The 288,358-nt window shown below is 39.5% G+C and overlaps 4 protein-coding genes across 12 annotated transcripts in view; 1 reads left to right on the top strand and 3 right to left on the bottom strand.

The window, feature by feature from the left end:
- The window catches only part of zbtb16b (zinc finger and BTB domain containing 16b), a 19,438-nt gene extending 3,478 nt beyond the window's left edge, over positions 1-15,960 (bottom strand). The window contains exons 1-5 of one of the 2 annotated variants that reach the window (XM_026340501.1): positions 15,632-15,960; positions 12,834-14,106; positions 10,191-10,288; positions 7,732-7,818; positions 649-819 (exon numbers count right to left, since the gene is read on the bottom strand). In XM_026340501.1, the coding sequence (XP_026196286.1) occupies positions 649-819; positions 7,732-7,818; positions 10,191-10,288; positions 12,834-14,011 (1,534 nt within the window). In that variant the 5' untranslated portion in view covers positions 14,012-14,106; positions 15,632-15,960. Of the gene's footprint in view, positions 1-648; positions 820-7,731; positions 7,819-10,190; positions 10,289-12,833; positions 14,107-15,139; positions 15,240-15,631 lie in introns of those variants that run through there. The other variant, XM_026340491.1, reaches the window with a different exon arrangement.
- Positions 15,961-16,392: 432 nt separating this feature from the next.
- On the bottom strand, positions 16,393-85,297 carry ncam1b (neural cell adhesion molecule 1b). 7 transcript variants are annotated; one of them, XR_003299864.1, is made up of 22 exons: positions 85,008-85,297; positions 54,267-54,341; positions 52,987-53,196; positions 51,377-51,520; positions 50,062-50,199; positions 49,596-49,713; positions 47,430-47,590; positions 45,458-45,600; positions 44,216-44,239; positions 38,222-38,251; positions 35,039-35,189; positions 34,649-34,836; positions 34,214-34,310; positions 32,678-32,854; positions 32,113-32,241; positions 27,245-27,369; positions 26,134-26,314; positions 23,686-23,884; positions 21,774-21,890; positions 19,908-21,017; positions 18,183-18,430; positions 16,393-17,728 (listed from the first exon to the last, which is right to left on the bottom strand). XR_003299864.1 is itself a non-coding variant. In XM_026377506.1 (21 exons), exons 1-21 carry the CDS (start codon positions 85,057-85,059, stop codon positions 18,310-18,312), a joined length of 3,690 nt encoding a protein of 1,229 aa, XP_026233291.1. In that variant the 5' UTR covers positions 85,060-85,297; the 3' UTR covers positions 16,393-18,309. The 7 variants fall into 7 exon arrangements, 6 of the variants coding, with proteins under 6 accessions (XP_026233291.1, XP_026233329.1, XP_026233304.1 ...); XM_026377506.1 differs by having other exon boundaries at positions 16,393-18,430; XM_026377536.1 differs by lacking the exon at positions 16,393-17,728 and having other exon boundaries at positions 18,378-18,430; positions 19,890-21,017.
- Positions 85,298-113,816: 28,519 nt separating this feature from the next.
- On the top strand, positions 113,817-246,246 carry cadm1b (cell adhesion molecule 1b). Of its 2 annotated transcripts, XM_026341372.1 has the most exons (11): positions 113,848-113,940; positions 206,178-206,198; positions 211,664-211,810; positions 216,341-216,493; positions 217,969-218,106; positions 222,502-222,660; positions 224,511-224,607; positions 224,895-225,067; positions 233,911-233,961; positions 244,065-244,193; positions 244,321-246,246. In XM_026341372.1, exons 1-11 carry the CDS (start codon positions 113,865-113,867, stop codon positions 244,437-244,439), a joined length of 1,263 nt encoding a protein of 420 aa, XP_026197157.1. In that variant the 5' UTR covers positions 113,848-113,864; the 3' UTR covers positions 244,440-246,246. The 2 variants fall into 2 exon arrangements, with proteins under 2 accessions (XP_026197166.1, XP_026197157.1); XM_026341381.1 differs by lacking the exon at positions 206,178-206,198 and having other exon boundaries at positions 113,817-113,940.
- A 16,422-nt stretch (positions 246,247-262,668) lies between these two features.
- Positions 262,669-285,984, bottom strand: arhgap32a (Rho GTPase activating protein 32a). Its single transcript, XM_026377170.1, has 22 exons — positions 285,490-285,984; positions 279,284-279,397; positions 278,233-278,338; positions 277,237-277,325; positions 276,912-276,996; positions 274,017-274,103; positions 273,781-273,918; positions 273,588-273,680; positions 272,570-272,692; positions 272,362-272,439; positions 271,809-271,890; positions 271,552-271,701; positions 270,852-270,954; positions 270,059-270,203; positions 269,567-269,649; positions 269,249-269,356; positions 268,950-269,095; positions 268,636-268,849; positions 267,508-267,656; positions 267,258-267,332; positions 266,467-267,141; positions 262,669-266,280 (listed from the first exon to the last, which is right to left on the bottom strand). The coding sequence occupies exons 2-22, from the start codon at positions 279,370-279,372 to the stop codon at positions 264,032-264,034; spliced, it is 5,067 nt and encodes a 1,688-aa protein (XP_026232955.1). The 5' UTR covers positions 279,373-279,397; positions 285,490-285,984; the 3' UTR covers positions 262,669-264,031.
- Positions 285,985-288,358: the final 2,374 nt, after the last annotated feature.

Raw genomic sequence — 288,358 nt, 5'->3', positions numbered from 1 at the left:
ATTTACAAAATGTTACTTCCAAGCAGAATGGCATACAAACAAGATACGCTGCCATGGCCAAAACTCCCTTCACTTCTGTCTCTTCACATCAATTATGTATTTCTCCTGTCTAGACATCAAGTCGTCCTGACAGCTGGGAGTGTTATTTAAGGTAAAAGAAGAAAGGGGGACATCTTTTCAGTAAATATCTCTCCGTCTCCTGCGGCACTAAGACTCACCCTCGGTAGAACACACAGACAAGTCATTTCCATTTGCTTTTCCTTCAATATTTATTTGGGTTTCCTCTATCATTTTGGGTGAACCACACTAGAACTGACAGCCGTGAATTGCAGAAGCCCAAAGGCTGTATAAAAACCCAAAATGTAAACAGGATGAAATTGCCCAAAATATGCACCGGCCATAACGGTACAGTGCTGTCATCAGAGAGGTGAGTCATCGGGTAAAGATGGAAAAAGGAGGAGAGGATGCATGCAAATTGACTAAAACCTTACAGCCAATAACCCGAGGAAATTAACCCATATACAAAAATAAACACAGCCGTCTTTGTCTCTTTCTTAACATATGCATGCTTTTGACACCTAATGTTTGTTTCATGACAGGAGATAACACTGTAGACAGTGGTGATTGTGCAAACGATCGGTCCATTACCCGTGTGCGAGCGCAAGTGTCTTTTGAGGGTAGTGTGGCTGGGGAAGGGGCGCTCGCAGTGGCTACAGATGTAGCTGTGCATGCCTGCGTGGATCTCCATGTGCTGCTGCAGGGCCTTCTGGGTCTGGAAGCGCTTTGCACACAGCAGACAGAACACCGCCATGTCAGTCCCTGGAGAACGCACAAGACACAGACGCACAGTTATTTCAGTACCATACAGGGTCTTATAAGTGGGGAAACTGGGTCACTTCAACTTTGTGTGAGTCCTCTGAGGGAAAAGCTTCTTTCAAAGAGCAAGTGCCTCTACCTAAACTAACTCCCCTAAAAGCCCAGAGGCACTTTCAACTGTGAGTCTTTATGCATTCTATTTTAAACCATTAAAGTCATTGTTTTCTTTAAGAATTTCCCACACAATGCACAGCATGCCAATCACACAATCAATGGCTCCTTCCTGGTGTGTTAGATGTGTAATTATTCTCTTCATTCCCCATCAGGAGTCAGCTCCAGCCTGTGAAGTCCTCTGTCTCTGTGCTCAAAGAGTGGCTGATAGTAGCTCCACCCTAAATGATGCCTACACTATGCGCTCTGTGCAGAATGTTAAGTAGTGATATCAAGCCATTAAAGACAGGACTGCAGGAAAAAACACAATCCAGTTTAATCCTTTGTATGTGACCTGGCATCTCTTTGGGGCTGCTTTCCTGTTGCACAGTGTGTGGAGAGGAATACAGATAGGGAGTCGCTGGCAGGGTAGTTTAAGTCAAAATGGCTATGCGAAGAAGATCCATTGGCTGTCATACAGTCAACACTTGATCTGCAGGCTGTGGACGCCAGCACTCAAATCCATTCTGGCATTCACAGGGATGCAAATTCATATGTGCTGTAATACTGAGGGACTGGTTAATCAGCTGCATTGGACATAATGTGCATGTCCTGGAGAGTGAGGCTTTAATGTGAGATTATGAGGTCCTTATTTCTCTGTCTGCTCAGGTTGCAGATCATTTACAATGCTAGCAGGTCCCATTGCTCCTGACTCAGATTCAATCAGACATCTCCAGCGGAGGATCATTAGTAAACAGAGGACTGTGCCAGCACTTCATTGGAATTCAAGTGGGGTTGCTGTGTCGCATTTAAAATGCAGTCTGATGAGGTCCACTAAATCAAATCATTTGTTACTGTTATTGAAGTGCCTTGAGGCAACTGGCAATTAAATTGGAATTAACGCAGGGAAAGGGATACAGCACACTCATACTAAGAGGGAAGATTGTCAGACACTTGCTTTAGGTTCAATCAAGTTAACAGACAAGCCTGTACAAAGTAGAAAGAAAAAGAAACAAATCAAGCAAATTCACATTTTCAGGGATAAATCAGAAACATTCCCCATGCATTGTTTACTAATCCACACGTCACACTTTGCTCCAACAATGAAAGACTTTCTTTTTTTACACTTACAGATTGACAAAGCCTTCTCTTTGAAATGATGGGACTTCTAGTTTTGAAATGTTCTCACCCAAATCAGCACTAATGGAGCTGATCATTCGTAATCATTAACAGAAAGAAGACAGGATGAAAGACATTCCCTGATGTTAACAATCCTGCAGGGCGCGATCTGGTGGAATGAACTGCACCTGTTCAGAGGCTTTAGTGTGTGGACTTTTGCACAAAAGGACACACAATGAGGTCCAGGCCCTCATTGACCAAGCCCATTAGTTATAGGCTCCTCACGCAACTCCTACAATCCCTGTCTTTATGCTGTCACCTAATGACCAAAGCCTTTCTCACCCACGGATCACAATATTTTAGCTGAAGACAAAAGACCCTCCATTCCCCACGCCTCTGCACCCTCCCCTCTCCCCTTTATCCGCTGACCATACAGGAAATCCTTTCACTGTGTGACCAGCTTCACTTTCTGCCTGAGTCATACCTAACTAATGCCAGGTCACTGTGCGCTGTGCAGCACTGGAGTCTGGATAATGATCTATCTAAAAATGGCTGAAGACGTTTAAGAAGCAAAGAAACCCGGTCTCTACATGACCTGTGATGTGGCGCCCTGATCCACTTTAACCAGTTTGTCTGGTAATATTTGCTGCGGCCAGCAGGGGGAGTGATTTCTGTTTCAATGTGTCCAGGTTAGTTTAGCTGCAGGCAAATCAGAGCAGAGCCTTCAACCAAGTGAATAACATAATATCCACCTTGTAGATACTTCAAAGCTCATTTTAATTATTCTCGCTCCACTCTTTCTTTATAAATATAAACTATCATAAATATATATATATATATATATATATATATTTATATACATATATAGTAAATGCTTTTTTTCCACCATGCAGCCTGCATACTTTGTTCTGTCTGCTCTAAAAGTTGAACACCCTGGTTTCTTTGTGGAGGTAAACCGTTACTCTGTGACACACTCGCAGACACTCACAGATGTATATCCTGATCCTTCTGTCACCGGCAATACTGAAACTTGAGTTAAGAAACATGACAAATATTCTGTCACAGGAATCTCACTCTTGATCTCAGGTTGACACACGGTGACAACAGCTCAGCAGTCGTTTTCGATTTTTATTCTGCGCAACCGACGCCAAAAATAAAAATAACAAATAATATCTTGAAGTGTAAACAAAAAACCTTCGGAGCCAAGGAAGTGTTTGTGTGCGTTAGTGATGGCATTTCGCCTCGCTGTGCTCTGTTAACTTTTCAAACAAAAAGGATTTGCAGTTGTGGAGTTTTCCAGTAAGCTTGGGTAATAAGTGTAGAGGAGCTTCTTTATGAGAGAATAAGCCCCAAAGTTGGCTGACATTGCCCCCTGCTTTCTCACCCTTAACCACACAATGGGGCGGGGATTTAGGTTTTAAGGCAGAGGATGACCCCCTGACCCTTGGCCCTCAATGGGGCAAATACCATGTAATCAATGGTATTCCTAAAAGACTGGAGAGTTGACTGAGCATTGTGTTTAGTGGGAGGGAACCTTAACAGTGGGAATAATGATTTACTTTCAGGCGCTTCTGCTTCGAGGCAGAAAACTTAAACATTTACTGTGCATTATATTACGTAGCTGCTTGTCTAATGCACGGTTGGGTTTGGATTTCAGGACAGTCTGAGGTTGTTCTGCTATTCCGGCATAACTCTACAAAGATGATGTGTACACTCATGTGATTTAACATGGTCTGCCTTCATACATCTGCCACTTATTCAGTCCAACTGAGGTGGGAGCCAGCCAGGCTCTCACGCTGCCTAAGAAACAAAACCATGTGTCTAGGCAACCAGATAGGATCATGGTCCTTGTTGGGGTGAAGTGTTCAAGCTAATCCCTTCATTCACAAATAAGCGCAGCCTGTTTCTTTTCAAGCGGCAAACAAAAGTTTTCCCACCCTGAGAATCTGGGAGTAAACCCACTGCAAATTGAACAAGAGATTGTATTCAGTGATGACAGCAGATCCGGATGATTCCTTCTGTATTAATCTGAACTTCAGTGTCCGCTGCCCATCAACTACACCCGGTGATTTGTATGTTTTGCCTTTATATTGAATGAATGTGTAGAAAAAACACGGACAAACATGTAACTTCTGCATGTAACACACTGTAATTTAGAAATCATTAACCCTATGTTAAGTATTTGATTTGTTGAGCTATTTGTTTCAGTAAATTGTAAATGACAGCTAAGTCAAAGCTAAACAAATCCCCTGCTGCTATCAAAAGGCCAACGAATTTAGCACAGATTTCACAATTTACAACATGACATCACGGCTGATCGTGTCCACTCGCTACAGTGCAAAGTGAAGACACTATAAAGTATGTCATGAGGCCGTGCCCGGTGTGTATATAGTGTGCTCGGCTCACTGATATCACGCTGTTAAACATACACAGTCATGCAGGCTACATTACGTGCTAGACATCACATGACCCTGTGCATCCAAACGACTTTATGTGCTCGTGCAGGCGGCTCAAGAAGCACATACACAAAAGCTACAGTACCTTAAACAACCCCGGGCACTCATCAGTAGCCTGCTAATCTACCCGAGTGAGGAACAACCGACTCAATAATTAATGCAACAAGAGATACGTTGCTCGTGTTTAACCACCATTCCACGGACCGGTTCATTGAGGTCACACAACATTTCGTTCGCATGGATTCCCTGAATGTTTACAGTATTTTCTGTGCCTACTGTATGTTGCTTTGCGTGAAGTGACTGTTTATCCCGGGACTTTGTGTCTATCATGACACTCAGTGCAAATAAATGCTGAGGGCACAATGACCAAACAGACCACAGTTCAATTCAGTTTAGTTTTTGTATGAGGTAAACGGGGTATTAACAGGAGGGAGCAGCCTGATGACGGACAGCCAGTTAGGTGAGCTAAAAGCTCTGTACTAAGAGGACTGCATTATAAAGCCTGGGTTGCATCTGAATGGACTACACGACTGTTTAATTAGGGCTTGGACAGAAGGTAATATTATTCACTTGATGAAGCAGCCTGTAATGTGTGGAAACAGTGCAGCTGCTGTGAGTACACAAAGGCAGCACTCGTATGGCCTCTGCCTCGAAGGCGAGGTGGTAAAATGGTCAGCCAGTATGGTCGGAAGCATATACATTCAGTTTCTGTGCGTGCTGTAGATAAGCTACAGTCCTTCCGAATTTGAAAGCTCGATGCCCCAGAGCCTTGACTTGCTCTGATGAAACAAACCTCTTTGTTGTGAGAGCAATTCGGAGACAGATCCATTCTTTTATTTTGGGCACTGACAAGTAGGTCAGAGGAGACTATGACAGTGCTGTGGTGAGGAGTAAACAGCAGCACATGATGTTGTTTTCCTCTCAGTCCTGGCATCAACACCAGCCGCAATCCTCTTGCCCGCAGGAAGTCCTCACATACCCCCTACCCTCTTCTCTTCCCACAGTTCACTCCACCCCCGACACCTCCCCCACCCCTCCTTTGATCTCTAACTTCAGCAACCCACGGCCATTCACCTCTGACATATCAAAATGGCTAAAGGGACTTTCACTGTAAACTAGTCCTGCAGCCAGTGTTCCCAAATTGCTTCAGACTAAGGTCTCCCAAAAGTAGTATTATTTCCCCTCCAGAGGAGGTGGACAGCAGTGTTGCAGCTGCTGAGGTCTGACAAGTGTTAATCTGCTAAGAGGAAACTCATTTGGCTCACTGGTTATGCCACATGGCAAATTAAAGCTGTGGCTGCACCGTGGGCACTGAACACTAAGAGATCCCGTGTGTTTAGGGAGAAACAACGTTCAGGTGATTTATTAAACGTTCAGAATTTCATTCGGTTGGAGTAATGTCACCGTTTCTCCACATAATCTATAAAACGCAGTTGATTAAATTACCTGTCGCTCGTGTCGTAGGCTGTAAGAGCTACAGTAAGAGTCGGTAGAAGGGTCATGCGTCACAGCAGACCAAGCTGAGAGGATGACAAAATGAGAGAGTAATGCCCTCCTGTACCCTGCTCTGGATACACTGCCAAGCTGAAACCGAGCTCTGGATGTTTACAACTTGGGGAGATGAGGGTAGAAACTTCTGGGCATCGTTAACACCCCTCCATGTCCAGATCCATTAACTATTCATATTGTGTGTGCCACCTGGAGTTACAGTTACATGCCAATGCTCCTGAGAGGGTTATCACCTTTCTCTGACAGTAGCAGAAAAGGTGTGGATTCAGAGACTGTCGGCCATATGTACCATCTGAAAACAATACCACTGTTTTCACAGTGAGAGAAGTTTGAGAAAACAAGTTTTTCTCACTTGCAGCCAACAAGAGTAAAGAAACATGTACAGCGTACCTACAGTGGGAAGGCTTTCACTGGTTGTTAGTAATTCAGTGGTAATGAACTAGTTCAGTGCCTTAAACACCAGTATTATGCTGGTTATAAGGTGAGAGGTGATAAACCACCTGATCAAGTGTCTTAAATTATTATAAACTGGAAAAATTGAGTCGTAAGCTTTTTGTCCACCAACAATGAGAGAGAGAGAGAGAGAGAGAGACCTCTGTATGTCCGAGCTCAAACAAGTCATGAGAAGATTTCTCATAAATTTAGATTAATTTAAATTTAAATAAGGTCTTAGGATACACAGTAAGTCTTGTCTTGCCCTTATTTCTTTCTTGTTAATGGATTATTCCTAAAGCATTACGTGTTGGTTGAAGAGAGCTTATGTTGTGAGTTTTCAGCATTTCAGCACATATTTCAATATGTTGACAGTATCTTCTAAGTGGAAGTTGATTTCAGCTGCCTACAAAACTAGTTCCTGTCAAAGTATAAGATATTTATCAACCATCAATAAAGTCATCACTGATAACTGGTAGAAAGCCTTGATAAGACTCTACATGTGCTCAGAGCCCCTGAGTTATTTTTATTGTTTCCTTTTCTATGTTCTGTTTTGAAAAGTGCAACACAGCTCAGCTCCTGCATGCTACTATTAAAACGGAGCACTGAAGGATTTAAGAATTGCTTTAAAAGATGCTAAAGATTTCAGCTTCTCAGGCAGGTTGTTCCAAACTCTAAGAGCCCAGATTGCAAATCACAAGTCCCCATCCAGGTTTGCACAGTTGCTCTGCCAAAAAAGCGCAACTTTTAGAAGAAAAAAAAAGATATTTTGACTCATCCTAATGCCAACTGTTAATGCCAGAAATTCAGTGGACATGACAGGTTGTACTCGTATAAACAGTTTTCTTAATTTGAGATTCCTGAAAAAGACAAAAGGTGTTCGTCTGTGCGAGTGTAAGGTAAATAATTCCACAGGCGCTCTGAGGCAGAAGGTGCATATAGTATATCTGTGAAACTGTAATGCTGGCGCTGTAGCAAAGTGGCATGCAGTGGGTCTGGGTGCCAGGAGATATTAGCGGGTGATATGTGAGAGGCCCTCCCACCTCCCTGTTGATAAATTATGGAGCATCATGACAGGAACAGTTTAACCCAGCCAGCATGACAAGCAAGTTTAGACCCATGATCACAAGTCCCGCAGTCACGGCTTACTCAACAGCCCAATGCATGAAGTCCAGGGTAAATATAATATCTGTGTGTGTGTGTGTGTGTGTGTGCAGAGTGCTGATGCATGGACACATCTGTGAAGTACCTGTGTGCGTTTGTCTGTGGGCTTCCAGAGCATCGTCTGAGGAGAACGTTGCACCACACTGATCACACACCAGCGCCTCTGCAGGAGCTGTAGATAAAGATCAAATGTATAGGAAGGTATCAGACATGAACGCAAACGTGTGTGTGTGTGTGTGTGTGTGTGTGTGTGTGTGTGTGTGTTACAGTAATTGTGGAGGAAGTTAATCTAGCATTTAAAGAGAACAGTGGAAAAAGCAACAAGACAAGAACAAAGATGGCCCCAAAGAGCCTCGCTTGTCACACACTTGTGCTTTTCAGGTGTTAACACAAGGAAGCAAACGCACAGAGTACAATGGAGGAAAGGAAAAGCACCATAAAAAAACACAACACAGGACAAACAAAAGCACCAGACAGGGTGCAATGGCCCTTCTTCTTGACAAAAAAAAAAAAAAAAAGCCAAGCTGAAGAGTTTTATTTACCGTGCACTGTTATCAGTCTCTGAACAGTGAGCAGACTGTCTGCCTGAGAGGCCACAGAAGGACTGGGTGTTCTCTCTACAGCAGACGCTTCCCGCCTGCGGCACATCCCTTTATCAAAAAAACACTTCAGAGTCAACACCCCGAATCCCACTGCAGACACTGTAACTACAGTTCCCAGTTCACCTTTGGAATGCCCTTGTCTATTCTGATGAAGACATGAAAGAGACAAGTATGCACACCGCTTGCAGAAACATACACTCCTTGTTCTGCTCTCACCTCACACCTGCACAGACACACACATAGGACAGATATGTACACACACACACTGTCACACACACACACACACACACACACACACACACACACACACACACACACACACACACAGCTGTTTGGATGTGGGTTGGCTCTCACAGAGATGTAAATCGGTTGCAGATCCATACTGGCCCAGGGCTCATTCACTGATCTATTTTCTGCTCAGCTGGCTTTAAATGAAGTTAAAATGACTCATTAAAACACCCACAAGCTTTGGGAACTCTGAGCGCTACAGCCTAAATGTGGTCCTCTTTCAACTCTTACGATGCCTCTGTATACAGACACTGTGCCACTGTTCCCAGTGCTGCACACAAATAACAAAAAGCCCCAATCTGTTCATTTCTAAAAACAACAGTTTTTGAAAACAAACTGTTACTGTTTTGGAGCGGTGCGTTTTGTTGCACGGCTCAAAAATAAAACTTGGTTCAGGGTAGTCGTACATAGTAGTAACACTGGGGCAGTGTTGGAGATCCTGATGTTGTGTGACGCTGTCCAGTGTGGTGTGTTGTGTTGTGCGAGATTGTGTGATAAGGGAAGAAGAGAACATAGTGCATTGTCTTGTGCAGTCAAAGGCACGGAGTGTGCTCTCATCCATAAACCATCAAACTGTCTCCAGACGCGGCTGCAATCGTCCTCCATCAAAACACTTTGTCTGGCATACCAAAATAAGAGCCAGCATCGAGCTGAATACCAAATCAGCCCATTAGAGCAGTGGAGCACTCGCTCCTTAGCAACCAGCAGGATCTAAGGCTGCTATACCGAAATACACAGTGACAAAGAAATAAGATCCACATTTTTTATTTTTTTTTGTCGTATTATGGGTTGACACATTAGGACGGGGGGAGTTTATGAAAAAATTCAAATTAGGTTAAAGGTGCTGCTGTTGTGGATGTCACTGGGAATCAAAAATCAGAGTGGGTTGTAGAGGTTTGAGACAATAATACGAGACAATATGTATGCTCAGAGGTATGTAGAGTAGAGGGGGGGTGGGTGGGGGGGGGGGGAAGGGACAAGTCAGGTGAAGTTTAAAGAAGCACATTCTCTCTCATCTGTCAGCAGTATGTCATTTCCGAACAAGGGACATCACCTTGTCTATACACATATTCCAACTGAGGTTTCTGTTTTAGTTTCATTTTTAGTCCCTGATCCCCCACCACACACACACACACACACACACACACACACACACACACACACACACACACACACACACACACACACACACACACACACACACACCCCACCCTCTGCTCCTCTTTCTCTATTTTGGATAAAGTAGCTGGGAGAGCAGTCAGGTCTGATTAAGTCTGCATTTGGGTACAGTGTGTTCCTGGACACACATCTGCGAGCGAGCCATCACACACGCTTCAGAACACTGGCAGAACACCCAGGCCTGCCGGCAGCTGATGATGTCATCACTCAGAAGGGGCAGAGCTGGCGAGCTGCCAGAGTCTCCGAAAAACACAGAAACGATTCAAACGGAGAGAGGGAGAGGAGAGGAGAGGAGAAGAGAGGAGCACAGACCTAATCATGGAAAAGAAAGCATGATCCAAGTATTCGGAGCAGCACTAACTGGTAGGAGGAGGGGGGGGGGGGACGCTGTAGTATGAACAGGTGCATTTTAAAGGCCACACTATCAAGAGGCTTCTGAATACTTTGAGATGAGATCGAGAGAGTTACTAAGTACCTGTGTGAGACAGCATGTGCATCCTCAGCCGCATGCTGTCCTGGAAGTGTTTGCCACAGTATTCGCAGCCGTGGCCCTTTTCCTCGTTGTGCAGTCTCCTGTGGAAAGACAAACACTAATGTGAGCACATTAACAGAGACGGGAGCAAAGCGACGAACACACTCCGCCATAATAAAAGTATCTCGTTTCTGCGCCTTTTTTCTGTAAGGTCTCCAGAACCCAGAAGCATCACTGTCCTCGTAACAATAGGAGCATGTTTTAATTCCGGCAAGAATCCCTCACTGAAAGCAACATCATTAGTGCAAGAGGCCCTTGGAGTTGTGAATCACAATGCATGAATGCTAAAAGAACACAGACAATAGGATATCTGGCTAATTTCAGAGTGCAGACATACGTGTGCCTCCACCCGCCAGCACTGCAAGACAGTGGGCACACAAACAATTACACACTCGCACACGCTACACGCACACAAAACTCTCACATCCCAAACAACGCGCACACATCCACATTTCCTGTAACTGCAATGAAAAGGAGAAAAGGAGATGATTCGCTGAAGCTCTGCCGGCAGCTAAACCTATCATATCATATCACACACATCCAAGCATGCGAGGCATGTGTACTGTTATCCTTACATCACCCCGCTAACAGCAGAGCAAATGGCCTAAAAAAAAAACCACACACACACACACACACACACGCGCGCGCGCTGTGGTCAAAATAAATGAATCCTGAGATCTAATTTAGCACACATGAAATAAACATGACTGGAACCAGACTCAGTTCGGAGCTCTGACAGATTAAATTCTTTTTCTCTTGTAAGTTTGAAGATTTGATTGACTTCTACTGATGATTTTAATGATCCACCTGAGCATTCATGCGAGATTCGAAGAAGCCTTTATTGTGGTTATTCTGATGTTCCGGCAGTCTGAGGTGTGACTGTGATGCATATATTTCATGTTTTTCTCTCCGTTGTTAGTTATTTAATAAAAAGGGGGAACATATGCAGTGTCCTGTTGGCCTGGGGCTTTAAGATGCTGACCATGTAATCACAACATTCCCAGTTCAGTCCAGCAGGAGACATTTAATGCATTTCATTCCCATCCTCTCGCCCTTCATTTCCTGTTTTCTCTCTACTATGAAACATATAAAAAGCCTTTTTATATATTTAAAAAGGGTCAAATATAATGAGAGGTGGACAACATTACAATAATAGGATATATTGACAAGAATTAATTTAAAGTTAATAATTTAAGGATACTAGAAACATGATGCTTGAACACTGTAGCTGTAATTGTTGTGATGCCATTAAAGGCATCACTTGAAGAAATTAATGTCTAATTTGAATTGTGGAATCACATTTCTGTTTGTTTGTCGTTAGGAACAAAAGATCACATCTGTTAAAGTGCTGTAGTGTTTCATACTACAACTGTGCTGCGAGAGGCGTCTTTAAATAAACTACAAAATGTCAATCTGCACACCAGGTGTCTGCTCAGTGACCTGGTTACAGACCTACAGCAACTTCATTACGTCCTCGAGCACTGCCACCAATGCAACTCCTTCAACCTGCGGACATCCGCCTGTCTCCACGAGTAAGCAATACGCATCACTAAATATCCCACAGGATGCTCCGTTTCATCGGGCACTTTCAGTGCAACTCTCAACAAGCGGTACGAGGCTGAAATGTCAGCGACGGGCGCGGACGGGGAGAAGCTGTGGTCCTAATGACGGCTTAGCTGCATATTAGGACTTTGGGCTCGCAGATTGTCTTGTTTGGAATGATTAGTGATGAGTCAAACACTGCCAAGCACGCACAATTATCTCCTCTGAAAACATCTGCAATCAAGTTAATGAGAATTGTCACTGAGCTAGTTGGTAGGTTTTTGTTTGCAATGACAAAATACAAACTGACAGGCTCATAAATAAAGGAGAAATAAAAAAAGAACAAGCAGAGAAACAGAAGTTATCATGGAGCTGAAGCGTCCAGCCTGGTCCCCGCTGAGAGCTTCCTCTCTGCTGATGCAAAGGAATGCATATCAAATAGCCTGGGAGACAGCCTGTTGTGCGAGGAACACTTCTGCGCAAATAATCAAACAGAATTTAGAAAATAAGGCCTTGTAAATAACAGCGTTCTGCGACACCAAGGCCTCTTTATATCAAATCCCTCACAAAGAGCCGATTCAAAACTTCCCGACGCGTCTCACTGTTAAGACAGGAGTGCAGGTGTCCCTGAGAATAAATTAACATATTTGCTGTTGCTCCTTCCAGCTTTTAACTGTCGTAGTATTTTAACATGTTGAGGGGGGGGGGAGGAAAAAAAAACTCCCGGAGACCAAGAAACGGCTCAATTCAAGAGACACGTGTCTAATGCTTCTCGTAACAGCATAATCAACTACTTAGCTTACATCCGTCATACTGCAGGAGCACACCTGCACCTGCGAATCTTTTATTAGACACGCGTATCAGAGGAGATGATGAGCAGCGAGTGGAGCAGCATTGTTTCAGCTAAATGTCCCTGAGACTAAAACTATGACCTCTTTCAACAAGTGATTATTCTAAAATAGATGAAAACCGACTGGAACGATGCGGGAAAGTGGGTAAAAAAAACCAAAACAGCGTTGTACGTGGATGTTTTGTGTGTGTTACCTGTGCTGCTCCATGGCCTGCCTGCTGTGTAGCTGAAGCCCACACTCGCCACAGCACTGCTGGCCTTGAGTCTGGCTCTCGTGCCTCATCCCCGCTGCGAACTGGCCCAGCCTGCTGAGGAGCTCCCTGTGCAGCAAGCCTTGGTGCAGCAGGCCGCTGTAGGCTCTCGGGTCCAGCGGCACACCCAGGGACGGGGCCACCGAAACGGACACCGGCAAAATCCCCTCCCCCGTGTGGTTGGAGGGCACAGAGTATATGGAGGCCAGATGTTTCTCAGCTATCCCGGGGAAGCAGTCGAGAGAGTTCCCCACCACTTGCCCTCCGTCTTCAGGGCTCGTGTGCAGCTCTCGAGCGCTGGTGATCACGCTGCCTCTCAGGGGCGTCCCCGGGCCGTCGTCTCTGGGCTGCTCTGAGGTGCAGCTCCCCTCTCCAGCGCTGGAGGACCTTCTCTCACAGCTGTTGGCTTCATCCACCTGCATGCTTTCTGATTTAATGCTTCTGACGGGGTTCAGAGATAAGCCCTGGGATAGCTCTGCACTGTGGTGCTGAGGCTGCTGGGATCCCTCCATGTCAACCTCCGTGTCCAGCTTGGGGTTCGAATCGGGAGCTGCCTCAGGCTCTGGACCAGGAGAGCTCCTCTCTGACATGTGGTACAGTGCCAAGTGGTGTAGGGCAGTGGGAGTAGTGTGGTTGGGCCCGTCCTGCGTGGAGTCCTTCTTGGACATCAACATGTGCCTCCAGTGCCTGGCCCGGCCGTGCTCACTGTGGTCTCCGGAGCTGTGATTCCTCACGGCCACCTCCTCGCTCTCCTCCGCCTGGATGGTCTCCAGCACCTTGAGGCACTGCTCCTCCAGGTACTCGATCTCCAGGATCTCCGCGGCGTACAGCAGGTCATCCAGGTCCTCAGCTGTGGCCTGGAGGGACGCCGTGTAGGCGTACTCCAGGATCTGCTGGAAGGTCTTCGGGGACAGGAAGTCCAGAGCGTAGCGCAAGCTGCTGCGGTGGAACAGGATCTCGAACATTTTGCTGGTGCAGGCCAGGACGGTGCGATGCGCTGGGAACTCCTGGCCGTCCACTGTGATGATGACATCACACAAGGTGCCGGTCAGGCGCATCTGATTGGCCCGCTGCAGGAGCGTGCTGGGGTGAGTGGGATTGTGGAGCTGGAGCACACCCATGTTTTTCAGACCCGTATCCAGTGGGACCTTTACTGAGCCCACACATGAGGTGTGGCTGTGCTGCCTGCTGCACTGGTCTTCAGCTGGTCGTAGGTCTGTGGGTGGGTTGGAGGGTGGGGGGTGGGGGGTAGAAGATTATTAGGGCCTGATTACAATGTGATGTAAAAGACAATGAATTATTCTCCAGCACTCAGTTTGAACCAATATTTTCAAAATAAAAAGAAAAGAAAAAGCAAATCTATCATGAAATATAAACGTTCACATGATCTCTTCAGTGATTGTATTCCATGCTCCTACATGCTTCTTTATTTATTTCCTTATTTATTTATTTAGATAAAGAACCAGACAAAGGCAGACAACCGGTCGATGAGCACAAAGCAACAGTTTCCATTGCAGGTGATTAGTCTGAGGTCTCGTTGAGAAGCGGTCACGTCGCTGTAATAACGTCTGCATACTGAGAGGTGACGGTCCAATTTATCAAGCTGCTCACACACACACACACACACACACGCACGCACACACACACACGCCCTCAACAGGTAGGCTCGCTTTTATCAAACGCCTTGAAGCGCTGATTAGTTCATTTAGTCTGCGCACGTTCGTGGTTTGATGTGTTCAAAGATCATTTAAAAAAGAAAAAGAAAGAAAGCAAGAAAAAGCAAAAACTACAGAAGTTATCAAACTATTTAATTGATGAAAGCCTGGAAATGTTTTTCTTGCCTGCACCGAAACGTGTGAACGACTGTGCGCCGCCGTCGTCCTCAACTATCCGCTATTCGGAGCGCATCAGGTGCACACGCTGCTCTCCACCTTATTATCGGGACACGTCGCGACAAACGAGCCCTCACTGCGCCTCCACGAGCCTCAGCTGCCCGAACAGCCGACGGATCCGATCCAGTCCTGTTCTGATCGGAGCCGCATCAAGTTTGTCACAGCCTGGATCTAGCTGCGCGCAAACTTGTGCCCGTTTCCACATGTCTGCTGTGAAGCGCAGCGAGGAGAACCCGTCCCAGAACCGGCGTTTAAACAAGAAATGGGAATCATTCAAACGAGTGTGAGCGAGAAAAGTAGTTCAGGGGAGCGGACCGGCCTCAGGAGCAGTGTGTGCGCGCTCCCAGCTGCTCTTACCTCCGTCTCCTAACGCGCTCCGCGGATTATCCAGGCAGCATCATGGTTACACATTTCACAGTACCCGCTCCAAACTCAGTCCTGCTCCAAGTAAGCAAATCATCACCCAGCCGCGACGCGTCAAACCAGCGGGGGCCTAACGCCACTTCCCGGGAGAGCCTTCACAATAAAAGCCCCACCCCCCCCATGAGAATAAGGTGTTGCGAGAGGAAAAGGGGGCGCGACATCATTGCATGGAGATGTCCGCAAGAAAAACCCCATTAAACTACCAGATTGAGTAAAGACATCCAGTTGATAAATAACGATGTAGGTTTTAAAGTTGGGGTAAAGTGTTGGTGAGTCTGTGGACGGATTGAATGGATCAGTATCAGAGTATTTTTAAATGAAAAGATTACTACCGAGTTTCTTTACAGTAAGTGTCCAAACACCTTTCCACCCCTCCACTACTCTGCCAGCTGCGTGTGTCGGGGAACCTCTCGTCTTCCACTTCACCTTTTTACTTTGAAGGGCTCGTCACTGGCTTCCTGTTTGGTCGTGGCTGCCTGCTGCTACCTTGACTGGCTGCTGCTCGTCAGGAGGAGACGTCACAGTGAGTGATCGCCCTCCGCTCCTCCACTCTGCCATCAAGGCTGCGATCAGAAACATGAACAGGGCATCTGAACGACGGACTGACTGACGGCCCGAGCAGGAGCTCGTATCAAACGCGAGAGGAAAATGAAAATAGGAAGGACGCGGGAGTGGGTCAGGGTGGTGACCGACAACAGGTTGCCAGGTCGGGTCAGCGCGGGCCGCGGAGCTTGTTGACAGTCCGGTGACACAGTCAGTTTGCGGCTTCGTGTCACATTAGAGGGACTGAGAGGAGGAATGGCACAGCTGAACAGATCAAGCTCACTGCTGCAGTGTTTTGACATCCTAGACGGGAAGTGATAACTTTCCTCCTGCACAAACACGCATTATGCAACACGTGTTTATTTGCTCCCGATCTTTCTGAACAAGTAGCCTGAGGAATTTCCAGCCCCGATATAACCTGTTGGCACCGTCACCTTTCTGGAAACAGTCCTGTGTGTCCATGACATGGCGAAAACAAAAGCAGACCCCCCCCCCCCCAAAACAGGCTTTTACTGCCACCTAGTGTTGTCCGTGCGTCAGTGCACGCTCTGAATCTGAGGCAGGACACGGCTTTAAAACAGGCAGAGTAATTGAAACTAATGACAAAATGGGCCAAGACAAAATTAGATTCAGAAACCATTTTTATTTTGTAAATGGGTTAGCACTCAGACTGTACACAACAGATATTTTCTGAGTTTGACCCAGTAGAACCAAAAGGAACGCCTGGAGACGGGGGAGCAAGGTGGTCCTGTAAAGCTTGGAGGTTTGTTTAGTTCTTATATAGCTCAGCTCTCCTGACATTACATCTGTTATCTAAAGCATTTAAAATAAAAAAGTTGGATCTTCTGTCTCAGTTTCCGGTGGACCACCCTGCTTCCTGTCACCGGTGTCCTGAAGTCATCAAGCAGTCGCTTTTGGTGAGTGGTTTTTGTACAAAAAGACGAAAACTTTAAAGGATAAAAAAAAAAAGAAAGAAAGAAAGAAATCCAAAGACCACATTACAGAACACTTGAATAACAACTAGGGGAGAGAAATAAAAACAAAGTGTAGTTATGCCAGAACAAGCCCCAAAGGTAACACTCATTAAATCAGTATGAGAAGTGTTCGCCCTAAACAAACATGGGCACGTCTATCTGCCTCGTAGGTATACGTTATGAAGTACTGACTGAGTTCATGCCAAGGCTCAAAACACCTGCCTTCACTACAGCTGGCAATATATAGTGCTGTGACAGTTTGATACACTACACGTGTTATAATGACCACATTAGTCCACTTATCATACTTTTCTTCTATTAATACAATATTAAATAAAAGAATATGCTAAATCTCTCACGACAAAGCTATGCAGATTATCATAGAAACTGATGACAAGACAGTCTACTGACACACAGGCACAGTGCACAAGCTTGCAGGCAGGAAATGGAAAAGAAATCTTTGTAGTTTTAAATAGTACAAAAATGCTTTTTTTATATTTATTTTTTGCTCCAAAAGCAGAACTCAAAGTATGAAGCCAGACCCTTGATCTGATTTAATGTGAGGGGGAAAAACAACAATGGTATTCGTAGCCGGGGTTGCCCCCACCCCTAACCAATATGTGGCATATATTTAGCTTGATATCATAAAATTCACAGTTCTTTAACCCTTGGCTGAGAATCAGCAGTTCTGCTAACACGTTTTGTCTTTCTGTGCCAGTTTGCGTTCAGTGACTTCTTTAATCAAATACATGTTAATTGAGATTTTTACTAACAACTGTGGTAAGGCAGTGACAGACTGAATACATGTGATCCTGAAATAGGCCAAATCTGATCTGATCATGCACACTGTCGATGTGCTGTGGGATCCTCTGTCTCCTTTCCCCCTGCAGCTGGTTGTGGGTTAATCCTGTATTTTTATAACCATAACAAATATGGTTATAATCCACACATTGAACTGGAGCCTATGTTTAATCAATGCCAGTGCATCTGTAGAGATGAAACATCCCTGTAACAGACAAAGTGAACCTTGGTAAACGCAAGTTAACAACCGCTTCAGGTCAGACATGCAGAACGAGCTATTAATGAGACTAGCTCACAAATTAACAGTCAAACAAAAATAATGCAAACAGTTTTACATTTGAACAGCAGATCACGAAAATAAGAAAAATAATTTCTATATATAGATTTTTTGTTTTTACATTTCCCATAATAATCAAATACTTGTGTGCAATCGCAATTCAAACTATAAGCACAATAGAAAGTCTAATTTCATATATTTACCAAGTAATCATTACAATAAGAGATTGTTCTTAATTGTCTGACTGGTTAAATAAAGTAATAATAAAAAAATAAAATAAATCTTTTATGACCTAAATAAACTCCCAGATAAATTCCTCGGGTGCAATAAACATTTCATGAATGAACCCAGAAATAACAGCACGATCAAAGTGTGCTCTAACCAATCGACAGGTGTGTTGTTATGAATATGTAGATAAGGGCACTGGAAATCAAAACTCCTGCGGTGTTTCTCACTCGCTGCCGCTGCTGCAAAATGTTTTAGATTGGGTCAGGATTTTCCCAGGCCCATCATGCTTTGCTCTCAGGGATTTTTGTCTGTATGACACTGTTGTGTTCTGGAGTGATCTCCGTCAGGGCGTTTGGTAACTCTGCCTCCTCCAGTTTGACATTATCATCAGAAAAAATCTTCCTGCAATGGAAAAAGGACAAAGTTCAAAATTAGCACTCTGGTCGCCTCTGGCAAGAAAACAAAACATTTCTCAGCAAACACACACAATTCTGACCATTTATTCTCAATGACATCTTCACTTAATATGTAAGAAGACGCTGAATGTGTGTTTGGAGGTCTTCTTACATATTTCTTCACCACCTTGACAACAGTCAGATAAATTTAAACAGATAATGACAGAGCCATATAAATCCTCCAGTATCGACTAGCATTTCTAAACTAAAACAAGCGGTGATCGGTAAATACGATCTGTAGTTTAGTTATCAGTAAATGAGCCATGGACTTGCAGTATGTGATATCCATGTTCAGTGTTAAAGCAGTGAAGCACAGTTTCTAGATCAGGCCTGCAGCTCCTCTCGGATCTTCTGCAGTTCAGAGCAAGGAATCACCAGCATGTAGGCTCTGTTGTCTTTAGTAAAGCTGCAGAGTTGGTTAAGATTAAAGAAACACTCTGAGGCCTCTTGTTACTGCCTGAGGTGTCATTATTATAAAGCCCATTTCAGACACGGCTGAGCCTGCTGTACGTAAGACAGCTGTTTTCCTTTCTGTATCAATGTGATGGCTTTTATAGTCATTTACATTGTTGGCTACCATAGGTGCCATTACAACTTCTTTTTAGACCTGAAAGCACTTTTATACAGAGAGCCACAACACTTCTGTGCAGATGTGGCATCTGGTGCATGAGAGGGAACCGTGGCAGTGCTGAATCAGAATTCTTTACTGACTGAATTTAAAACGTATTCTCCTGTTAAAGCCTTAATTAATGACCATGAGGCACAAGAGGGTAACCATTACTTCCATTATCCACTAAATCTGCTAATTATGTTCTGGATTAATTGTTCAGTGTCTGTCAGAAAACACTGAAAAATGGCCAAAACAAGCAAGAGGACACACCCAAGGCAAACTTGGTAATTTCTCCCTCACGTTTGAGCATTTTACTTCATAAACGACAGAATGATTTAATAATTACAAACATGCTGCAGCTGTAGATTATTATGTCAGACTGGAGACCGAGGACTTCATAGTGTTTCCTCATTTATTAGCTAGATGACAAGTGTTTTCTTATTCTAGACACAGTGATGGTTGAGTGTTGCTGCGACTTGTGTAAAAGTGATTCAGGAGATTAACATGTAAAGTTACCATCGCATTTACATAACAAGCTGCATGTCTGAAAGGGGCTCAACTGTGGTTAATGTTGCAAAAGTAGGGACCCACTATGGAGAACCGTCACACACAAGTATAAAAAAACCAAACCATCATATGACTGTCAACCACAACATCTACCTAATAGTTATCGCAGTGTCATTACCACAGTTTACCATTACAATATATCATATTGTGTGGTCAATGGCAAGATGTGGTGGTGAATGAATGGGCATACAAGTTACACACACACACTCACACACACACACAGATAAACCTCTAGAGGGAGCCGTACTCATCGTTGACAGGAGGAGCTTTCTTGGCCAGAGTCTCTGATGCCTCCAGGTCTGGGCCTGAGGGGGGGAGGTCTGCTCCATCTCCATTAGGCAGAGAGGGGGCAGAGGGCGGACTGTCTAAGCTAATGAGGTCTGTAGGGGGCAGTGAAGGTCTCTCAGTTCCATTTTTCAGCTCTAACTCTAAATCTGCACTTGTGGGCGCCATGTCGGGGGTCAGTAAGTCATACCTGCCTGTGGGCATTGTGGGGAGATCATTTGAGACCGGCGCCTCAAAACTGACGGGGGCAGAAGTAAAAGAAATAGCAGTAACAGGTAGAGGAGAGGGGACGTTTGCAACTAGAGGAGCAGTTTCTTCAGCATCCTGGACTGTAAGAGCACTGTGGATCAGTGAAGGTGAGCTAGTTGCAGCATTTCTGGCAGTGGGTGTGCTATTACCAGCAGTTTGGTCAGCAGGTTTGTTTGTGTCAAAGGCAGTAAGGCTACACTCACTTTGATCTGGGGCGTTTATTTTGGAATCAGGGTCTGCTTTTGAAGGGGCAGTGGTTGCTAGAGTGGAGATAGTTTGTACTGGTGTCTCTGTATCTAAGGATGTGAGGTCTGGCTGCGCGGGAGGCTTGGTGACCGGTGGGCTCGGAGCGGGTTTCTTGATGTCTGGAGTGGGAGGGGACGATGAGGAAGATGCAGCAAGTGGAGACACAGGGGGGCTACCTTTAGCATTCAGAGCTGCAAGTTTAGGAGAGTGTCTACGTTTCGGTGGTATTGGCGTCCCAGATTTCTGAACTTTAATCTGTTCGGGGGTAATGGGAGGAGTGGTATTTTTCTGCGGTTCTTCTGGGGCGTTACATCCCCTTTGTTCTACTAACGGGGCCATTTTAGCTTCAACAGCAGACGTGGAGAGGACAGGAGTTGGTGGGGCTGTGTTCGACTCTGGAGTAGGGGCCGGCGCCAGGACAGGGGTGGGTGAGGGTTCGTTGGCCGGGGTAGACAGGCTACAAGTGAGGGTGGTGGTCTCACTAGAGGGGCTGTCCTGAGCGGGATCAATTGTTGCAGTGGCTGTGTCAGAGGAGGAGAGGGTGTCCAGTGCCAGAGCAGCAGTGTTAGCCGCCAGCCTGAGAGAGCAGGGAGAGAACAGAGACACACAGACTAGACACCAGGGTGACTGTGACAGAGGAAGGGTGGCCCGGACGAGAGCATGCAGAGGGATTAGTTGGCTTTAGAAATTCACACAAACATTGACAGAGCAACTAAAAAACAGCAATTATTAAGCCTAGTGAGAAAAAGAACCAAAGAAAAAAAAGGGCGTCATGCTGTGAGTGGACATTAAAGGATACATCCCATACACACACCAACATGGAGTACACTGACTAAGAAAAACTATGTACTAAAAAAAAAAAAGCACCAGTCTTCCTGCAGAAAACTACAGCACCACGCAGAACCACCTATAAGGGTTAAACAGTACCAGTGAAAATCTCATACTGTGTAATCTCTTTTTTCCATACTGCTGATAATGAAAGATGCTGAGGTTGTCAAATGGCTTTTTATGACTTGACCACACTTGAGGACAAAAGCCTTTCTCTGTCTTTAACTGGTATTGCTTCAACCTTGATTTAATGACACAAAAAATTCTAAAGGCTGGAGAAAATACACAAAGTGCAGAAATCCCTCTGAAAGGGGATAAGAACAGAAAAGCAACACAGTTCAGTGGACTCCACTCAAGAACAACTTTGCAAAAAATCTCTAGGGTCAAATTTTGTCCTGTTGAGTAATGTAATGATTCTTTGAAGTGGAGTGCAATGTACAGCACAACAGCTAAATAAAGACTTGAGCAGTAAAAGGCTGTGTGCTGCATGTTGTCCTTTACTCACTCTGGCTCTGTCAGAGGCGTTGTTTCATTGGGTTCCGTCGGTCCGGCTGCGTTATGATTGGCTGTGCACTCGTCCTCTGTTCTGACTTCTACTATTGGTTCTTTGGACTCATCTTTCCTGTATGACAGAGAGACAAATAGCTTTTGATAATTATTATTTTATCTCCTATCAAATCAGTCCCCACTATTGCCACAATAAGCAGTAACAACAAGTGATACAGGATCACACTGCGTCTACAGACTGAACAGATTCTCTGTGTCACTTTATCACAGTCTGAATATTTAAGTTTGCTAACTCATGAGAAAAAATCCCTGTGGCTGTGTTTTAGTGAAACTGGCACCATGAAATGTAGAACAAATCAATACACAATGCTACTTCCCACTGACATTGATTTGAAACTGCTTTATTGTGTACAAGAGAGCATTAGCTCAATGCTTCACTTAAACCCAGCATCCTTCATATTTTCACTTAAGGGGAAATCAACTCTAAATACTGAACTATTGCTTTATCAACCTAAATTATAAAACTTTCAGCTAAAATTCTGAATCATTTCAGTGTCAGTTCTTGAAAGGGTTTCAAGAAATTAAAACAGCACAGGAGCTAAGGTAGACTTTAACATTTAAGATGATTATTTATTAAAAAGAAATATCATTATTATTATTATTATTATGCCATTAAAGGGGAGCACAACAAGCAGTAATATTGAACCATTGTCTAAACCATTTATCCTGTTAAGGTCACAGGGGTGCTGGGTCCGCTCCCAACTGCCCATAGTTTCCCATTAAAGTTATGTCTAACGTATTAGCAAACAGTTTCCAGCAGACACTTAGCATCTATGCTTGAGCTGCTTCTAGCCTCACAGTGAATCTAAATCCTAGGCCCTGTTCCCTATTTGGTATCAGTGCTTCATTCATTATCTGGATAACAACATTCGATCCACAGGCCTTTGCACTTACACTTGGTATTAATAAGTGTTCTTGTTACCTCGACTATATTATAGCCGGATTTCAGTATGCTGTACGTTCTCTGGCTGGCTTAAGAATGGAAACTCTCTACAGATTGCAATTACAGCTGCCTTACTGTAGATACTGCTGCTGTAGTATTCTGATAAATATACTCTGCATGCATTTACAGTACTTTTTTTATTTTTATACGCTGAAACTGTACAATATCCAGTTTGCATGTTTAATTCTTGGTGTAAACTGAGTAAACTTTCACTTTCCTAAAGAGCTGCCTTAGTCCCCACCAACTCCTGAGGTAAAATGTGTGACTCTTTAAAGCAGAGATTCATACTTTTCAACTCTCTAAAAAAACATATCATATGTTATATGAACATTGAACCAGTTTTGCTTGCTGTAGTTATTGCTTCTGCTCCTACTGCCTAATGATAGATTCCTTCTGAAAGAGTTTTAGTGGAAATGGCGAGGGGCAAAATCCACAGAGCTCTAAGATATCCTCTTGATTTGTTTAACTCAAAAAGCTCCAAAATAGCTTCAGATAATGTTTGGAATACATTTATGCATGGAAGGACTGAATTTTGACGCCCCATATTTTACAGGTCGATGAGGGAACCTGGCTCTTCTTTTAACACATGTGAACCTACGGTACCCCTTGGCTGCCAAATGATTAACTGTGTTCTCCAGCTAGTTGCTAACTTGTTACTTGCCATTTGGTGCTGGTCACATCAGTTAGAATGTGTTATTAGAGAAACCACACTGACAACAGTTAAAACAGTAAAATTATGGGACAAAAATATATACAAAAATATAAACATGAAACTGAATAGAGCCATGTTAAAAAACCTGTAGGCTGCTAGTTTTATAAAGAAAATGAAGTCCTACAGTGTAACTGAATTTAAATTTGGCCAAGGGTCGCTGTTGAACAGCTTATCATTGTTGTCTCTGACACTCACATGAATGCTGCTTTGCCCTCTTCCAAGTTGTGTCCTTTGGTTCCTGTGCCTGATTTGCCACAAAGGCACATGATGAGCCCGCATTTGTTGACAAAGTAACAGGTGACATCCACAGCCAGCAGCAGGAGTACAAATGCCACAACAAGGATCCCTGCCCAGAGCATGATGCCCATGGAGAGCGCTGTCTCACCACCCAAATCTGCCAAACAAGACGAGAGAGAGAAAGAGGGGGGTGAGCAACTGTAGCCTGACACAGGATTTTACACAAACAGCCATGAACAGCTAAATAAAATGCTGCTATGCTACTGTAACCACAAATAGTTCCATAAAACAGAAACAACTCACCTGCTATGAGCACCGATACGATCTGGTTGTCTCAGCATGAATTTAAATGCATAGGGGTGTCTTTGGAGACTGTGCTGTTTGGCTTGTGTTCAATTATTCAAATAACTACATTTTAAATATGTGGCATGTTGTGGAATTTCAATTCAAATGCCTGTCTTTACGAACAAAAAGTCAGCACATTTATTTGGTATTAGAAGAAGAGTTTACACTGTGATGCTAGTAACCCAAATATGCAGGATAGTGTGTGGACAAAATGAGCATGAGGATTTTTCCAGATATCGCAAAAAGTCAATTTTAATATAATGCAGAATGTCCACTCTCTAAAATATCCTGTTTATAGACAGATTTAACTCTGTGGATTTCAAGAATTAACAGGTAAACAAGGCCTGCTAGATAATAAAATGCAGCTGAGTAAAGCACCCTCCAATTATAAATGTATAAAAGCAGGCATTTCTTAATATTTTATACATGCATAAGAAACATCATGGACATTTGTCTTAGTAATAATCACAAAAATAACACTTATGATTTATCATGTGTACAGCGTGCCAAACTGTGCCAATAGTAGTATTACAAATAATTCTCTGTTTAGTGTTTCTGTCTTCAATATTGTAAACATTAATGTTACACAGCTTTACAGGATATATGCATCATTTTGTAAGTGATTTAGGAATATAATGATATTTATGTAAACACACAAGTTGAGGCCTTCACTACCTCCTAAGTGTTTTTTAAATAACCTAATTTCAACTCCACCATTGTTAAACACTGTAAACTGGCAATCCTCTCTGTTGTCTAGTAGTGATGACTAACTCTGCTAATGCTGAGCAAAGTGGATCTGTGGGAGTTGGAGGACTTCCACTGCCTTTGGTTCAGCACATCTGTCTTATCTGTCCTGAAGCTACACAGCACCCTTTCTCAGCCACAACAGAGATGTGTCTGTCAAGGAAAAAGTCTGTTTTAGGGGTAAAAGTGTCCAGAGACAGTCAGGCCAGAGAAAAGGCAAACTCTCCTTGACAGTTATGGTGAGCCCCCATGAAAACTACGAAAACAGGAGTACAGTGGTGATGGACAAGATGAGTGATACCAAAGTGTATGTCACAGGTGAACAGCCCTGAGTGGCTGAGGGGAAGGGGCAGCACAAATCCGAGCACACCAAAATGTACAGAGTTCGGGACGAAAATGTTCACGCGGTCCGCCACAGCAATGTCCAGGACCAGGCAAGAGAGCAGGAACATTGAGAGAGGGGGAGAAAGAGAGAAAGGGAAATACAATAAAGGATGAAAGGGAGGGGGATGAAGGGAAACAAAGAAGGGGGAAAAAAGAGAAGGGTGGGGAAAACAGAGGAAGAGAGAAAGTGAAAATGTGTCAGGTCTGAAAACCAAAAGTGAGGAAAAATAACTGATTTCTTGGAAAAAAAAAACAAAACACAGCAACACAAGCAAAAGCAGAGCACAAAGGGGAAAACTACACCATGTTGACTAGATGGTGACTCAGTGGTAGGGTGAGAGGGAAATGCTTCAGATTGGAAAATGAATTAGGAAAGAAGTGAGAGGAAGACATAATGATCTGCTGCAATGTTTGAGCAAGACACTCAGCAGTCTGTAGCAGCTAAAGGGAATCTGAAAGTGCGGTGTTTGCACGGTTAGTATTAAATTCTTTTAGGTCCAGTTAAAGGTACAAGTTAATCAGGGGTTATCAAGGGTCAGTCTGAAGGCTGCTTCTAAACAGGGAGGAACTATCCACTCTAGCTGTTATTTTAACAGTAAACAAAGCTAAAGAAAACCACAGTCATTCAGAGGAAATCATTTCATCCTCTGTGGAAAGTGGCTGTCCCAGTTCTTCAAGCGCAGGCTCAAGCTCATTTAGCTGGGGCTGTCAAAACTTTAAAGTGAGTAAATTCAGCCGGAAAATCATTTCTGGCTCACCGCTGTCCAGGAAATCAATTTCTTTCTGTAGATTTATTTAGATGTCACTCACCTTTCAGAGCTAGACAGTAAAAATAGAACGCTGAGTTCTGGTTTTGAGCTTTGAGTTTGGCTCTTCAGTTTTCTGGCTGTTTAGTTCCAGTTTAGTGTGAGTGTCCTGAGAGATAGAGAGTACCTGGAATTGCTTCAGGCTCTGCAGACGTCCTGAAAGACATGGTTGCTGGCTGGGACTTGCCCTTCTGATTCTCAGCCACCACATAGACATTGTACTCTGTGTCCCACTCTAGCCCGTAGAGAACCACGTGCTCACTGCTACTGGGTAGCCGGATCTCTGGTTTCCACTCTGATGATTGTATCTAACAATACAAAAAGGTAGATGTACAGTACATTCAAAATATTTCTATATCGAACAATCATTTTCAATTAATTTACAGTTTCTTTTCTTGAGTCATCCTATACTTGGTAAACAAAAAAATAAAAGGTAATAAAAAGTAAAACAATTATTTAAAAAACCACAAACTATTTAGTTACCTAAGAGGTTTCTAATCAAATGCTAAAAATTCAAGCAAATATTTATATTAGAAAGGCCAGAACCAGAACATGACTAATGACTAATTAGAAAAGTAACTGCCTTAGTTAAGTACACTGGTTCATTATTAATAAAGCTAGATCTTGATTAATAATTTGTCCCTCGTTTACACTTAATTTTAATATTCATTTTGGTGATCCAAACACAAGTGAACAGCTGTTCACACTTCTCTATATACAAGGTGTCCAGCAGCACTTGTGCTCACATTCTTGCTGCGTCACTTTTAAAAGCTGTTTCCTTATAAATGACCTGGTTAAGGAACTAGTCATCAAGTTTCCTGTGGACAGCATTATATATATTCAACCATGCACATCTGTGTTATTTTGTCTTGTCCAACTGTGATCCTATTGCCTAGGATTCATTTTACAATCAAGTGTAAACAAAGTGTCTAACACATTCTCCAGGCCTTTCAGAAGAACATTCACGTCCCTGTTAAGATTTATAATTTTTATTATTCATTAAGGATTTGGAACTCAGATATTCAGTGCACATATGTAGTGTCATATGTATGATGATAAAAAGATAAAAAATGTGAAACTGGAGTTTCACATTTCAGAAGCTTGAACCAATAAATGGGACTTTACAGTATGCTTAAAGAATAAAAAAACAAATAAAATTTTAAATTTATTTTAATCAAAATAGTTGATCAAGTGAGTAATTGATTTATTGACTTATCGTAGCTGATCACCATACTTACTGGCTTATAGCGGACGAGATAATGTAAGATAGGCGAGCCGCCGTCGTCCTGCTTGATCCAGCTGACTTTGAGGGAGTTGCCTTTAAACTGATGTACCCCTTCAAGCTTGGGAGGATTGGGATTCCCTACAGGCACACAATATCAAGAGGATACAGAGGTTGTATAAGAGCTTGTTTTAAGATAAGACCAAAACACAAACAACAAAACTAACAAACAAAAAAAAGCAAAAAAAAAAAAAAAAACTCCAAAGTTTGAAACCGCCTGATTTCTTTGTTGTTGTCCTTTCAGGTCACTTCCTTAATTGCTTGCCTCAAGATGGTATGTCTCAAGTCCGACTAATTACCAAATGACACAGCCACATGCTTATCTGATTCAGAGTTGCTGAATGACGTTCAGTTGGCATAAAAATTACTGACTGACTTTCACCATTGTCATACAAAGCTTCAAGGCAAAGGGATATTTCTCATTAAATGAAGTTTATACAGGATTTGCATTTTACAGCATAACAAATAGGTTTGTTTGTAAAGATAACCACTGAGGTCAACTTGCTTATGAATCACTAATGTTCACTAATTCTCATACACTCATAAGACTGATTTCCATAATCCATGTTATACTATACTCTCCTTTTAAAACCTAACATCCATCAAGTAAGACCAATAAAAATATATCAGATGGCTTCTGTAAGGCAAGATTTTACAGGTTAATCTAATTGCTGACAAAGTGACTCATTGTGTTCATATGAACTGTGGATTTCCCCAAAGATTAATCCCAGGCTCTTTTTTACTGTTCCTTTAGGGCCCACTGTCACCAAGTATAGCTGCTTCTTATCAGTGATAAGTCATTGCTTCAGTTCCTTGATGTCTCATGGTGTTCTGCTGTTAAATTACAACAAATGAAAAATACTATTGTTGCCCCAAATCAGAGTTTTGAAAAAGCACCCGCTGCAGGTTTACTGGAAACTCAGATTTTCCAAAAACCTAGAACTATGAGAAACATTTTTAGTCAGTTATTCAGTTGCTTTCATTAACAACCATTGCCAATATGTGACACGTTATCTTTCAACAGCTTTAATACACTGCCCGTCCAAAAAACAAAAGTCACTCACTTTAATATTTTGTTGCACCACCTTTAGCTTTGATTACAGCACACATTCACTGTGGCATCATTTCAATAAGTATCTGCAATGTCACAACATTTATTTCCATCTAGAGTTGCATTCATTTTTCTCTTTGTGTTGATGATGGAAGAGTGAGATCGGTGCACAAAGTCTTCTCCAGCACATCCCAAAAAGTCTCAATGGGGTTAAGGTCGGACTCTGTGATGGCCAATTCATGTGTGAAAATGATGTGTCAGGCTCCTTGAATCACTCTTTCACAATTTGAGTCCAATGAATCCTGTTTGCATTGTCATCTTGGAATATGTAAGAAAAAAATCCATTGATGGAATAAAATGGTCATTCAGTTCTAGACCTGACCAACTGAAGCAACCCCAGATCATAGCACTGCCCCCACAGGCTTTTACAGTGGGCACTAGGCATGATGGGTGCATTTCACCTGCCTATCTTCTACTAGCTACTCACTGCATCAGTTAGGGTTAAATAACTTGTTGTCAACTGAAACATAATCATCCATGCAGTTATTATCCAATGGGAGGCTCTTACCAATTTGCTTATTTAAATTCAGGTGGACTTTTTTTTTTTTTTTGGATGGGAAGTACAAATCTCCCATTGCAAGATGGGATTCCAAGATGTAGTAAAATAAGTACTTAGTTAATCATTGGTTAAAAAAAATCTGCTGCCATCTGGTTCATTTGCCACCTTGGTGTTTTTGTCAAAATCTCCAATCAAATCTCAAAGTAAATGGGCAATGACATTCAGTATAAGTTGGTTGTGATTATTATGTTATTTTCTGAACTGATCATTTGCTCTTACAATGTTCCAAACATTTTTAACCATATCTCCATGAAAGGTTACTGCAGAATGTAAGTATTTTGATTATTATTTTTATCTTAAAATTAAAAAGCTATGTCGCTGTTTTTGATGAAAAGGACAATTATTTACTGTACTTCCTTAATACTAATATCTCTAGGGCTCAACAGAGCATGGGTAAGTAGAGAAAGGGAGAGCTGATGGAGTGGAGTAGACAAACTTCGAGTCTTATGCTAGCATAAAGTTGCACATTTTAGCTCTAAGCATTACTTTTTTGTTGATTGTGAATCAACCATTTCAGTCATTTGTTGAATGGACTAATTGTTGACTGAAAGTTTTACTAACAGACAAAGACGTGCCCTGTAGTTAGCATTCATATTTGTATTTTGTACTTGTAATATTTCCTTCCTTCATGAGTCTGATTAAAATTCTCCATGTTAATAGATTTAGTCAGCAGTGTATGTTCTTCAGGCTAGGGTTAAAGATGACAAACAACAGGAGACCAATAAAGTACACAGTAGCTGTAGCTCTCAGCATGAATACAAAAAGAGCCAAAGCAAATTTCTGGAAGGAGCAATATTTTTTTTGGACATCGATTATGTTTCTCTTATGATGACATGAACCTGTGTTTATTACACAGCTGATTTATAGTAACACATCCCATAGGGAGGAGAGCTAACATCCTCAGGTAGTTGGCTATCAATAGTATCTGAGTGATGCTGATATTAAAAACTCTTAGATTAGAGTGAAGCTCTGGCTCCTCATATTTTCTGCTGAGGCAAAAGTCTACCTGACTTGAATAATAGGATTGGGGTAGAGTAGATATATATTATATGATATAAGCAGTTAATGTGTTGGTTTAATTGAAGGGTTCTGCAGTTACAGTTAGGAATCTTCTTTCTAAAATCTGAAACCATAATTTACCTTCTGCATAGTGGAGGGGATCATCAGCACCATGCAAGTCAAACAACAATCACATGAAATGACAAATGTGAGTGGTTGAAAAAAGAAGAAATACATGAAAGACACAGCAGACAAACAAAATACAGGCACAGGTAGACAACAGAAGTAAACGTAACTGACCTGGAGGCAAACTAAAACAGAAAGTTACAGAATCACCACAAAGATGTTCATACTAATACATACTAAGCACAAAAACTGAGCCAGATATTCCTCTGTTTGGGTTCTCAAAGTTAAAAGTGCAGAAGACTTCTAAACAGCTTTATCCTCTTGACTTTAGAGACGTTCTAATTTGCAAGGCAACTGATTAATCAGTGCTGATGGGCCTAATCCAAATGTAAACATTCCCAAATTACATCAAATAGCTGGAGCCAGAGGGGAAATATGCAGCTCTTGAAATGCAGAGATTTGGCATTACTTTGTAATAATGCCACTAAGCTAATTAATTCACAAGCAGCAAATCCAAATTATATTAATATTCATATGTGGATAACTGTTAACTCCTGTGGGTGAAATAAACAGGTAACAGATACAGAGGAGTTCAGGTTAGTCCTACAAGGTCACAGTATTTAGAAAAAGATACACATGTTGCTGCGCTAAAAGATACAGCAGCTGATCAGTAAGGGTGGTGGGGTTATCCTATAGGGGAACTAACAGCTACAGCAGTGGAAACTAATCTGTTATCCTCACTACAGACTAACCTGTGTCTTCAGTGAAAAAATGAAAAATACCATCTAGAGACATAGAAAAGAAGATATGAGGCCATTAGAATCAGTTGTCTGCACAAAAAACTATCTTAATCGCTGAAACAACACTTCACCTGAAAGTTTATCATGACTGCTTTAGGTAGACTGTCACAGGAAGGTAAACATTGAAAGTCGTTGTTTGTTTAGTGTAATAATTGCTATTATAAAGTGATTTGGTCCTGTCTGCTTTTATTTATTAAAAGGGATTTTGTATTACTAAGACAGGCTGATTGTCTTTGTCATGGGGTTAATTTTGATCTTCTCATCGTGAACTGAAAGAGTAAATCTCAAAACGGTACCCACATAAGTGTGAAGGGAAAAGCAGGGTTAGGTCTAAGAGTACTTCAAGTAGAAAAATGTGTTTATTTGAAATCTTTAATTCTGATGAACAGTGTCTTAATATGAAATGGAGAGCTGAATAAAGAGAGATGAATTTCCAATTTTGTAAGTGTAGCCTGATGGATACAACAGATGGTGGCAAATTAATCAATGAAAGCACGGCTAAAAGAAAAAAATGTGTACATGATCAACATGCAGACATGAATCGTGACCAAAAACAAAAATGGGATTAGTTATGTATCACCAAGCACATTCAATGTAAAGCCAACAGGGGGTAGCATTTGTTCCCCAAAAAATACCTATCCTGTACCAACAGGGGGGGCTAAAATCTCAATAATGAAATCAAAACCACAGACTGGTATTTGTTCTATTCCAATTTATAGTTTCCAAGCACATAATGAGTCTCATAAAACTGGAACTGCACCTGATGTAACTGAGTAACTCCGATCAGAGCACAGTCTAATGTGTTAAATGGTGTTCAAATTGTTGGACTTCAAGACAAAGTTGTTTTCTGCATTCTGATCATGTTAAAGTCCCTTCATTGAAAGACTAAATAAACACAAAAAAGAGAGCAGTGACTTAGTTCCTGTTGACAGTTTTACTCTGTCAACAGGAAACAAAAAAACTTGGAAGAGCACAAACTTAAGACTGAAAAGACATTGTTGAAAACTTCACTTGCACTGTTTGAAGAGCCTCAGTACTGACTTGTGTGTTGCTGTCCAGCAGCTGAGAAACTACTCTTCAGTGAGTTTTTCTTGATTGGTAATGGGATGGACAAAAATTCTTACTCCACACAAGAGAAGAGAGAACCCCAGGTAATGTGTTTGTGAAGACATGGGTCAAGAAAATGTCTGCTAAAGTGTGCTGTAGACTGTGCAGCATGTGCCACTTACGGACAGGCTCTGTCTTGAAGAACTCAGAGGGGCTGCTTTCACCTTCGCCCTTGCCATTGATGGCTGACAACCTCACTTCGTAGCTGGTGTCTGGCTTCAGGCCTGTGATAGTCACCTCACTGATGGAGCCTGTTACAATATATCAGAGGCAGCAAAATCCCTGTTGAGAACACCTTGATAATTTTCATTAGCATAAAAACAAACACATCCCCTGTTCCAACAATACGTGCATAATTAATTCCATCACAAGTAAACAGTTATTGGCCCAATTTATTTCATTTCATTCTGACAATGTTTAAACAACAAATCTATTTAGAACTGAATTTACACAGAAACAGAAAAAAATGACATCTGTTTCAAAGCCATCATCGTGTAGCATCTATCTATGTACAGTATAGATTCCCTTTAGGATTAGGATGACCTTCACATCCTTAATAAGCATGTTTCATACTTAAAAAATACAGCTATTACTAATGCATTCACTTACTGCTTTATCTTTGTCATTACTTTCATTTCTCTCTTGTGTAACACAACAAACAAATCTCATTTTAACATGTGTTCTTACCCTCCTCCTCATAGCTGTTATAGACTCTGTGCACCCAGCTGCCCCTGCCTTGCGTCCTCCACTCCGCTCTGTATTTCAGGACAGGAACACCTCCGTTGGATTCGGGCTCCTCAAACTGAATCTGTGCTGTGGTGGAGAAAGGTTTCACCTCACTGATGGATGGAGCTGATGGCACCTCTGGAAAAAAGGGTAAGAAATGCAGTGTGATTACAACAGAAAGTGTAAGATTGCAGCACACCAATGCTGTCAGACTCCATTGTTCCTTAGCACTAACAGACGGAGCTCACAGCTCATAATGGCTCTGAAATCCAGCTAAAAACTGCTTCATCTGAAAGTCTAGGAAACCTCACACACAAATCTATGATTTATGACTTTATTTCATCTCTTCTCTAACATGGAATGCAAACTCTTGACATTGTTTCATAAAATAAAAATGAAGGTAAGAAAAACATTCAAGTGCTTGTGACAAGTAAAAGCTGGTCCCAAATCAGCCTTATGTGATGAGAATTTCACATAGCGTAGTTCAAAGATATGCTGGAAAAGCAAAATATTTAACGTAATAATAATTTGGTAAAAGGGGACTTTTGATGCATTTAAACACATTGTAAACTGCTGGTGCTAAAGGAGATGCAAAATCCAGATTAAAAAAAAAATTATGATTACTATATTTCAGCTTTGTGTATAAAATTTATAATTAATTCCTCATTTAAATTCATGTTTGTCAAGCTTACTGATCAAAGCAACCTTTTTTATTTTCCCACCACTGCACTGTTTATTTTGCGAAAATTACATTATTCCACTATTTAACCCAGTAACCTTGTCCATATCTAAGTAGTGGTGGGTGTTCTGAGTTCAGCTCAGCTGTGTATTGAATCTGTTAGATCTTAGAAATGAAAAGGCAAACTGTAATTACTGTGGTTGCCCATGTTCTGCTGTGAGTGAAGAATGTGGTCTTTTCAATTCATTTACTTCAGATTGAGTCTTAAGAGTGGCAGAGCTCTGTGCTGCTGAGTATAGAGTCTATGGTATGAGCTGGTGGTGATGTGATTACAATATAATGCTATGACTTTGATTAATTCTCTTTTACTTCAGTTAAACTTCAGATGTGCAGTAGTATCTACTGTTTTGCATTTCTTTTAACACTGAACAAAATGAAAAGCTTAGATGCGTTGTATTTTCTAAACAACCAGAGGGAAGGAATGTTCAATTATCTCATGTTGGTTACATTGCCCTTTCATCTAAATTTATCAACCATCAAAACAAACACTGCTCTTTGTAATCTGGCATTGTGTTGGATGTTTTAGTCTAATGTGTTTTGAATATGGGTGAAAAATGTGCATCTGAAGCCTGGGGCCAACAAAAATCAAGCAGTACTTGCAATTTAATTTGTGCCACCTTTTCTAGTGATCATGTATCATTTACAGGCAAGGTTTTAAGCAATTACTCAAAATGCACATCCTCCGAATTCTGATCGAAAGGCAGCCACAAACACAGTAAATGCAAGAAAGCTTTCTGAATCACACTATTTTCACTGACCAGCCTGAATGAGGACGAACTCCTTGTACTCTGTACCCATCTCATTTGAGGCAGTGCAGTTATAGCTCCCAAAGTCATTTTCAGACTCTGGGGTTATCTGGAGGAGGGAAAAAAAACAGTAAATATATGAAGGGCACTGTACCAAAACAGATGAACAAATGTGTGTGTCAAACACTCTGAAGGTGACCTTTTTGTCTGTCCATTAGAGTAGCCTATTTTTATTTGTTGCTGTGAGCTTTCCTGCTGCTGAATTATTCATCAGTTTTTTTTCCCACAATGGAACTGAAAGAAAACCCTTTATTTCAAGTTTATACTCATGAAATCTTGATGACACAGAGTGTGTCCCTGTGTGCACAAGTGGAAACCTTTGTGTATATACAGTAGTATTTCTCCATTATTTTGGAGTGTAAATCGTGGTTTGACGTGTGTACATACCTGTAGGTAGCTGGCTGAGGAAGTTCTGAAGATCCTAATGTTAGTGGTGTTAGAGTTTGGGAGCTGCAGTCCATCCCTCAACCAAACAATAGATACTTCACTGGGATGAGCCGTAACCTCACAGCTGATATTGACGGCGTTTCCCTCCCAGGTATACACTGCCACTGCTCCATGTATCTTAGGGGCATCTGGTGGAAAAAAATGTCTGGTCTCAGCAAAGACTGTTCATAGTGCTGTGTCAATAAAAATCTATGTATGAGCTTCACATAACCAGGAAGTGCTGAATGCATTCACTTCAGAGACTGAATGACAGGTTTTGTGTTTTTGTAGTGTCACACAGCTCATTTTGGCTGGGCCTTACACATTATTAAGCACAGGTGAACTACTTACAGCGGACCTCCAGGTAGGCTGGTTGATCATCCTCTCCGATTGCACTGCGTGCTGTGCACCAGTACTGACCAGCATCTGTATACTTGACATACTTCAGAGTGAGTGAGGACACCCGAGCGTCACTCCTCACCACCACATTTCCATCCAAACTCTAAATGAGAGCATAAAATCGGTTATGGTTTATGAAGAACAGACCATTCACATCAGTTAATTTCCTCAGCCATATTGCACATTTATATCTACAGAGCACATTTCGTCAGAAAGATGTGACCTGAAAAAAAATCTTTAAGCGTGCCTTCAATGAGCAGAACAGACATTACTTTAATGAAAGCAGCACACCCTGCTCTGTAATGTAAGGACACAGTTGACAGTAGAGGGGAGCTTATCAATAATTGATGACGGAAAGCACTAGAAACCATCTTGAGCTTTTCACACGAAAGGGTTTCCAACTTGTGAAATATGCTGATGCATAATACTTCACAGCACAGCATTAACTTAAACAGCACAATTGCTCTTTTATATTGAAGACAGGATTTTGTGTCACTGCACTGATATCTTTCAGTCAAATAATACTTTAAGTTAACTACTTGGGATATATTTTTTATTTTTTACATTGCAGGCCTGTATAAACCCACATTCAGCACATGTCCCAGTTTCAGTAAAGAAGGTCCAAGACTAAAACGTTAGGATTTAAAACCACAGAATAACATTAGACAGCTGGTTAATGAGATGTGTAAATGACCTTTCAGCTCTCAAGATACCTGCTTTCATTAATTTGATATGCAGAGTTACAATATCCAACCATAAGCAGCTTTCCGACCTTCGGGTCAACAGCTCTGTGTTGTTGTGGTTGTTGCTGTCATGTGTCACAAAACTACTGGGGTGTACGGTTTCAGGCAGACGGAATTTCTGCTTTTAAAGAGATGTTTACTACCCCAGGATATAACCGATTAAAACATTCATTATACATTTTCTAAACCTTTATTTTCTATCACTAAAGATGTGGGTTAAACAACAGTTTGTTGCAGAGCAAATTGTCTATACAAGTTCAAATTGAATTAATCTAAATATTTTCATACACAACTCTTTAAACAGAAAGCTGTGGTGTTTTCGTGAACAGAATATTTAAGCCTCTTCTTTGGTTGCTTTCATGGCTTTGATCCAAACTGCAGACAAAACAATGGCATGGATGCTTTTACACATATTGAGTTAGACCCCATTCTGGGCAGCCATGTAAGAGAAACCCTCATTATTTGTATTCAAATTCAATAGACAAAGCATGTCTGGGGCATTCATTATGCATAGTAGATAGCAGGACCAGGGAGACACTTGCATAACACACTACCCTTTTATTTTGACCCCTGTGCAGCAAGTGTTCTCTCTCAACCCCTGTGGTGCTCTCTGAGCAACATTGCCACACTATGTGCAACCATGAAGTCCTATTTATTGAACCAGCTTCTTATTCATTCTTAGTTTTTTTAGTTTTTTATTTTATGCTCCTGCTTTTTGAAGAATGCAGAATCAGAATGTATTTCATCTCGTTCCCTATATAAAACCCACAGTGAATATCACTCTCTAACAAAGGACAATTATGGGTTCACTACAATATTATTATTCATTAATGTTTTGTTACAATAGAAATTTAGCATTAATGCATAAAGCACCAGAGTGACTGTGTATTAGAAGTTGACTTTATTGCCTCTTGTGAACAGCTAATAAAAAAACTTCTAAACTTTTGTGTGAAATTGTGGTTTATGAGATAACGGAAGAAAATAAAAACCTTTAGAAATAAGCTCCTTTAATAACTCAAACCACACTGACAGCAGGGCTGCGCAGTTTGTTTGGTTTCCTCCCAGAGGAGGAAAGAAACACTGCTGGAACATCAGAGCATAAAATCGAGAATTCACTTAGGACATGTTAAACTCATGTTTCACCAAATCTTAACTGGTCCAGCATGCCAATGTACCTGCCCTTCCACAGCTTGTCAAATGAACACTCAGCTGCCTTCACAGTCACAACAAAAATGCTCAGCATGCTCCTACTCCTCAATCTGTGTAGTTTATAATGGGAGGTCTTGAGAGAAACACTTTGATCATTTCAGTAAGTGTAGGAGGACCTATACACTAACTAAAATATAGTTTAAAGTTGTGTAAATTGCCATGTAATTGATGAGAATGATTTAAACCTTTTTTAGTCAGTCGTTTTATTAATGAATGCATGTATAATAAACAGTGTTGTATGAGTAAAAATACCCATTCTTAAAACTATTACACAAAAGAGTAAAAGGAAAAGACCTGTTCTCTTGATGTGCAGCGCTCATTGATTAAAAATAAAATAGCGTGGCTATTTAAGGAACCAAATGGTCTAAAAATACATTCACTTCCGGGCAAATGATTCTAGTGTATAAATAACAGTGGCAATCCTAATGTCTGATCTTGCACCATAAACGGTGATGGTCTGATTGTCGATGACATACTTCGTGAGAACAAAAATTTCTGTTCAATTGACAGCCAAACACCTTATTCTATTCTGCACTATGGTGCACTCAGCACTAATATTGGAAATGACAATGTGGTATTTCTTGCCAATTTTCTCACATATGTAAAACACATATTTGATATTGAAGGGAAAAAAGCTTATGTGGGCCGGTCTTTCTTTTGCCAATTTTCACTTTCTTCCAGGAACAGTGCCTGGCTCTGATACTCTGGGCTGCTGCACAAAGACATCTTTCATTTTCTCTTACATACATATTCAGTCATTGTTAGTTTTGTGAATTTGAACTATAGAGAACTATTTTCTAATGTCACAAATATACACAATTTGACATTAAACTGAGTGAGTTCTGGAGATGCTGATGGGAGCACAGACAGATGTGAGAAGTTGGTTCAGAATCGTGAATCATTAAAAACTTATATTTGAGCAGGTACATGTCTTATATTGTTTTGTGCTCTTGCAGGCTAGCTTAAATGTCTGAGGAAAAAAGCAATAAACAATACAGTAAACTACAGCATGTTAAGTTTACATGGAAAACAGAGACAGATATGCACACTTTTGGCTACTGCATCTTTCTCCCTGACCCTTATGTGATCATGAATTTTGATCTGCATCCATCCAGAATTGAATTAGACTCCCCTGACATGAAAGATGGATGGGTGTAGGGAAAAAGTCATGCATTTAGAATACCTTGTGCTGCTCGGGCCGAGTCCATGATGCCTGTAGAGAACAGAGACAGAACAACAAACAAAGGGCAAAGCATCTCTTAGAAAGCAATCCTTATCCAGGCAAAGCTGGGATGCTGCACACTGCATGTAAGTAATAAGTGTCCAGTTTATTTTGCATTCAGCCACAGTACCTGATACCAATGTCAGATTTTGCTAAAAACTGGTAGATACAATCAAGGGAATGTTTCCCTTTCAGAGACACCTTTTATGTAACAACAAAAGTAATGTGTTATTTTCTTCTCATACTGCACAAAACTGCTTTAAGCCTAGGACAAGTAAGTCTATTGGAATCCTGATGGAATAAATGCTTACAGATATGAGGGTTATTGGTTTATCAGCAAGAGGTGACTCCATTCTGCTTCAACAACAGAGATATGTTTGGTAAAAGTGGTGCTACAATTATTGAGTCTCAGTAACTGCTACTGTTGTCTTTACTCATGCATATAGAAGTCTTTGCTACATCGAGAAACAACGGTTAATATAGTTAATTAAGCAGCGCTGGCAGTGTTTCTAAATTAGCAATTACAGTTTTAAAACAAGCTATTTTGTTGCAGCTTGTACTACACCCTTTGTGACACCTGGAAGGAAACAGAGCCTACAGGTGGCCTGTGTTGACTCACAATAACTGTAGTACAGACTATAAACTTTTCTTTCCTTTCTTTTTTGCTTGATTGTGTATAACAAGGCTGAAATAGACAAATGTTGTACTGTATGGCATTATGAGAACTGATGCAATAAAACTTCACTAACTGACCATCACGATACAGTTTACCTAAGAACTGTTTTCTAACTTGTTTAACACGGATCAACACGGGTTTGACATTTTATCACGTTATTTTGAATAACTAAGGAAATAAAAATCATATGTCAAGGTCTGAGAGATAAAATTTAACTTCTGGATAACAGACAAATCCTTTTAACTTTCCTAGACAACATGCTATTTTAAGATAAATCATAACGACCACAACACAAAAAGCTTCTTGGAAAGCATGCAGATTTCATGATGCTGAGGAGAAAATGTTAAGCATGACAATGGGATGTGATGGCCCACATAGCACAAAAGTACTGAAGCGTAAAAAGCAAAATGATAAACAGCTATTTCATCAGGTGTAACAGTAAGAAAATGTCAAATAAATGAAAGCAATTTACTGGAATAATTAGAGGGCGAAACAGTGAATCAAACCATCAGTGATTTCACGTCTAAACATAGTGACACAAAGAGTCTTACAAATAAAACTAAGAACATATGGTGCATTTGAAATCAAGTAGCCCATATCACTGACAAGTGTGATTTCATCATTTACTATGAAAATAAAAAGAAGAATAAGACTAAAAAGAGAAGGCCATAAACAAAACTAATACAAAGATATGTAGTTTCACTATGTTGTGAAAAGCAAGTTTTCTACTGATAGAGTGCAACACACTGTGCACCGTACATCATCACAAACAACAGTTAGCTGCATATCACCACCGTGCTGAGAAAGAGCAGTAGTCCAATTAAAACAGGCAACCTAATAGTGTGGAACATCACCACCTCATCCACGCATTCGTTTGCAGCGCTGCCTCTGCAGCAAGTGAGTTGACAAGTATAACTGTCATATCTATGACAGGCGTTTGTTTAAGACAAAAGGATACTGAACAACAGCACATGCGCGCATGCAAAACGGAAGACACCATACCACAATCATTTCACAAACCCGCAGAACAATACAGTGACAGGTCCCTTGGGACTTATCATGTTCACAGGCCATTGTTATTCCCTTCATAGAGAATTATTCTGGCTCTTTGTTCTGACTTGAATTATAATGTCAGGAGGAGGCCAAAGCAGACTAAGGAGACAAACTAAGACAAATATGCTAAACAAAAATGTAAAGAACCCTGGTGGTGCTGCAGTCACTGGGTGATGCCTGAGTGAAACTGATGATTATGTGTATTGTCATCATCCTGTATCATTAACTGCTCAGTCTATCAACCTCTGCCAGAACATCAGAAACTGACTAGCGTCAGAAAGCCTTACATAACCACACTGGTTGTAAATGAGTAGCCTTTGTGTTTGGAGAAAACAATGCTCCCTCTGCATTGACATGCAACACGTAAAGGAACATCTCACTGTTTGAGATGCCCTGCCTGCATTGCTGCGACACAACATTTATTACAAATGTTCTTCAATCAAGTCACTACCTTTCAAATGATCATACATTTCTTTTCTCAAGTCTTTAATTTCTAATTGGTAGCCTGCATGGTAGATAGAACAGGACTGAGAAAAGCAATTTGTATTCTGAAACTTGCATGCTTTTTAAAAAAAAAAAATTTTTTATCGTTATCGTCCAATCAACAACAACAAATTCTATGTGCTTTTAGGTTTAACAGCTAGTCCTGTTTGACTACAACTTCCTTCAAAGTACTACAAATAATTACAGCTTGACAACTATATGCATCAAACCAAACATTCAATATGTTTTCAAATAAGAAAGGCATTTATTATGTAGATCATGTACAAAGCATAGATAAATGCTTAATTTACATTTTCTGTTATTAAGCAGACACACTTATCTCGAGTGACTAGTGAGTGACGAGCGAATGAATTCAAAGAACTGAAACAACCAAAAAAACAAGCAAAAAGTTTTAAATGTAATAACTTAATTTTAATTGCCATAAACAAAACCATGTCCAGGCTAGTGCCAATTTGAAATTGAAACATAGCTCTAAGCATGTATACACCTACATGTACAACATTTTTTAACATATTTTTCATGCACACCACCAAAGCTTTTCTATTGTGAGATACAGTAATCTCCCTCAATCCTCACATAGGCATCGCTTAACTCAGCGATATCAAACATTGTCTTATCTGCTGACTCTGAAGATTCTGTGTAGGAGGTTATTCAGAATGAATTAGTTTCTCATGTTAACCTTTAAAACCCAAAACCACAGTAGAGCGGCAACAGGGTCAAACAAAGTCAGACAAGGCTAATATCCTGTCAGAGAATATCAGCTATTAACATGACTGAAAAACGGTATCTGAAACAAAATTCCTAATCTTGATCTTTCTGTTTAAAAAAGATAAACTCGATATCTTTAGATACAGAGGATGTCCTCTCCATCTGCTGCATCATATATATACTGTAGTTGTCACATGAAAAGGTGAAGACAATGTAATTAAAACCTACGCTAATTTTTATGTGAAATGGCTCAACTATAAAGCAACTGAGAGACTGAAAATTATACAGTTCCTGAGAAGGACTGGAGGTGGAGTGTTCAATCAAAAGAAGCGCTACAGTAGTTCACTAAATCACAGGTGGAGGTAACACTAACAAAACAGGACAGAAGACTGTCAGAAAGTGAACATGCATGTCAACAATGCAGACTTAAAGAAGCTTTTAAGGAGATATTAATATAAAGTAAATATTTTATAAGGAAGGTAAGGCATTGAACACATTTGTTCGACCTCAAGGGTGTTTTGGTGAGCAGCACTAAATGTAAAAAGAAACTCAGTTTGTTTACTCTATAGGGCATTTTTAATAAACCCTAAACAGACAGAGTTTTGTGGGGCTGCTCGAGGCTGTATTCTTGCTTTACAGATGGAGGCAAGCTAAAAACAATACAAAATGTACAAATGCTTTCTGATGTTTAGTTTCTGAGGCTTTTATCAATGTTGGCATCCTTCCTATTAGAGTCTGTTCAGAGTGAATACGGAACAGGCCCTCTGAAATGTAAATTATTAACTGATCCACTGTGTAACACATACTGTAATAAAACTACAACACATCGTCTTACTGAACAAAGAAGGCGATGAAACGGCCTATTTACCAAAATGTCAGTGTGTTCCACATGCAGGACAGATAAACTTCATATGAAGTGTAATGTGAGTAATATCTAACTGGACATCATGTGTGTTGTTCATGAAGTAGAATCCAATACGCTAAAGGCAAAAGTGGAATTTATGTAAAACTTAAGCCACTGACTTTCAGGTCTAGCAATAAACAGCACATCACTGATATTTTACACAAGATAAAGCAAAGTACTGTGTTTTTTTACTGCTACAAGATTTCGCATAAATAAGATAAGCAACATCTAATAAGTAATAAGTAATAATAAGTAATTTACAGTTTGTTAAATACTTAAATCAAAGTTCCTCAAACTGGAAAAATACAAGTGGCATGCCAACTAAGTAGCCAAAGACCTGAAAATACATTTAATTAAACAGCTAATTAATTCTGTCATTGTTAACTTCTAAAACGATATAATACAGATCTGTACCAGTTTACTGGCCAGTACAAACATCTCAGTACATTACTTAGCAAATATATCAAGTATCCTTCACGTTTTTAAAGTGAATTATAAGCAACATGTTTTTTTTTGTTCACCCCAATTGTATGTTGTTTCACATGTCACACCCATCCTCGATGAAATACAGCTGTTACGATGATTACAGACGACATGACAGACTGACATCAGACAAACAAGCAGAACAAGACAATTAAACAATTAGCAGCTGCATGAATTCATCAAAGCCCAACCATGGAGACCATTCCCCCTGCTGGTAATCAGATCTTTAGAGGAAAATATGAGCATCTACTCCTAGTATCCACTACAGTGACTGTAAGACTGCTAATCATTTCTTTGAAAACAGCTGTGAAAAGATGCCACAAATCACAGAGCATACTGCAGACTAAAGTACAAAACACACTGTCACCACTGCACAGCTGTGCATCACCTGATGTGCCATGTGACATGTCATGGTGCGTCACACCAGCAACTACAGCCGAAAATGGGAGGGAAATTCTTTAATATGTTAATACAAGAGATCCTTTGTGTGTTCTTTACTTCCTACATGGCCAATATTCAATCATACAGTGTAGCTTGCAAGCCAATAACTGACTGGGGGATGCAGAGCCCTGAGTGTTATTCTACTCCTCGGATGAGTCTCTCCTCATCTGTTTTGACAGCTTTACAACTACTAAAGAAGCTGATCTGTCACTGACAGACTGAGAAGGTTGAGGTTCAGCAGCTGAAAGAAGTGTTTCTGAAAACCCTGACTCTCATGGACTGAGGTGGAAAACTGTAACTGGGCAGTACATCCATGTGAGCCAGTGTGTCTTACCACTGTGGGTGTGTGGAGTTAAAAAGAGAATAGGACTGTCGTGACGTGCGTCATAAGGTGGCAGTGTGTTTTGCACTTGAAGTGAGGCTCCACTGAAAATCTGTTTTTGAATATCAAACAGTCAGCCCTGTAGTCCTGACAGGTGGCTGGAAAAAAAAGAAGTCCTATTTCTGTTCCTCACAGTGGTTGTAGTCTGTATGATTTCATGTCAGTTACAATAGATTCCAAAAGTGACCAGTTTTCACGGTTGGAAAAATGTCCATTAAACCTCTTGTTACAGCAAAATCCACTTCGCCACTGCCCACCTCTATGATCAAAATTCAAATGCTCACAGTTTCACTTTCGTCTGTGGGGGTGAGTGTAGAATACTCAAAAGACAGATTTTAGGTGGAGCACTTTTCCCTCAATTTCCTGCTGGTACTGACACACAGCAAATGTTAGACAATCTACAGTATTATGGAGATGACAGACAGACTGAGCTGGGCTTGAATCCAGGCAACATCATGCTGTAATGGAAAGTTTGAAATGAATCAGGCAACAGCGACACAGAAATGGTGTTTCCCTTTCATTATGTTATTTACAAAATTTTCATCTGATCTCATGAGAGATCAGATCAGATGAGTTCTTTCACTATCACTATCAAAAAAGATTTCAGGCTATATTTGGAAAGCATGCAGCAGTTGAATCAATTTCATGAACTCTAATGAGATCACTCTTTGGGGTTTTCAAGAAACAGCTAGGACATTTTCAATAAAAAGGGATTATTTGATTTGGAGAGAGGGGTTTGTCAAATCTTGAGGTATAGTTTGCAACACTACTCCAGTACATTTCTGTGCCACGCGGATTTCATACCTGATAGATCCTGTTTAGATGTGCCTGTAGGAAGAAAATGTTGTGCATGTAATGGACTGGCTCGAGAATTTCTCCATAAACTACAATATATCTCTGAAGCATTTTCCCCCTCATTACCTCTCAACGGTAGCAAGACACTAAGACCTTGAAGAGCCAGGCCATGTGGGCAATAAATGTATGAGAATACCAATGAAATATTCATTGTTTTTGATGGTTTGAACATGGAATATTGTTCCAGATATTAGCAAAAGGACATACAAATGTATCTAGGATGTAATGGAAAATTAAAGCTAGTTCTTAACCAATGCAATGCCAAAACAAATTTAAAAGATGGCTGCACAATATCCAATGATATATATATATATATATATATATATTATTTTTAAGCTTTTCAATCACTAACAGGAGCACAATAATGGTGAGTGATTGAAAAAGCTAAGGAAACTGTGTGTGTGAGTGCTCACTCTAGCAAATACAATAAGAATCAGATCAAGTTTAATTATTGCCTGAAATTATATACTTATTTTGGGAATGTTATAATTGGGTTCATGATGCAGATTTTCTGGACATTTGGGAAAACTCAAGTCAGATCCAAGTGTCCTCCCCACTACTGGCTGGGTATGACAGAACTAATTACATGAGACCCACTGGGCCATCTGAAAGGAGCTGCTAATTTAGGGGAAATAATCATTAGGACATCAACATTGCTGAGGATGTTTTGCAGAGAAACTGCACAAGTTCCCCACCTGCACACGATCAATATACCTCTTGAATTTAGGTTAAAGGTATTCAATTCTTCTCCTTGAGACACCAGTGTCCTGCAGGTTTGTATTCCTCCCTGGTGGTTATTAGTCACTGTGCCCCAATTTCAGAACCCATAGTAAGCTATTATAAAGTATACTATAAAAGCAACAGAAGTACAAGAAATGTATTATCACAAATTGCAAAAAAAAAGACAAATATTCTTTGCTGTCATCATGGCCAATCATCAGCATCTGCTATTTTTTAGCATCTACTTTAATACAATATTTTTCAGTGTGTCTTACTCCCTTAAAACAAATAGGAAGTTACAAGAAATGTATATTTTGCCACTGGGGCATCAATAATATCAGTCTACCTTGCACCAGCTGTGGTTCATTAACTCTTGGAGGAAAAATTCTTGCAGCACACCGGCCCTTAAGGACCAACACTCAGTACACATGATTTAGATACTCTAGGTTGTACTGTCGTCCATTATTTTACCTGCTCTCCTTCAGTGAAGACGTGCTCACCATAGCTCCAGCTGATGGTGGGAGTTGGGTCTCCTGAAGCCTCACAAGTCAGAGTTACCTGCTCCTCCATCTCTGAAGTGCTCTGGTTTACGATGTATGTAATCTTAGGTTTGACTGTAAAACAAAAAAATCACAGTCACACTAGTCTAAACAAGGCAGCCAGGTGGTTTGGAAGCCATTACAATAAGTATAAGAGCAACTCTGTGGATTTGGGAGGAGTTCAAAGGGAGGATGAGGCTCAGTAGCTTGATAGGCAAGGGGGAATATTATGGCAGCAGCAACTACTTAAGCTTTCCCAATCCTAGCAGTGCCAAAAATATGATAACTGTGCATGCAGCCAAACTTTATTCATGTAATAATTTATTAAGCCCATTTCAAAGGAGCTGGTTTCCATTTTGTTTAGAGTTGTGCAAACTGTCAAGCTACAGCACACCTGAGCTAACTTGAAGGCACAGCAGGATGCCACAGCTGTGACATGAACAGAGCAAAGCAAATTCAAGTACTACTTCTTAGGTGTCAGGTTGTCCATGACTCTGTGCTTTTGTTTTTTTCATTCCACCCCATGAAGGAATGTGTGCATGGATTAGGAAATAGGATTGCCAAATGTTGTATGGTTGATATAATTTATATCGTCAGCATAAGAAGACAGCTGAGAACTTTATATTACAAAGCTTTTATCTAAATCAACAATTGCTGTCTTGTTATTCAGTTAATTCTAAATGAATATTTTGTACAAGAAATAATTTTCATTTACAGCCAAGAACACTGTATCATTTTTTTTATAAATCAGCTGTCAGCTGAGTTTGTCACCACAGGTGGTCCAGATAAGTTGTAGAAACAAGGATGATCAGTGGAAAACAGGATGCACTGGAACTCAATTTTGAGTGTTATTTTGAGTGAATATTTATGTGAATGTGATTTTGTTTGTTTTTTATTTGTAATAAATTGGCAAACATTTTAAACAAACTTTTTCTGTTTTTTTATTATTTTATGTTGTCATTATGGGATATTGTTTGGGTGTTTTGGAATAAGGCTGTAACTGTAATTGTACTTTCTGGATGCACTGTGTACGTGTCAGCAGAAGAAGTGAGCACAGTATTGAGCTTTGAGCACTTTGCAGGTTTATGATGATTTATAACAGCTTCTCACTAACAACTGAGTTTTGCATTTCAGTACTTTATTAATGCTGGAGAAAAAAATTAAACACATGGTGCTTCATTTTTCCTGCCACTGTGGAACAGGGACTCACTTTTCTTCATTATTTATGCACAACATACTGTCCAATTTCAATCTAAGTGTTGTGGTGAAATGTGCGCTGTGTAGCTATATTATCTAAGAAAATAGAAATATCCAATTAAACCTGGTATGAACAGGTACTCTATACTGAAGAGCCCAGATCAGGAGCAAAAATACACAATGATTGGAAAAAGACATTTTCAGCTTTTATATTCTGAAATGGAGCTTACAAGGCAACATACAACAAAACATTGTGCTTTGAGAGCTGTCTTAAGTAATTATATGATGACTGTTTACCGGTGAAGAACCAGACCTTAGCTCCTTCGTTTGTTTAGGAGAAAAAACCTGCACCAGCTTAGCTGTAAATGTAAATTTAATTGACTGATATTGTAAAATTATAGTTTTAGTAAAGGCATTAACAACCTAGTAAGTAAAAATGAAATCAGAAAAAAAACACTGACTTCTAAGAGTTCAGCTGAGCCCATCCCACTTGGCCAGTTCTCTAAATCCTTAAGCTCCATCCTCACAAGAAACAATGTCTACCCACACTGAAACAACACCTCATCTTGTATCTCTTAGAAAATAGACACATAGCCATACTATTGTTCTTCCCCCGCCTACATACATTTATACCTTATTCCCACACACTAGCAAGATTTTATATTGTCATTTCAGTTCACATATGTAAAGAAAAAATATCTCCCTACCAAACACTCTTAGACTGAGCTCCTGCTCACTTTCCCCAGCCTTGTTCTTGGCAATGCAGATGTAATCTCCTTCATCCAGCTTGGTAACATCCATTATTGTCATTTCTGAGCCATCTTCGTTGAAGCTGTACTTCTCTCCTGCCTCAAGGACCACTTCGTTTCTGTGGAAAACATGAGTTTTGAACATCATTTGCATCTGTTCAATCTATTTAAAACTATTTTTAACATCTATTTAAAACTATCATCTTACAAGCTGTTCCTGAAAATGAGCAACAGAGAAGAGATTCCCAATAATACCCTTAGTTTTTTTTTTAAATATATATAGTTATTTCTAGATCCTAGAATGACATCATGAAAAAGACCAAGTGATGAACACAGGTGAAACCTGAAAATCTCAGAGCAGAAAATGACTTGAAAATTAGAGTAATAATATTTTTCCTTTTCAGGCCATTCAGAGTCCATTTGAACAATAATGTCTAGTATTGGCATTTTGCGCTGTGGTTCGGTGATTGGTGTGCAGGTCTGTTGGTCATTCAGTCATTTTACATTTTGTCCAGAGTTAAATAACAACTACTGGAATAATTCAGAGGAAATTTTGTACAAACATTCATGTTTTTTGTGCAGTACTTACGATATCTCTAAACCAGTGCTTACTGGCAAATGTTGGTATGCTAATATTAAAATGAAATAGTGATTGTAGTAAACACTATATCGAGTATTGGTGACACACAGCCTCACACAATGACTAGTGTGACTACGGTTGTTCCCTAAACACTAAACTTTTAAAAAATCTGACAGACAACATGATAAGGTTTAAATTGAATTCAAAGTAATTTCCAATATCAAATGTGTGAATTGTAACAAATACAGACGTAAACATTACAGTACAGTAATTACTTCATCATTAGATTACAGGCATATTTTTATTTGTTTCTGTTTAATGTCTGTTTTGATTAGTGCATCTCAAAAATAAATAATTTTTTGATTATACTTTAACTTTGCTTTTTAAAAAAAACTTTAATCTATTAAATAAGTATATAAGGATGTCTGAATATGTTTGAATACATTGCTATTCCCACTGTATAAATACTGTGTATCTCTGTTTATCTCTCTCTATCTACCTAGTTCACAATCATGGTAAAGACTGCTGACTTGACAACAATCAATCAGCACCTTCCACAGAGAAGATAAGTCATGTAAGGTCACTACTGAAAGGGCTGGCTGTTTGCAGGGTGCTATATTGAAAGTTGACAGGATGCGAAAAGTGTGTTAGGAAAGGTTAAGGAAATTTTGCATTTCATTTGGAAATCAAGGTCCCAGATTGTGGAAGAAGAGTAGAAGGCACATAATCCAAGTTGCTTGAAGTCCAGTGTGAAGTTTCTACAGTCTGTGATTTTTTGGGGTGTCATGCCATCTGCTGGTGTTGGTCCTCTCAGTTTCAAGTTCAAAGTTCAAAGTCAGTGCAGCCATCTACCAGAGGATTTTAGAGCACTTCATTGCCATGAGATGCCGACAAGCTTTATGGAAATGGATAATTGAAATGTCCTTTTCCTGCACCTGCCCACAGTTTTGGCACTTTGGGCAGGTGCCACTAACTGGTTTGCTGACCATGACATTACTGTGCTAGATTGGCCAGCCAACTTGCCTGACCTGAACACAATGGAGAATCTATGGGATATTGTAAAGAGGAAGATGAGAAACACCAAGCCATATAGAGGAGTTGAAGGCTGCTATCAAAGCAACCTGGTCTAAAGCCTCAATAGTGCTGCAGGCTGATTGCCTCCATGCCACGCCTCATTGATGCAGTAATTTGTGTTAAAGGAGCCAAGCTTTAAGTGCATAATAAACACACTTTCCAGAAGTTGGACATTTGTGTATTGTAAATTAGTTTTTGCTTTTTTTTTATTCTCATGAGCTGGAAGCCGGGGCTTGAAATATTTCACTGCACATGAAATGAATCTAGAATAAAGGAGTTTCACTATCTGAATTAAATTAGGAAAAAAATATTTCTATTTTGAGAGATACACGACTATACATCTGCTCTAGCTGCAGGGTTTCTCTACAAACTAACATATAGATTGTTTTTAAGGTCATTTGCCGACATTGGACAAGTGTTGCTGCAAATGTTGAAAGCATTTGTTTTTCCAGTTGGTAGCAAAGTTTTACCTTGTCCAGGTCACCATGGGTTCAGGATAGCCATCAACAGCACAAGTCAACATGGCAGACTGCCCGACATCTGCTGTGGCATTCACCTCTGACTGCCATACCCTGATGGTGGGGAGCACTAAGACACAGAGATAGATATATACATAGGCAGACAGTCAAGCAGATGCAGCTCACAGACAGATAGCAGGAGGGAGGGATAACAGAAACAGAAGCAATGATAAATTCAGAACACTTATTTTAGGCACACTCATTTGCTAGGCTCACAAGTTGCAGGAAACAGACTTCATTAGCATGAAACATCTTTGATACACAGTTGCTCTGGGCAACTGTTTCCACATTGATGCTGAGCCCAGTCGCCTCTAAGTATCTACAGCTTATTTAAGCGTCGTGGGACACCTGCTGCACAAAAGCATGAGCACAGGAACAAAAAGAAAGAGGACAGTGTGAGGGAGGACAGCCTGCTAACCATTTACAACGACCTTGATGACCCGCAGATCAATCTCGCCGCGCACCATGAGGCGACCCTCGCAGGTATATGGGCCCTCATCTGTCTTCTTTATGCCACGGATTTGAAGATGATTGTTGCTAAGTACCTTAAACCGAACTGAAAGAAGAAGATGAATATAGTGTCAGGATTGTTATGTATTTGGCAAGTTTAAATCAGGCACAGTCACTGACTTTAGGTATTTGATTACTGACAGCCGCTGTTTTGCAGCCATATCAAGAGAGGTACATAGTAACATACATATAATAAAACACAATAAATCAACAAAAGTCTTGGCTGAATTAGTTAAGTGCAACAAAAATTCACCTTGATATACTCAGCTGACAACCTATTAACATTTTAACACTGATGTCTGTTTTAGGATAGGCAGCAGGTATTGCTACTCCTACAAACTTCATTCTGAATTAATGCATTTTATTCACCCTCCACTATTGTAAAGAATAAGTAATTTTTTGTGAACCTGACATTCACAAGTGAAAAACCACATATTGCATGTTTCTACTTTTTTATTAAATGAAATCATACACAACTCCCCTTTTGCCAGCCCAAAAAAGGAGAAATATGGCCAAAGCCCACAAGAACTCCTTCCGTTTGAGATAAAATGCAGAGGTAATAAATTAAATCATGTAGTAATTCAAAATACTATTACAGCCCACACAAGCTTATGTTATTATTTTCCAGTGAGTAATACCAGCAATACCATGCACATTCTAATATTGCCCAGTGTCAAGGGTGAATAACAGTGAGTCAACTGTATTTTCAAATTCAAAACTAAATTAATTTCAGCTTTCAAAGCAAAGGATAAACCCAGGAGAATGATGGCAACAAAAGCAGGACATGAACAATTTCAAGTCTCTGACACTGGTAAATATGTCTGTGGTTGTATTTTGTGATAATCTACAACATGTCCAGTACAGCTAACTGTGCTTTTCTGTATGCTTTTTGGTAATTGTTGTTGTAAGAATTTTTCTCAAATCTATAAAACAGAAATTATTGTGAAGTCAGTCTTGTTCATGTTCTAGCCATTTCGCAACATTACTAACTAAACGGTGAATATGTCTCCTTACTGTACTGTGCATAGTTACAACAAGAAACAAAAAACACTGATTCTCTGCAATTTGATTTCAAAAGCTATACAAAAACTACACTTTGTATAAAAAGTTTTTTATATTCATTAATTAATGTTTGTCCCAAAGTTCAAAGGCACAAAAAATAGCAAAAACTCGAATATTACAGTGAGTGAAAGTGAGAGAGCACAGGGGGGAACTGATCTTACCATCTTTTTCCATCTGGATTTTTGCTCCTTTATATTTCCAGAGGACAGTGGGTGGAGGTGAACTGATGACATCACAAACAATATTGGCGTTGTCTCCTTCAGTAAACTCTTGAGGTGAGGGAGCATTTGTAAAAGTGATTTTTTCTGTAATAACAAAAAAACGGGAATAGGCAGGAATATATTTTTATTCACCATAGTATTACAGCTAAAAAACTGTTGCATTCAAATGATAATCTGAATCCAACAGGATCTCATCAAAATAAACTTTTTTTATACAATAATAACTTGGGAATCCCCCCCTCAAAAAAAGGTTAAAAAATTTTAAAAAGGAAGAGCGGTTGGCAATTTTACCAAACATCCCACTTTGGGGATGCATACAAAAATTCTAATTACAACAAATAGAAAATATTAATACATTTGATGACCTTAACCAGCGTTCTTTTAAGTACAGGGAGAGAACTTTCTTTCCCTCAAACTTTAACATTATTCCAAGCTTAAACTAATCAAGGCTTAGCTGCTGCTTTGAGCAGAAAACAAGCTGTTCTACAGCTTTATTTAGTTTATGGAATTCCCAGATGCCACATGTACTCAGTTATGCTTACAAAATGTTTGCCTTTCCATTCAACATTATGTTTAATATTTTTCATTTCTTTGGATCAAAAAATAAATCTTGAAGTTTACATTGCAACACTTTCTCTTATTACAGGTGGTAGAACTTGGCATGTGTATAATTAGACCAATTGGCTGTAGCTTTAAACATAGGATTGGGGTCTTTCAACTTTCTATTAGAACAATATTGATGTGCTAATACACACATGAGTATAGAGCTTGGTGCCTTGAAACTTTTCACTGTGTACACAACTACTGGAAAGTCCTCGTTCTATGCAGAAATGCACTACAATGTTTAGCTGAGGTGCACATAAAACGTCAACACTCCCACTAGGCTAAATAAAGTAACTATCTGTCAACGATAGATTTCTTAAAGTGCAGTTTCATCCCAGGTGAAAAGCATCAAGGCTGCTGTGGAAACTAGGATAACCTACAATGACAAAGTCTTGTTCTTGTGTACACATGGAAACATGATTATTATTTCAGTGCAGATTATACTTTACACTTCCTTCTTGAAACATATTTTTCTTAACATTTACTGAGCCAAGACACATTGTTTTCTTCTTAAAAACAGCTAACTGAAAAGTTAAACTGAAATGTAATTTTGTCATAAACACTCCATTGCGACTTCAATACCTACACTGGTGTCCATTGCTAATAATAACCTAAGATAGGCACTGAAGTAACAGAAAAACTCTCTTTGAGAAATCAGGATTTCATCTCCAGTGGACATTTGCTGATGCTTGGCATTCATGGAAAATAAAAGCCATTACTCACAAGAACTGCACAACAGACAGGATCATTAAGCAGCCCTCTAATGGTCTTCCGACCGTTTATTGAACTGATGAAAAATCCATCTTCACTTGAAAAGAAAAAGAGTAATGTGTTGCCCTTGAGCAGTCAATAAAATACTATGAGTTCAATAAACAGGATTTTTTTCTCCTGCGCTCAGGCCCCTCAATAATATGGAGAGTGTAGTATAAGGTGGGGGAAATACTTACGAAAGATTTTCACTTTGACAGTTGACTCTGCATGCTGGTCTCCATTGGTAGCGACACACTTATATGTCCCTGCATTTTCAGTCCCAGCTTTATACAACGTGAGGGTGGAAGATGACTCATCATTACGGGTTACTGTTATGTCTGGTCTGTTTGGTTCTATCCTGTCCCCACTTGGTCCAAACCAGTCTATGTGCTTGGCAACGCCTACAACTGAGAACACAAAAAAGAGAAGTACATAAGAAAATCAGTATCTAAAACATCAGTCAGGTCATCCAGGGCCCACAGACTGAACTCAGCTGTGGGTTGCATATTCTCCTTTCTGTGGTCTATACATTTACCTGCCAGTAAAAGCTAATCAGCCAAGAATAAACTGAAAATGTTTTCATTTATACTATTCCATCTCTTTTACATTGATTGGATATGGAAGGCAACAGAACAATATAGGAAGTGTCATGCAACAAAGGTCACTGACTGATTGGACTGAAAACCAGAGAAATGCAGTCACTTAGACATATGATACTTGCATATTTTTATATTTTGTTTGGAAATTAGGTTTGAGTTTGGGTCAGACTACATGTTCACAAAATCAGATACTGTTTTTGAACAGAGAGGGCACCACTGTCACTAGTAGAGTAAGTGTTTCATTCATTTAGTTCAACCTGCAGGACTGAAAAAAATGTTTACAGCATCCCCTAAAAGAATTAAGACTATTTCATAGACAAATGGTAACTGTGATAGAAATATGACAGCTTCCAAGAAAGTGTTGTGAGAGAAGTGAGCCTGTGACTGACAAACATGGGTTCTCCATATGTAACAGTATCCCAGGGATATTTTTCCAATAGGACAATGGTTTTCCATACTTACTTTCTCCACAAACATATATTAGAAAAGTAGGAGTCAGTTTATTATCCAGGCTATCCTGCGTTCGGCTTAGTAGAGTGGATTTACAAAGAAACTCAACTAATGTGGATTAGTTTGCTGACGTTAAAGTACTTATATTAGTAGTAGTACTAGTAGTATTAGTACTGTTTTATTAATTGAACTTCATCTCGGTAATAGTTTTAGACTCTTTTTGTGTGGTGTGCAGCCACAGTTCAAACTTGTCAGTATGGATATTTTATCTTTTTATCTATTCAAACTCAAATTTTCTTTAACATTTGAAAATATAAAAGTAAGTATTACCTAAGTATGTTTAACACTATTGAAAAAGAAAATAAAAACTAAGAAGTCATAGTTTGCAGGTTTGTAAAGGTTAAAAATTAAGTATTTGATAAACTCACCTTCACACATGAAGAACTTGGACTCGCCAAGACTTATCTCACCATGACTTGGTGTTATCTCTACCTCCAGTGAAACTAGAACAGAAAAAAAATACAACACAAAATCAGAAACTTGGCACATGGAGCAAGTAAAAGTGTTTGTTTCGTTTGCATTAGTCCAACAGATAGTAGAAAACTCCCACTGGCTTTTTGTTGAAGGAACCAGGGATACTGGTCTCTGGGTTGGCCTACAAATTATATCACCCTAACAGCACTTCATTATAGCAGCTACTGTTTTCCTTGCCTTTAGATGGCGACACCCACATCTTACCTATTGTTCTTTTGCAGTCTTCCTATCCTTTCAACAGAAATGATGTCAAACCATCACTGCAATTATTTGGTTAACATTAAGCAGTAGGTAAGAATATACTCTATTGTGAGAGAAACCATATTTAAGACACTTTATAGCATTTTCAGAAACTATATTGTTTAGCAAGATAAATGCGTCATGTCTCTCAGTGAACGTCTGCACTTCATCAAAGAGTCAAGGAGGCCAGTTAACTGTTATTTCACACAGATAAAAGTTATATCCCAAAACACAGTGCTTAATTAGAGCACTTGATTCCCGCAGTATCTCCTGAGGTGGCAATAAAGGGTTTCTGTGGTTGATTGAGAAATGTGACTAAATGCGCCTAAAATCAAGCTCTGTATAGATGTATGAGTAAGACAGTGTGAATGTGTATACACCACCTGCAGCGTGTGCGCACATGCTGGAGGTCAGGGCGAGCGAGGGCACGCAGTGTCATCAAGTAACACAGGGAAAAAAGATGGACTGGTGTGAACAGTAAGAATAACATCTGAATACGCTATTCTGTCTTTCTTTAGTCAAACACTACCTTTTTACGTTGATTGTTCACATTCGTGTTTTCAACTCACTTATCCACAGTACAGATGTAAAGAAAAAAATCACTCTGTTACAAAATATTACTTTAGATATTACTTCAATCATTATTATGCGTTTTGTTTTCTTTAAAAAGTGGCTTTAAACTATTAACTGGAAAATACATCTGTTAGAGTTTTTTTCAACTAAGTATGTAATCAATCAATCAATAAACAGATCACCCAGTTTTCAAACAAACTCATATTAGCTTCATAAAATGAAAACCTCCCAGAGAGGCCTAAAATTAGAACTTGAAAAAGTGTTCAGTATTTGCTGTTGTTGCTGCCAGATTGAATGTTTACATCATCTTGAAGTAGGTGTGTGGATTAGTACTTCCTATCCTATCAAAGTGGCAGTATTACAGTAGGTAGAAAGTGACTGTAGGCTATGAAAATCACTGTAGTTCACACTGTCTCTACTGTTAATTATCATCATTTTAGTCAGCCCAACAAAAAGCACAATGCACTTTCACATGCATGACAATTATCCAGTTTTATTTTCACATTGCCAAATTGTTCATTCTTTGTCAGCAGAATTTGATGTTGAAGTGAAAGAACATAAAAAAACAGGCATCAAAACTGCACTCATTTTATTTTCATCTGAACTACAAACTAAAAAACAATGTTATGCTAATTTTGTGGATAAGGATTTTGTTTTAATTGGAATGAGGGAATAAGTACGGTTGGTATTCATTTAGTCAAACAAACAGGCAACTAATTTGCAGGGGATGCATGATGATGATTATTCAAGGCAAGAGAAGTTTATTTGTACAGAGAATCATCACATTCAATGTCTGAAAGCACTTTAAATCAACAGTGGTTCCCAACCCAGCCAAATCTATGTAAGCTGACAAGGACACATCCTCAAAAAAACAAAAGAAAAATGACTGAAGCTAGAAAAGAAACTACCAGAAACACAGCAGGAATACACAGGGTTCAGCACTCAAACTCAAACTCCTTAGAGTTAGATCCAATGAAGTAAGCCCCGTAAAAGAAGTCTCAGTTCATGCTTTTTGGCCAAATGACTAAATGTAAATATACCATTCCCTTTGACATTTTTGCTGGGAAGAGATGTGGATGGTGCAGTCAGAAAGGAGATTTATATGTAAATTTACAGTATAAATTTCACTCTTAGCTTAGGATATAATATTTAGATTGTTTTGCACCCAAAAATGTCAGAGAGGTTAGACTGAATAAACAAACTCAAATTAACACAATACAGCTAAATAGCACCAAAAGACTGGCCATAAAAGAGTTTCAATTTTAAACTCAATGATGACCTTGATGAAGGTTGTATTAAACTTTATTTTAGCTGAGTATACCTAATATAATGGCAAGTGAGCCTACAGTAAAATCCCTACATAATGGGCAAAAGTGTAGAGGAACAAATGAGTTTATACACTGTAATGAGAAAGACCTCTATCAAGGAGAGTACCATCACAGACTTCCAACTAACTGGATCAATCATGTGCATTAAATAAATGAACAGAGATAAAAACAGAGAGATTGTAAAAGCTGTCAGTATATTTCACAGCAATGCTTTTCCTGTATTAAAACCAACAATCTAAAACTGTTCTCATATCCACCAAAAAAGCTGACATTCAGAAGAATGAAGGCCCCATAGGGAATTCCCATTGCATGAACCCCCCCCCCCTTTACTGTGTCTCACTACATGTTTTTCTCACTATTCCTGTAGAATAACACACCTGCAGTCTGTGAGCTTTCCAAATTAAATTATGATGTAGCCCACACACTAATTGGTTCTTTCAGTCCGAATGCAGAGCTTTGAAGATAGTTAGGAACAAGACTGGGTAATTGCTCTCCAACCAACATCTCACTTTTCATGTGTTAAAGAGGCTAACAAGCTACTGTAGCCCAAGTCCAGTTAAAGGGCAAAACCCCTTATAAACAGGGGGTGGCCAAATTACAATATGCAACTGTATGCCCTCGAAATTTAATCTGAATGTGAATTCCTAGTTACCAATCTATTTTAAACCTAATTAGGGCTGAGACTGCATGGAGATCTCCATATCATAGAAGTTAAAGAAGCATGCACTGTAACGAGAATAGTACAGTAAGTGGAGTCTTGATTCATTGCACAGTTTTTTTTTTTTTGGTTTGTTTGTTTTTTGTTGTGGCTGTAGCACAAATATTAAACATACTGTAGTTTACTGATGAATATCTTAATGTTTGGCTTTAGGGATGCAGTGTCGGTCTGGTGGTTGAGCCACAATGTCCAGGCTTGTCTTAACAGCTAGTGGGTACACTGTCATTTAACTGAATCATTTACTAAAATGATTAATGATCTGAGAATGAGTGCTATTACGAACAGGGTCTTTGTTCTGGTTCTCTTTACTTCTTAGTGTAGCATTTGACACGAGTGATAACAATGATCTTGTCAGTCATTCTCAAAACTTAGTTGGGGGTCTGCTTCGAGCTGGTTTCATTGCAAATATAATAATAATAAAATAATATGGCATAGACTGGACCCAAAACAGACTAACACTACTAACCTCTCTTACCTACACACAAATCATGCCAAACAGCATGGAGAAAGTACAAGGACGAGAAGTAGACAAATGCACAACATTACAAGACAGATGAGATAGCATAGCCCTAACCTGTCATAAAAAAAACGCTACAACAGCTTTTTAACAACTCAGAAATTTTGCCAAGGTCTTTGCCTTTTTATCTTAATTCAACACAGCAGAACACATCCAGGCTTTTCTAAGAGGTAGACCTGGTTGATCTATTGCCCTTTTAACAGGTCTTCATATCACATTAAAAGGTTGCACCACATTGTGCCATTTTGGGCCTTATTACATTGGCTCCAGGTGAATTTTAAAATTGATTTTACAGTTATTTTATTACTTAAAAGGTTTAGGGCCAAGTCTATTTAACCAAAGTCTTAAATCCATGTACTCCTGTATAAGCTCTTATGCCCCCAAGTTCCCAACTGCTCTCTTAACACAGTGTTGTTGTTAAAGTATTAGAGTTGCAGCTTTCTCTAGGCCCCTAAACTATGAAATAACATCAGTTGACATAAAGCAGGGAACCTTATTCCATTTCAGCTTAATTTTTATTATTGCATTTGTACAATATTTTGCAGTGCTTTCTACCACAATATTTTTTTACATTCTACCATGAAGAAATGTTTTAAAATTCAGTATCTACATTATAAATAGGAAAATGCATCAATGGGAGATTTAAGCTAGTCAATTCTAAACCTACTTTGCACAACAAGATAACTAATTACTTAAATATAAAAAAATGATTACTAATAATTAATGCCTGAACAGTGAATAAATACAAGCAAAGAGATTTGTTCTTTTTTGATATAAAAACTCAACCACACTTTAAACTGTAAACTGTTCCATGACAAATTCAGTATAAAGAGAAAGTATAAGGAGTAAAATTCTTTAAAAAGAGAGATAGCCCTAAAAGCATCAGAAGGTGCTGTATGCCACTAATTGGCAAAACTAACCTTAGGCTAATAAAAGTAGTATTGCAATGGAGTTACAGTACATGTTTCCTAAGGCCCTCAACATTAGGCTGGTCAAGAGACCTACAAAGAGTAGATAAGAGTGACCTAGTTCTGAAAAAACATGAAATCTCCTCAAAGTTAAACTGACATTACTTATTAAAATGCCTCTTCAGACTGGTGCACTTTACCAAAATTGTTGCTTTACTAAAACGTAAGAAAAATAATTTTAAACTCAACCTCTATTGACCACCTAAGTTTTAAACGGTTTAAATGAATATCCAGCGCAAGGAGGACGCAACAGGCTACGATTGGTTAAAACAAGATTTATTTTAAGAAGCTCAATTGTGTAGAAGGAGCTCCAGGAGTCAGGTGAGATGAGGATCTGATCAGTGGACACTGGATTAAATTGGTGGTAGCAAAAACCAGGAAGTGACGTAGAAGAGGTGGCAGAATGCTGGGAGGGATGGAACAATACTAGTAGTAGTGGGCTGAAGCGTAGAGTACAGATTGAAGGAAAGGTCCACAGAGACAGAAACAAGTTAGATCAAATAAGACTAACAGGTTTCATGTGCAAAAAGAGATTCGGCAGTCGATAGGCGGTCCAGGTAAGTAACAGGTTAGCAGGTTCACAAAACAAAGGCAAAAGAGTGGCTTCAAAGTGAAGTGGCATATTCTGGAAGAGTGCTGCAAGACTGCTTATAAAGAGAGGAGTGAACACAGGTGGAAACAGGTAATCAGAGAGTAGAGAGCCACTGACAAAGAGCAATGATACTACCATATAAGGTCAGAACAGTAAGGGTAGCTGGAGACTGTGACAGAAAAAGGCATGTTGCAAGAATTTCAGACATGTGGACAAAGGATCAAACAAACTAATGTCAAGGAGACTGAAGACATTAAAAGACAATGTACACCTCTAACTTGCAATTGCAATTCATGTCAATTATTTTGTTCTTATTTTGTTAAGACTGAGTAAGGCTAAACCAATACACAAAGACAAAACCATTGAGGATAATTTGATTTAATAAGGTCTGCCTTCAATACATTGCCAATTATGGATCCAGAATATGGTTGGAACCCCAAGATAAACTGCCAACAAATGGATGAAGAATGCTGGTCTGTCCCAAAATATGTGCAGCAAATTAAGTCCTATTTACAATCACACCATGTGTTCATTCTAAAATAAACTTGACAGATGACAGATGAGCAGAAAATGATGGTCTGCCTAAATGTTACCACAATACCAGAGAAATGCCAATAAAACACCAGCGATAAATCTACTTGCTGGTCTGTTTTTCTGCATTCCAATTAGGCAAGCACAATGCTAATTTGAATACAAAGGGAAATGCGGCTGCAACATTAGTACTTCATTTGTGATGTAACATTTACTGTAGCTGTGGGCAGTGTCATATTTAGATGCAGGCTGACCATGACTATAGGAGACAACTTGACTAATGTCAATAATTCATGTCTTTGTATGTTGACAACTAAAGCATAATGTAATCCTATAGCAATTTCACTAATTTAATGGTAACATAGAGAGTAAAATATTAGTATTAATAGTAGTGTTAGTAGCAGTAGCATATTATTAGTTACATATTTTATTTCTCTACTGCCTCGTAATGCAGATCACACCATAATGCAGCAAAATGCTAAATATGTTGTGCCACTTCTTTAAATGCAGCTATAGTTTAGGACCAGAAAATGCATCCTTCTTATTTCGAGTTTCTTTTTAAGGGTCATGATTTCCATAGTACAGCCACAAGGCACTGTACTACTTAATACCAGTACATGCACATGTGCTCGCATGTGCATGGGCGTGTTTGTGTCTCTCTGTGTAATAGTGGTGGAAGGCAGTTATTTCTTGAATGAAAATGATGTACACTGATGTCTGCTAGCTACAGTAATCAGTGGCTGCAGTTGGAGGTTCTAAATAGTCGCATATTGCCTAAACCCATCCTTTCTAGTTTGGCTTGTATCTTAAATTTAAGTTGCCCACAGTAACACACTGACTTTTCCACAGTAATGTTGGAAGTAACAGATAAGATATGAAGAGCAAGGACACCATATAGATGAGAATTTATGCAGAGTCTGGCCTCTTTCCTCTAGCCTCTGTAGTTATCTTAGAACAACACCTCGGGTGCTCCATCCTATTGAATGTTGTAGTAAGCCTCGACCCAAGCTGTGACTCGCTTCACTTGCAGTAAAGGATTATGCTCATTATCTATTCTACCAGCGTAAAACACACAGAAAACTACTTGAACTTTATACTTGTCAAACTGACAGTCACAGTTATAAATCTTTGCTTACCTATGTAAAACTCCTATGTGTACCTATATAAAGGGTACAAATAGGTTGGCAGTCACGATACTATTAAAGCAATATTGTCATATGTATATTATGTCTAAATGAACAGCAGTGTATTCAATTACAGAGGTAAGATGAAAAATATCCATATCTGTGTAACCAACAGAAAACAATGTTTGAAAATCACAATTACATTTTCATATTGAAGGAATGAATCATACTGTATTTATTTAGTGCTTTCAATGTCACAGTTTTGCAGACTGCTGAGTAAAAAAGCATGTGTCAAAATGAATGAGGACCGGGTCTTTTTAAACACAAATACGAAGCACCATAAACTCATGAGCCACTGTTTCAGTGTCAAGAGCCCTACTGGTTGCGTCTGAACTGCTGGAAAGCAAATCATTTTAGAGGTCCATTGTCTGCCAGAGTGAAGTGCCTCCATCTCAGTAATAGTCCTAGTGTGTTTACAATGTATTGTAAGAGATTGACTCACAATATATCAAAGTATATTGCAATAATGATTATTTGTCTCACACTTACCAGCAATGAAAAAGTTCGAGGAAATCACAAACATGGATTATTACAATTTATGATGCTGTGACTAACAATTCCATTCATTATCAATTAATAGACAGATTATATTCTCAATAGTCATGTAAGCGTTAGTTGCACAAAATATCAGAAAACTCTGAAAAAATGGTCATCACAGGATTCAAAAGCACAATGTGTCATTAAATGCCCATGTTTTGTCCAGCCAGCCTCTTTTTAATAAAAGGGGCTGGTGTTTTAGTTTACCTTTCACACATTTTCCTTCTTAGATAAGTAGTAGCAAAAGAGAATCCCCATTATAAAAAAATCCACAAAAAATTTAAATTAATAATTTAATCTAAACAAAGAGTATCCACACGCATGAGATTGTTCAGGAGCTACTAGTTTTAAGGAACAAGTGAGTATTTGCTTGCTGCTCATGCCCCTCAACCAGTTATACACACGTCTACCAGTTGCTATGGAAACGTGTTTCCCAGCTCGCCTCTCCCCTTATTTTGACATAAGCACACACTCTCTCTCTGCCTCTCTCTCATATGGCTGTCTGATTGGATGCAGCAGTGCAGCCTCTGAGGAGTGACTATTTACTCTGAAGATATTGTCAAAACAGTGCACAACTTCAGCTGATCGAGATGATTGTCTTCAGTGGTTGGACCACTGGTGGCAGGACACATACTATGAATACATACAGTTATTAATATTACAATACATGTACAATATTATTTTGTCAAACCACAAGATGTGTAAAGAGCAAATTTTAACAATTCATTTGAGACACAGGTGGTGCTTCCCTTATTACAGGCACAAGCTGAGCCATCAATATCTAGCAGGCCTTTGACACTTGGGGCATTTGATTTGTGCATTACTTTTTAAACATAATAAGACTACGTACCAAATGGCTGACAGCTTACAGTTAATCTCTACGCATTAGCTTTAAAAGAAATGGTTATGTGCAACCCAAAATGAACCACCAGAAATTGCATGGCTCCTAATTATATCTTTTTGAAAACGTTAAATGAAAATGATCCCTGTAAGACCTAAATCTTATACCCAGATCTTTTTCAGTGCCATCTACAGCACTCAAGAAGGCTTAAAATCTAATCCATATGCATTTAAATCCTTTTCATAACTAATAGATTATTATTGAAATCCAAAAAATGTAAATATCATGTAATCAGAATCAGCAGATAAAAGGTTTTATTTCGTGGCAGCACAATGTTACATGCCATGAATCGAGGGCGTAAAATATCACTTCAAACACTGACGTAATGGTCATGAGTTATATAATAGGGCAGCACACATTAGAGTAAGTGGCCGAGGCAGCAGAAGCTGCACTGACACAGTGGAGATGATTCAGACTCCTGTCTGTTGTTCAAGAGTCACTGTTTGAAAGGTGTTTGGCTGTGATATTGAAATATCATAAAATGTCATATTTGATGCATTATTATATCCATTTTAGTGTTATGCACTTTAGTTTGATGAGCAACACTACAATAAGGGCTTTAACATAATTAAAAAATATACAATCAGAAAAAGAAGTTTCTAATATATCATTAAAAATATTACCTTTCAGGAGATGAATTTTCATTCTTTAAAACTAAAATCTGTTATCTTCATGCAGTTAAAATTAATTTACTTAAATGTGAGCCATTTAAATACACAAATATGGTGTAACATGACCCTCTTCAGCAGAGCCGCATCAAGTAGTCAATCATTCAATTACCAGATGACAGAAAGTTAATAAGACACAAATCACTTATCTTGCACAAGATGTAAGATGAAAATCAGTAAATCTGTCACCCTTTGTGGAAAAAAAATAAATATTATTTCTAGATTAATGTGAACTAAGTTTGAAATAATTAATCAATTACAAATGTATTTAATTGCTTTTCTTATAGTTGTAAACTGAATATCTGGGATTTTGACAGCTTGTCATCCAAAACATGCCATTTAAATTCATCACGTGCTCTTAGGAAGATGTGAATAAAAATTGACAGTTTCCCAACAGCAGGGCTGAAACTAATTACTGTTTTCATTTTTGATGAATCTGTCCATCATTTTTTTGACTAATTGATGGTTTTCTCCAACACATGTCAGAAAAAAATGCCCCATGTAATTGGTGATGCCTTTTCAACAAAAGCAGGATATGCCACATTCAGAATCTGAAACCAACAGATGATTGGCTGTTTTTTTTTCATTCAGTGATCTGTTATATCGTTAGACTGTGACCTGTGTCCTGAATTTAACTGTGGTGATGAACCCTAAGGGTGGGGACTTTCAATATTCATTACTTGCATCTGCTGTAAAACAATATTGTATTCATGGGGCAAATTCAGATTAGGGAAGACACTTTCCCAATCTATGCAGTTGCACATGAATGCACCATTCTCCCAGCCTTGGCGCTTCCAGCTGCGTTTTTTACAGAGTATATAAAGGAACAAATTATAAATATAAAACAGATACAGTCTTGGGATGGGGTAAATTTATTTGTCTGAGTCTTTCAAACACTGTCATGGTGTTAAAAGATCGTTTAAGCAAAACCATGACTCAAACTCAAGCCAAAATATGAGTTAAAATGAGGTCTATCTAATGGGCATACAGTATTCCTCTCTGAGCTACACACCCATCCTCTCTTTGCAGAAGATAAGCAGAGACTCAATGAGCTATGGTGCACTCCACTTCAGTGGCCAACAGAATTCGCCCTCATTCAGGCAATTTAGTATGAGTGCCCCTCAGCATCTGCCTCAGCTGTGCACCACACAACAAAAGCCCAGGGAGGCGGAGAGCTGAGCGTCTGTGGCCTATCATGCGATGCTGGGTACTCCTGTAATGAGTCAGTATTTATGAAAACAAGGCCAGAAGAAAATTCAGACATTATCCTGGCAGGGACACCTAAAATACAGTGTAAATGAAGCTTCTAGAAAATTTAATTAATTGTGGCCTCTTAAATAATTCAGATAATTCTGTGAACACAAAGTGAAACGGCCATGGTTCAGGATAAACATGTTTTGTCACCTAAGAGAGACAGATATGTGATGCTGTGAAATAATAATTACGCCAAAAATCCCAGTTTGATTTTCATCCAGCTTAGGGCTCCAATAGAGCTGCACAACCTGTGCAAGGACTGAGAGAGAGCAGTCTGTCTCCATGTGTAAAAAACATGCATAACAAGTGACATGGAAAGATTCTTGGAAGCTGAATTCTGGGGACTGAGCAAAGATTTTTTATTTCTAGCTCGAATCCTGTGTGCCAACCATATGCAAGAAAAGGGAGTCTGTGTGGCATGAACAGTAAAGGAAATGTTAACATCTCTGCGAATACAATGAATCACCACAGTCTGTCACAAAATAACACTCATTCTTCCAGATTAATCATTGCAGTGGTTCTCCAGTGGCTTCCCTGCTAGTGCTAGTCACGACACGCTCCCATGAAAAAGCCCACAGAGCTACTGCTCTGTGTGCTACTATCGAGAAAGCCATTAAGCAGACATATAATAACTAATACTATGCTAAATGAGCTGAATTTCATGTATCTCTAATAATTACTGTAGCAACAAAAATGCAAAAAAGGGGACGAGGAGGGCAGGAGGGCAGTGGGGAGGAAGCCACAATGACCACTCAGCCACAAGCTGCCTGGGACTACATAGAACCACGAAGCCTGGCACATGTACACAGCTCTCTCTGTGTGTCCATTCACTGAGCAGACACGCTGGGACGAGCCGGATAAGCCTGCCTGCGACTCCACCAGGAAGAAGATCAATAGGAGGGAATGCACCATTTCAGATACAGCCAGACAGAGCCAGGGGCAGGGCAGAGAGGCAGAGCAGCACTTGAGCACTCATTATGACACTATGTGCAGCCATTTCTGGAGTCATCTATGAATGGAGGAAGATGATGCAGACCCATTAGAGACTAGGGCAGACCACACAGCAATTGGATTATAGCACTAATGAAAATAAAAACAAGCATGAGTGTGTCTCCACCAAGTTTACATAGCTCAGAAAGATATCTGTGAGCACCCTGATAGCAGGTAGTGAAACCAGTCACAAGTTCAAACCTATTTTATGATCAGAGAAGTGTTGGGACAACTTTTTTCCCTCACTTGCTGGCATGGAAACAGTTGGCTGCAGCTGAGCATTTGGACATCACCCACCAGCAGTCAATCACACACTGAAGTCCCGCCTTCCATACTAACGGCGTCTGAACTGAGCACCTGCCAAGTATCAAATCCCAGTTACAAATTTCTGTGCCAGAAAAATAAACAAGGGTCACCCACCATCATGGCCAAAATGGGGATGCCTCAGCTGGTCTTTTCCTGTCCTCAGATAATGTCCCTGCTGACCAATATACACTTTCTCTAACTGTGAGCCAGTCAAATCAAAGCAAAACAGGCTACTGTTTTTCTGTCTCTCATCCAGGCTTTACAAAAGCTGCTAAACCTTTATTTTCCAGTTGATTGAATGGTTACCCATACATCTGTTTAACACTGGTTTAAGGGTAAACAATCACAGCCAGCATGATAAAAACTGAAAAACAAGACCAAGACAACAAAATATTTCTTTATAGTAGAAGTGAGCGGCCAAGTTTGAAATCAAAGTCTCTATCTGCTCATGTATTTGTTCACAATGCTCCTGACTTAATACTGCACTGAAAACGAGTGGGTTGCTTCTACAGCTCAGTTTCATCATGTAGACATGTTATAAAACAACAGAAACACTTTTGATCTCAGACGTACAAAACTATTTTAATGGATGATCCTAATTTATGTAAAGATGACAACAAATATTGAAATATCTTTGGATGTCATTATAATTGATTGAAATTTGGTCAGTAATAAAATATATAAAATATGGACTGATCATCCAGTACATTAAAACCACATGGGAGTGTTACCTTTTTGGTTGACAGCGGTCAGCGTGGGCACTCTAACTGGTCTGCAGGCACACAGCCCATGAGTCATTTAAGCCTGCTTTTAATTACACTTAATCAGTTTTCTACCACATACAGCATCCATTTCGTACATGCTTTAATTTATTTTTATATATTTCAGTTTTCCCTTCTGCTACTTCAGTGAATGAAACATAGAAGAGTTCTTGATATGTACTGACCTTGCTATTAAAACCAACTGTAATTTAATAATAAAAAATAATACCAAAATAATAACCCAGTATTTTCTACATACAAATGGCCAGTTTCCTGCAAAATATAACTAATTCGATCTTGCAGATTGAGGAATGTGCTGCACTTCCGGTCTATAAATAAATCCACTCTGCTTAGAGAATCTATACAATCTCTTGCTATCCAACTAACCACTGAGATGTCTCCAGTTCATTTCATCTTTCTCGTGTGTATGTGCAGTGCATCTCCCTGCTGAAAAATCTGCCTCTTGCTAACCATATTACAGTAAAGCCCTTTGATCGTAACACAAGAGTCATCTGTGCTCCACTAAGAAGCTCATTTGTTTAAACCTATTTAAAATTTGTTATACTTTATAATTCCTTGTGGGGAAATTAGTCCTCTGAATGTGACCCATCCACAGTCTTTAGGAGAGCTGGGCAACTGGGAAACCACAATGCCGTGTTTGGGAAGCAAGTGCAGTCTGGGGCAATAGCAGAATTATATGACAATATTCATGTCTTAGGTCAAAAGTACTTATTGTAAGGCAACAGTCCTATCTAGGCAAGAATATGTAGCAGACTGCAAAAGATAAGACTTCTAGCTAGTTTTTAATTGCCAGATTTAAATTTTCTATAATTAGCTAGCTTCTAAATTTATCACATTAACAGTATATTGCTCTCAGACTCTACACCGAAAAACTTTCAATAAAGAATGTCAGATTTCCTCTATGTCTACTTTCTATTTCTATCATTTTCTGACAAGGACATGCCTGGTACTTCTGTAGGTTCTTCGTATTATTCAAATCCATCCCTGGTGTACCTCATTAATCCATGCCACATCTAATTGTGCTAAGCCATAACAGCAGGCAATTTGCATTCTTAAGCAACAGCAGCACGCTCGTTTACAAATATTCCAGTTGCTTCTGACAAGCTAGATGAAGGGGAGTTAAGACCAGTCATGTTTTTTAAAGACAAAAGTGTGAGGGCTGACTTGTAACCTGTGGACCGTATAAATCCAAACACTCACTGGCACCTTTGAGGCTCGTCTGTGAGATCAGACTTCTTTAAAGAATGACCAGTATGTGTGGTGTACTGTAAACTACTGTGGCTAAATGTTGTATTCTCTACACTTTTTTTCTCCCTAACCAAAATAGCAAAGCATAATCATGCTAACATTACCTCAACGCACATTCAGTAAAGGGCACAGAAACACCAAAGTTGTGTTTACAATTTAGAGTCTTTGGACTGTGAAGAGAGAATCCACAGCACACAGAGAAAACAGCCAGGCGGGTTTCCAGATCATTTCAGATATCTTGTGTACTGTATGTACTCGAAGAGGTTTAAGCAGGGGGGCAGATAAGGTGACTGAAGGTCAGTCATCCTTATGAAGTTTGGTATATGGTGTTAAATTTTAGTCACCACACAAATGCTGTGATTCAATCATTTAGCACTTTTGGTGAGACAACAAATTCATACTCTGACTAGACAAGTAATGACTCATGAACAACCTGTTACTACACCTGCTAAGCAAATCTGTTCATGCTTTCTGTTAGCATGTAATATTAGGTGTTCCTCTCTCTACAAATCCAATGCACAAGCAAGAAATATCTACATGCTAAATGCAGTTACCGTGATAAGTAAAGACCTTTCTATTAATTAGAAAATAAAAGCCTTTTGTTTTCAATCAATGTGCTAATTCTGACGCTGGACCCTGCTTTCCCTTCATGTTCATAATATTTAGTTGTCAGAGCAAAAGAGCAAGGAAAGCCCAAGGTTGTGTTTTGCATTCTCTGAGACAGACTGACTAGGCGTGGTCTGTCTTCGCAATGGCTCCACTGAGAGCGACAGATGGCACAGAGGCACCTTATGACACAATGTGAGCTTCTACACACACACCTTGTTTGGCCAATCAGAGGCTGGACAGTAAAAATAGACCAGGATAGGGCTAGCCTCCAGAGAGTTGACTACCCTACTCTATTCCGAGAATCTCCAGAGACATGTACAGAGGGAGAAGACTATTACCATTAATCAAGGCACTTAAAAACAGGGTTGTGATGAATTAGAGTGGGGAATGCCTTTTCCTGATTTTGTTTTTATTTTTATTACTTTCAACATTGTACATTCATACTCTAGACATCTAATCTATGAAAGAACACATGTAATTATGTAGCAAGTGCAAACCAGATGGGATAGCAAGTTGCTGCAAAATACTGTGGTAACCATGCAGGTTTTACATGCAAGTAATGATGGGCTGTCTTTTATCTTTACTGAACTGAGTGTTTCTTGCCATAATATGGATTTGTACAGTAGTTGTAGTAGAACTAATAGGTCTATTGACCCTGTACCCACAATTCATTAGCAAACGACAACTGCTGGTCTGTGAATTGAAAACCACTCCGGGTGAGTACCTTGTGAATCTGATGAGAATATGCTGAAAATGGCAAAAATTGCTGCTGAATGAATTCTGACAATCTAGAATTAAAAAACAAAAGAATATAAAACTTATTCTGGGTTATTTAACAAAGTTTTGACTACACAATTTCTTATTTGTAATTATTCATATATCATAATTTCAATGTCTTCGGTACAATTTGCACAATTTTATAAAGCACACTTAAGGAGAAAGTGTGTCCAAACTTTTAAATGCACTCTTCTCCCCCAACCCCTTCTTCTGCGTTTTAGGTGATCGCAACTTTTACACAGCCTTTCACAAATAGGTGTGTAAAGAAAAGGGCATTGCTAGTTTTTAATGCAAAATGTTTAAAATGTGTTATAATTTGTTGTTTTAGGCAGATGATATCTTCCTGAAACTGTTTGTGAAAAGATGATGCTTAGTTTTTATACTAATCAGGTTCCAATAAGCCCAAACAGATAAAAAAATCAGATCTTAAGAGGTTAATGGTTTTCAGATAGTTCGCCTTGACAGCAATAAATAAGGTTCAACATGGAGTAGGGCATACATTTTTTGATCAGGTGCATATCCATGCATTTGCCATGATTTGTTACTGAGAATTATTGACGGACCTTGTTAGTTTCACCTTCAGATGATAACAACCAGTCAAACCAACTAATTGCTACAAATAGGGTTACAGCACGTTTGAGCTCTAGGTCATTGAATGTTTTGTTACAAATCCTGTGAGCTGCACTGCTAGAATAAATTTGTCATAAGTACAACTAATCTAAGTCTGTTTGTTGTAAAAAAAAATCTTTTTGAAAGATTTGAGGCCTGTCTTTATTTAACCTGGGTGGAGGTAGTAAGTCAAGGAATGGTTTCATTGTGTCATCTGTGCAGAAGGTCTAAAATGCAAAGTTACAAAGTAATAACAACAGTTACAGTAGTAACTTCATCCTTATCAAAAACAACAGCCAGGGTCTGATTTTCAGCGCAGGATTGCAGGTATTGCGCATAATTGTAATGATTTCTACAAATCAAACTCTTATAACAGTGATTTTAATGATGACAACACACTTGGCACTCTCTGTCCTCTCTATCTACAAGACTAAAAGCCTTCTCTGACGTGGCAGTGTCTCTCATGAAGGTACAGTCCTGCAGTTATACGAACATGAGTACATGCAAAAATAGACAATTGACTAAAACTTAATGTACATCAGCTAAGGTTGTAGTCGCTCATGTAAAAAACACCAGATCCAGAAAGGACCACTGCAAACATTATTGCAAGCGATGTCAGCATTCACAACGTTACTCCCCAGGATCCTCAGACAGGTACAGTAGTGTTACAAAAATAAAGCAACAGTCTAAAGACAAGTTTCAGGTTAACTAGCTTAAATATAACAACAGTGAATTGATCTGCTTGCTTTTTTTAAATTTAGATGTAAAATAATTTAACCATAGGCACATGTTAAACTAAAGTGTGTCCTGTAATTAGCCTCACAGGTGTCTTCAAACTTGTAATCACTCAGTCAGCCTATTTAAAGGGTGAAAAGTGGTCACTGTGCTGTTGATGGTGTGTACCACACTGAACATGGACCACAGAAAGCTAAGGAGATAGTTGTCTCAGGAGATTAGAATAAAAATGATAAACAAGTTAAAGGTAAAGGCTATAAGATAATCTCCAAGCAGCTTGATGTTCCTTACAGTTGCACATACAGTGGCAAGAAAAAGTATGTCATAGTTTGTCATAAAATGTGATCTGATCTTCATCTAAGTCTAGAGTATTAACAAATACAATGCACCTAAAATAATAACACAAAAAAATCGGATCTTTTATGTCTTTATTGAGAACAACAATAAAAATCTCATAGTGCTAGTGAAAAAATGTGATTCAAATAGTTTCCTTTTTTTTAAACAAACTAACCCCCTTCAACCAGGTGCTTCCAGTAGCTGTGGATCAGACCTGCACATTTAGACGTATCTTGTGTGTGGCTCTCTTCAAGATGTTCCATAGCATCTCTATTGCATTGAGGTCTGGGCTCTGACTTGGCCACTCCAAAATATGGATTTTGTTTTTCTGAAGCCATTCTGTTGTGGACTTGCTCCGGTGTTCTTGTTGCATCACCAATTTCTACAGAGTTTCAGCTGACATACTGACAATCTCACATTATCTTAAAGAATGTCTTGATACGCTTGGGAATTCATCTTCCCCTTCATCACTGAAAGCTGGCCAGGTGCTAATGCAGCAAAGCAGGCCCAAATTATGACCTTAGGATTGGGATGATGTTTTAATGATGACATGCAGTGCCATTTTTACACCAGATGTAGTGCTGTGTGTTCTTTCTAAATAGTTCTTATATATAGTATCTTATTTTACTAAGATACTGCTGTGGAGTGTCAAAGTGCTCTTTGGCAAACAGGTGTGCAGCAATTTTCTTTTTAGTCACCAGCAGCTTCCTTCGCTTTTTCTGCCATAGGTACCCTGCTTGTTCAATTTTTTACTTACTGTATACTTATGAAAACAGATGTTAGCCAGTTCCAATGATGCCTGCAAATCTTTGGCTGTCACTCAGGGTTTTTTCTTTACCTCATTGATGAGTGGTGCAGAGCCCTTTAACGTGACAACAGTTTAATTCTGGCCTGTCATCAAGCTAATCAGAGAATTAACATAATCAGGAACAGCTTGACCTGGTGTAGCTCTAAGATTGTGAGGTGGATAAAATGCAACAGTGTTCAGTAAAGAGAGCAGATTGGACAAAACAATCAATGAGAATTTGACTAGCAGACCATTGATAATAAAAATAGTCCTTAGTTGGGGCTTTACAAATGAGAATATTGTTGGACAGATCAAATGCAGAGTGACTGACTTTGTGTGGCTCTACCATTTCAGCTTTAATTTTACTATGACTTTTTTTTTTCAAGTGACATGACACGTAATCGTTTCCATTTTGTCAAATTCACACCCAGTTCCCACTGGAATAAATTACTGCTCTGAGGAAAAAAAGGTCTGAAAAAGAAATCAGGAATCAGTTTGCATTATAAATTCTACATTCCCCAAGCATTAACATTTTTCTACAATCAATTACTATCAAAATTACAAGTGTAACAATAGTTTAAAAACTATTTATATTTAACAAAGCCATCAAATTCTACCAATCTCTTTCACAAGACTATGCCAGGTCATATGTGCTTACAGTTTTTTTCATAATTTCATACAGGTCTTATGATTTCATGTCTAACACACGGCTGTCACAGTGACAGACTGGTTAGTGTTTCATGCTGACCCATCTGCAAGAGCTAGTCTACTGATGGCAACAGAGACACACAGTCATCAAAGGTGTATGTAAAAAGGCCAACCTGAAAACACCTCAGCCCAGTTTTTCATCAGAAGTAACAAAGCATGTATTTAATGTGTACTGTCTGCGCTAGTCCCTTGCTTAGCAGCACTCCTCTGGTTATTTAAATAAGATCTCTTTGAGACATGAGCAAACTAACCACAGCTGCCTTACCCCACAGCATGGTAGCATTGTGGGAAAACATGTCAGCCAATCACTGAATACATATCCAGAACCTAGGGCAATATAGCTGCTTCAAGTTCTAATCATGATGTCTAATGTTGCAAATGAATTTCAAGGCTGCATTCCTGCAAGATAATTTTCTAATTACGTTCACAGAGAAAATTAGCTTGAAAAGAGTAGTCCAACTAAAAATAAAATGCTTTACTTGTAAAACCGTAATTATGAAAGCAGATGTGCTATGAGTAGTCCTCGGCTCTTGTCTGGGTATACAAATCAATAACAAAACATCTGTTTAGCTGGACAATGAAGCTTGGAGCAAGAGTAAAATATCATCAGCAATAACAAGAACTATTAGAAGCAGTCAACTTATTCAAATAAAGTATTGCCATGTAAAACTGAAAGTCAGTATAGTACAAAATCTGACACGACTGGTTGCTTAGTCAGTCTCCCCATCAGTGTACCAAAAACCCTGAACACATCTAATATAGTGCAAAAAGGCCAACAAATGCCACAATAGCTGATGTCAAACGTCCTTAATGCTCCAACATGGTGGCTCACATCCACTCCTGAAACAGCCCCTGACCCTGTTCAGTCAAAATGTGTTTTAACTGCATGTTATGGAGGCCACTCAGGCAGAGAAAGCAGCCATGTGCTGTCATAAGGTAAAAAAAAAAAACTTCGCTGGCATATCCCCTCTCCCCACTAATGGTGGTTGTTGTGTAGGAATCTCCAGAGGGATTAACTACGCAAGTCACCAGTATGCCATTGAGAATACAGTGGATAATTAGTTTGCCAACAGCATACTGTACAGGCAGCACAGTCACTGGTTTTTACATCCAAATGCACAAATGTTCTGTTAATGAAGAATAAAACCACTGCACCATAATTTGTGTGTTTTTTTTTCATAAGCCTTAAATGTCTTTGAAGGAACTAAGCCTTGAGGAATGCTGTGAATAGACAATAAAAAACAACTAGGGTTTAGGTGACTAAATTATAAAATCTAGTTTACAACATTGTGTTGACCTCAGTGAACACTAAATCTACATGAACTGCTTCAAATGGCTTTTTGTAAAAATTATAGATTATTGTTTATAATTCGGATAATACATTAACAATGCAAGTTATTATCTATAGCTATCTACAATTCTCCCTCCTATTTTCTGGGTGCACATATAACATGGGTCTACACTGGCCTGGTCATTTTGACTGGTGATGTGAGAGTTTAACTTCAGTTTTATTCACTTAAGAAGGCCTTTTATGTGCTTTTGCACTCTATGGTATCCATGCAAAAGATGCACGGTGGGGTTCATGACAGATCCGGCTTCTGCTGGCAAAGAAAGCACGATGGCTTTAAGGCTGTGGGAGTCAGTGAGTTATACTGAGAGGAGATCCTTCATGGAAGAGCGTGAGAGATGGGGTAAAAAAAAAGAAAAAAGAAAAAGACCAAGACAGACAAGATGTCAAACATTCACACCAAGCAGTTACATTTTAAAAACTAGCCCTGCTATATATACAACATTTTGTTTGGATATAAACATAAATTATGTACCATTATATAGTCATTGTATGTTTATGTTAGCCCCATTTAGTGTGCATCATGTTTTAGCATAGACTATGTTCTGGAGCTAGCCATCAAATTCTCTTAAGGATAATTAATCAACAACATTAAAAGCCAATTAAAAACTGTTACGGTTGTTATGACTGTCTAGAATCCATAGAAACTCTTCTAACCACGTGGAGGAATAAATCTAGCAATAATATACTGTAATATTGTTTATTCTTCAGAAAATATACCATTTAACTACCACTATTTAATCAGTTAAAAAACATTTCAAGATCTGTCCAATGTTATATTAGAGCTTATATGACTTGTAACATAAAAAAACACAAAGTGTTAAGTAATAAATGTACTGTCCAAAAAGTTTGTTTATGCAGTGAGGTTACTGCAGTCTGTAGTATAATGAATTACTAACATTACCTATATTTGGTGCAGTGATTTTATGGCTACAAGTAGCTGTAAGTGCAGGCAGTGGCTCTCAGCAAGTGGGGAGGGTCTATTTCTGGCCAAAATATTTCTCTGTAGCTATCAGCTATATGTCATTGTTTTAAGAAACAGGATAATATACAAAAACCTCATCATGTTACAAAAATCATCAGTGTTTTTTTAAACAAGCTTCAATCACATAATTCATCAGTCAAATTAAAATGCTGTCATGTTGGCAGGAGCATTGACAGTTGACTGATTGACCTGTAATGGAAAACTGCAACTAAAGAAAAGGTGGATGATGGTCATCATATGCAGTAGGAGTAATTTCATGTATGAGGTGGTGGGTGTCACAATTCATTCTTACAGTATGAAGTGATCACATGGTTAACTCCTCAAAAACTGTTATAGCTTTAGAGACTAGAAATTTAGTTAGCACATCATGCTAATATTAACATGATAAAGGGACAATATGTCTGTATACTGCAGGTCTGTAGCCCCAGCTTATCTCTCTTATGTTCTACTTACACTCAAGACACAGAGATAACCCACTGATAATCAATAAATATGTGGTGATGTTTAGAAATTACAGTCGCCCCACTTCTCAAGGTATTTCCAGAATTTTCTTGGTCTCTCTGAAGGACAACATGAATGTTATTATGACAATAATTATATTACAGATGCAACTGCTACTGTTTTTCATTTGTTGGTTACTATTCCTGTAACTCTAATACCAAGTGACAGAAGCGCATTTATTGGTCAGCAGGCTACGTTCACATTACAGGCCTTAAATTATTTTACCCAGATCTGATCATTGTGTTGTGATGTTTACCTTCTTCAAAATCTGATTCAAGCCACTTTAGCAAGTAACAGTCACATTTTATACATTATCAGTGACAATTTCATGACTATATGTGGGCACCATCTTAAGTATTACAGTTATAGGCTGCTGTACGAATAGATCTAAATAAAATAATACCTAAATAATCATAATTTCATGGTGATCATTTTTTGCTTGCAGTAAACATGTGGCATATATACCATAGGTTTCAATCATTTCCAACTAAGAAGTAGCTGCCTCTTGCTATTTTAGTGCAGCCACTGCAGCCACTGGTACTGGACAAAACTCGATAATTTATGAGCATCATCTGTTCAGTCAGCCAAACTAGGTACATGGAGGACTGCACTTACAGAGCTGAGAGATGAATATTTGACCAGACTAATGCTACTGGAAGATTTGGAAATTCTGTTTTTAAAGTAATTTATGTAATGATTGATGTAACTGTTTGTGTTTATTAAGAAGACTGTTCTCCTTCTCTCACACATCAAATGTCCAACTTGTCTGGCACTAGTGTGCTCGTCTGTGTATGTAGGCTTCAGCCCGATGTGCATGACCGGCAGGGCAGAGAAATGTCAAACCCACCAAAGGTGACAAGTCAAACATTGTCTGAGTCTATTGACAACAATAGCTGTGTTTGATTTTATGCCAGGAATACAAATATAGCTTGAATTTACAGGGAATGTGTCGGTATTGCCATTTTATTAACTTACACCTTCATAATGTGTCTATACTGCAATTACTCCCCTTAGTTTACACTATTACATACAGTACATCTGAAATGAGTGCATTATTGTTTAACAGTAAATTGAATTATAGTATCAATACAATGTGCATTACTTTACAAAGCTGGGTGAAAATTTGTCAGTTGTATGTAGACAAATCAGATCCCAGAACAAGTAAAAATCATCTGGTTAAATGATCATTACAGTGCAAATATGCTAATAGGCATTCCTGTTCATCTTTCAGAAACGTAGTGTGTTTAAACCAATCAGGACCAACAAAGGAAAAAAATTTCTAGCTGCACAAGGTCCACATGATGAAAGAACTTAATGAAAGAATATCATAAGCCTTTCCAGAATCATCTGTCAGCAGGTTAAACATTTGCTGTGCAGAAAAACTGTTCGAGACAAGCATGCATCTGACGTTCAGCAACAAGCTGCCGTTCATTTCTAGCATCTTGCCATCATGATTCAAGATGGACTAAAAGTGCAATCACACAATAAAACACCCTAGTGAAGACGTGGTGGTGCAGGGTTCGCCCCTCTAATAAATGAGTACAGTAGTTAGTATTCGTAACAGTTTTAAAATATATAGGTATTAATTTATAGCAGATTTTATAATTTTGTTGTGTTTTGTATTTGCTTTGATTTTAATTATTTTGATTACGAGTAGGTTCTACCTTAACTTTTTTTTATGTACACCTTATTTTCTCTTGCTCCATGTTTCTCTCTCCACTGTTGCATCCTGTCTCATCTTCTGTTTATTCACTCTCTGAAATATAAAACACTTCCATTTTAAAAATTCAACAGTACATCAAGCAGTACTCAGATGTGCACAGTTTTAATTACTACTGTTAAGTTGAGGTTTAATAATTGAATGTGGTGTGGAGTTGTCAGGAATTCTGTTCAGCTCTTAATGATATTTCTGGCTAATGTAAGTAAATACGTAGCAATTTTTTACAGGATCTGAAATGACTTTCACGCCCAGCAATCTGTGATAGATAGTGTGTATCTCTCTTTATATTACACCCTCTTGGTTAAGGTAAAAGATAAAGAAAGACAGAAGAAGACAGAAGTCTGTTATGACTCTGTGGGTACAGAAGGCAATTTGTGGCTAAATGCATTCTAGTTAGCAGTTATACCTCAGTTTGAAGTAAACTGACAGTCACGGTGTAAAAAAAGGGGAAAATACACTTTAAATTGTTCATGTCACAGTGCCATCTGTTACAAGGGCATCAACAACAGCAGTGTTTCTCCATGTACGGTAGAGTGCAAACAGTGCCAGTGCAAATGTTGGTAAGAGCTGGTATAATGCCCTTGCCATTATTCATTAATTATTCACTGGGATCAATCACCACAGCCCTGTGTGCACAGTCCAGATAAAAAAGGTCAACCTCAATGTGAAGATCTCAGATTTCACTGTGTCAAAATGATTGTCCTTGTATAACATTCCAATTTAGATTAAATATTCCCCAGAACCCTAAAAGGCTCGTTATTATTAGGAATTCTTGAGAACAGTCATTTAGATAGAGTAATTAATAAAAAACCAATAGCAATCAGCCTGGACTATACAAAGAGGTATGAAAACATTCCAAATATGTGATATTTTACACACTATAAAAACAGTTAGTCTGAATATAAAATGTAAAAAGGTGCCATATTGCCATGTAGGTTTCTCTCCATCTGTCTGGACATACCTATTACATCATTTTATATTACTCTGCATGAATGAGGCTGAAATGAGGTTAATCTATATCCCCACTGATTTCACATTCTAAATTTTCTTTTCCTTTCAGTCCTCTAAAAATCCTAACACTGAGGCAGGTACCCATAAAATATGATCCAACTAGAGAATAATGCAACACTTAACTGATCCCTCTAGCTGTAGGCTAATACATTTATTAAAAGGTGATTATTAAATATTATCTTTTTTAAGGTAGGAACATATTTCTATGAATAAAGAGCCTTTGAATAGATAGTTGGTCGTTTATAGAGGGAGATTGCATATAAAATACTTAAAGTGAACTGTGTTACACTGCATTAGACAAAAATGTCCACATGTAAAATTGTCAAATGGCTCAAAATGACTGTAGTATTACTTCTGCAGGGCCTCCATAGAGCAGTCTGTCTATAGAAGTCTGAAACAGAATTTTTACTAAGAGAGTGTCACCTCACTTCTTTAATGATGGGTTTTTATTCATAGTTACATTAAAGCGTGTCATGACTTTGTGTGAAAAGTTAAGTGAAAAGGAGTAAATTGTTGAGGGTGACACACTATGGTGACTGCATGAAAAAAAAAACCACAGGCATACCAGTTGAAATCTTCCCTTCTCCACACATGGTGATGCATCTTATAGTGTTTCAATAATGAATACACCATGATGTGCATGGATGCATGAGGAAACACATACACACACACACTGACACAGCTTTTCTTGACATAAAAGAAGTTGAGAGCTAAATCCTAGCCAGCAGCATATGGCTTTACAACTAAGATGAGACATGCACTAATTTACTTAAATCAGACCTACTGTAAGCTTGCTTTCAGGAGTTTTGAAGATTCATGTCTTTTGTAAACTAGGACTCAGTTCCTTCCAGCATGGATACTGACATGACTCAAAGCTCATCTCTGCTTACAGGGGCCACACAGGCCACATACACAGCCATGATGACTTAGTTTGGGTCACAGGAGTCCCGTCTTTGCCTGCTTCTCTCACTGCCAAATAGGACACGGAGAGGCAGAAAAGGAAACCTTATGAGCTCTTCGTTCATAACAGCCTCAGCAAAAGGAAATATCTCTCTTTATTTGCAAGTGAACAGCCTTGTGAGAAAATGGGATACATTTCACCCGAGTCACCTAAGTGTGCCAAGCATTTACATAGTTGAATCTGGCTGGCTGAGAAAATTAAGAGTGGAAAAGAAATTTGCCACGTAGAAAGGGCTCAAAGTTGTTTTCACTATTTCTACAAGAAACTAGTCTGAACTAGAGACCAAATGCCAATATTTCTAATCAAAAATAAACTAAGCTGTTTACAAACTAATTATTACATTTATTGCTAAAAGCACTACCTGACTGCTTAACACATAAAATCAGTGTCTTAAGTAGTCTCTCCCGTTTCTCGCACATAATTGATACTTAAAGCTTTCACAACGTTTGCAACACCCTGTCAGGGGTTCCTTTTGTCCCACAGAACACAAGCGTCAGTGGAGAAAAGATATATAATGCCTAAGGGTTTGCCAATCTAGGGTTACATGTCCACAGAGATCCTGCATGCACAATGCTTTTTTGATTAGTAACAAGGACACAGCGTTCTAATTTCCTGACTGCGTTATGATCTTAGTGTGTTTTCAATCTTGAGAAAAGATTTTTCTCCTCTTTCCCTGAAATAATTAAAACTCCACAACATAAAGATGCTACTACTATAGTACCTAATCACTGAAAAAACAACAACTAAGCCCACAGTCTGTGCCTCCTCTGTGAGCAAACCCTTAGGAAAGGTTGTTTATGTTCTTACCACAGCGCTTTGCCCGTGTAACGTCATCTTTTTAGTGTCCTTCGGCAACGCATCTCCTTTCAACTCTCTCAGACCTGGATCTGTCTGATCCACTCCCGTCACCAAAGAGTCAAGTAGCCCCAGCTGGAACAAAACCACAGCCTCTCCTGCTTCTCCTTGCTGATACTAGGGGCAAACCGTAACATCTGTGGGATTTTTTTAAATGATGTGAAAAAGATATTCGAGCTTTAAAAGTGAGTCTGCAGTTTAATTTATAGGGTATGTGTATCACTGACAGTTTTATGGTGAAAATTAAATGAATCTGTTGAAATGACTCGTCCAACTAGACGAGAATCCTGACACATGCATGTCTCACAACTGTTTCTCAGAAAAGGTCTCTGGGTCCAATTATTGTGTTTTTCCTTGCCTGTGTCCATGATAACACAAGTACCGGTTCAATAAACATTTTCTAACACTTCACAGTAGCTTGTTAGTAGATGCTCTGTTGATTTGGCAGGTTTGGCTTTTTCACATAATAAAGCAGAAATAACAGAATGGAGATTTAAAAAAAATTGGAGTTTGGACCTGTGAACTGCTTGGTGAAATTTTTAACTAATGGGTCTGTTCCAAATTGCCCAATCACTGTTTAAATTTAGATATTTTTTAGAAGTTTTAGTGAGCTAAATCCCATGGCCCTGCCCTAAGCGCTTTGGGGACTAACAATGACAAAAACAACAACAATAACAACAAACAATTGGGAAGTCAATAGCCCTTATTTGATAATACATTCTGTCCCTTAGTGACTAACTTCTCTCGATCACCTTGTTAAATTACCAGCTATAGCTTTCTACCATTTCCTGACACCTGACACCTGCCATCCTGCCGATGTATTGGTGCCCACACACACCACTCCTTCCACTCCTTGCAGAGTACTACTTGGCACTTAAAGTCCAAGGACAGTTTGTCTGCAGATAGATATTAGAGTAACATCACTGTTTGCAGCCTTGTAGTCCTGGTTCTCTCACTATCAGTAGTATCAAAGTGCTTTTAATAGAATACTGAAACAGGTCTGACCTAACGGGTCCACCATAGAACACTGCAGTAGCCTTGTGCCACTCTCATCATTACTGAAATGACAGCAGAAAATTGAATTGAAACAAGTACAATGAGTTAATCATTTTTAGGAATTTATTAAATCAAAATGGCAAAATGTGCTGGCTCTACTCTACAAACTGTGAGGATTTAATGTTTTTCTATTTTAAATGTACTTAAGTTCATAGTAGATTAGTAGTTAATTCAATTTTTTTACTTTTAATTTCAGAGACAAAATGATCAATCAACTAATAGAGAAAAATAAAAAACTACTAAGCACCAACAGAACTTCACATGATGAAACCATGATCATACGCCTTTTCCCTGCAGCCACTCTGGAAGGCATGGCATTATGCGTCTCATCAGGCCAGGGACAACTGACAACTGACAACTGTATAAACTGACCGTGGTCATGCAAGTGACTAAAGAGAATGCAATATTTTTCTAACAATTGCTGTGTGTTGATGTGGGGGAGGGAAATCTATTTTGGTAGACCTCCCAAATAATTCTACATATGGGAAAAGCTACTGGCAGTACACAAAGTGCACACACTATTCTAAAATAATCGTTTTATCAAGTTGGAGTTATTGGACTTGCAGGCATTGCTTCTGGCAATATTGATTTCCATCTTCATAAAGCCAAATCAGACATAAAGAAGTCTAGAGCTTCTGAAAGTCAGCCTGCAGTCAGCCATGCTTCCATTTTACTTTGTAAATGGAGCAGCATAAGCTATGTCATCACTTCCACGTGATCTGACTGATGATGTAACACAGGCAAAGTGAAACAATCCTACTGTAAACCAGAGAGCCACATTTTCCTGTTCAGAAGAGCTGCATGAAGAAATTCAGCGTTGCAATTAATTCATCAGTCCTACAGGTTGAGAACATCTGGACTTTGTCTCTTTTCCTCCATTTTTCCTTTGCTTCATTTTTCTCACTTTGATTTCTGGAGGCTAGATTTCATTTTCATTTAGAAATCCAGTCTTAAAATTATTCCATATTCCAGTGGATGTTATGGGTTTGGATCATTTAACAGTTATGTATCGAGAGGCATATTGAGCATGCAGCCAGCAGAAAAGAAAAGGAAGAGAGAGATGGTAAATCCCTCCTCAGTCTCGGTTTAGTCATAAATACTGCAGAATGCCATATAGTCATCTACTGAATGATTAAAGTGTTCTTTGACTTCATTTAACTAATAAGGGTATAAAACTGACATTTCAGAGAACTATTTCTGATTCTTTACTGAGCATAACAAACAATAGAGTCATTAAACTAATACTAAGCTTCAGTGATGGTGCACAGATTACTGTCTCAAGAAAAAGTAATGGCACTTTTCCTAGTTTTCTGCATAAATTGGCCATGAAATGTGATCTGATCTTCACCAAAGTCACAAAGAAACAGCAAACATAATTTTTCTAAGCTGATAAAACACAAACAGTTGTGATCTTATATGCTTTTATTGTACACACCCATTAAATATATGGAGTGATGGCTGAAAGAAAAATGTCTGTTTTTTTAATGAGGTTGAAACACCTTTACCACAGCAGCACTACCTTCAGGCAAGCACTTCCTGTAGCTGTGGATTAGACCAGCACAACATCCAGGAGGAATTTTGGACCAGTCTTCCTTACAGAGCTGCTTCAGCTCCAACATATTGCTAGGATGTTTTGCGTAAACAGCTCTCTTGACAGCATCTCTAATATCAGGACTTTGACTGGGCCACTGCAAAAGATGGGTTTTGTGTCTTCGAAGCCATTCTGTAGCAGATTTACTTTGATGTTTAGGGTCACTGTCCTGCGGCATCGCCCAACTTCAACAGGGCTTTAGTTTGCAGACAGACATGCTAACTAATTATTTTCTAACTCCAGAGGCAGAAAAGCAGCCTCAAATCATGATGTTTCCTTCATCATACTTTCAACTTGATCCAGAGATCCTGGTTCTCAAACGCCATATGTAGTGCTGTGTGTTCTTTATGTTGCATCTGTCCACAAGAAATATTCCAAATAGCTTTTGGAATACTTTGTGGCGTGTCAAGGTAGTTGATTATGAATGGGATTTGGTTGTGATGACTGGTCGGATCCAGCTGCTTCCAGTCTGGCTCAGTCTCTGCTGAGAAAATCGCTGTGTCCTGTATGCTATGTAGTCTACATTGTCCACACCTCTTCATCCAGGACCCCATGCAAACTCGGTACTTTTTTATATTTGTGTGTGTGTGTATGTTTTGTTTGTTTGGGTTTTTTGCACTGCGTCTTAACACTGCGAGCTGTGTTCATTTGCATCCATGTTTATTTGGAGAAAAGAACACATGAGAAAGCCTGTTAGCCATTTAGCCATGTAGCATTACTATGCTAATGCGGCTAGATTCAACAGACTAAGCTTTAGAACGGTAACACTTACACTTTCAAACTCTGAACTAGACTCAAGTTTGGTTTATTGACAGAATTTGTCCATCTTTGAGCTTCTGTCTTGAAGTGAATCCAGCAGCAATGCTTTGGTCCTCCATCCAAAATAGTTTGCACACACCTCTGTTACCACCTCTGTGAGGACTATTCCATCAAAAACTAAATAAATCCATTGTGCTTCAGATCATGAGAGTATGGGAGTAAAAAGAGAAACTTCTGTGTTCAGCTGTACATCCAACAACTGAGCACTGTCCATGCTTAGCCTTCTGCTGCTGTACCATTTTGCTGTTTTCAGAGTGAGTCTGCTGCTAAGGAAAAACAATGGCGTAAAGCAGTTTTAGCAGAGGCTGTTGTGGTTGGTGTTTGGGCCAAACCAGAGGTGATCCTCAAAAAGGCATAATTGTAAACACGAATTCTAAATAGACAATTCAGACACTGGTTTCTGCAAAACAGGAAAATGGAGGGGAAAAGGAAGGCAGTGCACTTCTAACTGAATTGGCGTGTGTCTACATAAACCAGAGAGAGTCATATCTGTCAACAAAAATTACCAAAAAGTGGATTTTGCATAATATGAGCCCTGCAAATTAACAGTTATGAACAAGTGGAGAAACCCTAGAATCCGCTACTATATTGTACTACAGGAGTGTGGTTAAGTGCAACTAAGCAGTACAAGCATCAAAGATATTAAAATATGTTTACATCAAATTATGGCACTAGAAGAGACCTAATCCTATAACAGGGGTCTGGCACATATAGATTATAAATGTTTCATAAAATCTTCCAGTAAACCCCGGAGAAATCATATTACCATTACAATGCAGTGAGGGCTCCACTCCCTCTGCGTTTGTGTCGCCTGCCTGAGGAACACCCCTGTACATATCGGATTGTACATAAAGGATTAAAAGGCTATCCCACGAAAACCCTGAGCCCGAGTGTGGCTGAGAGTGCTACTCCAACCATAAGCCTCACATGTCAAATTACTGACTTTAATCAACAGGGGGGAAAAAGGGGGCGTGCAGAGGTTATTAAAACGTAATTTGACGCAAAACTCCCTCAATTAGACTTACATAACGGCACATTTTACCAACTTAGAGGATCTCATTTCAAAGCCTTTATCGTGGCATCAGATTACATAAGAGATGATTCAGAGAGTAGAAGTTGTGCTTGCTATGCATCACGCTGCCAGAGAGCAAACAAACCAACGCTGCCCCCTCTCAGACACTAGATGTTGGCTGCTTCATGCAAGAATCCGCCGTTAACAACAACAGCCCCTCCTGAGCGCCGCCGGTGCACCTGTACAGACACTAACAGGTGCGTTTCAAAAATGCACCCTCGGAAAAGATTACCTTTCACTGAGGGACCGTGTGTGTGCGTGTGTGTGTTTGTGTGTGTGTGCATACAGAAGGAGCCCAGCATCACTCCTCATCAACAACAAACACGTCCCATCCGAGCAGAGACCAGCGGCCGGCGGCACAACACGACCGTCACTGAGGGCTAAATAAATCTCCATGCTACTCTCCCGTTCCCATAATGCCCTCGTCCACTCACTAACACTATTTTATATATTTCATATTGCCCTGTAATTAATGCACAATAACGCTAAGTCAGCGTGCAGACTGGTCACGCGTTGTAGTGGTGCGGCACCGAGTGTGTGTGCTCGGAGAAAACGGTCCGTCGTCATGTCAGCGGCCGCCTCCACTTTCCAAACAGCTTACTAACCTCACTGCTAAGCTAATTAGCAGCAGTCGCAGTACCGTTACCGCTGCACCTGCTAACGGGAGGGAGGGGGAAGACCAGGAGGCAAGGGGATGCCTGCGGTCCTGAGCACTATTAAAAGCCAGGAGAAATGATTGGATATTCGTAGCAGAACGTAAATATGGCACTTTGTGGCTCAAAGGCGTAAAGGTAGAGTTCAATTTGAGAATTTCTTACCTGTGCAGCCCACAAGAAGCAAGGCTAAAAAAACATCCCTTGACTGGACCATCGCAACTCCCGAGGAAACGGGAACGCTCAACGGCGCGGCTAACGTTCAATCTCAGCTCGGTCCCTGCGGCGTTGCCCTCGGGTTTCCTGCCTCTCTCACCAACTGTTCATCCTAATCTGTGTATCTGAGCTGGTCGGTGATAAGTGTCAGTGGCCGCGTCGCTGATGACAAGCGGGGGACAGAGATTAGCAGCGATGAGCGCCAGTGCACCGTTCAAAGTCTGACTGACAAGCGGAGCCTTCTCACACACACCGATTCATCCGCACCGGCGGAGTGAGGGAGCTGCTGCTGTTGAATAGTGCGGAGAAGCAGAGTGAGAGGAGACTACCCAACGAAGAAGAAGTCAAATCAGAGAGTTACTGATGGAAGATAAATCAGAGAGATACTGATGAAAGATAAATCAGAGAGTTACTGATGAAAGATAAATCAGAGAGTTACTGATGAAAGATAAATCAGAGAGTTACTGATGAAAGATAAATCAGAGAGTTACTGATGGAAGATAAATCAGAGAGTTACTGATGAAAGATAAATCAGAGAGTTACTGATGGAAGATAAATCAGAGAGTTACTGATGAAAGATAAATCAGAGAGTTACTGATGGAAGATAAATCAGAGAGTTACTGATGAAAGATAAATCAGAGAGTTACTGATGAAAGATAAATCAGAGAGAGAGTTACTGATGGAAGATAAATCAGAGAGTTACTGATGAAAGATAAATCAGAGAGTTACTGATGGAAGATAAATCAGAGAGTTACTGATGGAAGATAAATCAGAGAGTTACTGATGGAAGATAAATCAGAGAGTACTGATGGAAGATAAATCAGAGAGTTACTGATGGAAGATAAATCAGAGAGTTACTGATGAAAGATAAATCAGAGAGTTACTGATGGAAGATAAATCAGAGAGTTACTGATGAAGATAAATCAGAGAGTTACTGATGAAAGATAAATCAGAGAGTTACTGATGGAAGATAAATCAGAGAGTTACTGATGGAAGATAAATCAGAGAGTTACTGATGGAAGATAAATCAGAGAGTTACTGATGAAAGATAAATCAGAGAGTTACTGATGAAAGATAATCAGAGAGTACTGATGGAAGATAAATCAGAGAGTTACTGATGAAAGATAAATCAGAGAGTTACTGATGGAAGATAAATCAGAGAGTTACTGATGGAAGATAAATCAGAGAGTTACTGATGAAAGATAAATCAGAGAGTTACTGATGGAAGATAAATCAGAGAGTTACTGATGAAAGATAAATCAGAGAGTTACTGATGGAAGATAAATCAGAGAGTTACTGATGGAAGATAAATCAGAGAGTTACTGATGGAAGATAAATCAGAGAGTTACTGATGGAAGATAAATCAGAGAGTTACTGATGGAAGATAAATCAGAGAGTTACTGATGGAAGATAAATCAGAGAGTTACTGATGAAAGATAAATCAGAGAGTTACTGATGAAAGATAAATCAGAGAGTTACTGATGGAAGATAAATCAGAGAGTTACTGATGAAAGATAAATCAGAGAGTTACTGATGAAAGATAAATCAGACAGTTACTGATGGAAGATAAATCAGAGAGTTACTGATGGAAGATAAATCAGAGAGTTACTGATGGAAGATAAATCAGAGAGATACTGATGGAAGATAAATCAGAGAGTTACTGATGAAAGATAAATCAGAGAGTTACTGATGGAAGATAAATCAGAGAGTTACTGATGAAAGATAAATCAGAGAGTTACTGATGAAAGATAAATCAGAGAGTTACTGATGGAAGATAAATCAGAGAGTTACTGATGAAAGATAAATCAGAGAGTTACTGATGAAAGATAAATCAGACAGTTACTGATGGAAGATAAATCAGAGAGTTACTGATGGAAGATAAATCAGAGAGTTACTGATGGAAGATAAATCAGAGAGTTACTGATGGAAGATAAATCAGAGAGTTACTGATGGAAGATAAATCAGAGAGTTACTGATGGAAGATAAATCAGAGAGTTACTGATGGAAGATAAATCAGAGAGTTACTGATGGAAGATAAATCAGAGAGTTACTGATGGAAGATAAATCAGAGAGTTACTGATGGAAGATAAATCAGAGAGTTACTGATGAAACATAAATCAGAGAGTTAATGCACATATAGATGATGCTGTATTTTATTAAGACTAAAGCACACAAAAAGCATGGACATTAAGGGTTTACACATCTTTATAGTTGTTTTGTGTCTCTTTGCGGTTGATTTGTGTCCATATTTGAGCTGTGTCTACTTCATTTAGCATCATCTTTAAAGATCATCACATGATTTTTAATTATATTGTGTCTTTGTAGTAGATTATATGCAGTAGTAGATCCAGACCATTTTCACGGGGGGGCTAGACCCTAAAACGATGAACAGATCCTAAATTCATCATGTAAATAAAGATAGTGCTTAATTATGAGTTGTGTGTATTGTGTGTTGGACAAATAAAATAAAACAAAAAATACTGTACTGTGTAGTGTGGTCAGAGTTTAGTCAGGGGGTGGCCATGGACCCCCGCAGCTTAATAGATTAGTTACATGCCATTTACAGAAACTTTACTTTATTTGACTGGGATAGCACACATTAATGTAAATGTGTGCAAAGAGTTAGCCAAGTAAAAAAACAGCAAATGATTAGTTCATTTGAAAATGAGGCTGCCTGGAAACTATTTTAATAATTATTTATAGTTAAAGTCATTTTTCACCCAAATAATATCACTTTTGTGAGCGTTAAGTGATAATACATTGAACATCAATACATTTTGTACTGTTGCTCAGACAAAACAAGACGTGATGACTTTAACTAGGTCTTTACAAAGTTTTGACAATTTTCAGCTATTTGTAAATGAGAATTGCTCAGACTAAAGTATTAATTAATTGATTGAGAAAATGAGTTGCTTCCCTAGTGGTCAGTTACTGAAAAAAAATCTAATGTATATTAAATTTGTTCTTAACAACTGTCTGTTTTTGTCTGTTTTAATCTTAATAATTTTTTTCTCCCAAAGACCTTGAAACTTAAGCGTAGAAATACAAGAATAAGTCTTTAACCCCAGTATGTGGTGTTCCTTTGTGGAACTGAAGAATGGACACTCCTGTAAAGATGATTAAAAGCCTTACATTCCCAGCACCAACAGCTTCCTTTGAGGACCCTGTGTCCTCAGCTGCTGCCCTGATGACAACATTGATGATAAAGGCTATTCACTATAAAAAAAAATCATCTTGCAATCATGAGTTATCAGGGGACCAATTAGAATTTAAGATTTTTTTAATTAAGCATTTTGAATAGTTGCATGTTTTATCATCAGCATGTACGGTACCCTTTTGGACATTCAAGTTAGAGATGAACATGAATGATAATGGAAGTTAGTTCAGATTGACCATAACATGTAATTCAGTTTGATTTCTACTTTCCTAACTCTAACTGTTAATATTCAAGCTTTTAACCCTTCTGTTGCTGAACAGGAGAATAGCACCCTGCTTTTGTGAAAATACTGTCAGAGTTTAGGATTACATTTGAAAAACAGCATATAAAGATGTAAGAAATGCACAACAAACACTACAGGTATTACCCCCTCCAAGCACTGCACTCCACCAATGGCCAAAAAGAGTCTCATGCAACACACCTTTATTTAAGCTATAAAGTAAATGGTACCTGAGAGAGGCGAGGGAAAGGCGTGTTGTTTGCTTGCACAGCAGGGAGGAACTGTAGCATTTGGCACCCTGAGAGAGCACTTTGCCTTTGATTTGCACTGTTGACCAGCAGAGGCATGCAATTGGCCAAAGCTCAGTAAACCCAAATCAGGCTGCGGGCTGGGTGAAAAAGTATTCTGGTCAAATTTCGCACATTTTCTACAACTCATCCTTCTATAGCAAGTCCCTCCAAACATACCACCACAGGGAGTGTGGCCCCCCAAAAAATGCTCAGAGCCACTCCTTTTTACCCAAATCAGACTTCCTTTCAATCAACTAAAAAATAACTAGAGAAAGCAGGGAGAGGAGAAGAAAAGCAGAGAGGTAAGCAGGGCACTGTGGGGGGGAAGAGGGAGGTTTGACTGGTGTTTGTGCCTCAGCATCACAGACAGGAAAAGCATGACTAAGCCGATGAGTCATAAAAATGCCCTCCGAAAATACTGTAGTGTTTTATTCAGTGTGCTCTGAAGTTGATAAGCTGATGTAGTGTGTGTTTAGATTTTATTTATATTTATTTTTATTTTTATTTTATCTTGTTGGTGTTCACTGACGGTTGAATTTCTTTGAATTATCGGCTCCTTCTGAAGGATGAAAATGAGGATCAATGTATAAATCATCTGCTCGGGCAATTATTCATGGTTATGAAATCTCACAAGTCCAGTCAGCCAAATGCCTTGGTGTTAATTAATAAAAAGCTTAACTGGAGACATCGTATTCAATTAGTCTAGAAAACTGCCAAAATTCATTCAGTCTGAAAAATCGGTCCCGAAGTTTCTCACATGCTCCAGTCTTCTTCATGAAAAATAACATAGAAGGATGTAAAATTGGACTCATGTATCCCTCTGTGAATCATCAACTGATTTTTTTGTTCAACTGTCCATTTGTGGTAAAGCATACATAACATGCTCTTTCATCTACTCCAATCTCCCAGAATCCCTTTCAAGACCGTGCCAAGATCTATTCAGCTTCACTTCCCATGTTTCAACACATGCAGCAGCGTAGTGTTGGCAGTAGTAATAGTAGCGGACTGTGGACCAGCTCTGTTTCGTTGTCCTCAGTCTTGTATAATACGGATGAACTCTCTCCAACGTGAAACATACATTACACACCAGACTGTCTTGGGGCATTTTGTATATATTCATCTCTCCCCTCCCAGCATCTCTTTCACTCTCTCCTGCATATTTGACCCCTTACAGCCATGACCACACATGCATACTGTGTTTAGCTTTCGCCTACATGCAAGTGTGCAGTGCTGCGTTCTCTTTTTTCTATCTGTGTCAGCGTATCTCCTCCAGTGGACTCACATGAACATTCTCCACTGTGCGTGGTTTTTAAATAGCTTCTCTTACAGTTGACGTAACAGAAGGCAGCGTACAGTAGTGGCATGAATGTTGGTTTCCGGGTCACGGGAGAAAAGAAGAGGTCAGTTGTGCAGGGAGAGCTGTGCATAATAATGTATGTGTTGCTCATAGGCAGGGAAAACATCACACCGAATTAAGGTCTCTTGCACTACAAACTAGAATATGTTTTCTTCAGGTTTATTGTATTTTATTTGTTTCTTAAGGAGGGTCAAACCCGTAAAGATGACATTGCAATAGCTGACTACAGCCTGAATGTCACAAGCAGAGGCACAAAGGTCAATGCTATTGGCTGCTCTAATTCAATGTCCAGAAGTGTACTGTAGATGAATGATGCTGAGAAAGCCTAGAGCACGGCTCTGTCATTCAATTATCACCTTTAGTGCAGAAAGACTGAGCCTCCTATAATCTCAGGACTAAAGGGTGAGGATCAGTTAGCTAGAGTGAGAGACGGTGTTGTCAGACAGTGGATTCATTGTCCTGTGAGTCTGTCCTGCACACAAGGTCCCTTTGTGGACTGCAGATATTAATCTGCATAGGCAGAGATCTGGAGGAGTCTGACTAAGCTCACATACAACCACACACATCAGCGCACACAGAGACACGCACAGACATGGACTCAACCATGTGCATATTCATTACGTAACACCAAAAAGAGACAACGCAGTGTCCAATCCCACAGAGCCTCCCCAGTAATAAAGATTCCATTCATTTGAGATGATTTACACAATCCAGTCAAACTTCAAGCTTGTCGTCACCGCTGTAGACATGAGGTCGCGATGCCAGATGTCACGGAGCCACAATAACCATCTTTCATCGTCATCAAGTACAGAGAGGGTTTAGTTCCACTCATAGTCCAGTGTTTGACTGCCAGACCAGACCAGAGACAGCTCTTCACCTCAGCCTAACCCAGAGTGCACGAAAAATATCCTGTCACCACCTGGTGACAGAGTGAACTGAGTAACAAAGCAAAGAGGTCAAAAGAATTTAGAAGTAGAAAGAACGAAGACATGATAAATTGTGGTTTTCTAATAGTGGGTTCCTGAACTGGAGAATTTTAATTTTAAATGTAATTCCCTCACGATTCTGAACAGGTCCAAAGCACAATTCCACTGGGACAGAACCAGCTGAGAAAGATCACATGTGATCTTATGTGATCCCAAACAATAACAATAATTATTATTGATATTATTATAATGTACACTGTGTTAGGTTAATAGTATGTATATTATGACACATTATTATAATTGTATTCGAAAACCTTTGGACTTTCAAAGTGTGTAAGATCTGTATGAATCATATCACCTGTGAACAGACTGAGTCAAACTAACTCAAACTGTCAATGCAAATATCCTTTAGATATCTGCTGCCACCTAGCGGTTTGACACCATCCTAGCACGGAAACGCATCTTGAAATGAGGGCAGCACATCTTTAGGCAGCTTCAACATGTAATGTGGGCTTCTGTGCATGTGGGGGCAGCAAATCTCTTCTTCACACAGCGGATTTGTCTTGTTGCTGAATAATTCATGCATGGACAGTGTCCAGAACGCAATTAGGAATTAATGACAACTAATGCTGATCACTTTTCTACTGTAAAAGTGCTGTAATTTGGGAAAATAGTAGATAATAGATGAACATGCTGTGCCCATGATGTCTGGCCTCAAACCTAAATATCTGACTCGGACCCAGAGCTTCAGCTGGACGGGAGGTGCAGCACACAGGCCAGTGCAACAGCAGTGCTATGTAGTGAATCCGCTGTGGTGGGTGTTTGATGGATTGTTTCTTTTCTATGTTGTTTCCAGGCAAATGTTCTCCCTTGTTGTTTTTGTTTTTTTTTGTTTTAAATCCACTTCAGTGATGAGCTGTTTGCATCTATTTTTTTCCACGTTTATTTAGTGATATAGCTGCAGCATTTTGTCACCTATGACTTTGTGTGTCTGGTTTATCACTGTGCAGATTCATTTGAGTAAATCTAAACTGACAACACTGATGCATGAGGGGGTTTACGTTAATGTATCGTTGGTATTCTAGACGGAATCAAAGGCAAGTAGCTGTCTAATCCCAGCCTTAGTCCGCCTTCAGATGCTTGGCAGCAGGTTTACAAAGCTGAATTTTCATTAAAATTTCCATTATCATTCATGTTCATCTCTTCCTTTTTAATTACTTCTTTTTTTTTCTTGATTCACTCCAAGTTGGTGAAAACAATGAAACATATAACATTAAACAAATAATGTGGAATGGTTCTTTATTTGTGCTAAATCTAAACTAATTCAATGTTATATATATATTTGCATCTGTAAATTTAAATATAATCCAATTTTAGCACCTTAGCAGAAATGCGAAATACTCTAAAAAGAGGCTTTATCATCACCCTTGACACACACACGCACACACACACATGCACGAACATATGCCTCATTTTCAGATCACAATAACGGATAACTTATTGCAATAGATTTCTGACATATACCTACATTAGACTCTGATAATGGCATGAAATGAGTGCAACACAGATGTGAGAGCTGAACAGGTGGCAAGGAGCCGGCTAGTGTTATAAATCCATTAAACTACACGCAAACAACCTCTTCTCCAAATGTATAAATGGTATCAACAATTAGGGTACCAGACTGATTGTAAGACTTTCTCTGCAGACTGCTCAAACATCCTGTAAACTGAGCTTAGCGTGCCGCGGCTTCTGTAATGTGCAGTGACAGTTTGCATCAGATCTTCAGTCTTTCAGGAGGCCTGTCACTTTGGATTTCACTCAAGATGTATGACAAGCCTCTAACATACTCAAACCCCATTTGAAACCCCAGGCTATGCAGAACACCGCTCCCCCGTCATCAAACTGGCTTCAGCATCCTCCCTGCAATACTGCAGAGCTAAGAAGGTTCAAGTAAGAGGATGGGGCGTGCATAAAATGCTTTATTAATCAAAAGGACAGTACAGTACAGTAAATTGCAGAAAATATAGTATGAGGCCATTGCATGTGCACCCTGCATATAAGAACCACCTTAAAAGCAACATATTATTTTCTCTCCATGTGTTAGCTCCTACTTTGGGGCTATTAGTGTTATTAGGTACCCAGTAGGAGCCCCATATAAGAGCTGCACTCACCGAGTTTGTTCAATCAGTCTCACGTTAACAGGTTTTTCATTGTGCAGTGGTTATGTGAATCATGTTATAGCCTCTACAAGGCTCTCGAGTCCAGCAGGGCTGTTATCCTGCGAGCCAACCTGGAAGTTTACTCTGCTACGGGTCGTTGGCTGCAGCCCCCACTTTAACTTCAGTGAGGGCTCGAGTGTGCCTTTAAATTGATGCTGAAAATAAGGTGTGTTAAACACAGGCAGACACCAGTTGAAATACAAGTGAGTTCTATTCCGACAGTCGAAGCAGTGCAACAGGACCACGCCAGAAGATCCTCAGCTCGTAAAGCCAATTTGGTGGAATGTGGAGGGTGGTTTGAAGGGTGTAGCAGCTGTTACAGAGTTAAATAAAGCGTCTTTAATATGACACCTTGCACAAGCTTCAAGCTCCCAATTTGAGTTTTTAGTGGTTTAACTTGTCTCGCAAAATTGAACATTGGCCTGTCTTCTTTCTGTTGGAGAGCTAATGAGAGGATTGATAGCACACACTTATGTCTGTCAGGGGTCAGTTAGCTTAGCTTAGCACCAAGCCTGGAGTCAGGGGGAAACAGCTACAGTGGCAGCGAGGTACTTCCATCATCAATACCTCCAAAGTTTACTGTAAACAAAGGTGTTACTGTAAATGAGAATTGCTCAAGCAGCCAGTGGAGGCTTGGAAAAACAAGCCAAGAAATAGTTAAGCTAAGCTAAGCTAATGTGCTGCTGGCTGAACCCTATAATAACCCTATAATGGACAGGACAGGACAGTGGTACGGCACTAGTCTGATATTAGTACTACTGCGTTATTTTAAACAGACTTTGAAGAGGAGGTGTACCTTTCATTTTTACCTCTGTTCATGGTGTGAATAAACAAGATAAAGAAAAGTTGCTGGTTGTTGTGTTTGACTTCACTGGGAGTTCAGTATTGGAAAATAACCTGAGCAATCTGGGTATAATCATCATTGTTGTTCAATGTTAAAACTGCATCACACATTTTTACAACACGCCACTCAATTTCTGGTCACTGTCACACTGAACATCCAAAGCACTTCATGCAGGAAATGTGTCAAATGTGTATCAAACAATAAAATCTGGTGTTTGCACAGTAAAAATAGCGCGGCCTTATGAAAAAGAGCGATTTGCCTAAGAGGTTGATGTATAGCAATCCCATCAATTTCAACCTATCCACAAAACATTTGAAACCATGAAAGCATATGCTATGTTTGAAGTGAGTCCATAAATTTTTCATGCCAGTCTTGATTACACCCTCTATCATGTGGTGAGAGAGAGGTAGACCCACAGAAGGCCTTCACACTATTATTTCTTTTGCTCTTTGAAGTGATCATGTCATATTTCACTCCAGTGAATGTCACCAAGACAAACCATCAGTAGTAATTTATCCAATCTCATGCATTTATTTTCATGCACATATAAGAAATTGTGTGGTAGGAAGTGATGTTGTTGTAAATACATATACAGTAAGAAAACAGGGTATTTGTTCACAAATCATTTAAATAAGTTGCCTGAAAATACAGAATATGGGATGACTGGAAAAATGTAATTATCGGAGTAGGTTATAATGGGTCCCACTTTTTTTGTGAGTGTGTTCATTTTAGCAAAGTACAACGTGTCTCTAATCCAAGAACGATGTGTAGGCGAAGCAGGGATTTTCACCTGACAAGAATCAGGCGTCAAACTGAAAGAGTTACAAGCCTACAAAAACTTTCATATGATTTCTTGTTACAGGTGTGTGGGCGACTTCAAATAAAACGGTAATTGCAGCTGGTTTGTTAGGGTTTTACAGCAGACAGTTTGTGAAATTGTACAAAATACTTCTAACCCTAAATTTAAGTGGTAGCAGAAGACAATTTTACATTAACCTGGGCCTAGTAGAGACGCAAACACTCAAACTCAAGTAATAATCCTGAGGTGTTGTTACTGGTGGCTTCTTATATACTGAGAAACTTAGGGTAAGCATTAAAAATCGATATCATAAGACTTGGTTTCAGGAAGAAGAAAGTTGAAAACAAAGGAACAATAGGAAAGGTTTAACACTTCTGTATGTCAAAAATGGAGCCACAGACAGCAGCCAGCTAACTTAGCTTAGGAAATCTAAGAAAATAAGGTCTATAATTTCACTCCCAGCACTGATGCTGTGATCATCTCATCAACAAAAGTGCATGGGAAAGGACGAACAGTGTATAACAATGCCGGCCTCCTGGTTTGATTATACTGTACCTGTCTTTAGAGCCATGTCACAGTGAAAACTGTCCTCATATCATTTTGCCTATTTTTGACAGAGAAGAAGCGGGAATGCAAATGCTGTGTGATAATTAATTACACTGTCTGATGGCTTGGCTGTCTGTATGTATCCACCTGGCCCATTAACTTTCAATTCAGGCAGTGGATTTTTCACACCATCTCTACAATTATAAACGTCAGGACATATACTCCTCACTTCATTCCGCTGACAATTCTTAAAATTGATTGCCCTCATTAAACAATTAAATTGCCATTTTTAAAAATAAAAAAATAACCAAGGCTGTGTGTCGATAGCAGCTAGTCAATACAGAGGCCTTTTACTAAGCCCATTTAATGATGCTGTGGGTTGAAATTAGTGAATACTCATCAATTCAATTCGTGTCCCCTAATTTCTGTTGGAGCTCAGACAGTGTTCATATGCATGTCGCTTCTGCCTAATTCAATTCATCACAAGAGGAAACAACAGAACTATCACATTTGGGTGCTTTCTGCCAGATGGTTAGATCTGAGTCATGGTTAATACACAAAAGATCAAAGAGTGACATGAAATATGTCAAGTGAAAAATAGCCCAGCTGATGAGCCTAAATTTGGCTCTTGCATAGTTTTGTGCTACCCATCACTCACACAAGTGTCTCCTATTTTGTGGAGGAAAAGGCTAATCTGATTGTATAGGCTACATGGAACAGCCAGAGCACAGCCCACTTGCAACGTGTCTGTCTTTCTTGTCGTTTTAAATAACAGCAGCATATCGTCTGCATATACAGTATGTATTTATGTCAGTGCTCTCAGTTTCTCAGTTTACATCTGGGAATCAGAGACACAGACCTACAGTAAACATCAGTTTTTATTCTGAAATATAAATGTCTAAAGGTTCAACATGTGTTTTGAGAGCACTTACCACTGATTTCAAGACCGGAGAGAATATGTCTCAAAGACTGGATAAAATAAAAATTGAGAAAAGACTTTTTAACCTTCTCCCATGATGCAACTCTTTAGTTAAGCCAGACAAACAGTTGGTATCCACAGCCCCACATGTCCTGTATGATGTTTCACCAAAATCTAAGACTTTATTTTCAGATTAATTTAATATGCTAATGTATTTTTTGCTATGTTGTGTCAGTGTACTGTGTGTGAAGTCTGGTAAAGTGCTTAGAAACCAACTGGTAAGTTTATTTAAAAAATAAATAAATAAAAAAAAATAAATAAATTAATTAATCCCACACTGGTAAAATACTCTATCACAACTGTTATTTAAAATCTTATTAATATAATAATGAGTTTGTCATATTTTACAGCAGATAGTTCTATTTAACTATAACTATGGTTATTTTCATTATGAGTTAATCCATTAATTATTGTTTTATTAGTACTTTATTTGTTAGTTTTGTATAACAACCGAAAGTAGCCATAAATGTTCATCATCAGCGTCATCTTCAAATGTTTTTAACTGTAAAATGATTAATAATAATAATAATTATTATTATTTAAGACAAAGAAAATATTTTTTTTGTGCATGAATATGTGATTAATCAGTTAAAATAGCTACAAATTATTATTTAACTAATCTTTAATTTATCTCTTTCAACCTTAATTTGACAAAATCCTTATGTAAGTAAAATCCTAATCTTGTAAAATCCTAATCTGTAAAGTAACCAGTAACCACTGTACAGCATATTTATCACATAAATGTAGTCATAAGGCATTTTCAAATCACCACATTACTGATTTTTTAACATATTAATTTAATTTGCATAACATTTATTTGTATCTATAATTTTTTCTAGGCTCTCTAGAAATGTCTTAAAATACTGTTCCCATAATGCTTTGGGAGATATAAGCAGGATGTTGGTACGGGTTCAACCTGTTGCTACTTGCACCTGTAGTTTTTGACTAAATCTGTTTACCTTTTAGCAAATTGTCATTATTAAACTATACCGAATGAGCTATTAGCTAGTTCCTGTTTACTGTGTAGCCGTGAATATTAAAAAAAAATGTTTTAGTCGATTATTACACCGAAGAAACGGAAAAAACGAGATATTTTAAGGCAAGTACTGAAGTTATCGTTTGGTGTCACTTCTTTGACTTCTAAGCCGATTTAAATCTTAAACATGCACCTGTCCGTCCTCCTAATACATCTGAGCTTTCACCTCATGCTTAGGTAAACTTATAGTCAACAGCAACGTTATTATTGTTGTTAGCTGTGTGAGCATGTTGCACCTGTAAGAAGCTAATGGATAGGGCTACCTGGCTGTGTCCTATGAATGTTTGCATTTTAGTTGAGTAACACAATTCATATCATACAGGGAAAAAACAATCCCAGTGACTGTGTATCTGGGTTCTGTATAGTATGGAAGTTACTTTACCCTTAGCTAAGCTTAATTAGCACAAACAAACATGCAGCATCTTTTTTTTGGACAGATGTTTAGCTAGCAGCCCCAGGACTGATGACTGCTGCCAGGACCTGAAGATCTATGAGTCATTTTTAGCATTTATTGTTTAGAATAAAATAACCACAACAAGTAGAAAAATAAACACACACTTCAACTCATAACTGTCTTTGTTGTGCTTTTGCATGAGTAGTTATCAGTGCCCAGAGCCAGACAATGTGACTGGCAGCCTTATGCAAGCACAGACTTCTTGTTCATAAATTTTATGATTAATACAGACTGCGTTGTAATCTGGGAAAGCATCCTGGCATGAAGGATGAGGATTATATATTTTTCATCTCAGAAATTAATTGAAAAGAGCCATGATGGTGCTGTTATCACTCATGTCTCCAGCTGAGTTATGGCCAGGGTAAGATATGACTGACAGAAAAAAGGGAGACTTAATGAACAGCATGTGACTGTTGAATAGGCAGGTGCTGGATTGTAGACCTGGACATGTTTTAATAAAGATATCTCATATTAGTCAGTATTCAGCCACTCAGATTAAGTGATAATAACTGCAGTGTGTTGCAAGCACTTTTGTAATGGATGAATAAGGAAGAGAAAGTCAGTCTTGTTCTATAATACATAAAACATAATTCCAGCTCAGTTACATGTACAGCACAAGGAAATGTATCTAGTTCAAAAACTGTATAGCCATGTTGGAAAAAGAAAAAACATTAGTCTTGATTATTCACCTATATACCAAATAATATTGGATTATGTTTTCTTACTATGACATCTCATTTAATTTACTGTAAAAATAAAATTCATACATCCAACAGCTCATTATACAGGAGCCATTCAAACAGGTGATCTTATTTTAATGACACTGATGGGGCTTTAACCCTCTAAACACCTTGGTTTCCAACCCTTTTTTACTTATAACATCTTAAAGGAATATTTAGTAAATATGTATTAAAATACAACAATGCTTTCATATTTGCTAATTTGCTTATTAGTTGACAACATTTATTCACTTTTTTGATTTGTTGGTAGGGAGATTTTGTTAACTTTAGGCAGACTCTGGCTTCCTGTTCCTCTCGGTTGACAGTTTTGATTCTGACCTAAGTTAGCCAGTATGTTGTGGTAGCTTCATATTAGTCCAAATAAGCAACTGCAGTATATAAATAGATGAATACAGCATATACATGAGACTGTTAATTATGTTCACTTACAATTTTACTTGACATTCACTCAAACACATTTTTCCTCTTTTGGTTGGTTTTGCTTATTAAAAATTAATGAAAAATCAAAAGAGATAACAGAAAAGAAATACTACAACTCAGATTTATCGGAGGGAGCAATCTCCAAATTGAAAACCACTAAAAAAACACAACTTTCTTGGTCTGTTGAATGCTTCACCATTGAATGAAGCCATGTAATTTGTCTTGTGTAACTCGACCCACCACAGCCTGAGTTGTAAAGTAATTTGCAGTATCTTTGAGTTGGGATGAAAGATGCTTTTGAGAGGGTGAGGGCATTTGTATGGTATCTGAGGAGGAATAGAAACCATGTCTAGCAGTTATTATGAATTTGTGTTTAGCAATTTGGCAAAATATAGTGTAGCATTTTGGATATTCTTTGAAACTGGCTGTACATCGACCCTCTTAGGCTTAAATGTCTCTATTGCTGCTGTGATCACTGATACTTAAAGATAGTTATACACAGAGGTATTTAAAGGCAAATCCTGAAGCAGACTTTAAGTAATTGGCATATTAGTCATCCATGAACCAACACAGATGAATAGACATTCCATCAGAAAATAAAATAGCTATGTTGGGCTTCATCTCCATTCCTCACATTGACCTGTTATCTCACACAGAGGAAATATAAAGCTGAATGCATCCCCAGCTGAACATTCGTTGATGTCGTGTGAGTTATAGTGATGGGTTTTATTAAGTTCCACTGAAGAGGGAAGAGCATATTTAATTTAATTTGGTTTTCTCTGTTAGTGTCGATTACAGTAGGTTAGACGAAGCAGATGGCCGCCCACCCTGAGCCTGGTTCTGCTCGAGGAACACAAGAAAGATTCAAGTATGTAAAATGATAAATTGTTAAAAGGATCATTTAGATTTTTCTGTGTATGTTTTTTCAGATATTTTTGTTCATACCTGCTGTATTTAGCCTAGTGATCATTTTGCTATCACTAGTATCACTAGTCAATGTTAGCTGCAAAGTACTCAGAATAAACATTAATTTCAGTCAAATACAGTTTATCACTGTATATACTGTACATTTGTGTGCAGTTTTCTGTCAGCCAGTTTTAGCCACCCAAGATGGAAGGTAGGTACAGTACAGATCAAGGATAACATAATAGCAATAATGATCCCATTAATGATCCCTTTAGTGTCAACAAAACACTTGATGTGTTGCTGTGAAATTTAGTACCCACATTTACAGTGTGATCTCCTCAGGATAAACTCTAATTAGTTTGGTGTCTGACCTTTCAACCACTGCCGTCATCAAAATTTGTTTTTGTCTAACACTGTTTCATGGTCACATACCTGCAATGACACTGCTATCGACCTCAGTTGGATGTTCTGTTTAGTCCTCTCTAGTAAATGCTAGCATGTCAACATGCTAAGATGGTGAATGTGGTAAACATACATGGTAAAGACCACATTAGTGTTGACTTGAGCCTTTTAGCACACTGTACACTGTCCTCTCAGTTTTGTTTCCACACTGTATGGCAATTTTACAAGAGCACATTTAAACTTGAATATGTATTGCTTTTGTATTTAGTTGTCTACTCAAATCCCCAAAACACCTTTTGCACCATTAAATCAACTAATAAAACATTGTGCATCATTTTACACTGATTTCGTTGTAATTGAGCAGAACTTATTTGATGGTTTGGAAAACCGTGGCCAGAATTTAAATTAAATCTCTGCAGTCATTTACACACACACACACCTTTCCTTGAGTTGGTGTATTAGCCACCAAGATAGAGCTGTAGTTTCCTGACGGAGGGATGAGTCTTCCTAAAAAACATTTTGGAACACAACAACATAGAGTTGTCTACTTCTACTTATCAGGCCTTATCAGACATTTAAGGAACTATTAAAACTATCAAACCAAACTGTACAAAGCCTTATAGTAAACAGGGCCCTAGCAGACACAGTCTACACAGCCAAAGTCTGTCGGCAGCAGAAACATCCACTTTATCTCACATTTAAAGCCTGCCACTGGACATCCAGCTGGAAGGCATCAAACCAAAGGTCAGGTCGAGGATGAGCAAGGCAGTATCTGGCGGCCAGTCAAAGAATGAAAGCGGGGTAGAGAGAGAGAACACAGGCCAACGTGGCTTACCATGTCAATGCACTTAATGTATGCTCAAGAGTTTTTTTTTTAAATTTCCTCCAAGAGATGCTGTGGGAAATATCTGACAAAAAATCTTGCAACAATCAGGACTGAAGTACAGCTATGTTGAGAACGATACTACTTTGAGTAGTTGAGTTGAGTACTTTAACTACAACTGTGCACAGTATAAATATGAACCATACAACCAAAATGTTTATGGATAATTTAGTTTGTATGTTGCAAAGGAGTATGTGGCAAACCCATTTCCTTCCTTTTACACTGTGACTATATGTCATAAATTGTGCTGCAATGATTGATTACATTATATAGACATATATATACATATATATTAAATATTAAAATTGGATGAAGACATTTATAAAGTCACCAAGACAAGGCTAATCCATTTGTGTTTGCTGTACATTGGCTTTAAGATCAATGTGATCAATGTGATATATTCTAGATACATTAATGTATCTAGATGACCTGAACTTTAAGTGAGTCAAACTTAAAATGAGGAACAGATAGTTTTAAAGTTAATTAAAGTAACTAAAATCTAATTGCAGATCTCTTGTTTGCATTAAGTGCATCAAGCCTGTGACTCACTGACGAATGAATGGTTTCTTCCTGTGTTACACCTTTCCAGGCTTCCACTGCAGCTTCCTTCAATGTTTCTTTGTAATGAGGTGATTTCTTCCTTCAATCTCCTATTGACTTGGCCAGTCTAACACCTTCCCGTTCGTCCCCACTGATGAAGTCTTTTGTTGAGTTGGTGGAATGTTGGGTCATTTGCCTTGCTGCATGATGAAGCTGCTCCCAAACTGTTTTGATGTACTTCTCTGTGAAAGGGTTTTGTCTTATAATCATCTTTTGATCTTAAGCAAACACAAATGAATTAGCCTCGCCATTCCAGGACTTACAGAATTGACTGTAGAACTTCGAGCATGCGTGTGTGGTAGAAAGCAAGAGAAATAAATATTATTTAGTGGTTAAAAATGTATTTATTTTTTCATGTCTTCATTATAGCACCACGATGATTAGAAACCAGGGTGTTCTGACCAAGCTACTGGGGATATGGATATTTATGAAAACAATTTTTCTATTCTTAATTAGTGTGTGTTTTCTGTCAAACACTGGGGGCATTATACATGTTGTTATTCTGATCGGCCTCACAAGTATTTATATGCTGACATGACAAGCATTAGGGGGCCAACATACCAGGACAGTGCATGTTGCTAATGAAGTATTTTGATAATAAGGGTCACTGTGCAAACACAAGGCATCATTCTCCTTTGGTTGTGATTTGAATAATCCGCCGTGCAAATTAGGTAATGAAACCAATTGTACTGCCTCAGCCTACTGTATCTCATTTCATATGTGGCCTCCTTTAATTTACAGTTATCTGCTGTGTGGTTCATTGCACGGTGTGAGTAAATAAGAAATGGTGGAAATGTTTGATATTAGTAGTGGGGGCTGTCATGATGCAGTTCTTCTTCACAGAGGTCCTGTAGAACTAACAATGCATAATTATTGCGTACAGGATGGATCCATTCTCCTGCAGAATACAGTATAACATGGAGGGGACTGACTCATTCACTGTACATTTAACTGTGTGGGGTGGTTGCTGGTGTGGATACCCTTTGCTTACAGTTTGTCTCTTGCTTCTGTGCACTGCACTACAGGCCTAATGACAAACAAAAACAACTTGACTGTTCTTTCAGCAGTAGCAGTGTTTGGCACTTTCCATGCAAGAACAGGAAAGCATAGTGTTACAGAGTTCTTTGCACGCTTGATCCATCAGTTATTGCTATACTTTTTGCCGCTTTTCTGAGTGTGTTGATTAAGCACTTGAGTTCCTGCAGTGTCAAGGGATGAAGAGCTTTTATTTAAATGGCCTCATTCTCAGGGACTACACATGCTCCATACTGTCTACTATAGTTGGTATAGTTTATGTGTTCATAATGAGCCTGACATGATTTTATAAAATCCTGGAGTGGAATGTTTCACCTTGTTTGAAAAATCAAGAGAGAAATTACAATGAAAGATTACATTCAACATATTGTCTGAGATATTATTTATCTGATATTTTCCTGCTGAAAAATAGTACTGACGATGGAAACCTCACAAAGGTCCGTCCTTGGTTCAGACAGAGATGAGTGCTGTCATTAGAATGCCATCAATCATGATGCAATGAGTTGTGAAAAGAATTGATTGGTGATGTGTAAAGGCTGCGTTTTGAGCATCTGTAAAAGTAAACCCAGTACAAAATGAGTAATAGTTTTCTTTGTGGATTAGTGATCTAATAGTGCTGTCTGGAGTACAACCCTGCCAAAGGCCTTTTGTTGCATGCTTTTTCCCTCTCTGGCATCACTTTTTTAGTATTGCTCTTTACTGCAAATACAACGAAAAGTCCCCAAAACTAAACAGTTTTCTGTCAGTTTATACCTCCAGCTTGATGTAAATCAGCTCCAAATACAAAGAGAAGTATTTGGCATTCAGTCTCAGCTGCTCTTAATTCATTCTTTGTTCAGGGCAGATTAGAGCGTTTTGAAGATCAGGGCCTAGTCTTATATATCCTAAGTAGCTATTTTATTTTATTCAAGGTCACCCCGAACTACACTCAACTAGAGCACATATTTCCAGCCTTTAAAACTACTATTTCTCATAAGTAGATCTGACATCTTCAGTTACAGGAAATCAAATGGGTTAAATAGCTTTAGATTCCACAATCATTGCACTTTCAGTGGATTTACTCTTTTGGAATCCAAAATCTGTTGACTACCCTTCAGGAAAAATATATTGGTGGACGCATTTGTAGGCTCAGATGCTTTTGCCAGCTCCCCTTTTTGCACAAATAAGAATAAAACTGAAATTGAGTTTTTAAAAAGCTGTTAAATGAAGAATAGAAATGCTGAAAGTGCTCTGCTTTAAACATTTAGTCTAAATATATGCATGATAATGTCTAAGTTATACTTTAAGCTGTAATCAAACTAATTATCTACCTGTTAATCAATTATTTAGTCTGTTTAAATCAGTTTTGTAAATTGTCAAAACACAGTGAAATATGTTTCTTAGAATTTCTAATATGCCAAAGGTTACATCTTCAGATGTATTTTTGTGTCCTTTCAACACTCTAAAACCCAAAGCTATTAAATTTACTCTCTAGTGTGACAAAAAAAAGCATCAAGTGATCATGTTTGAGAAGTTTGGAAACAGGAAATATTACAGCTAAATGATTATTTGATTATCACAATAGTTGCAGATTAATTTCCAGCTTCTATCTCATTATTGCTACATTAAAAATCCATCAGTATGATATCTCAGTGTGATAGTGACAGAAACTTTAATAAATCAACCAACCAACTAAAAACGTAATGTTTTTTTGCAAAGTTTGATTAATTTGTTAAAAGTTTATGGTTATTCCACATGACATCAAAACTATGTTTGTAACTATAACTAAAGTTCAACATACCTTTGGTTTTGTTTTGATAATTGCTAAATTACAGCAGCCCAAGAAAAGAACAAAAGTCTTTAGACAGTGGCTTTAGTAGATTTGAAATGCTAAGAAATGGAATAACTTTAATTCTTTTAAAACTGAGTTAAACTTGCTGCATGCACCCTTTATACCAACAGAATGAGAGCGAGAGAGGAATAAAAATATGAGACCCAATTAAGCCTGGCTAAAACATTGCTTTTCACACCTGATGAAATCCTGTCTGTTTTCATAAAGACCCTCATACCACAGTTTGCATTCATTAATTAAATAAAGGAACTTTTCATACACAGGGGAAGAAAAGTAATCTGTAATGCTAAAACTGTCGCTCAATGGACTGTGTCTTCTACACAGAGGAAGTGATTTAAAAAGTGAATAACAGCAGCCTTATAGGATGAATTATTGACACTGGATTGTATTATTCTAATTAGTTTGTTCATTTATTTAACAAGGACAACACAGATAAGAACAACAAATGCAACCTTTGTAATATAGGGTCCAGTATATACTGTAGCTGAAGCTAATTTGCTGCCTGGGTATGATGGTAAATGAACAACAAGACTTTATATACAGTCCACAAACATGGGCTTACAGTATATCACAACAATTTACTGTGTATTATAACAGCATATTAAATACTCACAACCTAGTCTGATAGTTTAATGCATTAAATAAAGATAATAAATCTTTAAAATACAAGGTAGATTCAAATTTCTGCTATAAGTTGAGTAAAGGGTCTGATACCAGCTTCCTTAAAGGTCTGCTTAGCATAACAAACTTGAAGACAGTGTAGTGTAGTATTATCATAACAATAATAATTTACATACACATTAGGGCAGTATAAAGCCCACTTAACAGTTTACAGGCCACTGACTATCTAATTAAACCATCGAATTAAAACTGTAATAATAACTTGTAGTCATGCCTAGTCATGGCCAACTCAGCAAAATGTACATAATCACAAGAAGGCAACACCTCGCCTAAAGTCTCATTCCTAGACTGTCTTTACTTAGGCGTGGAGGCAGAGATAGATAATCATAGCTTCCCTGTCATGAACCACTATATATTGAGTACAAATGCTCTGTTGACTTTAATCCAGGCACTGAAATTTTCCCTTTCTGTCGATGCAAGAGTTCAATAAAAGCTCTAATGTAATCTGGGATCAAGACTAACTACAAGGCAGTGGAGTAGATACAATGCCGGTCATTCCTTCTTGTTAAATTCAATTTTAATTTAAAATAAAAGCGTTGCTCCAAAAGTGAATTCAGGTCTCCTTTAATATATGTGCATGAGAGGCAATACACGTGAATTTCCAAAGAATATAATGAGTGCAGTCAGGAGGAACCTTTCCCGGGGATACTAGGAAGCCTTGTGGAGCTTGGTTCCTCTACCAGGATCTAAATTTAGTTCTGGGGCTATAGTTCTACCCCTTTTAAAGTAGTTCTTTCTATCAGCCAGTAAAGTGCTGTATGTCGCGGGTTGTTTAAATACTGTGCAGTGTTGTACACACAAAGGCGTTTTAAAAAGACACCCACAGCACATGTAAAAAGCAACAAACTGTGCTCTTGATATATAACTGTGGTGATTTTTTAAAATCTTGCTGGGACTTTGGCTCTGTTGCGGAAATGTAAGTCACAATTCCCTCCAAACTTTCACTCCAGGCAAGGGTCCTGAACTTAAGTTCATGGGAAAGAAAAGTACCAGGAACTTTGCAGCGGAAATGGTCCTCATGGTGAGTTTCATGTGCGCCCCTTCCCTCTCTTCCCTACATACTGAATATGAAAAAAAAACAAAAAAAACTGGCACACTGTGTAAGCTCTTGACTTTGTGCTTCTCTCTCTATACATTGCTACTAAGTGAGTGAATCCTGTGGGGAAACAAAACTGCTCCTGCAGTTGATTTCTAAAATCAACTTGAAGCATCTCACTCTCTGTAACACATTTAATTATTTTCACACACAATCAGTCTGAAGTGTAAACAATACATTTATATGATGTAATATAATGTAAAGTATCAAATATAACACCATTAGGTGATCCTTAGGCAAACAACCCTGTAACAAAGAAAATAGATAAAAAGAAACACTTTCCATTTTCCATATGTTGAAAGCCTAGTTTTGTTTAATCACAAACAGGGACTCAAAACTGCAAACTACGTTCTCTCATTTGAAAAGATTTTTTTTAGCAATAATTTGTAATAGCATAGCTATTTTGAACTGACTCATCAGGATGACGAACACTGGCTGAAACATATTAACCTTACCCTGTTCTTCAAAACCTTTGCAGTTTTAAACAAATAGTAAGAAGTGATTGGGTTTTCTAAGCTGTGTTATTGTCCCTTAGATTTCAGTAATTGAAAATGAAATCATTTTGATGTGTGAAAGCATAGTCTTACCAACTAATTTGTGTATCCAATAGGATTACAGATGATTGCTACAGTACATGCACTGTCAAGGTTAAAGCATTTTATTGGATTTTCTGAGGTTTGATTCTTGCTCGGTTGGTCTTTGGTTTGTGTTCTGCAGTCTAGTCATTGCAGTACAGATCTGGGGAAAATGTTGGATTGGTTTGTTAAGAATAGGTTAAAAAGGGATGTAATGAACTTAGTTTTGCTTTATTGTGAAATGTAAGTGTCTGACAAGATCAATTAATGCTCACACAAGTAGATCGAGTGTTTGAATGCTGATGTGAATTCTCAGGCCAGGTTTAGACAGAATGAAGTGGCTTGTGTAAAACCAGTTGTCCTACAAACCACGGCATATGTTTCAAATAATCCTATCTGTACCCAGGAGATTCAAGCTTAATTTATGGGACTCTTTATGGAATTTATGCCTAATTAATATACAAATGTGTCCTAATCCACATGCAGTTTAATGCTATTTAGAGAACATCCTGTAATGTCCACAAACTAACTAAATATTTAGATCCATTTTTCCAACACTACAACCCAGATGAAAACCTGAAAATGTATGTTTTTTAGTTGGCTAAAAGTAGTTCTATATGTATATTAATATGGCATTATTACTGGTATTACAGCATTTTCATTTACATATTTCACTCTGAATCTAATGTGGAAAATTATAGCCATGGTGTTCTTTATTAACAGCAGGTAGGCACCAGCCATTTGGCTCCCAGCAGCAACAGTCATGTACAGTTTGATGCTAATGATCTGGGCCCTGCATTATGCTGTCCAGTGTATTATATGTAGGTATTATCAGCCAAGTGTTCCAGCTGTGCTAATAATTCCTGTAAAGCATAGCTATCAATACGTCAGTGGTTACGCCAACACATATTCAACGAGCTTTCGTCTGTTTTTACTTTTTCTTCTTGTCTGTATGTTTTTTAACGTATAGTTAATACTGTGTTTGAGTCCAGACTCCTGTGTGAGGTTGGATTTAGGCAATAAAGCACTTTAGAAAGAAAAGCTGAAACTGTGAGCTAATTAAACAATTGAAATAATTCTAAAATGTAGGGATAATTAGCTAAAATGAAAATAAAATGTAAATTAGCCAAAAGTGAATGAGAAATTATTTGGTTACGTATATGACTACATTTGATGGAAAAAAAGAAAATAGCTAGCTTGAAGTAATGAACACATGAGTTCTTGACTTGTGAAATAGACCTCCTGTATTACAGTAAGCCAAGGGCACAAATATTCTTGAATTCTTGCACATTTTTTGAAGGATAAAATTATCAAAGAGTATAGATTGGCCTATACTATAATTAGCAAACCAGCAGTTTGAGACCGGTTCAAGCTGTGATTATCGTCCTCCTATACTGTTATAATGCGACTTTTAGTAGTAAGCTAGATAATGGATAGATGGATAGCTAAGTAAGGGATAAACATGTGACTTAAACAATACCTAAAAGTGGATAAAGGTTTAAACATAATGGCCAAAATGGCTACTTAAAAGCAACATTATTGGATAAACAATCAAAAGTCAACTTAGTGGGTTAAAAGTAATAAAAAGAATTGTTAACTTAAAGTAATGGACTGTGAAATGGAAAAAAAAAAAAAAAAGGATTAAGGGTTAGCTAGCTGTAAGCATAGTAAATACAGACATGGCAAACATTGTTGGTACCCCATTCTTAAAGAAAAAAAAACCCCACAAAGTCAAAGGAATATTAGACATTACCTTTAAGCTGCGGTTCAACAGAGGTTTCTTAAAGAACAAACTAATAAAACTAACCTGGCAAAAAATGATGGTACTCTCAACTTAATATTTTATTCCTCAACCTTTTCAGGCATCACTGCAATCGAGTGATTTCTGTAAGTCTCTTCTGCTGCTGTGTCAGGTTTGAAGGGTGCCTACTTCAGACTGCATGTTTCAGCTATTTCCACAGATGTTCCATAGGATTTCATATTTCGTTTTGGGATATTGTCCTGTTGGAAGATTACAACCTGCCTTTAAGATTTCAGACACTGGGCAGCACAGTTTGCTCCAGAATGTCTTGATATTTCATTGTACGCTGCACAAATTTAAGGCACCCTGTGCCAGATGGAGCAAAGCAGGCCCAGAACATAACCAAGCCTCCTCCATATTTCAGTGTTCTTTTCTTTTTGTGCTTCATTTTTGTGTCTGTGAACATAGAGCTGATATGACTTGCCAAAAAGTTCTAGTTTTGTCCTAAGAAAATTCTCCTAAAAGCTTTGCAGTTTGTCAATATGCATTTTCCTCTGTAATTTTCCATTAAGTCCACTTTTGCTCAAACGTTGACAGATGCTGTGATCTGAGGCTGATGTACTTTAATCTTGTAGTTCACCTCTAATTTCTTTGGAAGTTGTTCTGGGCTCTTTAGTTATCATTCGTATTATCTGTCTCTTCAATTTGTCATCAATTTACCTTTTGCAGCCACGTTCAGGGAGGTTGGCTACGCTCAAGTAGACCTTATATGTGCAACTGTAGTTACAGATTATCAAGCTGCTTGGAGATGGTTTTTTCTTCTTTACCTTTACAACCCTCTAGCTTTCTGTGATACACTGTGATACCAAACAGCACAGTGACTACATTTCATACATTTAGATCTTACCACTACACAATCCAGCCAACTGAGTGATCACAACTTTGAAGACACCTGTAAGACACTTTAGTTTAGGTTTTACTTAAAGTTTGTTTAAGTTTAGTTTGAGTGGCAAATTATTTTCTAGAGGTACCACTGTTTTTTGCCAAACCAGTTTGATTAGTTTTTTTTTAATGCTTCTGTTGAATCACAAAAAAAAAGTAGTTTCTGATTTTCATTTTTTGTACATTTTTATTTATTTTTGCTTTTGTCAGTTTCAGGTTATTCCAGTGATCTTTGTGGGTTTTTCTTTCTTTAACAGAAGGGTACCAACAATCTTTACATCTGCAGCTACTTAAAGTTATGGATATCCGTTACTTTATGGTGTTTTTAAAAAAATATTGCAACAATGTGGATTTTGCAGACAAACTTTAAAAAACTATTCAAATGAACACACTGCAACATGGCAGGTTTTGTTAAAAGTACACCTTCTCATACATACATCTCTAAGGGCAGTAGGGGTACAGTACATCAGACAGAAAAATGCTCTAAGGGTATGTATGTAGGATTAGATAGAGCTCTTGAAGCAGATAAGAAGGTTTAAGTGGGTCAGTACATCCTTTCAAGCTCCGAAAAGGGCTGAAGTGGCCAAAAAATGCAGAGTGCAAGCCCCTAAGTCTTTCAGACTTCAGACTAATATAAATGAGTGGGGTGAAACAATATTTCTCTTCCACACATATAGAGACAAGAAAGGCACACTCAGGCCCATCCAGCCAACCTGACATACACTATACCTTGACAAATTTATTACCATTACTCTCTCTAAGGTACCATGTGACTCATGATTTATTACAAACACCTGCTGTATGTCTGTAGGTTTGGTGTGATGCAAAATCGCCTGTGCCTGCCTGATAAAATGTGTAGCATGTGTCTGACAATTAAGTATTTATGTGTTTTCTGTTGGGGAAAAGACAGAGTGATGGAGATCATTACTGTATGCTATTTTATATATATTTAACAAGGTTAGAAAATCACTGAATCCTGTTGCTTCAAATGAGCTGATATGGAATCCAGTATGTAGTTGTGCAGTTCTGTCCGTCTCTTTTACTAACAAGCAATCTGAATTCACTGCAGAATCCACCTTAATGGTTATTTATTTATCAACTCAGTGGAATTAAATTGTCGAATTATCAGAACACACATGCACCTGTGGCAATATCTTATATATAAATGTGATTTACAAGTGGTTCACATGTATCTGACAAAAGAAGCAGGAAACCAATTGAGTGCAAATGTTTCATCCCTGGAAGGCATGAAGAATTGATGACCTATGGTGATATATTTGGAATATCATTTCCTGCAATAATTTTCTACGTGGGGAAAAGAGAAAAGAGACGGAAATTTGCTGTAATACTGTTCTACTTAATAAATCCTGTTGTGATGAAATAAGTAAAAAAAATGTTAATGTAACTTTGGGAAATTATGGACAGGCCAGAGACCTGCACAAACACATCTTTGAATACAATGGCACAGTCATTTAATTATTCTACTCTCGGCTCTAGTCTGTTTTGTTACATATGTATAATATGCAGGTGAATCTTTACACATATTATGTGAGGAGAATTTTATTTTATGTACCCCTGCTTGTTCACGTATGTGGTATAAGCATGGGAAAATCTCCATTCCATTTTAATAAGCCTTGTTCTTGCTCAGCCATTGGGGGTCACTTACAAGGGTCTGATTCAATTATTCTTCCTTTCACAACAGGAGGAAAACATTTTCATGGTGAATGGTTTGCCTAAATAGATTACCATCTCAAATAATTCAATTTCCGTTAATTTGATTGATTTCATACCAATGGGGAAAAGAAATCTTAATTTAAAACCATTGCATTTCTAATCAAACATTAACTGAGAAAGAGGCCTGGGTGAAAATCTTTTATTACCAGTTTCTCCACTCATTTAAATAGAAAATGCTGACGGCTGCCCTATTAAATGGCACCGCTGGTATTCAGCGTGCGACTAGCTCATATACGAGATGTCCAAAATAAACGACTTAACCGTTTGCAAGCCGCGTGGTCATTCCCTGCATAATACACAGCTTGAGCACACACAAGCACACATAAACACACACACGCAAACGCAGAGAATCTATGGCTGGCCATTACTACAGAGGACCCAGATGAAGCAGTTCAGTCATCTGATCCATTCCCATCCATTATTCATCCTGCTCGGGGAGACAGAGACGCTGGGCTTCTCTTCTCAGAGAGACCCAGGAACCCCATCTATTCTCATGAGCAAAGGAAATGCCATGCAGTAGTGGAGTGAATCACCGACACAGCAAAAGAGTGAGAGAGTAAAAACAAAAGTTGGGAGTGAAAAGTGAAGTGAACGCACAAGAACTGATTTGACCCATCACATATAGTGTACTGTAAATCAAATTTGTACAAAGTCAGAAAGTGTGTGTATGTGTATATATATATATATATATATATATATATATATATATATATATATATATATATATATATATATATATATATATATGTGTGTGTGTGTGTGTGTGTGTGTGTGGACATATAACTCTTTGAGCACATTTCCACCAGGTGCAGACTGATGCTCACCAATTTCTATGCTGTTGGAAACTAAAGCAGCCTGGCCAGTGCTGTGCGGAGGAAACACCTTGTGGAGACATTGTGTGAGTGGCAGGCAGAACTGGCAAGCTGCCACAGATAATAACATCTGAAATAAATTTGATGTGTGGAATTCAATCTGTAGTGATAGGGACGGCTGCAGCATTAGAGCGAAGTTCTAAATGCTATCTACTCATCCATGGAATGAGGACTGACACGCAGTCTCAGAGAATAGATTGTGCAATTAGCAGCCTTTGTGCTGTTTTGACACAATGAAAAAGGGAAATGAGATTCAACGTTTTCATGCACGGTTCTCTGTAGCTCTGTGATTCCCATAAGATATATACCAAATGTTACATGTTTCAGGTGAGAATAGGCTGGGGGAGTTGAAACAGTACGAGACATAATGAAGCGCAGAGAGAGAGAGAGAGAGAGAGGAAGAGGGAGTTTGATTACACTTATTAGAAGCCTGCAGTATTTGCTTTCCATTCAAACCAGCAGGATTTTAAAACGTGAAGCTGTGATATGGTTTCTCTCCTTTTTGGAGGAGCATGCCACCTCTTCAGCTGCGATTACAACATGCAATACTCCACTCTAAGCAAAGGGGGCGCTCTTTGAGTGGGCATTGTATAAAAAGGCTCGAGAACCAGAGTTTCACCAAACTTCACGGATTGATTCCTTAGATGCAACAGCTTTAGGTGAGGATTAACACAAACCACTCCCTTTAGCTTATAAACTACATCTCTTATTTACACTAAAACATGTATTTACTATTTTTTCAAACATCAGATCATGTAAATCCATTATCATATTAGGTATTATGTTAATAATTGGACTTAAATTCTGTTGATGAAACATGAAGGATTGTTAAAAAACCCTAAAAATAATGCATCATCTCTTCATTAGCAGCTTTCAAAGTATGAGGCAGACTGGAATAAAGTGTGTGCTGAACAAACGCCGCTGCTGGCCTGACTACTGCGTAATAAACACGAACTAAATGCTGTTTTGTCTCAGAAATTATTAGTGCATCAGCTATAAAACGAAAGAGCAGACAGTTGAGTGTAGGTTGGTCTCACCCACATGAACTAACAGTCTATAATCATAAAAGCAAATGACTGTAATATTCCCTGGAAGTGTCTGTGGTTCTTGTTGGTGAGTTTATGGTTACCTCACCGCGCTCCGTGGTGTTTTACGCGTCCCATGGTGTCACTGTAATGTCACTTTACTGTTGCTATTGGGAATTACAGTGTGTCTTTTGGGTTCAGTGGCGATATACGCGCTCAGTAATACATGGTTGACATTTTTCAAATTTCTCCTAAGTTATCACTGTAATATTCCTATATTATTTTATAGGCCTAGATGTCATTGCAACATAATGCAGCCCAATATGATAGCTGGCTCCCTGCTTGAGCCCTCCCTCCGCCTCTGATGTGTCTACATTTTCATCCCATGGCCGTCTCTAGGTGATTTAGCGCCGCCAGTCTCAAGCAGGTGTCCAACATGGCGATCACGGGGAGCGGATCTCTCGCTATTTCTCTCTCTGTTTTCGTGATTTCAGCGGCGTTTCTTCTGAAAGGTAAGTTTTCTTTTTCTTTTCCTCGGTCTTGTGTGTGTGTGTGTGTGGGTGTGTGTGTGTTATGCAGAATTATCCCTTCCACAGCTAAAGACGCCCGGGGAGTACCGGGGAGAAGTTGTGGTGCGTTTGCGCGCTGGATGCGCACAAGCGTCCCCCTGAAATCTCAGCATCACTTTCCACGGCTCGGATTCCGCTGTCGACTCCGAGATATCTGCACTGTTTCTCGGTGCTGTGGACGGCACTTGTCTCGTCATTTTGAGGCTGATTGAAAGGGTGTTGTCCGGAGTTTTTCCTGCAATAGCTACTGCCACGAAAAGTAGTGATAGTGCTGCACAGTGCTGTCGGCGGGGGAGAAAGTATCAGCAGTGATAATCGCGTGAAATGATCGTACAGTATTGAGACCCGGGGCAAGTTGAGGGCACTGCTCAACGAAACGTGGCACTTTATTATCAAATGAGACCGATTCTCCAAGCACAGGAGAAACGGCTTAATCGCACTTGTATCCGTTAGTCATACCGCATGAACCTTCACAGTCCCAACTCATCCCACTGTCTACGGATCTCTCCAGTCTGCGCTTCAGGTGCGCTTTGGTGGGGGAAAAAAGCACGCATTGCAGCTCTGGTCTCGCACAGTGTCCTCTGGTCGCACAACTGCAGCCTCTGAGCCTCGGATTCTCCAGCGTGTGGTCCAGTCTGCAGTCTCCTCTCTCCTGTTTCAGCGAGGCTGGAGATGGAAACGTGCCATGTTGGGCTTTTACAGCTGATAGGTAGATAGGAGACACAAGTAAACGTGCACAACCATTGCAGTCCCCCCCCCTTTTACACTCCGATCATTTCCCCGTTATTCCACCAGCGGTTGCATCAGAGTTGCATGCGTCAGTGTGTGTGTGTGTGTGTGTGTGTGTGTGTGTTTTCCTGGAAAACGTATCCGCTGACAATTCTGACGCACGAAAAGCGGTTAAAATGTCAACTTGCAGCTGCTTTAAACCCTGCCAACGCCATGATGGACATGTTGTGTGTAGTCTGGTCCCCGGGTTGTTAAAATGGCAAGCAACAGTTGCAGTGATGGGTTCCCCCTTGGAAGACTACTAGAGCTACTTCTCAGTGGCTTCATTTCTGTTTCAGATGTCACCATGAGTCACTACATACATTACTGCACAGTAGTGGTATCTTCATCACCCATCAACAGGTCTGCAGAAACTCATCAAAACCTCTGTGTGTATACATGTGTGTGTATATGTGTGTGTGTGTAGTGAGATTGACAACCTGCTCCCTAAATGATGCTACTAGTGTTTTGTCTTTTCCTTTTTTTTTTTAAACAGCTCACTGCTTACAAGGCTTCCATTTCACAGTTGTTGAATTTATTATGGTCTGTGTTGAATAGCAGCTGAATGACATTTACAGCATTGTCTGGCGTCTCCTTGTCACATTAATTTAATTAACCTCTCAGTCAAATAAAATAATGCATCGTGAATGCTCAATAACTTAGAGAGTGCTCTGCACACCCAGGGTTGCAGCATCAGGACACACATGCAGTTTGCAGACGAGTTCAGGTAAAAGGCAGAAATTCTGAAGTAACCTCACATTTGAATTTGTTTGGTTGTATTCGTGCCATCTGCTGCTGGGAGCAAGAAAAAAAAAAAAAAAAAAAGGCCCAATCTCTTGCTGACAGTCTGCGTTTTGACAGCTTCCTGTTTTCTTTGTTAATAATAATCCAGTTTAACTTGGTCTCTATGTCTGTTGAGAGAAGAAAGGAGAAGAAAAACTGAGGGAGAGAGGCACATTATACAAAGAAAGTTACTGCTGAAGCTAAAGAGCTGCCTCGGCTGAGCATCCTGCTATGAAATGCTGAGACTCTGCATTTTGACAATCTGTTTAGCAGTATTTCTCCCCCCTGCGTCTCCTGGGGCTCGGCCTCTTGTAGCATATCAGATGGTTGAATTTTCAGAGGGTTGCATATTCCCACTTAATGCCAGTTTCAAGTCGTTCGCCGGCACTGAGTGATGGAGAAGTGGATCGATACGAGCTGTCACGAAGCCTCAAGGCACAGCTGAAGGACAACATCTCAGAGAAACAGAAGGAAACATACGGTTGTTACGGTGCTCTTGGTTGCCGGTTGACATGTGACACAGCGAGTGATTGAAGATCTCTGGCTGCTTATGTGGAGTTTGGCTTTGAAACAGAAATCTGTGTTGCCCTGCCCCTGATTTGTGTTTGTCAGCGGTACAAGTGTTCAAATAATTCACTAAGGACAACAATACAAAACAATATAGTGCAGCATCAAGCTAACTATAACTTACTACTACTTTGTACTTTTGATATAATGAGTAAAAGTACTTGTTATGCAAAAAAAAAAAAAAAAAAAAAAAAAAAAAAATATATATATATATATATATATATATATATATATATTATTCATATAGGTAGTGTGTGTAGGCAGAGGCACACAATCAATAGAGCAAAATCAGGCAAATATATAGGTGCTCCCCCCCAAAATAATTGGGAACAGGTTCCCAGTTACCACGAACACTGGCATATTTTCCTCTGACAACTATAAAGTAGCCATAAAGTCACTATACGTTACACAACCGCTGCCTCCAAAACCCTCTAAGAGAGGCCTCTTCTTCTAGCTACCATACACCACTGGATACCATTAATGTGTTTCTGGGGGCCCTCAGGGGGTTTCTTTGCCCACAGCCTCCAAGAATCCAGGGCTACACCTGTGTGTATGCAGTGTGTTACTTTTTTTGAAGAATTTCCACATCGTGGGATGAATAAAGTCTATCTATCTATCTTAATTGGTGAAAGAGAGGGGCTGAATTTAGCTTTTAAAGCTAATGTCATTAGCAGAAACAGTACTTTCAGGTTTTCTGCAATTGTACTAGTCACTGCAGCCAGCAAATGAAAACACTGATGTAAACAGTACAGTATTTTAAGTCTTTAAAATCTAAGAAGTCAAAGAATAAAGACAGAAATTGCACATGAGCACTTCAGTAAATTAACTTCAATTCCAAAATTCCAATTTTGACAAAGATGCGACCAGATACCTGATAATTAACAGATTAATTGTAAGATCAATTGAATTTCAAAATAAAATTATATTTGTTGCAGGGTCTAAATGGCAGAGGAGACACCTTCATACAGCTCCTTTTGTCTGATGACTATTCAAAAAACAGGAGATTACCAGTTTACCATCACATACGACAAAGAAAAGCACAATAACTGGAATCAGAAACAAAATGAATTAAATGAGTGACGAGGGATTATCAGAACTTCTGATTCTTTTCTCTGAGGATACATTATCCAGAGGTTCACCAGAACTGTACCTGTAGCAAACTGAAGTGCGTCTCAGTGTAAAATAGCACCTACAGCACAGTGCCATGTTTCAGGATGAATTTAATATTGCACTTAATGGCCCATTGATATGTGCCCGCTTGTGAAATATTTCACCGCCTGTACGTTGAGAACACCACAGTACATCATTTGTAACAATAATATACTCTTCTATTTAAAGAAATTGAATTTATTGCTCATTAAATTTACATTAAACTCTGCTTAATAAGCCTCACTCTAATTGCTAGATAATGCATGGCACTACTTTATGTGGTGGCAGCTCATCTTACTGTTGGAGAAAGGAGGGGCTGGCAGGGAATTGGCAGCTGATGCATGTGAGGAATTTAGCCACTGGTAGCAGATTTAACAAAGTAAGTCATGTGGGCCGTGCTGTTATCATTTCACTGAGGACATCACACCTCCGGGCTGTGTTTGTCTATTGCATCTGCTCAGAATTTTTGCCGCCGCACGCCTGTGTGAAGGCACGAGTTCTCGTCGGTAAATCACAGCCGTCCCTACCTTTTCTGAGCGTGGAGGTGTGTGAATGTGCATCCACGATCAAACTTCACACTCTGTTTGAGATGGCGCCTAAAAAGGATGCGAGTGCAGAGGGTCGGCGCGGCTCCTGGTGCATAGACAGATTTCACTTTAGTATTTGACCTTCCAAGTCAGAGGTCGCAGCAAGTCAGGCAGTTTACATGCAGAGAGAAGTCGGTTATAAAGGTCCGTGTCGAAAACAAATTCTCTTTTTATTCTTGACTTTAAATCCTTTTCCCAAGTAAATACTGTATCTGGCTGTTTTGTCAAGGTCACAGGAGTGCTGCTGTAGACATGCCATCACTTTGAGTCACGCAGTAAATATAGAAAAATACAAAAGTCGGGACGTTACTACATAAGGGATTTGTACTGCTGTGTCAAACTGAATGACAAACTGAGGACGATCAAAAATGTGTCTATCTGTCTGTGTTGAAATGTAGTAAACAGTCAATTAGGAGAAACAGGCAGATGACAGGTCCTTTCATGATCGTGGGGACAGAAGCTTCCATTCATGACTGTGCTGTGGTAATGAGGAGGAGAGCTGATGTCTCTGCTTATGAATATGACATTGTTCTCCTCTCTGTTCCCTGGATCTGACAGACCTCACTCTATTGGATGCGATGTTTAGAGGCTGACAATCGTGCCCACGGTGAAATAAAAAATGGAAATGCAATGTTTTTGTTTTGAAAGGGGCACAGAGTGCACATTAGTATGGGTGATGGAACAATTACAAGCCACCATTAAGGCTGTGGAGCAGTCACGATACTTTGGAAGTGCCCACTGGGCAGATATCCTCTGTAATCTGCATCACACCCTAATTCAAACAAAAAATAAAATTTAACAAATGAATCCAGTTCAGTAAAGTGAAGATGCTTAAAAAATAGCTTAAAAGCCTTCCCACTCAATATGTTTCCTGCTGAGATGTTGGGAGAGACACCACAGATAGTCCTTGGTGTGAACACTCATCTGTCTTTCACACACACGCACACACACACACACACACACACACACACACACACACACACACACACACACACACACACACACACACATCACAGATGCCAGTAATTGTGTTTTTACAAGGGTTGGAGGAGATTCAAGTGTTGACACCTTTAAACCTTCCCTAAATTTTACCACAGCATGCTGCAATGCCAGATATCTTTAAAATTCAGGGAACGAGAAGCAGAATCCAATTGCTACTCGAACTGAAGTGGCGGCCGTTCTGTCTCCTGCCGTAAGATAATTTCATATAGCATTTTCACAAAACGAAGCCGCAACTCCAGTGATTCAGCAATTAACTATGAAACCACTTAATAGCAAACGGTGTGCAGTTACCTTAACTTTGAACTCCAGCCTTTTATACAATACTTCAGTGTTTGCTGGACGCGCAAAATGTGTACCAGCATAAAATAAAAAAGATTAAATAAAATAAATTACAAGATAACAAGATATTATAATGTCAGTGGAAGATATGACCATGGCATTGTGAAATAATCCAGAGTATTTTTTCGAACTCGGACAAGACAAATAGGATGGAGCCAAAATTTGCGATGGGCCATCATGTTAATTCAGACCTAAGCAATAGAGCTGGCCCTGTTTGTCTTGAGTGACAGGCAAATGCACTGTGAGGGTAAAGTGGCATCATGGAATGACACTGGGAAATAAAATCAAACAGTAAAAAGGGGATATTATAAATGTATTTGATTGTTTACAGTGGCTTAGACTTGTTCTGTATTTCTAAACCATATTGTTACTTTGATGTCATTGTCATTTTTTATTTTTTTAAACCTTCAATAACTATTTTTTTTTTTTTACTGTTTTTGAAGTTTGAAGTTGTGAACATTCATATATTATCAACTTTAAATTGATATATTGCGTTGTCATGCTGTCAAACTGTTGTTTATTTATACATCTAATAATAACAGGTACAGTATCAGCCATCCAATGTTCCTGTCCACCTGGTGAATGTTGCCTAATAATAACTTAGCTGTATATACAGGGGATAATTATCTGTTTGTTCATTGCTATGCATAACCACTTTGGCCCAGTGTTTTAAAAATATTGAATATAGCTACGTGCATTTCTGACACTTTGGGACTTTAGAGTCATATGGTTCGTGATTTCTCAAAAAGGGGCACTTTATCTGTACAGGACATGATCTGTATCATGGACTTCTTTTGTTCAGACCTAACGTTTAGCCTGAAAATGTCTAGGAGTCATGAGAAACGGTGTCCTTTAAAGGCTGCTGCAAAACTACATATTAGAGAAACCGTAATACTTACAAATAATACTTATATGTTGGCATAGCTTTTATTCTATGTTTTATTGATATGTTCAGTATATTAGTATTACTAATATTAACATATTAGTAATTTTCCATTCACGTAACTTAACAACTAATCTTCATTAGGTTAATAGAAAACAAAATCCAGGTTCAGTTACGTCCTCTGTATGTATTTGCAGTTGCAGTCTCACGTTATAAAACATTCAGTAATCAGGCCAAGCGGGATCTCTACATTTTCTGTCTTGTCATCCATGTGTCATGTGTAATATCTGACACACCAATGATCTGAATCTCACAAATATTAGATAATTTAATTAGAGCAGCACAGAATTTGCAGTGTTTGGGCCAAAGGGGAATGGCGATCACATCCTAGAAGGAGGCAGAGCATATTTTTTGCTGATGATCCACATAGTGACTTCAGTATACTGTGGACCATCCAAAACATTTAGAGACTATTTTGAGGAAAGAGTCCTGTCGATGGGTCAGTCACAGCCAACAAAAAGAGAAACTTGAGACTTGATGAAACTGGGACCAGATCTCACAGCACTAAGACTAAATAACAATGTGGATCAATGTGGAGGAGAAAGGACTCTTTCTGAGATAGAGAGGACTGAATGTCTAATCAATAAATTTAGTTATGGAGCTCCCACTAATCCACTGCTTGAATTGGAATGAAAAAGGTTCTGGTGCTTTAATCAGCTGCTGCGGTCTTTGGTTTTCAATAAAAGATGTGCGTTTGTCTGGTCGACCAAGAAAAATGACCAACATGTGGACATCATTACGTTACTTCATTGTTTTGTCACGTTTAGAGACGAGGTGGACAATCCATGTCCCCTTTGGACCAGTCGTTTTTTACTGCATCCTCTGTGGTGTGATGGCACGCCATTGACTTCAGCTTCTCTCTGTACGGCACAGCTCAGTTGCACCATGCATTTCAGACAACCGCAGTGAAGCAGCACCTTTCTGTCTCCTCTCTGAGTTTGTTTGGGTAGGTTGGAGCCTGATAAAATAACCACTATGTACCTAGAGTCCTCTGTAAGCAGCAGCACAATGCTACTGGAGAAAATCAAAAGTATTCTGTCCTGCCAACAGAATGCAAACACTGTGTTAATCAATACATCTTACATTGCTAATGGAAGGACAAGGCACTACATGTTCCACACTTAAGAATAAAAATTTGTAAAAATGTCCTTAGATTTATATCTCACTTATCCACAGAGGCAGGTGCGACTCTCGTTTAACACCAGCCTCTGAAATCAGCTCCCTACCTTGTTGGAGCGCTGTTTGCAAATGCATTTATGCAGACCAGATGATATATTATTCCCTTACACAGCAGGACATAGCTTGACTTGGGGACAACATTAGAATAGCGTGGTCCCTCCAAATTTCTGAGTTTCTTTTTGCCAGCGCCCCCACTGTAACCTAATGTTTTTCTAATTTTATTGAAGCAGCACACTCAAGGTATGCCAGCTGGAAAGAAAAAACAAGTCTTAAAGAAACAACATCGCATATACTAACGGACTAGAACGAGAGTACCCCCAGTCAATGAGTTGAAATGCAGTATCCTGGCAGTAAATTCAACTTCAGACATTTGGTTTTGATCAGCTCTTATGGAAACATTAAAACCTTGTAAACGGAAATTTGCTTTTTGTTAGTGTTGTTGGAATTAGCATTTTACAAATGAAATTAAATGAACAAGATATATGGGGAGCTTTTTTACCTCAATGTTAAGCGCCACAAAGTCAGCATCACTAATACATAACAACTGTTTGACTGATGGGATTATAAAATCGAATCTCTTAATTTTGTTCAGGTGGATTGCTTGAGAAATAATTTGGCAGGAAAATGTGTTCATTTTTAGAAGCAGCCCGTCTTGTAGTAGTAATAGTAGTAGTAGTAGTAGTAGTAGTAGTAGTAGTAGAAGTAGTAGTAGTCTTCAGTGAGGCTAAGAGTTTAAAAGATAATATAATGAATTTACAGTCAATGCAGAGTGTTTTACCTCGTCTCAAGGTGAATCATAAGAACATTTTGATGTTTACTCTGAAGAGAGCTTTTGTCTGACAGGTTGGTGCCGCCTGCCTTGGGGGCATCATGCTCTTGAGTTATCAGCGTGACGATAGACCCATCTTAATTACTCTCACATACAGCAGTATAATCTATCATTGTCAGGCTGATCAAGACTGTGCAAACCAAGCACTGAGGCTCATTCACCCAAACCAGAAGCCTATTGATTACTTCTCATACTTGAGTCATTGTGCTGTGGAGAGACATGGGAGGCAATAGAACTAATGGAAGGGGGAAACTCAAAGTCACATTGTTTACATCTAAGATGACAGGTAAATATATTTGAAAGGAAATATGGGCTTGATCCGTTGGCTTCCAAATTGCAGTCTGTCTGTAGCTAACAAGGAAAGTGAACCACAAACTGCCAAACGATCAACTGCCCTGTAGTCCAGATGGCGACCTCGCTGCACAACAGCTTGTTTATTTCTGTGCTTACAGCATTTGGCATTACTCGTAAAAATGTGGAGATATTCATTGATGAAATGATGTCTAACACCTCTGCAGCACACAAACACAAACCCACCATCACATATATCACTTTTGTAGGTGGTGATAGTAGTGACTGCCAGAATAGATGCCTTTAGACTATAGCTGTGTCCATTTTCCATACTACAAATGAATTCTAAATACTACCTACACCACACTATCATTTAGTAATCTTTATAATTCACTGTTTTTGCAGTTAAGCTGGCTGCACACCACAGGATAAGTGGGCAGATTATGGATCTGACTGACCCCTCCTGATGATCATGGGGTCATTTCCCACTCAAGGCCAGTCTAAACTAATTATCTGTCCAGATGATCCTGCAGTGTGAAAGGTTTTAGAGTCATAATCTTAATGCTATCGACTGGCTCAGATTCTCCTTAATATCCTACATGTTTGATATTTATGACTTGAAATCCTGTAGTATGAACAAAACAGTGATGGAATACTGAGCTTAAAATCACGATAGCTAATGAGAGCTAGCTGTCCAGGAGGTGTCCCCCATCGGATGTAGCAGTAGCTCGTCATCTTATTTGGGACTAACAACAACTCATATCCAGCTTTTGATGCAAAATGTATAAGCCATGCTTTTGCCATCTTCGTCATTCACAGTTTTTTTTCTTCTTGCAATCAAGGTAGTGGTAGCATTAGATTTGAAATTGGTTCACTCAGCTCCGCTCAGCCATCCCTTTTCTTATCAGATTTCAAACTGCACCTTTTATGTCACGCAATGTTGCAGCCCATGAGTATGTAGACAGTAGTCTGTCGGTATGGACCATAGATTCTGTATCTCCCGATACAGCACTAAACAACTTACTGCTGTAGATTTACAGTACCACTCCTAATAATTCAATTCAACTATTCAATGGTCGGTTAACGTCACTATCAATGGATCTGAACATCATAACATCTGAACCGAGTGTGTTATAAATAGAAAATATGCATTTTATATGTTTCATATCCAGTTGCATCCAGTTGCAACGTAAGAGTTGGCTCCAGTAAATACCAGTATTTAAGAATAGTGGTTTAAGACATACTGTATGTGTAAATGAGTTTGGGGGTGACAGCAAGTTAAATTTCTATGTTGTGATTTTTTGGCTTTGCTCAGATTTGAAACAGTGATTTTGCTGTAAATAACTGAAATGAAAAACAATCCCACAAACATCATAATAAAACAACTTTATATTCTCTTGCAGTTCTCTGTTTTCCCATTTGGTTATAATAGGACTGTTGAAGTTTGTTGATTCTCCGTTAATGAGCCATGGACCTTAATGGACCTTATTTAAGTTTTTAAATAATTATATGCTGTTTGTTTTGTTTTGTTGCAGTTTTCGTGTTCTACAGGACTCTATAACTTTCCTATTAAAAGTCAAATAGTTTTATTGCTAAAAGCACTCACTTTAAATGGGCCCCAGTAGCCGACCACCATTAATGCTATTCATTTGTCAAGATAAGCCGATTCCACTTGTCAGATTTCCACTCAAAGTTAATTCTTTCATCGGCCCTTTGTTCTTTGTTCCACCAGTGTACCAATTCTGGAAAAAAAAATAGAAGAGCAGTTGAATTTGCATATATAAATATACTCAAAAGTGTACTATTTTTGAAACTGCTCTCGAGTTTTGGTGGCTTTTTGTGAAAAGCGACACACATTGACACTACACATCTTTCCAAGTATGACGACATCACGACATCAGACGACATCTGCCTTTTTTTTTTACTTTTTAAACTTGCTCGACATTTTTTTTTGTATATTGACGTGTAGATATTCTATACATGCAGTATATACTGTATTGACTTGGACTTTACACATTATAGCTGCATGTGGACCAGAAAATGTTACAGCATTTTCATGACAAACCTATAAGCATACAGCATATAGGATGTATGCAGGCAACAGTGCAGCTCAGTGACAGACTAACTGCACACTAGAGTAAACCTCTAGCGAATCTAATGACAGCTCTTGAGCAAGAGGGACCTTTGTCTTTGTGGACGGCGCTGTGGCTTTCAAGCTGAATTCCATGCTTCAGTGTGTACACAAGCAAAGTTCATTCCTCACATAGTTCATTTTTATTTCCCATCCACTCTCTTTTCTGCAATCAAGGCTCATTTGGTTTTGACAGTCCATGATGCTCCCATAAACTTAATTGGTCATTGTAAAGTCTGCGCTCTCTCTAAAACCTGTGTTTCAGTGGGTTTTCTGTTATCCTTCAAGGCAGAACACATGCCAGCACCCATTAGCACAAAGCTACTGCTTGCAAAAAAAAAACAACAAAAAAGATTCAACACCTATCTTGTCTGACTTCTTCATTTTAATGCGCCTTCATGTTACAGCACAATAATGATTCAGCTTTAGGACTGTATAGTCACTAGTGTTACGTATGGTCTCAGTGGCTCAGTGCTGAATCTTTGTGTGCCGAAGTTGAACTTTGCTCTGTCCCCTTGCGGTATGAGCTATATATGTATTTTTTGCAAGCTTCAATATTGCTAATATAAACAGAGCTTAATGGAAGAACGGCGGCAGCTCGTACTGTATGCCACTGCCATTTCCTTTTGTGACACCTGAGGGCTCTGTTTTCATGAGACCGAGCTCAGCCTCGCACTCTTATTTTCTTGAGCAGCAGTGGTTGATAAACAGGATCATTATTTGTGAGTCATAAACAGGATCATTACTGGAATTGTCAGTTTATGCAGCCATAAACACTGTTTCATTCCCAGTTTGGCAGTAGTGACTCAGTTGCATGTAGACTCAACCAAATCTAATTGAACGCTCCATAATAATAATTCAAGTGAAAAAAACAGGAAGACAAACAGCCAAAATGACACATCACTTAATGTTTATTATTATTTAATGTTTACAGTGTTATTTAAAACTGCAAATCTGGTTAATGCGTGCACCATGACTCGTGAAAAAATATGTGACCTCTGGGCTTTCACTATGTAATTTGAACTGCCTTTGGCAGTTTGTTTTGCTTGCTGTATATTTTCACTTGCCACTCCTTCACATGCCGGCCGAGTTTCCTCTAGGGAGAAACTATCAACTCCGTGCACATTACTAAACTGTATGTCGTAGAGCGGAGCCCTCTGGGTTTTAAAGAGATGAGAGGAGCTGATGTGATTGGCCCTGATTGTTACATACTCCTAACACTCTGAGTGATAATGTATGGTAATAGCTTTCGTCTAATTCAACCAAGTTTCCACTGGCATGGGTCCAACACAGGCCATCAGATTTTTGATTCACATGTTGCTGAGAGAGGAAAAAAAAGATGTTCTAACTTTAGTAGTTTTCGTGTTTTTGTAGCTCCCCATCAGGCATTGTAAGAAACTGATTGAGAAAATGTGTGTCACGAGGAAACACCTCAAGCGAACACTTTCTTTATAATTCATCTAGTGCGCGCCAATTTAAGTATTAAAGGATTTTAAACACCTATCAGCTTCAACACTGGAGTATATCTAATGTTGTTCACTTGATTTGGACATGGACCTAAGCACAAACAAATGTTATTTGGCACCTTTAGCGAGGTGTCAAACTGAATTAGTTGCTAGTGTAAAGTGGTTCCCACTTCATTTATAGTAAAAAGGTTGTGATGAATCTCAGTAAAATGCATCTCAGTGACAACTGTGAGCAGGGTGTATTTTTTACAACATCTGCGGTCTAAACTTACCAAATGAAAAGTTTTTTGTCAGCCTAAGTCAAACGAAAACCTCTGAGGAAGACTGAGCTGCACCAGTCTAAAAACAGATATCAATAAATGTAAACAGCACTGGCCTAGGGATTTCATTAAAAAGAATAGCATGTCTAGACCTCATAAAACCAAAACATATTGTTATTTCGAAGCAGCAGGAGTTATTGCCTGTGAGCACTAAGATGACATCCATCAATTTAGGGTTTTATTGGAAAATGTAGATAGGCTGCTTGGGAGATGTAAATGATTTACTTAGCATAAAGTTTTGCTTGAACAGGCAGGGAGATAGTGTAGTTAGTGAGGGTAGGGAAGTATGCGTGTGACAAAGGCGGTATTGAAGCAAAAGCTGATTTCCCAAGCCTGAGAGAATCGAGATCTGTGCATGAATTAATAGGCTGGACCTGCACAACGTGGATTATTCTGCTTCAAATATCAGTAGACTTAAGGGCTGTCAAATGCCATACATGTGTAATAGGATTGTTGTACATGATTTCATTTCGTCACTTGCACCCAAATGTCATATCTTCTAAGGTTTGTGCTGATTGTTTCTCACTGTTTGCACAAATTGCTGTTTTATTCCCTCTTTGTTTTTATATTGCACGTTCAGGCCAATTGAACAGAGCCTCTTCCTCTTTTTAAAATTCTTTTCAGTGAATTTGTAACGATACGATGCCAAATGAAAACTTTGTCTGTAATGAAGGCAGTTCGTACAATGAGATCACAGACAATAGAGCACAGACAAATCACTATTAACTTCATTACTGGCTGTCACCTTGCCTGTGCAATATGACAATACGTGGTGTGACAACAACCTGAATTAATTAAATTAACATGAAAAACATGGATTTTTTTTTCTCAATTCCACACCACATTTTTGGAGTGCTGAAGCTTCAAAGTGCCAAGCATTTGCATGCAGTTGTGTATCACTTTGACGTGTTGGCCTCATCTTTCACAAAATCTCAAATCTACATTTATTCAAATGTGTTCAGCGTGGTGAAGGTTGACACTGCATAATCCATCAAAATGTTCCATTTGAAGAGAGGGCATGGAATTATTTGAATCATCAGAAAGCAGCCTTGCTTGTGGTGAAGAGGGGGTAGAAAGTGTTAAAAGTTTAAACCCAGGGAACAAAAAAAAAAAAAAAAAAAAAAATCCATTGATATGACATAGAATCACGTAGCAGTTCAACTAAAATTCTTTCTTTCAGTCTTGTCTCTCTGTACTTACATAGGTTTCTGCCAGTAACATGGATTTCACGTCAGCTGTAGTTGAGAAAAAAAGACAATTTAGGTCATAACAAGCAGTAAAACCTTTCTTTTCTGTAATGTTTGGCATAGTTTTGATAAACGGGTGAATGTTGTGATGCCTGTAGCATTCAATAAAAAGTCCCCACCCTGACTGTTGACATAAATCCCTGACATTTCTTTACTTTTATTGCTATAAGCAAGATGTATCTGCTGCATACAAATAGTGCATATTACAATCAATGACAAAATGCTAAGACAGAGAGTAAAATCCATTACTATTAAATATATAGTTTTATTGATTTTCTTTTATACCTGTCACCTTGAAGATTCACAAACACCCCACATCTTAGCTACTGTTCATGTAGTTTTATATGCAAGTCGGAAGTTTGTTTTCTGCCTTTCTAAAAATGACAAGCTCCTGTTTTTTGTTCCACAGCGATTTTGTTCAATCTTAGTTTTGCATCGATCTTTGCATTCATTTCCCACTGAGCCTGTTCCTTTTTGCCCTAGCTTACATCTTCGATCACCATTTGTGGAGCTGTTACAGATTGCATGCAGCAAAGGAGAGTTTAAGATCTAATGTAGTTGCAAAATATTTGTTGAAATATATCCACATCTGCAGCTGATGGACAAGAAAGTCTTTTTTTAATGTCCACATACTGTATATGAAAGGTGACTAGAGTCCTGGATCTTTGAAATATAGTAGTATTTCACTTTCACATCACCTAGTTCCTAAAATTAATTAAAGAGGTGATTTGAATGTCCTTCTTGCACTATAACGTGTCCACTAATCATCTGTCAGAGTAAAAAAAAAAAACAGTTGGGATGAATATTGAAGAGAACAAAGATGTGTTTCAATAGCTGTCTTTTCAGTGACAGTGAGTCAAGGTTGTGGTTCAGTCCAATGTGATGCTTTCATTTACACACACCTCGGCTCTCCACTTCATGTGTGTATGCGGCGTATGTGTATTTTTCATCCTTGTGTCCAATCTCAAGGTTGGAATGTGTGGTTGAGGACCCTTGTGTAAAAAAAATGAATTAAGCAGCATTTTGCTGTGCTTCACATAAGGTCAGAACTGTCCCCTTAATCTCAGACACACTTCTGTGGTGTTTTATTCTGCAAAATTGAATTTTGTTGATGAAATACAACTTCAGTGCCTTTCACATGAATGTAGTCACTAATGCTTAGTATTATTTTATTTTTTGTAACCCCAGTGCACAAAGGGCTGAACACAAGGCGTCCTTAAACCACATTCAACTCAAAAAGTAGACAAATCATTTGCTGTAGGTTCTACTTTGACAGTTGGGTCAATTTAAGAGACCTGAACTGTGCTCTTTAATAGAAACATTTTTCTAGCCTAAATGTCCATTCAAGTTATTTGTCCCTGCCCTCTCATACAGCCTATAGCAGCATCTCTTGCAGGCAGGCGGCTCTTGAAATAGCACCTTAATGGCGGCTGGTTTTCTGAACCTTGCTCGTCATGGAAAATTTCATAAACACAGGTTTATGATTGTATAACCATTGCGATTTGGGCTGGGTTACTACTGGTTAGGTTAGGGCTAGTAAAAAAAAAAAAAAAGGTGGTTTGGGTTCAAATAAGCACTTCCAATAATAAACACATTGTTAGCCTCGTTGAACTGTCATGGTTAAAACACTTTTCATACTGGACTTAAATGTGGGTCTCTTGTGGGAAAGTCCTGGGTTTTGAGACCCAACCATCCACTCCAGCCTCCTCCCAATGTGACTTCACCTAACTTTCTTCTTTACTCATGCCATATCTGCTACAGCTGCTAGAGGTGCCTAACTACCATAGGAGGACAGAAGCACGATCTCCTTTTAGTAGTACTTTCATGTACTTTGTTGACCAAAGTAAAATGAGGCTGATACTATTACTACTACTGTCATCTCTGTCATCATATGTGGGGCTACAACCAAAGAGTCAAGATTAGCTCAGCCTTGCATTAATATTGAATATATATATATATAATAGTGTGACTATAATAAATCAATTCAGCTTTCTTTTTCTACATGTGCTATGACAATTTGATTGTCTTCATTCTGACTCTGTCAAGCAGTGTTTGTATGCAGTTATCTTGCAGCATGGGTGTGGAGGATCACTTAAAACAGGTATGTGGTGGGGACTTATGGTGAAATAGTGACAGGTGTGTTTTTCCATATACATGTCTAATCCTGACTCGCCGTTTCCCTGTTTCCAGTCTTCTTCTAAGTTAAGTATACCCTGACTGAAGCTTCGTATTAAAGGGACAGATGGAAAGTGGTACAGATACTCTCATGTAACTCAAGGCAAAGTGAACAAATCCATTCCCTCTGTCTTCTTTGATGTACAGATCTGTAATAGATTTTGTAGGCAGTCCACAGAAATAACAATAGCAAACTTACAATATAAAGAGCGGGAGTGAGAGTGTTAGGTAAATAAGGTTCTTTAGGTATGAAAAATATGGATAGGAGAAGGCATCTGTCATTTGATATGTGCAGTCACGCGCTTTATGCTGTAATGTGGAAAGTGCAGCCTGAAGATAGTACTCGTACTTGTTAAGCACTACTTTGTCAGGAACAGGGAGAAAGTGAAAAACTGAAAGTAGGAACAGATTTATTTTGACACATGTACTTCAGTTATTTGTACATACAGTAAACATCGCCTCCTGCAGAATAAAGAGATTCTTTCCATCTTTTTGACTCGATGACTCGTTGATTAGCAGCACAGGTAGATGAAACGAGAGCAGAGGGAACTTTCATAGTTACTCAGATGACACATGGAGCCCATGGCTGACGATCTGTTGAATGACAGATTGTCGGGCCCTCCGGGGGGCACCTGTCTGTCAAACTATATTGTAAGTGTAAGTGACATTGTTAGGAAAATGCTCGTGTCTTGTGGAACATGTAAAGTTTTAAGCGATACATTCACAGTAAACAAACTATTAACGTGATGGGTGACATGTTTTGTCCAGCGATTATGCATAATTGTGTTTAATGAATCCCTAGACACACAAGCGTGTCAGACAAACCAACCTCATGTTTGTTTTTGTCTCCAGTCATCGGTCTTTGTGTTGAGTAGGTCGCCTCAAAATATTCATCACCTCTACAGTATGTCATCGGCACAGGCGCAATTTGCAGCAAAACATCTCACTCGTCAATCCATGGTCGAGGATTGCCAACCCAGACCAGCTCGGCCATCAGGCAGCCGCGGCGGCATAATTATGGAGTATTAAATCGTCACAATGACACATCAGTCGGACTAGACACCCAAAATGCCGGTGAGGCCTACTCACTTTACCCTTAGTGTTGTCAGAAAGGCCTGAAAAATATAGGTTTGTTTGCTGCTGGATGATAATTACGATTTGGTATTTATGAGAGCCATCAAGCCTTCAGCCAAGAGGAGCTGCATTTGAAGGTGACTCCTGGACGCGTCACATCAGCCTGCGGACAGAGTGAAACAAGGCTTTCAGACAAGCTGTCTCCTCTCACCAAGCCTTTTAAATCATCATCACCGTAGCCAGCTTCGTGATAGCTCACATGATATATCACCTGTTTGAGCTGCGGCGTGCACGCCACCAGCAGACAGTGACGGCAGGTCTGGCAGCGAGCCGCGGTCGCCTGGTGCTTCGGTTTCCCGTCATTAAGCTATTGTGCCCGTGCTGTTGTGTTAAGCGCCACTTAAACTGCCAGTTAGGTTTAGGGGATGTTTCCTTAGGCCCTTTCTTGTCCTACTTGTTCTTTTAGTGATGTGGCCAGTTGAATTTTTCATGGCTTCAATCAGTTTGAAGCAGCTTGTTAGACTGAAGATTCTGACAGAGCTTGTGATTCTGCTGTCCGTCCAAATGTCGTTCAGCTAAAGCTCAGCTGTCTACTTTTATACAGGCTGTGTAAACTGGCTATTAGACAGTCAGACTGAAGGAGGAGGCTTTTTTTGTGTTTTGCCTATTAGAGTTATTGCTGTGATGGTGATAGCATTGCACTTGCGAGCTTAATTGATGACATATTTGCACAACAACAAAGCTCAACAGACAAATGTAAAATCCCTTTTTTTTCATACAAGTAAATCAAAGTGGAGATGCTCTGAACAGGCATGGCCAGTAATTAAATATGATTTTTGACTGGTTTTTAAAGACTTTCATCTTCAGTGGGAACAAACTGGTGGAGGGCCGAGTGCCAGTGTCAGAGGAGCGGTAGGTGTTTTTCACTACTAATTTTACTACTTAACGTTGACAGCAGTGTTGGGGTAGCTACTTCTCCTCAACACTGCTCTACAATAATAAGAAATTACAGTCGGATTCTGCCAGCTTGATACTTGGTTAAATAAGCCTGTGTTATCCTGTCAGAGTGGTAAATGCAAATCAATTAACAGGATTCATTTCTACCTGAGGTGTGATACTAAATATATCACATCTGTCAGGTATAAAAACAGCAAAGATACAGTTGCCAGCCACTAACACAGAGAACTGTAACGACAATGGATCCCAATAGCAACAGTGAAGAACTGTGAGATCTGTGTTTTTTCCCACCTTGTTTCTCATAGTGGAGCGTGAAGTTGACTAAATTATGATATTTCCACATGAAAACCTCACAGCCGGAGCAGCAGGACACTCAGTTCATTGAAAGGTAGCTGAGGTGTACATGCAGAGATGTCCTTGTTTTATACTTTCTTTCTTCTTTTCCCTTATCCCCCCACACCCCATTCCTTTTGTTTCTTTCCTCACTCTGTATGTGCCACAGGCAGTTATTACAGTTAGAGGGCAGGTGTGCGTCTGGCCTCAGCTGGACATTATCCTGGCCCAGATTGTCCTTGGACCCCCATGTCTGTCCTATAACCTCGGATGCGGCAGCCCCATGCATCACCGGCTATTCTTAAAGCTTTCCTTACCATTGATTAATCCACTTTGGTCTGGTTCAGAAATGATCAAAGGCAAAGCATCAAAGCATTCTACGGTGGTAATCACTCACTCATTAGCCATATGTTTGACAAGTGTGCCCTTCTGGCATCGGAAACCTCTCTATTAATCATAAATACAGGATCTGACAAAAGAAGATGATGAAATGTTGAAATATACATCCTGACTGAGAATCACTGAGATTATATTATTGATGGATTACAGAGCAAGCTGTCATAAAATAGCACAATCTTTACTTGATATATGACTGCCGAGAATATATTTTGGGTCATCTTTGCTGCCACCATATTTCTTCACAGACCATGTTGCAGTCATCATTATCAGTCTGACCTGCTCTGGGAATCTTTTTCTCCCAATTCAAACACACAGATGTCAACACATGCAGCTTGTTATAACTGAAACAATCTAAACAAATGATCTCAGCGGCCACCTAAACATGCTTTCCCCGGCATAATGTGAAGACGATACCCCACCCCCTCGCCTCCCCCTTCTCCCCTCCAAACCAGCCACCCACTCTCTGTCTCCTGTCTTCCTGGGCGATCTCCCCAGGCTGCGAGGACAAGACAGGACAGGGGAGGATAAATTACAGCCACAGAGCCCCAGCTCTCTCTCTCTCTCTCTCTCTCCCTCTCTCTGTCTCTCTCTCTCTCTCTGTCATGCTTTCATTTGCACCAGCAATTAATCAGCCATCACTGGAGAGCTCTTGCATGTCAGGCTGAGGATTTTATTAGGGATGTCCTTTATGGGCCTTAATGAGACTTATGTCTTCCTTGAGTATTTCATTTGCTGCACATAGCCTGGCTGCTTGTAACCTTGAGGTGAGGAGTTTTTTTTTCCCCACAACAGTAAAGCTCGTCAGGGCTTTGCTACTCACCTCTCAATGATCTTGACTTGAATCGCTCTTTCATCCACTGCCTCTTTGACTATCACAAAAATCCTCCTGTCTTGTTATCTAATTTTAGATACAATTAGGCTTGATTTGTTTTGTTTAGTCTGGCATTCCTCCTCGCTCCACTTTTGAAATGCAGGGATAAGTGATTTACTGAAAATGTGGCAACCCCCCCCCCTCTCGGTTTGTGAAATGCAGAGGTTAAGACTCAGCAACTGCTTCAGCATGATAAAAATAAAAGGCATAGACCATGATCAGTCGCAGGATGTTTGTTAAAACCCATCTCCCTCCCCCATACGCAGCCATTTTTCCCTGTAAATGACATGCTTCTACATGAACATGCTGTTTCCTGTCAAAGTTGGAACAATTTTGGTATTTCAGAACTTTAATTGCTGCTTATTTTATCACGGACGTTCGACACACAGAATTTTAAAACGAGTTTAAAAGTTTATAGAAAAATTCCATCTGCTAAACAGTGACAAAAATGGTTTCCAAGTTGTGCCTCAATTTCCTAGTTTAAACAAAGACGGTAAAAGCACATGATATGGTATGTTTCCATTTGGTCAGCATTAACCATTTATGAGGAGCTATATTAGCTTTGTTTCTTCAGTCCAGTTTCCACTTAAAGGGAACTATCATGATCAGGATGATCCCCACAGATGTTTCTTACAGCATTTGATAGTTTAATATTTGCATACAGAATAATAAAATCACCACAGGCCCAATGCCATTTCTGATTTGCACCTAAACATCATGATTTCAGTCCTGGTTAACATGACACCTTACCATGGTGAGAGCAAATGCAGTTTAATTCAATGGCAAACCTTCGTTGACCAGCTGAAATACCACTGAAGAGCTAACTGTTGACAGCTGCGATCTGATTTTATGCTGCATAACGAGTAGTTTCCTCCCGCCAAAAAAACAGCAGGATAACAGCAGAGAAAAGTTGGTTGGAGATGTGCAGTGTGTCGTCTGAAACTCTTCTTCTAACAGCTCGCTGTTCGCTTGTTCCATTACTGTCTGCAATATTTAAAACTGATGCGCTGTCAAAAAAAGGGAAAGAAAACGTTAAAATGTCGTCTTTCTTTATAGTAGGAGCATTTTGATGAATGAGCGCAGTCAGTGGTAACACTCACGTTGTGCTTCCTGTGGTTTATTCCCAATAAGAGCCTCCTCGTCTTTTGCCAGAATGCTCTTAATGTGCAGCAGCAGCGGTAGAGATATATCTTCAGTGTGGATTAACAGGAACTTAATTCACATGGTTTATTTATTCATTTAGGGACAATACTGTATACATATATTAATTACATTTCTGAAAACTTGCTAGACTTAGCCAAAAGGCTAATAAAAAAAAAAAAAAGTTCCTGAAGCTATGAAGCCCAAAGCCATAAATTACTAGTATACAATAAAACCTTCTCTGTGCATAATATCATACAAATACAGTTAGAAAGTACTATGCAACACTGTAATAACTGACAATTTAAATAATGTAAATAACCTGACTTTATTTGCACTGCTCAGATTGTCAGACAGGAACAAAGACCCCACCTCACTGCAGATAGATTTGTTACTGGCAAAGCAGCCTTTTACCTGAGTAGAGGAAGAGCTGTAAGCTGTGTAACTACTTCTGGTATATACCTCTAGTGATGTGATGCATAAAAAGAAATGATTTATTATTTGCTTTTGGCTCTAACACAGGTAACAGTTTGACTCAAATCATTACATAATCAAATTGGACATACATTCTTTTCCTGTGAAACCCTAACAGAGGGATAGAGAACAAACAGTCCGAGTCTGAGGGGCGGACCCTGTTGCTACCAATTAACGCTACTTAACTATTAAACAAACAACTAAAGTGAGATCATTACTGAAGGTAAATGCATTCAGTGGTCAACCAGTTATCAGATTGAAAAAGTTTTGTCTTAAGAACTTTAAGAAAAGGATTCAGAATGGAGACAGAATGTGCAGTTCATCCAGATGGCTATTAGATGCGTTAAGGACTCTTACCTTACCTTTATTACAGACTTTAAAGACTCTTATTTTTAGAACAGTGCTAAGTGTTGTTTAACACACCATCTGGGTTTTTCAAAGATCAACAGAAATTTGGATCTTTAACACTGTGACTCATTTGCAGTGGTAATACATGAAAAGCACAAAGTAGGACTAGCAGCAGTACAGCCAAAAGTAGATATGGGGCAGTTAGTTTTTCTTTGTGCACCAAATAAAAACAGTATACAATACAACACTTTGTTCAGTACAATTATAAAACAGTGCTAACTTGCAGAATGTCAGCTGTATAAAAACTTTTTCTATTTATTTTTCTCCTTTTATCTCTGAGACGTTCAAGCTGGATGAAGCTCCACGGAGTAGGCGTCACCCAGTTAACCCGTAACCACGGAGTCAACCAGTAAGAGGATATGGAGGCCATCTGGTAGCATTTTTACAGTATGGTGTGGCAGTTTGCCCATGTGTGCTACAGAAAGGGTCGGATGACGGTCATGAAAGAGAGAGTCTCTGGAATTCTCCAAGGACACAGACATGAATATTCTCAGTGCAATTTTCTGGGTCAGGCATAAGCTCAATCAAAGTACATGACCTGATCACATCTGTCACCAGGTTGTGCTGCGTGAATGATCAAACTATATGACCTTTAAAAACTTAACTGATATCTTTGCAGTTCTTTAAGCAACATTTGTGGTATGTGATGAAACCATTTGGACAGAAGGGGAGAGGAATTCAAATGACTGGCCTCTTTTTTTTTTCAAAGACACCATATGTTAATAAGTAGGACATTTTACTGGGCTACAAGTTTGGAAAGGGTTTGAGGAACTGAACTGAAAGGAGGATCTGAATATCATTATTATATAAATGAACGAAAACAAGACTGTAATTGGTAGTAATGGTCCGTCACATAAAGATTCTTTTAAAACTGGTCAACAGTGCGTGAAATCTCTACTTCAACCATCTAATTTGGTGGTCACAAGTCAATACATTTTTGATATTAATCCAGCAATATAATAAGTATGAAAATATAATACTGTGAAAGCACCCATCCTCCTGTGACTTCTTTTTCAATAAATATTTCTGATAATACATAATTAAAATTCTGTAGATTTTTCTATATGTGTTGTACAGTACTTTTAAAATAATATTAATGCCATGAAGCATTGCAGCTTTTCTGAAATACAGGGTCAAAATACTTCACACAGTTTTAAACACCAGTTTTTATTTCTTCCTTATGTAATTCTAAATGGCTGCAATACTGTTCATGCGACAAATGAAAGGAGAAGATGCAGCCCTTTAGGCCACACACGTACATGCTTAAATGCCCACACAGATATACAGATGTATGTAATTATGCCCATTGTTTTGAATAATATGAATATTACAATAAGAATGAGTTTTAGCTCAGTCAACCCTCCCACACACAGACACACACACGCATTTTTGTATGGCAGTCAATGTGAGGACACTCAGTGACATAATGCATTGCCTAGCCTTCTACTGTCGCGGAGGCCATGCTAATCTACTCTGTTTCAATTTTTAATATATCACATATCCTAACCCTAACCATTGCACCTAACTGCCTCAACCTAAACTTCACCCCAACCAAAACCTGATTCTAACCCTAACTCTAAAACCTAGTCTTGACCCCAAAATTGCTCGTTAAACACCCCTCTCATTGTGAGGACCGGCTAAAATGTCCTTACTTTGTAAAAAGGTCCTCAGTCCAGTGGTTAAAAATTTATGCTGGTCCTCACAATGATAGCCATGCAAGCCCACACAGACACACACACGTGCAGTCTCTCCTGCACACACAGACAAATCCTTTGCTTCCTGACCGCACATCGGCCAGCTGTGTTCCCCCGTTTGACAGCCAGGTGGTTCAGACTTTGGAGCGCAGCAGCTCCAGTTAATTAGGGTTACCCATTTGGATCTTGTCAATGGCTAATTTGCAGATGAAAAAGAGTCAAAAACTTTTTTTTTCTTACAGCAGCCCAAGCATTGTTTTTGTCTTCCTCTAATGGTTTGGGCCTGTCAGGTGGAACAGGACAGAACTGTGCAGCCCAGGCTTCTGATGCATAGGTGGATAAAGTCGGCTTTGACGACTGCTGTTTGTAGCTAAAAAATCAATACTGAACTTAAACAAGCTATTTACAGTACCATGATAATGTTTGACAGAAGGTGATTCGGCTGGGGGGTGATAGTATGAGGAAGCCCCTGGCTAAAGTGTCTCATTTGGACATTAATCAACTACTTTGATAATGACTTCATTATTCAGGTTCTAATAATTGAGGATATGAAGCTTCTCTAGTTATGTGTGAAATCAACTGAATATCTCTGGGTTTCATTCTGTTGATAGAATAAAACAAGCAGTTCAAATGCAGTCATGTAGTTTCAGATTGGGACATATTGGGTCATATAGAAGCATTGGTGACTAAAACCCCTCTTGTGAAAACCTCTCTAACACATGCTACTGGTAATTGACAATATAATACATTATAACGTTGCAAAATTATACCAACATAGTATTAATTACATATGCACATAAAATTAGCTGGATTATGCTGCATTTAAATGCTAAATGGACGGGTTTAATCAAAATGATTTTTTAAACTTATAATGTTAAATGGTAAATATTTAGCACACACAGCAGGTATGCACAACACTGTGGTACACGTGGTGTATCTAGACAACACTCGTACTGTACCATGCTGCCGTTGAGATATGTTCTTAGACTTGTTAAAGCTACAATATGTAACTTTTTTCATAGCAACATTTTCTAAAACCTATCTTACTGTGGAGAGGCGTTGTAAAGACTCACAGAAAAGCCTGCCAGCAGGGGCCGAGATATTTGATTCTAAAACTTTTTTTGAGTAAAGCTCATCCTTCTAAGAAATCATGAAAAAAATGATTTTCATTTCTTGTCATTTGATGATGACCTGGAGGGGCAGTTCAGTGCTTGGCAGAGTGTAGCAGAAGGTAGAAGAGCATAGCGGAGCAGGGAGAGGGAGGGTTGGACGGAGAAATGTGGACTGATTGGCCTTCATGCTCACGCATGAAATTCATGCAAGTTGCATATTGTAGCTTTAACATAAGTGAAGAGATAGATGGCAGGTTTTATAAAACTTGTCTGTAGGGCCTCTTGTTGTGAATCTGAATCTGTCTAGTTTCAAGAACTGCATCAATCCCGATCCGCTTTAAAAAAGTCAACCATCTAGCAATTAAAGTTGCTGGAGCTAGAGCATGTTGCTAATGTTTGGGAAGGATCCATATTAAAATGTGTGCTCCTTCACTCTGTTTTCTTGCTTACTGGGGAATTGTACTTAATATAAGAATATATATGCAGCTTCTCAGTTGGAGAGCAATTGACATGAACGGCCCGAAACCACAGAATAGAATATAATCACATTATTAAATCTTTAATATTAAATCTAGGGCTGCAGTGTAGGATAGTACTGTGACTCTGTGAACTAGCAGAATTTATATTCCTACACAAGCCGTATACAATACTCTGTGATGTTTACTGTAAAACATTACCCCTAGAGATTCTCGCTAGATGACTTCACACCCATACCATATTTCACAATTAATTATCTGTGCAGAAGTGCTGCACTTGTGGTATCAGGCTTGAGGAGACACTAAATTCTATACATGTAAAAACATATATTAATTGGCCTGCATCTAGTAAAAGTCTGTGGGGGAAATTAAAGCAGTTGAAAATCACATGATACGTTTTTCTTACCAGGACTGTGAGCTTATTTGCCTGTGCAAAATCTGCAAGAGAATGAGCTGCAGCCTTTTTTGCATTTTTAACCCAATTAATTTGTAGTTTGAGGTGTGACAGCGGTGAGAGGCACAAGTGGAGGAGCAGAATAATCAAATGACTCCCTCCCTGGGATTTAATAAACCAGAAAGTGCTAATTTCACCTCTGATTGCGTGCGGTATTTAATGCCTAAAGAAAGCATATCAAACTTTTCATCATGTGCCCAGTGTGCCTATTGTTTCTTGCTGCATGCATTATACTGCACAGCGCCCTTGGCAACAAAGAACAAATGAGACACTGAGGAGGAGAACACGATGACCCATGATGTTTAGACACTGATCTTTAATAAACAAAGGCAGAAAATCTCTGCAAATATTTCAAACACAAAAACAACCAAAGCTCTTAAATCTTTAATAGGTTCCTGATAAAAGGTGGCAGCATCGATAAACTAGTCACAAAGTACACCTGTGGAGCCTTGATTCATTGCCTGGACAAACTTGTACTGTAGTTCCTCTTTGGTATGACAAATGAACAAGAACAGTTAATGTTATCACAGTATACACCCTCATATGTTTGCTAACTGTGAAACTGCATTGATGCCTGTAGATGCACCCCTATTCAACACATGAACATTTGTATATCAATGGAGGAATTATTTATGTCTTCTAATTACTCTGAGTAATCATAATAACACCAATCAATTATCAATACAACCATATACTAATACTAATGTTTAAGAAACCAACACCCCATGTTGGTTGGGGTGTAGCTAAGTATGCAACAATAATATATAAGGCTGCAACTAATTATGGTTTTCATTAATGATTAATCTGCTGATTGTTGTTTCATGTAAGAAAATAATGAGAAATGAACATCACATTTACAACAACACTGCAATCACAAAAACGATTTAGTAGGGAGCGTAGTTGCGACTGGATTATGTTTTCAATTAATATAATGAGGATATGCTGTTAATTTGCATACAGTTGAACCCAAATTATTAGTGCCCTTTGTGAAATCAAAGAAAAGATAAACTTTTCCATGGAAATGACCATAACCTGCTGCAAGATTGCATTTAAAAGAACAAAGACAAAATCTCGAATAATGATACCGAACATACTGTATCAGTAAAATGTCCCCAGACAACATATTGTTTTTTCAACACAAATATCCTAATTCAAAAATCCAACCAAACATCGGACTTCGGAGTTGAACTTGGTCTATTGTGCGTCAGTTTGCTTTGTACGCTCAGCAAATAGATTGGGGTGCAACGTTGCACTGGGATTGGGATTATGATTAGGCTTCCCAGGAATTGGAGGAACCAGGAATTAAACTACTAACGCTGGAGGTTCATAGAAGATTGCCTTACCAACTGAACCACAGCTGTACCAATGATTGTACTAGACCAATTAGTTTGTGTGATGTGCTATGTTTGTTTTATTTTTTATGAATTCAGCTTTTCGCTTCTCAGTTGTGAGAGTAAAACTGTGATGATTCTCTTTCCAAAGTTATGCAGTGTCCCTTTAAACTACAGCTCGAAGTAATGATTAGTTCCATTATTGATGTATCAGGTGTCATTTCCTTGACTTACTTATTCACCCAATTCAACTCACTCAATTCTCCTATTTAAGAAACTGGAACTTATTAAATATTTGACGTTTTGGCTCGAATGATAACTTAATTGATTGATCAATAATCAAAACATATAATTGATTATAGACTAATATAATAAACGGCTAATTGTTACAGCTCTACTTTAAACTCCCCCACTCCTTTTGACTTCAGCAGTCAATAGTCTCACTGCCAAACTGAATGTTAAACACATCGAACTGCACTAAACAATTCAAGTATACATGGAGAAGTCATTTACATAATGGAGATTTTTATATTCACAGCTGAAAATAACTTTTAGCCCTCACTCAACTTGTAAAAGGAATTTACATTTTAACTAACAGAGGCCTTCATATAAAACTGAACCTTGCAGTGCCTTACAAGATTCAGGGGGCAAATAAAGGATGCAGACTGAGTGACTTTTCAGCACAGCCACCCACCAGCTGCCGGAACATAAATAGTAATGTATCATTATGGCTGCGCTGAGGGAAAACACCCTGTGTTTTAGTGCTTTGCGGAGGTCATGTGGCAGTCGGTGGGTGTGTTCTTGCAGCTCTCGCTTAGAAAAACAGGCTAAATTAGACCTTTATGATGCAGCCACGTAGACCCTCTGAATCTTACAGTGGCAGTTATGGAGATTTTGTTTTATTTTATTTTTTTCCAACTTCTTTTCTTTTCACTTTAAAGAAACTGTGTTTTCAGTGCCATTGATTGCACTGACACTGGAAGCTGATGGAACTGACCCTGAAATAAATTAGATTTGTCTACTTCTTATTTATGTCCCATAAATATCATGCAGGAGATTTTCTTGTTTAAATGAGGTGACGGTGGTAGAATAATATATATATATATATATATAAAAAAAAACATCAATGAATCTTTCTGTTTTGCTGCACATACTCGGCTGCAGGTTTGTCTGGAATGAGCTCCGTGGCTGATGACTCCGTGGTGTGCCCCCACATGATGCAATGCACCGCAAGTTCATATTTCTTTGATCTCGGGCTTTCATGGTAGTCTACCAAATATTTCTTTTTATTATTGTTTTGTTGCTTTTCCTTTGTTCTGACGCTTAGCAGCTGCCACAAATAGAGTGTCTGTGGATAAAAGTCAAAAAAGCATTATTTACAGTGTATTGGTGTTACGTATTTGATTAGTATCTGTGGGATTTTTTATTTTAGGATTAAATCCTAAAAGTTCTTCATAAGTGCAGAGAATTGTGATGCAGTCAAAGACAACACAGTAAATTCTAATCTCCCTGCGCTTTAATCTTGGAATCTAGGCAGAAAATACAGAAACAAGAGGCAAACGCTGATGATAAAATTTGACAGTGCGAAGAAAGGAAGTCACTGAAAAAAAAGAAAAAAGACGATTGCGTGTATGGTGGTAAAGGGATTAAGGGTTGTTTGTTTCTTCTTTGAATATATAACTTTTGGATGTGGAATCGGCAGCTCCACGGTGTCTGCGGGATTGCGTAATATGATTGCTTTTCTTTTCTGAAAATTGCTCTCTTTTGGTTCCTCGTGTCAGTTGATCATCAGTATGTCCTATTTCTTTACAGTGTTTTTTAGCCTGTGTATTTCTGACACAGAAATATTTGTCTGCCATGTTCCCTGTCAGAGTGCTGATAAATTCCTGGAATGAGTTCCATGAAGTGGCCTGTTTTCCCCAAGTGAGTGCAACTGTTAAATATGCATGGCTGAAAAAGAAATGAAGCGGCCTTCTGAGTAGATGTTGATGTTCATGAGGGCCTTCCGTATGATTTACAAGTCTGTTTTATTGGGTGATTTCAGTTTTCATGCAGCAGTCGTCGAGACTCAGATCTGTTTCTAGGTGTGTACCTTTCACAAAATGGGAGCTGCTTTTCCTGTGTGGCTGGTTAGTTTGATCTCAGCGGACTTCGGATGTGTTATGGTACAACATGTGATTGCTGTAGGTTGTCAGAAGTGATGGGATGCAAACAGTATTTTGTATGTTTCTCTGCTAGGGTGAAATATCACTTATTTGTGATTATTGACTTAGATGGCTCGCTTTAAGAAATTCTTTAAATCTGTCTGATTGTTGTCCACTATAGTTTTGTTCATGTTGATTCACTGTGCATTGACCATAACCACAGTGTCTCATCTCTCAGCAGCTTTATGTTTAAACCAGTACCAACTCCAGCGTTCATCTACTAGAGTTCTGTGATTTTGCAGTGGGATAACACCAACAGCTTTTTTTGTGTCAGAGCAGTGTAATTTTATGTTAATGATCTGGATAGGCAGATAATTAAAAACAAAAGCATCAAGAGCTGCACGGGTGGTAGAGAGGCCAAACACTTGGCCACCCCTGCAGAGCTGCAGGTTCAATTTCTGGCAGCAATATTGTCTGTTTAGTCGTGTGATCCATGGTACACAGCTGTCAGTGTTTGTGGCTAGGAGGTCTTCAAAGCTACCCGACCTACCCAAATCTGATGTGAATAAATTAATTTTCAGAAATAAAAGGCTCAATCCTATATGGACTCAAACACAGTTGGACTTGGCCCTAAAAAAACCCTGAAGATAATTAGATCTGATTCAAAATTAGAGGCAAAGAGACCCTAATAGACGGAGAACTTCAACACTGGCAGCAGCATGATTTGCCAACTATTAATGAACAGCCACCATTTTTAAAAAGAGCAGCAGTACATGTAATTTCCCTGCACTTTACACTCACTTTCCATCTACCATCAACACATTTATAGAAACTCCAGGCATGGCTCCAGGGATGGCAGTGTTGGTCAGTTCACCACAGTGGTCTAGAGTCAAATATCTCATACCTCTATTTAATGAATTGCAGTCTACTTACAGACATCCACAGGCCCCAGAGAATAAATCCTCACGACTGCGGTGATCCCGACTCTTCCTCCAGCGCCACCGTGAGGTTTTTAATGACAACGGTTGTATCAGTCGTCATGAACTCTGGTACAGTTTGTGATTCCCAAAGGAGGAATTACAGTAATTTTGGCAAACATTTGACTTTTCATCTAGATGCTAAGCTAAGATGGTAAACATGGACAACATTATACATTGTACCTACCCTGTTAGCGAGACTGTTAGCATGCTAGTGATAGCTTTTACAATAAGTCCAATGGCATGTAGCTTCAAAGAGCTTCTGGCACGGCAGCTTACTCATTTAAAGCATATTGTTTACTGTGATTTATTTCTCTAGCAGGAGTTACAGTTCTCATTGTTTTATATTTTTAGGTTGCATAAAGAGCTAGCAGTAAACATGATTTTTTTTTTTCTGCTAGTTGCACCCACATATGGTTTTGAATAGAAATAAGAGTGAGCTCAACTTAAATTTGATCTTGGTCGTGTTTTCAGATGGTCGCCCAAACACCAAGTGTTGCCTTTTGCACCACTGCCGACTCTCTCTGGTTAGTCAGAGGGTTGACATGAAAGCCAGAGAGATCCTGGATGGCGGCGTAAACCTCTTCAAGCTCTACATCTTTCCAACAAAGCTCCTTGCCAGGTGATGACAGGAAGAGGTCGCTGGCTGTCTGAGCCTAGAGGCACATGGCTGTTGTGTTGTTAGCGCTGACCTGACCCCAGTAAACACAGATTGGACCGTTTCAGTTAGGGAGAAGACTCCTGCCTTTTGCATTCATTATATGTTGTATTGATTTCTAACACTTTCACAGGATAGTGCCCTGGCATTCTCACGTCTCAGTCTAGAAAGCGCAGTAGCTCGACATTGACAGAAGACAATACAAAGTTCTGCATAAAACCTTTCACTCCGACTTGAAGCTGCGGTTCACATCTGTTCATTATTGAGAGATGGTTAAAACAGCCACTGTTTTTGACGTCTTCACTGGTAAAGAATACTGCCTAATGCCTTAATCAATTCTAAAAAGTCTATAAATGGTCACAAATAAGCAAAAATGCCCATCACAGTTTCCCATGCCCTGAGGTGATGTCTTCAAACATCTTATTATGTCCGATAAGAGTTTCAGAATCCAAAGATCTTTAGTTTGTTGCTAGACAGTAAAAACTAGCGAATATTCATTTCTGAGAAGCTGGCACTGCTATTTTCTATTTTTTTTTTTTTTGTATTTTTACTTACATATAATATAACATATAATGATTAAATGATTAGATAAATATATTAGATTATTTTCTGACAGTTGACTGGCTAATTGTTTCAGCTCTGACTCCCTGACATTGATGCCTTAATAGTCTTTCTTTTCTTGTGAGACCAGGTAACTTGTGACAGTCAATTAAATTTGAATTTCAGTCACATAGCATTGGATTTTATTTTCAAGGTTTCAAGACAAACACTGACCGTAAATGTGTTCTTGAAAGTGACTATATTTACTGTACTATTTCCATTATAGTGCTATCAACACTCCACCTGCTTTGAATGTTATCTAAACTAAATAGCTGTTATCAGTTGTCACCACTCTCCTAATTATGCATCAGAAGGGGAAAACGACATCTATCAATAGGTCAAATGGTGCATATCATTGACTGTTTTCCCATGAAAGGTGACCTCTATCCACCGTAATCATGATGAGGAGCAGAACACAGGGCTTATTTCCTGCTAGTCAGTGTGGTTACTATTTAAATAGCTGCTTTAGTAGTATATACATATATCATATGTACCAGGTTTATTATTGTAACCATTGTGACAATGATCCAGAACATGATAACAGCCTACTAAGCTATGGGTGAAGTAGGGCCATGCCGTCATGGTCTTAATGACAATTTAACAAGGTGAGATGTGGGAATAGCTTTCTCGTTGAAATTCATCTTACTACCTCAGTAAACTTGCAGGTCTTTATGTTCCATCCAACTTCTAAGTTATACTTTGGAAAGTTTTACCCATTATAGCATACACTGTCGAGTGTCTGTGTATCCTATTAGTTCGAGTTCAGCTTTGTCATTTCCAAACATATGCATTTCAATATAAAGGCAAATTAAATGCTGTTCTTCGGCAACCTATGCTTGAATCATGTCAAACAGTACAGAGAGAGTGATGAGAGCCACAAAACCACAGTCGAATGCTCAAAACAAATTCCAGGGATACGAGATATTGACACAACTCTGGGACTGTCATCAAGCAAAATAAGTGTACATTAACACTTAGACATGAAAGATCAAAACACTGTATGGAAGAGCACTGAGCTGCATTTAAGGCCTGTAGAGAAACTGCAGATTTTTAGGGACTTTTTAGTGATGTGTATAGAAAGGATGATGTTTCCAAAATGACACCATGCACTGCAAATCTGTGAAGTCAGGGTTTTATTCCAAAATATCTAAATATTCATTTTGTGAATATTGGTCAATTTGTCAGGCGGTGGGTGAAAACATAGACTGAGGCATTTTATAAGTGTAAAAATAGGCCCTTAACCGTCCCTTTCCACCGAAAACATGTCACAGTGGGAAAGTCACAGGTGTAAATGATAAAATTAATGATGTCTGAATTCTATTCAGCTGCTTTCAGCGTCCTGGTGTTGTTCACGCTGGCTCACTGTCACGCTGTCATGGCTTACCGGGACACTTGAATATAACAGAGCCATCATTAAGGTTGTTTGTTTGCTTTTCTTACTATAACAAGTCAAACAGTGAAGAGTCAACATTACCACATTAAAATCAATGGTGTCGGATTTTGGTACAAAACCTTTTATCAATCTTTTTTTTTCTTCTTCCTAGCATTTGCATTAATTTACTTAGACACTATTCCAACATGCAGATCATCAAAAAGACTTGACATTTATATATTTATTACACTGCAGGGTGTCTTTATGAGTCATCTTGGCAATATATGTTTTAAATGAGTAGATTTACTAGAGCAGAATGTTATACGTACGTATACAGCATGCGAGTGTTTGGGAACACACGCTGTGACAGATTTTAGCAAAATGTGTTATCATTCATTTACACACGTACCACAATTTGTCCATATGAGAAGGCTGTCGTGTTGTGGCATATGAAGAGAGAGATTCATATTGAAATATTGCTCATTCCTACGTTCAAATGCGTTTTCTATCTCACGCCTCTCATTTCATCTTAGCGATTCCAAGACACTGTTTTTCGTTTTATATCCGGCCGTGCAGGACAGAAGTTGATGTTGACGAGGACGGACTCTCCTGTGGCTTCAAGCTCACCTCAGCCTGAATCATCTCATCTGATATTCTCCCTCTTCCTTTCTCCCTGGATTATGAATAAAATAATCATTGTTTGCTCAGTGAAATTTCTACTCCACTTCCCTCTGCTGATGATTATCTTGTTTAAATATATCGGCTGGAAAATACACTCTGTAATTTGAATGCCAATGATTTCACCACACATGTGTGGGGAGAAACATAATATTGTGAGCTCTTATTGCTTTTTTATCTTTAGAAATGCCGTCGCCGTTTCCGTTCAGAGGCTCGAGATTGTCTGAAATGTGCAATTAGACAATCCTTGGACCTGTGAATATGACCTTTATAGTGTGAAAATAGACTTTAACAGTGCGTGCATGTCTGATCATTGTTTCCTGATAAACAAATCTGTGTGTGTGTGTGTTTGCAAATGTGTGAACGTGTAAGTAAGCGTTTGTGTGTGTGTGTGTGTGTGTGTGTGTGTGTGTGTGTGTGTGTGTATGAATGCTGGTTAGCCTTGCTCTACTTCAGCATTGCCCTATAGCTCCCTTTGCTCTCCCAGAGGCTTTAATGAAGAAGACCAAGTGAGGGTCAGTCACCCCTCTCTTCAGAGCCCACAAAAGCTTTTGCCGACTATTATGTTCCTCAAGGGCTCTATTTTGTAAACACATATTCTTCTGTGTGTGTGTGTGTGTGTGTGTGCATGCGTGTGTGTGTGGCTCTGGTTTAGGTGGGCGGCAGGGTCAGTGGATGTGTGAATTGAATGACTGTCAGGTTTTAGACTCTAGCCTTTCCTGCTAATACTCAGCCATCTGGCTGTGACGCAGGAGAGAGGCATTGAACTCATTTCAAACTGTTTTCTATAGTTCTCCAGACAGATTTTTATCTGCAAAGCAAAAAAAAAAAAAGAGGAAAAGAGAAAGGAATAATCAAAAAACATGCACGCTGTCATTCGTGAACACTCTCCAACTGTAAGTGCTCCTTTTTTCTTCCTCTGAGCTTCTCGCCTATTAATGATGAGTCGTTAAAAATGCTCAGCAAAATGTTCCCTCAAGTCTAGCATTCCCATCAGCAAACTTTGGACTGATATGTTCCCTGAAGAATAATTAAATAATATTAATATTCAATTGTGATCACTTTAAGTCGGTCTAGTTTCTGCATCAGTACTGCAGAGATAAGCCTCATAACTACGGTGCTGCATCTACTGTAGGAGTTGAAACGAATAATCTATCCCGGGTTCCACTGGCGTGAATTTCTGGAGTGAGTTAGACAGATGGTTATAGCCGGGATTTCAAAGTGATGGAGTAAAACTAACGTCGCCAGCCTTCGCCAACTCTAATTCTTTCATCCCAGTGAGTTGCACTTAACGAAAGCAGTCCCTTGTTGCCTAAATGAAAGTGCACAACAAAGCGAATCTGCTGACTGTCACTACTCAGCACATCAGGCTGTCTGGGTACCACACCATACTGAACGGAGCAAAGTGGAGCAGCTTTCTGCACTCGACTGCTTCTTCCTTCAGGCTGGTGGAGCCCAGAGTCCTGCGAGGTAAATAGATGAATGGAGGCTTTATGGAGATGAGGAAGTGTAATGGTACTCTCTTCTCAGTCCTGGTGGCTGGAACAGTAGCTCTCTGTGTCTTTTATCAGAGACATGAAAGGAGGACAATAAGCCTCTCTGCTATCAACAATATGGTGTCATTTGAAGCAGATTATCCCTCTGTTGAAGTAGAGGAAAATAAAAGACTAAAAGACAATAGTTTGAGTTAGCAGCCAAGGTTTCTCCTCCCATGAGAAAAGCTGATGTTCTGCTTTGTCTTATTTAAAAAATCTAATCTGCCAAGTGCCCACTCATTGTCATGTCTGGAAACATTTCACACTTATTTTCCTTATATGAAAGCCAAATTCAAAGCTTTGTAGGGGCACGAGCAACTTAAGACACTCATTTGTCCTCAATATGAATGAGTCTTAAATGATTCTCTAATATCCAATTAATGTTAGCCTTGTGGCCACAGATACTGCTGTGTCTTTCTGCTCATGCATAATTTTGTTGACAGTGCAAGGGAGTAATGCAGGGCTAAATAAAATAAAAAAAATCATATTAAACACATTTTACATTAGAGCTGCAGCTGACTGAAGTGCCAACGCTGCTGAAATGCGTGAATCAATGATTCACCCTGCAGTTTTTTAAAATAAATTTGACCTAATTTAGCAACCCGAAATAAACACAACTAATAAATTGAGGTTAATGAGTTGAATTAGTCTGTTTTAAATGTTTGTCAGCACCGTTTGGGCCAAATGCAGCAGTATTACTGCACGTTTCATGTGTGTTTTAGCCTCTCTGGAAGAATTTTAAGCTCCCTGTATGAGAGCCGTGCAGCATTGCTTCATCAAACAGCGAGGAGCACCTGTTCATGGAGAAACTGAGATTTAAGTTTTAGTAGACATTCAGCTAAGGAAAAAAACAAACAATATATATATATACATACTGTATGTATATACTGTATATACATGCCTCCATCAAGACTGTACAGCACAGTACATTTTACACAAAAACATTTTAATACAGTAACTTCCAAAATTAGCTTTAGTTGTAATGTCCATGAAGATTCTCAGTTACCCAGTGAAGTTAAATCATCTGAACTGAAGCAACTGAACTTCCCTCTTGTTAGGTTGAAATGTTTCGCTACTCATTAAAGTAGCATCTTCAGTCTGAGGAGAGTTGGTAAGACACCCTAAATCTATCCCTCAGACTAGTTTCTCACTTACTTACTTACTGAATAAGCTCATTACATGGACTATAAAAAGAGTGTGAGCAGATGAGAGTAAGTAGTTAACAGCCACAGCATCTACAACCCATCACATCTCTCTAAATGAGTTGTATAATTGTATGTATGTATTTTTATATGTATGTAAAATTGTATAATTTTCCAGGGTTTATCTTTAATTTGATCATATACTGTATATCTGTCATTCTGTAACATAATATGTCGTTTTCCTATTAGTGAATCATGTTGCAGGTCGTCTGTAGCAGAAATTAAACAGTTTGATTTAACTCAAGTCCAACTGAAGTTATTGTAGGTCATCCCACGTTACCCAAATACTTCTTTCAAAGTACAATATAGCATCAAATAAAAGGAAATTCCAAAGGCATCATCTGATGAGGCGCCAGAGCCTTCAACTTGATAAGTGAACTTTAATCTCGCCTTCTTATGGTTTCCAGGGCGGCCTGCCTGCTCACAGTTTACATTGTGCTTTGTTTTCCTTTGGGTCAAATATAAAGTTCACCCATCTATCATCCCTCTTCTCTCTCCCTGAAATCAGCTGTAGAGAGGCTGTTACGGCCTCTTCCATCATTGCTTTGAAACAAGCCTCCAGCTCTAAAAGCTGTTGCTCCTTCACTGTCCAAATTGAGACTGAATGCTGTAGTTACGTTGTACAGTTTAGCACTTTACACCATTAGTTATCTTGCTGTACACTTTCTGCCTTGCAATTCTGGTACCTGTAAACAACATGAAAAGAAATGGCATGTGGAGAAGATTTATAATTTTTTCTTTTTGTTGTTGGTGACTCCTCTATTTTGCTAATGTTCCCGTGTTTAATGTTTTTTAGAGCGTATCCAGAGCCGGATTGGACCACTTGCTTAATCGGTCCAATAACCATTTGTTAATTTCTAACATTCTTAGTTAATATCCTTGTGTATGAAAAGAGCATTAAATTTAATCACACAAAGTGTCGATGATGAATTCAAATTTACTCATTGGCGCATTTTTTATCATGCAGAAAAAAACAAAAAAAAAACAAAAACCTCATTACTTTCTGTGAGATTTGGCTGCACTTCCTTGTTGTTCGAGGTCTTACAGACTGCACTGCTGTATCTGTAAAAATAATTACTGTAAAATAAAACATTTCTCTTCTCTGCTGAACTTATTAAAACCCAAGATGAAGCCATACTGAAGTGATAACACTTTCCTTTGCCACATTTGCACATTTGATGAAGGTGACAAATTGCACTTAGACCAAATCAGGAAATAGTACATGCATATTATGTAGCCATTGCATTGACATTTCACTTGTCAAACATGATTTACAGACAAAGAAATTCAGAAATTCATTTTCAGTATGGATCCTACATAGATACAGAACATCTAAAAATACATCACACTGTAGACTCTTTTGAGTAGTGAAAATCCGTCCAAATGAAGTTTTAATTTTGTTTTTAGCCCAACCTTACAAGTGGTATTGAGGATGGAGCTGATAAACAATGTTAAAGCTGTGTGTTGTAGCCCCTGAAGGTGCTCGGCCTCCAGGGTCCCAAACAGAGTATCGGGGTAAAAGAAATCACACCAAAATCTCAATTTTAACAAAAAGTATTCATCTAAGCCGTAAGAAAATGCTGTTATGTTTGCAGAATGACATTGATTGTAATCGAAGTTGTAACTTCAGTGGTGCTGTGGGGATATGTACGTGAGGAAAAAGAATTTATGTGTGTATAAACTTGTGAGAGAGGCAGAAAAAGAGATGAAGACAGCAGAGAACAAATTATTGGGATCAAGCCAGATGCTTCAGGTCTCCATAGAAACTCCCCACACTTCACACTCTTCTCTATTTTCCCTCCATTTCTTTATTTATTTTGTTGTCAGCAGTTCCAGAATAACTTAATTAAAGCCAAGGCAGGCTAGCATGCTGTGAGAGATGACAGGAGGCCTGAGATGATTTGTGATGGATTACTGCATTTTATCTTCCCTTTATTTACTCCATGGAAATGCACTGAAGCTTGCTATAATGCCAAACGAATGTGTGATAAACAGTGTTTTTTTGTTTGCTCAGAATGATTTAACAAACAAGTCTTTGCAAATATGGATGCGACTTCTCCCCCCCCCCCCCCCCCCACGTACTTTAAACATAATCCATGTTTTTGTTTTGAACTGGTGTCCTGCTGTCTGCGCAGATAAAAGTGGCGGCAGCAGCAGTGGGTACCTGTAGAAAGCGCCGCTGCAGAGCTCCAGTGATAAACACAACTCTTAATTGGACATCATGGGGGGAGTAAAAGCACATCATCATCAGCTGAACTGATTAACTGGCAAAGTTTGTTTTTCTGCTTATTTTCTGTTTACGTAACGCCCCAGTAATGACATGATGGTGCAAGGTCACTGAGATTTCTGGATACACAAATTAGCATCAGTGATAAATTCAAAGTTGAGCATGATTTAACGCTTGAGGGGCTTTAAAACATATAGAGAGGAGCAGTATACATCTTAAACCTTCAAGGTTAGGTCCTCCAGGCAAAAATAAGATTTTTTTCCCACCTACACATCCCTCTGAAATCCAGTCTGTCTTCATGATAAAAACTTTAACTTCAACTGATATCAAATCCTGACTGAGCTGTCACACACTGTCAATCAGCGCACTGTATCAAGAGCTCTGTCAATCAGGGTTGAGAAGTTTTTATTTTGCTATTTCAGAGCTAAACTATTGAACATGTCTTGGATTTTCCGTGATTGAAGCTTCAAAATGAAGTTCAGAGTGGTTACACTCTAGTCACCTCTTATTCTGTGATTGTTGCCTCAAGTCAGAATAATACTCCCACTGTTGAGTCAAGAGTTACTTTTTCTTTAATGGCTGCTGAGCTCTGCGGCATTCGAGGTGAAGCTCTGCAGACTGGGAGTTCAATAATCTGAACCTATGAGGGGCACTGGGACGGTTAACTGGGGTGGACGTTTGTTCTAAAACATTGTTTTTTTCTTCAGTAATGCAGTATACAGAGCTGCCACTACTTCTGAATTGCACTTAAGACAGTGTACCTGGGCTCTGGCTTTGTGGTTTTCTCTTCCTACTAATGGACTGTCTTCAGCCAGGGGTGCTATCCATCACATGCACTACCTGAAGTCTGGAGCCTCTATAAAGATTAGGACTGTTAAGAGAAGATGGATGGCCCTTGTCGCCGCCAAGCATCATCCCCAAATGCCTAAATTAAATCTAGAAATTCTCATGGGGAGTTTAGATTAACCTCATAATAGCAGACACAAGGCGGGGCTAGGCTTCGCCCTCGCTATTATTACAGTGTCATATCTTGAAATATTTATGAAAATTGTCGACATTAGTTTTAAGAGGCAGTTTATCGAAGAGGACTTTAACGGAGGAAGAAAATCGCACCTTGGTTAAATTCCCAGTGGGATCTTTGTGGCGTAAGATGCATTCTCATCAGGCAGAGAGGAGTACACAGAGCGGAAGAGCTAAGTGGCTCTTTCCTCCCTCCATCCCCTCCTTCCCTTTTTTTTCCTTTTTCGCCTATGGGAATTAGTCAAAGAGCGAAACAATCGTTAAAGACGTCCATATTAGATTGACCTTTGTTTCTCAGCTTACACCTCTTTTGGTCTTTTAAAAGGTTTGTTGGTCCTGTGGCCTTTTAAAGCCAGTAGTTATGGATTTGTTTCCTCTCACTGAGATGGTAGACTGAGGTGGCACAGTTTTAATTTGCTGTTGGAAGCCCTTTAAAAAACAACAACAACAACAACAAGCACTCCCAGTTTCATAGAAGCAAAGCTTCCTCTGCTTTGTAGCTGTATTTCCGAGAGGAGGTGAGGGCAGATACTGTGAATGAATGAAGGGAAAGAAGAAAGGAAGGAAGGAAGGAAGGAACACACACACATGAATGAAGAAGTTACTCTGTGGAAACATAAGGTGCTTTAAGTCTTTTGGGTCTGTGCCTCCGGATGCTGATTATCCAATGATGTGACATTTACGGTGATCCGATCTTTATTTTCTCATTACTGCATGAAGAAACCAGGAGATTCAAAATCATTCACTCACCCACATACTGTAATACTCATCATGAAGTATTCTCATATAAACATAGTAATATTATGATATATTATCTGACTACACTTTGAAACAATACAGTCATGTCATTTTCATCTTTAATTGTAGCTATAGCAGTTTAATCTTGTTGTTCTTTTTTTCCAGGGAATAGGTGGACCAGTTTAACATGTTATACACTGGTGATAACCATTTGATGGATAGGCAGATTAAATATAAATCATATACAAGAGCTATATGTGTACATGAAGTAATAGAGTAATACTAAGACAAAGTGGCTGTGGGTGTAGCTGTAAGCTTGAGTGAGTAAGTTCAAGGCCTCGTCATTTATTAAATATTCAGGATATTCAGGTGTCCTCTCTGGTGATACGCTATTTATTTGTATTTGTTTTGAGTTTAATATTTGTGCTCTTAAATCTCACTGCAGTCAAATCCAGCTCTCTGGTTTCTGTACAGTATCCAGCTCTCAGCGGACACTCGAATGATAGCTGGAACAAAAGGGTGTAATTACTATAATGGCTCACATGGTAAATTCAGTAAAATGTCCCTTTTCACAGCTTTAAATCCATCAGTCCAACAACAGAGACGTGTCTGCTACTCCGAGTTTCTTTTCTCTAACAGAAATGCATTTTTAATATACTATTATTATTTCTTATTACTTACCATGACTGTACACTCAAGTCAAAACCCCTCTAGGACAAACTGAACAAGGAAATTCAACACAATACATCTTTGACTACGTCAAACAGCACAACCGCTGATCAAGGACATAAAAGAATGTAATATTTAAAAAGTGAAACCTTTTTTTAAATTGTCTATTTATACATTTAAAAAAGACATAAACTCATGGTTATTTCTTTTATACAAATAAAAGGCTTTCGGTGTAAAATAGGTTAATAGGTTTTATTGAGGATATTTTAACAGCAATACAAATTATAAATGAATGAAAACTACAATGCACAAGGTAAAAATGTGCAGTCAGCTGACATGGTACCATTCCATTCCTGCACAGTCACAGTGCTCACTTGTGTAGCGTGGGAGCTCATACTGCCCAGGTTTGTGCACGCTTCCCATTTAAGTGAGTTCATGTTCGCCAGTCCAAACGTTTCTCTACATTTGGATAGTTATTTATTAAACGTCTAATAGTGAACACTGCAGGCACTTTCTGGAAAACCTGTTATGTAGACCTTAAAAGAGTGTTTTTCTGATTATTATTTTGACCGCCAGCGTGTTCAATAGTGTGTCTTCCATTAAATACATTCCTCCAGCTCTTGTTCCTTACTTAGCCCAGGGGAGAGTCGCTGCCAGTTATTTTGTAGTGTAATGAACTGCCACCAATCTTTCTTCCACACATTCAAATCTGGCATCAAGAACCTCACGCTGCTGCTGCTGCAATAGTCAGTGGTAAGTATCTCTCCTCCCCTTATGTCAATGTATCATGAAAGGTTTTTGTCATTTTTTTTCTCTCCTGCTAGCAGTGTATAAAGCCCCGTGTGTATCATGTCTGAGTGCCGCAAGGGTGGGAAAGAGTAGCTTTTCTCATTTCCTCCGACTGTTTTGAAACTGAATCGCATTAGCACAGTGACAGCGAGTATGACTAGACCATAAAACATCCCGCTTTGCCTCTGTCCAAATGAGAGATGTGCCTGCTCAACACTGCAGGTGCTTGCAGGAGCTGAATGATGCAACGGGAATATTGAAAATGACTCTCTCTGGCGTTTTCCTCTATAGGCCAGCCTCGCCGCTGCATCTCACTCTCCGATAGTTCACCTGCTTATCAGATTTAAAACCGCCATTACTGCGCTGATCACTCGCTGGTTTATGGTAGGTTGAGTCGTGCACCAACTGTTGTTGGGATAGCAAACGCCGTTGCAGGGCAGGGCCAGCAGAACTGGGCAGTTGCTGTAGTGGGTACCAGGCCAAGATGTGTCAGCAGAGCAGACTGTTATTATCTGCGATGAAAATCCATGCTATCCTGACGGCTACAATTAGTGTCAGCTGGGGTATTGAGTCTTTAAAAAGGACCCCTGGCCTTTTGGCTCCCAGCCTGTCTGGCTATAGATGTCTCTAATGAGTCATTAGCCGCATGGCCTCTCCTCTCATGAGTCCACCCCATAATGGCACACCTTTCATCTATTTTACAGAGAGGCTGTCATTGGTCATTAGTACAGCTCTGAAGTCCTATTACCTTTACTTCAATGATGAATGAATAGAATGCGGCTGCCAAGAACAATATCTCTTCGTATCCTGTGGTCAGCCATGACTTCTTTTTAATTCAATTTCTCCTCCAGCATTAAGTGTAATTGATAATTGATGTGGTCTAACTTCATTGTCAGAAAATGGGGAAATTTTTAACTAAGACCACAGGGCGCGTTGTCATTTCTCTGTGTTTACTGGAGGTGTGTGTTGCTGTTTTCAGCAGCGGCGAGTTGCTGTCACAGATGATGACTTGACACTGATGTGATCTGCGGGGAGCTGCCGCGGCTCTGGGGAGGGAACCTTCTAAAATAACGAAGCTGCTTCAGTCGTTTAAAATGCTGCACGATGCCCAAACACAGTGGCATCTCGCCCGTGCCACTCAATATTGCCTCCGTGCCCTTGTCTCTAACTGAAATTATGCAGGTTTGGATTGTTTTCTTTTCATGTCTTTGTTTTTGACACAAGAGCAAATTGTAAGTGTGTGTTGTAGATTGACAACCGAGGGTGAGCTCAAAGGCTGCGGTTCAAATCTGAGGGCAGTATCGATAGGGTTCACAGGCATGCTTTGCATAAACCTGCCGGAGGAAAAATCCAAACAAGCACTCGCAAGTGTCAGTTTATCCAGACTCCAGATCTGCCTGCGTGGACTCATTCACACTTTTACATATTGTATTGATTAAATAGTAGATGTAGTATCTCTACACACAGCATAAACTCAAAACAGCTTGAGGTGGTGAAGTAATTGCTTTAAGCTTTGGGTTAATTATTTAATCAGTTGATTTATTGTTAATCAATGGTCTTAGCTGACAAACCCGGCTTTTTAATTGAATAGTCATTCTGTGTTTTGCATTAATTATCTTGAGATGAAACTATTCACACAGCCCCAACACCACAGCCATTTTCACATTGACCTTTGGGTGTCAGTAGAATTATTACATATTCATAACTGCACTCATTTGCTAAGTTAGTTTACTGAGCGCTATTCTTTATTGTGTTACTGATAGTCAAATGAATGAATAACCAACTTAAAATGAGTCATATGAAGACTTTGCTATTATAAAGCTATTTTAACTAACATATTCTATAAGTAAATATGCAAATGATATATAAAATACAGTAATAAAATATTATACTACTGGCAGCTACCATGCTCTTTGGTGTAAAACCCTATTTTACCACCTTACCCCATTATCTGTCATTAGTATATTGTTGTTAATACTATAAATGTAGTTTGCAGATAAACACTCTCTATCTACACTTGTGTAACTTTGTAAAAGTAGTGACCTTGGTTGGCAGCTCGGCTCCCTGTTGCAAATTCATGGCTCAGAGCTCTTTGTAAAGCTGGAAACAATCTTTGCAGTTAATACTGCTCAAGGCTGGAAAATTGGAGCCTGTCCTTCTTTTTGGTTGTTTCATCAAGGCCACAGAACAACAGTGACAGAGCTGCTCTGTGAATCATTGACAACAGCAAAACTATAGCTGAAACCACTGGAAGGAATACGATAGCAAAAATGACCAAATAGTTATTATTAGAAAATGAGAAAAGGTGTTTTGCTTTTTCAGATTATCCGTGTCTTTTCAGACATCACAGAAAACTGATGTTAATTCTGTGGAATGAGTAGTTGCCAGCTCCCATCATGGGAGATCTACTCAGGTGGACAACCTTGAACTCCTCCTAATCACTGACCCACTGATGCATTTTGACTGATTATCAGTAGCAGTCTAGACTGTGTACTCTGGCCTCATGTCTCACAGGCTTTGTGTGGGCAAGTCAGTCTGTGTGAGTCAATCTTTGCCCTGCTCTATTGGCCTGTCACAGCTCAGCCAATTCAGGAAAAGAAAAAAGTATCCAAAGCACCTGGGGTCCATAGTCCAGTAGAAACAGGGGTGGAGGCCTTTTTCTTGATGATCCCAGATCAGCCAACTGGGTACGAGGTGGACTCAACCCTGCTTTCACAGAACAATTGTAGGTACAGTTCTTCTTTACTTCATTACGGTACTGTTGTTTGCATTTTTTCTGGCTTCAGATGGTCAAGTCCTGTTTCACATCCTTCATTGTCTCTAAAGCATAATAACCACTTGTGCTGTCTTAGTTTATTTTATCCCTTCTACAGTATGTCAACAGCAGGTACTTGATTGATCAAGATCCCATTCACTGAAGGCGTCCACACACAACATGCGCCTCCATTTCTTTTTTCTCAGTAGCCGTGCAACATCCTTGCTCCGATTGTTCATTAGCCTTGTTTGTGTGCCTGTTTGGCTCGGTAGAAGGGTTGTCAGGTCTCTGGACTTAAATGGGTACAAATAAGCAGAGAAATGGATAAGAGAGTGTGAAGAATCTAGCTGTGTGATGTAACATCCGGCATTGGAAGACATCCTTGTCTTTTGATTGAGCTGAGTGAAAAACACTTCACACAGGGCTGTGGACTGAATGCAGGATGCAATCCCTCCCCTGCTTAAAGCCCAGACTCCCAACAACCTGTTTTTTTTTTTTCTTCTTTTTTCCTCCCTCTCCTTATGCTTGGTACTGTGAATATTCAGAAAAATAAGACATCACGCCCACAGTCTTTGCCATTGTATTTGTTATACATTTTCCTTTCATTTTTTCAGTTTGCTCTTTATAAGCTCAAATTGTTTCCTGAGAAACACCCATGTGTATCGACCTCCATTATACTGCCTGTGTTTAGATACATTAAAAAATGCTGAGCGCCAGAAAATATGGGATAATCTCCGCTCACTCCATTTCAATTGAAGTCAGAGAGGGTTAAAACTCTGTGGCAGTACACTGTGCAAAGGGGAGATTGGCTAATCGGTGAAACTGAGACTGCTGCTCACTAGAATATTATGCTCACTGATTTAATGTCCTCTCTGTCTTTTTCTCCTAGGTAAGCACTTTCCCGCTGCTGTGTCGGGGATGGGGGTCGAGTTGCTAGTCATGGTGGCTGCCTACGAGGCCTGGGATGACTGATTGAGGTGATGTACTGCAGTGGGTCCGTTCACAACAGAATAACTGGTAGTGTTGATTCCTCCACACATTGACAAGTGACGACTCAGGACCCTGGAAACGTAAAGCTGTGAGATACACAGTCAAGCAGTTGATCCAGTTAAACTTAAAGAAAAATTACAGTTCCTTACAACATGGGTTTATTTTTTATTCTTTTTAATGTTGTCTGTATTGGTAATAATAATAATTCAACAGTGTGTTAACTGAAATCTGGGAATGTCCAACAATGTCCAACAATGCTAAACAAGTCAGCTAAAGGAGCAGGTTTTAAACAGACCCCTCGGATAACCACAGAGAAAATGGATCTTGTTACAATTATATTTCCATTTGTAAATGTCCATCCAAGTTTAATTTCAATGTGTTTGTCCCCGTGGGGAAATTCTTGGGAGTGAGTCATTTCTACGAGTTTAAGGTTGCTTTCACACCTACAGGATTTAGTTCGATTAAATCGCACTCAAGTTCGTTTTCCCTCTTGGTTCGGTTCGTTTTGTCCGGTGTGAACACGGTAATCGCACTCGAGTGCGCAGCAAAACAACCGCACCGAGACCCCCAAAACGAGGTGGTCTCGATCCGCATCATCTAGCGAACTCTGGTGCGGTCCTCCTGGTGAGAACGCGTACCGAACCAAAACGGGACCAAACGCTATGAATCTCGTGTTTTGAGGACTTTGGGTAGTGTGTAGATTCACATTTCTTTCGTTTGTCCAACAAAAACATGCTGCCTGATTAATGGAGGACAAACGTGGAGACGTGAGGAGGTGAAGTGTCTCACAGACACCAGGACTGATAACTCTGCTTAACTGAGCGGACTGATAACCGCTCCAACCCTCACTTGTAGTCATGAGCACTGGGTGACTGAAACAATGACGCATGACAAAATGAGTTTCCTCAGTAGGATGGCTGGACTCGCTAGGTTATGGAGTTCAGACATCCAGAGACCTCGGAGCAGAGCTGGTCCTCAAAAGGAACCGGTTGTGGTGGTTCAGGCATCTGATAAAGTTCCTCCTGAGTGCTTTCTGTGAGAGGTATACCAGGCACTTCCAACTGGAAGGAGATCCAAGAATAGACTCACAATACGCTGAGGCATTATGTATCTCATCTGGTGAGGGAATGTGTTGGGCGCCCCCAGGAAGAGCTGAGAAACGTGGCTGGAAAGAAAGATGTCTGAACTACATTGCTGAAACAGCTGCCACTGTGACGGATAAGCAGCAGATAAAGCAGGGATGGATGGATATGTAGTGTTACAGTAGGCTGTGCTCAAACTATAGCTGCTCTACTCAATATTATTAACATCAATAATGGGTCAGTCCTGCCATTGGGAATGGGTCACTTGGATCAACAAACAGAGATTTGTTATCTTACTCCACTAAAGTCTGCATCTTTACTGGTTTGGTTCACTCTCATCAGCATTGTTTTCAGCAGGATGTCTTCTGTGAAAAAGCTCCGATAATGTTACCGCCTCACGTCCAGTTAGTGACTCGCTGGTAAACATGGTGAAGCATTTAGTAGCTAAAGAGCCAGATACTTCCCTCAGGAGATGGCGGAGACCAACAACAGAGCTGAACGGAGCCTGAATGCTAATGTTGCTCTGTATATGCTGTAACTCTTAGAAGTCCATCATCTCAGCTTCGAAGTGATAATGTCAGTGTTTACAGTACAGGTTATTACACAGACTGACTTCCTGAATGAGCTTTATTCTACTTACTGCAGACTCATTAATTTGATTGCAATTCATGATTTAAACTTCAGTTTTACCTCAAAATACATCTTTTATATGAGCTTGTGCTTCTCGCCCCACTGGCCCTTGTTGTTGTCAGTAGGTACTTACCTGAAAATGAGACCTTAACCACGAGAGATTTCGTTAAACCTTGTTAAGCTGAATAATCAGTCAGTGCTGCATGAAATGCTTAGTTGGTTTTTACGAAATGATGAAATCATATTCATGGAAAACACTGTTCCTGAGAGCAGGGCTTAAACATCAGTTAATATTCCAGTAACCCTGCAGTACTGACACTGAGATGGAACTACTTCCACATCAGTGCAGCAGTCAGGTCATGGTGTGGTCTGCTGAGCCTCCCTTATGCATGAGGGCTGACCACCCTTCACCAGCTGTCACTGAGCTGACCACTGAATCCCATCTGGACCCTAGGGGACGTCATCGTGGTCCATCAGGGAGGCTGTAAGATGAGCCCACTGACACGGAAACTCCCACACCGGATCCCACTTACCTCAGCCCTGCCTCTCCTGCTCAGTCGATAGCCCCCCTCTCTTTGAAGCTCGGTTTCTCTTGTTCTGAAGTTCAAAGGTTGGGCTGCTGCTCTGATCTAGTAGCCCGAAAGCCATTTTTGTCTCTTCAGGTGTTAGTTGTTTTTAGCTTGAGCTGATGTGAGGCTTTTAACACATTCTGGATATTTTAAGCTCCATTGTTCAGTATTAAAGAGTGGTGTGAGCTTTAATCTTTCCACATGTGATATTAATAAAAACTACTTTACATCAAATAGTAAAAAAAAAAACCAAAACATCTAAAACATTTAAACACATCGACATATTAATATGTGGCAAACATACACAACCGGGCTAAAATAAGTATTAAAATAAGTACAATAAAACCTTGATGTTTCTGAATAGACTCAGAAACATCAAGGATATAAAGAACTGAAAAGCAAGTTTTAAGATGTTACTTTAAGGAATTACCAGACGTGGTGCAGACTGCCTTTCCATTTTTCTTTGCAGTTGTTATTATGTAGTATTTGATGACCTAAAAAGGTATTGTTTGCTGACTTTAGTATGGAGATGTTAAACCATTGAGAGCCTCATAACCGCATATTAGCATGGTTTGTGTAATAGATGCTCCTGTGGCAGCTGCATTTTGTATACGCAGAAGTCTATTCACTGATTTTTGTTGGTGTTGTCCACGTAAAAGAACATGGCAGTAGCACAGATAATGGAAAACTAAGCTAGTACTCTGTTTCTTTGCAGGGCAAGGTGTGGTTAGTTTTCTTAGGTGGAAAAATGTAGTCTTGCTATAGTCAGTGTTTGCAAGAGTTAGGCCTGCTTATGTTGTAAGCAGAAACCTGTATAATCAACACCAATGGCTGGATTTTTTGTTTTGTTGTTGTTTATTTTATTTAAATGCTCATTTAATTTAACTAAATAACTACAAATAACCACAATATTTTCAAACGTGCATCTGATTTCTCTTCAAAATAGGATGAATTTCACTATAAGGTTCTGTACTCTGTGCGTCCTCTACTACAGGAAACCCTTCCTACACTGTCATGTACATTGTTATTGTAAAGATTTTAATTATAGGGTCATAGCAATTTGTACATGTAATCATGTGCTGCAAACATATGTTAGCTATGGAAATGTATGCTATGCTGTTATATAATTTGGTTGATTAGAAGCATGTGTAATGTAAAAAGGAAAAAAAAGTATTGAACCCTGTGGAGCACTTCATTAAATGTACTGTAGTGTATAATCGTCATCCTTATTAACTAGAACTCTCACTGACATTAAAACCTGTTATGCAAGATAGTAGCACAAATATATATTATAAGCAAGAAATATCAGTTATTAAAGTTTCTAAGAGGAATAAATGTCTAGTACAGTGCATTATAGTAACACGCAAAGTACCAGAAACCACGTCTTCCCAGTTTATGTGAGTTTTTTAAATGTTTATGTTTCATTTATTTATTTATTTGTTTATTTTGCACTCACTGATACTAACACAGAACTGTTACCATAGCTAAAGTTACTACCTCTAGCACAGTTGAGCTAACGTAACAAAAAAACATCATTAACGCTTTGTCTGACGTCATTGAAGACTTTTACTGATGCAGTTCCTGTGCTGCGACTTTTTCAGAATCAGCCTGATATTTGTCACGTATATTTTTCTCACGAAGGCACTTGCCCAAGTGCTTATGTACCTCTCTCGCTTTGAGTCAGGATTGTTTTTCTGTGGATGTTTGACTGTAGCTCAGTTTACAGGATACACTGACAGTATACAGGCTCCAGGTTCAGGGCCAATCATTTCTAAAACCATTAACCTTCCCTCTGCCCCATCTGTATTGATGATGTCATGGCTCTGATAATCACAGTCAGTGTTTGCAGTGCAGTATTGTCTATTCAGCATGTCTAAAAGTGGCCCTTTGGAGCAGATGGTGCTGGAGGCAGGAGACCAACCCTTCTCTCACCTCAATCTGGAAAGCAGGGCTCATCACTCCCAGCTTGGATTGGATGGAAAAGAGTTTGCTCAAGGCAAAACAAGCTGCAGCAACCTTTTGAGACTAGCAATGAAGAAAACATGTTTTATTTGTGGATATGTAAAACTGAAAAGAGCCTCTCTTTACATAACTGTGGGTTAAAGACAGCTGTGGGTAAAGGATGGTTGTTATTTGAGAAGGGGCAAAGTGCTTTCCTCCTCTTTTTTTTTCCACAGTGCCATATGTTTGAAGGAGACACCCATCTAATGTGCTCAGGAAGTCTGTAGCTTAGTGTTAATAAGCACACATGGTACTGCAAATACACATTACACACAGCTTGTCATCATTGAGATGTCTTAGGAATAATCCTTATCGGACAGCCTTTGTGTTCTAACATCTGATTAAAGAAAATTGAAGGGATTCCTTTATCGCCGCTACAGCGCAACTGTGCAGCTAATTAGAAATGAGACCAGTTCTGTCTAAAAAAAAAAAAATGCAGTTACATTTGGAACGATAAATAAGTACAATATGTGTGTGTGTGTGTGTTTCCTGGTAATAAGTCACTGAGAAGGTGTCATCACATTGTGTGATAAGAATTGTGTTAGCACTTTAAAATGCAAAGGACAAAGAGTTTTTTAGTTAGTAGATTTTAGTAGCGGACTATTGTCCTACAACCTAATATTTCCAGCTGTTTTGCTTCTACTTTACCTTTAGCGTCAGTAATTAGTAGCATTTCTATTTTACTTCATTGTGCTTTGGCAGTATTCTACTCCATACAGGGCTCCACTCTTTTATCTGAGGCCAGTGTTGTCATGCCAGTAAGCCATAACTACGCAGAATAAGAGTTTACATGCAGAACGTTTGATGAGCTCATAAAATTTGATGCATTGTTAGAGTTTCAACCAGCCAGCAGTATATGGAGCAGAGAGGCTCACCATAAGGAGTTTGAGCTTCTTTCAGTCCTGGCTTGGGAGCAGCCTTAAAATGGCAAAATGCTCTGCACTCACATGTAGCACATGATTGGCATCCAAAGCACTTACAATGTTTCTTTTCATTTACTCACTCACACACAAAGACACACACCATTCGAGGTGCTGGCCTGACCCACCGAGAGCAACTGAGGATTCAGTGTCTTGCCCAAGGACATTTTGACACTCAAGGACACAGAGGGTCAAACGGGCAATCTTACGATTGGTGGAAGGCTGTTCTACCTCCTGACCCACAGTGCACAATCCAAATGTTGGACATGTTAGTGGTGTTATAGAGAAACTTTACCTGCTACACCTCCTTTTTAGTTTTTACTGCTAAACAACAGTGCTATTACTGTCAGCTCTCTGCTTTCATGTTTGTTGTGCTCTGACTTCAGTTTTGGTCACACAGGTTTTTGTTACATTCAAAGTCTTGCAAATAAAAAAAAGTAAAAATAAGTCAAATATGTCACTATGTCTGTGGTTCTGATTAGAAATCCTCTAGTGTACATGGTGTAAAAACTGAATTCGGATACATGTATAGAAGTTATTGTAAAGAAATGTTACAAAGAAGACCAAACTCAAACCTGAAATGTCCTTGCTTTATATTTTTTCTGCTGAAATAGCAAACAAACAAATTGAATTTCCATTACTTCATGGGAGCAGGTAGACAGCTCCAGTGTGATAATTAATAGTTTAGATTAATAGTAGTAAGTGTGGGAGCAAGATAAAAAAAAAGAATAAAACATTTTACATAAAAAGTCTATTTCCAGTAAGTAAATTATATTTCTCTAGAAAGAACTTCAAAGATCATCAATGCAGCTGCTGTCCTGTCTACTACATGTAATGAAGAGCCATGTCTGAGCATGAACTTTATTAGTGTCATAACTCATCTACATTTGTCGTCCTTTGTTAAGTCAGCGACACGTTCATGTTCCTCATGCAGACTAACTTCAATTAACCTGCACCACTCTCACAGTGGAAGCTGTAGGCTCATGTTGAGTGAGAGAATATGTTTCATGTCTGCCAGCTATTGAATTAGAATCTCATTCATAATTTTGTTTCTAATATTAAAGGTCACATTAGCATATGTGTTGATAAGCAGTTGGTATGCAGAGCCTATAGCTCCTGTGTCCCGGCTGTTGTTGCTGGGTAGCTAAGACATTAGGTGGGTTGCTGAGTTTACAGGAAAAAAATGCAAGAAAATCTAATTGCGGAAGTTGTTCAAGTCTGAAAATGTGTGATTCTTTGTTAATAACTGTAGCACAAATCCTGCCCTTATGTAGTGCACACATTATTATTTAGTTATTACTTAGCTGCAGCCTTTGGCTCCTGGAAAATCAAAGTTTTCAGATGTGCAGGTATATTTTAAATTAATGATGAACCTAACTACTTTCAGCAAACTTTCCCTGCTCCACGCCAGGCCGATGCATACCTCTAAAAAAAGGAATGCATCAGCCGGGTATCCTGATGGTGAGTGGTGAGTTAATGCATTCGGATGAAACATCCATCTGTTCATCCATTTTCGATACAGCACACCATGTGCAGGGTTAGAGGAGTCCAGCGCATGTCCCAGCATCATACACCCTGGAGATTTTATCAGTTCACCACAAACAATCAATCACTTGTCATAATTGTAGGCTATTCGTATTGATGGATAATATAGTACAAGAAAACAGTAATACTTTGTGGCATCTGGAGGCAAAATGGAAGGAAGACATAAACACATGACCTATAAAAACAAATCCCCACGCTCCGAAAAGATATTAAATTAATGTTAGTTTAAAGTTAAAGTAAAGTAAATATTCTGTGAAAACTGCAGACTCTGTGTTGACTTGTAAAATTCAGATCTTTGCAAAGCTGCAGTAAATCCAGTGACAGAATGGAGGAACAGTATATCACACACACACACACACCATATAATCAAAAAGTCTATGTTTGACAAATTAAAAGCAAGGACAACTATGGGCAATTTAAAGTCTCCACTTCCCATAATGTGCATGTCTTTGGATTGTCCGTGAAAATAACAGCCACCCGTGAAGAAACAATCACCAGTACACGAACAAATAAGTGTTCCCGCACATCCCTTTTCTGCTCCATATTTTCTACTTCACCAGCATTTCATTCAGCGTTTTATTAGAGCATCTGTGTTGGGCAGATTTAGTTTTACTGCACTAATGTCTTCATCTTTTTATATTGAATGTGGGTGTTTGCATTTTCGAATGATGTGCCTGCACAGTACCGAGTGTTAGCGTGTATGTGTGTTTAAGCTCTCTCGCTGTTTTGTGTCAGTGCATAGAGTATCTGTGTTTTTTTCATAAATCCATTTTCACTGGTTGTCAGCACTAACGCTACTGTCAGCAGCAGTTGATGGAGCTCCACTCTGCTGTAAGACTCTCTGATCTATCATCTGTGACGTAATGCTCTCCTCAATCACCAGCCCTGGGAACAGTAAATCAGAGTGCTGCCGCTCTGCATGGTGCTAATGTCGGTTCCCCGCTCCCTGCTCAACCACTGAGCTCCTCTGTAGTTCAAATAGCAAGAGAACACCAGGAGGATTACTGGAGATTTTAATCACTAATAATGATCTCACCTATTAGCCACATTCAAAGCATCTACAGAGAAAGACTGATCAAACGCGGTCAGTATATTACATACACTGCAGCTGAGCAACAGATCAGCAGGACGCTGTTGTTTGTGACAGACGTCCAAAGCCATTACAAATCACTGATTCTGTTTAAGTTTAGGAACTGAAAAGTTAGATAGATGGAAACCATTGTGAGTTGTGTTAAAGTTACTACTTACGTTAAAGTTAATGATTCCCATCGACATGGTTAAAACAGTAATTGCCTGGTTTAACCGCTATCTTCTTAACCACAATTGCAGACGTGATTAATAAGAAGCAACACTGACTGTCGGTAATCAATGGAAAGTGAACAACATCCTATCCAACTGGACCTATTCCTTCTGTAGCCTTTAGAACTACCCCCACCTTTGTCCTTCTGACTGATGCTGTAGTTTTTCTTGGGAGGACAGTCTGTGTTGAACTATCCAAGAACTGTGGAGCGTGTGACTTATTGTAGGTGGCAGTGTGTTGGCAGCGAAGTTATCAGTTAAATTATGGATGAACTTGGCCAATTGGGGGAATCGATCAGTACAACAAGGACAGCTATTTACCTATCAGGAAGGTACAAAGGTAGAAAATCCTTCAGAGGCGTGTAAACATGGAAAATAAGACACAGGTAGAGGTCAACAGACGGAGCTTGGTACAATAAGCGTATGCCTTTTTATTATTTATTATAGAGTCGACAGTGGGACAATAGATGAGATTTGAAAAGTGCCCTGTCTGGAGGACTTGAGACCAGGCCAGACAGGCAGTCAGCTAGGGTTATTGCCAGAGTCCAAATTTTCAAAACGTTTTTCTGCAAAGCACACAATCTTCTAAGTTTGACAGTGGTCACTATTATAGGGCAGGGAGGGCGGTGTCAGGTTTTTGGCCATGAAGCAGAACTGACAAAAGAGACACTTAGTACTCTGGGACCAAAAAAGAAGGAGAATATCCATCTGGCTTGACAAGAATTCAATTAAGCATGCTGGATGCTGTATCCTTTTATCCATCGCCATTTATAAAATGTTTTTTCATCATTCTATTTAGTGTCTCTGCTCCAAGTAAGCAGCTCTTGTTTACCATTGTCATAGCTCGCGTTTGTGGGGACAGCTGGTGGCACAACTTATGGACTAGGATGGAGTTTCCCATATATGGGTTAGTGCCCAGCCTCCACAGCAATGAAAAGGGATGGTTTGGAACCGGTTTGTATTGGCCCTGAGGTAGACCAGTGTTTGAGTTTGTCGAGAGTCACCGCCATAAAAAGCCTTGAAAACCAAAGAAATGCTGCTGCTACTTGCGACCTGGACCAGATCCATGTAAGGGTGTCCGTAAGCTTTCAACTGAAGTGGTTTTCAAATAGTCAAACAGCATTTGAAACACACCCAACACCCCGTCCCCTCCTTAGGGATGTAAAGTACATTACAAACTAATGTGGCTTAGCGTGAGGGAGTCTTTATGATGCAGAGCTTTTTGAGCACATTCTGAATGTTGCCATTCACAACAGGCATATTTATCTTTGGATGTGGTCATCCAGCATTTGATATGAACTAGTATGCTTTCAGCAGGTCCCTGCATTAAATATGTTTTCAATAATGTCAAACTCAATTTTACTCAAAGTACCACTTCCACCTTTAAAAATAGTGAGAAAAAGTAGTGCATTCAAAATCCTCAACTAAATGCACATGAATATTGTCAGTGAAATGTATTTCTGTCAAAGTAAAAGTGTCCATTTGACAGTGCTCAGTTATGGAGCTCTCAAGCTCCTTAAAGGAGTTTTGGCACAGTAGTTACAATCTTGTAATTTTTTATTGCTTGCATGTTAGCTTTGCTGTAGGACAAGTTACAATTTTATCCTTCTTCTTGTTCACCTCATGTAAATCATGTAATTAGAATTACAACCTAAGCAAATCAGCCATATAAACTGAAACTGAACTGTGTTCATTATATTATATATATTATAATCAATTATAATCATGGTGAAATATAATAATCTATGTATTTTAATTAGAGGTGAACTTGCTGAGTTTTATTAATCTTTTAGTCCATAAAATAATAAAAAAAAAGAATTTAAATAACTGTCTCCTTTTCCCTCAGCTCGATGCGAAGCCCATGTGTCAGTGGTATAGTGTGAATAATTCACAGCAAGCCAGTGGGTGAGCGTGTTGATGACGTTTCTACCATACGACTGATATGAAAACTGATTTGCTGTAAACAAAGCAGAGATTTCCATAGCATTCATTTTGCTCCATGTCCTACCTCCTGCCTGCGTACTGTGTTCCCCCCTTCGTTTAAGTATTTCCAGTTGGTGAGAACATGTTTGACACAGACTTTCCTCTGTTATGTTTTACATGTGTGAAAGAGCAACTCCTGGAATGAGGTCTGGACCTCATTCTCCAGCAACTGTCCAGAGTTCATATAAGAAAACAGCCTAAATGTATGTAGTTACATTCTACCTCTGCCAGGAATGGACCAGCAGAGAGCAGAACTGACCAGAGTAAAACGGAGACTGACAGCTGACTGGAGAGAAGTGGCTTAAATAAGCAGATACTTACAGCATGAGCTAATGGGCAACAGCCGGAATAGGTGAGAGCTGGTTGTACAGGTTCAGTTCACCATGTCCCTTAGTGAGATAGCACAGGGAGACATTAGGGAACCAGGAGACAGGATGCAGAGAGATGTGGAGATGGAGCCACAGTTGACGCTTGTTATCTCTGACATCATTTATCATGTTGTCTATCTTTTGTCAGCAATGGCAGATATGACCAGTGGCTGACAGGTTTTATTGGAACATATACATTTGGATGCCAAAAACAATCCTTACTGCAGCTTCAGTGTACTGTGCGGGACAGTGTCAACTTAACTTTACTGTATTTTGTCGTGACCTCAGCCCAAAGCCCGCACAGTGTTTTAGTGTCTCTTAAATCTTTAACCAGTTCATTTAAGGTCTCTCTTGAAATATCATATTATAGCACCAGGAAACAGACATATTCAATTTCAAGCCACCACATATTGTACCACAGCATCCCAGACCACACTCTATGGTCTGCACATGCTAGCTGATCTGTAACACGGAAGCTCCGGAGCAAAGTTAATGCTATCAACCATGATTCTGAGGTAAAAAAGCTTTATCAACATTTCACCAGGGCAGCAAGGTCAGCTGCATCTTCACAATCCAAAAGATAAATGGATCAGGTCTCCATGCCACATGTAGTCCAGGTCCCAGTCTGGCAGCAGGCGCATAAACAGGCTTTCGGCCTTAAACATAGGTTGCTCGGTCTAGTGAGGCTTGTCAAAACACAAAATGTCCCCAAGCTGAAGGAGCGGTTTGACGTGATCGATGGACACTGAAGGGGACATTACCGTGGACTCACTTGAGAGACCTGAAGATTTTCTCTGGTCTCGCTTTGTGCGATAAATGCAGTGTGTTTACCTTGAGAGTCAGAATCAGCGATTGTGGGATTAGATTAAATTGCCATCTGTGGTAGCTGCGGTTTTGAAGGAGGCACCAGTTCCACACAAGTGCTTACAGAGTGAGGAAGACTGTTTGCAGTCACCATGTGACTTTGCACACATTTGCACATCAAAGTGTGATTTTTAAATGGGATACCGTATACAGTGTGGCTTCATTTTCCTTCCCTGGATCTTAAAGGATATTGGCAAGTGAATACTCCTCATGTGTCTGTATCTATTTGAGTTGTTGTTATTGCAACAGGTGTTTCCCACAGATAAAATGTGAAGTGAGAAATATGAGTTTCGGTTGAAGACATTTTGGTTGACATTTCTTATCGCAGATAACCACTTTACTTCTGTCATAACCTGTCTCTTCCTCGGAGTTCAGCTGTTAGGAAAACTGTGTTTGTGTGTGTGTGTGCGTCTGTCTCTGTGCATGTGCGTGTGTACATGCATATACACAGGATATATATTTTTTTGTGTTGTATTTACTCAAACATGGACAACCAGACACTAAGCTTGTAGAAGATATTCAATCAGAACTGAAGGTTTTAATTAATTGATCGGTTAAACTGATAAAATAGGATAAAATATCAAAATACAAGCAAAAGTCCTGGATTCAAAATGTTACTAGTGTATTAAAAGTACAGAAGTATAAACTAAATAAAATGACTGAATATTTAGAAATAAACTAGAGACGGTTCATATCACATCAGTTATTATTAGATTGTAATGACTGATACATAAATAATGTTGCAGCTTGGTATTTTAACAGCTTATACACTGATCATATGGGATAAGATGATTATAATGTCACTAGTATGTGACTCACATGACTGTGCATCAATTAAGTTTTAAAAAAATACTTAATTTTGTATAATATGTGTAAATTTAGTATTATTTATCTGATAAGTAACTAGTAACTTGATTAGAAAAGTAACTAGTATATGAGTAGCAGTAGTATAGAAAACTACAATGTTATCTCTGTAATGTAGTGAAGTCCAAGTCACTTTTCAGTCCTCATTTTTGGACATTTCTATGGAAACATTGTCTAAACGTTGTTTCTCAGCATGTGTTTCACGTGTCAGAGCTGGTGTGGTTTACTACCAACATGTCATAGCTACTGTTCTAATGTTTGAAGACACTTTGTTTAGTATTGGCATTTTGTCCTATTTGGTCTCTACACTCATTGGTCTTTAATTGGCAAGCCGCTCCTGTGTTGGACACTTCTACAGCATTTAATAGTTCCTAGAGAACAAAGTCCTCATATTGCATGTAACAATGCTGCTCATTCAGCAGCGCCTCCACAATAACATTTGTTTGTCTTCTGCCCAAACCTTGGATTTGGCTATAGGAAGCAGGAGCGCTAGAGAGTCCACTCTCTCTTTCTGTTGGCTGATCTATGGTGGCGTCAAATGACCAAAGCTGATGAGTGTCAGTGTCAAAAAGATGTTATGAGCAGCCCTGAACCGCTCTTAAATCAGTCAATAATGTACTGAAATTATATAATGTTGGATGTTACATGTTTGGCCAACTTTACAATGCTTGTGGCTCTTCTGTACTAAAGTATAGTGCAGAAGAGGAGAAGTGAAATTTAGACACGTACAGAACACGTTGAACAGACGTTGGCTGGGCACCAGGATCAGTAGGCTACACTGCAAATGAGAAATGATCCAACTATGAAATAATTTCATCAAAATGGCAGAGGATAGAATAAATAAGGTGTTTACGTGTTTTTATGAAATGGCTTGAAAATATCTTGTCAAAGCCAGAACTGAGGACGTACAGTATGTTCATATGAAAGAGAGGTTTGGAGCTGAATTACATTGTTTATCTAAAAGCTAAAAATCTTTGGATGCACAGATGAGAGCTGGTATTGTTCCTCTAGTCACTAAGGTCGGTCGATTAAAAAATATTCTGGGGGAAAAGCGATTGTGTGGGCTGTGTGGACGAGGTGAAGTGGCAAGCGCTTGCCATCTTCTTTTATACTGGACAATTTATGGTGATTTAAGAAGTGGCTCAACAAAAGCCAGAAAGGATCGAGGAGACGATCAAAAACTGGAATGGCCAATGCACTAGAGTGTCAGTCAGAACCAAAAATTCATGCTACCTGGAGAATACAAATAAACAGTGGTAAAAAGATTTTCCTTCTGCCTTGTGATAATCTTTTTGACCAAAACAAATAAAACTGGATAAAGATTCACAGATATCAGATACAAAAACACATTTTAATTGCAGCTCAACTTTAAAAATAACATTTTGCATGAATAAACTGTACACTCACACATTTTAGAGACCCCCCATTGTTTTTTAACACCAGCAGTTGCCACTAATTGTTTGATTCACAGATTTTCTGTGAGCAGGTTAGCTTTCCAGTGTCTCAGTGTTTCAAGTCACCGAGGCCTGGAAGAGATTTGCTCCTGAAATCTGAAAAATCAGAACAGAACATGAAGACGAAGTAACCTCTCAGCAAGATATTTGGAGAGGCATGAACCTACAGGCTGGTCTGTTGGTGCTACTTATAGAAATACTGGCGCTGGTTCCTCTCTGTTTATAAAGCTGGCGGGTCTGGAGCATGGGGCGGATACTGTGGAGATCTCCAATATTTGGCAAAGTCAACAGCAGTAACAGGAGAATACTTCATCATAGTCACAGTCACTGTCAGGTACCTGAGACCTTGCCAGCTTTTTCAATTTCTCCTGGACTCATAGCAATTTGCCAAGCGGAGAGGCAGCAGTTGAATTGCAATCTGTGCGTAATTTTATTTGTATAACACAGTGGAAGGAGTGACCTAAATGGGGCTGAAGGACACCCGCAGAGATACTGCCAGTAATGCAGTGTGAGGTGCTATCTTGTTCGGCTGCCTCTGGAGAAATGTCTCTAAGTTGCTTCGAGGAGGTCACCAGATGGCATGAAAGTCAGCAGCCTTTACGTCTGACAAACTGGGAGCCTGTTTAGTGGCGACCGCTATGTACTTTCTGGTGTGAAGGTGCTGGCAAGTGGTGGTGCAATGAAACACAACCACAGTCTCACCATACAGTTTCACTCTTTGTTACTGTGCGTCAATATGGACACAGTAGGGCTACCGGCACCTTTAAAGGTCACCCATTAACATTTGTAGATCTTGATCTTTACCCTGTACGCAAGCTGCATTTCTTAGGTTTTCGTAATTGTGAGGATTTCTTGCTATTCTTTGTTTTATTGCATAGTAAACTGAGCATCTCTGAATGTTGGACTGCTGGTCAAACGTCACCTTTGACTGTGGGAAGCTGTGACTGTTGTCGCTTTTCACTAATACCTGACATTTCTCTCTCCGACTGATTTCTTAATGCTAATAATCTACCCACTACAAAAATGCTACCTCCTTTGCTCCTGATTACTTGAATAGTTTAAAATCAGGAATTATGCAAAAGGCCTCAGAATTTCTGTTAATGGTCTAATTATAAGTTTCAAACTATTAATCAATCCAGAAAATAATCGGCAGTGATTGCAGCCTTAATCAAAATCTGGACAAATAAAACCCAAACTATCTGCCGAGGTAGACACAGCCAAAGCTAAGTGGAAAATGTGTTTTGTCGTGTAGGTTAACCAAACCTTTAAATGCTGAACTGATATTTTACTTTACCCCTCTGGGTTGGCATGTCGGGCTGATGCTACAGTACACTCTGCGTTTAATCACAGGACAGCAGCTGATGGCAGTGTGTCAGGATAAGCGCAGTTCACTCTGAGCATGTCAAACAGCAGTGTAGAGCTAATGGATTTCCTCTGTGTCCCTGTGGGTTGTTTCACTATCGACAGGAGAGTGGCTCAAGTCCTGCCATTCACAAAACCCAGGAGCTGATAACATGGGAAAAGAAAGACAGCAGAGCCACAGTTCACCTGTCACTCTGGCTCCTGTTTCAAATGGCTGCTGTTGATTTAACTGATTGGAGACAGGCCCACTTAAACAAACCAGAACGCGGGCGCCCTGCTGAGAGTGTTACACAGAAAAAACACGTTGCTGTAACCGGCCTCTTGTTTACTCGAACATGGCAGACGTGACCTTTCCTGAGCATTTCAAATAACCAGAGGGACCTCACGGAGACTATGTTGGGCTTCGGAGAGTAAGTTCCTGTTAGTGCTGACATTACTGGCCATCTGCTTTAACAGGTCGACTGGGAGGCCAGCACAGAAACAGGTAGTTAAAACCATGCAAGCAGCTTGCAGACTTTATTTTCAGTCATATTATGAGGCCTGACAAACGTTGACGTTTGTTTTTTCTGTTTAATTTACAGGTTTAATGTGTTTAATAGCAGCCATACTTGCTTGATTATATTTTTAATTAAATTATAAACTCCAAGGTAAAGTCTTCAAATTGCTTGTCACTCTGCGATGCCAAGCAAATCAGGAAAATGATTAAAACCATATCAGGGACACAGATTAAAGCTTTCAGAAGACGCATTTTGTCACTTAGCACAGTAGCCGTGTGTGTATGGATAGTTTTTATTGGTTTTGATAAGGGCAGCCAGTAAAAATGTGTTTTATTACTGATTAATCTGCTGAACATTTTTCAAATATGAAATGTATCCTTTTGTAAGTTAAAAGTAAGAAAATAATGAAAAATGTCCTTCAAATTATTTGTATAGTCTGACCAATACCACAAAGACCAAATAGAAAATTCTCACATTTTAAAACCTGGAGTCAGGAAATTCTTCTTTCTTCAAAAATGACTTGACCACCTAATCTTTCATCACATTATTTGGTATTTAATTTTCTGACTACTCAGTTAATGAATGTGTTGCTGCATGACTCACTTTTTATTAAAGCTACAGTTTGTAACTTAAAAAAAATAACTAGAAATGTCCCAATCCAAAAGTGCAAAGATATTTGTTCTAAAAGTTTTAACCCTTCAAAGCGAATCAGAGAATTTCAGTTACTTCCACTCGCTAATGTTGTGGTGCATTTAATTTATTGTAATTACAAAAGGTCGACTACCTGAAACACTGGGCAGAGATGGCAAAGCGTAGCAGAACACGGAGAAGGACGGTAGAACAGAGTGGATCAGTTTTGAGTCTCTTGCTAGAGCTACCTTAAATCACATATTGCAGCTTTAATTATTCTTGTTTTTTTTATAATAGTTCTTTTTGTTGGAGACAATAAATGCATCTGTAGGGAGAGGCAGAGGACTGCGACATGCAAAAGTCCAGCTGTGCGGCATGCGCCTTAACAACTGTGCCGTCAGAACCTGCAGGGAATTCTTAGTCATAGTGACAAGCCCTAGCCTGGCATGTGTTGACGTGGCTAATCCATAACCCATTAAAGCTGGAATTGGCAAATGTTGACCAGGTTTGTGAAGTAACACTGACATTGTTCAGTAAATGATCTCTAATCACTAGATTATAGTTTGTAATGTTGTAGTTTGAATGTGAGGAAAGTAACAGGCTGCAACTTTAAGATGTGATTTTATCACTGCATTGGATTTCCTGGATATTTGACTGCGCGCATTTTCAGTGCTGTCGTTATGGATGGGCATGGCTAACTCTCAGTGACTCTGTGTCTTTTATGGCTGTGTGTAATCAGACTGCTGTCCTTCTGTGTATTAATAATAGCTGTGATTTCATGAGGTGCTACTGTATCAGCGTGGCTCTGTTCCAAGATGTCATTTGGCCAGAGAGCATGAACTAGTAGCAGAATAAATGACTGCATATCCCATTACCCCCAGTGCTGGGTTTGCAATTTGTCCCCTCTCATGGTGCTCAACTGAAGGGTATTTCTAGAAAAGTTTGAAGTATCTTTGTAGCAGAAGGAAATAGAGATTTCTTTCTCTCAACAACACCCTGCTGACTTGTGTCTTACCTTATCCTTGAATGAGAATGAAAGCTTGTGAAATAGTGGTTATTGCTGGTTGCATGGCTATCAGCAGGACTAATGTAATGACATGTTGGGATTCGGAGTGAAGAGTTTGGACCAGCAGGACGGCAGAGTGACCTCAGCTCAGCTAAGTGATGGTCACAGCTCGCCTCCATCTGCCCATTGTGTTTGCCCTTGGCAACCCAACATAGTTGCTGGTGTTGGTGAGTTAATGAGGACTGCGGAAAGGTTAAGTAAACAGGAGGGGCCCGACTAACAGGAAAATTACTACTGCCATCATCACAGGCCGTAGCTGAGCAGGGCTCGGGCTACGCTCATCATTATGTCATTCATCAACTGTGGTTTTAATGACGCGTGGGTAATATTGAACTGTAGATTACAGCAGCAGGCCAGTGGTACATATGTGCACCCCTGGCTGCTCAAATGCTGTGAATTGTAATTTAAGTCCACATTGCTGAGTTAGGAAAAAGGAGTACAGCACTGCTGTTTTGTTCTCTTTTAAAGAATATACTGTACAGTGTGCGAAGCAGAGCAGGGGGAAAGTGGCCATTTTCAGTCTTGCCATCCCTCATGGTAGTGAACTGCTTCTTGGAGCTTCTCCTCAGGGCGAACACAGTCTGCCGACTCCCTACATACCATGATGGATGATGGGATTGTTATTCAGCATTCCTGGGCTTCGCTCGGCTGCCAAGTTGCTGTCTCCTCCGATGGCCATTGTTCTCCGGTCGGCTGGAAGAGTCACCTTTATCCGATTGAAATAAATGAGATATACTCAAACTGAGACATTAATTACAAAGTTTATCTCCCGGCTAAAGTACACTAATAAAGGACCCTAATAAGGCATCCATCATAGCGAGGCTCTGTGGATGTGGCTAAGGGCACTGCCCAGAGGTCACCCGATTTGATGAATGACAGCCACGTATGATGCAACAAAAGATATTATGTATCTTTCCCTCCATACACTAATATTAAATTGTGAAACATTCAGACACACTGGGGCGTGCATGCTTTATGATACCCTTTGGCAGAAATGTCACAAAACTGATTAGTACTTGCAAATTCCTGCCACGAATCTCTGCAAACCATCATTGTTATTGTCAATATTTCCTCTTTTCAGTGTTACTCTATTAGCATTTTATTTTCATAGTAATTATGCTGTTTTGTTTTTGTAGTTCCCAGTTCTAGTATTTACAGATCAGAGATCCAGTACTGCACAACATCAACCAGCTCAATGTTTCCAGCCTATCCTACAGCTGGGTGTGTTCACCTACAGTATGTTTGCTTGTCAAAGCAGAAAAGCAGCTCAACAACCGGAGCTACTATTTTTGTGTGCTTGCCTGCAGACAATTATGATAAATGTGCAGTCTGCACTGCCGGTACTCACTGCTGACTGCTGCAGGCCTGGCCAGAAATTGGTCCTGCTGGCTCAAAGATAAACTCAAAGAAAAAAAACAAACGGGGCAGAGAGAAGAGTTTACAATTGATTAATCTTTTCTGTAACCTAACCCTGTGGCAGTGGATGACTCTTAAAGATTTTCAACTGTAATATTATATCATAAAAGTCATTTTGCTCGCATGATCCATTACTGTCAACAGCTCACTTTGGGCTAAGTTATCTTCAGCCCCCCGCCTGCCCGCAACCTCTACCTCCACCGTCCTGCTTCCTGCCAGATGATGCATTTAAAACAAAGCTTGGGGAGTTTCTTCTGAGACTATGCCAGTGAGCGTTGTAGGTCAGACATTCACAGGTGTGCCACAAAGTGCGCATTTAAACCTTTCCTAATGGTCCTTCTTCCTTCCTCGTGCAAAGAATAACACAGTACTCGTGCTCTCATACTCTGTATTCAAGATTCAAGACCTCTTTAGTGCCTCTGAACAACAGTTTTCTTTTAAGCTGGGTGTTAGAGTGGGACCTCTGGGTGTTCAAACACTTGCTTTACAGGTGAAGTTCAAGGGGATTACAAGTGTATTTGACAAAAACACATTAAGTCTGCTCTGAGACTACTGTTGCTACAAAGCAAAATGAAAAAATATCTAGAGTACCGATTTGTTTTTAAACAGCAGGTAGTTTTTGTCCTTCCTGGGATTAAAAACTAGGATTTCAGTGAGCCTAATGATATAAAGCAAAGGTAAACGTATTTTTCAAAAGCAGATATAAATAAAAGGCAATGAACAGAACTTTTCTTTTGCTCCACTAAGTCTTAAAGAGCTTTTTTTCTTGTACAGAGAAGCTAATTGTCCATGCAGTGCAATTTTAGTGATCATATTGTGGCTTTTGGCAGTGACTCAGAATGACTGTCTGACATCTCCACTGCCGCTCTGTTCTGCTAAGATTGCACCAGCTGTCTCCCGTTTGCTTTCTAATGTCTTCTTTGTTAACATTTTATCAGCTGTCTGATAATGGCGTAACTGGAGGGCAGGCTCCCTCCAGCACTGGACTACAATGGCACAGAGGATCCTTAGCAAAGATCTGCTGCATGCATGAGTCAAAAGAGAAACAGTAAGTGAGCAGTGGCAAGAAAACGTGTGTGAACCTTTTAGAATTTCATGGTTTTCTGCATTAATTTAATATAAACTGTGATCTGATCTTCATCAAAGTCAAGAATATTAAAAAACAGTACAGAAAGAATTTTTTGATACACTTGGGAATTCATCTTCCTCTCAAACACTGTAAGCTGGTCAGTCCCTGATGCTGCAAAGCAGGCCCAAATCATGATTCCTCCACCATACTTTATAGTTGGGATGATGCTCTCATGATCATATGATCTTGTCTCTTTTGTATATTGTGAAACGCTGATATAGTACAGCACTGACATGGAAATAAAAAAAGAAGTAAGAAACATAAGGCAACCCTTTTAAATCAAAATGTTTGTGGTTAAATTTGTGTCTTTTGATCTTTAGATTGGTGCCCACGTGCATGTCAGACATCAAACACACATAAAAGCGCATTCATCAGTAAATGACCAGCATACTTAAGTGTACTACTTACAATATGCAAAATAGCAAGTTACCCTCATATGCAAAACAGCCCTTTTACTCCTTAAGATCTATTATTCACTTTCTTGCCTGCATATCCAATTACTAAATGAGCTTTGCCTCATTCCAACAACTCAAAAAAAAAAAAAAAAAAAACTGTGGTAGCAATTAGTAACACCAGAGGGTAACACGCCTTGTCTTCTTGTTGCTCCCATATTGTCTCCCTTTGGTGTCATTAATCTCTGAATCTGTGGACTGTGATCTGTGCTGATCATGCAGTTACATTTTCAACTTGCCTTCATCCAAGAGGAGAACAAGCTACAGACTGTGTTTACAGGTGACTACTTCTTGTGCAGGGAATTGAGTTCAGTGCTTACCGTGATAAACAGTTGCCAGTTAAAGTCTACAGTATGTTTTGGCAGAGAACCGGACGAGATAAACTGCCTATATAATAATAATCTCCTACTGTTCCGCTGCACATAATGCATGCTGTGATTGGTGGTTGGTTTAAAAGGACCACGCCATATTGTAGAGTGAAAATAATGTTCTGTGAGCTTGTTCCTTCCCCTCACTGCAGCAAAAGTTCACCCCTGCAGGCTGACCAAAGCTCAGTGGTTTGCCCAGGGCAAGCTGTCTTGCTCCTGCCTCTGCGGCTCATCTGTCATTGGGTAGACCTAAAGCTGCTGGATCTTTGCCTGAAGACTTTTAAACGTCTCTGGCGAGAGGTCATACATTGAATTAGAAAGCCAGTGGGGGAAATATCTTAGTGCTGGAGCAAAAGCAAGTATTAAACTGCATTTCAGTGGCAGCGGTGCCTCAAGCATTGCTTGCCCTGTCAGTCTGGACCTGGCCTGTCATGTGCAGTTGTAGTTTATTTCCAGAGAAAAATACATTTAAATATCAAGGTTGAGTTCACGGTTTAGTTGTTTTCTCAGATTTGGTATTAATGTGGTTTTACCAAGGATTCTAATTCATTGTATATGCTGTAGATGCTTAATGTGCATGTGTTGCTTAATGGTAGAGGAAGCATTTAAATCCTTTATTTTACTTAAAGGTGCCCTGTGGAGTTTTGTTGTAAACAAAGAAAACGTATGTTTACATTCAGTGTTACTCACCAAAACACTTTAATATCCTTGAGCTCTAACTAATGTGTTGAGTAAATTTCCTTCCTCATAAAACAAAGCAGTTTTTAAAAGAAATTTATTTGTTAAAATTCACGTTTTAATCTTTTTTGTTATCTTTGCTGATGCACTACTGTGTATCTATGTGTGTTACTGCCACCTCTTGATCACTGGAGTAGTGTGAAACAATTGACAATTTATCACAGAACCTCTGTTCAATCTTGCGTACTTTAACAGGACGTGATTATTTAGAGATAGTTTTACATGACAAACTTGCATCATTAGGTTTAATGCACAAGTCTCCAGTCTCTGCACACCAAAAAAGGCAGAAATATCCAGCGTGCCATGTTTTGGCAGAATAACCATATTTTACTCAGTGCTGCCAATCTAAGGTCAAAGTTTGTAATGACATGAAAACATGTGGCATACTTTTTTATGCAATATGCAATTATCAAACCAATATTACATTTACAAATTAACACAAAAAATCATGATGGAGCACAATGAATTATTATTGGTTATAAATTAAATTAAGGTTATCTTAACAGATTCCTAACATAATTTGGAGGTTACGTCTTATCCAAACCATCACAGGTGGGTGCTATTTCCACATTTTCACTGGACATTGTAAGTGACTTGTGAGTTCTGACAGTATTGTTAGCAAAGCTCAGTAAAAATCATAAATGTTTGCCATTGAATATAAAGTGACAGCCTTACATCCTGTAGCTTTTAGTGAAGTATCTGAGTAAACGTACGGAAAAATGTCCAGCTGATGATGTTCAGAGTGGCACAGGACAGAATAATAAGAGCTAACTAACTTAACAAGCAACTGAAATGTAGGAAAGCACATCTCCTCCCCAGCATCTCTCTACTTGAAGAGTTGAAGTGTTTGTTATTCGGCTTAATAAGGTGGCCTCAACAGGGAACACCACACCAGCAACCTCAGGATGGAGAGCTGGCTCGGGGTTATGGAGGGGTTTTAACTTTACACGTCGGCTGTAAATGGATTTTACACATGAGAGTTGTTGTGGGAATTAGTTTTGCCACAGAGGTTTTCTGCACAAGTTACACGCATCTTCCTCTGTGAGGTCCTAAATCAGAAAGATTTCGTGGCGAAAAAAGAAGTGATGCTTTTAGTTTTACATGCATCCTTGAAGAGCTATCACACAAATTCACATGATGCTCTTTGATTCTGGAGATGGAGATGTGCCGAGATGTTCTGTACAGCCAGAAAGTAAGCCACGTAAAGCAGCCATGAAGAGAGAAATAGATGAAATGTTATGCAACTGAGGGAAAACCTCCATTCTAGCGACGGCTTGACATACTGTCTTGTTTAATTATTCATTTTAATCACTGAATTGTAAATATGCTTGAATAAATCATTTAATAAAGGCTGACAATTAATAAATAAAACTACTGTAAGGTAGTAAGGTCATTCATTATTAAATCAGCTCCTCTCTTATTATTAAGACGGCAAGACAGGGTCAGTAAAGTTCACGGTTCAAACCTCCAGCTCTGCTGACTGAACCTGAAGTTCATCCACTGTGCTGAATCGCCTCTAGGAAAACTTTATACTTTAGAAATTAATTTCTCTCACTGAGTTCAAAGCCTCAGTTAGGGCTATGTATATGATGAATCCTCTGGGACTTATTGTTTTGCGCAAGTTGTTATCTTCCAGGCTGTGCCACTGCTCTCTCATCTCTCTCTCTCTGTCTGTCTGTCTCTGTGTTTTCAGGGCTGTGAGATTGTTTTTATAATATGATAATACATAATTTCTCTGAAACTTCATATGTGTTGACCTATTGCTCACATCTGGCTCATAAAAATGATTTCAGACCTCCACAGAATAAATTAAAGAATGAAAAAAAGCACCCACCCTCTCGGTTATGGTCCAGAGTGGCTCTCTGTGCCAAACTTCACCAAATGGCCTGTCTCGCGCTGAGCACTGCCAGCCATTTGTTTCAAGCTATACCAGAATTCACAGGGTACAATCTGCACAAATCATAGAGACATTAAGATTCAGCTGACAGCAGAGGAAAGGGAGATAACAAGGGGATGCTGATAGGTGCAAGGTTTGTTAATAGGGGTGGAGGTCTGTGTGCATCTCCTTAAGCCCTCAAAATAGACTTTGATTTGTAGAACTGCTGGTGTTTCTCTTTATGATTTCAGAGTTGTTGAAACCAGCCCCACATGTAATTATGACCGCATGGTAAAGATTATATAGCAAGTATTTTTCATAGAGCTGATTCATTTAACTGATATTTACCTTTACATGGCTGTACATCCTGTGCGATATGCGCTTTATAGAAGAATGTTGCAATGAAACGACTGCAGATTTATATAAAATGCAAATGCAACGTGATGATGTGCCAAAAGCATTTTGTCAAAATTCTAAAACCTATGAAAACAACTATTACAATCATTACATTGTCAGAATCATTTTCTTTTATTAGGCTCCTCAGTTGCCTTCATTGTTGTACTGTCATTTGTTACACGTCAAATTAGCAATGGGGACTGTCTCCTCCTGTGCTTATACAGTTATTATATGTTGGGTCTTTAATTTTTCTTTCCCTTCCTCTGTTATTATGTAATTTGATATTAATCACTATTAATTGATGGTTACTCTATAGTTTACAAACCATATCTAATGATAAAAGTTGCATGTTGTAGCGGCTCCATCCTCATAGTGGGTGAACATCTGACAATGTGCCAAAGTTAAGGACATGTTGCAATGTGTTCTGTCCTCAGCTGGATCTATAAAGCCAGGATGTTGTGGTTAAATGGTGGTGTCAAACCCCGCGGCCAGCAGGATGCCCTGTGCACAGCCTATCTCACATTTCACATGTAATACGTGTGAGAGTGACTTTTTGACATGAAAAATAGCATGCGGTGAAATTCAAATCGGATCACAATCACGAGAAAGTAGTTCATACTGGAGATGTTGACAAGACAAATGTTTGTTCATTGGCTTGTAATAATCTGTAATCAGGGCACAGCAAATGCATTTTCCATCAGACTGTTTTGTAGTGCAGATAGATTTGAAAAATTGCCTCAGGACTGTGATCAAACACTGGATTCACATCATCTCAAACAGCCAGTATTAGAACATTTTGTAAACAGTGTTTATCTATAATCGCTGTCTTTTTTTCTGACATAGTAAAAAGAAAAAGACATCATCTTAGCTTTTTTTTTCTTTGAGTGGAGGTCGGCGTTTAGAGTGGCGATGAGTCAGTGAGTCTAAGTTTCCTGCGAACACTGTTGACTTTTGAAATCAGACCTCTGGGAGTAAGTACTTCCTCAAATAGCCATAGAAACGGGCAGTGTTTCCCCAGAGTGAAGGTGTGTCCTAGTTTGCACAGGAGTAAATGAGACACTTTAAATATTTTGATGTGCAATGCAGTATATATAATGCAGCTTATGGACAGATGGAGTGGGAGAAATACAGATTTTAAACTAGAAATGTGTTTGAAATGTAGAAATAGGAGCAAAAACAAAAGAAAAGTTAAATAAAAACCAGTTAATGTTTTTGCCCAGGAATCATATATAGAGTAGACCTTATAAGAAATAAACATTATCGTGCAACTTTTTAGATCTTTATTACTGCCAGAGGTTAAAAACTAAAACAAAACAAAAAAAAAACAAAAAAAATATTTGCTGTTAAAAATTTATGTATGCATATACTTAACCCTTTCTCTTTAAAAGCATGCAAAAGCCTTTGCCAAATATGTCTTAGAGGAAGAACATTTGGTAGCTGGAACATGTTTACTGGCGCAGACAGAACACTTTCACTCTAGTAAGTGCACAAAAAAACTGTTGTGTGTGGACTTTGACACCAGATACGAGGGTTTACCCTATCGAAATGCTCCCACAAACAACCACACAGTACCAGTGTGTTTGCAAGTTTGAGCTGCTCAACTACAAATCATCTCCACACAACAGTTCTGCTGACGGTTTTCAAACGCTGGAAACAGTTTTATATTTGAAAGCATGGATTCTGGAGTCCACACACTCATCGGTTTCCATTCATTACTGCACAGTATGAAAATCGATAAACAGCCTCTTGAAACTAAATTGTGGAATAATAATGATCATTTTAAATTTCTGAAGGAGCGCAACAGCATGGTTTTCAACCAGGACTAACTGTGATGAAAAAGTGTAGAACACACAAAATCAGTCTTTTAAGTCCTTAAAGGGGCGACTCATTTTCAACTTGCTTATGGTTCAGTATGTTAAAATATACTATATGTGCTTCCAGCTGATAAAATCTCCTCCCAATTACATCTTGTGGAGGTCTTTTTCAGGTCGGGTGATGTCGTCTTTTGGTGTTCTGGAGGCACAGGATCCATAACTTTTAACGTATGGTCAACCAGATTGACAAAATCATCCAGATGAGTTTTTTGATTTGGAACTAGAGAGATGTTTTAGTGCAGGGAGGACAGAGAGAGGTTTAATACCATGTGTATACATGTACTCCCCAAACGATAGGGCGTCAGTTAAAAATTGCCTTTTGAAGCTCAGGAAATATTCTGAATAAATAATGACACCACTTCCTGTGTGGAGCTTCTGGTCAGTGATGACGTTTTGTGTTTTTTCTAAGTTCACAAAGTGTTTTGAGTTCCCTAAACCTAATAATAAAAGTGTTAGCCAAGCATTTATGGCCATGAGTAGATAAACAAATGAAAGTGACATTATGCTTCTTGTGGTGACAGTACATATGCAATTACATACAGTGCATGTAAAGTAAATGACTGACATGCTGAGGTTAGTAACACACTCACTGCCATTCACATATTTCCATCATGTGGTTCTCAAAAAAAAAACATGATCATCAGGCCTGAACTCGTTTGTGGGTTTGGTTTGCACAAACCAGTGACATCTGTTTTTGTACTGTTTTTAATCTGACAACAAACATGTGTGTTTTCATCTTTTTATAAAGCCAGTGTGTTGTACCATGAAATCTCCAGACTCCTGCACTACACACCACAGCATGCGCAGCCTTTTAACTTGTGACTCAAGGCCAATAATCTGCTTCTTGGTGATGACATTTAGGTACTGTAGTAGCTTTCAATGGAAGTCAAATCGCTTTCCAAAAACCTAATGCCCTGTCTAGCTTTTCTGTCATCTATTTCATGAAGAAACTTGTGTGGCGTTACGATGACTGAGGGCAATTATTAATAACTAAGCTGGGCTAAGTTATTAAACAAGGTTTTTGAACAGTTACTTTTAAAATCTGTAGGTTTTCATACATCAGTTTAATGATTACGATGTGTTTTAATGTTTATTGTAGCTTCAACTGAAGTTCCTGCAGGATAATAATATCACTCCATTATCTGTTATAATTGAGGTCATAGAGAAACGCACAGAGGCGTTGAGATCAGAGAAATACTAGGGATGTGGATTTAAAGAAAGAAACAGGCTAAATGGCTACGTTGTAGTTTTAACTAAATTGTCTCAGCCACTGTTGGATGAACTGCTGTGGAATTTTTCACAGACATTAATTTAATGAATTGTAATAACTTTGTTTCCTGCACGTTTCATCAACACCACTATCAGGTCAAAATGTCCGTTTGTTTTCTACTTTGCTTTATGACCAGTCACCTCAGAAACTAATCACATCCCAGCAACATGTCAGCCTGCATGGCCTTATTACATATACTGCATGTTTATTTGCAGTATACTTACTAGGGTACTAAAGTATACTTATACTCATTATCAAGTTACAAGCTAATAACAAATAAACAAATAACAAAGCTACAAAACGTACAAGTCAAAGAGAAATGGTAGAAATCCTCTGATTGTTAGAAGTGTGAGTCTTCGTTCCAAAACTTTCAGGAGCAAATGTACCACTGCACTGCTGCCAGTTGTGTCGTGCGAGTCGAGCTTCAAGGAAGGTGTTGATGACATCTCTACACATTTTCATTTTTCTAGTAAAAACCTGATTTGGAAAAAGTTAAATATCGTAACTTTAACACTTCCAGCTCAGTCGATTTCAAAGGTAAAAGAGTCATTTTTCTCACTACAGTTAAATCGTTTGACAGCTGATCTGTAGCTACTGTACTACTCACATTTCACAGTAACATTGTAAAAAGTTAGAGTAAGCATTGAAAATACAGTATAATTTAATGTGGTTCAGTGTGTTTACTGCCTAACAGTATGTACAATATCTGTTTTAATTAAAAATGTTCCTACTGCAAATCAATCAAGTTAGAGTTAATTAAAATGCTTCTCACTTTTGATAATTAAAAGTGAATTTTGCATATTGAAGCTCAGAGTTGCTCTTCAAATGAAGTACTGAGAGTTAAATTTAGCATCAGCTCATCCTTAAAAATAGATGCATAATGAAAGCTGGTGTGTCGGCAAAAAAATCAGATGACTTGAACTTTACCTTGTGTCATTTATTTATACAGCAACACGGACCTCTTTGCAGGCATACCATTTGTAGTGAGAAGAGAGTACATTACATTAATCTGACTAATGAGCTATCACATTGAATAAATAAATCTACAAGAACAATAATGTATTTTAATAAGAAATGCTAAAGGCCACTCAGATGAAAAATTACCTATCAAAAGTGGTAGCATATAGAATAAATCTGACTTCCCTGTTTTGTTGACACGTGGGGGCCATGTGAAGTTGATTTTAATAATTGATCAACAGAAAGTGCTGGGAGAGAGCTTTGCTGATAAGCAAAAGAATAGGTTTTTGTGTTTGAATCACAACATACTATCGATCCACTTTGAATAATGCTTAGTGGAAGAGTCACAGACTTAGGGATTATTTATGGATCCCTCTTGACCTTAGCATTTCCCTGGGAGATTGTGTTTAATGCTATGAAACTGACGACCAAATCTGCACGCCTACAATGGATAAATCTAAAGTGACAGCAGTGATCACAGTGGAGGGATTAGAAGTTCGCAGCTTTATTTTTTTTATCCTACAAAGACATACATCATCATCATCAGCAGAAGCTAAGGCGGAGCAGGCTCACCTGCAGGGTGGCTGCATGTAGTCTGTTTCTGCCACATCATCCTCATTTGTCGCCTCTGATCCATCAGGATCAGGATATTTGCCTAAAACTGAGACACTGGAATATTTTGCAGACTGATTTTTGCAGTAGTGTTATATTCAATACCTTTAGATTGCTGAAGATATTTTTTGCAATGTTTTGGTGCAGAATACTGATCTGCAGCCTTGAGGCCTTTTCAAGTACAAAAAAAAGAAAACAACAAATTAAAAACTAATTTCAGTGGCCTAACGTGGAATCCTAAATATTCCTCATCTCGTTCTGGTCCACAAAAGAACTGATGTTGTTGTTATTTCTTAATTTCTTTCGCTCGTCTCGCTTCTCCGTTCGCACAATGTGCTGAGTTTTGGGTTGAAGTGAAGATGCCCAGAAACAAAATGGTTTAAAGATTTGTTTTATAGAGTGGACTCTATCTGCCCGCTGTGCCAGACTAATGCAGCAGTTTGAGAGAGCAATCACATGGAAATGGAAATTTGAGCAGCTTAAAGATGAAGCTCATTTTTCCCTTAAGAGCTGGTGAGTGTACTGCCAAAATGTGTGATTCTCTTTTCTTCACTATGACTGTGACTGTACCAGGGGTATACTGGCTGATGTTCACAGCCTCCTTCTGTTATACATTGTTTACACTTTTACTGTGCCTGATGCCTGAGATTACTTCACAGCACAATAGAGCTAGTGTTTCTCTAGTGTTTATTCAAAATGACACCACTATCATCTAATACAAGTCACTTTACAGAAAGTTTGGGAGTTTGAACTAAGACAGCTTCACGAACATTTAAAAGGTCACTAGTGATTTATTCATCAGTTATAAGCGCCGGATTGTTTGATAAACTTCGTCTCCAAACATTTTCCCATAGTAGCGACCATAGCTGGCCTCAACAGGCCTTCCAGGCTTTGGAAGTCTGCACTGGTATGATGTGACTCAGATGAGAACAACATGTGCATCCTAATAGTCTGAATGGTGGTTCCTTATCAAAACCAGAAACACCCAGATAACCTGGGGGTGTTTATATCTCTTGGTGGTCTTTTTTTCCATCTCTTTGTGTTGTCTCGCGTCTCAGTTTGATCATTTTATTGCTCTTTCTGGAATATTTTGCAGATGAAGACCAGGCGCCCAACGCCCTCTCTGGGTCTGTGGCCAGTGGGCTTGTTCATTAACCCGTCCACGCCTAATGCAGATGAGGTGATTATTTAATTGTATGACATGTCGACGTCACAGAAATAACTGTGGACGTCTACATGTGTGGAAGCTAAGATGTTAGAATATGAGAGTTTACAGTGGTGGTAGCAGTTTACTCCTGGTCTTTATTTGGTTTGGGGATGTTTCCAGTCTAGCAACTGCAGCCTAACTTTAACACACTGTTTAAAAACTATCAACAGCATCAGTATAGCCATTATATCACTTGCCCGAGTATGTCTGTGTGTAATAAGATTTCAAACAAGCTAATTAGGTGAAAATAACATTTAAATTATATTTCAAATTATATTACTGTGCTATGATACTGGGATTAACTGCCTCTACAGTGAGGTGCCTATGTCTCCATGGTTTTTACTTGTTTTATGCAGCTATAGCCTCAGTCTATTAGCATTATACCATGCATGTAGTCATCATGTCTTTAAACATTTTGAAATACATTTGCATTAAATTGTTTGACACTTTTATCCAAAGTGACTAAAGCAAACAATGAGTCTAAGTCAGGTGGAAGATTTCAAAAGCAGAGCTCCACGGGGAGGAATGTTTTGGTTTTGTGAGGCGTTAAAGGCTAGAGAGATTATGAAAGGTTTTTTACATAGTACATGGGCTGTTGTGGAAGAGTTTTCTATTCAACAGGTTTTTGAATGCACCAGTGCATTTATGGAACAAAGTTTAGGATGAATTAAAAATTGTGTAAAACCCTCAGTGGGTATAAACCAATGTTCAAGAGCAGTGCGCTTTGTGTTTAGGGACATGAAAATGTCTTCCTGTTTGTTTGCTTGTTTATTGTTTTTGAGTTATTTATGTTAAATATGAAGTGGAGTAAATTAAACGTAATTATTAAAATAGGTTACTGATGTGAGTAACAAGAGGTAGGGTTTATAGGAAAGCTTTGGCCTACTCCTTCTTAGTCTTATTTACCGCACATCAAACATCCTTTTCTCAGCACTGACTTTGAACTGTAGAAAGTTGAGATGAGTGCTTTGTGACTATTTGAATAAGGAAGTCATAAAAAGAAGTGAAGAAGAAGAACAAGAAGAAGACAGAGAACACTGGGAGTGAGGCTGCCGTGTGCAGAGGCAGGCAGCTCGTTTCACCATCGCAGGACCACTGAGCTGAGGAGCTTGTGCTGTGAAGGGACCATCAGACGCAGTTCATTGGCAAAGCACAGCGGGTGAGGAGGATTGTAGACCTGGATTATAGGTTATTCAGGTGCTCTTAAGTAGACCGTGCTGTAGGTGGATGTCAAAACTTTGAGCCTGATGTGGGCAGCCACTGGAAGCCAGTGCAGAGTTGGGTGACGTGTGTCCTCTTTGCCTGATCAAAGATAAGACATACATGACGGGTTTTGCAGTATTTTAATATGCAGCGGTGCTCGTACAATACAGGTAAGAAATGATGTTTCTATTATAGAGTCTGGTTTTAAACCAATGGGCTGTAAAACCAGCTCTGGATGTAGTTTCACTGAGTTCTGTATTAGCTTGGGCCAAAAACTATGAACACCTTAACATTTACCACTGCAGACATAATAGATCAAATAACCTTTTCCAAACAGGATAGTCTATTTGATAATTTATTTAATTAATTTCACAAGAAACAAGCTTAAAAATCTTTAGAATATATTCCTCAGACCTTTTTTATGCATCGTGACGCGCTGCATATATTACAGTTTCACTTACAGAATGAAATATCACCTTTCCGATCACAGAAATGTCTTTTAAATGCTTTAAATGTTTGTGCTGCATCAAAGATTTTGTGCTTTTTTTTTTCTTTTTTAAACTTTTTCATAAAAAAAAAACAAAAACTTTTACTTCCTCCTCTGTGGCAAAGAAAAAAAGGGCCTTTGAAGGTACAGTTCCTTACAGAAGTAAGGTATAGTTTCCCCTTCTTGCAGCTATACCTTTCAACACAACAACTGACTCAGGCAACCAATTCAAAGTTTGTGGAGGCAAAGAACAGGAAAGCCGAAAGTGATGAAAGAGGGAGGCACGGAGCAAAAACAGCAAAGAATGTGAGGTAGATGCCAGCCAACAGGATAGTTGTCACTATGAGACAGCGGCTGATCTGTAATGACACTGATATATTCATGAGATAATCCTCGTAGGTGTGTAGATCCCTCTTCTTGGCATGCTGAATCAATACGGACAAAGTAACTACAAAATATCTACATGAGAAATTCTTGCAGCTGTACATTTTGTTCAGTACAATATTAATGAATCACCCGTTGCTTGTGTGGATCTGTATATTAAACCAGGGCATGTGTGAGTGGTGGGACTATTAATATGCACTTGTGGGGACCCAGTATTAGCAGTGGATTACAGGTGACTAGCAGGCTTTTGAATCTCTTTCCTGTGATACCCTTTGAATGCGTTCACTTCCTTTGAAGTAATGTCAGTTTTAAAATATCTCAGCCCTTTTATGTTTAGCCATGAGTGTTTGCATTCAAGAATTCTTTTTTGCTTTCTTTCTTTCTCTTAAGAGGGTGGAGATGAAAGCATCACAACAGTCAGCATCCATCAAAAAGAGGAGAGAAAAGTCTGGGAAAAGTCCTGCACATAACGAAGCGTGACTTGTTAGAGCGCAACTCCAGGCAGCTGTTGTGTCTGCGCCGGGCGATTAGGGCGCAGCATCGGGTTAAAGAGCTGAATGACAAGCGGATCCTGATGGAGCTCGCTCACCGCTCCGTCACTGGATTTGATCGACTGATTTGGTGATTTCGCCGCAGTAATGAGCTTTACAGTATGTGCGTAATGTGCCAGGAGCTGATTCGTATGCCAGATGAGCTAGCTAATTGTTCACAGTGCACATTGCCACAGTCCCATGGCTCCTCTGATTTGGATTCATTTAGCCTTTATTTTACCTCATTATACAGGCCTGTGTTATTGCCAGGTAGTATGTGAGGTATTTTGCATTGTTGAAACTGACTCCGGTAATTTAATTTACAATATCAACCGTGGTAGCCGCCACCTTTTAAATGAAAAACCAAGTGGGAAGGTGCAAATTAAACCTGAAAGGTGAAATATATTTCCCTGTTTTTAGCTGCAAGATGAGCTCGGTATAGTTGATAAAAAGCCATCCTTTTGTCACTTGATTTTATTGCTCTTGACAACAGGCTGGCAAAAGCTCTTTTATTAATTCATATTGCCACCAGAAGCGAAGCCCCCTAAGCTGAACTTGCCAATGAACTGCGCTTCCTTCAACTTTGTGCACAAGTCAAACGCGAGGAGAAGTTGTGAGGCCATTTTTATTTCAAGGAGTGAAGCCGGCTCACAGCTAAGAGCAGTAAAGCTAGGAAGAGGATGTGGAGCTGCAGTTCAGTAGGTCTGTAAGCTCAGGGATGAAAATGTTCTCTGATGTTGATCCTGCGGTTGCTCTGGATCCCAAACAGCAGCACAGAGAACTGACAAAACCGGGTATTTGCACTGGCGTTCCAGTGGCGGTCTAATGTGTGCCCAAAACAAACAATACCCTATGCATAGCCCTGATCTTCCTGGAAAACACACTGCTTTGTGTTCGGCAGAAATACCCTCCAATGCCATTTTTCTGGTCATCAAAGCCCCAACAGTGTGTGCTGCAGCATTAGCAGTGTGGTTGAACCTGAGATGTAATAGTTTGCATTTAAATTTGAGAGACAGGATCAGGAGTAGTGAGTCACGTCTTCTGGGTAGTTTCCACCACTGTGATTCTGCTGTCAGCTCTCGGGAATGTTCAGACTCTTTTTTTTTTTTTCCCCAGAATTTTCCCTGTTGATCATCATATTCAATTCATCTCTCTTGCTTTTTGTGTGACAGTGCCAGTAAAAGTCCATGCATATGTGTTTGCGTGTGTGTTCCTGTTCTGCAGCTTGGCAGCTACCATTGTGTGGGCAATGCACCCCTGAGGGTGCTACCCCACAAAGCAAGTAATGGTGCTAAGCATGCAGATAGAGGACTGATTTAGACTGAGAGGCGTCTCTAATCTTACAAGGTGTCAGCAGTGTTGTGGCATAGATTAGCTGACTTTTTCCCTTTATTTCCTCCATGATCATCATCACTTCTGTTTTCCTCACCTCCTCGGGCGACGACCGCTGTGCAACATTCTACATTCACATTTTATTATTATTATTAGTAGTAGTAGTAACGGCTGGATTATTGTTATAGTAGCAGTTGTGTCAGAGTCAGAACAGTGATTTCAGTGTTATTTCTATTGACTATTGAGAAGAATATAAGACAGAAATCAAACACCAGATCTCTGGTCCTTTAAGTCCTGGGTATCAAAGCTATTGTTGCTATTTTTTTACAACATTGTAAAGATTGTAAACAAAATATCTCACTGAAAACCCGTTTTATAATGTTATTTATATTATTTATTCAGTAATTACATTTATTTAAATTAAGTTATGTAATATAACTTGAATTTAGGGAAGTATATCATTTTTGTAATGCCACTGAAACGTGAAAAGTTGTGTTTACAGCCTTTTAGCTCTGTTTTGGTCCCTACCATCTCCTGATGAAAAAGTCTGGCTCTTTAGCTGCTAAATACTGCACTATGTCCGCCAGACACGTGATAGCTTTGCCTGCCTGCTGCTTGGTGCAGAGCAGATAGTGTACAGTGGGGTTTCAGAGCTTTTTGACTAAAAACGGCTGCCTACAGGGACTGAAAATGATGCTGATGAAGGCTGTAAGTGTGTGAGTGAACCAAAACGGTGAAGTTGTGGCCGGAAAACGAAAGCAATTAGCTAAGGGATCCATAAGCTAAGGGGAATTGCAGAGTCAGTATTTCTTAATGGATTCATCACTATGAGCATCTCATATTACAGATAGTCATTTGGATCGTTGTTAAGTAAAGCTTCTGAATACTTCTTCCATCACTTTGCATGGCACGATAACCTGCATGACTTATTTAGCACAATGTCTGTGAATTTACTCTGTTAGATGTTTTAAATGAATATTGGCAGTTGAAGCAGTAGATATACCGTATATCTTATTTATCTGAGGTGAGAAGTGCAGAGAGAGATAAGCAAACCGTGTGTGATGTTATCATATAAGTATGTTTGCTAGATTGAAGCTACACACGCAGTTGGCTGTGCAGCTGTACAGATGCAATGAGCTGCTGTGAATATATGTGAGTCTGTCAGTCTGTTGGACTCTGGTTTGCCTGGCGTGCGCTTGATTGGTGAGGAGTCTTTGATGTCGTGCTGCAAGATCTGATGCTCTGATCTGGAGCATGACAGAGATGACATTATGTGAGACTGCATCAGGAGCTTTGGCATATACCGTTTCTGCTCGAATTCCACACAGCATCATAGCCACATGTTTGTTCTGTCCTCAGACTTTCATGCTACTTTGAAAACAAATTGACTCCCTCCCATTAGACTAAGCTACAAACATTACCTTTAAATTCACAGCACAATGTATGCTAATGGTGTTGGACCTGTGGTTGCACAGTGCATCCCCAAAGTAGTTACAGAGGTGTCGTAGCTGTTTTTGAGAAAGATGTGGAAATGCTATTACAACTTAAACTGTGTAAATTGCTGCAACCAAATGTGACCACCCTAAAGTAATGCGGGTGGTACACTAACAACGAAGCTGAACTCACCTGAAATAGAAATGCAGACAAACGCGGCTCTGCATATAGATTTGTGTATGTTTACTGCTGCATTATATTGCTCGTTTGTTGTTACTTGGTACCAGTGGGGGCACATAAAGATTAAAGAGGCAACCTTAACCTATGGAAGCTGGAAATAGCAGTGACAGAAAAATCAGACAACGAGAGCAACAGGGGGCTTTGGTGAAAAAGTGGCAAAGGAGGTAGAAAGAATGAGGATTTAAAAACTGATTGATCATAAAGGTGCAGATATTCCCCTAACAAGCTTAGCAAGCCAAGCCTCTGAAGGATTCCTTTTGAAAATGTCGACCAGCAGTTGTTAGTGCACAGATACAAACAAAAGCAACACAGACAATACAGATACAGTATTTTAGGATACTTTTAGACAGTCTCAGCACTGGGAGTTGGTTAGTAAAGTTTGTTTAAGTCAAAGCCAGCAGGCGCTGCACAGTAGGGAGCCAGATTTACTGCTGCTATTTGCTGAAGTCCGTTTTACTGCAGCAGCAGCATAACCTTAAAGAGTCAGGTCATCCAAACTGCAAAACAGCTTATTGTCTCACTTAATGCTTAATTACAGGGCGAAATTATCAGGGTTAACTAAACCTGTAAGATTGCTTAAAGGCCTGTATGAAGAAAATTCTGATTCTATTAAACATTTTTCTGATTCAGATCATTTTGAATCTGGAAATGTAGCAACATCACAGTTTCAGCTTCCAAACTCTGGTTTATCTTTGTCAGTTTAAAGGCGGCAGTGTTCACTGTGGTTTTACTGATTCTGAATCTAAAACCACATCAGTTGTGATTTAAAAAATTGCCCACAGTTGATTATTTTAAATGTACAAATTTTGATACAGTGTTAGCTACAGTAGCACAAAGCAAATGCAGACACTATACATTGACACACCACATCGAGGAAAGTAACATAAAACTTTGGGGACTAATACAAACAGTCCAATGGCCAGCCACCACATTAAAACCAGAAGCACTCTGACTGTTGCATGCCAGCAAATCATAGTCTCTTTTTCATGGGAAGTACCATAAAACAATTTCAGATATTACATGTATGAAAACATTGAAGTGTGTTGTTGACATTTTCCCAACAGCAAAACAGCTGGACCATCAACTTCTTATCAGATCATTAGACAAATGAACATTAGCCTAAGGACACTGCTCTTAATTAGACATAATTATACCACCAGGCAAAATGAGTCAAAAGAATTTAGGCCCTTTTTCACTCTCGGGGACACGATTGTGTAGATGGCATGTATGTCTTAAGGAGAGAGCTCTCATTATGCATCTGTGTTTTGGAGCTGGACCCGGAAGTGGCACGTTCACTTTTAACAAGCAGATAACTACAAGGATGGCAGGCAACAGAGGTAAAACAAGCTGTGAAAAAAATAAAAAGTCTGGAAGGAAACAAACAAGACCAAGCATTTCAAAGCCTTTCTTCTAAAAACAGAAACGTCAGAGCTGACACCGAAACACTCAGCCATAGTAGGTTCATATACTGGGTGGTGCAATAGTTAAATCACAGAAGAAGGGACCGCTGACCCCATCTGTATGTAGTTTCTACATATTCCTGTTTGTCTGCAAACATTCTCAGCAAGTCGTAGGATGTCAACAGTAAGGCAAACAAATGAACTTGGACAAACTTGTTTGCTTTTGACTCAGTATTCAGTAGAAATTCTCTCCGTTTGATCATATGGGGCTTCTGCTTGTTTCCTCCCACATTCAACAGACATACAATCGCAGACATTGTATACTAAATTGCTCGTTTTTACGAATGTGAATGTGGACCTCGGCGAGCCTCACAGCCACTGAGGCTAATTGGAATCCAAATATGGAATAATAAACCTTCGCTTTGCCACCACTACTGGTCGTCATGGTTATACCTCCTTGGGGATGAGTTTGAATGCCAGCACTAGTCACACTCATAACGGTGCTGCTTTTTTCCCCCCTCAATGTGTTTGAGTTTGCATGTGTGTTTCTGGCCTGTCAGTGCAGAGCATCAGCAATCGTAACAGGCGGTCCCTGTGGAGGGCAGACTGACAGGTAGGTAATGATCAAAGAGGCCGTTTCCTGTGTTTCATGTTGGGCTCAGAGAGAGAGACATCTGTACTGCTGGTGCTTCGGCTTTTTAATGGGCTTGGGTTGCAGATAGCATTCACTCATCTCACACACACACACACGCATGCATACAAGCACAACCTTTAGTCATTTTTAGACTCCTCACATTAACAGCTACTAACACATTTCTCAAATTCAGCCTCACTCTGCCCGCTGCAGCTCTCCCTCTCAACTAATAAATCGCTCAACTCGTGCTGCCTGCACGCAGACTCTCACTCACCTCAACCTGTCATCCAAACTGTATCACACATCCATAAAATATTAACCTGAGGGGGAAACACAGGCAAAGCCACCCAGTCTGTCTCCAATTTGACCCCCACCCGCCCACCCTCCATTTCTCAAGTAAGCGCGGCTATCGCTGTGACTCCGGTGCCAGGCCACTCGCAGATATCTTACCCTCAATCTTGTGTCCACAGTTGCCAGTGGTTGCGCGGACGGGGTCTGTGCTCTGCCAGTTTCTGTTTAATCAATTGAAGCAATTCAGATTGTATTTGAGAGAAGCCAAATCTCATCTCAGGTTGGATGTTGTTAGAAATGAAGTGCATCCTTGAGGAGGGGTGTAAAAACAGCTTCACTTTATCTGGAAGATTAAAACTTCAGGGTCACAGTAATCTGTTTTAATGAAACTGTCAAGTAATCCGAGAATCTGTAAACTCTGTGTGTCACGCTGGCGTTTGGCACTCGCTTGTGTATATTTGAGCTGAGTGACATGATTTTCAAATTGCTGATTGGCAGACTGGAGGGTTATGTGATGATTGCAGTGAGAGGTAAATTAACTAGCAATTAACCAATGTTAAGGTAATTACGTGGCCAATCAAATAAAACTACTTAAAGCAGGTAGAGGGAGCATGAAGAGCTGATTTAATCATCTATAAGAACTACTCCTTTATGCACTCTAAGGTTTAAACTATTACCCTGTTAATTTAGCATGAGCAAAGGTTTTTTTTTTTTTTCATTTGTACAAGAGATTTTATTTATGTGCAGGACTCACACCTGAGATTCTACATACAGACATTTAAATAAGATCTTCTGATTCACCCTAACGTCAGTATGAACCCTCCACTTACACATGATTGAACAAACACTCTTTTTATTCATCTCTGCGCAGAAAAATGCAGCAGTCCTGGAAACAAAATGATCAGTTAGACTAAAATAGAAATATATGGATCAAGCACCTGTCAAAACTAAACATACCTAGTTTTGTTGCTGTACTTTTTATTAATACCCCCTTTACCTAGTGTTCTTCATATAAAAAAATCATCATATATCTTCCATATCAGCTTGTTCTAACTCTTCAGTGGAGGTGTATGTTTGCTGTTTTGCATACATATTGAAAGGATAAAATAATTGCTGTGTGTTTTATGTTATGTTTCGTATTCATTCGTATGTCTTTAAAGAAGAGGTGGAGATTAAGAAGCTGATTGCAGCCGGGGGAAAAGAGGGCTACATGAAATGTTATTCAGCAGTAGCACTTTGCAAGCTTGCCGCTGTCATATCATGTCATAGTCTGGTTGGTTTGTAACTGTAGCTTGTAGTTATAGTCACATTGTATTTTTAGGTCTCAGTCACCTGTTTTGATCAGCCGTGCTGTGAATAAGCTATTGGTGGACATGTCTTGCAGAGCAATTGCTGTCTCACATATGGTACATTTGAAACTCCAGATGTGTTTTGTAAAAAAAATACAGTAACTGCAACCAGATTACCTTTTCCTAAATGAGGAAATTGCTGTATGTTAATTTCATAAGTTGCGTCATCATGAGTAAAATGTCCGTTGACAGCATGTTTTATTCACTCTCCCAACAGTGGTATAGCAGCACTGAAGAGGGGAGATTGTTTAAACATGTATCTGATTGAGCTCCTTCCATTTTAATGATGAATTTAAAAGAATAACCCAGGGCTTAAGGGGTTTGCTGGAGCCAATCCCAGCTGTCACTGGGCAAAAGGTGGTGTACACCTTGGACAGGTCGTCAGTGTATCTCAGGTCTGACACCCTGTATATACTGTAGACACACAGAGACACCTCCAGGCAATTTAGAGTCAGCAATTAGCCCGACTGCAAGTCTTTGGATTGTGGGAGGAAACCCACGCATACACATGGAGAACATCACCGCACAGAAAAGCCCCCGTTGGATGGTATAGTGCTACATCTGACGCAAGCATTGTAAAAACAAAAGGGGATTGTGAAACTAATTGCAGTCAGAGAGAAAGGAGGACAACAAGGAATGCAGATACTGCAGGTAGAGTTTGTACTGGAGCAGTAGCATTGTGCTAGATCGCTGGTGTATTCTGAGTTGTTTCCTGTCATATGCTGACATTGCCTGGTTTGTGGCATGTAGCACGAGTCACATTGTGACACTTTAGGCCTCGCTGTCAGAATATTGATACATTGTGTGTTTGGTTAGTGAAACTCAGCTGTTGGTGGACATGATGATCTACTGCAGCACCTTCATTGTAGAGGATAATGCTGCTGTTCCCCATTTTATATCATTGTAAACTGATTCGATCCGTGTTTGGGACGGTTGCTCGGACAGACCCCGAATGGATTTCTGGAATCCTGTTATTTTGTAGAACAAATTATTGCTTAGTTAATCAAGAAAATACTCATTGGGTTAATCATCCGTGAGAATAATTGTAAGTTAGAGCTATACTTGAGACACAAAATGTAATTTATGCACTTTATGAGACACTAATCGTGATTTCTCACTGCGTTCGCCTCCCTCTTGTCTCTGTATTATCACACATACTATAGCTAAGATTGCTTTAAAGCATGAAGAGTTAAGCCATTTTTTATTTGGAATGTATTGACATTTACCTGAATCTGCAGTCTGCTTACTGTAACACGTCCTAAGTCTGTCTTCCTCTGCCAGAAAGGGCTTGTCAACAAACACCAGTGAACTCAAGGCTGACCCTTTTTTTACACCCCTGAGGCTGGCAGCTGAGCCCTCAGAAAGCCAACAGAATCTCTGAAAAAGGGGGATGGGATGCATAGCTGGCAAGCATAGAAAGCTTCAAATGATTGATAGCCATTTGTTTTGCCTGCTTAATACAACATAAACTCTCCAGCGATTCATCACCACTGTGAGGGTTTTTCATGGTGCCTCTGCAAAGCCCACTAAAAATAATTCATTTTCTGCGAGCTACGAGCCAGGCACTAATGTTAAATATTCATGCGGGTCTAGTCTAAATGATGTGGCCATTGGCACACAGTTAGAGCACACGCCGTGGAAGGGAGGAAATGTCAAGCTGTGAATAAATGAAAGCAGTGAAGCCGTATATTACCCTGCCATTGTGAATTTACTATAGTTGCCATTTTGTACGGCCACTTCAAATAGATCTCTTTCATAATCAATACACTCAGTAAAACATCGAGCATATTGCAACGCTGGCAATAATCCGGACTTGTTGTGTTTGCTCATCCTTTATTCACTGTTTGCATTTGTTGTCTAATTTGTGCCTCATGAATGTTAACAGGGGCCTTTTTCTGCTGTAACAGTCGGTGTTTTCAGCGAAATGGACTATCAGAGCGACTAAGTTGACTCTCTTCAGAGATGTCGATGCACTGCGAGCTCGCCTTGTCACGCGAGATCAATACGTCTTGTGCCTATGCAGCTGTTATGGTTTGATTTGTATTGACTGCCGCATCAGTCAACTGCATTCATTTCTGAGATGTTTTTTGGCCGCGCTGCACGCTGATAGGGAGGAGGCGTTGTCATGGCTGCACAGAAATTGTTTTTGAGACGTTGTAGGTCATCTTCTGCCGTGATATCAGTAAGCACAGTGGAGGGAAAGGGCAAAATATAATAGAACTTACTGGGTTGAGTATCCATTTAGAGGAACTCAAATAGAGAGCATAATGTCCGCTGTGCATCATTTGGATGGAATGGGGAATGTTAAATGGCCTCATATTGACAGACACACTCAACCAGGATTCATTTTTATCACACGCGCACACACACACACGCATCCGCTGCTCACATTCACACGCACACATACACACATTTCCTCCTGCAGTCTCTGACTAATGAGGCCTAGGGCTGGAGATGGTTCCATCAAGGAACTTCCCCCTCTTTCCCTCTAACACACACACACACACACACTTTCTCACTCTCTCCTCTCTCAAACGCGCACCTGATTGATAGCAGTGATTTGACTGAGAAAAGGGAAATGGGAAATTGAAAAATGGTGGAAGAAGATTGGAAACAACGTGCTGATTATAAACTCTGTGAGGAAACAAAAGGCCTTCCCTCTGCCTTTTCTCTTAGCACTGAGGTAGCAGGTGTGTGTCTGACAGGTGCCTGATTGAGGCGCACAAAAGACATTACAACTGCAAACAAATGGACGTGTTTAGGGTCCCTGGATGCAGTTAACGTTTTGGGCTGATAGATGTGATTATGAGTGTATGAGCAGAGGCAGCCCGAGAATGGGCACAGGTGTTGGGGAGAGTGGAACAGGAAAGTAGCTGTGTTATTGTTGTGATGATAATAATCCGTCTATACAATTAATGGTATATCATCATCAAGGTCATCAGGTTTGGGGGATGTATTTAATGTGTCTCATATTGTAATAATAGAGCTTCTCCCTGCTGGAGACAGATACACAGGAGGCGGGAGGCCCCACACATTTATCATCATGGAAAAAAAATAAAGTGTGAGCTCAACAATGATGATTGTGTTCTAAATTCACTGATTTACAAAATAACCTCAATTACCTCAATGCCGTAGCCATTTATTTTGGTCTTTTTATGTTTATGTTCTCATGTTTCAGGATACAAAAATAAAAAAAAGAAAGAAAAAACAATAGCACTTTTATAACAGTGGCATAAATTAGCTGCTACCTCCTCGTGAAAAGCCTTTGTGTATTCCATAAATAAGGGAGCGTCTTGGCCGAGGCCCCGGTGGTTTAATATTCTCTGAGAGCTTCCAGACAGTGAGTGGTGGTGCAGCAGCTGTCTCTTGACCCTGCCGGACCCCCACTTATCCCTCTGACCACCTCCTTTCTACTGGGCAGACTGTGGCGATGACAAGCCTGTCAGAAGCTTCTCCTAATGTCCTAATTACCCCTCACACACACACACACACACACACACATAGAGAGAGAGACAGAGACACTTGTGCGGACATGCATGCACATTCAAAATGAGTCAGCACATACGCTGGCAGACAGGCTAGAAAGCTCGGCCTCACGTCCACACGCCATTGCTTCTGTGAACATTGCTCGTGTGAGTTTTCCTGGCGGGAGACCACACTTTAGGTGAGGCATTACAGTGTCCCCAGAATAGCAAGAGAAATTCCTCCCCCAAGACTCGTTGGGAGGCTTAGATTCGAAACATTCTGCGCGCGTTTTGATCCGGGCTGAATCAGAGCTGCGGCTGCTCTCCTGTGGTAACAAACGCAGCAGTCGTGTTGCAACTTCTTTTTTTTTTTTTTTTAACTGAGACCGGGGCTGAAAAGAGTCTTCGCCGTGTCTGAGGAGAAAAAAACTAAAAGATGCAGCGTCACCCGAAATAGACAATCTGAATGAGCTGTTATGTGTCACTTTGCCAGAGGTTAAGCTTTGCCTCAGCTTTCAGCGGGAATCTCTGCTGCAAGGTTTTTGGGTGTTGAGCACGCTGTCACACTAAAGTCCATGCTCAGTCAACCGTTCTTGTTAACATAACAGAGTGGATGATTGTGTCTAGTAGGAATGAGGAAATCATTGTACCTCCCAGCGAATGCGGTTAGCTGTTGATTTATTGACCTGTGAAGTTACTGCATTTGTCACATTCAGCATCACTTAATAGTGTGTTACTTTGATGCTCTGCCTGCCTCACGTTAAGCTGATTTGAGACATCCTGCCCGCTGGAATAGTCTTGTTTCATTATGTAAAAATTACCTTTTCAAAGATGTGTCACAGTGATGTAAAGCACCACTGTCTTTTTTTTTTCTTTCCTCCCCCCATTTCACTTTTATGTTTGCATTTTTGATGCCGTTTTATTTGTGTATCACGGAGAGCGTGGCGTCTGTCATGTGAGGCTGTGTGGAACAGCAGCCTGGCATCTACAGTCATCAGAAATGTGTTAGCACTCCCTCTCTCTCTGTCTCTCTCTCTTTTTTTCTTGACACGACTGTGAGAGACGAACACTACCTGAGCTGTGCAGAGTTGTCATTAAAGCGCCTGTCGCTGTTTGCAGTTTTTTGTGTCAGCTGCAGATGCATTTTCATCTGCGCCGTGAATGACAGGACCCAGTAACGTACACCAATGAGATTACGCCCCCCGTCTTTTTTGTTTTCCCAGACGTTAATGATGCTAAAATATCTTAATTTCAGGCTTTTATTCATAACATCCATCTAGTGACATTCATGTGCCACTGATGATACCCACAGCACTCTGCCGAGAGGAGACAGGACACCAAATTCAATATATCTGCTTTTTATCTGGCAGCATTTCTGAAGGATTATCCCTTAATCTCCCAATGTAAATGCCGTCTTCAGCTACATGTGTCCTCCTGGCTTCTCATGAGTACAACACAAACATTCAGGTCATAGATTGTGCATTTACAAAGCGTATCCCATCAACACAGAGCAATTATCCACCTCTGTGGGGATATGTGCAAAATCTCCTTTTTATTACAGTTCATCCAGCAGGAACATGCGTCTCCTGTAAACCTACCTGATTAATATGTTTGCATCGACTCTGAGGAGAATTAATCTGAATATCCCCAGTAGTGTTATAGGCGAGTGTTTTCTGCTATCTCGTGGACAGGTTGTGTAAACAATTTCTACAGCATAACCAACATGTTTCGAAGGTTGTGTCTATTACAGTTCAAGTATCAGATGATGAGCAAGGATGTTCATTTTGTGCTGGAAAATATATCCAACTAAAGATCCATTTACTAGCTTTTTCCTGAGCGTTTAATTGTATCATGTTGTCTTCATTCGTGGAGCTTATGCAGTTGCCATTAAGATCAGTTGGCAAGCAATTTATTAGATTATAATTTTTGGTCTTATTCTTGTGGACTAGACATTAATCCCAACTCAAGGGCAACTTACTAGCTTTTTCTGGGACTTTCAACTTAACTTGAACATGGAGTGGAGCTGCAACTAATCATTGTTTATATCAGAGATTAATATAATAATCATTTTCTTGACAGGACATTTTCAAATGACACAATAATTAGTTATCTCTCTAAAATGTCAGAAAATAGCAATATAAGAGCCCGCTACCTTTTCTTATGCTGAAGTTGACAAATAAGACAACTTGTTTTGTTGATCAAACATCCAAGATGTCAAAGTACTTAGTTAACTGTCATACAATACAAAGGAAACAAGTGTACACTTGAAACTTCAGTCTGTTAGGAACGACAATAACAGCTGATTAATGGTTGCAGTTTGGAGTTTTGGCCATTTGTAATGAAGATAAAAGAGCTGAAGTACGATCATCACATCTGCAAAGTGATAGTTGAAGGCTCCAGTTAGTATGGTTTTTGTTAAATCTCCAATGCTATTTGACATGTGCAAATTCAAGGTTATTTATACACAGTATACATAGATAATAAATGAATTCTTTAACTTAGATTTGAAATGATTATGTCTGACAACAAAGACTAGTGTGCGTTTTTTTTTTGTCAGCTGAAAGTCTTTGATCGGCTTCTTTTGTGAAACTCCCGACCTCAAAACTCCTCCCGGTATATTGGGTCCACTCTGCAGGAGTTTGCTTTTTCCATCTGATTTTCTCGAAGAGAAAAAGTTTGAAGCCCACCTCTGATCCATCTAATTAAATGAAACCACAGCGGGCTCCACACAGTAAGCCAGCGCACACACTCAAAGAGGTAACCGTTGTGGAGCTCTATGGGGAACTGCACAGTTCCCGCATCCAACTCTGTTGTGTCCTCTTATGCAGTGAGATCACACATTATGTTGACATGTAACACGCTGCAGATCATGAGCATAAATAAGCAAGGGAATGTTTTACCTGAAAGGAAGAACATTAATTCAAAGGCATCACACCAGTATTCAAAAGAAATGTTGTCTCATTAGTGTTACCCCACTGCTTTTAGTGAGCAGCAGCAATCGAGGGAGAGAGAGGCTATGTGCCACTCTTACCACACTAACATCCAGTCTCCCGAGATCTTAGTTTGCCTCAGTGACTGGAAAATACTGCAGAGTATTATGGATTCATTGAGGTGGCAATGGGTTGGACATAGATGCCTGAATAGCCGAGCAATAGAGCCTCACTTCTTATAGAAAACATAATGCAACACAATAATACATCCTTTCAAACACTCACGGAGAGTGTTTATACCGGGAAATGTAGCTTCACCACAGGTGGAGATGGGGGAACGTTCCACTTTTCTGTTTCCGTACGTAATGTTGCTCATTGTGTGGAAACGGAGGAGGAGATTTGGATGAAAAGGGGAAGAGGTGAGGAGACAAGGACAGACATTATTTGGAGGACGGTTGGCCTGCCTACTCTCATCCCGTGTGATTGACAGATTGGTGCAGCGGCTGCGCTCGCACGAATGCCATCACACGCGTTTCCCCCAGAAATCTGTCTATCAGCACTGTCTAAGCAGAGCGACAGCCATGACATCTAATCACAGGCGAGCTGGCACCTCATAACTTCTACCTAATGTGCTGCAGATACAGAGGAGAGAAGGGGAGCACGGCAGGCACACCACCGCCACCAAGGCGCTATTTATAGCCCCTTCAGAGGCCACCGGCAGGAAGTGGATCATACTGAAGGGTTAGCGAAGGTGTCACCACACTATATCACAAGTCTCTTCGTTTAGATATAGGTCTCTGCTGACAAGATTAAACACTGAGATGCCCTGGTATCAGCGTGATACATTTTTCTGGGTTACACTCCTGACAAAGTAACATAAAATGAGGGCAGATATACTACACATACAAGATGATAATGAGGCATTTACATAATGTTGCTACAACATTATAATTACCTGGCAATTAAAGCAGCTCAAAAGCCTCATTATGGGCTGTCCTGAGGGCTGGTTGGACTGGGACACATACGGTGTGCTCATTTAAGCTGGAGTTTGAGTCTGGCTATCAACCTCTATCACTTGCGGCCTCTTTTTATTTTTTTTTCTATTGTTCAAATCACTTTTGGCTGAAGCAGATTTGCCCCAGAAGTCTCATTATATTGAAGTATCACATAATAAAGACAAAGTTTTGACTGACACTTGAAGTTTTAAAGAAGCAGGGGATTAAGCCGGTGAGTATTACAGCAGACTCCTGGACAGTGTTCAAAATTTGTTTTCCATCGTGTGTGATTTGTCACTCACACTTTTTTGTCCGGAGGGAATTGCTGACACATTGAAAATGCACAAAGGAGTATAACAAGGACATGTGTCATACCTTACACCCTTATTACGCCGGCAATGACAAGTGAGACAAGCAGTCACTTCAACATACTGTACGCTTGGCACTGAAGCTCACATTGCTCACAGCCAGGGTAAAGAAGCCCCAAAGTCTGTGTGAAATGTCAATATAATAAAAGATGGTGTATGAAATATAAAAATGTAGATATGGATGTGATGTGCAGCACAGGGCAGCGAAGAAGGTGTGTGTGTGAGAGAGAAAGAGAGAAGAAGGGGTGGGTGTGGGGGGATTGTTTATGAATAGCAGACAATGAATGATGGAAGCTCTCCCGAGGGTACAGGCCCTGAGCACTGCTGCAGGGACTTGGGAACACGCCAGTCTCCCATGCCCTCTGAGATGCCAGTTTGGGTGGGCACCGTTCCGAATGGGTGCTCTCTTCTCCAGGATATACCGAGGGTCCCAGGGGAGCGTCTCCAGGCAGTGGCTGCTCCAGAGCGGGGCTGGCTGGAATCTCAATCAGGGACACGAGGGGGAGAAAACAAAGTGCACATATTCCCCTCTGCTCCTCCATATTAATACAACACTCAGGGAAAATGAACGAGGAGAGAAAAATGGCTCATTATGTCGGGATTGTACACACCTGTTGAGAAACAGAATGACTGGATTTTATGAATTGCTCATTATAATGCTTTTGTATTTCTCTTAATTGGTGGAAAATTACACAAATAGCATATGGAGCTTGAATTTAATGAATTTCAACAGCCCTATTTAGAAATTATGATCAAGTTTTTTGTTACCAGTGGAATATGGCTCTCCTGCATCCTGCCTGCTCACAGCCTGTCTGTTTTCCTCTCTCCTGCTCTCGTCCTCGCCTGCGCTGCAACAGGAGCTGCTGAAACCGTGACAGGTAACTCTTTCTTCGTGCTACCTGCTGTTCATTTGGAAGTGCTTGCTTGTGTCTGTGTGTGGTGATCGGCTGTCCATCGCAGTCTGTTCATCTGTGCATATTTACATGAATGACTGCTTATGTTGGTATTTTCTTTTCAGGAATAAGGAGACAGACATGCACTCACAATGCCGATCCACTCGTTTTCATTTTTTAATTCTCAGATCAACATTTTGCCAGTATATGTACAGACCAAATGTGGTTGCTGCTTTACTTGTTTAGGTTGGATTTTGACATGTTGCTACTCCCTAATTTCAGTATCTTTTCATCTCAAGAATTGAAGGACATTGCTAAGCCACTGAGAGCAATGCAGATTTAGCTTTACTAGTTTTAATAGAGAAGGTAGAGATAACATTACACATACTCATGCTAGCAGTAGTGAGGCACAGGAGGGTTTTGAACTCATGTTACCATACATGCAGAAGTTAGTGCACAAATACCACGTTAATTTCTTTAGCTTAGCGTGTTAGCATGCTAATGTTGCTAATTAGCACTGTGAACTGTGCCAGTCATCTGTTCAGAAGATTTACAGATCACTCAGTGACCACTTGAGATTGGTCGATAAATAATCATAAAGTTTTGATTTTAAATAATAATAATAATAAAATCTCATTATAAAGATGTAAAGCACATTTACATTAGTCACATTACAATTTTGTACCAACGTGAAATTGATTTTTACCTCTGCTTAATTAAGTTTTTTATTATTATTATTAGTTTTTACTAATGTGGGGAACAGTAGTTATTTCTAAATTGGTTATCAGTAGGCTCACAATGTCAAAGTGCTGACATTTAGTGGATAAAATGTTTGCATCTCAGTTTAGTGTGCTAGCATGCTAACAATTAGCGTGCTTCTTAGCACTACGCAGTGTGAGCTAACTGTTCTCTCAGCACATTTATATTCTTACACAGAAACAGGAGTCGAGTGTGCGACTGTCTCCTTTTTCCGTGTCTAACATTAGCTGCTAGACTAGCACTTCACTAACCCTTCACCTCTTCATGGCATTTTCTTTTTACCGTGACGTGCAGTTGCTGTGAATTAGCAAAAGTAAGCATGTGGTGTTAGCTGTTATTCTCCCAAAGGGCATGCAGTAAGAAAACACATTAGTTATTACCTCTTTCTAATAATAATAATCTAATGACTCCATCTTTCTCCTCCAGCCACTAATGCCAAAAAACTGTAACTGTGATTTCTGCAAGACTTTTAGGCACTCCCCTAAAATGTTTTTACTTTATTACTTTAGAAATTTAACAACTACAATTTTGTGTGCCTGACAAATTTGAGGTTGAGTGTTTCTAATGTAATGACATAAAACCTTTAATGGGGTTAATGCAGTGAGTCAACAGGAAGAGCAGCGCTTTGGGTTGCCAGGTTGTGAAAAATCCCCTTATCCTTTCTTTCTGCTTGGTAATAAAGTTATTAAAAATGCTGTTAAGCCATTAATAAAGGCCCACTAAGTTACTAAAAAAATATTTTTGGACACCATCTACACCAACCTGTAGAGTGTTATCCAATGATAGTAGTAGCCTATATAAATTCAGATATCACAGTTATCAGAAAAACAGTACTCTGCCATGTTTTGATTGGTAAAAGATGAGAAGGTGTTTTTTCTCAGGTTGTAAGCCCTTACTTTCTAGTCGTGTTGTAGCATCATTACACTGACGGTTACACAAAGCTTCTAACAGAGCTTATCGTTGGCTTAAAAAAAAAAAAAAAAGATGACCAAATTAGTGAGTATGAAATTTCTGAACCCTTCCCATGCAAAGGGTCTAGGAGAAATAGCATGGTGCTAATTATACCCTGAGACAGAAGCCTTCTTACTGGTGAACATCCTTAAAACAGCGTTTCATCATGAGGATCAGGGTTTAATGACTGAGCGGGATAAAGACACACCGCAGTGAAAAGGCAGCATCAGAGGAGGAGAGGGAGAAACTTTTATTGTTAATGACTGTCTATGGTCCTGGTTGTTCCTTGAAAGGACACGACTGCGGCAGACAGCGGTGACTCAAGGGAGAGGAATTGTGGGCTGGCTGTCCTGCTTTTTCTGCTGCCCCTTTCATGTCTTTTGATGTGAAAACAAGAGAGAAAAGTTCAAAGGCAGAGCCAACTTGATTCAAAGGTGCCTGTCTCTCAACTTCTGATGGAGGAGCCGGGCTGCTAATATTTCCTGATTTCGTCAACTTTTGTTAAAATTGGTCGGGATTGGTGCTGTTTTGCATTTTGAGTATAGCTGATGATGCCAGACACTTGGTGCCAGATTGTACATCCCCTCAGAGAGCGGGCAGACTTTTGAAGGTCTGTATTTCCCTCTGACTGTTTCATTCAGTATGTTGTGATGCAGGAACAGGAGGGCAGCCATGTGTAGAGATACAGGCACTTTACTCTTCCAGACAGCTGCTGGAATGAGTGTGAATTTATCAGCCAGTCATCTGTGCCATGCCTCTGTCCACTCCCCCTCCATCCCCACCCACCACCCAGAATTAATGACTGCCTCTCCTCATTTGCACCCAATCATGACCAGGATGCCGAGGCAATTGAAAATGTTTACTCCAATTGCGAAAACTCTCCATGTTCCACAAAGTGGCCTGTTTTCACTTTGATGGGATTGCTAATCACAGCGACGTTATTTATGTGTGTTTTGAATTGGAGATGAGCCTAGGCTGGGATATTGGAGGGGGACCAACCTTGCTTGGGGCTGCTAAACCTTATGGAGAATTTATCTGTTGCATTCCCTTTCTCTCAGTCCAACAGATTGGGAGCAGAATAACCTTGCTTTGAGGCTGCTCTATGTTGGTGTTTTGACTGCCAAATATATTACTTTTACAGCGATGAAATAAAATAGACATCAAAACACTTCACATCACTTTCCCCTCATCTTCTGCGGCGTGTACAGAGAAGTTCCGGCACACTTGATGTCATTACAAACTTACACATTTCAGCTCTCGACATGACGATTATTTTCATTTGATGCTCACCATTATCTCTCACTTAACTTTTTTTTTTTTTTACTTAGATGGGAAACAACAGTTTGTGCATTAACAACTTGGCACAGTCTGTCTTCTGTCTATCTCACTTCCTGTGAAGCCTCAAAAGAACAACAAACTGATTATGAAGTAAACAGCTCATCATAACCAACCCAGAGTTATGCATGATTCTGCCCCTCAAGATTTATATCAACTGGCAAAGTTTGATGCCAGTGATGGAAAATACACTTGTTGATATAGTTTAATGGGTGCACCAAGCTTAATACAACAGTCCTGCAATAAATCCTCCTGTCTGGAAGGTTATAATGAGTATAAGTGTTTTAGAAAAGGGTTCATTCAAATGCATGGTCACTTTGGAGGCTGTAGTTTGTGGTGCAGTTGAACGTTAGCTTGCTCTCACTGATTTGATTAGGAGGAAATAAAAGAAAGACTTGTCGGTATAACATATTACAATGCTGAAACACATCAGACAAAAACTGATCTAATAGAACATTAGAATTGTCATAAAGGGAAGATTTGTTGCAGGACTGATGTATTTGAACGCATTAAAGGTAAAGGTTTACTGCAGCCATGCTGTGCGACATGGACCAAATCAACTTGCATCCAGCATCAACTTTGATGTCTGTACACTGTATGACAATCACATTTTCAGTGAGTTTTAACTTCCTGTAGATCCAGTCTGTTTTTTTTTTTACATATACAGTAGTAGTACTGGGTATGAATGGTGTTAAACCTCCCTTCGCCTTCCCTCTAATAAATGTCTCTCTGTTTTTGGCAAAAACTGACAAAAGCAAGTTGAAAAGTCACCCAGGCTAACCAGCTGCTTGCTGTAAACCTTTTATCACCCATTTACCTGTTAAGATCTGCTGCATGTGCTCCCGTTACTGTTGCAACAGTAAATCAACATGAATAAAAAAATAAAAAAAACATTAAGTTTGGGAGACAGATTGACATTTTCAGCGGAGGAGGTAGATAAGATAAAAAGCCTATTATTACATATCCAGACAATTCGTCTACACCACCAGCCTGACGAATAACAAAACTGTCAAAATAAAAATTGTGCCTTGATTTATATACTCCATCAGTTACACACTCATTAACTGTTGCTCTGTCTGCCCCTAGTGGCTAATAGGAGATCTGCAGTAAACACTGAACCATCACCTTGTGTTGACCTGCTTAATTTGGTTAATGCCTCCATCCTTTTTTACTATTTACTAATATTTTAGAACATTATGTTCATGCACATTAACATGCGCATTAAACGTATCTTGGATCTAAACTATAGACCTTTAATGGACTGCGGTGTGTACTTTCTGTTTTATCCATTACCTGCCTTTTGTGCTAAGCCTGAGCCCTGGCAGCAGAGTGGAATGAAATGGGTAGTTCATTGCATCAGACAGGTCTGAGGAGCTTTTCTCCACAGGAGGTTAATTTCTTATTGCTTGCTGCATTCACAGAGTTCATTTTGAATCATGTTAGTTTGGCTGTCTATTCCTATTATCACTATCTGAAAATGCAGCGCTTTTTTTCCCTCCACTTTGTAAATGTCAGAAAGCAATAGAGGTGTCTGACAACTCGGGCATGCAAATGTGCTTTTGATGTTTTCTTGGGGCTGTGGCTGAGAGCGTTGTTCGTACGCTGGTGTGAATCCGAGGCATTAAAACATATTCTCCATTCTCCTTACTCTTTTTTTTTTGTCTCCTGCCAGATAAATATAGCACAAGGTGACTTTTGATTCTCTTCCTCTTTCTCCGGGCAGACGGGAGGGGAAACAAAGCCAGGCTTTTTGTGTTGGGGGTTTTGGCGTGAGGTGTAAGTTACGATGACAAGGTCCAGGGCCTGTCTGTGGCTACAATGCGAGGGTACAGAGAGTGACTCAGATGCTTACAGCACTTTTATTCCTAGAGATACAGAACAGGAGCACTGAGCACACACTGGTCACATGGAACCTCAGATGGAGGGCTCTGATAAAGCTTAACCATAAACAGCATCCAGCGCGGCTCATCTCTCACTCTCTCTCCTCTCTGTTTAACTCCCCCTTTCTTCCTCCCCTCCTCCACCGCGCCTATATGTACTACTTGCCACTGTCTTACACTCTTCCTTTGTTTCTTTTCCTTCCTACCCTCTCCTATCTCACTACCTTCGTGGGCAGCAGAGCTTACAGCCCATCTGGCACTGGCTCACAGGGCCCACTCTGAGCAGGGGGAGATCAATAGTGACAAACACTGCACATAGCTCTTATATTAAAAGGATTAGACACGGCTGCAAACAGACAATCTACATGGCCTGTTCGCATATCTTTACACTGTGCATGTGTTGAAATGCTGCTGGTGCAGTGAGAAATTTAAATATTTGATAGCCTATAAAGATCCAGTCAGGGATGGTTGTATCCTATTTCAGATGTCTCTTACCTGCATTGTTTTTTTCTATGTTTTGTGAAGTCGAAGGTCAGAATCTGGCGACTGACAATGTGTCGGTGATCGAAGGGGAAACAGCCACCATCAGCTGCAGAGTGAAGAACAACGACGATTCTGTCATCCAGCTGCTCAACCCAAACAGACAGACCATCTACTTCAAAGACGTTAGACGTAAGTGTGGGTGCCTCCGACGAAATGTGAGCAATGATGTCTGAAACTTGCAGCAAGGTGGCTGAAAATGTCCTTTGAGAAATCTGTTTTTCCATCACAAACTATCGCACTTTGACAGTTGTCTATAACTGAAATCAAATTATTCTGCAGTCACGAGTATCTGGCTTCCTTTTTCATGCCAAGCATATTTCTGTCAGGAGTTAGGGAAATCTTTTTTATCATGTTTTTGTTTTTTTGTTTTGTTTTTTTAAATTGTGATCTTGTTTTCATAGATTTGGCCTTTCACATAAGTTCTTTTTTCCCTCTACTGAAAAATTTAGAGATATATGAAAGCTATCTGCTCAGTAATTCATGTCTGTGCTTTTGTAAAATCCATGTAATTCCCTAAAAAACTTCTTTCAGAATTCTCTTCTTCTTCTTTAAAATGAGCTTGTCAAGAAGGATCTCTTCGATTTGGCACTAATTATAAGGGAGATGATGGAAATACCAGCTTGTTATACTAATGTATTAGGTAAGAAAAGAACATTAGCTAAACAAGTCAGTACACACAGACACTGTCATTCAGATAATGAAATTTTCAGTAATGTAAATTTTACTATTCTCAGGAAAAAAAAACCCAGAGGAAATGACATTTCTTACATCTGTGTGCCTGTCTACATTTATCTTTCACTATATTTGTGAGATTGTTTTGCCAAAAACGAGCTGTTACAACATGTTTTTTTGCCCCTGAGTGTTTGTCTTTGTGTAAGTGTTAAACTTCAGGGCATCCTCTACTGAAGAACTCTCCCAGGTTTGACTTTACAAAGATGGTGTCAGATATCGCTATGAAATCGGCTCCAGTTTTCGCCTTGATTTTCCTGTGCAAACCTTATTCCATCTGTCCTTGACTTTTTGGCTCTTTTGCACAAGTCATTAAGCTCAGAATGCAGCAAGATTAATATGAGATAATTCACTGTTCTACCATAATGGGAATACTTTTGTGTCCTTGTCACTGTTAGATTTTACGATAATCTCTTAGATTAGGATATTGAACATTATGATTATGCATGAGCATATGGGCTACTTCTACTTTGAACCAAGTTTTTGCCTCAGCTTTTTTACTTGTTTGTATCTGGGATCTGAGCCAAGATTCAAGGTGAACGAGACTTACCCTTCATTTCAGTCTATATTGCATCCCAGCTGTTATTTCACAAGTCTAGGTAGCGAGGCGTGTGTTCTATTTTCTCACTCGCGAAGAGCATCAGGGGAGTTTGAGTACACATTTTCGTCATATTTGTACAAAATACCCAAAGCTGCCTGAGAATATGGCAGAGATGATGAAAAGCACGGGTCATGCTGTGCACTACATCTTAAAAATAATAAATCTGACACCAAGTAGTGGGGAAAAATTGGGGATATATTTTACTTTAGAAAAGCAACAAATAATAATTACTTCCTACACCGGGGTGACAGTCAATATTAGCTCTGTACTATTAAAGAAATCTTTCCACAAAGGTAAAACAACATCTGACTGTTCATTCTTTATTGAGCTGCTCCGTGTGGGCCTGTAAGCACGTCACTTTGTCTGCCTAAGTCAATCCGGTGCCATTGTCAATAACAAAACACAAACCTTTTTCTTCATCTGCAATTAGATCTGAATATATGGTGGATTTCTAAAGCTGCTGCTGCTGCTGTGTCTTTGTTTTCCTCATAATGGGGTGTAGCGAACCCCATGGAAGTGCTATTCTAGGCTCAGTTCCTAAAGGACCGCTGGTTCTGTGGGGACCCCCCTCAGCCAGTGGCATTGTTAACTGTCAACGGGGCCGCTCGACACAGTAGCAGATCTTTGTATACAAGAAAGTAAACAGCAGTGACACAGAGACACACCAGGAGCTACAAGAACAGCAGACACAGGCGAAGCGGCAGCCATAGAAACAGATGCACACAAATACCATAATGATAACAGCGTTACAGTACCAGTGAAGGCCAAATAAACAAATTTCTTTTGCAGCAAATAAAGATGAATTATGTCAAAGGTATAGAGGCTGAGCGGGGCTCGTTGGGATGAGCCATTTATTCAGCTAGATATATGCAAAATGACATGCAATTTGGCATAGTTGTCATCTGAAATGGGAAAAATGAGCTTTTATCAGTGAAGGTGGACCTCTGTGGATGGTGACGCAATATCACACCGTTATTTATTCACAACATCTTTCCTCTGGACTTTTCTGACATGATGTTACAAAGGTTTAAGGTTTAAAGAAAAATCTAAACCAAACCAAACAACATCATCATATTCTCATTTCCTGTAGGTCAAAGAGCCCCTGAAAGGTTCATTTAAAATCTTCATTATTACTCAACAGGATGAGAATGATGGTTAAATAAGTAAGGATCAAAGTTGAAATTTGGAGAGAAAATCTAAACTAACCTACCTCAGAAAGACAGTGCAGGGTTGTTTAACAGGATTTAATTAACCACCACAGTTTAATTTAAATGTTCTATATTCCATGCACCTACACTAGTTAACCTAAAACAAGCATGCAAGCCAAACAACTTTAAAAAAGGAAAGGAACACAGAAGGGAATAGAGATTGCTAAACTAATGCTTGTTTAGTGTTGTATGTTTACATTTGAGGTAAAATAACCAAAATGCTGCAGAATAGATAAAATACTTTAGCTGTACTGTACTCTTGACTTGGTATAAGCTACTCAGAATGATTGTTTCAAACTAAATCTTTTCAAGTGAACTATACTATCTATGTTCCGAATACATTTATTTTTTTACAATTTAGAAATGTTCAGTTTATGCAAACCATGGATTAAAACACCAAATAACAGCTATATGAATGCTTCAGAATTTCTGTTTCATTGATATACCCCCACATGGTTAAAATATGCTTTCAAGGCACTGAATGAACATGAAATATACTTTTACTGGCAGCATCACACTTTTTCCATGGCAGTTACCAGCAGGTAAGGATAAAAAGATTAATGGTCTTGGCTTTTCAGCTGCATTGGGTCAGTGAGGAGCAGAGTCCAAATTGCGTAAAGTAGGTGTAGTTTAGTGCACTTCTGCCTCCTCCTGGTGTAGTGGCTTTTTCAAAGTTGTTTTTGCCATTGCAATTGCCATTAACTCTAACTTGATAAAAACAAGTAAGAGGGCCATATGTTAATATCTAAGTAAACTAGTTTATGTAAGATATTCATATTTACAGTATACTTTTCAATGCATGCAAACATGTGAAATCCCTTTTTTTTCAACTGACAATCATTATAAAGCAAAACCAGTATACAGAAATTGCCCATATAAATATATTAATGATCCTGTAATTTAAAAGTTCACTGGCTTAAGGTAGAATAAACTGGATGCCTTTCTGTTTTGGACCTGTGGTCTGACGAACAAAAAAGCTGGATGCACTTTTTTAAGCAGCTAATGAAATAACTTATCACTTTAATATGCAGACATATTTTGGTGAAAACATGCCTAAACATTAGGTTAGAGGATTACATCCTCTGCCTCTACCATTCTCTTATGTAAGCAGTCAGACGATTATGAAACTGCTTTGTGTAAACTACCTTCTGCATCTCAGATGTGAAGGGTTTCCCTCCCTAGCAGGTGCTTCCACTCTCAAAGTGCATCAGTGTCATTGTTTCCCTTTGAGGAGAGACTTCCAAAGAGCTCTCAAATTATACCGGGGGATGAGGTTTCATGTTGACACTGCCCTGAGACCTTGGGTAATGATCGTGATGCTAAGTGTAAAGCCTGACGGGAATAACAAACTCCCTGCTCTTTAAACAGGGGCTGAACGGAGTTCGTTAGCTCGACAGATGCAGAGAGGACTTGATAAAGAAGGCAGGTCAAAACATCAAAAGGGCTCCCAATCAAATCCACCAAAGCTGTTTATGTAAAGGAGTGCTCAGGGACAAGGGCTGACCCAAATAAAAACAGAATAAAAACTGTGAGAGAGCTGGCTAACCTAGTTTGATGGCATTAAAGGAAAGTTTAGCCAATCTATACTGGCATTAGTATACAGATTCCTGGCTACTTCTGATTTAGACTTTAAGGCATCCAAGCCTCTCTACCTCTGTGCTGTGATTTAATTCATTATGTATGTTTGAATGCCTCCTCTTTTTCTGGAATATATGAGTTTGATCCATCCATCCATGACCAGCAGCAGCCCATTTTAAGAGTTCCTAGCTTGTTAGGAGTCCTCATGAGCACTCTTCACACTTTCCTGTCTTTGCGAGTGCTCTGTGGACTGTAAAGCTACTTTATAAATCAACTTGTATGAATCATTTTGAAACTCACTTTTCTTTTACTCAATTAAGGAGAGAGCCCACCAAAGGGCAGCACTCTCTTACTCCCTCCCCTGCAAATCTCGGCCTCATTCTCTCCTAGCTTCCCATCTGTCTTCTACCGTCCCCTGCTCTCATTCTCACCTGTCTCCACTTCCCATTTTCTTCTTTCCCTCTTCCTTCTCACTCCATGTCTCACGTTTATGTCCCTGTACTCTGTACCCTCACTGTCTCTGTCTCACATGTATCCCCACAGCTCTGAAGGACAGCCGGTTCCAGCTGGTGAATTTCTCTGACAACGAACTCCGGGTGTCTCTGTCCAATGTGTCACTCTCCGATGAGGGACGCTATGTGTGCCAGCTCTACACAGATCCTCCTCAGGAAGCCTACGCAGACATCACTGTCCTGGGTAGGTGTGAGGGTGCATGTGTGAACCTCACAAACACACACATATCACACCCCTGCCCACACACACACATACACACTCTTTTATTGTATTTCACTTCGTTATACATAGTGAATATAAAATAATAGTAATCTTTGATCCTGTTATCTTTAGCAACTGAAACAAAATGTCAGCCAATTAGGCTCTTGCAGTGCTCAACAGCATAACGAAAAGGAGCAGATGCTGAAACTGATGGCTCAGACCGCGTTGGTTTTGGCAGCTGTGTTGACTCTGTGAATCTCGGTGAATGTTGACTTGGCTGCTCCAAACGATTCCCTATTGAGAGTCAGCTGTGCCACACTTTGATGCTTTGGAGTGAAATTACTCTAGTTAAGCTTTATTATACATGCAGACATCCTGGGGGATTGAAAGGAATTAAAAGCACTTTAAAGTAATTACTCTAGTTGTACAATTGAAACCTAGCTGCAGTATTTCTGAACCAAGGGTTGCATTGAAGAGTCCTTGAAATAAACACCCTGCTGACTTCTTTTGCTTTCAAGTAACTGGAGTTCAGCAAGTTTGCTGTGATGATTAATGCAAGAGATGAGGGACAATTGTACTTTATCCTGTTTTGTGTAGATTTTACACCCACATAACCATAGATTGTAATTACATATGCTTATGTAACTTTGGCATTCTGGGTAAGATTTTATAATAAGGGTAGGAAACACATGCATAACCAATGCATGACTAATGATCATTTCATGCTTGAAAAAATAGATGTATCATAAATTCTTTTGGCTCACCTATAAAAAATGATTAAGTGACTATGAGTTTGTGTGATTAGTGCTCTGTGAGTTTGTCCACTAAAGGCTTTGTGCAGCTAGTCGCGGTCCCCAGAGGATGAGTCCTACTGATCCAGGCCACTTTTCCTCCAGCACCCCCATGTGACATTTATACTTCTGAGTAAAATAAACAATTAGATGGATCGTCATAACATTAAAAACAGGGATTCTCATTCTCACCCAGGGTTGACTGGGATTGGCTCTATGTGACAGATAGATAGATGAATGTATCACATGACAATGTAAAGGGGAGCACTTAGTGGAAGCAGCTGAGAATTAAACAGTAATTCTGTTTTCTAGACTCCCACAAAAAAAATCTAACTTTGATAAATATATGACATACTCTAGGGAACTCTAGTCCCAAGGTACAATCACATGAAGCAGAACCATGCCTGTTCTCATAGAGATATTAATTTATTTGTAATCCAAGTGTTTGTAAGCTGCATGAGACAGTAGTCTTTGTTTATGTCTCAGACACATCTTTTCAGAAACATTCAGCAGGTGCCAATTGGACAGACGTATTTACTAATGACACAATCTAATAGTGATTTGATGGTGAGAAACAGGCCTTATTTTTAAGTGTTACCAACTGTTTTTGTGCATAAATGGTGCCACGCTGGGGTCTTTCTCATCATTATCGTTGCTGTGGCTCAGTCCCACCAGGCAGCCCAATCATCGAGAGTCGCGACGATGTGGTCAGCGAGGGGAATGAGACGGAGCTCACCTGCACAGCCATGGGCAGCAAGCCAGCTGCGTCCATCAGATGGATGAAAGGGGAGGAAGAACTGACAGGTCAGTGGAATAACAGCCTCCCTCTGTTTGCTTCACATGCTCCATGCCTGTCCACTTTCAGTACAAGTCCTCGTCAGTGGGGGCTCTTCCTCTGCGAACAAAATGTAGTTTTCCTAAAAAATATGAATGTGTGTTTTACTGATTATATTGACTGACAAGCTAATCATGCCTGGCACATAGAGTGGGACAGTGAACTCTTTAACTGCTTTTTTACAAACTCGTGTGTCCATGAGCCTGAACTTGTTTGCTCAGCTGAAGTATGTGATGATCAAACCATGCATCCACAGCTGCAATCCAAGCTCATGTTATGTTACTCATAAATCTTACAAACCATTTGCCTTTAAGCTACTTTCATACTGTAAGTTTAATTTAGAAGATTCTTGTTTAGATTGGATATTTATCATCAACATTTAATTTACTGTGACCAAAGAGCTGCTGTGTTTTTAAAACTTGACGACTCTAAATCTTTTGTATTTACTTTAAATCATCTATACATGGTAAACATGGTTATGAACTCATGCGTGCACATTTCATCTTCATTTCCTTGCCTTCAGCCGACTGCAGGCTGTTGCAGAGAGGGGTATATAATCTGGGGTGGTGAAAAATCCTTATTACCTCTCAGTTATGATTAGGGGTCATCAATTATTCATTACACACTTATTGTACAGCAAGGGGAGATATTAATTTTAGTCATATCATATTTACACAGAGTGGATATCTCTGGGCTTGTTGTCAAATTATATATGTATTAGAATGGAGAGGATTCATTTGGCTTGTTGAGAGATGAAATATTTAGACAAGAGCGAATCTGAAGCTAAATGCCATCTGTGCCTCCAGTGTTCCCTACAGGAGTCGAAGTCAATTTCTGTTTATGAGTTGTCGAGTGTTGTGTAGGGGAAGGCGAGACAACAGGATGGTTAGATCAGCGAAATGCCACTGACACGCTGAGCAGGGCTAATCCATAGTGGCAGTGGAAACATAAAGAGAGCCAGAGAGTCACGTCCTCCTGTACCCCAGGAAACACAAATCACTACTCATTATGGACGTGCTAAACAATTCATTAGCTCCTGCACATATTGAGATTAAAAGGCACACATCACACTGGTTTTATAGAATCTGTCTGATCATGTTTGTCTTACGTCTGAGTGCAGGCAAGACAGGGGTAATGGCAAGAAAGAAATCTGCTGGCTAATTTAAACACAATTTCAAATTGGCTGAATTGGTTTTGCAAGCATTTATCATGCTGGCAGGTACGGGACTGATGGTCTCCGGCCTGAGAGAGACTCAACACACAAGGTGGCAAAATGCTTGTTAGCATAAATGACAGCTGCAGTATAATTTAAATGTGGTGGAGCCGGGCGCTCAGCTGCTACTGCTGCTGAAGTACAGGAGGAGATTTGTTCCATCGGACAGCTGCATCTAAATTATGTGTTTTTAAACTGTTGTATGTGATCATGTGTGACAGCATGCAGGAGATTTAATCAGAATTTTGAACAGTTTGCAGATTTAGTATTTTCTAAAATTCAGTAAGAAATATTCTGGGTTGATTGGGTGGAAAACAGCTTGAAATGTAATTGTTGTTCATGCTAATTGTTATGTATTTTTTTATTGTAAAAAAAAAAAACAAGAAAAGAAAGAAAAAGCCCTTTAAAGTTGCAATTCAACTTTGAAAGATTTTGGATTAGAGCAGCAATACAGCTGGGTAAGAAGTGAACACGTAAAGATCTCCTCTTACTATATAATGCTATGTGATATTCTAAAATGTTCTAATTAACATTAATAATCCACACTTTTTACTTATTTACTTTTTAAGAAGAGAAGTTGATGCTTCTTTAGTGAATAAAACTTTCTGACATCTGAGGAAGTTTGATGAAAAGCTATGTTACACAAAGCCAATCTGCAGACAATCTATTATGTTATATGCATCATTTTCTAATATTTTATAAAACTATAAGAGCTTTTTAATCAATCAGTGATCAAATTCATATTGGTAATGTATAATGGCTCCACTTTATAAGCCAATGAAACATTTTTGCTGGTTTTCCAGTTGTGGGAAATCTTTCTTGTTACTAACTTTCAAATTCATCAAGATTTTCTACAACCTAGCCACCTGAAAATGTATTCTGTTAATGTTTTATTCTACCTCCAGTGATCTTTTTTTTTTACTAAGCAATGTATTAATAAACCCCAGTAATTTGTTTTCTAAAAGGTGCCTTGTTACTAACAGATACTGCATTACTGCATTACTCAGGTTTGAAATCACACTCACATTAACCACTCATAATAGAAATTCTGATGATACAGATACTGTATTATCTAATAATTTAGCAAGTTAAGCATTTGTGTTATGTTACACAGTCATTTTAACTTGCTAACAGTAATACCAGTGCTGCTTTACTGTTGAAGCAGCGCTCAAACAGCTTGATCAGTGGCTGCTGTGCAGGCAGAAGTCTCGGGTTAGAAACTGACTGAAAGAAAATGTCACCCTGAAAAGAGGCTATGCTTGATTGCGCTGGGATTGATCAGTGGTTGATGCTCACAAGAGCGTTTGATTTGACATCTCTCTGCAACACTCAAATCTTCCCCGCATTCAGATTCGAGTCCTTCCACGACCTGATCCACAGTTGTTTTCCTCATCTGGGCTTGGATGACACTGATAATTGACAAGCGTTGGTTGGCCTGTACAATGATAATGACTCTGTCTGTATGAGTCTGATGTTCAAAACATGACTGAGCTTTCAGAAGTTTTCTCATATTAAAAGGATTTTGTAAGAACCACTACTGAGAGTAATGAATATTATACTAATGATACTAGAAGTCAAATTAAAGGCTCTTTTTTCATGACAGCGCAGAGACAAATACCAGCAATGCTATTTACCTGACCTTGAAATGTGTGCTGCCTGTCTCTCTGGTACTGTATAATGCGTGGTGCAGGGGTCAAATGAGAGGCACAACATCATGGGACTTTCATGTAGGCAAGGGAGTACAGGACAGGAGGGAGCTATTAGAGTTGACTTTGCCCAGAAGCAGCTGTGTTTTGTTTTTTTTTAGCACAAAATCAGCAGTGACGGTACTGTTGTCCACAAACAAGCCACTGAGGGGAGTGCATGTCACATCAAACATTAACCAACTGTGATCAGATGTTTGGCGTCTTTTCATTAATCTATATTTTCATTGTACACAAAATCCTTCCTTACGGCCCAATACTGCAAAACTCCAGCAGTGATGGCGAGGCCTAAAGTTAGTTATTAATGAACACATTAATAGTCAGATAACAATAATGCCTTACCCCCTCAGGTCTCTGCCTCCTGTACACTGTTGATTTCCTCGAACATTAAATAACTTGAACTTAAACATTGGTTATCAAAATGTGAGCTATGCTGTGTTTTTACACACGTGTTACATTAGATGTTCTACATTCTGTAATGTCTTTACTCATTTTGGCTTTTTTTCTATTTAGGTGTTAATAAACACACTGTTTGCCAGCCAGTACTGTTTAACATCTGATTAAATATGTGTAAAAATAGCAACATAATCACAGTTTCTAAATGAAAGCCATTCATTTTTTATGCCTTCTCATCACACTGTCACACACGTTCCTGCTGTTGTTATGATTATGTTACTGTTATCACCGACTTCCTTTGTCCGGTTGTCAGACTGCCTGCTCTCTCACTGCACTTGCAGAGCGGCCAGATTTAATGCCCACCAGCGCATTGACCACTTACCAATCCCAGTACTTTAAATTTTATGTAGGCAGGTCTTGGGTGGGTGGGTGTGTGTTACATGAGGTTAATATCCATCAAGAGGCCACATATGTGTGTATTGGTGATCATCAACTGCGGAACAACAGTGTTTTGCCCTCTCTGAGTCCAGTCAGGCTCCCCTGTGACAAGGCTGAAATGGAAGTGTGCTGCAGGTCAGAGTGGGGCTGTAATTATTTCCTCACTTCATTAAGTGCGAGTAAACCATCACACTCAGCACTGCAGCTAATGCGATGCCCCTGTGGCATTGTAATGCTCTCTAAATGAATGCCCCTCTGACAGCCTAGGGCCTAGTGGGCAGCAGATTACTGCAGGGTTAGCCCCAACAATGCTCAGCCCTCAAGCTGCAGAAGCATTCATTATCAGGCTTATATGACCCAGGCGCTCCTCGCTGCTCTCGAAGGCCTCGAGCCTGTACGAATCCTCTAAAGTCTCGTTCAGGCACCATATCTCTGAATCGTAAATTAAATGTAAATGCCATTTGAAAGCACACCACTTTGACAGGTAATGTACTCATAATAGCTTTGACTGTTTGCTCATTATGGTCACTGCAGGTCAGTGGTGTGCCAGGATTTCAGATTTGTTTTGGAGCTGTTAACTTTTTCCCCCTCTCGTGCTTGTGATGTGTTTCTAGGTGAGGCAACAGTTGAGGAGCTATATGACAGGATGTTTGCAGTCACCAGCCGGGTAAGATTTTCTGTCACCAAAGAGGATGATGGAGTGCCAGTGGACTGCATCATTGACCACCCAGCAGTAAAGGACCTGCTGGCTCAAAGACACTTGGAAGTGCTATGTAAGTGACCTAAAACTGTACTTTTTAAGCTTAGAAATAGACCAAGGCCCAAAAGGCAGCACAGGGGTTGTCTCTTGCTTGGGGTAGCTGGGCCTTTAAGTACATTTTGGTGGGCCAGTGGAATTTGTTGACATCATACATATACTGTGAACAACTCAAAGTACGCACCAGGCACAACCCACTAATTTTTAATAATCATACATCATGTTCCAAAAAAAAATATCGGAACAACTAGCACACACTGCTGACAGGATCCTTTGAAGGTGATTAGAAGCACATTTACAGTATGCTGCTTGGCTCAGAGACTTTGTTAGTTTGTTGAGGAAAGGTCACTGGATTTGCCTTAACTGACCTTCTCAGCTCTAGGAAGTAGACTTACAGGCTGGTTTTGAACATAGAAAGATTGTTGGCACAAACTCTTAACTTAATATGACATTTTCCTCTATCAAAAAGAAGTTTGATATTGGTTAATAAGCATAATCTTAATCTTAAGAGAAAATATTTACGTGTCAATTACGTGTATTAATGATTGACTGAATGGGCCTTTCGGGCACAGTGGCCACCTGAACCAGAGCCTCTGTTTAAAATGACAAAAGCCAATAAAGTCAATAAAGGGGAAAAAACTACAAAAAGGGAACAAAATGATCATAAATAGACACAAATGGCCCAAAAAGACATGAACATTACCCAGAAACAAACACACAAAAAGGACCACAGGGAGATGTAAAATGACCAAAGTATAAAGCCAAATAACCCAAAATTACTACAAAGATACACAAAATGCCCACAAAGAGATGAAAATTACTACAGACATGTAAATTGAATTCAGGGGGACATAAAAATACAAAAGGACAAGAGACAAAAAGAGAGTCAAAATGACTGCATACATAAAAGACAACAGGAAGATGGCAAAACAGCTACAAACCCCATTTTACAGAAAAGTTGGGACTAAAATGTGTGATTTCTTAGTTTGCTTAAAACTTTATCTGACAAATGTAGAAGGACAATATTTTCACTGACAAAGACAAAATAAGATGTTTATGAAATATTTAAGTAACATTGTTTTGGATGATTTCAAAATGAGCACAGAGTAAAGAAACATTCAGTGGTCTTTATGGGTTTGTACATTTCAGCATAGTGAACCCAACACCACAGCTGGGTGGGCTCAGGTGTAGTTTATCCCAGTACCACTCCCAGCTGCGGTGAACATGACTGCTGCACGAGGTGTGTGTCAGCAGGATTAATAGACTGGGTGCAGGTAGTCTTTACGATGCTTGGCAGAAATATGTCCCACATTAACTCTCAGCGTATCCTGTCATGTGCTTATAGCCGTGGGATACAGTGACCGTAAGCAAAAAACACATTTTTCAAATGATGTTGAGGTGTTCTTTAAATGGTGCATTGATTGAAGAGGCAATACGAGCGGCCTTACACTGTTAAACATCAAAGAAAGGTTAAGGTACCCTTTTGTAGTCTGTGTAGAATATTAATTTTTTTCCAGGTAGACAACTGTTTTGTCTGACCTTTCAAGGAAAAAGAAAAAGCTTGACTGGAACTGCTTGACATTTTGGCAATCTTTGACTAGCATTGATAAGAGGAACAAAAAAAATCTTTTTTTGCTCTGAGGTACTGCAGAATGACTGGACGTCCACTGAGCCCATAGGGATAATCATTTCCTCCTGTGCTATGTTTCACTCTTGGCTGTTTTGCTTTCATTTACAAATCTCTTAGCCCATCACCTTAGAATCTATCAACCATTTAACTTCACTACTCCAGCTTCAGGTACTATATGAAAAAAAAGGCTGTCGAGTCATAACTCGACACCGGATCATTGTCATTTTTATTTCCAGATAAACCAGAAGTGAAGATTGTTGTGACATATCCTGAAGGTTTAACCAGAGAGGGTGACAATCTGGATTTGACGTGTATCGCAGAAGGAAAACCACAGTGAGTAGTCGTGCTGATGGATGCACTTCAAAACTTTAACACATTTCTTTTAAGTTTCAGGCTTGACACTGTATATTCCCTTTCTGCCAGTCCATGCACACCCTTAACCTTTACATTTCAATGTTGCATTTGAATGTTATCAGTTGTTAGCATGCTGTATAAAGTACATCATTAGGCAGGGCCTGCCGATGGCCCTCTTCGGATGATCTCAGATTTGACCTTTTCTTCAGATTTCCAGTGTAGATAGACAGTGCCTGAGTGATGTGTGTGTTATATGTGTTTTCCAGACCCCACAGGATTAACTGGCTGAGAGTAGACGAAGATGTGCCGCCTCACGCTGTGGTCGCCGGCTCTGAGCTTTACATCGAGAACCTCAACAAGTCCTACAACGGCACCTATCGCTGTGTGGCATCCAATGCTGTGGGAGAGGCCTACGACGACTACATCCTCTATGTGTATGGTAGGTATTATGCCTCAATATACAGATCAAACTTGAAGTTAAATTCCTCCGTTTTCACCAGGATTTATACTGCTCATGTACTGACTTAACTGCCTACAATAGCTTTGGAAGTTGGGGGATTGTTTTTGCATTGATAAGGATTTACCACAGCATTTGTACAACAAACAGATTCACAGTTATATATGGATGTACGCCATTATTGAGAGAAACAAAGGGCTTAAAATCACAGAAGTGTGGCTGCAGTTGACAAATCCACAGCGCTACAAATTTATGTTGAAGATTTGAGCTGCCGCTGTACTATTAATGCATGATGAGCTTGAATCATAAGGAGAAGAAAGTAATGGATAAAGTGGCTGTTGACTTAAAACTGGTACATTACAAATCCAGGAAGTGAAATTTAATATCGTAGCTTTGTGTTTTTGAAATAAGTGTGCAGCAGAGTAGGAGCTAAATCAGGTGGAGCAGCGACCTCCCTCGCTGAAACCAGTTCTTCACTCCACCTTCTAATCTGGCCTTTCAGAACAACTACAGATAGGTTGATTTTAATCATGGTCATAGAGGCTGTTGTACAACCTAAGTTTGATATAACATGACCTATACATTCACTGAACTCTCCAACTACAATTGTGTTTCTGTTTTGGGCTTGTGGCACTTTCCTTCGCTTCTCCCATTCAGTAAAACAGTTTCAATGTCATTTCAATTACAATGTCAGAGCTTCCTCATTCAGAGCTGCTTTTCTACTTGACCGATACTTCACCATCAGTCTCTTGATGGGCAGCTGAAAACAAAAAAGGGTCAACACCAATCAGCAGAACTAGAGATAATAGCTTTTTTTATTCACCAATCCCAGGCTTCTTTCCTGTCAAAACCTGGCGCTTACATTACCCATAATGCAAGTTAACCGCTGATATTGCAGTCAAAGATTCTTATGCGTCGTCTATCGTCCGCTAGCCTCGTGCAGAGAGGACCTGACTACAAAAGTCTGGTAAGCTCATTTCTTTCTAACTCCGCACCACCAGATTTTTACATTTGCAGTCCTCAGCCATAACCAGTGCTGAGACAAGTAAAAAGCTATTAAATTTTCAATTCACTTTTTTCCCACATATTTTAATACAGTAGCTATACACAAGCCTGTAACCAGGCTTTGTTGTGTACAATCTGTGGACTCCCTCTTTAAATCTTATCTGCTTGAAGGACATCATTTTACAACTGAATTTGATTCCTTTTAATTATTAATATTACTACATGAATATCTGTTATATGTATCTTATAACTATATTTTTATAGGATTGCTATAAAGCGCATCAGTTGTTTTATGTCTGTGTCTTGAAATGTGCCACAATATTACATCACATCACTACATCACAATCCCTTTGGGGGCAATGTACAGGGCAATTTGGATAAGTTGAAATCACTGTCCAGCTAGAACAATTTTGCCAACATACATCATACATTCATACATCAAACCATCATAAGACTGTGGACTACGACTAGATTATTGGCTGTGATTATTTAACTTCATTTTCTATAATCAAGTTGGGCTCCGGTGCTGTTGACTAACGTCAACGTGGATGGAATGTCAGTGTGTTCAGCGGGCAGCGAGTAAAGGGCAATAGAGGCACCATCTCTCCTAGGATATGACTTTAAATGCCATGTATTGCTTGTTTCCCTTGGTTTGAACCTTTTCTCTCTGTTCCTTCTTCTCCTTGCTTCAAAACGACTGTTAGTCAAGGCACACTTGACTAACTCTATCAATGTTTGTTGCAATATGCAAAAGCCCGAACATGTAAAATAAATAAACAAATACAAATACACGTATTATCGATATTGTCAGGGAATTTACTTGGCTGGAATCACACTGACCTGGAAAAGTTTAAACTTTGTTCCAAACAACCTAACTGTTTAAAGGTGCACCAGGCATCTCTGCACTTCAGTACCCAAGTGGGAACAGCAGGAGGGAGCTGTTTGAAGTTTTGAAAGCAAGAAGGACTTCATCGTTTAGAAATCATGTACCATGATGCTAGTGAAGTACACACTCGTCGGACCTTAATTTCCTATTTTTGGTGGCCGGCAGGGGTGATGAGGACGAGGGGGAAATAAATTTGCAGCAGATGCAGTCATTGTTGGTGAGTTTAGCTTTCTCTCCTCAGAGCATTTGCTCCCTGCTGCATAGAAGAGCATTTTGTATTTATCTCCTAACTTTCAATTTGTTTCTGCTTCTGTGCCAAATACCTTGTCTGCTCAAACCTAGCGATAAGCTTGATTCTGTTGTTTAGCCTTTAAAGTAACATGTACACCAAATTTCATCCTGCCCAGTGTGTATTCATATGTTCAAATTCAGTGCAGGTTATGATGGCTGCTTGTATGGTTCTGGCATGAGGAATAGTAAAATCACTTCGTGTTGCTTGTCCATCAGACATATTGATGAAATATTTATATTTGGAAGTCTTCAGTATCCAAGATTCATGAGCTAAGGCTCAGAACCTAAGGCCCCGTCCACTCAAAAATGTTTCACTTATTTTTACTGCACTCGAGTGAACTTCACTGTGCAGAATGATGTATGTGCAGAGCTTGACACCACAAGACTGTTTTCATGTGATGAGGGGAGAAACTTTCTCTGTGCTCCAGTGAAATCTTAGTTTTACATAAGTATGGTCCAGTATGTAACTTCTCCTGCACTGCAGATACAATTTTAATGAAATTTTCTGAAGCCGTATTATGCATCATTTCTTATTTTTACTCTGAGACTCTACTGAAATTGCTCAGGATGATTTACAATTCCACATGCTGTTTATTTTACTTATAATGGGACTTTATGGATTACCTCTTCTGAACCAATGTTGCAAGCAGTTTTTTCGTTTTATATTTTTTTGTGAAATAATAATGTGCAGATTACAGCTCAATAACAGGATAATAACAGGCAATATTTGGAAATGACAAGGTAATAGCAGGGTAATAAAGCTAGGCAATGATAAAGTAATAGATTAATATCTTAATAATAAAACACTGAAAGTAAATATCTGGAAACTCATGTTGTTTCTGTGTAATAACCATGAAAGAGCTGTGAAATGCAAAACTTCTTGTTTTTACTTCATTTTTTGTGATCTTAAAATTAATTAAACCAAACACCAAGAGCTTGTTAATGGTAACAACATTATAGAATCAAATCTGTATGTGTAAGAAAACTGGGCGACAATTACATTGCTTAGACTGGCAACCAACATCTCCGCTGACTTTTCTAATATACTAAATGGAGAATATCAGCTTTTGCCCTCTGGCAGATGTTTAAGAGTCCCGAGTTCAAAAACAACTCGTTGAAAGAACATTGTTGATCAGTCTATTCTGTTGCTCAGTCAACTGTAATATCAGTATTTATTCTGTCTCACTGTAAGATTTGGATTGCTGGGTGTGGGTGTCCTTTGTGTTGGGCTTGTGTTTTTTTGATGTAGCTGTGCTGTGATGAAGGTTCACCTGATCTTAGCTATAGTAATTATACCTGGAAACACACATGGTATGTGGTTACCTTCTCATTATATCAATATTAGCCCTCTATTACCTTTTTATTATTGGACACTACCTAGCTATTACCCTGTTATTACCTTACTGTAACGTTCTCCCAAAATAACCACATTAGACTGAAATTATTACAGGGATTTTGAAGAGAAATGAGCAAAACACACACATGAACAGCATACTCTGCATCCAAGTGGCATGACCAAACATTTTTCATGGCTGGTAGCAGAAACATAGTAAATAATTACAAAATCATTTCCTCATGTGCATTTGGATCTTGAGGGGAATCATCTTTTTATTTATGTGTGAATCTACATGAATTATGTTTGCAGTAAATAGCTGGTCTGAGTCCCTTGAATCACCTAGAGCCATAGTATTCCACAGAAACCCATTTTTTAATGAATACACAGTTGTGATGATATTCAGAACCTGCAGTATCCTCAGAAATGCCTATGAGAGGATACTTTTCCTGCTAATAGTTTTAGCGAGGTGTGAGAAGTCTTACTGTTTAGAGATGTATGTCTTACAAACACTGCCACACTCTCTCAGTTAAACACATCTAAATTGTATGGTATGGTGTGAAGCATGCCATTATATCTGATTCATCACACACTGATCAAATTGTCAGGTTTGAACATGTGCCCCAAAGCAGGCACATCAGACAAGTCACGGTGCGGCGTGTTATGCTAAAAGTCGAGCTGCCGTTGACGACGGCCTCATTGTGGATTTTGTGAGAGAGTCGATTGCAGGTTTCAAGCTGGTGATATTGTTTTGATTATTGCTCAGTCTGCTTGTTTAGGTCCTGTTGACAGCCATGACCTGGGTGTCAAAAACCAGCAGTGTAACATTTTTTATTTGTCCAGCTGATGAGCAAATGTTTATGGCAGCTGCTGAAAATGTGCATCTGTGAAAATAAATGCATTTATAATGGTGTTCGCGTCAACGCCATTTCACCAATTGTAGGGCAAGCGGTGAATAGGATGATAATGGAGGGACAAGGTCTTGGGCAGAGGCGGCACAAAACCTGTCAAAGTCAGAAGAAATGAAGAAAAACAGGGTGTGTTGCGGGTTCAGGAAAACTGGAGGTTTTTCTTTTTTTGTTTCCATTTTGTTAAAGTAACCTGGGACTGAATTTCTACACCCTTAAACTTTTAAACTTGTGAAATCACTGCCTCCTGAATGGTTTAGTGGAAACAGGTTGTTGATGTTTGAATTTGCAGGTTGAATAACCATGTGAGATTTAGCAATGCCTGTGCTCCAAACACAGCAGGACTTCACTAATCCAAATTTCTTAGGTACAAAGCGTTCACCGGAGCACTGGTATTCATTTTTCATTGCAGAAATATTTCCAGTTGCTTGAAAAAAAACCCCAAAAACCCGCTGTACTCGCAGTTAATGGAAAATATACAAATTCTCACATCATGATATGTCTGATTTTCAGCAGTTCTGCAGCTTGGTTGATGTTCATAGAAATAATGCGTTTATTCCACCAACTGACATGTGTGACTTTGTCACTGTGACATACAATAGGTTTCCTGTGACTCTTATAACTCTGCCACCCCATGGTTATTCATCATCGTGCTCTGCCAGGCAGATGATGACATCTGCTTGTTCCCAATGGGTCCATAATGATCACTCCCAAACAAAAGGACAGCATATGCCGGCAAATAGCTCACTCAAGGCAGACTTATTCAAGCGATCACGACTACACTCCTAATTGTTGTGTAAAGATTTGTCTGAAAGTGAGATTTACCGTTCGCTTTCTCTTTCTTCCAGATTTTATTTTTTTTATGTGAAAGTATGCTTATTATTCACAAACGTAGATCTTGAAAGTAATATTCTTATATATACGTAGATACGTATGTACATTCATACATATATGTGTGTGTAACAGATGTGTCCGCTCATGTTGCATTCATGTGTCATTTGCTTCATGCCGTACTCCCCAAAACACTAAATGATATAATGAAAAGCAATAGGAGGAGAATGTTCTCAAATCCAGAATAAAACCTACAGTATCTGTGTTGTCATTTACCGCCTTTGGATACGACCTCTTCAATTAGTAACTTCCTATCCACATATTTTACCAATTTCCATTAAACACCGTTTCTCTGGTGTACGAGCGTTGGAAGCTCCATGACTTCAGCTCTCTATAATGAGGCACAGGAGATTGGTAAAAGGTGCTCATAACCGAGTATAATTATGTCTGTGACTCCCACTCCTCTTTTCTGGAGGATTTAATGCCAGACAAAATCATGTTGTGGTCCATGTGAGGATTTGTTGTCCCAGACTAATCATGCTTGATACTGTGGCTTAATTAATGTGTGTTTCTGCAACACAGATCGGTCATAGCATGATAACGTTGTGCTAGTTTTATGCAGCTTTTCAGCAGCAACGCATCACCGTCCACCAGTGCCCCATCCCACCCACTAACTTCAGTTTCATATTATTCTACGAAATGACTGTTTTCTTCTCCTGACTGGCATTTATACTGTTTTGATTTGTAATTTATGAGCTGCTGCTTCTATTGAAGCCATCACACACCTGTCCAAAAATGTCTTTTGTTTAACAAACTGCAGGCAGCAAACAGGTTTATTTTAATGAGTTATTTTGTTCTTGGTAAGTACAGTATTTTCTTGTTTCTTGGGAGCATTATTGATAGAGCCAAGCTGAATAGTCTATCAATTCTCTTTCATCTTGTTGCCACCCTCTACCACTGTTAGTCCTTCGGGCTCTTCCTATTTCCAAAAAGACTAATGACCTTCCACAGTGCAACAACGTGGGCAGATGTGAGGCCGATGTAAAGCCATGTCAAATCAAGTTCTATTGTGGTATAGTGGTGCGTGTTTTGTACGTGGCCGGTCAAAAGGCTGAGAAATGTCCTGCTGTTCTCCATGAGGGTAGATCTGTAGCAGGCTGTGAATTGTGCCCCCTGGCTGGGGTGTAGTGAGGTAGGGAGCTGGCCAGAGAGAGGCCTTTCTCTCTCAGAGGTGACCTGCTGCTATAACTCACACATACTGCCTGTTGGCAGGAGAACAATCCTGCCTTTACCGCCGTGGTTTGGCCTGCAGTTGACTTTCTGACCTATAAATCTTCCATGGACAAGAAGTCAAAGAATCACAAGCCACTGGAAATTTGGGGTTTATTAGGTTTTGACATAACAAGTTCAAACTAGACTCATGGGTCTCCCTGTTCTTATGAAAAGCTGCTGTGAAACTGTCCTTAAGGGTCACAGTTATTTTATGTGAGGAACAACTTTGCTGTAAACACATCAGCTTGTAGACAAATTTTCCACGGTAAGAACATATTATCCAAATTGTAAAGATCACTTTTACAGACACTTCCTTTTGTTTCTGAAGAATATTCTTTTATGGAAAAGTAAGAGAAACAAATAAAAAAGAAGCAAAATATCTTCCCTGCTGTCATGTTGGCAGGCAGGCTTAAGCAGGCATAGATAAACAATTTCTCCTACATTGTTTCACTTTGTGGTTAAATTTTCTCATATCAAAACCCTCACTGATACAAATGCTCCCTGAAAATATGGCTTCTCCAGAATACACTCATATTTCAGCCATCATAATGCTGAGCCCAGAGTCATCCAGCCTGGAAATTGCCCATGGAGAATTCGTGTTCGCCTGGATATTATATGTGCCACATCCTATCCCGGCCTTTGTGAAGACCCTCTTCCCTGAATGGCCAATTTCCCTCTTCCAGACACTGACATTTCAGCTATCAGACTGCCTTCGGTCACAGGAAAAGAAATGTAGCCCACCCTCCCCTTCAAATAGTGTCAGAAGAAAATCTCTTCCTGATACCCTGATACCCCCCTACCACCATCAACACCACCTCTGCCATACACTCCATCCCCAGCGGCAACATTATGCTATCCTTGATGTTTTATCATTAGTTTGGGAGTGTGTGGTCCCCCACTGCTGTCTTTTGATGGAGTGCAGACAGTAAAGACATGGAGACAGCCAGCCAATTTCCCCTGCCGAGACTCTCCCACAGCAAGGGGTCGTGCTATCTTTCCCCCGCACCAGAACCAGGCATATATTCCTCTGATGAGAATGCTTTCAGTCCCCCTTAGTACCATCGCATACCTGAATTGCCCTCCATTTTGTCTTTCTGATTATTTTTTCTGGGGGTTAGTGACAGGTCTAATCAGTACAGTGCGGGGTGGAGGATGCTGCTTGGGGCTATAACGTGCCGCAGCACGAGACCACCAGAGTGGTTTAATTTGCAGTTTGACTTAATTATTGAGAAAGACTGTGGAAAATAGCAATACCTTTCCATGATTGCCAGACTTTATTATTCATAGGTAATTAGAAAATGTATTAAAAGAGGAAATTCAATAGCTTACCATAATGAAATATAACACAGCCCCAGTACAGTGAAATATGAGTGTCTTTTTAACCATGCAGCATGACTCTGTGAATTACAGTGTTGGTCCAGACTGAAATATCTCAACAAGCACTTGATGTGTTTCCATGAAACTTGGCACACACATTCATGATCCCCAGAAGATTATTCTGAAAGACTGGTCCTGTGACTTTTTCTGTTACTCTAAGTTTAAGGTTTACTTCTTTTTTTCTAGTGGTAATGTAAATTTGGTAGTTATACTGATAGTCACCAGTAATATATACATTAATATGTAACGTCTCAATTTCTACTCAATCGATTGATACAAAGCTTTGTAGAAACATTTATAATCCCCAGACGATGTGTGCTACATAACAATATGTCAACAAATATTGTATTGGACCATTGGGTATTTGGATATAGGCTTATCGTTTCAGTGTTCCCTCCACTTTTCTTTTAGTGCCACCTTTTTTTAACGAATGTTAACACAATGTTAGCATGCTAACCAGCTGAACTTAGATATCAAACATGGTAAACTTGTTCACATCATCATGTTGGAAATGTCATTGAGGGCATGCTAACATGCTGATGCTCTCCATGGGTGATGATTTGAGGATAGAATCACAGTTTTTCCAGTATGTCAGTTGCCCATGTGTCCATTTAAACAAGTTTAGCATGATGTCATCATTCCCCTCTCCTCACCGATCTTTAAACACTTCTTAACATGTTTCCAGTGGAAGAGCAAAACCTGTTTCATGTTCACGTGGGCACATGACTGTTGGTAGGACAGAGTCTAATGTAAGTGTAGCTTCACAGAGGTGCTAACATGCTGTAACTAGAGTAGATAAAACATGTGCATGTTATGGTTTTATAGCACAGCTCCTCATCTTCTGTAACTTTTGTCTATTTCTTTACTTTTGTCTTCCTTTATTTCTTATACGTGTTCTTTGTTTTTTACTCTTTTCATCTAGATGCTCCCACTACTATCCCCACACCCACCACCAACCCAGTCAACACGCAAGGTACTGTATGCCCCCACTCCTGTCCCTCTCAGCAATCGTGTGTGTGTGTGTCTGTGTGTGCGTCAGGTGATCAGGAAGAGAAAAGAACAAGAGCTTGTACCCAAGCCTAAGAGAGACTGTGGATGGCCAGTTTTAATCAGATAGTGCTGCTGATAGGTGACATTGAGGACCGGCAGCGCAGCGCTGTCAGACACACCTGTCACAGCCCTTTCCAGTCACATGTTTGATCTGAGAAAATGTAGAGACTCTGCTTTGCTGTTCTGCTGTCTTATCAGCATCTGCAGCTATATCTCAATCGTTCCATCTATCATATTATAATGCCCTTTACATCTTCCCTACAAATGCCACTCACATTCTGTCTTGTCGAGCCCCAAAAAAACATCAATAACTATTTTTTCAACAATATATGAAATTAATGGAAAGCATTTCATTTGCAGCATTTACACCAGAGCAACCTTTTGACATTGTCTGTATGGACTATTTAATACTTTGATTTAGCTCTGTTGCAATACTTCATTTCAATATTAACCTTTTTTATAAAAAAAAAAAAAACAAAAAAAAAAACTGTGCTATTATTTCAAAGGCACCGCTAAGGCTACACAGATGGCGAGGCAACCTTGGGAGTTGACATTTGGATATGCCAGAATGTGACATTTCAATACAAAAACTATCCTTAAAGAATAGATTGGTTTATCAATAGCTGCTTTAGAGATATGGCAATTTTGGCACCTTTTGTCATGAACATTCTGTAATTCATACAGTTCTAAAAATGCAGAGGGGATATAGTATAAACATAATAAGTTTGAAACTCAGTGTGTGACTCCATCAAAGTTCTAATGTGACAGCTTTCCGATATGATTCATGTTTACCTCCATTTGATCAAACTATTTCAATAGTGTGTGCATTAGATACAGTATTTATGTATTAAAAATGGGGTCAGTAGTCACATAAATGGCACTCTCATAAATTTCCATGGTACTGTTTAGTGCTATTTGCGAGTCACCTGTATTCTTTAAATACATGATCACCATGACAGTGCACTTCCGCTATCCATGCATTAAACGACACTCTGCTTTAAACCTGCTATTCACTATCTCAGTTTAAGTAGCAGCAGTGATCACACTACATCAATTCAGCTCTCCATCTCTGTCTGGGTGGGGCACAGTCAAACAGGAAGTTGCTTTTGCCGAACTGTGCATTACTCTGCATTTTTCTCCCTAAGCTCCTCTGATTTACACTGAAGCAGCCGTCTCTGTGTTTTCTGTTGTAACATTCCAGTAATTTCCGAAAGACAGATTTGAAAGAGGATTTACCATGATTTATGCAGTACATGCTGGGAGGATGTAATTGAGCTTTCTTGCAGTTCACTACTCTTTTAAATACCCTGTCACAGGGGCAATGCTAAGCTGGCTTGTGGTAGATTGCTTTGCGCTACCTTAATCAGCATAAGAGCACAGTATAGCATTTCCCTCTCGCGAATAAGGAAGTATACAGCACCATTTCATACTTCTTCAGTATAACCAATGTGTGAACTGGCATGACCGCTACCTTCGTCAGCTGTGATTTTCTGTTGTAATCAAAGACCACTGAACTGGTTTTATACATTAAAGATCAGTATATTTCTGGGTGCACACATTTTAGTTACCACAAAGAGATCAAAGCTATCAATATATTTTTATAAAGTCTTTATCTGTTCTGTTTGTCAGACTCTTTGTCTAGATAGTTTTTCCCTGATGGTTCCCTATATTTGCATAAATATGACATGTTTTGATTTTCATGCAGGTCCTAGACTAGACTAGATAAAAGGAGTCTAGTTAAACAGGCATAACAATTACTTTTATTAATTTATTCATTGCGGATATTTATCCAATCTTATTATTTGTGTGTGGCAAAAGTATGTAAACCTGTGCCTTCAGTAACCACTGTGATGTCATTTTTTCAGCAACAAGTAGCTATTTATCAGCCCTGCACATCGCCCTGGACGGATTTTAACCCATTTCTCTTTACACAGCAGCTTCAGCTCAAGGATGTTGGTTGGCTTTGTTTCACAAACTGCTTGCTTTAGGTTCATCAACAACATTTCTTTAGGATTAAGGTCAGGGCTTTGATTTTGCAAAATATACAATTTATTTCTGCTTTAACAACTCTGTGATAGAACAGCTTCTGTGTTTAGGGTCATGGCCCACTTCAGTTCATGGATGAAAACCTTGAAACTCAGAATTCATAGCTCCATCAATGATGGCAAGTCATCCTGGTCAAGAGGCAGAAAAGCAGGCCCAAATCATGACACTGCCACAACCATGTTTCACAGATTGGAAGATAATTAAATTCTAACTTCAAGGACCAATGTATATGAACCATTTATTGTAAATATTAATATTTACTGTGATATATTTAAACAGCTCCATTAAAATCTGACTATGTTACAGCTTTCAAGTTGCTGTCATTAACTAATCAATACAAGCAGCACATCCACTTGAACTGTGTACATTCTGTAGAATAAAAGAACACCTAGAAGGCATTTATGAATAGTGTTAGCTACCTCCCTCCCTCAGATTTTATTAATGCAAAATTCATTTCTATCTTTTCTTCTCTCTGTTAATAGTTTTTTGAACTCTCAGTTCAAGGCCAAGATATGGTTTTGTGCGTTGATGGAGCAATTGCCAAGTTAAAGCACATAATCTTATAGTTGCTTGTTTTTAATGCTCTTTCATGTTAAGAAAATGTGTCTGTGTGTGGACCTGAAACCCAACCTGGGACCTTAGTTGAGGCAGATCACAATTTTGCTTGGTCTAATCAGGTCGAGTTGGGTAAAACCAACACACATCAGCCTATCGGTGCTGTATGTATTCATAAAGTTAAGTTCATCATTTCATTTCATTGTTTCCAATGTTTGGGACCACGAGTGTGCAGACATCATAGAAGAGATAGGTCATAAGAACGTCTCTTCCATGTGTCAACTTTTCTTTGTCTCCATTTATTTATGTTATTGGTCCCATATTTTTCAGATAATAATAATTTCTTCACAGCTTGGTACTAATCATAAGGACAATCCTTCAGTTACTTGTTCATTATATTAATTTTGTCCAAGAAAAAAATAGATGTAGTCAGTAAATTGCCACGTATTATTGTTATTTATTCATGTTAACTGAATAGCATGGTTACCTGTTGTTTTCGGCTGCAATTTCTTCATTTTGTTTTTTCTGTGGTGGAGCTGATGTTCAAAAAGTAAAACACATTCCAGTCTCAGCAGTCACACTTAGAGTACAAACATATTCTACTCAACTTCCACAGACTGGAATTTACAACTCGTGTCTTTCTCCACATGTCCTACGGATAGTGATGTTAGTTTATAAACTAAATCTTTCAGCTTATATTTAGGAAAATATGAGAAAAGTTTCCAGGAAATTAGCTTGAAAATAGGTGACCTGTAAAATGTTACTAATATTTGCACAAAATCAAAAAGCTTTCAGCTGACATCTTGTATCGAGAAGGTTTTGGTAGAAATGTGTGACCTTGCTTCTCACTAATCTAAACAGTTAATTCAGAAATCTCTCACTGAGTATGTACTGTAGCTGCTTCCAAAAACTGAACAATGAATTTACCATGAAAGAAGCAGAATATTGTCTTCAAGAGGGGGATGGATAGTGGTAAGATCTCTGCCCTCCATGTGGGAGACTTGTGTTCAAATCTACCTCCAGTAGGAGTCCTTAGGCAAGCCCTCCTTACGCTTGTACCTCACTTGTAAGTTGCTTTTTGATAAAGCGTCTGCAAAATGACTAAATGTAAGAAGAGCAATAGATGGTTACAGCATCAGTACTGTACCAGTTTTTTGTGATTGTATTTCTTATGGGCAGAAGGTAGAATTTATCCAGAATCCCCAGCTCTAAAGGAATAAAGGAGTCTGTGGTGATAATGCTCCAGCTCGTCAGATGCTCGGAGATGATCCAAGGCAGGGACATCATATCCTGGCTAAGCCTTCAGTAACCCACACCTCCCCCTGGCTTGGCGAGAGGAGCCAGAGGAAAGACATGGAACAAGGAATTATGTTGTAGACTTGATTGAAAAGACCCTATGTTTCCACAGATCTGCTGCCCAGGGTAAATTGTTGTTACAGTATGACCTGTCTGCCCTCACTTTTGTTCTTCTTACTTTTATAGTTTTATTGAAGGAATATAAAAACTCTATTTACATGTGATTCACAAATGAAACATTAAGGAAGCTTTTGGAGTGTATTGAGTTAAACAGCTTTTTCCGAGGTTAACAGTGTTCTGGTTTATAGATGCAACCCTGAAAATTAACTGCCAATGAAAGCTTAGCAAGCAAACATTACACTATACACAAACCTGAGTCTGGCCTCCATACGGCTCCCTTTAGACCTGATAACACTGCTAACTGTAGTACACTTTTTATTGCTTGCTTGGCTAATCCATTAGAGATTTGTGGATCCTTATGACTTTGACATATGGTGCGCAGGATACATACATGACTTTACTGTTATTTCGATGTCTCTGTTCTGAGAAATCATGTGATTCAGTGCCAGATGGTATTTTAGGAATCCATTTCTGGCACGTTTTCATACATGTTTTGTTTGCTGTTTCCTCGCTCAGCACTGTGTGAGGTGTTGGCAGGTTTGCACTGCTGTTGAGTCTTGGGATTGAAGCCTTAACTCAGTGTGCACTATTGACGTTCAACAAAGACTCTTATGAGTGCATTTAATATTATACATAATTAGCCATTAAACATTTACTAGTGTTGTTTCAGCTCTCACATGTATCATTTCTCTTTGAAGTATTTCATTGGAAAAATTAAAGAAACATTTAGAAATGCTAATTAGTTTTTTCCTCTCATTTGTTTACTCTGATTCCCAGTTGAAATTGTGTTTTTTCTGACCTGCATTTTCCCCCTTTTCTTTAAACAGTTATTAAAGAAAGAAAATATTGTAATGGTCCATTTTAATTGGTCTCCAGGGAATAAGTTTGTAACGCCAGCCCACCCTGACATTAAAAGAGTGTTTCGCTGCAGTAATATTGTTTTCTTTTTCTTTTATTTTCAGTTGTAGATGATTATGAGAACTCTACTTAGCACATTATTGTTTGGAGATTGAATGTTGTGTGCCAATGAACTGACATTGTGTCCCCATTTTCAGCTGATAAATGTACGTTTACAGGTTACTATGGGCAACTTTAGGAGGCGAGGAGTGCTTTTTATTATTTTGTCAACCTTTTCCTTTGCCTTGATCTCCACTGGGCGAGGGGTGCATGTTGAAGGCAAAGTATGAAGTGGAGATGGGTGCTACCAGCTTTTGTGTAGAGGATTTTGCCAATCACAAAAGATACAATAAACTGCCACAGAGGAGTCCAAGTTCACTGTCACATTTTCTATTCATTTGTCATTTTATTAGCTGTAGTTAGACCTTCACTTGTATTTCTGCACCTCTGTTAAATGCCACAGCTGTGTTTGTACATCTTCAAATCATTGTTTGGGTTATTACAAAGGACTTGGGAAAATCTATTTAGCAGGCAAGCAGTGGCATTGGGATTTCAACTGAGGACAGCATTGTGCAGTGCTGCGTTGATGGTCTGCTACAACAGCAGTACGAAAAATGATTCAGTCAAGACTGGCCGTGCATGTTCATCTCATTATATTTGTTTTCTTTTTGAATGGCAACGGATGTGAAAGCCGTGGATGTTAGCAGTTCATTGCTGCAAAATAGCTATTGACAGTCTTTAAGCTGATGCTACAGCAATTCCCCATTGTCCTGTCGAAGAACGGGTTACTGTGAGAGTTTGTTCAGTGAAAGTGAAAGCTGAGAATGATTGTTTCAATTATATACATGTAATTACATCTATAAATTGTAATTGTGTGTGTGTGTGAGAGAGAGCGAGTGAGAGAGAGAGAGAGAGCAGTGTGAGATATGCCTGGTTATGTGACCAGAAAACTATTTAAAGATGGGAAAACTTGGCCTGGTGACGAGCTCACACATCTGATGTCCACACTGACAGATAGTCTGATAGGATGCTCTGTTACTGACCACAGGGGCAATTAGTCATTCCAGTACCAAAGACAGAAAGGTGTTACTGTAAAACATGTGGTATTGGGAGTTCAGTGAAGCACATTCCACCATTGTGCAGACACAGGCATCAGTTGCAAATCCTCTTTATTCCCCCATAAATCCCCACGTCTGTGCACATCTTGTCAGGACACTGGTGTGGGCATGTCAGCGCTCCCCGATCGAGCTGTGCCGGCGGTATGGACACCAGCCACATTACAGACATAATCAAATTCTACTTATTTCAAGTGTGAGGCCACAAAGGCTGCTGTAATAACACTGCCTGTCATTTTGAGGTATTTTTTATGTATTCTAAGCACCGTGTAGTATTCTAATCTACATTGAACACGGACGGCCGCAGGGACTCACACTCTTGATCCAGGATGTGTTAAAGCACTGAATGACAAACTAATCTACCCAGGAGGAGAGAGGGATGATAGTAATGACAGAATGACAATTCAATGACAATCTGTTCTTGTTGAGATCAGAGATCGGGGTCAGATACACATCAGCACTTCTGTAGCCTAAACCTTTTTCACTCTGTTAACCCAGTGCAGTGGACAGTGGACAGAATAACATGAACATGTGGTATAAAACTGCAGTGCATGGAGGTGGAGCTGAAGCTAAGAGAGGGTTGACTAGTAATAATGACAGGGTTGGCTTGACAAGTTGATTCTTATTGCTTATTGCCAGTGGTTTATCTGTGTGTGAGTGAAATTGTAAAGCACAAAATGAGCACTATAAAATGCAGTCTATTTACCATTAAAACAAGTAAATGTATGCATCTGTGTCCACTTACTGAGTGGAGGTGTTTTATCAGCTATCATGGAGATGGTGTAGGCAGTGTGTGTGTGTGCAGACTTAAAAAGCACTGAAATCAGTTTTTCCGAAGGTCACAGAGGGTATTAAGTCATATATTTAATTAATATAATTCAGTAATATTTTGTATGTAAAATGTTCTTATATCCAGTTACAGGCTTTACACTCTGTCAGGGGATTTGTCACAGCTCTAAACTAAAAGTCAGGTTGTTGCAACAGTAGATTGTGCTGCAGGCTGTTTAATCCTTGTTGTCTAGTTAGTTTTAATTGGTTAATCCATCCATCTATTGTGTGCTGTTTCTCCAAGTCTAGGTTAATGTAATCATTGCTGCATACTACTGGGAAATGCTGAAAAACTGTGATATATTCAGAAAAATCTTAGGCCCTGTCATTTCATCATGTTGCTTTTACATTTTGCCAGTATGATTGTGAAATAAAATCACATCACACTTCGTCTTAAAGTCTTAAAAGTAAACTTTGTTAGTTATTATCAAGTGGCCTACATATAGAGCATTAGTCATGTGATAATAAATGAAATATTGATGGAGCAATAGCTAAGATATCCTGACTGTAATCCTTAATCTGACTGTAGCCCAGCCTACATTTCCCATAATGCAAACACATGTAAAACAGAATGTCAATGTCAGTCTAAAGCACACAATAAGAAAATCTATGCTGAAACAAACATTATGGTGTTTTTGGTACATCTGAAGTTAAAATTCCTGCTGTGCTGATACAATCCCCCGCTGTTACGTTAAAATAATGTTAAAAAGCATGACATGTTGATACACCCACTAAAAGGAAAAGAAAAACGTTCAAAATCAGCTCATCCATTTTACACCACAGACTTTCTCTTAAAGGTTTGGATGCCTGAAACCTACTGTAATAAAAATTACTTTTTGCCCTTGAGCAACAGAAAACATTATACAACTGTTTTCACAGCTGACCTTTATGTAAAAATTCATCTTACAGCACACTTTAGACCTCTGGATTTCATTTTGTTGTGTAACATGTCTCCCAATCTCCTCGCAATGTAATGCATTCCTGCAGCAACCCTGCAACATTAATGAAAACATAGTCATTTCCATTGCATTGAATACAACTCTGTGTTTTTGTGGCCCCCTCATTTTAATGAATTGATGAACTGATGAAGAGAAAACCAGTGTTCAGTAGTGTACTTGATGTAGGCAACATGATATTCAACCAACCGTAACACTTGATACTGTAGGTGTTATGGGATTGTTTGTTTCTCTTTGACATTTTTGTGATGGAGTTTAGGTGCTTACTCCACATGCAGATTCATCTACCTGTTAAATAAATCTCTCCCTCTGAGTGCAGAGGCGGCTGAGACCCTGCATGTTTTCTTGCGCTTGTGTCAAACGGCAGACAGCGGGGAGCAAGGTGAGGGCAGAAAGGTGCGAGGGGGGAGGGAGAGGGGAGGAAACAGGCCTGTGCACAGGCCATTTAGTGGGTGTATGTTCATTAGCATGGAGCACTGGCCGTTGCCTCTCCTCAGGGAATGAGCTGCGCTATCTGACATCCCCGATACAGTAAACAAACTACGCCTTGCACATCCCTGCTTCACACACAGTGACGCACAGCAACAGCTTTACTCCGTGAAGACGAGTCCATTTTAAGAGTGCGCTCAACTGAAACAAAACTTTTCTCATTAATTAGCTTGGTTGCAGTTCCACTTCCAAGATGTCCTTGTGCTAACTGAATGCAACTTAAATAAGGTGTTGTTTTTTTTTAGGGGGTTGAGATGTGTCACTTGTCTAAGACCTCTCAACTCGACTTATTATGCCCTCACAGTGTGGAGAAATTCTGCACTCTCCGCTCGTCTTTTATCAAAATCATTCAAGTTCAGAGCATGACTAGTGAGATTGATGGAAAATTGAGCTGCTCTCTCATGCAGCAAAGAACAGTGCAGTCATTCCCTCAACCGCCACTCCTCCATCAGTCCAAATGTGCACAGATAGAGACTATTGATAAATGTCTCTGAACTATTCTGAGAGTGGAAATTTAGAGGCTTCAAATTTTGCCTGGTTCTTTTGCGGTGCGCTGATAAATCTGGCTAAATGCTAGTCAGTTCTATTCTCTGACACCTGAGGCAGCCACGTATCTCTCTGCACGGGGACACCGGGCGTCAATTTATCTGCAGTCTTGTGTCTATTTCTGATGATTGAGCTCTATGACTTCCAGAAATGGCCTCTTAAATCACAATGTATTTTACAGTGTGTGAGCTGTGGCTGAAATTGCAGACAGTGTCTACTGTTTCATGGTGAAATAACTGTCTTAAAACATTTTTCAACCTCGTCCTCTCAAGAGGCCCAGGCAGCCATTAGAGCTCTATGAAGTACTGAAAACATTCACGTAACGAGCTGGGTTCAAACCACAAATGCTTTATAGCTCTGGTCTCACACTTTGTTTTAGACGAGCTCAAGTAACACAGTGAACTGCGTTTTTTATTTCTAAAAAGGAATTAGCCAGGAAGCTTAGCATGAAAGCACAAAATGTAAATATAACATTTTGAGTTTTATATCAATTCAACAAAGAAACTATGACTTATTAATGAGGGACTTTAAATGATTGAACTTTAGACGTGGTACCTTTGGACAGGGTAAGGCTAGCAATTTCCACTTGTCTCCAGTTTGTTTGCTAAGCTAAGCTAATTGTTTGCTTTATATTTTAGCAGTCTCCTCATTTAACTCAGCAAGAAAACAAATAAGCATTGTTTCAAGATGCCAAACTGTTTCTTTAAATGTAATACATGAGTGTTTATTTCTGAATTGGCAACTGAGATGCAACTAAAGCTGGGTTGGAAATCAGGCAGGAAATTAAACATTTATCATTAACATGGTTCATTAAACATTTGATCATTATTGGCAAATGTTTGAAGGGTTTATCTGTGGTTAAGAAATACATGGTTTAATATCCTTTTAGTGGGATGTTCATTTAGAAATTGTAAACCATCTCCTGTACTGTACAACTTGTGCTCTTGTATCAACTCATTTTTATTGGTAAAAACTGTCTTTTTTCTAACGTTGTCTCTTTGTGGTCAGGTCATGCTAAAATGCTTTAAGAGAAAACAAACTCATTTAGTTTATTTTGGCAGATCAACGCGTCCATAGCTTCCTGTGTGGTCCCCGTCCGTGTGAAGGTATTAGCTTTGAGACTGGCTGAGAGGGTTTTCTGATCATGAAATGATTTATGGTTATTGTCCTGTTTTCAGACTCCAGAGCTGGCGAGGGGGCCCCGCAGAAAATTGACCATGCTGTCATTGGAGGAGTGGTTGCCGTGGTGATGTTTGCCATTCTCTGTGCGCTCATTGTTCTCGGTCGATATTTTGCCAGACACAAAGGTAAAACACCAGCAGTGTGATTGTACTTGATCATCAACATCTTAGAGTTCAAGTGGAGTGCAATGAGACTGAAGTGCACAAGAGGGTGAGGAGGCGTGTTGGCTAATTTATCTGTACTCTTTTGCAGGAACTTATTTCACACATGAAGCCAAAGGGGCGGACGATGCAGCCGACGCGGACACGGCCATCATCAATGCTGAGGGGGGACACAACAACACAGACGAGAAGAAGGAGTATTATATCTAAACTGGACAGGCCAGGAGAGACGGGTGGGGATGCTGGTTTTTGGTGGTGGCGGTGCTGTAGGAGCATTATGTCTAACTCTGATTGGTAACAAGATGGGCACGATTTAAAGCGGAGGAGAAGACAGAAAACCGTAGAAAGTAGGACTGGCATGGCCAAGTGGTAAAAAGGGTGTTGCTGAGTCACCTATCCGACCCTTCCTGGACTGCTGGGGCCTATTCTGTACAGTTCAATTATTTTACAGACAATTTTGTGCCTTGTTCTATTTCTTTTGTTTATTTTGTTGTTTTTTTCTCTTCACTTGCTTGTTGGATTGGATTTTTTTCCATGTACTCCACCTGATCCATGGGCCTGGTGTTTGTCTATGTGTGCTGCAGCTAGCTTTTAGCTCATGTACAAAGATCTGAGAGGATCCAGCTCATCCACTCATTTTTTTTTATGAGTAATGTCCAGAGGTCAGTAAGTGGAACACAGTGTCAACACATTTCTCTCCGCTGGGTCAGAGTCCAACAGTCCCTGCATACCATTTGCCACACACATGCAGGTCTGATTGGATTCAACACATTTCAGATTTATACTCACCCCCTTCAAGGTCACCGGGTTCATTACTAATAAGACAATAGTTAGTAATCATGCTCATCATAGAATGTATTTGTTTCTTAAAGTGATGTAGGAGTGCCGTTAAGTATAATTTCACACCAAATCACTAATGTGCAACTGCTCACTTGTTGGCTTCAAGAAAACACCAGGTGCTTAGTAGATGTGAGGTCAGTTTAGTATTTGTTTAGGGTATTGTGAAGTGACGTTTAAGACATCCTGACAGCTGTAATATGTGTGAAGGTAAAATCAGAACCATTTATTCAGTTTTAAGCTCTGTATGAGAATATACAGATGATCAAGGACAACCGTAAATTAACACTTGGAGATAATCTGCTGTGTTCCTTTTTTGTTGTCATTAGCTGAACATCTGGACCTGGTTGAAAAATTTAGGGAAAATTATATTTTTTTCTTGCCGAGGCTTCGATGAGAAGATTGCTACCACTATTATTGTAAATATGAAGCTACTGTAAGCTGGTTAGATTAGCTTAGACACTGAAAAGGGGGTAAAGAGCTAACCTCGCTCGGTCTAAAGATAAGAAAAAAACATGATGCCTACCAACATCTCTAAAGTAACATACACTTTATGTGTGTAACCTCTAAATTAAGGGTTATATATAGTAACAGCTGGTTTCTTTCAAAACTATTTGTTGGTAGGAATTAGGATAGGCCAGCATGTAATCCCCACTAAAACCACACACCAGAACATTATCTTTAACAAGATAACTTTATATGAAAGAATGACAGCAATGTTTTGATCCAGTATACATTTCTCATGATACATGTCTGATTTAATGTAATGACATGATAAAGGTAGCCTATCAATCTTCTCATCCAGCACTGGCCAAAAAGTAAGAAGTGTATTTCCTAGAATGTCTTTTTCTTCAAAAGCAACTCCTTTATCTAGAACGACAGATGGCAGACATGCAGTATATCCATAATCTAAATATCCTGTAGTACCTAAAAGAATGCCTGGTCCTACTGGATAAAATCATAAAATCTTATTAAAATGTTTTATTAGTTAGATATTGGTGCAGACTGCTGTGTTTGGTTTTGGTTTTAAACATTCAAATGTTCGCATTTTCATACCACCCACATGGTCGACCAAATCTAATAACAGAGTTTGCTGATTCACTGTACATACATACAGTGAGCTTTACTTGTATAAAGAAAAGCTGAAAGCTCACTTTGCAGAGTGCTCCTCTTTACGTAATTGGTTCTTTAAAAATAATTTAATAATACACTATAATGACCATTTAACTGAAAATGTTAAAACGACTGGTTTATTTTATTTTTCAATGTCTTCTTACCTTTTTCTGTGATTGTATTGCACTATAGGGAAGAATGTTACACTTTGAATGGCAAAGTCTCTTTTCAGTGATGTACAGTATAAGGTATCTAGGTATGTCCATATGAATACCCATAGCAAGTGAAAAGCGAAATCATTGCTTATTTCGTGGCTCAGAAATCCTTTCTGCACAGACTTTTTTGCCCTCACTGATACATGAGTAAAAAGACATTCAATCACAGCAAACATGAATCAGTTATATTTCCTCGCTTTCTGTAAAGACGTTTTACCTTTGGGCTGTCTTTGATAACTTGTAAGGGCTCTCGGCCTTACAAGTTATCAAAGATTTGCGTAGAGCTTTAGACTTGGTTTGGGAAAGATCATTTTCTTTCTGTCATCCTGCAGCCTCAAACCTTCACAGAGGAGCCGTGTACTGTTACAAATTCCCCCCACTTTTTTTCTTTTCTTTTTTTTTTTTTTACCAACACAAATGAGAAGCTCCTACGCTCGAAGACAGAGATACAGTTTGAACACCATGCATGCTTCATGCCTCTGACTCAAAGAGTCAAACATGTTTGGTAATTAGCGAGTGATTTCATTGTATTGCCTCAATTATAAAAAAAAAAGAAATATGTTAATGTGTTATGAACAAGGACAACCACTGCCTTAAACACACCTCTTGATACTTATCATTATAAAGGAAAAGACTGAAGGACTTAATTTAGTGCCTTCTCTGATTTTGAGGCATATGGTTAGTATCACAGTATCCTCATGTACACTCTTACACTATATCTTGTATATTTCTACCTTACAGAGCCAATACTCATCTACATACATTGTCTGTACTCACCCATCACACATTTTCATCACAATTACGACCTGGAACATTAAACAAAAAGGCTAGAGTTTGATGTTAAAACAAAAAAACAATTATTTCTTTGTTTATCAGGGTGGTGTGGCAGCTTCCACTGACTACAATGTCATATGCCAGGATGTAGTATTTATTGTTTGATTACAAAAAAATATTAATTTGGTCATGATTATTTTCTCTGTTCACTTCATTAGTTATTTATTTGGAAATCGTTAAGGACAAGGCTCACTAGTATTAGCAGAGAAGAATACAGTACTCAAAGCTCTTACAAGCTACAATAATAGTACATTTCTCTGGATTGTAGAGTTTCGGTGTCATGGAAACAGTTATGTGCATGACAAATTTTATTTCGAGGTTTGATATTTATCTTAAATTGTTCTAAAGTGAGTGCTGCTTTGAATCGAGAAACAGTAAAAGATTGTGGCAAGCGTCATTCTAATCCGATTTTTGATTTGTTTGAAATACTTGATATTGAGTATGTTTGCTTTCACTCTCTCAGGTTCATGAGTGTTAATAGTTGTTTTTTGCATCTCAGGTAGAATGCAAATTTAAGGCCCCAAGTATATACTGTAGTACCACAGCTATTCAAAAAGAAGAAGAAATCACAAGATGTACATGTTTTTCTCAGTTGTACATGTTTATGTGTTCTTAATACGGTGCACTGTTACAGTAAACGTTAAATATTATTTTGCATAGACCTAGTACACAAAGAAAGAAAACTAGATTTGTTAAGCAGATGAAAATTATGTACAGTCAGTGTCAACGAAATCACAATGATGTTCATAGAACTTCCTCTTTTTCTTCCACTGTAACACTTTGCTCATGCAGTATTGGTTATTTAGTAATTATAGGATGTGACTACAGACAGTCCATCACGCATCTGTTTGGATTCAATGAATGCATAAACTTTTCATAGATGAAAAGATGGTGTATTTACTGTGACATGAAATTTTATGAATGATCTGTAACATGTCTTGGATATTTTGGATGAAATTCATGTTTATAGCCCAGGGAGGGAGAGAGATTCAAGGGGTTTGGTTGTTTTATTACCCCGCCCCCCTCAAAAATGGTTGTTTTTGTTGTTGAATCTTAAATTTCTCTCTGTACCCAGGCAACATTTTTCTTTTGTGTAGTGAAGAGGATGTTTCTCATTTGACCATGCATATTTTGTATTGGTTCACACCAACATTTTTACGAAAGAAAAAAAAAATCTGAAGAGTACTTGTCTTAATAAAAAGATATCAATGTTTAAAGCGGTGCGCTGTTGTGACTTGATCAAAAACGTGGTTTCACTTTGTAGTCCTGTCCTGCTCGGAGACAGCGGAATTCATTAACTTATTTGTTGTCAAATCCACTCTGCCAGTTTTACGTGCTGAATACATTAGCTGGGTTGAACCTGCTCACTTCATCCTGAGCTGCTGATACTTGTCAAACCCCCGAAGAAGAAAGATCTTGAGTTGAGGTAAAAATACTGTACCGATGTAGATTTGATTTGGATGAGCAGCAGCAACCCGAGCTCCCGTCTGTGATTGGCACATGCACTGTGGTACAGATAGAGACGAGAAACGTTTTAAATGACACAATGACTGACACCGACAGGCTCGGGGGCCCCTGTTAAGGTTTCTGGCTGAACACGTGGATGTTAGTGATTTGACAAATTGATAGGCATTCGAGGAACAAGACCTAATTCATAACCATAAGCTATTCTGTCATCATATTTCTGTCAGTGCCACCATTTCCCATTACTTTAAGTGATCCATTCCAGGTAAAGGTCAATAACATTATTCAAACTTTAATGGGAATAGTTTAACCTTAGAAACCAGCCACTTTTCTCCCTTACTCATACAATCATTGAAATATAATGCTTCCCTCAAGGAACATTAAATACCTGTCTATTGATTTTCCAAAAATGACAGATTATGGGATTTTCTCTATATTTATGAATTTTTTCCAGGTTAAACTCTTGAAATTCAATCATCTGAATTAATGGCAGGTACGTACGGGCATTTGCTATTCAGGTGTGCCAGCTGTCAGTACATTGTGAATGCCAGAGTGTAGCGGGGTGATGTTTCAGTTAGATGCTACTAAACCCATTTAAATGTTCAATTTTAATTTGGAATGACATGTTTAAGTGTAATTAGCACAATGGGGAAATTGAGAGTGAACGAATGTCTGAGCATGGCTTGTTTAGTTGGCTAATTGATTGATTGAGATTGATGGCATGTAGCACTTGGCTTGGCTGAGGTATAATTAAATGATGTGGGAATAAATAGTGGGTGAACAAAGGCAAACGCAACAGGCAATGTGTGCACGCTTATCTCCCTCTATGTCGCTCCTGTTTAGTACAAATACTCAAGGACTTGCATAATTCTTATTTACTTATTTACCAGCTGATTTAGTTAACAAGATGACAAGTCCCAGCAGTATGTCCTTTTCAAAGTGCATTTATTCCCCACAGAAAACAGCTCAAGGGCTTTTGTTGTCGCAATTCTTTTCTTCAGAAGAACCATTAAGTCATTTTTATATATAAGATAAAACGTCTTGAGTGAAAATAAAATGGAATGGCAGTTTTTACTTTGCAAGTCTTTACACATCATGCTATGCTCTGATCTTAAAATGTCACATATATACAACAGGAAAATATTTACATCAAATGCAGTACTACTGCAGTGTATACTGCAGTAGTACTGCAGTGTATACTGCATGCTTTAAAAAGTCTGCCTTCCTACAGCAACATCCTAATGGTATAAGAAGAGAAATAATGTTCCTGTTCAGGTTCACCTGGGATGTAACTACTAATAATAACTAACAGATTTAATTATTAAGAAGAGCTCCTAATGGGCACATTGATTCTGTGACCTGATTGGTCAGTTTCTTGACCGTGGCCATGTTTTCTTGATGCTGATTGGTCAGTTTCTTGACCGTGGCCATGTTTTCTTGATGCTGATTGGTCAGTTTCTCTGGTGACCTCACAAAACATTAGCAGGCGTGAGTTTGAGAAGTTCTGGAAAGAGCTCAAATATTAAAAGAGTAACTTTAAAAATACCTGAAGTGGGATTTTCATAAACGACGAAGCTGTAGCTGAATGAATAAGGTAGTAATTCTAACTCCACAACAAACTCTGACGGCTCACTTCATGCTAGCATGGTGCTTCAAGACAGTGCTAACGTCATTAGCAAAGAGGTCGTGGAGAAATCTCCATACTGGTACAACCGAGACCCGACGCCCGACACGGACTCGGAAAAAGCTTAAACAAGAGCATCTACAGTCAAACCTGCTGTTTTACACTTCAATAGACGGTTTCTGCAGCCGCTGGAGCAAACTGAAGAGGCCGCGGAGGAAGCACCAGCCTGTGGTGCTAGAGTCGTGCCTCAGTCCCGAGGATCCAGCATGAGGAGTGTCACTGTTCACACCAGGAGGTACTGTTGGACCAAAGTACTGTCCACATGTCCGCTTCAGAGCACGGAACAACTATGGGAGATCATTAGAAATGCTGCTGCAAGGTAGGTCTGTGTTTCATTTTCATTCTCTTCATAGTGTTTCCTGTATTAAACCTCACACACTGTCTTGCTGAAATCTGCACTGACAACATTTAATTCCTGAGTGACACATGGCTTCGCTTCTGCTCACCTGTCTGTTGTAATGATAGTAGTTGCATTTAGAAAACCTCTTGTCATATGTTGGATACTTCTGCTATACTTTTGATTTGTTTACTCCAGCCTTCCTAGACATTAATAAATACTGTAGGACATTTTGCAAGGGGACCTCTGTTACTCTAATTGTGTTTGTTTACCCCTGTTGTAGGCTGCATGTCCATCTTGCAGTGCTTTTGGTGTGGTTTGTTGTTGTTTGTTTGCAGTTCATAATGTGGTGGGTCAAACTGTTTGAGTTGTGTTATTTTTAAGGGGAGATATAATTAAGTATAAATGAAGCAAATTAATGGAGACTACACACTGTGGAGAGACTAATAATAAATATCACTATGTGCAGTGGTAAATCTGATGCTTCTGGTTGTGGAAAGATGATGACAAATTTAGCCAAGCTCAGGGACCCATGGCAATGATTTCTTCTTGTTCTTCTTTGTACACCTCCACCCTGATGAGCTCAAGTGCCTGTGGGCCAATGATCATGCTCCAAATGTGTATATTTCAACTGATGAAACAGGTGGTTATGGAGCAGAGTTTATCAGAGAAAAGTGCATGTTATTACAACTTTTACATCGTAAGTGTTTAGGTCACTTTGATCACGTTTTTATCTAAACCTCATAACCTTGAAGTGAGAGAGAGGTGTCCAACATTTCAACCAACCATCATTACTCTAAGTAGAAATGCTACATTTATCTTAGTGTTTCAATAATATGTTCACTGCACTTTCAACCATCTAATACTGTTAGTTGTTTTAATCATTTATTCATATTTTAAGAAAATTAATTACTTGTACTTACTTGTACATTTAATGAGTCTGTTTTTTTTAACTTTCTCTTTACACCATTGCTTTTTCAACATTTTCAGCTGTTTATCCATATGTTTGGATAATTATTTCAGTAATTGCTGCAGCTTACTTTTAACTAACTACTTCAACATTTTTATTAATGACTAACTAAATATTTAAAATGTTAATCAAACTTCTACCTTGCTTTTTCTATTGTTTATCCCAACCCTACTTGCCAACCCTCCTGATTTTCCTACCATGGTTAGAATTCTCTTCTTAAAAATGTCCCCCATTTCGTCATCACAACCTGTTCCTGGTACTATGCATCATAAGAGGATCATCTTCTCCCAGTCAACAATACAGTTGCACCTTCATGGCTTCCATTGAGTGCTGTTTGTACTTCCCCCTCCCACACCAAGCGAGCATTGGAGAGCAAAAGAAAGACTCATGCAAATTTCATCAGTCATGGAAAGGCATGTTCCTATTTCTCAGAAAATAGAAAGGGCCATACCTCTTGCAAAATCTGCTGGGTGGATAAATTCTACTTTTACGTCTGTGATAGCCAACTTTGGTTGACAGTGTGAGAGAGGTAGTCCATTAGTTTGTGTGATGTTTGACAGGAGTGCATTCTATTGAGAGGTGTTTCTGATATTTTGGTCTCCCCATTAGTATACAAGAGGCGGGTGAAATATTAGGAACACATTTCAATACAGTACAACAACATTACCCACTCAAATAGTAAAGTTGAATCACCAGCTTTCTGACAGTTTCAACAAGCTTTTACCTTTGTAAAGTAGAAAAATGGCAGAGGTGCCAGTTTATATTCACAAATCACAACTTAGTCATCTTGAGGCATTTTAAATTGTAGGGTTTAAGTCCTTACAGAATTATGTGGAAAACACATTGATTACATTAGATTGTATAGATGTCCCTAAAACAGTGGACGGTGAGTTTATATGTAGAAAAGCATATATGCAGTATATGAGGGTAAAACTATGCATGTAAGGTCATTCCAGGTGTTTACAGCTTTTAATTTACTTTAGGCGTGCATAGAATAGCATAGTTAATATTTTATTAGCTATTATTTTGTTATTTTATTATTTGCTTTTAAAGCCACCAGAATGCAGAAAACAATATATTTTGAGCTGACATTTCTCTGGGGGAGCACTCCTAAACTTTCTACATTTCTGCACTACATTTTCAAATTCATGGACATGGGGGTGTGATTGCTCCTCTAGGTAATAAATGAATAAATGAGAAATACATTGCACTGAAAATTTCAGATCTTTCATGTCTTTATTGGAAACAACCATAAAAACCTTACTGCTAGTTAAAGTATATTATTAAGTATATAAACTCTAGTGGATCAGACCTGCACATTGGTCACGAGGAAGTTTAGCCCATTCTTCCTACAGAACTGAAACTCTGTCGACATCTTATGAATGTGTGTGTGGCTCTCTTAAAGTCGTTTCATAGCATCTCTATTGGGTTGAGGTCTGGGCTCTGACTTGGCCACTCCAAAAGGCATATTTTGTTTTTCTGAACCCGTTCTGTTGTAGACTCGCTCTGGTGTTTTAAGTAATTGTCCTGTAGCATCATCCAACTTCTACAGAGTGTTCAATGTTTTACTAGTGTAGACTCATGAACAGCCAGTTCCAATGATGACTTCAAATCTTTGGCTGTCACTCTGGGTTTCTTCTTTACCTCATTGATGAGTGCATGTTGTGCTCTTAAGGTCATTTTGACTGGCTGCCCACTTCTTGGTAGAGTAGCCACAGTCTTAAAGTGTCTCCATTTGTAGAATGTTTGTCAAACTGTAGACTGGTGAATTTCTGAAGTCTTTGACATCACTGTAACCCTTTGCAGCTTTTTGTAAAGCAACAATTCTTGATCATAGATCTTCTGAAAGCTCTTTTTGGCGAGGCAAGGCTCACATGAGCACATTCTTATGCAGCACAAACTCAAAAATTTTGAGTCAAAGTAGCTCCAATCCACACCTACAAAATAATTTTGACTCCAGTTATGCTAGCATCATTAATATTATTCCGTTATTCCAAGGGTTCACATACTTTTCCGCTACTACTGTGATGTTTTTATGGTTGATGAAAGATCAGAATTTTTTTTATTACTTTGCTACTCTACTACTTTAGGCACATCATATATTTTATTAATTTTGGCATAGATGAAGATCAGATAATGTTTTATGACCAATTCATCCAGACTTGACATTTTTTTTTACTGTATATGCAAAATTGAAAACATGTGTAAACATTAGTATGTCCTTTACATTAAGTTTTACACCCAAAACAAGAGAAGATGAGATGCAGAAAAAACATAAATTAAACTCATCCAATTAAGTCAAACCATGCCAAGTTGTTTGTAGGAAGCATCATGTGACGTCTTTGGATTTTCAGCATGTCTGTATACACTGTAGCTATTAGTGTTGGAGGGGGTGGGGATGCCTAGTCATTTTCTATAAAACAGATGAGCTAGTTGTTTCAAACAATGATGAAGGACAAGCACCTGAAGCCTGTGATAACCACAACACAATTAATGCAGACTGCTACAGTATGACCCAGAGAAATCTGCATTAATTAAAACACACACAACCAGCCTGTTAATCCTGTATGAAAGTGTCAGGGAGAAGAGACTTGTGTTTGTTGGGTGATTAATTCCAAACCTGAAAGATGCTGTGAACAGCACTATAGGCTCTAATGTCAGCTATGTTGCTGCTTGATGCTTAATTCTCTGATACTTAATCAGAGATTGATGTTTACCAGAGGGAGAAAATGTGCTACATGTTGATATGGCTGTTTTAGGTATGATTAATTAGAAAAAAAGCTATAAAAATATTCATAAAAATTCTTCTTACCCTTCTCTCCCTAAAAAAAGGTTAAGTGTTTCAGACAGGAAATCTGTAATTATCTGCTGAGCCTAAGCTTCAAGCAGCATCCTCTGAAGTTCTGTCAACCAAATCTCAAGGTGACTCCTTTCTGCAGAAGCAAAGACAAATTTTCTTTTGCCAAATTTACATTGATGTTCCGCTTCATAGTCACCACCCAGATACAATAAGCAAGGCAAACATTTCGCAATCTCCTCTTATCTTTTATACTGCTACGTCTGCATGTAATCTTTCTATCATATTTAGTATTGTTGATGCATAATTAATTTTCATTTAAAGTAGATTTTTAATTTGAAACACTTCGATAGCTGTTCATGATTATCTTTTTGAGATAGCTTGGGGAAAAAAATTGCTATTGTTGCACTACAAGTTTATTTAGTCATCCAGCTTCTTTCTAAAACACTGCAGTGTCTCTATGGATGTTTTTTCACTTATGTTTTGTGTATGTGTTTTCTGTTGTCAGCATTTGAAAGTGTTCTATTTTTGTGGGACAGCCTGTTACAGTCTAGAAAAATGTCTGTACACAGCCTTGAAGTCAGTCACAGGGAGCCTCAGTGAGCCGGTGAGCTGCTGCAGGAATGTTGCCACCTCAGTAATTTATCACTCTCAGTCTATTTTCACTTATTAAATTGATTAGGTAATTAAAGGTTACATGTTTTAATTAAATTGGCATTGAATTCAAATGCAGGGCCTCCAACTGGAAAGAAAGGCATCATGGGATGAACTTCATCAGCTTGAATGAGCTTGAACTTAAATTCAATTCCATTTGGAAAGATGTGGATAAGTTAAAAAATATGTTTCATGCTCTGTAACCTTTCCAGTCACTCTCATTTGAACTAAGAATTACAGATAGTAACACGCAGCGCTGCTTTACAAAGGCAGAGTGCATTCCAGCAAAGTTGATAAAAATGGGTTGGAAGTTTGAGGTACTTAGCCCAGTAGTTTGGAAAACTTTAATAAGCCATAACTTAAATATAGCCTTCACAACAAACGTGTGGGAACACACATTGCCTTAAATAATGTTTTGTTTCTTCTTTAGTGTCTTTACTTAATTAGCCACTTTTTACTCCATTTTTATTTCAGATTCAGCAAGTAGCTCATTTGTGTGGTATAATGTACCTAATGATAATAAATAAAAATAAATATTGTTAACTGCTAAGATGTTGGAGCATCAAAATGTGGTCTTCCGAAAAATGGGCAGGTTGGATAGCTAAAGCTAACACACTAGCGAGTATTAAGTAGCTTGCATGCAGTAGCTGGATTGTACCTCTGTTTCAGGTATAAGAGGTGAGAGATTAAATAATCTGGCTATTGTGTTTTGGCTTTACAGGGCTGCGAAGAGTAAGATTTGATATTGTGGTTTACAGACAAATACAGAAAAATGTTTAGTATTCATTTCCTTTGTTCAGCTGTTCAAAGGATTGAGTTTTTGCTTGGTAAAACTTTGCTGAGCTGAGCTGTTTACCCACTTTGCCTGTGTGGTCATCTCTACACATCTACGCTGAGTTTACATTCACACAACAGTTAAGATTGCTCACATGCAGTGAAACCACAACGAGAAGCCATCATCCAAAGCATAATTCTTCTGCTATCACTGGCTGTTCATTTTAAGACATGAAAGCCTGAGCCTGAGATGTAGTAAGTAGTACCCAGTGTTGGCTCTCTCTTACCAAGCGATTGTGATGTGAACAAAAGAAAACTGAGCTAGTGAAACAGTAAAAATGAGGAGAGAAAAGAAGAAAAGAGAGGGGTTAATGGAAACACACTTTTCTATGGTTAATTAGTATTTTGAGGAATCGTAGTACCAGTGTTATTTTAAGAACTTTATTTTAGCTCTTGACTAATTGTAGCAAACATGAGACTGAACATTCTCCAGTTATGTCGACAATTACCTTCAAGCACGTCGTTAGGTCCTTTACCATTATTCAAGACAGATTGTCACGTCCTCATGGCCTAGGCTATATATAGCAAAGACTTGTTTTGCTCATTATGAAATAAAAATAATGTTTTGCAGTTGTCTATACTCTTTACAGAGTATACATTTTCAAGGTGAAGTTTAGAAGGGCAGCTCGCCACAAACAAGAGTATTTATCATTTATATTATGAAGAGAGCAAACAAAATGGGAAGTAAGGTAATTAGTGTACCTTTAATCACATATTGTGTTCCCTGTGTTTGCAAAGCTGAGACCTTTTTAAAAGATTTTTTACAGAAATATTCCACCTTCACCTTAAGGCGTAGTTGCTATAGTCCAATTTGAAAAAGGGCATGTCAGAAAGATAAATTCTACCCGAGCATGCTTTGTTTCTCAACATGGTCGTTAAGATAAAGTGTTAAATGCATGAATTAAAGACTTCTGAAATTACAGAGGGTGGAGTTTTGAGCAAGTGAGGTTAAATGACTACATGGATGTAATTACATTTCTGCTCAGGCTGTAAGTTTTTCTTAACCTGGATCACATGTTCTATATCTTAACTGTTTGACTTTAGGATGACTGACCAACCACAGTGCACTACATCTGCCTGCAGCAGTAACCCAGCATTACAAACCTGTGCATCCTCTGTCGCCACAGCAACTGAGTGTGAGCTTGTTTACTCTGGCCTTTCATCTGATGGTTACACTAAATGCTCAGCGATCCAGATGGGGGCTTTAAACAAACACATTTTTTTAATTCCTGATGGATAAAACCCACTCCTCGTTGCCTGGAACCTGTTATATTGTTTGGCTTTTGTTCCTATTTCCTCATTAGTAATGCCTTATGGTTTTAAATTTTGCAAAATTCAAAATCACCGAGCTGTATTCAGCACCACAGAGCCATGCCCCAAATAACAGATGTATCATTTACAAGTAAATGCCCCGAATGGATTCACATGGCTAAAGCTTATTCAACTGGTGGTTACCTTTTGAACCAACTGTAATGCCTTGGATAATTACATTGTGTTTGTCAGGTTATTATTCATCAGTTAAAGGTCAAGGGCATTATTTGCAACACAAACTGAGCCTGCATTGTATCGGCCAGCACACAGTCTTCTAGTTGCTCAGTCACTTTGATATGCATGTGAATGTCAAATTAGAAAACTGAGTCCTAATAGGCAGCCATTACTGCAAGTGAGGAGCCTTTGTGTAAACCTGAGGTCTAATCACTTATTCAATCACTAAGCATTGTGTCCCTGCTCTCCACCACCCCGCCACCACTGCGCCCTCTAAAAAGCAGCTGATTTTCTATTTGAAAAACCATGGATACACTTGAATAAAATATATTTCTGCCCATAGCCAGAGTCTAATTGGTTATGTGAAGTACTAACAAGGTTCTCTCGGTTGTTGTAATTAAATTAGAATCCATTGTCATGTTAACTAGATAATTAAGTGAGCCATAGATGATCCATAAAAACTTTCTTTTTTCTTCACTACAACACTATGTCTTATAAACAAGTATTGGAAGGATGCAACATCTGAGATACACTATTGATTATTGCACAAAAGGCTGCAGCTTTTGCTAACTATACAGTCAGTGAGATGCTAGTAGAACCTGCTAGCTACTTGTTCATCTCCAGTGAAATTCATTTCTAATACTGACAGCAATGTTCAGATCAGACTTGTCCTCTGTCATCTGAACAAAAATGGATGCTTTGGTGAGTAATAACTGTAGTAGTGCTTCATGTGCTCACTAAAGCATTTATTTTAAGGCACAATTTCAGACAATCACATAGTGCTATACACAGTGGCAGTATTTCAAAAGACAATTTTCTTTTTACATATTCAGTAGAAGAAAGAAACTCAACCCATATTTAGACTAATATGGATTCCAAAATAAGCCCCAGCAGGATTCATGTCTTTTTAAAGGATTTAATGATGTAGAGGCCTCTGCTGCACCATTTTACTATTTAAATATTCCCGCTTCACAGTCAAGATCCATCAAAGAAACAATGAGGAAGTGTACATTCATAAAGTTCAAATAATGTTTTGTAATGGAACATTACACTGTAATGAACAACCAAAAATCGTTCTTTATGGAGCCACTAAAGTGCTGTGAACCAGAGCCACACAGCTACTGCCATGTGCTATATTACTAATAGAGTTGTAGACTGGCGTCACTGTCAAAACCATTAAGGATTTTAAATTGTTCCTCCAGAATGTAAAGAGGCTATAATGCACAATTTTGTTCAACTCTGAAGAGTCATCTCCTCAAGTGTCTTCTAGGGCAACTATTATCCCACAGATCATCTGCCTCAGGAGAGGTGATAGTCCTTTCACCTTGCACCTGCTGGTGTTTGGCGCCACACGCCTCACACATCCCATCTCTGCATCTGGACGACAGCAGATGTTCTTGAATAATTTCTCATACAGGTGAAAGTTCCTTCCCTTCGCAGCTGAACCTCAACTTGCTCAACATTGCTTCTAATTCTAGGCACACGAAGACGCATGTACTGTATGCAGTTTCTGTTCAGATATTTCTGACATGAATCCATTCACAGCAGTGAAAATCTAGAGGCAGGGTCACTCGAGAGCCTTTTTCCCTCTCATTGCGTTTGCCCCCAACTGAAAAATAGGACTTTAACTTGATCCTGAAAGGTAGCGTGTCTCAAATGCATCACAATATCCAAAAAGCAGATGGCTGTCTAGTAAGGCAGCAATTCTTTCTCTGAAACGCTGAATAATACATGCATATCTTGCTGTGATCCGGTGAATTCAATAGCCTATAGAAAAGAATTGCTCTCAACGTAAACCATTTTGCAACAGGCTGCTCTCTTTCCTCAGGTCCAGTCTCCCATAAATAATTTGCCTTCAACCTTCACATGCATAAAAATTGCAACTTGTTGGTTATGAGAGAGAACAGTGAGGATGCACTTTGAATGCCAATGTGGCGATGAATAAACAATGGCTCGCTGCTTCAGGAGCAATGCAGAGCTGCCAGGAGACATTGCTTTGAGTCCACAGGCTCTCTTAATGGTTTCTGCCACAGACCAAGCCTTTCAGTCGGTTGTGAATGGGAGGCTGTTTTGATCCAGGGTGGCGTGGGGGGGTGAGACATTTTAATAATTTCTAACAAAGCAACAATTCCAAAAGTACTTCCAACAACCTTGGCTCATTCCGGCTGGTTATCCTCCAGCCACTTTAAACTGTGATTGATTGGGCTTTCTAAGGCTCCAGGCTTATCATATGTGAGGAATACCCTCATACTCACTTCAGAACATCTGTAGGTAAGGTCACTACTAGCCTGGCTCTTTCCATGTTTTTACATCAGGTGCCATATTTTTTTAGTCTATAGCAATGCAAGCAATTAAAAAAGTCTGGGTGCTCTGCTCTGTTTCTGAACAGACAAGTCTCTGGTCTTCCCACCTTAGCTCAAAAGTTTTCATCTGTGTAGTGCTATAGTGCCACCTGGTGGTGAACAAACATAACGGCTCCCAAAGTGGTCCTTCATTCTTTTAAGTACTTACAGAAGAATTATTTGGATTGATATTTACACATAAACTAATGCATCCATGGTCATTTTAATATTTGACTTTTGGACTATTAGACAGTAAAATACATAACCTTGGTATGTTAGAAATTCTGAAGGCCATTTTAAAAATATTTGCTGCCAGTTCATGGACAAGATTAATTGATTAACTAAAAAAATAAACAACCAATCAGTCAGTGAAAAAAAATTAAATGTAGTGTAATTATGAACACTTTTCTCTGCTGTATGCATACATCACCTCTTGAGTACATTGGTGTTTTCTTATTAACTTTTTGTGTTTAAACAAGCATTTAATGAAAGAATATTGAAACCCACCTATTTAAGATACCAATTCAAATATATTCAAAAGTAGTCTTTTAAAAATGCACTATCCCAGGTCAAAGTATTTAGTCCCTACTCCATCCACTAAGTTATACTAACACAAAACCCAACTCTTTCTTTAAATTTTAAATTCTACTGAACAAAAACAAAACAACAGAATAATTTTGCCTTCTACCCATGAGTAGAATTTTAGCTGGTCAGTGTTGTGAATGAATAGGCTTTATATAATCAAATAGATGCCATAAAGATGAACATATTACCCTAATTGCTTTTTCAGTTTCAATCACAGCCTGTTAAAATACCCTTCAAGCAGTTCAGGCAATACTGCCTCAGGACAAAGGTGGACTGGCTTTCCCTTTTGATTTATTAGTTATTGTTGTGATCCTTGTTAACAGGCAACATGAAAAGATTTAGAAGTCAGATAAGTATTTCTCTCTAGTCTCTACAGGGGGTTCAAATATTTCAAAAGAAACATTTAAACAAACTGACTGAAATCCCTCTAATCCCTCAGCTACAAAGAATTCAGAGACCTATAATTTAAATAAAATATAAAAGTGGATATAAGATTAGGTGGAACAGACATTACATACCAACTCTATTGTATAGATTCAAGCAAGCAAAGGCATCACTCCTTACTGTATAGTGTCATTAAGTAAAGTTTGATACATTTTTACTAGTTTTTTTTAACAAAACAAGGTCTGTTTTTGCAATCAAAGTTTATGTGTGTGTTAAATCAAGGTAGGAGAAAGAAGCTGGCACAAAGCTAAACCATGTTGGTTACTTAAACATCCAGTATGCAACAGGCTCTGGTCTATTGAGTCAATCCCTCTGGTAAAACTCTTTTTTTGTTCCAGAGGTAGCTGAGAAAATTGAACTTATTTCTGAAACATGTCACTAAAAATATGCCAGAAGAAATGCATATTGTATTTGAAATGACTTCTTTAATATGGATTTATTTGGTTTCGAGAATTTCATTTCTTTCTGTGATAGCGCATGCTAAATGGATTTTGGTTATATAAATGGTTATATGGAGGGACGTTTTCTGCATTCATTCTAAAATATTGTCCTCTTTAAATTTAAACCACAATATATACAGGAAAAAACCAAATGACTTTGATTATAACCTATTTTTGTGGTCTTTTATATGCTGTCAGGCACTTTACTTTAGCTAAAACCCTGTCTGTTACTTATTAGTCTGTTTTGCTAAGTACCAAACCTGTCCAAAGCAAGCCTGACCATGTTAGTCAAGCAGTAATGATAATAATGGCATACTTTATTGATCCCCTTGAGGATTCCTTCAAGGCGTCATAAGGCATAAAGCTTGGGAGTAGAGGTGAAACGGTATGAAAATGTAATATCACCAAAAGTGTCCTGATTATCAGTATTACTACAGTATCATTAAAAGGTTCTGAAAATGTTTAAAAGTACTGTTACAATTATTATTAGTAGTATTGTTGTTAACTATTTATATTATATTTTCTAAATATTGGATGTTACACACCTTTCAAGCAACAAGAGTGCAGGTCACACATAACATAAAATGATTGTGGAAATGAAACCATTTGCATTATTAACCTTATTAAAAATGAAAATGCCAGCTACACAAAGCTAATAATTTATTAAATCTATGAGTCTTACTAACTCTACGTGACAACTGTGTTTGAAGGGAGAGGGAGAGGGAGAGGGAGAGTAGCTCTGTAGTCCGTACGTCTGGGAGACTGTTGCTAACTTTGGATGATGCTGGACTGTATTTCATCCTTCAGCAGGGGAGATTTTCACAGCGTAGTAATCGGCCACGGTTTTATTGTTAATTAAAATGTGAAACGGTTATAACAAACACCGTTAAGTTTCCCATGAGACTGGTAACTGTTCCATCCCCACTTTGAAGATTCTCTAATGTGTACAGTATTGTACAAGGGTTTTAGGCACTAAAAGTAAATAATGCTGTGGATAGCTCTTATTAATCTGTCTTCATAAAAATTGCAGTAAACAAAAAACCAAAAATATCTAATCAAATCAGCACGCTTTGCCATTTAAACAGCACCACTTCTTCTTTTCAAGGTTGTTAGACCATTTTTTCCAAACATGAAAATTGCCACAGATCTTCTTTAAGTTCCCGTCTCCTAATTAAACTCAACATTATGTATCTGTGGAAGCCATAAAACTGAAACATTTTGTAGAATAAATTTTTATACTAATGCCACCCCTCATGGTATTGTGTGATGGAAAACGGATCTAAACATCTAAATTTCCAAAAAATGTTGCCCTTTACTGATTCTCTTTTTTACAGTATAGCCAAGACACAAGAGTTCAACAAATTACAATCGATCATTAATAGCATGTTTATTTTTAAGTCTCACTAAAATAATGCATTTAACATGTCTTAACAGATTATCCTCATCTACATGTTTGGATTTGAAATAGCATCTTTATGAATAAAACAACATCTTAGTTCATGTTAAACACCACATTGTTAAAAAGAAATGTTCATTTTTGTGACAAAACCACATTGTCAAAGTACACTTTGTCACTAACTGAATGAGCTTATGTGCATTTATGTCTAGCATCTTTTGCCATGGTAGCTTTGACCTTAACAGAATCACAGCACTCATTGTTATTTTAAGACTGCATTATACAATGTGTGATTTAAAAAAATATGGAAAGTTAGAAACCATGAGGTTATTTTTACATTTTAATCCTCAACCCTCCAAAGTGCTAATTTAAGGCCCATTTCCACCATAGGGACTTTTCTTGGGGACTGGGGACCTTTTGTGGAACTTGATCTTTTACCTACATTTGTACTGTAGGACTCAAACTTTAAATTTAGAAGCAGTTCCAAGTTGTACTCACTTAAAAAAGTTCCTGGTTTGTGGATAGTACTTTCTGAAAGGCTAGGAACTAGCGGGACATATCATGAACATTAGATTTTTTACACACCTGGCATTTTAAAAATCTGCTGCACAAGTCTATGAAGCAGACTATGATGCTTTTGAGACATCAGCTAAATTGCTTAATCTTAAAGTGCTTTGCCCCTTCTGGGAAAATGCAAATTGCAATTCCACCAAGGGCTTTCACCCCAGTGGAAGGTTCCTGGATTCTAGTTCCTGGGAAAAGAAGAAAGAAAGAGAAAAGTACCAGGACTTTTCCAATGGAAATGGGTCCTTGGAATTTCATGATGATTCAGAGCAAGCCGTTTCTTACAGGAAAAAAATATATACTGTATATCGAGAAGCTTCATGTGCACCACGTTAAGACAATGTGTTTCATACAGTTATCCTCAAAAGTGCTTGTTGAAGTCTGAGAAGACTAGAATAGAAAACAAAATGTACAGTACATTGGAGACATGTTAGCTGTATGCTATTTATACAAATATAATACATTTAAAATTAGTGTTATTTTAAACACATTCCTATGTACTTTAAAATCATTAATAAACCCTGTTTTTTAGCTTGTCCTCTGTATAAGGTATCATTTTCTCAGTCTCTTTAAAATATCTAAATTTACTAGTCATTTGCTCCCTTTGAGATTTCTCAAAAGCCATGGCAAAATATGAAACTACCAGTGATGGCAACAGTGTGAATTCCCAGCTTCATGTCATACTTTTTAGCAGCTCCTGAAGGTAGAAAAGTACACCTTCAATGCAACAGTCAGTTGGTCTGGCAGAGAATAAAGTGCTGTTCTCCTTTGGCCCAAATGTAGTCTGATAAAAACCGGTGGTTAATTTCACTCGTAGACCCCGGCCTCAGATCTCACAGCAGCATGATAAAAAGTCTCGTGACCCAGAGCTTTGGACAGCAGTCTGTGCCCGCGGGGAGACATGCAGCCTTGGCCAGGCAAATATCCTGTCACAGCTTTACTGGATCTTGTAGGTTTAAGTTTGGACACCTCATAATACCCCTCCATGTGGTCATATTGTGTGGGCCTGACTTTAGTGCTCTGAGTCCTTCTGTTGGGCTGAGTGGAAAAGGAACCCAGATGCTCAGGATCCAGAGGGGATTTGGTGTGGTAATGATAGTAGTGACGATTTTCTCGGGTGCTCTGCGACCGTCCGGGTCTCCTGAGGATGCTGGGTTTCACAATACCAGAGTTGTGACTTTTGACTGCATTAGTCATCATTAATTGCTCCTGATCATGGCCCTGTGTATGGCTTCTGTTGTTGTGCTCCATGTTCTTGAGGTTAGGACAGCTCCTTTCTGGGAGTGAGGGGACCTTGCGAAGTGGAGGCTGCTGTGAGGATCTCTCTTTCATTTGAATTCTCCTGGAGGGTCCTGGCTCTGCACTAGAGCGGTGACCACACTTCGGCCTGCTTCCCACAGGTTCTACCTGTTGAGACCTAAGAGACGTTGGTGATGTAGCAGTGACATTTTGGTTTTCAGTCCTGTCAGAGGAGAGGAGTCGTGCATTTCCAGGGTCTGACTTGCTCCTTGTATGCATTATGTCTCTGTTTCTTGTGTCACTTGGTGAGACAGGACTCTCATAAGATGATACAACTGGACATGTGTTTTTATGTCTCTCCTGCTTGACTGGTTGATATACAACTCTTTCAAAAACTCCTGCATCTCTAGCCTCATAAACAATAGTATCCCTACTTTGTATGTAAAGATCCCTCTTCGCAGGGGGGACACGATGTGGAGAGTAGTTGTAGTAATCGGATTGTCCACTTGTGGAGCGCATGGTATATGACTGACTGTGTCGGATACCGCTTTGATGGCAAGGTTCTACATAAAAACGGGAGCTATCTCCTTGGTTTATATCGGAGTAGGGGCTGTAACGATAGTCCGCATGTGTGTTCTCAAACTGTGATCGAACAGGGTGAATGCCAGTCTGAATTAGCCTCTGATAGGGTGCTTCCTGACTTGTTGTTTGCTCTACATAAAACATGGTGTCAGGGGGTAGGACTGTCTCTGCTAGCTCATAGTGACTAAGCTGAGGAGCATGGAAGGAGCGAGCCCTCCGGATGGCTGGGTGCCCAATTATTCTATCTTCTGACCTCTGCCATTGACTCTGTTGCCTGTGGCAGCCACTACTATGTTGCTCATCCCTAAGGTAGCGTCTATACTGAGGTGACAAAGGGTGCCTTAAACCTAACGTGCTGTGACGGCTTTCAGAAGACTGTCTGTACAAGCTTTTTGGGCCCATAAGGTGATGTGGCAGAGCATCTGGCCGGGGGCAGTGATGTGAAGGCATTTGTCCTGTTTGAATTGGCCGCTGATGATTATGACGATGATTACTGTAGACATCCTCTACTATGCCCAAAGGTCTGTCCTCCTCGGGGCTGTAGTGTTGAGTTGAGGAGTGCTGTAATGAACGCGGAAGAACCTCCTCAATAGAGGCAGGCATGGAGGTCTCAGCTAGAACAGCACGGAAATTAAAGACATTGACAGAGTCGGTGTTTATATACACAGGAGAAGTTGTTGGGCTCTGAGCTGAGCAGACAGGCTGAGTGGGCGTTGAAACGCCAATGCTCTGATAAGTGGGCTCTACTTCTGTGACATCTCTAAGCACTTTTTCTTCTCTGCAGTCCCTCCTCTCTGCACTGCCTTCATCCAAGCTCCCTGACCCAAGTGGGCTCACATTAGGTGTGAAATTGCACATGCTTTCCTGTCCATCAATAACCTGCAACGACTCTGAGCAGAGGTGTGGAGGCAGGAAATGAACTGGACGAGCGCAGCAGATGCTCTCCACAGGGCCATGCGCTGATGTTTGCCACTGGGAAACAGCGGAGGCACAAGGGTTGTAGTCCTCCTGGGGATAAACACTGAGATTAAGAACAGAAGGCCGGGATGGTCTGTCCTGGGTGTAAGGAGCTTCCTGTCTCTGGAGAGGGTGGGGTGGGATGTTGTTTCTTCTCTGGGAGCTGCTACTGGCCCTCTGGGCAGATTCAGCCAAAACCAAAGCCAACTTGCGTGCAGCACTCGTCAAGGGAGGGTGAGGAGGGAGAACAGAAACTGAACTCATAAGTCTATCTGTTCCTGGGGAGGGATAAGACAAACAACGCTACAGTATGACAGGACAAACAAAGCTATGGTAAGACATGATGGGACAAGACACAAAAGCTTTCATAAGAAACTACAAAATGCATTATTATTTACATGCATACTAACTATATACAATACAGTTAAATATTATGTACTATGTCAAAGAGGAGTGGCACTGACCTGGATCAGGTAGGTTCTGTGCAGACTGGCTGAGGTCAGTCAGTGCTGATGCCTGGCTTGCTGTGCTGAGTGGGCTGCAGTGCTGAAAGGATGCTCGTGGCTCTTTTCCATCTGCCACTCGAGCTTCACTCTTTTCAAATGGGGGAGAGGAGGAGGGCAGAGGTGGCACAGAGTCAGATGCAATCTGAACATCTACTTGTGTCTTGAATGATTTCTTCCTGAGTTTAGGAGAGGCTGGCTTGGAGGAAACCTTCTTACTACCTCTTCCGAGAACCGGACTAATATCTGGAGAGTGTGAGCAGCTAAAGTTGTTGTTTGGAGATGAAATTGGCTCAGATTCACTAGAACAACCTACGCTCTTCTTCCATTTATTCCCGTCTCTACTGTGTTGGGGTCCATGTGTTGCTGAGGGAGGACTGCACTGAAAAGACATGGGGTCAAAGTCCAAAGTGGAGATGCCTGCAGCCGGTGGACATAGATCAAGGTCGTCCTCCTGGTGTGGAGGTGAAATACATGCAGTGGTACAAATGCGATCAGCACCATTATGACTCTCATTCAGTTGGGGGGTTCTGTGGTCATGTTTAATTCTAGTGTTGTGTAGGTCATCTCTGCTGATGGGAGAAATGGCTTCGCTAGTTGAACGAGGCCTTACAGGGCGGTAACTTGGAGGTTCCCCTGGGATGGAAAAAACATTTATTGTGCACTTAGTCTTCAGTTGTCACAAATATATACAGCATATAATATGAACCATTGAGAGATAATTGCACTCTACAATTTTAATCAATAATTACCTTCAACATTGTGCAAAGATGTGAGAGATTCCTCACTTTTGGTAGAGCGTAATGTGCCACTATCTCCTCTTCCACCTGCAAATGTTTCAGCATGATTCTCAATAAATCATCACCGCTAAAGAATATTTCACCACATTCATCACATTTAACTGAAGACAGTGATAGACTCAGATTCAGAAAACAGTACAAAAAATGAAGCTTCAGAAAGTACGGCAAGAGAATGGCTCTGTACCAGCAGCAGTGATCTGACCTGGCAGCGCAATGCTCTTTATCTCGTTAGGCTCACTGGGGTGTCGCTTCAGTTTACGTTTAGACACAGAATGGGACTTGCCCAGGTGGAAGAAGGAGAGCCAGTTACCCACTGGAGACTTTTTAGCCTTAGCAGGAGGCCGTTTGCAGCTACAACACAGGAACAAATCATCTTCAGCACTTGCTGTATCATGTAACAATACTGCAAGACACTCAACAAAGGCAGAAACAATTATAACACAAACAGAACTATTGAACATTGTCATTAAGTATATAAATCCTTTGAAATGTCACGGTTTTATTCATTAATTTGTGATAAAATGTGATCTGATCTTCATCTAAGTCAAGAGTATTAACAAAAAAACAAGCATTTCTATTGGGTTGAGGTTTGGGCTCTGACTTGGCCTCACCAAAAGGTGGATTTTGTTTCCCCACCATACTTGATGTTTGGGATCATGTTTTTATGATGATGTGCAGTGACCTTTTATGCCAGATGTAATGCTGCGTGTTCTTTCCAAATAGTTCAATCTCAGTTTCGTCAGTCCACAAAACATTTTACCAGTACTCCTGTGGAGTGTCAATTGTTCAAACTCAAAACATTTGAGTGGTGTTGTTAGTCAGTAGCTCTAATCCACACCCTCAAAATAATTTTCTTCCAGGTATGCCAACACCTCCAATTAGCTTTTTTTTTTTATTTATTATTGCAAGTGTTCACATACTTTTTTTACTAGGACTGTGAGGTTTTTATGGTTGTTCTCAATAAAGACATGAAAGATCAGATTTTTTTTCTTATTACTTTAGGTACATTATATTTGTTAATACTCTTGAATTAGATGCTTGAAAGTTTTTTTTCCATAGATAAATAAGTGTAATTTTTGTTGTCCTATTTATTAAATTAGGTACACGTGATCTAGTTTCAGGGTGATATTTACGCAGAAATGGAAAAGATTCTAAAGCATTACTGCATGTTTGCCTCATAATTTCCCAAATGACTAATTTACTATTAGAATTGTTGTTTATACATTTTCTGTCAATATGTCGATTGATTATGGATATGTGACAATTTAAGGTTCTTACTTTTTACAGTAGCTAAAAAGCTAATATGATTTATTATTAAAAGAAAATCTACCTCTCCATCGGGAGCTCGATGACTGTGTGGAACTTCCCAAGCAGAGCCCCGGGTCCCTCTCCAACCTCAATGTAGTCGCTGTGGGTCAGGCATGGGGTAGTGGCTGGGGAGCCCAGCTGTGCCTGAGTGCGAGCCTGGGCCTCTTCCAAAGACAGTAACTTAGTTGATGGGGAGCAGACCAGCAAGGACTTGGGTCTGGATAAGCTGTTGTTACCTGTAGTTGAAGTTTACACAAGTGTGTTATAAGATAAGAGAGGTATATATTCTTTTGTGTTGTTCCTATTTTATGTTTAACAAGAATGAGAATATCCTACCAGTGCTCTCCCTTATGATGGCATTGAGTTTCGGGCTAAAGAGCTCCTCAGTGTTATTAAGGATGAACTCCACCACTACCGACTGGATACGCACCTCCATGAACGCTGCTGTGCCACTAAAACAGGCCGACTCAATCTGTCTGGACCTGGAAACCAGTTACAACACAACAGAATCTATTTCACAGCTCTGGACCACTGAGACATGCCCCAGTTCACTGTCACAGAAAGGCTAGAACACAGCAGCTGAAGTAACGGTGCTCTGCATGCAGCAACACATCAGCGTAGACAGTGACATTCACCTGAGAAGGTTAGGCGCCCAGACAATAGCCAGGTTTTTAGTGTGCATGTTCGTGATAGAGCTGAAAGTGGCCAGGCGGGAGAGGTGCCTCATGAGAAACTCCAAAGTCCTGCAGAAAATACATGAATGCACTTCCTGTTTAAATTTCCTTTGTTCTTCCTTTGACTCTCAAAAACATTTCTGTGGTTCATTACACATCATCTTCACAAAATCACAGCAGTGACCATTTGTGCTTTTTTGATGTGATCCATCATTTTCTAAAGATCAAACAGTTCTATGTCACGCAACCAGGGGGCACCAAAGAGCTTAAAAACCTGACCTGTAATGAGGAGGAGGCAGTTGCTGGATGACATTGTGGATTTTGACCAGCCTCTCCTCATCTGTGGCTGCAGACACGGCCTCCTGTGATAACAGAGGATACAGCGTGCATCACAGAGAAGCTGATAATCACAGCAGCAGAGGAGTCCTAACATTCCCCACTCACTCGTTCCCCTTATAGATTCAGTGCAGCCAGTGTTTTGGCTCACTTAATCTGCTTTTTGCTTTCAATGTGCACATTCCTTGCTGTTTCTAGAAAGCTTGGCACAATGTAATGACCCCATTTTGAGTAGCACTTCAAATCTGTTGAATTTTATAAATAGTTTCTTCTGTTCTTTTGTTATCACTCAAACCAGAAATTTGGTTTGAGTAAGATAACACAAGGAGCTTTTTTCTCCTCACAGTATCTGACTCTCCTGCTATGCTACTTCCAATTACCCATATTTATCCCCAGAATAAGTCTGTGCCCCAGTTCCACTGCTCTGTTCCTTACTGAGAATCTGTCGTAGAGCTGGTAGGTGAGCAGAGGGTTGGGCAGCTCTCTGAAGTACAGCTTACAGAGAGAGCCCACTGAGTGGATATCCTGCCTGAAGACGTCTCTGCTCAGGTCTGGGATTTGCTCTGAGTCAAACTCGTGCCTGGATGGAGACAGAAAGAAAAAGAAGAGATAAATACAGAACAGTGTGGGAGTCAGCCTACTGCCCATCTGTCAGTATGAAAACACAAACCGGCCATATTAGCACCATCAGCTACTTTTGACTATGTTGTTTGTTTGGTAAATTAATGATTTATTTTTCTAACACCACTCTTGTACATCACAATTTAACAATTTTCATCAATTTGCCATCTTTAAAAATAATTGGAGCAAGAAGCAGGTGAATAAAAAAGGTTTTTTCGACTTTTAACAAAAACAACATGTCAACAGAGATTTATCTTCCTAGAATAATGAAATGTGATGTAGCATCAATCTTTTAATGTGAGAAAAGTTATTTTAATTGGCTGTCAACACCCCATCAGATTACGTGCCTTCTAATTTATCTACTGATGAGAGTTTGTTTCATGACTTTGTCTTGGCAAACATAAAATGGATAAAAATATCATTAGAGCCTTTCAAAGTGGCACTCAACTTGTATTTGCCATGTTGATAGTGGCTGTAAAGCTACAAGCAGTATAAATTCCCAACTTTCCACAATTTAGTCACCAACTAAGTGTTATGTCACTTAACTATTCCATAAAAGCCAAAGAAATGTTTGGTTAAATTTCTGATAAACAAGATAAATACAAACCTCAGTTTCTGTATGTTGGAGGAAATCCCAGAGAGTCTGTAGATTCCATCCACTACTCCGTGCATTTCTATGAATTCAGCACAGCTCTTAACAACCTGTGGAACTACAGTAGACAGCAGAGTGTCATGAGAGAGGCCTGAAACAAAAATGAAGAAGCACAAGATGTAGTGCTGTCTTTTCTCTGTGCTTTCATTGATGGGATTGTCTCATTATGTTTTCTGGAGCTGATTTCTGTTTGGGCGAGAGGCAGGGTACCCATCCATGAATTCAAACCCAGATCCTTGCTATGAGGCAACGGTGTAAATAACTACACCCCTCGATATACATCTGAATAAGAAATACATTTGATGTATTCTTGATATTTGCTCCTAAAGGCTTTTGAGAGAGGCTCATCATTCAAAGCAGAGAAGGCCAATAATTTTTTCTTGACTTGTAAGTTTTAGAAGAGTAATTCCTGAAGACCTGCTGCCAGACCTAAGACAGTCATTCACACCACAGACTAATTTCACATCATGGATCACAGCAATTTATCAAAAAAAACACTATACAAGCAATTCATTGGGTAATTCAGTATTGGGTTTGTAAGAACTGCAAACGTAAAAACGGGTGTAAACTACAAGCTGGAAAGAAAGACACAAAATTACTACTACTACTACTACTACTAATAATAATAATAATAATAATGTCGCCACCAAAGTACCCTCATGGCCAGAGTTGTGGAGATGTTCTCCTAGGTCACAGCCAAACACTCGCTCTCTGAGGATACCACGCTGCCGCAGCTTCTGGGGTGGTGGTCGAGACTTCATAAAAGACCTCAGAAATGTTACCAGTTTCCCATGTTTCTTACACACTGGTTATGATGGGAGACACATACAACATCCATGTTAATCCAACTAGATTTAGCAACAATTCTTATAGTAATCCTCAACAGCAGGACAGACGCACACTGATCACTACCTGGCTTCGGCACTGCACTTTGAACACTTGGGGGGATCTTGTCATTTATCAGCTCAACACAGTCACAGGGGAAAAAACCAACCTGCAAACAGAGGGACAATGGAGGATGAGTGAAGGAAGGAGCAGAGACAGAGGCTGTTATACAACCTGGTAGTTCCAAGGACCAGCAGGGGCCTATAGTTCTGTAGCAGACTGCCGTAGGGTGAAGGCACAGAAATAGGTCAGTGAACATGGGGGTACAAGCTGCCTTGGGCTGCAAATCGCTGGTTTACAATCTTACTGGGGAAAACATCTTTGGCTAATACTCAGCCATAATGATGAACACAGTTCTTTTTGGTAAGTTTCTTTGAAATAACAGGGTTCAACAGGGTTTTAACAGAAACAAATAGGAGGTTAATTAGTTATGAAGAGTGACTAAGAAAAATCTTAAGCACTACTTCATCATCACTAGAAGAGGAGACAAGTTGTTCACTGTTGTTTCATACTGGATATAATGTTAGTCCAGCTTGCAGTCTACTGTACCGTAAAATAGTATCTAAAGTAGATGTTTTACCTGAAAGCCATGTTTCCCTCTCCACCAGCCTGTGTCTTCTTTAGGAGGCATGTCTATCACTGACACAATGTCACCCACCTGGCATCAGGACACAAATGCAAAAAAAAAAAAAAAAGAGTGAAACAGTGCTCTGCTAAAAAAAGAACAAGCAGGCTACTGATTTATAATATGATTATTGATAAACAATATACTGTATCTCAGCGTCTACCTCAAAGGTCAACTCGTCTGTGGCCTGGGCTGTGTAACGTTTGGTGACGTGGGCAGCAGCAATGGCAGGGACATTGATTGAGGCTTCTTCAGACACCAGCAGATGGTTTCCCTTGTTGTCAATCTAAAAATAAAAAGCCTTACTTAAACAGTCTGACATTTGAGGTTATCTCCATAGTGAGCCTGGCTTTACTTGTCATGTATGGATGTTTTATTGATTTTCACTGCAGCACAGGAGAGACACAGCTGTACTGTAACTCTCTATTGAGCCTGGTATGAACTATGTATCCTTTAATATATCATGTATAGTTGACTTTTTCTGGCTCCACTATTCGCGGTATTGATAAATTCTCATCTAGTACTTTTGCCGTATTTAACAATTAAGCAAATGTTTTGTCTTGGCTCTTTTTATCAAACAAACTTGATGTGTGTGTAAGATATTTTCACTAAAAGGCCACACTGACTATGTTATTGTCTGTTGACCTAGGCTGCAGTGTAACAGGGCCATTTACCCCAGCTTTCTATTCAGGTTTATACATATGTACTTCACCATACAATGTGAAATACTGACATGTTAAGTCTGACATAAACTGTCTGTCTGCGCCACAGACTGTTTGTGGTGTCTTTCTGATTTAGTCTGTAGCCTAAGGAAAAAGTATCTCTCAGCTGCAGCTCAAGTAAACAGAGAGTGACATTTACCTAAAGTATGAACTTTGTAAACATAAAGATACAATAATGTGTTGTCTTTGAACAGCCTGAGTTCTGGATTCATGACGTATAGATTCAAACACAACACAGTTACAACCAAAGACTGCTTTAAAGGATTTTACATGACATTGGGTTCTTATGACGGTTATTTCAGTTATCTAGTTTGAAAAATCTAATTTTACAAAGACATTGCTATTTTATATATTTATTGTATAGTGTTTGCACTTTATGATGGTTTTGATATCAAAATAAGCCGTGATACACAGATTCAGAATCAGTAGCCACAGTGAATGAGGAGGAAAGAGTCCTACCTCCATCCATGTTAGTACTGGACCACAGTTGATCTTGTTGTCAGCGATTGCCGAGAAGCGGGACAGATAGGTGGCCAACATCTTGGTTACTGACTGAAGGAAAGCATCATTGTCAAAACTATAATCTATCTGTACTGTGTGTTGTAAAATAATTTATGTAGCACAGGTTATCGATAAAGCAGTTCCCCAGTACCTCAACATTGTCCTTTAATATGTCATGTCGTGGCAGCTCAGTGAGCTGGGAGTAACGGCGGTCATAGATACACAAATGTAGGTGTTTGTCCAGCACCCGGAAGTCTTCATAAGATCTCTTCACCAGCCAGTTTCGACCCTGACAAAAGACACTGAGACACTACAGAGAACTGGAGGAAAACCATCACAGAGCAAAGTGTGAAATCACACTGTCTAATCTGTAGCAATTAACAATACCTGGCAAGTGATCTGGACCAGAAAGACCAGCTCTTTGGAATCCAGTCCAGCCTTCAGCGCTTCACTCTGCCCCTCTGCAAATGCCAGCTAAGAGAGGGAAGAACCAGAGAGAGACAGAGGAGTTAACATTGAGGGGGCCCATATTCTAAATAATGCATTATATTACAACAACCTCTTTGTGTGTGACCTGGTGTACAAAAACATCATGTTCAACCCTGCATCTCTATCAAATAGTAAAACCACTTTTACACTGAGCAGTGGAGCATAGTTATCTTAAAAACCCAAGCAGTGTAGAATCATGGGAATGGGAAGAAATTGGTTGAAAAAATAAGTAAATAAAAATATAACAAAAGGATGTTCATACATTTAAAAATGACCTTTTGTAGAAATTCTGACATATTATCTGGGAAGACGACAGCCGTTATGATGAGGTTTATCTGCTATGTAAGACTATTTACTCCACAGAGAAGTGATTCATATTCTCCCTTCACCATAGATTCTGCAGTATGAAATATGTATAATACATAAGCTGCTAAGTTACAGGCACTTGGAGGCGGTATTGACTTGCAGTACAGATTTCTTTTTCTTCTCCCTCTTCACCGATATTCCATATGACCCAAAACTGAGGAAGATCAAAGCCTTGCGGGAGTTTGTGATCATGTTGATAGACATTATTGTAGAAGAGACTTCAAAAGGCCTAGAAGCCAAGGGAAGTTCTGGTTATTTATAACTGTTAGCAGCTCATCCAGATACACAGTTACACAACACACAGCGACCTAGTTACTGCTTACCAGTTGTACAGCAAACCAGACTGACAAAGGATGCAGCATGAGGAACTGAACAATTCATGATGGAGATATTAGTACAAACCAAACTGCTAAATGAAGTAGTGTAGGGGGTCAGGAGGCCAAAAGGATGATGGGAATCAGGATTACAGATAAAGAGAAATGTTAAATACAAAATTAGCTTGATAACAAATGTAAACTTAACAGCATGAATATGAAAGTTTCACCCCATGATGCTCACAGCCCAAAGATCAGTCCTCTTATCTAAAGCATGCCATCACAGCTCCGACGTCAACCCTTGCACAGAAACATACCTATTTTTTGGTATTTATTCACATATATCTTTCACAACAATCTCAATTGAATACATAATCATCCTCACGTTCATGTTACCTGCCACTAAGGCATCTCGGATATCCATCCGCAGCTGGAGGAAGTGGCTCTCTCTTTGTGTGCAGCCGCGGTCCTGGACCTCAGTGTACTCCTAAAGGCTGTGTAAAGGCTGCCCCTTGCTCGCCTGTCTGTCGTTCCCTGCCGCCTTACGTAAATCACTCATTCACTGGGCTTTGGATCACCACACGCTTACTGCTCCATTCAAAGCAGAAAATATGAAAAGAGGATGCTTTCCTCTGTGTCTTACCCCCCTTCCTGCCTCCCTCTTTCGATCTCTTCCCCCTCCTCCCTCTCCTGTACTCTGTCTCCCTCCCCCCCTCCATCTTGCCCTCACTCCCTCTTTCTCTCTCTCTTAACTCCTTTCTCTGGTGACAAAGGGGGTTTGGCAGTAAATGGGCTCAACTGGCACACACAGATGCACAAGCTCATCCATCATACAGGGACGAAGCTGCACAAGACAGATAGACGGCCCTTCTTCATTTCAACGATTGCCATTCATTCCACTCTGAAGGCGAGACAGGAGCTAATCTGGAGAGGAATCAGTCAGCCAGACTGCAGACAGAGTCTGCTGTCCTTGTGCTGTTGTGTGATTAGGATACATGAAACCTGATCACTACCCTCCCTCCCTGCCACTACAGCCTGTGAATGTAGAGACAAGCAAATGCATCATGGGAGATACCATAAGAAAAGTGGATGATATCAAAAATAAAAATGAGTGTTAGTGTTTTATGTTAGTATATGTATGTGAAAGCAGTGTTTACAGCTTTCAGTGCCTGTGAGTCTCCAGACTGATATTACTCTTCGGGGCTAAGCTCGGCTCTTTTCTCCCTGTGGAGCTTTTCAAGGTCACCACAGCTGTTGTGCTGCTTCACTTCCTTCCACTCTACCGATGGAGCCTGCACAGTCATGGTAGCCTGAGCAGGACATTTGCCCACAACAGTGAGAGCATCCATCCTGTCCCGCTCTTGTCCATTAACATGACATGTTGGGATTCACCCCCTCTTCTCTTCAGCTAAACTGGCAGAATCACTGTGGAGAGATAACTGCTGCACTCTGCTGGCAAGCAAACGGAACTGCACTGGGGTTAACCAGGCGGATAACAGCCATTTCCATGCACGACTGAGCAACCACTCACTTCACTGCTGTTAATATAAAATATATATAACCTAAAACATGTCTATATGCGTTGGCTGATAAGAGGAATTACAGCCATAATTACAGAGTCTCTAGCCACAGTATCTTTAGTAGATACTTGAAAAATGCAGCATTTCTCTACATTCCTGTCATTCCTGCAAGCAGCGCAGTGAGCCTGAATGTTAACATCAGCATGCCAACACACAGTAACAATCCTAATATGTCTATGTTTAGCCAGGAATGTTTACATCGCCACTCTCAGTTTAGCTAATTAGCACACCAACATTTGCTAATTAGCACTAAACTCAGTGCAGATGAGTCACTGTCACATTTGGAAAAGTCAGAAATAACTAAAACTAAACTTTGAACTGCTGGTGGCGCTAGAGGATATCACTAAAATTATTAACAACCTATGCTAAATTACATGGCAGTCCATCCTGTTGGTGATTCAGCTGCCACATTGCATTTCAAGATTTAGGCATCTCTGGGGCAATTAACCAAAATGGTGACTGAAATCGGGCCAAAGACATATTTGTTAGACATAGTGTAGAATCAGAGATCAGGAAGTGTCGTCAGTGCTCACCTGAACATTGCCAAAGTCAACGGTCTCATAGTGGAAATGAGCACATTCTGCCAACCTGGGGAAGTGACCTCTGGGGAACGTCAGCCTAAAAAACAGAGCACATGAGCATCTCATCAGTATTCAACACACTGACGGAGAGTGAAAGAGCTCAAGAGGTGACAGGAGAAGGCCTGTGTGTGGGAACAGGGTTAGAGACACAGCACAGAGTCGTCTGCCTGGGCCGTGCACATCATTTTTTTACAGCAGGTCCTCATTTCACTGGCCTGGATAAGAGCCCTGGTTTACAGCCCATAATAGCAGCAACACTGTCACAGGGAGCACCTACTTCTTCATGTTCTTGACCTTCATGCTAGCTGTGCTGACGCAGGAGCGCAGGAGCGGCTCCGCTGTGTGCTCCGTGGTGTCACTCCTCACCTGCCACGCAGAGAAAACACACATCAAGCGGCAATCGTGGGACGACTGACGGAGAAGTGGTTACAATTAAGAAAGTGCTGATCATCATGAAACAATACACAACAAGCAAGATGCAAACTTAGACATGTTGTAACAGGGAGTTGTACAGACATGTCATTTATTTTCAGTCACACAGGATATTTTCTCTGTTATGTAATAAAGTGTTTTTTAATTTGTTTGTTTTTAATTTTATAGCGTTATACTATGCTTTAAATATGTTATTTATGTTGTTATATTAATGTTATGGTGTCTTTGGTAATGGTTAATGCTTTAGTGGGTTAAACTGTTATTCTATGCTACTGCTGTCTTATGCAAAGTCAGTATAATATTTGATGAGACTATACACTGTGTTATGTACTATGTGTTGTTTTGAGTATACAGTATTATGCTACTGTATGTTACACCACTTTATAGTAATCATGTTATGTGATGTCAGCAGTACCTTACTATGTTATAACACAGCAAGGCTTTTATTCATGTCTGTGTCTTTTACTCCAAGGCAAAGATATTTACATAAAACCGGAGTAACCAGAAGCAAACTGAGGCTGAGACATCACCTGTCTAGGACAATATTGACATAGCACCTTTACCTCAGCAAGTTTTCCACCTCGCTATCATGTCACACATCCTCTAATGCTAATTTACACCTGTTCACACACTGTGACTTATCCTGCATGCAAATGCCATACTGTTATGCTGAAGACTCTCATACGACAGCCGTATGACATCATGTTGTGTGACATGGTCTGAATCACGTTGGAGAACTAGTGCAGCCTCCTGGAAGATGGGTGACTTCCTGTCCTGTGTGTTTTTTTGTTTTTTGTAATGAGAGTTGTGTGTGGGTGTGGGTGTGGGTGTGGGTGTGTACCATGGCAGTGGATGTCTCCTGTGGCTGTTGCTCTTCTGAAGGATTATTGTTGGTGGCTTGAGGTAAGGCATCATCATTGTCCAGGTCAGCAGTTGTTATCACATCTCTGCAGAAAGACACAGGCCAGGAATTAACATAAGATAACAATGACCTATCCAAATCCATGGAGTATGAGCCTTTTCAAAACACTTGTAGTTTTTTAATAATACACCAGAGGGAGCAAGTGAGGGAGATTAATTCACAATACAGTATGTGGCTTGGGCTCAAATCATGACATTGCACCAGCATGGCCCAGAAAACAGGTTGTACTAGACCTGGTAGTGGACACTAGTGCTTGAATCTGTAATCATCAATAAAACCTAAGATGATAGTTACCTGTTCTAATTGGGTCTAGATGGGAACAAACACAATAATTACACAAATCTTCACAAGTTTGGTTGTATCTGCCATGAGGTTAACAAAAAGTCGAAGTGGCTTTTGTATGCTCTCTGGAAGGCAAAGTCTGTCTATTCAGAGAGCCATAAAGACAATCCACCCACAAGGGAGTGCATCACAAAACCTTCCCTTGAAATGTGACTCAATGTATTTGGGAGTGGAGGGTGAGGTCCGCTCAGCACAACTTCAGTGAGCAACAAAGACAACAGATTTAGACAGGCCTCGGATTTGTCACAGTGACTCGGTGTGATGAGATCCGGACACAAGGCAGAGAACAGAGAAACACGGTGATATATGTCATGTTGCTACGTACGTAAAATGGCTCCTACAATGTGCATGTAAATTATAAAACATATACAAGTACATTCATAGTAACCAGAGTGAGCTTTGGACCTGATGGAGCTTTAAATGGGGACAGTCACTCTGAGAACAGCCACATGTTTTAGCCTTCACATTGCACTGCTGCTGCAATCTGCATCCATCCCATTCAAATGCAAACACACATGTAAATGACGCCACCACATAATACGTCCACATGCTGCTCTTGGTGCACATTTAAACGGTTTTACATAATTCAGATCAGCTGACGTGAAGTGAGAAAAAGAGAGTAACTCACCCCTCAAGGACGTCACTACTTCCTGGTTCTCCCTGGGGTCCTGAGGCAGCATTTTCAATCACCGCGGCAACCACACATCTAGCCTCCATGATACTGCCTTACTGCAACAGCCCGCTGTAGAGAAACGTGAGTGGGAGGGAAAAAGGGACAGGGAGAGTGAGGGGAAGAAGGTGGGTGTGTAAGAGAGTAGAAGATGGGTAGAAGAGTTCGATGCAATGAAGCTGCCAGACATTAACCCATTTGAGTCCGCGGCGTGTGCAACTCTCAAGGCTACCGTCCACAGAGACCAGACTGTAATCTGTGATGACATCATGCTACAGTGCCGGGAGCTGCTTCAGAGATAATGCACGTCAGACTTCAAGTGCATACATAGGGTGGCTTCTTAAGAATATCAGCTCCTTTGTAGCAGAGTGCTGACAGGTTTGAGCAGGAAAACATAGTAATCGCTTCCTGAAGGAAATGTCAAGACTGTCACAGGAGATTCAGTACACGTCCCTGGATACGTCCCTGTACTTGCATTTTTAGAATCATTATTTCAGCTTTTAATACACATTAATATATTTGGTTCTTTTTTTCCATTTTAGGAAAAACAGAAATGTATTTCACTTACAGAAAAAAGTGCCACCCTCCTTGAAATACCATTATGTGCAAAGCTTTTTCAGTTGCAGGAGTTTGAAGCTGATGGGTACGTACTGAACAGTAAACCTTAAATACAGGGAAACTGACCACATTTGAGACTGAAATAAATGATTATAATTATGAAATTGTGTTGTTTTTTTTATTATTATAGTTGGAAAGGCAGATTATTCCTGGTTTATTAGGATATGTTTATGACTGTGGAATTATGGAATTCTATATATATATATATATATATACTCTATATATGTATATATATAATTATTATTTATACATACATAAAGTAAAACACATATTTGAATGTAATCCAAATGTGCCTGTCTTCTTTGAGTGTGTGCCCAATTCCGCCTTACTGTCCCATCAAAAGATGTCCACACCTGCCCGTGGACACTTCGACGTGTGAGAAGACATGGACACCCCCATCACTCTCAATCCAGATTACTACTCATCCCTTTATGTCCTGTAAACGAACAGAAGTCCTGATGAAGCGAAACTTGACTCTTCCCTCATAAACCTCTAAAACCTTCCCATAACTAGCTATCAAATGTAAGTGGGTGACTAGAGTAAAACAATGACTTCAGGCATGTGGGCACAAAAACCACCTTCTCACACCTCGAATTTCCAGTTACAGCACTAAGGAAATCCTTTCAATTAGCACAGAGGCAGTTTTCCTTCTTCCCTAAGCAGGTGTAGTAATCAACATAGAAATGTTTGCAGTAACAAGTAGACTGATCAGTCCCTAAACTGGTCGCTGCTGTAGTAGCAGTTTCCCACCATCCCCTCTGGCCCTGATGACTGACTTCCACAAAGCCTCCTGACTCAGCAGAATGCGAGCAGGCTGGCTGGAATACAGGCCAGCTCGGACTCCGCTATATCCACATCTCTCATACTGTATCTCCTCTCCAATAGGCGCCACAACCTTGCCAGAGGATAGCCAGCGCATTACACGGGCATTCAAACATTTGCTGTTCACTGTTTCACAGGGGTTGCTGGGAGAAATTGTCTTGGCAAAGTCACATGAATGAGCGGTGTGTCACCAAATTATGTGAAACTAGAATAATTAGCTATTTTAATTAGGACTAGAATTGGTGTCACACCTTAAATTGGTACGACCACACAAAGTTACCTTTTTCAAGCTCTAGTAATGATCCTTACCCCTTCTTCAATTTGAATATGTCGTGCAAATGGAGGACAGATATTCCTAATGGCTGCATGCATTCCATGTTTTTAAAATTATTTGTATGGTGCACAGTACAAAGGCTGACCTTGCTGATACCACATCAGACAGCGAGTCTTTTCAAGAAGAGGAACATGTTGTACTTCACATTGCAGAGGAGGATAGCTTGCAGGGTGCTTCAAAGCTGCCTGACTGGCTTTTTGTTTCTATGTGGAAAAAAACCTTGTGGGAGAAGAGCGAGCAACATGAGAGCAACATACAGTACAGTGTGTACGAGTGAACTGCCTTATAGCGAGCACTGCTCAGTATTGTGAGCAGCACAATACATGAAAAGCGACTATTTTGGAGAATCTCCAAATAGCTTTAGCTATAAAAAGACGAGACTGTCACAACTTCAAAAGTTTAAGGGGAAATCAGGCTCTGTATGTGACACTGTCCGAGGCAATGGGCGACGATGGCACTCACTATAGCTCAAAATGTCTGACACTGTATCTTAATGTTAAATAAACTTGGTAGCAACCCTGCACAAAGCTGCTGTACGCACAGCCAGGAGTTATATTTCCAGTACCACTCCATCAATCACATCCAAACTATTTCAAATGCAGGATTAAAGACGACATCCACACTTAAATAGGCGTTCTGATGTAAGGAGACTGGAGCAGCGTAGAAGGACGTCACCCTGGTATGTGATGGCCTACATGGCAGTTTCAAGAAAAATAGGGCAGCCTACACAATCTTGCACTTGTTTATGAAACTGGTATCACAGAGTGTGTTAACATAAGAAATGACTGGAGCTACAAACACAGCACATGCGTCTAAGCAGGTTACACCTACTTTACCACAAACAAGAGGAGAGACGAAATCTGACTGTTGAGCAGAGGAGGGACTTAAGGAAAAGCTGGCGTTACACATTTTTCTTTATGACGGTTTAGCAACACAAACTTCACACACACACAAATACATGTAACTGACACACATTACAATAGCTTTATTTAAAAGGCGCTTATCAAAACAGAGACCATGGTGCTATACAATAATTAAAATAATAACTAAATTAAACAAAATTACGTTTGTTTATCACAATAGGGAAAAAAATTAGGTTAAAAACAGACAATCAAGGCTAACACAAGCATGTCACCTACACAAGAAATATGAACGAGTTTTAAGACGAGACTTAAAAGATGACACTGACTCCACTGAAAACCAGATTTGTTTCAGGCAGATCATTCTAGTGTTTTGAAGCCATGATGGTAAAGGCTCTGTCCCCCTTTGATCTTAACCTGGATCTTAGTACAGATAGAAGTCTCAGGATCTCAGGTGACGTGGAGGATGATATGGAATTAAAACATCTGAGATGTAGGCTGGAGCCTGGTCATGTAGGGCTTTAAATGTAACCAATAACATCTTTAAATTAACTTTAGATTAAATGAACTGAGAGCCAATGCAGGGAGGCAAGAATAGGTGGAATATGAGATGAGAAAGCTCCCTGTTCTAGTCAGAAGTCGGGCAGCTGAGTTCTGGATTTGTCTTATTAGTGAAGACCACAGCAAATAATAACAACATCAGTGCTGACATGGATAATATATATAGTCATTTTATAGAACTCACAGAATATGAAGTGCAGTGACATCATCAGGACGCCAGTATGTTGGTTGAGGTGGGGTGTTACTGACAAACATAAAACATCATATTTCGATGGAAACATCATCATCTAATTGTGTATCTTAACGAAATGATTTTTAATTTTAGTTTTAATTTAGTTGTACAATGTGCAATGACAATAAAGTTATTCTATTCTATTCTATTCTAATTAGAACAGACGGCAATAATTCATCGCATTGTAATAATCTCTCTTTCCTGTTCAATACCATGGCTGCGAATGACTGAAGGTGATTTGTTTGTTTTTAAATGGACGGAGAAATTAGTAACTGATGCAAAAGAATGAATGTACTCACTTAAACTCATTATGAAACAAGGCGAAAACACAACACCAACAATATCATTCATTTGGAACTGTGTTTGTGTCCAAATGATTCTCTCTCCATCTGGCTCAGCTAGTAGCTAAATTTGTCAGTTGTTGCTAGTCAGGTACTGTGGCGTACCTGAGCCTGTATATTTGAGCCAAAACAGAGAAGTCACAAGCCAAAGAACCAAATCAATAAGCTGAAATGTGCTCAAGTGCTGTGAACCAGCAGGTAGAAATAATGATAACAGCAGCTTTAATAGCAGCTCCCAAACAGGTGACATGTTGTCAGTAAGGGGAAAGTTGGCTTCATGCTCTCATTCGGAGCTGTGGTATGCAGTAAAACACAAGCAAGAGAAGAAGTGGAGGAAGGCCCCCGGTTGCCATGGTAACCTCTCTCCCGTCCATCATGACTTGATGCTCCTCCACACTGAGGATAGCACCAGGAGGGAAATGAAGCCTTAGAGGGACCTTGGACAAATCATCATCATCGTCGCCATCGCCCAGTCTGCCTGAGGTGGTGGTGGGGGTGACGTCACCTTCAGGAGTCAGACACCCGGTGTGCTGCTGCTGTCCCAGCATGCCACCATACAATGCTTTTTTTTTTTTTTTTAATCAGCCATCTTTACCAGAGCTTTGTCACTGGCTTCATTTCTTTGGGGGAGGAGGAAGCGAGGGGTCATATGATCCGATAATCTTCTTGAAATCTACCAGAGTGAGATTAACTTTATTTCATCTCACACTGAGTCAGGTCCCTGCTCAATCTTTGTCCTGCTCCTCTCAGAGTTACAGTGATCCCAGATGAAGGGCGGAGAGCGGGGTGAATTAAGGGCATCGCGATTAGACCCAAATATTTAATCAACAAGCCGATCTGTCACCAATGAAGACGGCCTCAGCTGTCAAAGTAGAGCCCCTTCTGTCTTCACCTCCACTGAAATAGACGCAGTAACACAGTGAAAAATAAAGAACGGGGAATTTGTATTGTGTGTGACCAATATTTAAGAAGAGGGAAGAGGATATAACCATACTGCTGTGCAGCTGGCTCGCTAACTCAACACTGAGTGTGACACAGGATCACTGTCACCTGCTCAGTCTAATGCAATCCAACACAACATCCCTGCAATAATTACCACCTTTGTCAGGCTCGTGGCCAACTACAGGCAGGTGTTGACTCAACTGTGTGGTAATCTTTTATGAGGCTCTGAGTGCCTCGTATTGCTGGACTGCATTACATCAACACGTTACATTAGCATTCTCTCTATTTTCTCCCTACACACCATAAACCAAACACACACACTCTATGTTGTGGCTACAGGATTCACATTTAAATGTCGGCCTGCAGCCCGAGATGATCAACTCATTAATCACTGGATCTGTGAGATGTCAGGAAACTGGTACAAATGATCAGACCCGAGATCAGAGTGACAGTAATGCCACCAAATGTCTCGCTGTGGATAACAAACTGAAATAATCACAATAAGACGTTCATGATTAGCTCTATAAAATAAAGCAGTTTACGGACATGAAGAATAGCAGCAAATCTTCATATACGTATACAATTATTTAGTCCCCAATACTCAGGCACAGTGAACGTGTGGGTACAAAGTATAGGGCTGCAATTATTTTCTTTATTATTTTCAACACCTTTCTTGGCATTTATTATCATTAATAAATAATACATCATTTTATCATCAGATCTATATGATGGCAGAAAGTGAGCTTTTTCAAAAGGAAACTTGATTCTAGAGAAGAATGAATCTACGTTATTTTTCATCAGTTACTATCAACTAACTATTACTTTGTCCTCCCACCTTCCATCACTAATGAGTGGGCTACAGGATCCAGGCTGTCCAGTAAACATGATGCTATGTACAGTAACTGAGCCACAATGTGCCTCTGAACCTCTGAAATGATGTGACTCAACAGGTCTGGCACAGCTCGAGAAAATCGAAAAGATGATCAACACACGACAAATGAGCAGTTCCTCAAGTGCAGCACTTGTTGCAGGACTGTTTCACTTTACTGCATTAGATCATTCAGCTCTGTCTCGTCTCGTGTCCACCCACTGCATTACTGCGATTCCATAAGAAACACACACACACACACACACACACACACACACACAGCACCACAATCCTCAGGAAAACTGGGATCTGTCAGGACTGCTCATACACGAACCCAGTGGCAACTGAACTGGGATCCAGTGGGAAAACTTTACCACTGGTGCACTCTGACCTGTTGGGCCTGACACACAGATCAGCAGATCAGCTGCACGCTGCCATAAACACACACACACACACACACACACACACACACGACATGGTCATAGTCACATGTAAAAGTGCCTGGAACAGGTGTCGGGCTGCCTCCTTCAGTGAACAGCGGTGTGTTTGTGTGGTAGTCGGTGACACAGTGTGCCTTTCAGCCTACCTGTGACCGTGCGCTCTGCTCCTCTCTGCTCCGCTCTGCTCCTCTCTGCTCCTCTCTGCTCCTCTCTGCTCCTCTCCTATGCCGCACAGCGCTCAGCTTCTCGGTCAGGAAACATGTTGTCAGCATCGCAGTGCACAAACACCCAGTGAACACTACAGCTGATCATCGGAGGTACAAGAGCAAAGCTGCGATCGGCTGCGACATCGCTGAAGCAGTGTGGGAGTCATCCCGGGGAGCCCCGGCTGCCTGCCTGCCTGTCTGCCTGTCTGTCTGTCTGTCTGCCTGTCTGTCTGTCTGTCTGTCTGCCTGCCTGTCTGTCTGTCTGTCTGCCTGTCTGTCTGTCTGTCTGTTGAGAATCTGCACTCGGCACCCGGAGCGCGCACAAGTGATTTCGTGCCCGCGCCTGGAATATTTTAGCCCCAAAGCGTTGCCAGACCTTTTCCAAAGTCAAGAACCAAACGTGAGACACGAGTGATCATGTGCACGGAGCCCCTGTCTGACAGACTCAGCAGCCCGAGGAGCCCCATCTGGCAAGTTGGGTGGTGTTAGGTAATGCTTGGTACAGAATTACATAACTATCCAGTGTAGGTGGGGTGGGAACAGTGAGAGGAGTGAAACCTGGTGCGCAAATCACTCATCCTAATACATCTTCTTATTGTTTTGTCCACTGAAGGACATCATATGAAATTCATATTCCTGTCTTTGCTGGGGGGCACTGCGGCAGCTGTTCCCTGCAAGACTGTGTGCACCTTATACCATGCAGGGAATACATAGAGGAATACAGCCAGACTCAGTTATATTTCCATAGTACTATACTTATTATCTGACAGTTGTTACACATTAAATTACAGCAAATAGACACCAGGTGGTTTTAAAGTCACACATAAATAATACATTTAATAAGTTACAAAGGAGAGGAGCTCATTAGTTGAGTCAATATTAGATTATAGTAATTATTAAAATTACATTAAAAAAAAGGCACACATAAGCCAATGTCATAGGATTTAGAGGTTTGGTCAAACTCTACAACCAAATAATCAATCGATTCATCCTTAAAATAATCAGAAGATAATGTAAACTGTTATTCATTCATTTAGTGATGATGTCTGCTACATGAAGTAGTTTTGATGCCTGTTTTTCTGACCTTTAACCTCTTATTTCAAGTAATGTAAGTATTTATACGTAATAACATGACAACAGCCAGGAAATGACATTTTGAACATGTAGGCCTGTGACAGCAGGAGTTCAAATGGCAACGAGTAAAGAGCGGATGACTCCTGTCACAGCCAGCAGCCTGTTAGCTTAGCATGACATAAACACCTGAAACATGTTTCTCCTAGACTATTAAATCACACCTCTGTGCTCACAACCAAGCAAAGGGACATAACCCTCATAAAAGCTCAGCATGTAGTTTTTATCGCTGAGGTTTCTGTGGGCTTAACTATATCTATCTGCTGTTGGGCTGATTTGGTCGCCTTGGCTCAAAGCTAGGTTAGCAGCCTTTGTGCTAGGCTAGGCTAAGCTAACTGCTAGATTTAGCCACATATTTATCACATGAAACAGGCTTATCAGTCTACTACTGTACCTCTTGGAAAGAAATGTTTAACTTTATTATTGCAAATGTGTAGTTATGTAGCTCTTTTTCATTTAATAATAATAACTTGAACATTGTAGAGCAAACAAGTTACTTGAAGCTTGTGGCTCAGGGGAACTTTGCGGTGCATTTTAAAGAATATTTTCAAAACATAGCCATCAAATGAAATCACTTTTTTACCTAAAGTTGTATTAGTGATAATGTGAAGTGAAAATACAAAGAAATTAGACCTCTCGGTTCAAGAATCTGCCGTGAAACTTATAGGCAACGTGGCCTTTGGAGGTGTGAGTGTTTGAGCAGCGGATTAGCTGCACCCTTCATTTCCCTCAGGTGTATGCAGACGGCTGCTCGTTTGTTTGTTTCCCGGCGTGCCAGAGGGAATTGGAACAAAAGCACAAAGGTCGTACCGTGACAGGAGTCGTCCGCTCTCAGGTTGTTTGTTCTTCCTTGTTCTGTCTCTGCTGACACACAGTTCACGCCATAACGTCTGGGTGGAGATGGCAAAGCCGGGCTCTAAATATGAATTGGTGAACTGTATGGGTGCATGTAAACACAACCTTTGACCTCACTGGAACATTTTGTATAAAAATTAAATTAAGTTTCATTTGTCGCTTATGTATTATATCATTTATGTTTTGAAGGTAAAGAAACATTTATAACTTGCCACTCTGTCCTAGAATTAAAAAGAAAGAGTGACCCGATTAAACTGCTCCTGTCCCCACACCATCTTCCTTACTCTCTACCCAACACCTACACCCTGTGTCCGGCATGTGAACTACACCTTCTTGCTCTTGTTATCCTCCTCCTTCTCACGCTGGATCAGATCGTTTCGAAAGACAAAAGCACAACACAGATAAAAATCTCTTTTGATTTTTTTATTATATCAAAATACAAAAATTTGAGAAGAAAATTTCATATGGGACTAAGCATTTGAAATGATATGGTGACATGAATACAACACTGCTTTCATATTCTCACAGACATGCCATAGATAGAGCATAGATCATGTGCTAGGCCCATGTCTACGTCATGATAAGCCACCAGGAGTGAGCCTGTGCGTTTTCCCAATAGAGGCTTTAGATGGCGACTGTCACTACATATCCAGGCCAGCTGGTAAAAGGCCAGAGTTTTTACATCGTAGTCCATTCAGGTTTCTGTTTTTGCTCAATAAAGAAACAAGATCCATGGCAGTTGAACATGAAGAGTGAGTAAGACATGATCTGAGACGATACAGAATTCACTGGACAGCAGTGGCAAACGAGAGAAAAGTAATAC

The sequence above is a fragment of the Anabas testudineus genome, chromosome 13 (assembly GCF_900324465.2).
Source record: "Anabas testudineus chromosome 13, fAnaTes1.2, whole genome shotgun sequence".
Taxonomy (NCBI): domain Eukaryota; kingdom Metazoa; phylum Chordata; class Actinopteri; order Anabantiformes; family Anabantidae; genus Anabas; species Anabas testudineus.
The sequence above is the reverse complement of the archived record's forward strand: the minus strand, read 5'-3'. Positions and strand labels throughout refer to the sequence as shown.

Bases quoted from the DNA above. Each gene is read 5' to 3' on its own strand.
- ncam1b (XM_026377506.1), bottom strand. From the start codon at position 85,059: ATGGTCCAGTCAAGGGATGTTTTTTTAGCCTTGCTTCTTGTGGGCTGC. The intron at 54,342-85,007 runs GTAAGAAATTCT...TTTCTGTTCTAG, and splicing joins GCTTCTTGTGGGCTGCACAG to TTTCACTGGAGGTAGAGATA. The intron at 34,311-34,648 runs GTATGTACACAC...TCCCTCCTCCAG, and splicing joins CCTCAGCCAGCTACCTACAG to ATAACCCCAGAGTCTGAAAA.
- arhgap32a (XM_026377170.1), bottom strand. From the start codon at position 279,372: ATGGAGGCTAGATGTGTGGTTGCCGCGGTGATTGAAAATGCTGCCTCA. The intron at 271,702-271,808 runs GTAGTGATCAGT...CATCATAACCAG, and splicing joins AAGTGCAGTGCCGAAGCCAG to TGTGTAAGAAACATGGGAAA. The intron at 267,333-267,507 runs GTCAGATCACTG...AAACATTTGCAG, and splicing joins AAAGAGCATTGCGCTGCCAG to GTGGAAGAGGAGATAGTGGC.
- cadm1b (XM_026341372.1), top strand. From the start codon at position 113,865: ATGGCGATCACGGGGAGCGGATCTCTCGCTATTTCTCTCTCTGTTTTC. The intron at 113,941-206,177 runs GTAAGTTTTCTT...GCGCTGCAACAG, and splicing joins AGCGGCGTTTCTTCTGAAAG to GAGCTGCTGAAACCGTGACA. The intron at 211,811-216,340 runs GTAAGTGTGGGT...GTATCCCCACAG, and splicing joins CTACTTCAAAGACGTTAGAC to CTCTGAAGGACAGCCGGTTC.